The sequence below is a fragment of the Dasypus novemcinctus genome, chromosome 1, assembly GCF_030445035.2.
Source record: "Dasypus novemcinctus isolate mDasNov1 chromosome 1, mDasNov1.1.hap2, whole genome shotgun sequence".
NCBI lineage: Eukaryota > Metazoa > Chordata > Mammalia > Cingulata > Dasypodidae > Dasypus > Dasypus novemcinctus.
This window is the reverse complement of record NC_080673.1, coordinates 39,706,825-39,995,182: the sequence shown is the minus strand read 5'-3', so window position 1 is coordinate 39,995,182 and position 288,358 is coordinate 39,706,825. Positions and strand designations below refer to the sequence as shown.

General features: G+C 40.8%; 2 protein-coding genes, 1 long non-coding RNA gene and 1 other non-coding gene across 13 annotated transcripts; 2 read left to right on the top strand and 2 right to left on the bottom strand.

The window, feature by feature from the left end:
- Positions 1-69,891: 69,891 nt before the first annotated feature.
- On the top strand, positions 69,892-152,762 carry TRIM2 (tripartite motif containing 2). Of its 8 annotated transcripts, XM_023592580.3 has the most exons (13): positions 70,079-70,396; positions 83,047-83,231; positions 86,603-86,840; positions 106,990-107,141; positions 108,965-109,145; positions 110,039-110,762; positions 123,308-123,411; positions 123,671-123,838; positions 133,735-133,903; positions 134,648-134,698; positions 135,019-135,089; positions 139,219-139,359; positions 148,315-152,762. In XM_023592580.3, exons 1-13 carry the CDS (start codon positions 70,394-70,396, stop codon positions 148,465-148,467), a joined length of 2,340 nt encoding a protein of 779 aa, XP_023448348.1. In that variant the 5' UTR covers positions 70,079-70,393; the 3' UTR covers positions 148,468-152,762. The 8 variants fall into 8 exon arrangements, with proteins under 8 accessions (XP_004471499.1, XP_023448348.1, XP_004471498.1 ...); XM_004471442.4 differs by lacking the exon at positions 134,648-134,698 and having other exon boundaries at positions 69,892-70,396; XM_004471441.4 differs by lacking the exon at positions 134,648-134,698 and having other exon boundaries at positions 133,735-133,915.
- Positions 70,094-88,332, bottom strand: LOC131274406 (uncharacterized). 3 transcript variants are annotated; one of them, XR_009181698.2, is made up of 3 exons: positions 88,131-88,332; positions 86,724-86,939; positions 70,094-70,173 (listed from the first exon to the last, which is right to left on the bottom strand). It is a non-coding gene; the product is annotated as an uncharacterized lncRNA (long non-coding RNA). The 3 variants fall into 3 exon arrangements; XR_009181686.1 differs by lacking the exon at positions 70,094-70,173 and adding an exon at positions 83,087-83,175; XR_011648533.1 differs by lacking the exon at positions 70,094-70,173 and having other exon boundaries at positions 86,408-86,939.
- A 2,153-nt stretch (positions 152,763-154,915) lies between the features above and the next one.
- Positions 154,916-155,078, bottom strand: LOC111767346 (U1 spliceosomal RNA). Its single transcript, XR_002799191.2, has one exon. It is a non-coding gene; the product is annotated as a U1 spliceosomal RNA (small nuclear RNA).
- A 23,093-nt stretch (positions 155,079-178,171) lies between these two features.
- Positions 178,172-274,097, top strand: MND1 (meiotic nuclear divisions 1). Its single transcript, XM_004471447.5, has 8 exons — positions 178,172-178,270; positions 187,981-188,046; positions 189,694-189,751; positions 190,960-191,108; positions 243,670-243,744; positions 246,931-247,045; positions 269,334-269,378; positions 273,479-274,097. Exons 1-8 carry the CDS (start codon positions 178,268-178,270, stop codon positions 273,583-273,585), a joined length of 618 nt encoding a protein of 205 aa, XP_004471504.1. The 5' UTR covers positions 178,172-178,267; the 3' UTR covers positions 273,586-274,097.
- The last annotated feature ends 14,261 nt before the right edge of the window (positions 274,098-288,358 follow it).

Here is a 288,358-nt window from a genome sequence, read left to right as displayed (position 1 = left end):
GCCCCGAGAAGGAATGGAGGTCCACATTCTGGCCACGGGGAGACGGAGGAGGCCGCAGGTCCCAAGGTGGGGGGGGGGGTGGCGCCCCCTGCTGCGCCCCCTGCTGCCCCCCCTGCTGCCCCCCCCTGCTGCGCCCCCTGCTGCGCCCCCTGCTGCGCGCCCTGCCCCGCGCTCCTGGCCCCGGAGGCTCCGCGGGGAATCTCCTCCCGTGAGCTCCTCGGCCCTCAGCACCTGCAGCGGCCAGCAAGGGGAGCCCCCCAGCAGCAGGAGCACGACATCCCCGAGCCGTTTTGACCTCTGCTTCCTTCTCAGTGGGAGCTCTTGCCCAAACTATGATCTTATGTATCTTTTCCCTCACTTGATTCGAAATGAGTGGGATGGTAACTGGAAGACGTGCCACCAATTACCCAAAGACGGTCACCTTCCCTGATAGGGCACGAATGCATTTCATTGGACAGAAAGCTTTACCTTCCCTCCCTCTCCCTTCCCAACCGGCAGTGAGAGCTGGAACCCGGTCCTGAGATCCAAGCTGAGCAGAGAGAGAAGGGATAGGAGCCTTAGCGAGCACCTCCGGGGACGGGTGGATCACCTCAGTGCGGGGCCTCACCTGGCTGGACGTGAGTTTCTTCAAGGTGTCTGGAGGAGAGGGCCCTCGTTAGCCCTACAATCAGGACAGCTTCCAGCCTGCCAGCACCAGGCTCCTGGCACCTTTTCCCTGGGAGCACCATGGCTATTTTAGTACTCACTACTGTTCCTTAGTTTAAAAAGTATCTCATTACAAAAAACAAGTAATTGATGAGTGCCTAAAGAATAGGCTCAGTGAAAATGTAGAGAGCTCTGCAGTTGTCAATAAATAGAATATTAGCAAGCTTGGTTCTTGCCATCAAGACAAATAAGATGAAAATAAACCCTCAGGGAAAAGATGCGGCTCAAGCAGTTAAGCACCCCCTTCCCACGTGGGAGGTCCGGGGTTTGGTTCTTGGTGCCTCCTGAAAAAACAAAAACAAAGACCAACTTGGAGAAGCTGATGTGGCTCAGTGGTTGAGTGCCACTTTCCCACATATGAGGTCCTGGGTTCACTCCCTGGTGAAAAAACAAAACAAAACAAAACAAAAAACCACAAATGAAGGGCCTAAATAGCATTTTGTAGGAGCAGAAAAAATTAAAATAAAAAAATTGACCTTCAAGACTATAATACTCAGCAGGTGATTTGGAGGAGAGGGGAAACCTAGGGTATGGTGGAAGCGGTCCTGACACGGGAGGAAAAAAACAACAAAACTCTCCAGAACCAATAAATCATATCTCTTAAGTCACCTTTATCAAACACATGGCAAGATATTGATTGCTACTGTATTTGAACAAAACTCAAGCAACTGCTTAATAGCTGGTTACACTTAGGCTTAAACAGATCCAAGTTTCCACCTCTATTTCAAGTGCCCAGGGAGTTTGTTTCTCATGTATTGATTCCATCCAGCACTTATTGGAAACAGTACACAAGTGGATCGTTGCCACTCTTGACTGTTGCGTAGGTGACAATTTCTAAGCACTGCAATATGAGTGGCTGTACTGTGACTGGAAAAGGCAGAACTCCTGGACACAGGACTGGGGAGTAACCAGAGAAGGGGGTTGCCTGGTAGACAGGGAAGTATGCCCGGGTAGCTGCTGCATCCAGAGCCTACTACTGCTGAGCTTGCCAGCATGAAAAAGGCAGATTTGTGAATTTTGAAGAGTAGGGAGATAGAAGTGTCCTTAGGCTAGATATGCAAACAATGTAATTTTTCTTTCATTTAGATTTTTCTTTCTCTCATTTTTAAGAAACACTTTGTTAAAAAGTGATATCTGAGACTTGGCAAAATAAATGTGTAGTCCTGAATGGATCCTGGACTAGAAAATACATTATTAGGACAGTTGGTGAAACTGGAATATGAACTTTAGATTAGGTGTTTATCAATGTTAAAATTACTGAATTTGGTAACTGTGGCTATATAGGAACTTTTTGTCTTTGTTTTGGGAAAAACACATTGAAGTATTCGAGAGTAAAGGGGCATTTTGTATTCAGCTCCCTCTAAAATTGTTTTAAAAAGTATACGTGTGTGTGTGTATGTGTGATGGGAAAGAGACACAGGGAGAGAGATTGAAAGTGATAAAGCAAATGTGGGAAAATGTTGGTAAATTTGGATAAAGGATATACTATGGTTCTTTGCACTATTCCTGAAATTTTTCTGTAAGTTTAAAATTATTTCCCAATTTTAAAAAAGGCTTTTAAAAAGTGTTATTAGATAAGAAAATTCAGGTATGATATCAAACCCATGACAACGATACCTTAATTGAGTGAAATTTATTTCTCTCATGTAAAAGGAATGCCAAGGTGAGAAGTTCAGTTCATAAAGTTGGCAGGGTCTAGGGCTTTATCTCTTTTGTTGCTTGGGTATCTTAAGTAAATGGCTTCCACCTCATGGGCTAAGATGGCTGCTCAGGTTCCAGCCATTTTTCCGTGTTCTAGCCAACAAGAGGGGGAATTCTTAAGGAAAAGGTAGGAGGGAGAAATGGCCTATGTCAGCCCTAAGACAAAGTTTTCTGGAAGTTGTCACTCAGTATTTCCATGTACAGTTCATTGGCCAAAATATAGTCTGACGGCCACAGCTAGCTGCAAGGGAAACTAGGAAATAAAGTCTTTATTCTAGGAATTAATGAGTCCACTTAAAAAAGGGGTTTTTTAAGCCATTGATTGTGGATAAACAATTAGCAATTGCTACCAAATCCAGTCACCGTAAGGGAGACACTGTACCCAGGCAGCTGTGCCCTGACAGCCTCTACAAAGTTTGTGACCCCAAGAGCCCAATTGGGACATCAGGCTGGCCCTACCTTATTAATGCAATTAAATTAATGCAGTAGGTGATCTTTGCAGGCTATCAGCTCTCTGATCTTCTACCATTTCAAACAGGCACCACTAACCCAATTCAGCTGCCAAACTCTATGGACTTGTACAAGATCCACTTGCCATGTCCAGTTACTCTACTTGAAGATTAATCTCTCATGTGGTGCTAATCTCAAAGGACAAACTGGAAAGAAAAAAAACACAGAAAAACTTGAGTCAGAATGAAGACTCTAGTTCCTGTTAGCTGTTGCCTGTCCTACAGGGAAACAAACGCAATATTTATTTTGTAGTTAAAAGAGATTAAAGAGGTCTATTTTGTGGAAAAGTTTGCTATGCTAATAAGTGGTATTTCTAGGCCCTTGAGATTTTGGCTTTGAGGCAAGGGGTAATCTAAAAAATGTTCCTGACCAAATAAATGTGAGAATCATGCATATTATAAACTTCTCCTGATGTTTCACAATACATATTTGTACATCAAAGGCTCTGGGCAGTCCCACAGTAAGGCAGCCTGTCTAACTCAGTCTCCCAGACTTCTTTCACCAGTTTTTTTTTTGTTTGCTTGCTTTTAATCTTGCATCATTCCACCCATGAAACCCACCTGTTCCAAGATGTACCTTTGGGTCACAAGCCCACACTGAACCGCCTCTAGCTTCATTCTAAAACAGTGATTCTGGACTCGGCCCACTTGTATCTAAGAGAAGATGTTTAAGCAAAATGACAAGATTTTTTTCATATGGCTGAATTTGGAAGCTGTCGTGCTTTGGGGGAAGGTGTGTTGACACCTGAGACTTTTTAAAGCGGCCTTTAGCAAATCAGCACCTCGTTGGGGCAGGCTGGACTGCAGTCACTGGGTGTAAGGCTCACCGCCACCGCCAGCCTCCTGCAGCACTCCCAGCAGGCTTCAATGCAGACGTCCAGCCGCTGCTGTGTTTAGGATGAGGGCAGTCTTTAACGGGAAGATTTTTATTGCTGAATCTCTATGATTAACGCCGCAAGCATCGTTGCAGCCCTGGGGTTCTCTTCTAAACATGTCAAATTACAGAATACTAAATACAGTTGTATTTAACCTGGTGAAGAGATGAGGGCAGCTATTTTCACTTGCCTTTTGAAACCTTTAGTGGATAATAAAAAATTTGCTTTCCCATCAGAGGGCTAAATTATCGCACTGTAACTTTGCCTCTGTGGAGCTAACAAAGGAATTGCCTTCATCAAATTAACAGCATTAATTGGTGCATTTTCATACATTTTAAATAATGGTGCTTTGTAGTAATATAAGGCTTTCTTTCGTGAAGCTCATGGTACATTTCAGAGGCCATCTCATTAACTTATACCATACGCCTAGGAAGCTGGTATTTTATTATTCTTATCAGAATTGCTGAGGCCCTAGCCAGGCTCGGGTCATGCAGCTAATTAGGAACGTGGCCAGAAGCAGAGGCTAGGGCTCCCAAGAGCTGGGGCTCCTCTCAGCTGTCAGAGCCCACGGCCTCTGACAGCAGAGTCTTCAGTGTTGCAGTCTTCCCAGAAATACACTTTTAAAAAAATAGTCCTTTCAGAAAAATACTAACCACTCCCCTGCCAGCTCGTTTGGGCATCCCACAGAGCAATTCACTTGTTCATTCATTCATTCCAAAAATATATATCACATGTCTATACATTGCCCTGCATGCTGGGAATGTGTTTGTCCTTTTTTTTTAAAAAAAAAAAGCCTGTTTTAAAGCTAAGAGAAATATTTAATGGTGGAAGAGAGCAAGAGAATCCATCAGGCCCCAGGAAGAACTAGGCATTTTTTTTAAAGGGTGTGAAATGTACATCCCTATTACAAGGTGTTAATTATAGGGTGGGATATGGGTAAAATATACCTAATGCAAACTGTGGACTATAGTTAAAGTTAATATCATAATATTCTTTCATCAGTTGTAACGAAGGTACCACTCCAATGCTGTGTCAGTAATAGGGGTATAATGGGTATAGGGTTTATCTTTTTAGAGTAATAATATGCTCTAAAATTGATTGTGGGGAAGAATGCACCACTCTGTGATTATACTGAAAGCTATTGACTGTACAATTTGGATGGATTGTACGGTGTGTGAATATATCTCAATAAAATGGCTTTTAAAAAAAGTGTGTCTCTACATTTGTCGTAGGCATCACAAGGAATCACCCACCCCTCAACGTGCCGCAGGTGCAGAAAAATGAGAGGGGCTGAGGAAGAGGAGCTCGGGGGCAGCAAGTACTTAGAGTCAAAATAATCATCATCATAACTCGAGCTAACTCTAGTCCTGCTCTGAGTCCTACCTCATGTATCGTAACAACTCTTCGAGGTGGAAACCATCATTAAATCCTTTTCCAGACGGGGACGTTGAAGCCCACCGCCGTGCAGTGACCGGCTCAGGTCTCACCCGATGGGTACGATTCAGCCCCGCGGCTTTAGTGTTAGCCATGAGCCTATATGGCTCTCTGGAAAGCCTTTAAAAGGCAGGCAAGGACAAGGAGACAATTCTGCCAGCCCTCCAGGCTCTCGTCACAAGAATTGGGATAGAGGAACAGTTCCAGGGAATCAGGCGGGACCACTGATGGTCAGGCTTCCCGTCATTTGAGCAGAATGAGGGCTTGCTTGCCCCTTCTTGCCCCAGGGAGCACACCAGGTAGACTGACTGGGAGCAAAGACCTTTGAGATGCCACACAGCTCTGGCTTTCAGTTCAGCCTTGCGTCATGCCCCAGGGGTAAGATGTGAGCATGACAGGGTCAGACGCCCTCAGGACATAGAAGGTGGGATTTGGCAGTGAGGAGACCCTGGCTCCCTCATCCTCCTAGTTTGGACTCGATCCCAGCCCCCATCCACCAGAGCTGGGGGTGGGCAAGTGCAGAGCGTCCTGTTGACTCGGCTCACTGTTCACAACCTGCCCCTTTCCTACCCATGCTCATTCCTCCCATGTCTCCCCAGGGGGCTCTGGAAGGGGCTCCATCCTGGAGAAGTGCTCCACGGGAGTCACAATCAGGGGTTTGGACTCCCCAGACAGTTGCCTGGCTCTTTGTCCCTTCCCTGAGGACCTGGCAATGGCTTTGCTTTTAGAAATGGGCATGTTCTAGAAAATGGCATGTGAGCTCTCATTTATCACACTGAGTCCTAATTAACAGCTCTGCCTCATCCTCTCCTCCCACCCTTTCTGCCGTCTTTGAAGGGGAAGCCGAAAGGGTGAGCGGGAAGGTCCTCGCAGCACCTGTTTTACAGGTGAGGGAACCGAGACCCTCTGCGAGGTCCTGAGTGGTGGAAGCTGAAGAAGCAGGCCTGTGGTTCAGAATCAGACGTGAAGCAGGCTTGGGCGTCAAGGTCAGACAAGGCTGGATCCGTAGAAGCGAGGTTTTTTTAAATGTATCTCCTGTAGGAGTTGGAGATGGCCGTGCAGACACTGGCGTCCAGGACAGACTTCTTGACGTAACCACCACAGACGGGGCCTTAGAGAGAAGGAGACATGAGGCAATGGGACGTGGCAGCTGAGCGTGGCCCTGGGCCCCGGAGCCTACAACCAAGTCTCCTGAGCCACTCCTCAGCTGTGGGACCTTGGGTGGCGTGCCTTGTGTGACTCGGTTTCCTGGTCTATAAATAGTACATAACCTGTGGAGGAATCCATGAGTTAATACAGGTGAAAAAAGGCCCTGAGCACAAGGCCTGCCGTGCAATAGGCACTCGTTCTGTGTTAGCATTATAGGACAAAAGTTCATTTTCAATATTTATGGTACATCCAAATGCCAAATGATGTCTTCGATGATTTTGTGTATAAATCCCAAAATCCAACAGCTGTTTCAGAATAATTTAATTCTTGAACTTATAAGCAAATGTTACTTTCTTCCAGCCCTACTGGCCTCTTTTCTGTCCCTCATTTCAAAAATTGTTTCCCTACCTCAGGGCCATTGCGCTTGCCTGTCCCTCTGCCTAAGACGCTCTCCCTGCGGCAGTTGATGTGGCCAGCTCCTTTCCTTCCTTCAGATGTCACTTCCTCAGGATGCCTCTCCAGACCACGTAAAATGGGCCTCGATCCTACCACACTGCTTATTCCTTGAAAGCAGTTGTCCCAGGCAGCGATCATTGTGCTTATTTGGTTACTGTCTGATTTCCCCTACCTCAGGGAGCTTGTTCACTCCTCTAGTTCCAGCAAAGCACCATCATTAGTTCTTACTAAAGATTTGATGGATGAATGAATGAACGAATGAATGGATGGGTGGGTGGGAGAATAACAAGGGATGGCCCATGTATCGGCCCCAAATCCTGTGCCCTCTGTACAATACTGCCATGGATTGCCCTTCCTCCAGCAGGCTTCCTGCCCATGCCAGCAGCACACACAGGCTACCATCACCAGGTCTGCTACCATCACCAGGCAGGGATGCAGACTTGCCTTTATGACGTCACAGTTGCAGTGCTTTCCCATGACAAGACCCTGTTTCCCACTGCATTATAAATGCTCTGGGGGCCCGTGTGAAGTGGACAGGAAAGTCAGGGTGGAGGAGGGGAGGCCTGCTTTATGAGAGTGGCCAGGGTCAGAAGAGGGCTGTGGACCATGCCTGCAGCCCCAGCCCTGAGCACAGGTTCTGGGAACCTGAGCCAGACCAAGAGGGTGGGGCATGATTGTTAAGGGGCTAGAAGGAAGGAAAAAGGAGGATGTGGAACCAGATCCTATGGCAAAGAGGAACCTAGGGATCAAGCGGGTAATATCTCAAAACAGCATTTTGCAGAGGTGGGCAGAGGGAGACACTCATATGTGAGTGTGGGCTGTCACCAAGAAGCCAGCTCAGTGCCCCTAAGTTTGCCCGTGCGTAGGACGCCCAGCCAGGACAGAGGACCTGGAGCACCTGCTCTGTGTCTGAGGCTGAGAAAGGCCAAGGGCACTGGGGAATAGAAGGTCAGAGATTAGAGACAAGCAAATACACGACTGGGCAGCCAGTAGGACCCCTTGCAGGGACCCATCAGATGATTACTGGAAACTTTGAGATCTGTGCTCTTTGTTCCAACACCACAATTTAGGCTGGTCTTACCTTGGGCAAGTTTCTTAAGTTTTCTGAACTTTGGCTCCCTTAGCTATAAAATGAGGATAACAGTATTGCCTTGTCTGTGGGATTCAATGGGAGACTCGGGGTAAAGCACATAGTAGATAGATAGATGACAGATTAGAGAGACAGAGAGACAGAAAGAATGATGGACAAAGGTAGGAAATGTTAAAATGGTCAATCTGGGTATCTGGGGGAGGGGGGGTGTAGGGGTATGTTGGATTTCTTGGTGTGGGGTTTCAATGGATAGGTTGACAGTCCTTTCTCCTGTTATCTCCAGTCTCTAATAACTTCTGCTCCCGTGAAATCCTCAGTCTCTTAATGTCCTGGACTGCCCTGTTTCATGGTCAGCTGGTAAAGGAATCCTTTCTGATAATCCTGTGGCCCTCCGCAGCACCACCAAATCTGTCGAAGAGGGCCCTGAACACATTAATTATGATGACTTAGACCATAGTTTACATACATTCTCTGCCATCCCCATGACCTTATTCATTTTTTAAAATATATTTTTATTTATTTTAAAAAGATACTCATATAAAATGTTACATAAAAAATATAAGGGATTCTCATATGTCCCACTACCCATACCTCCCACTTTCCCCCACATTAACTACTTCTTTTATTAGTGTGGTACATTCATTGCAATTGGTGAACACATTTTGGAGCATTGCCACTAAGCATGGATTATAGTTTATATTGTAGTTTACACTCTCTCCCACTCAATTCTGCTGGGTATGGCGGGATATACAATGGGCGTATCTGTCATTACAATGTCATTCAGGGCAAGTAAATGTCCCCATATTATGCCTCTTTTTCCCTCTCCCTGCCTTCGGCACCACCAGTGGCCACTATCTTCTTCATTATTCACCTTCACATAATGCTGCATCTTAAAATCCAATGTCCTTGTTCTTCCAGGGAACACAGATCTAAATGATCTCCATTAATGGGGTAGCCCTTTCATCTTCCTGCTCTCTTCCTGCAGACCTTCATGGTGACACATGAAAGGGCTGTGATGAAAGCATAACATCAACAGATTTCAAACCTCCGGATGAAAGTCATCTATAGTAATGTAGCCTTTCCAAGAAACTTCAAATAGAATAAAACTCTTCACAAATTGAAGACATTGTACTTCTCCACATCTCCTTGCTTCATAAACACTCTCATCACATGTGTCTTAAATGATTTTGACTTTAATTACTGTATAGAATTGAGCATCTGAGGAATACAGTCTTAGTTCTTTCTAGCAGGAATTTCCTGATGGACAGCCCATCGTGAGAACTGGTTATGCGATTTACCACACTAACCACATCTCTAAGCTTTTTCTGACTGAATCCTGAAGTCAGACCATCATCTAAGGGCCTTGCCAAATTCAGTACAATATATCATGAATCTCATGACCCCAAAGGTGTGAACGTTTGATAAAAGTTTTATAAGCACACATTACAGTAGTGTGGCTTCTCTCAAGGATGTATATTCTGATGTTTCCTGAGGCTTGAGCACTGCTTAAAGGCTTTGCCACATTGGTTTCATTTGTAAGGTTTCTTCACAGTGTGAGTTTTCTGATGTTCCCCAAGGCTTGATGTTCGGGAAAAAAAGCCTTACCACATTCATTACATTCGTAAGGTTTTTCTCCAGTATGACTTCTCTTGTGATGCAAAGATATGGATGTCTGGCAAAAGCCTTCCCATATTCATTACATTTGTGTGGTTTTCCTGCAGTGTGAATTCTCTGATCAGGATGTGTATTGTGATGTTTAGAGAGAGGTGGGCCCTTCGTTGCCATATATATTACCTTTGTAAGGTTTCTCTCCAGTATGGATTCTTTGGTGTTTCTGGAGGCCACACCAACACATTTATATGGTTTCTCTCCAGTATGAATCATCCAGTGTTTTGAAAGGAGTAGACGTTGGGTAAAATCTTTATCACATCCATTACGTTTGTAAGGTTTCTCTCCAGTATGAGTTCTCCAATGACCTGCAAGGTCTGATTTTTTACTGTAGGCCTTGCCACATACACTGTATTTATATGGTTTCTCTCTGGTATGGATTTTTTTTTTTTTTTTTAGCAAATTTTTTGTCTTTTTTTTTTCTGGTATGGATTTTTTCATGTCTTATGAGGTTTGAGAAATGGCAAAAGGTTTTGCCACACTCATTACATTTGTAAGGTCATTGCTCAGAATGAATTCTCTGATGTGAACTTTTTCTAACAAAAACACTGCTTTAGAGGGAAATTATTACAGGATTTGATAAGCGGTTGATCTTTTCTACAAGTGAGACTCTCTTGTTTTGTGTCCTAAGCACTCCTTTGCAATTTCTTTTGCCATATCTCCACTAACTCTCAAATTGATGCATATCTTTCCTGACTTCCTTGGAGTCAAAATCCTCAATGCCATGGCTTTCACGGCTATCCTGTATCACTGGGTGGCATAATTCCCACTTATTAATGTCCTCTTTTGGTAATAAGTTCTTGATGGTGCATGTAGGAGAGAGACCCAGGGAGGCAAGGTTCCTGTAGTTCTCCAGCATCACATCCTGGTACAAAGCCCTCTTCTCCAGGTTCCAGCATTTCCATTCCTCCTGAGAGAATTGTATGGCCACATCCTGGACTGTCAACAGTCCCTGAAATGAGAAACACATTTCACCAAGCGGCCAAGGGGAAAGTTCTTAACTCTCCCACAAAAGGAGAGGAGAGGTGTTAAGGATCAGCTCAATTGATGTGTGGTGTTTTGCAGATCCACGTAAGTTAATATTGAGCAAGCCATATATCCCTTATTTTGTTTCATCATACTTTCCCATCAAGGATATGAAATACACACTAACTTACTATGGATTTCAAATTTATGTGGATGATAAGAGAAACATACAAGTGAAAAATACTCAACACAGGGTCATCTATATGGAAGTGTACATAATTTTTATAATTTTGTAAGCACCAAGTGACAGTCAATTTTAGGTGAGCTAGAGCAGGAGTGGTGTCTTCAGGGATGACAAAGTCCACAGTGGTTTAGAAAGGTCAGAATCTAAAAATTGTTGAGATAGCAAAAGCGATGACTAACAGCTTTCCAACGCTTATGTGCTAAACATTGATCTAAATTCTTTTTTTTTAAGATTTATTTTTATTTTATTTATTCCCCGTACCACCACCACCCCTTGCCACCTGCACTCACTGCCTGCTCTTTGTGTCCATTCTTCTGTATCTGCTGGTCTTCTCTTCTTGTCTTCTCTTTAGGAGGCACCAGGACCCAATCCTGAGACCTCCAGTGTGGCAGAGAGGCACTCAATAGCTTAAGCCACTTCAGCTCCCTGGTCTGCTGAGTCTCTCACTGTTTCTCCCCTGCGACTCTCTTCGTTGTGTCATCTTGCGGTGCCAGCTCTCCATGGTGTGGGCCATCAGCTCTCCATGGAGCAGGCCAGCTTGCCTTCACCAGGAGGCCCCGGGAATCAAACCCTGGGCCTCCCATATAGTAGACAGAAGACCAATTGCATGAGCCACATCCACTTCCCTAAATTCTTTTTTTTTTTAAAGATTTATTTTTATTTATTTAATTCCCCTCCCCTCCCCTGGTTGTCTGTTTCCTGTGTCTTTTTGCTGCGTCTTGTTTCTTTGTCCGCTTCTGTTGTCATCGGCGGCAAGGGAAGTGTGGGCGGCGCCATTCCTGGGCAGGCTGCACTTTCTTTCGCACTGGGCGGCTCTCCTTACGGGTGCACTCCTTGTGTGTGGGGCTCCCCTACGCGGGGGACACCCCTGTGTGGCACGGCACTCCTTGTGCGCATCAGCACTGCGCATGGGCCAGCTCCACACGGGTCAAGGAGGCCCGGGGCCTGAACCGCGGACCTCCCATGTGGTAGACGGACGCCCTAACCACTGGGCCAAAGTCCGTTTCCCCTAAATTCTTTACTTTAGTAAACTCCTACAATAACAATAAAAGTTACTAAAGAAAGATCAAATTCTACATTAGAGAGGAGACAGCTGTGTCACAAACCATGTAAGGAATTTGCCTTATATTAAATAACTGTTAAATGGCAGAGCCAGCATCTGACCCCAGGAAGTTGGGCTTTAGGACTGAATCTAAAAGATCCATTAAGTAACACATATATCATTAAAAGTACGTTGGTGTAGGGTTTCCTAACTGACATTACTAGACACTCGTTCAGAGTTAACCACATGGAACTGGATAAAAGGCCATTATATATGTGCACACACACATGCAAACACATTATGAGTTACTATTCTTACTAGTATTAACTTACATGATAATGTGGAAAACCTTTAAGTCCATGGAGAACATTTAAGATAATATTAAGCTTATATAAGAAATGACAATATTTGTTATGTACACACCACAGGCTCCTGGGCATGCACATACACACACATATGCACAACTAATTGCAATAAAAGTAGTAGTACCTGAATGACAGATTTTCTTGGATGGAATTTTATGATCTATCCTTCTATATGCATACCTGTTTTAGTATTTTTGGTACAATGAACATGCATAAATTATTCTGAACTGAAATAAGGTTGTCAATATTACTGTAGATAACCTAGTGAAAAAGAAACGATGGTGGAATCAGAATTTAACTACACCCTCTCCAATGGCATAGATAAAATTCTCTGCTCCAATGTCTTGGCAGAATTATAGCCATTTTTACCTAAAGCACCTGCTGCAGGTGAGTCCCTATGTGAACACCATGGTCTCCATGGGATGATGTGCTGGGAATGATTTAAAGAACTATTAGATTCCATATTTTAAAACCAATTATGGGGAAGTGGATGTGGCTCAGGTGATAGAGCCTCCGCCTATCATATGGGAGGACTTGGGTTCAATCCCTGGGGCCTCCTGGTGAAATAGAAGAGAAAAGCATGCCCACGTGGCGAGCCAGTGCCTGCGCAAGTGCCTGCGCGGCGAGCCAGTGCCCACTCAAGTGCCTGCGTGGTGAGCCAGTGCCCGCACAAATGAGTCACGCAGCAAGATGATGATGCATCAGAAGAGACAAGGGGAGAGTCAAGGTGAAGGGCAGCAGAAACCAGGGACTGAGGTGGTGCAATTGACAGGGAACCTCTCTCCCCATCACAGGTCTCCAAGATCGAATCCCGGTGAATCCTAAAGGAGAGAAAATGATAAGACAACACAGACAGCAAGAACAGCAGGGCAGGAGGAGGGGAAGGGGGGAAAACAAATAAATCTTTTGACAAAACAAAACCAATTATGGAATAAAACATCTCTCATTGCTTTCTGTTCCTGAAGTTTCCACTCTATCCCAAACCATTATTATTTTGGAGTCACAAACAATGATTCACTGGTTTAACTTCAAATACATTATAAAATAAGTCAGAGTGGGTATCTGTCTTATCACTCTTACGGAATTTTCCAGTGTCCTGCACATTAATTCAGCACATTAACCAATTGCAGTTTCATGAATACTGGTCTACAGAGAGCTGACAGTGCAACCACATGTGCAATCCTAAAAAATCCCTGCAACCCACCTCTGGGACCCACTTCCATCTCCAAGCCATCACCGGAAAGCCTTCTCATGATGAGCCCCTGAGTAGGTACGAAAAAACGGTTAGGCAGATACTTGAGAGTCAGAGGAGATTAGCAAGTTCGAAAAACGGCTTTTCAGGAAGGAAAGACCAAATAACCAACTAAGAATGTAACTTTTACCTAGGAAAGAGACATTCCTCCCACTTTTTTCCTCCGGTAAACTCTCCAGGCTTCTTTTTCAGACAAGATCTGTCTTGAGGAGTCATCACCGCACATCCTTGCTGCAGAGATCCGCCTCGGGGCACAGGGAGGCGTTGCCTTCGCCCCGGCCATTGGGCCTCGGCCCCGGGTCCGACAGCGCCCTCCAGCGGCGGGGCCCGGGAGAGGTGGAGGCCATCTGCTGGCCTTTTCAGCTCGGCGATTACTCAGTTCCACCTTATTTAAAAAGGGGAAAAAAACATCAGTGTTAAAGGCTTTACCTCTCAGCCTGATTGTACTAGCACAGCCCACTGCACTCCTCAGTATAAGTAGGTGGCTCTCGAGACATAGAGGGGAAATGCCAGGCAGTCATTTTCGGGGGCATGTTCCTTTCAGGTTTGCCCTGATGTTTACAAGTGTAGTCTGAGCAGCTGAACCTCCCTGGTGTTTGATAAGCGCTGGGCCTCTGGGAAGAGTTGTTTGGCCAATAGCATTTATTGAATTTCTGTCTTGTCCCTAGCAACACATGCCATGAGGCGGTCCCTGGGCTACACCTCCACTCCGGGGAGCCCGGAAAGGCGTCGGGGAGACGGGACATGCACACGGGAAATGATGTGAGGAGAACTGCAGAACAAGAGGATGAGTTCATGACTGAGGGTCCGTTAACCATGCCCAGGGCTTATCTTTGAGGAGGAGTTTGATAAGAAAGATCGGGTTCAATTATTAGGATGAGTGGGAGAAGTGAACTAATATTCACCTGTACAGCCAGCTATCACTACTAAAACTGATCATTTCTTAGCCCACGTGGGCAGGGGACTGAGGAAATTGCTGGGCTAGTAGTTCTCAAACGGAGGTGGATTTTGCCACCTAAGGGACATTTGGCAACGCCTTCTTGTCCAAACTGGCATCTGGTGAGCAGCAGCCCAGGAGCCTGCTAAATATTCTACAATGCACAGGACACTCACCTGCAATAAAGATTTATCCTACTCAAAATATGAAGATAGAGGTTGGGAAACTCCATGCTAGCCTGAGGGAAGTGTCTGGGGTTTGGTCTGTGCTGTGGGAACTGAGTCACTTCACCGCCCCTTGCGTCTTGTTTTACTTATCTGTGACGTAATGATCTCTTAGGTTACATCTGGCTCTAAAAGTCTGTGATTCAGTGATGCTAACTTGCACTGGAGATTAAAAGCAGAATGTAAAGTCCTCTAGAATTTCCTACTTTAAAAATAAGCAAAAAGAATACCGAGGGTTTTTAAGAAACTTTCTAGGACATATTGCTTGAATCACTTCATTTCCAGAGAGCTTCAGTCTCCTGCTGCTTTGCTGAGGAAGGAATTCTTGTGGGGCTCGAGGGACAGCCCCGTGCAGAATCTTCTCCTAGAGTTACAGAATGTAGGCTGCCAACCAGCTGCACCTGAAGAGCGCTTTTCAAGGATTGTCCCAGGCTTGCCAAGTCCATGAAAGGGGAAGCACAGCTTTTCCAAGCCCGGGGACCATTATTCCATATCCTTGACTGAATTAGAACTGCTCCCTGTTTGCCACGTGTCTTTCTTCATAGCAAAAGGAGCCTGCTCTTCTAAACCTCAAAATGACCAACAGGAATAAATGAGAATTTAAAAAAACAAGCTTTGCATCCAATTACTTGGGGAACCTGGCTTTCCAAGAGGGCACAAATATATCAGAGTTGCTGAGATGGAATGATGATATTATATTCATTAGCACTTTCCAGAAAAAGCAATAAGTTCTAATATAATCCCCCTGTCACGAAACAGAGTAAAGTAAATGCTTTCATGCTGGAAGAAAATCCAGTGTTAAAAATTCAAGTCATGCTTGTAAGAAATGCTGTTTATGAAGAGAAAATTCTATATGAAGATAACTGTAATTAAAGATCTGTCACCATATCATAATTATTATAATTTTAAATTTCATGCTGTTTGAGCAATATTTTCACAAAATTTGTTTACAGGTATTTACAGTTACAAATCATATGTATAGTTCCAGTATATATGCAATTGGAATGATAGAACACTTTCTGCATCAATAGCAACTGAGGCCCCTAAGGTCAAGAAAAAATTACTAGATGCCATGTACCCTCATATTCAAAACAAGATGTTAGAGTATTTGTGAAGGACTTTCTTAGAGGATGGCTGGTAACTTGAGAGTTTCTTTGGAAACGTCAGCATATAAGCTTCTCCTTCCCACCTGGTCCACGGCAGAGGGAGGGGGTGACACAGGGGGATTCAAGAGGATCATTCAGGGAGCTTGACGCTCATCCCTCAGGTTTGGAGAGCAGAAGAACTGGTATGAGAGCAGAGAGGGCAAGAAGAGCCCTTGCTTTTCCCCAGCAGTGGGGGGCAAGAATTCAGGGTTTTCCAGTGGGCCAAGTGACTTTGGGAGAGAGCCAGCCTGGAGCCATTTCAAGAGACCCTTGCCCTGGAAGGCTGCATTGAGAAGTGCTCAGTCTGTGTGGGGTGACCCCTGAACGACCGGGCACTGAGGGCTCATGTCAGTCAGGGCAACGGCAGCCCACTGCATGGGAATTTCAGTTGGCGGTTCACAGCAGAACACACTGCAAGGCTTCCACAAAAGCTTCCCATGAGTCCAAGTGTCAGCTTCAAACATCCACCAAGTCCAGAGCATACCAACATCCTGTCATGTCTGTACCCTCCTTGTAACACCATGAGCACTCTGCCCTAATTCCCCCTCCATGGGCCAACTCTGGAAAGTCAGAAACCTCACCATCTATAGGAGGAGGAAGTGAAATCTAAAAGAGAAAGAAAAGACTGATTTTTCCCCATACCCCCACTTCAGGCTTCCAAGGTGATAACATGAAAAAGCTGGAGGAAGAAGAAGCTCTAAATACCATGAGGATGGAGCTGTTATTACACTGGAAGGGGCATTTAAAAAATCACCTTCATTAAGGTATAACTTACAGGGAAGTGGATTTGGCTCAAGAGATAGAGCGTCCGCCTAGCGCATGGGAGCTCCAGGGTTCAAACCCAGGACCTGCTGACCCATGTGGAGCTGGCCCACATGCAGTGCTGATGCGCGCAAGGAGTGCTGTGCCATGCAGGGGTGTCCCCCACATAGGGAAGCCCCACATGCAAGGAGTGTGCCCTATAAGGAGAGCTGCCCAGCACAAAAAAAGTGCAGCCTGCCCAACAGTGGCACCGCACACACGGAGAGCTGATGCAGCAAGATGATGCGACAAAAAGAGACACAGATTTCCGGTGCTGCTGACAAGAATATAAGCGGACACAGAGGAACACACAGAAAATGCACACAGAGAGCAGACAACTGGGCGGGGGCAGGGGAAGGTAGGGAAGGGGGAGAGAAATAATTAAAAAATAAATCTTAAAAAATAAAAAGGTATATAATAAACTGCACTCATTTTAATTACACAATTCAATGTGTTTTGACAAATATATACCATACACAACCAAGACACACAATATTTTCATCACTTCCAAAAGCTTCCTTGCACTCTTCACAGCCATTCCCACTCTACCCCCAGCCCTAGACAACCACTGTTGTATCTAATGCCACTGCAGATGAGTTTACATTTTCTAGAATTTCATATAAATGGAATCATAGAGGATGTACTCTTTGGTGTCTGGCTTCTTTCAATATAACGTTTTTGAAATTTATCCGTGTTGTGTCTATCAGTACTCTGTTCCTTTTGATTCCTGAGTAGTGCTTTACTGAATGGATATACTGTAGACTTTCCATTCACCTGCTTGTGGATATTTGAGTTGTTTCAAGATTTTGGCTGTTATCAGTAACACTTTGAACATTCTTGTACAAATCTTCCTATTTTCATTTATCCTTGCTTATTTACTTAGAAGTGGAATTACTGGGTTGTAGGATAGATGCATGTTTACCTCTAAAATAAATTGCCAGACTTTTTCCTAATTGGGTGTACCATTTTACATTCCCACCAAATACGAATGACAACACCAGTTGCTCCACATTCTTGACAGCTTTGGTAATTTCAGACTTTTAAAATTTTGGCCATTTTAGTGGGAATATGGTAGTATCTCATTGTCATTTTAATTTGCATTTTTCTGATGACTAATGAGGTTGATATTTTATCATATGCTTATTGGCTATTTATATATTTACTTTCATGAAGTGCCTGTTCAAATATTTTCCCCAATTTTCTTGAGTCACTTGTTTTCTTATAATTGAGTTGTATGAGTTCTTTATATGGTCTGAATATAAGTTCGTTGTCAAATATATGTTGCTGGGGGAATAGATGTAGCTCAAGTGGTTGAGTGCCTGCTCCCCATATACGAGTTCCTGGGTCAGATCCCCGGTACGTCCTAAAAACAAACATATGAAAAACCAACTCTCGTTGGGGAGTGGATGTAGCTCAGTGGTTTTGTACCTTCTTCCCATATACTAGGTCCTGGGTTCAATCCCTGGTACCTCCTAAAAATATCTAGACAGATAGATATATAAATAGATAATGTTGTTAATATTTTCTTCCAGTCCCTAACTTGCCTTTGTATTTTCTTATTAGTATCATTTGATATGGCAATATGGGTATCCTGGGGGAGGGAGGGAATCAACTTATCCTGATAGTAAATTGAATAAATATTTATATAGATTTTATTTAAATCAGAACCACCTTAAATAAGAAAGTATAGAACAGAGAGGCATATATATAAAACTATAATAAATAAAGTCCAAGGCTTTGGGGCAAGTTGCTGTATGGTGTGTTATGGGAACACAAGCTCAGGCACAACAAATTCTCAGCAAATGACTGCTTTATTACTTACACAGCACAAAGGGTCCAAAAGAGTAGGGGAAGGGGTCCCATCCAAATTGCTCCGGTCAGGATTGGTGGGTAGCGGCTCTGTGTGCCCCACTTCGTGGTCAGAGGGGGGAGACCCTGTACTGTCTGAGTGTGATATATTTATTCACTCCAGGGCGAGGGGCCACTGCCACTGAGAATTCCTGCCCTGAAAAGCAGCTGGGGCTGCTTGTTCCTTGTTTCTGTGTTTAAGGTCTGGTTCAGCCTTTTCATTGACCTAACATCTCCCCCAGGTTGTGAAAAGGAAACAGAGAGAAACATCGTCACAGTAGAAAAGGAGGCAGGGGGTGGGCAAGGGCCAGGAGATGGCCACTGAGCACGCGTCTGGTACTTCCAACAAAGGCTCACAGCAAATTCCTTTCTAGACACTGGTGGGGTTCAAGAAAACAGTTGTCATTGGTGAGTTATTGTTAGTTTCTCCAGGAGAGATTTTTAGTCAGTGATTTAAAGAAGGAAGGGTGCGTTTCTTTTGCTGAAAAGGAAGTGAACTGTCGGGATGGTGGATGCTGAACAGAGACATGGGAAAGAAGGTGTGGGGATGAGAGCAGGACAGATAAAAGACTGCCTTGGACAGTAGCCTGAAGGAAACAAATGGGACCTCAGAGAGTGGCGGATATGACATGATATTTACTTCTATACATTATAACAACAGTTTGTATTTATTGAGCACCTACATTGTGCCTAGAACTATGTTAATTGGCCTATATGATGATCTCCATATTCTTCACAAGAAGCTTATGAGAAAAAACTAATATGATCACCAATTTACATATGAAGAAATTGAGGCTTAAAGAATTTTTAAAAGTGGCTGGCTCGAAGCCATACTGCTTTTAAGTTATGGGGTCTGACTCCAGAATCTCTGATATTAACCCCTCTTTTGATTACAAAAGGCAGAAACAAACCCCTAACTTGGAGAAAAATAGGCATGCTACTGGAGGGAATAGTAGGGCAGCTTACAAACCTCAGACATGCAGCTGGAAATTAGGGATGTCTGGAACCAGGGCTTGAAATGCTGCCAGTGTTCTCTCTCTCTGTTTTTCATTTCTGCTTCTCCCTGAATATTAGCTCTATTCTTTCCTCCTGAAGATTAGCTTCCTTCACTCGACAGGAACAAGGATGTCTTATACTGGGGAGCCTCATATCCTCTGCAGTCAAGCATCAGAGAGGGATTGCTTCTTTCCCCTTATTTTAGTTGAAAAAAATCCAGGAAAGAATTCTGATTGGCTTAGTTTGAGTTGGGGCATCCCCTTGCCCCCCCTCCCCAGACCAACCATCTCTAGCTAACAGGGCAGGGGAACTGAGTGGCTTGGCTTGGAGTAGCCATGAGCAGGGTCCCACAGGGCCCTTGGGGCCGTAGCCATGCTCCAGGCCATCCCAGAGGGGAAGAAACACTGTAAACGTGGGCAGCCGCCTCCCAAAAGCGCAATAATCATGAACATAGATAATCAGAAGCTTACACATTGTCCATGAGAAATGCATAGTTGTACAACTGAGATGTATGGGGATTCAGTGGAAATAAAATAAAAGCTATGCTTTGAGAAAATGTACTCAGAATTTCTGCTCTTAGGGGGAATTCTGGAGAAGCATTAATTAAGCAATTTATTTGCTTTATCATGGCATAGATCAAGAAGCAAGTAAACCTGATAACAAGGTTATCATATTCCTCTTCATTTTAGTAATTTCAGAGGTTAGGATTCAAACAATCGCAGTGTTTAACAAGCCTTCTTATGGGGAAGCGCGTTCTTTTTTTTTTTTTAACACCGTGTTACAAGTTAAGTCTGTTTTCTCTCTCTCCCTTTTTTTAAAGTCACCATGTTACAAGTTAAGTCTGTTTTCTCTCTCTCTCTTTTTTTAAAGTTACCATGTTACAAGTTAAGCCTGTTTTCCTTCAGCTTTTACTCAGAGGAAATGGATAAGAACACATACTTAAACATCTCTTCTTCAAACTAAATGATTGCATGCTCAGTTTCTAAAATGTCCTCTCTGGATTTATTTTCCAGTGTTTTTATTATCATGATTACTCTCTGCGAAGCCCCTCAGCCATTTCCACATCCACATTCCCTTTTATTTGTCAAGCACAGATCTAATTGGTCATTCTTGTAGTAAAGCCCTGTGAGCAACAAAGGGAATTCCTAATGCCACACTCCTCCCTGAGCATCATAACATCATGATTATTCTTCAAACACGGTGCCATGTGACAGACTCCTCTTCATTTGGATTCCACTATAACCAACATTGTATCTGAGTTCTAAAGAAATGGAGCTCCGAATTCACAAGCAAAGTACAATCGCTAAACATTTTGGGGGGAAGCTGTACATCAAGGTCAAGGCATTCTAATCGCAAGAAGAACAAAAGGCATTAAGGAAAGAGCAGCAGATTGTGCCCATGCGCAGTCAGCCAAGCTGCAATAGTCTCTGGGCACTAGGTGCTGGCAGCCACTGGGCCTTTGCACTTGCTGTCCCTGCTGCCAATGATGTTCTTTCCCCAGACAGCCCCATGGAAAACTCTCTGACCTCATTCAGGTATTCTCTCAGGTGACACCCTTTCGTGAGACATTTCCTGACCATCCTATTTAAAACGACAGCACTCCGGTTCAGCCCAGCCCACTCAAGCTTACCCTTGGCCATTTCCAATCTTCCTTTTAGGCTATTTTATTTTTCCCCATGGTACTTATCATTACCAGACCTGGTATATAATTGTAGTTTTTTGTTCATGATTTGTCTGTCTCCCTAGTGGAATACAAGTAGCATAGACTGTGACATGTGTACATTATATTCACTGTTTTATTCCCCAGTTCTTAGAAAAGTGCCTGACACAGAAAAACTCTCAATAAATATTCTTTGAATGACTAGACTGATCAATGCAAGTCACCTTCTTTGTGGTGAGGAAGAGCACTTGAACATGTTCAGTTTTCAACAAAATATTACAAAATGCACATACACATACGCAAACAGGCAAAGGAGAAAATTAAAGCATTACAAGCCATCAATAAGGAGGGGACATCTGGGACATAACATACAAAGACTTTTTAAAAATGGACCTAAATATGCTCATCAAGCAGGTGCTCAAACCACCAAGCTACACCTGCTCCCCTATTTTTTTTTTTTAAGATTTATTTATTTAATTCCCCTCCCCTCCCCCGGTTGTCTGTTTTCTGTGTCTTTTTTTTGCTGCGTCTTGTTTCTTTGTCCGCTTCTGTTGTCGTCAGCGCACGGGAAGTGTGGGCGGCGCCATTCCTGGGCAGGCTGCTCCCTCCTCCGCGCTGGGCGGCTCTCCTTATGGGTGCACTCCTTGTGTGTGGGGCTCCCCTACGCGGGGGACACCCCTGCGTGGCAGGGCACTCCTTGCGCGCATCAGCACTGCGCATGGGCCAGCTCCACACGGGTCAAGGAGGCCCGGGGCTTGAACCGCGGACCTCCCATGTGGTAGACGGACGCCCTAACCACTGGGCCAAAGTCCGTTTCCCTCCCCTATTTTTATTAATTAAAGTTAGAAGGTCTTGATACAGAGTTTGTGGGAAATGAGTATTTTTCAACATTTTGTTTCTCTGCTAGTTGATTTTGATAACCACTGTGCTTCTCTTTATAGTGTAAATAATACTATTCTAAATTGTAATGATTACTTTTCTTAAAATTGTCATGCCTGTAATTTATGCAATGCCACACAATCAACCGAATAGTTCATAACTTTTTTTTTTAACCTCAGTATGTTATTTAGAAATCACATAAAGAAAGAAAAAAGGCCAGAGTTTGTGTTTTGGTTCTTTGTTACAACAGCATGATATTGAAAGTTTAAGTTGACATAGTAGCTTTAAAAACAGAATATAGTTATGTTCCTGTGGCTGTCCAGCCTTCTTCTAAGTATTAAAGTAACTTCTGCTTTGTTTGTCTATGTGTGATCAAGTTAAATGAGCATTTAAAAAGTGGAGTTGGACACATCAGATTTGAGCCATTTGTAAACCTAGGGAATAAAATAAGCCCATTTCCCTGGGTTCTGAAGCCATACCAATCAAATCAAGCATTTTCTCAATGTGATAAGCTCTTCTCATCAGCTTTTCAACAGGTGTGTCATAAAAGCATCTTCCTTGGACTTTGCTTTTGACTGAAAAACTCCTATCTGCCTTGTGAACATTTATTAACCTGGAAGACAAAAGATGGCTAATGCAGCCCAGATGTCTGTGGCTTTTACAATATCTATCATTACATGAGGCATGCAACCCTTCCCTGAGATTGGCCTTCTCCGGGCAGTGATTAAAATTTTCAACTTGGAATTCTTTCACGCCGCTGCGCTGTATAACTGAGCACCCTGGCCCTTCTTATTCAGTGTTCCTCACTCCCCATCTCCCCGACTTCACAATGAAACACAATATCTTAAGCAAGCAGAGCCAAAGAGGCTGATCATTGGCTCCCATTGTCCCCTGATACTGCAGCTCCGCCCATTTGGCTAGTGCTGACAAGCTGTTTATATTTTTGTAAGGGCCACCCTTTAACTCAGCAGCCTGTTGACTATAATGAGCCCAATTGTCGACCGGCTGCCGGGAACCCAGTCCCCAGATCCGAGGAGGCTGGGGCCCATCTCTGATACAGGAGCGGCCGTTATGGAACACGGGTAAGGAGGCTTCTAAAAGTGTGATGATTCTTTTACTGGGCTAGCAGGGACCGTTTGGGGGGAATGAGCATTTTCCTCGTTTTAATTTTTTACCTGCTAAAGACAGAAAGAAAAGTCCAGTTTGCTGAGATCTGCTAACAAAGTTCATGGGGATCTCTTTCAAGCCAGACCAGAAAAGAGCAGGAAAGCAAAAAATTGGTGGAGAGATGCAAGCCAGATTTGACACAAAAGCAACACGGATGTGGCAAAGCCTAAGTCTATTTCCAGAGATGTATGAGACTCAAATGCTGTTTTATTTTCTAATTTAGCTCTTTAGTAGTAAAGGACTGTAGTTCTGTAGTTCGGCCACTGTGGAGTTCCCATAAGCCAGCTGTTGGCGGATGTACCTGAGTCACTGGTTTGAAAGGGTCGAATATCTGTTGGTATTTTCAAAGGGCAAACCATAGCAGTTTTGTACGTCGTAAATTGGTGTATTCAGCAACGTGGGAACAGTTTAGAGCAGGCAAGCCATAAAGTTTTACTGCTCTGTAAAATTGCTCAAAGGGTACTAAGTCCGTCTGTAACGGGGCTTTGGAATGAAGGAAGGCGCTCCAGGCAATTAGAGCATTTGTCCTTGACTACTGGAGTGAGAAGTCAGTGGCGCCAAGAGGACACTGCGTGAGAGGGGGCAAACCTTGAAATGGGCTTTGCCAGCCACACTTTGGGTTCTTTCTGGTTTCTGCCTTATGAACAAGTGAGGGTGGAAAAAACTTTGGAAGCACTAGTCCCTGTTGCCTGATTTTTGTCATCTCGGATGTCCAGTTTAGCACCAAACAAATCAGCTATCCTAGCACAGGCGCAAGCACGGCGGCTGAGGAGGTTTGCTGTCATCCAGATCCAGTGGGGGGATGGAGCCCTGGGAATTGCTTTGGAAATTCCTGCCTCCTGCTGAATAGGAAAATCACCTATGGCAGCTTTGATGAGGGAATGCAGTCCTTTCCTTTCTGATGATGAGCCTGGTGGTGAAGTCAACGAGCTCAGAGTCTGGGTTTAATACGGACAAGAGGCTGAAACACTGAAAATATGCAGTTTAATTTTTGGACAAAGCTTGAGGCCAATCATGGGTATTTGGTACATCCAGTGTTTTATAAATTCCTCTGCCTCCCCAAATGCCCAGAACTTATACCTACAAAGCCACAAAGTGTTTGTGGCTCCTGGAGAAATGAAGTCAACACGAAAGTTATTTTAAAAGTGCGTTTGACGAGGCACCACGAATGTTTCAGCCCCGCATTTGGAAGTGCTAGGTGATTTCCAAATGAGGCCAAGGTTTCCCTGAATGAATTGGGGGGTGGGGGGGGAGGGTGGTCTTCTTAAGAAAAGAGTCCCGACTCTGCCAGTGCTGCCCCACGTGGGAAGGGGGCACATCATCCTGCCGTCTGGGGACCCATCGCAGACCCCACTCATCCCTCCTTCCGGCCAGTGCGCGCTCATGGGCCCACCGGAGAAGTCACTGTAGCTGATGGCAGAAGAGCAGTGCACAGAGGGGAGGGCGAGTGAGAGAGAGGATGGGGGTGAGTTCCGTGACAGCTCTTGCCTGGTTTCATTTTCTCACAAGAATAGTGGGCCTGCCAGGCTCCTGGCATTTCAGATGCTTACAGCCTAATTTTCAGATACAGAATTTACACAAACTAGTGCTACAATGGGAAACTCATGCTAAAAAGTAATATTCCTCTAGCGTTTTCAAATACAGAGGGCTGTTCCCATGGGCTTATGAAACCAAAGCAACAAGCACGGATAGGTGAAGCACTATGGCGATGATAACTATCAATTATAATAATCACTGTTATTTGTTGTGCGCTTGCTCCATGCCAAACGCTGTCCAAACACCTTGGCCTCTGTTAGCTCACTCAGTCTTCACTGACCCCTTTGAAGCAGGTACAGTTATCATCCTCACTTGACAGGCAAGGGAGCTGGGGCACAGAGAAGGTAGATAACTCGCACAAAGCCACACAGTTGGTAAGTGAACTGAAAATGTGACTCATGAGGAAGGTTACCTTATGTTATGAAAAGGGAATTTTCCATGGAGTAAGTTGGCAATCAGATTTGTAGCTTTTTCAGGATTCATTTAGCCACTGTCACCAAAAGGTGGGTCCCTGCCGGGGGCTCACTGGAAGCTGGGAAGGAAAGCCAAGAAACAACTTCTTTTTACGAAGTGTTTAAGTGGGTGAGAGGGCCAGCATATGACAGCCTCGCTTGTGGCTATTTGCCAGCCCCGTCCCCCTGAGCAGAAGCCGGCCAAGGGGAGGCATTTACAGCCTGGGCCCTGCCACACCGGTGGGCCTTTGCTATCTGGTGTGGTGGCCCGTGAGGGACACACACTCAGAGGCAGAAGCTGGAGAACACGGAAATGAAGAGCAAGAGCTTTTGATTTAGACAAGCCTGAATTCAAGACACGCTCCTGCCATCTTGGACAAGTTATTTAATCTCACTAAGCCTCAATTTTCCCAGCTAAATAATGGCAATAACAATATCTATTTCACTAGACCATTGTGAGGATTAAATGTGGTAATGAGTAAAAGTTCTCTGCACAGTGCCCAACACACAGCAAATACTTGGTGAATATTAATTTGTTCATTATGGCTCATATGCAGTCCTTGATACCGACCAAGTTTGCTGCACGTCTCTTTGGTTTATTTGTGGCATTGGGTTAAAGGGGATGGTAAGAGAATGCAGTGAAGCCACAAGAACAGTAGCTGGACATCAGCAAGTTGTGTTCTAGTCTCCACTACACCACTGGCTGGCGTGGGGCTATGGATAAGTCCTGCCCCTCTGGGCCATGGTTTTCTGATCTGTCCTTAATGGGCGGTATCTTCAAAGTTTGTTCCAGCTCCTATACTATGGCTCTAAATCTAACCAATATCTCCCTCACAGGGACTTGGTGAGCATAAAGTAAACCTGGTTTGAGATTGCCCTGGGGCTCATTGTTGACTGTGCTTATCCAAGTCTAAGAATAACAGAGGACCTGAAATGCCCTTTTGGAACCTCCCAGTTTGCGTGTGTGGTTTGAAGTATATGCTTCTTATTTTCTTTGGAGGTAACACAGTCAAGTCTGTTACTTGATAAGCTAGGAAGGTATCCATTTCTTAGATGCTTCTTTGGATCTTTGAAAGATAATTGGAAAATGAAATAAGCAGACATTGTTTCCTGGAGGCACAATTCCAAAAGGGACTTGTGGGGGGTGGGGAGCTAAGCTACTGCTCCCTTTGGAGGGCAGCTCTCAGTAACATGGTTATTTTCTTTACCTACCTTCTAGTTATTTTAAGAACCACACTGTGCCCACGCAATGGTGGCAGTTATTATGGCAAACAGAGAAAAGGTGCTGAGGGGTTCCTCACACCCAGAAACCTGCAGAGTTAGTGTAATTCAGATGGCTGTTCCTTTCTCTCCTGCTTTTCCTCCATTCCTTTCTCAACACTTTCTGAACACCTATTCTGGAAGGCTGGATGTGTAAAGATCAGAACCATGGCTTCAGCCCTAAAGGAAGTTAGAGTCTGTTGGAGAATTCCAGCAGGGCTGTGTTATGATAGATGTATGTACAAGGTGTTATGGAAGCATGGGAATTGTCAAGGCCCTTGTCAGACCTGGGACCTTCGCAAAGGCATGTCACTAGAAGGGAGTCTTGAAGATTGAGGAGGAGTGGGTCAAATGGAGAAGGAGGGAAACTTGATTAGTGCTAGCAGTGTCTGATTCAGTAGGTCAGGTTGGGTCTTGGCCATTGGTGCACCAGAGATGGAAACCACCAGGCCAAAGGAATCAGCATGTGTAAAGGCTCAGAGGTGGGAAACGATATTCAGGAACAACTAGTAGTTCAGTATGGTTGAATCCTAGCGTGTGAGTGAATTCGTGATCTAGATGAGATGAAACTGGCAGAAAATGAACCCAGAGAAAATTGTCCCATAAAGATGAAGCAAATGTGGCAAAATCTTCATAATTGTTTAATGTGGGCGATGAATATTTGGGGATACATTGTATTTTTTGTACTTTTGTGTTTAAAATTTTCATTATAAATGTTATGCAAAGTAGGAAATCCCATAGACTGTGCCAAGATGAGAACAGAGCTGAATTTGCATCCAGAGTCCACTAGTTTTAGCTAAGTGATCTTGACAAGTAACTTGACCTCTCCAGTCCTCATTTTCTTCACCTGAAAGTGGGATTAATAGTATCTCCCTTATTGGGTTGTTATGAGGAATGGAAAAGACAGACATGTAGATGGTCTTCCATGGTGCTTGACATGGAGCCCTTCCTCAACCAAATCCCACCCAGAGGGACCATCCGATCCATTTTTTTAAGGTAGTTCCAGTGATTGAGCCCAGGATCTTGTGTGTGGGAAGCAGGTTCTCAAGCACTTGCACTATATCTGCTTTCCTTATGCATTCTTTTTTTAAAAAAAGATTTATTTTTTATTTATTTCTCTTCCCCCTCTCCCCCATTGTCTGCTCTCTGTGTCCATTTGCTGTGTGTTTTTCTGTGACCACTTCTAACCTTATCAGTGTCATGGGGAATCTGTGTCTCTTTCTGCTGCATCATCTTGCTGCGTCAGCTCTCCGTGTGTACAGCGCATTCCTGGGCAGGCTGCACTTTCTTTTGCGCTGGGCGGCTCTCCTTACAGGGCGCATTCCTTGAGCGTGGGGCTCCCCTATGCGGGGGACGCCCCTGCGTGGCAGGGCACTCCTTGCGCGCATCAGCACTGCGCATGGCCAGCTCCACACGGGTCAAGGAGGCCCGGGGTTTGAACCGCGGACCTCCCATGTGGTAGCGGACGCCCTAACCACTGGGCCAAGTCTGCTTCCCCCCTTATCCATTCTTATTGAAGTTTCTAGATGATGCTCTAGAGTGGTTCAAGCAGAAAACATGTAAATGTTCTCTAAGTCAAAGAAATATGGACCTGGGAGACAAGGGCTTTAACTGGGAACAAACCGGGTACAGTAGGTGGGAAATGAAGAACATATCCACATCAAAGACTGAAATGTCTGAGTTTAGAAGGCCCAGCATCAATACCTTCTTTTTGTTTGCTTGCTTGCTTTGAGGAGGTACTGGAGAGCAAATCCGGGACCTTGTACATGCGAAGCAGGAGCTCAGTCACTTGAGCTACATCTGCTCCCCAGTATGTTTTTGCTGCAATTTTGCCAAGAGCACAGTCATTTTTTCACGAGGTCCGTTTTGTGGAAAACCCTAGGAAAACTGAGGTCCTGCAGGCAAGGATGTAAAACAATGAGTTCATGGGATGGGGATGATGCTTGTAATCTATCACTTTGTGATATTTTTCCTGCATGTGATCTACAAGGAAAATAGTAAAAAGCCTCTGTGGTTGCTGAAGGAGTGAACAGAGAGTCTGGTGACCTTGCCCCTCCTGGGACCTCTCTAAGTGAAACAGTAGAAGTCCAGTTTGGTTTTTGTTAATAATTTCTTGTATTTCAAGTATTTTCTATTTAAATTTTCAAAAGATGCATACTCATATCATCACCCCACTTAATAAACATGCTACACATTGAGCTAGGGATGTTAAAGGGACCTACTAAAAAAAGATAGAAGGTGAATCAGACACCTAGAATGGGACTGCATTTCCCAGGAACCCCTGGGAGCCATTTAGATATGCATCTTCTGACCTCCAGCCTCCCCTGCTGGGAACAACATCTCCTTATCACCCCCCCACCCCCCCCCACCCCCGCTTTTCAAGGAGGGCATTTCCTGCTATGTAGGTCTTTAACTACCAGGTGTATTTGCTCCACTCTAGACCTGCACTTTCTAGTGCCATACCTAACACGCTGAAGCTGAGGCAACAGGACTCCGCATATTTTGTGGCTGTTATGCAAATAGAACTTCACAGAAATTCCCCAAACTGTTGACTCTGGAAACCACAAGGAACCAAAGGGCCAATCTTTCACTTCACAAACATCAGCTCTGCTGCTTGAAGCAACAGCCTCTGGAACCAACTTGGAAAATGTTATCTCTTACAAGGTGTGGGGGAGGAAGAAATTTGAATATGTAGCACCCTCAAAACCTCGGTATAAACCTGGTCAGACAAGGCAGTTTCCAATGCGTGCCCCTGACTGAGATCCCACCCAGAGACCCTCCAAGGATGGAGCTGGCACGTGGGCGCATTTCCTCCCTCCCACTTCTCCTGCTTTTCCCAGAAAGTGAAAATGTGGATTTTAACCTGGACATTGAAGCCGTAACTGGACCTAAGAGCCACATGCCATAAAGAGCTGAGCTTCCAAGATGGTTTCAATTCCATGTCATTTTCTAAGATAGTCTCTGTTGTCACATTGGATGATTTAATTTTAAAGTCAGGGGCTTCAAGCAAATTTTTGCTGAGGTGCCCCTGACTACTGCAAAAGTCCTGTGAAATCTGCAAGATCATCTCCTTCTGTGGGACCCCAGTTGCTTCAACAGTGGGCAGTAATTGCACTTACAGGAATGTCTAGTGGAGCCCAATCCCTTTTATATATCACTGACAGGCATGTTCCTCCCCTAGGGACCAAGGGACGAGAACTGGAGCTTTCAGGGTGTATGATCTTTGACCTGTGCTCCTCCCTGGGTGATTCTACTTTCTTCAGAGCATTTTTTTTTTAAGATTTATTTATTTTTAATTTGTTTCTCTCTGCTCCCCCCCCCCCCCCCCCGCCCTGCCCCAGTTGTCTGCTCTCTGTGTCCATTCACTGCGTGTTCTTCTGTGACCGCTTCTATCCTTATCAGCGGCACCGGAATCTGTATTTCTTTTTGTTGCGTCATCTTGCTGTGTCAGCTCTCCGTGTATGCGGCGCCATTCCTGGGCAGGCTGCACTTTCTTTCATGCTGGGCAGCTCTCCTTATGGGGCGCACTCCTTGCGCGTGGGGCTCCCCTACGTGGGGGACACCCCTGCATGGCAGGGCACTTCTTGCGCGCATCAGCACTGCGCATGGGCCAGGTCCACAAGGGTCAAGGAGGCCCGGGGTTTGAACCGCGGACCTCCCATTTGGTAGACGGACGCCCTAACCACTGGACCAAGTCCACTTCCCTCTTAAGAGCATTTTAAGTAAACAACAGCAATCAGTGATTTTTAAAAAAGTGACCCCTTTAAATACATCCTCTATGATAAGGATAACTATTGTGTCATCTCAATACCTTCTGTGTTCTGGGCACTCTGGGACATGGCATAAATATTAATAATGCTCCATTAAGAGAAAAAAATGGAAAGATCCCTATAAGGGGTAGCAGTCACCTACAAGCCCCAGAAGCCTTGCTGGGACTGTGACAAGGAAAGACAGTGACAAGGCCTGAAACAGGCAGCTCCCTTCCCACACTCAGGACAGGCGCTAAACCAAGGGGCACCATTGTCTGAGCTGTCGTGGGAGAGCTGGGACAGGTCTGGGGTCCGGGGGCAGTGGCAGGCCACCCAGCTTCTCCATCTCTGTCCAGGGCTGTTCAAGGAACAGGGGCCCCAAAGGGAGGCTTCTTTTTCCCTCCAGGCCACGCCGACCAGGGGTGCACGGCTCCCATCTGCGCACAAACCTAGCAGTGTCCCAAGCTTCTGGTGGTGGCTTGTGAGAGGCAAGATCACTGGTGGAGGGGGAGTTGATAGTGAAGGGACCTGAGTTTGGGGGGGATAGGGCTGGCTGGAAGAAGGGCGTGGTGACCTCCTTATCCTTTCCAGGAATAGGGGTTGCTGGGTCAAAGAAATGTCTCCATTTCCTCCAGGTTTTCAAGGCCGTGTGTTCCCTTGTCCCATCAGGACGCAACCACGGCCAGCACCAGCACGTGCCTGCACCCCACCTGCAGGCACTAAGAGCGGGGTGGGGGTACCGGAGCAGCTCCAGCTTTCTCAGAAGCTGGCCTTGGGTGGCTCCTCCCCAATGGATGGAAATCTCTTTTCCCATTCCCTCTCCCTTAGTCCTAGAAAAGCCCAGAGTGAATGGAGGGACAAGAGCAGGGAGAAGAAAAGAAGTGGGGGGTGGCAGGGGGGACTGGAAAGGAGGAAACCATCCACGCGCCTTTCTCTAGCCAAGACCTGTCCATTGCCGTGGTGGGGACTTTTTTGGGAAGGGGCCTTTCTATTCTTGTCCCTTTTCTTTTAATCAAAGCCGTTCATTCTGGTGCTACTAGCGGAACAACCCTTTGCAGTTCCTTTGAATGGTAGTTGTGCACACGGCTCCTTGGCCCAGGCTTGCACCCATAGTTTCTTCTATTAGATTAAAAGGGGGGATCTCGTTTTTGTTTCCATTTACCTTCTGCTACCAGGGCACATAGTTTCTCAGTCATTGACTTTTCAATTTCCCAAAGCTTTGTGTGCAGGCAGTCAGTATCCCAAACTTAAACTTAAAATGGAGAGGCTAACACTGATTAAGCACCAACTGCATGCCAGGCACTGTTCTAAATGCTTTACACATGTGAGCCAGTTAACTTTCCCAGGTAACTATAGTTATTCTCCATTTTTACTTGAGGAAACTGGAGCTCAGAGAGTTAAGAAAATTGTCCAAGGTCATAGAGCTTGTTAGGGTGATGTTTTTAACCACTGTGCTGGCCCCCAGGGCTGCAGTATAATCTTTTGTGTGGACACACAAGAGTTTAGGCATTCATTTCTCTTTTCCTGGCCATTTAAGTTGTTTCAATATTTTTCCTATTATAAATAATCCAGTGATGAATGTGTTTGTAATAAGAGTTAATAATAGTTAACATTTGTTGAATTGCTAACTATGTGACAGGCAGTTTCTAGCCCTTTTTGCATCTTCATGACTTTAATCTTTGTAACAACCCTACTATCATGAAAATTTCACAGATGAGGAAACTGAGGCACACAGCAGTTAGTTAAATTAGACCTGGAGTCACAAGAATTCTGTAGTAGAATACCAGTAAGTATAAACTACAACATAAACTATAAACCATGCTATGTAGCAGTGCTCCAAAATGTACTCATCAAATGCAATGAATGTAACACACTAATGAAAGAAGTTGTCGATGTGGGAGAAATAGTGGGTGTGGGGAGTGGGATATATGGGAACCTCTTATATATATATATATGAATATATATATATATTTAAAAGATTTATTTATTTACTTATTCCCTGCCCCCCCCACCTTGCAGCTTGTTTTGCTGTCTGCTCTCTGTGTCCAAATGCTGCACATTTTTCTATGTCTGCTTGTCTCCCTTTATTGTGTCATCTTGCTGCGCCAGCTCTCCACAGCTTGCAGGCTGTCAGCCTGCCTTCACAAGGAGGCCCCAGGACGCAAACCCAGGGCCTCCCATATGGTAGAAGGGAGCCCAATTGATTGAGCCACAGTCGCTTCCCTTATATTTTTTAATGTAACATTTTGTGTGATCTATGTATCTTTAAAAAAAGAGAGAGAATAAAGAAACGAAAAAAATGAAAAAGCAAATTTAAAAAAAAAATTAGACCTGGAGCTATTACTCTTATGATGCTGCTGGATATTTGTCCTTGACCACACCTTCAATATTGCCACTGGAAAGACTTGTTTTTTTTAGGAGGTACCAGGACCTGGTACATGGGAAGCAGGCACTCAACCACTTGAGCTACATCTGCTCCCCTGGAAAGATTTTTTTTTTTTTTTTTTAAAGATTTATTTATTTATTTAATTTCCCCCCCTCCCCTGGTTGTCTGTTCTTGGTGTCTATTTGCTGCGTCTTGTTTCTTTGTCCGCTTCTGTTGTCGTCAGCGGCACGGGAAGTGTGGGCGGCGCCATTCCTGGGCAGGCTGCTCTTTCTTTTCACGCTGGGCGGCTTTCCTCACGGGCGCACTCCTTGCGCGTGGGGCTCCCCCACGCGGGGGACACCCTTGCGTGGCACGGCACTCCTTGCGCGCATCAGCACTGCGCATGGCCAGATCCACACGGGTCAAGGAGGCTGGGGTTTGAACCGCGGACCTCCCATATGGTAGACGGACGCCCTAACCACTGGGCCAAAGTCCGTTTCCCTGGAAAGATTTTTGAAGTGGTCTTTTTTTTTTTTAAGATTTATTTCTTTCCCTTTCCCCCCCACCCACCCTGATTGTCTGTTCTCTGTGTCTATTTGCTGCATCGTCTTTGTCCGCTTCGTTGTTGTCAGCAGCATGGGAACCTGTGTTTTGTTTTGTTGTGTCATCTTGCTGTGTCAGCTCTCTGTGTGTGTAGCACCATTCCTGGGCAGGCTGCACCTTCTTTCCCGCTGGACGGCTCTCCTTACAGGGTGCACTCCTTGCCCGTGGGGCTCCCCTACGCGGGGGACACCCCTGCGTGGCAGGGCACTCCTTGCGTGTATCAGCACTGCGCATGGGCCAGCTCCACACGGGTCAAGGAGGCCCGGGGCTTGAACCGCGGACCTCCCATGTGGTAGACGGATGCCCTAACCACTGGGCCAAGTCCGCCGCCTAAAGTGGTCTTGATACATGTCACCTAATTGCTTTCCAGTAACACTAGCTATTTTTGCTAATTTGCATTCCCATGAGCATAGTGCAATTGATTAAGGAATCTAAGTTAGACAAGCCCATGGCAAATATAGGTGTCCCTCCGACCCCTGGGCAATGTGTCCATAAAACCTGGCCAGCTAGCCTAAGAGAACCTGCATCCTGGTGAGAGGATTTGGAGTTAAGAGATTAAGATGGTCAAACTTTGTTCTGCCCATTTAAAAAAAGTTTCACTCAAGAGGACGGTCTAGTCTAGGGTGCTCAAGATAGTTTCGGGTATCTGTAAAATTGCTGACTATTTATAATTCCTGATCTTGGAAAATTCAAGAAATAATAAAGATAACTGTGGAACCAGAACTGTTCACCTTAAAGAAACTTTTGTCCAAAGTAGCCTCTCAATGCTCCACAGCATTTTTCTTTTCATTAATAGCATCAACAACAATTGAGTCTTCCATAGAACTTTTAACTGAAAACATTGTTCTTCCATCTTCCTTAGACCAAGTCATTGTTACCCATACTTTCCTGGAGATAGGAAACATATGCGGTGTTTTTATATATATATATGTAAAAGACATTTTAAGAAAATATTAGCAATCGATGATTTCCTAGAAAAGTGGCCTCTTTATATATATATTATACCTAGGGAAATTCTGGTTCAGTAGGTCTGGGTTGGAGTCCTTCAATCTGTGTTTTAACAAGCATCCCAGGTGATTTTTATTTTCTGGGAATTCGGTACACACTAGAAAACACCACTGAATGTTTATAAATGTTCTTTTCCATATATAGTTATTAAAATGAGAATGTGTGCCTTTAATTGGACTCAGATGCTGAAGAGAAACTTACACAAAGATCATTAAAGCAACAAAAGTAAAAATTGAATACTAGCCTTAGCATTCTTCACCCGCACTAGATATTAAATGTGCATCTCTTGAGTTCTCTTGAACTTTTATTATGCAGGTACCTGCAACTTGCAAACCACCCTAACACAAACTTGGACCTCCTCTCTGCCCAGCACCTTTTTCCTAAATCAGAACACTTGGTGTGTGTTTGGCTAAAGCATCATGTTCCGTTGCTCAGATCCTAATGCACTGGAGACTGGGAACTGATTACTGGGGCCCTGGCATGGCTCCTCCTCCCCGTAAGGCCAACCCCACTCACCCACAGTCCGTAGAGTCACAGGAGCCCAAGAAGTTTAGGGATGACATGTCTGGGGACCACCCCCTGCATCGCTATTTGGAACCGAATATTTTCCCCATAGAAAAACTGAAGTTGATATAGTGTCATTTTGCCAGAGTCCAAGTACATTTTTGGTGTTGTGATATGATCTGGGTACTTACTACGCTTAATAACATTTCCACGAAAATATACATCTTGCTCAAAGCTGCATTTGGGAGGGGGTGCCCGAGTAGTGGAAGTGTTCTATTTCTTGGTCTAGATGGTAGGCACCCTGTTGTGGATCCTTTGTGAGAATTATTTGGATTTGTGCACTTTTCTGTTTGTAAGCGATACATATTAAAACTTTATTATTTTTTAATGACATTTTGAATATAGTCTTTTGGAAGTTAGGGACAGGCCACATTGAAATCTAGCATAAAGAAGAAGAACATGACTCAATTGCATCATATTTTCTCCACATGTTGGATAAAAGGGTATTTCAAAAGAAACAGTTCCATAGTTTTCTTTTTCATCTTTAATGATAGAATTGAACAGACAATAATTGTCCTAAGAAACATAGTTCTAAAAAAGTCCTCTGTTTTTATTGGTTTTATTGTTTAGGTCTGAGTAAGGTTTTGATTTGAAACTTCAAAAGCATGATGAATTAAAAATAAACAGATTTATAATGAGTGAGATTCTTGGCAAGGACTTGAGAGGAATGCTCAAGACCCCAGAGAGAGCTGTTCTCCTTTTGTCTTGGCTTTCTGACATGTTCTTCCTTCATATTTGGTTCTGAATGAGTGTATGGTTCTGTGACATGACCTGATGCCTCTACTGAGTGTCTTTTGAGACTCAGGGACATCTTTTCATGGCTAATGGATCAGCCTGAAAAGATCAATATAGCGTCATTTCAAGAAAACATAAGAAAGTATGCTGACCCCACACCCCATTAGTCATTCAACATCTTATGGTAGGAAATGAATCTGTTCCTCTTTGTTCCCAAGGTGGGGACTTGCAGAAGGTGTGTGCTCAGTAAACACTGGTTGAATTTATGACTGTGTGAACACAGGTTCTTTTCAGCTATTTCTAACAAGTGCCTGACAGCCCCTAATCTGAAGAATTACCAATAGATGCACGAGTATAGGAGCAAACAGGTGGGATAAGAAGCAGCCTATGGAGAATATGCGGACCCAAAATCATTGGGCAGTGGCAGGCAGGAAGCCTAATCCATCAGAAAAATCAACCAGAAAATCATTCACTTTAGACTCAGAATGCCCCAATAATACTCTTTAACTTCCCTCTGGGTGCTGAAAACTTTATCTCTGAAGCCTTACCTTCTTTTACCATTTCACAAACAACTAAAAATTAATTCCCAAAAGAATCCCACTCTTCCAGTCATAAATTGAACACCATAGATTTGCCCTCCCATTCCACTGCCACCTTTCCTCTATTATATGGCCTTAACTGTGTGGGACGTAGGTCAGTGTCTTGTTGAATCTTTGGATCCTCCTCAGAGCCTAGGACAAGTGTTTGCAAAAACTTGGAGCGATGAATGCACATTAATTTAAAGTGACTCTCCTGCTCCATTTCCTTAATTTTATTTTTCACTCTAAAACTATATTTATGCAGTCCTTGATTTTCTAAACTTTTCTCTCATTGGTCACATTTGGAGGATTAGGGCCTGCGGTTGGATTCAGGGCAAATCTAGAAAGAAGATACACAAATGACCCAGAAGCACATACAAAGATGCTCTACATCATTATTCATTAGAGAAATGCAAATCAAAACCACAAAACACCACTTCATATCCACTAGAATGGCTAAAATTAAATAAAGAGACAATAAAAAATGTTAAGAATGAAGAAAAACTGGAACTCTCATGCATTGTTGGGTGGAAATGTAAAATGGTACAGGCACTATAGAAAACAGTTTGGCAGCTCCTCAAAATGCTGAACATAGAGCTACCGTATGACCTAGCAATTCCACTTCCAGGTATATATCCAATAAAAGTAAAAATATATGACTTCCAGGTATATATCCAATAAAAGTAAAAATATATGAAAATTGTTATATTCAAAACAGTATAAAATAGTCAAAAAGTGGAAATACCTAAATGTCCATCAAATGATGGATGGATAAACAAAATGTGGTATATCCACATAATGGAATATTATTCAGCCACAAAAAGAATGAGGTACCGATACAGGATACCACACGAATGAACCTAGAAACCATTATGATAAGTAAATGAAAATAGTCACCCTGTGACTCTACTTTAAACCATTGAATCGTACACTTTAAAATGGGTGAGTTTTATGGTATGTGAATTATATATCAAAATAGTTCTCACTTAAAAAGAAAAAAAATATTAGGTAACTCCAAGAGGATCTCCAAGAGCCTACACTGGCTTGGAGGCTACACAACTGAGAACAATGCCTAAATTATACCACTGGATGGTTCTAGAAGGAGCCCTAGTACTGCTCCTCCAGGTACAGGCACCACAGACATAGGCGTAAGGGTATCGGTTGAACATCTACTACTATCTTTGCCCCTGCCAGTCCTAAAGCTCTATCTCTCCACCAGGCTCTATCATCTCACAGAAAATGGCTTCCCTGCAGTCTCACATTGCCTACACACAAACTGAGTCTATCCATCCAATTGCCAGAGCCCAAGTCACTTTTTCGAACACTAACTGCTAAGGGAGATGAGAAAGCAGGTTCTGGCGTGGGAAGCAGTACTCAAATATAGCAAATGTCCACTCAGTCCCATTTTCCTCAATGAGTTTACTAGGTAGATGGTTTTAAAGTCATATACTATTGGAACTAAAGGGTCTTTGAACTTTATCTAGTCTGACCATTTGGTCCTATGACTGTCATTGCAAAAGGTAATGGGCTATTTCTACTTAACCTTGCTTGACTTTCTTAAGCATTTGACAATGCTGACCCCTCTTCTACCTTCCTAATAGTTTGCCCCTCAACTTTCATCCCGAGCTGCTCTCTTTGCCCATATAAGTTTGGGTTTCTTTGCATCTCCATCCTCAGTTCTCCTCTCATAATTCAGTTCACACTGTGAATCGTCCTACACCCCTGGATGTACCTTGTACTTATAAGTGGACAACGTCTAATCTGTATTGCTACCCCATAAATCTGTGCCGAGTTATAGCTGCATGTGGCTGTTTTGCCTGTAGGCACATCTGCATTTGGATAACTCAGATACCACATATTTAAGTTGTTTAAAACTCAGCGCATCACTTCTCTGGCTCATACTTGCCCTTTCTCCTTTATTTTTCTCTCTTGGTGAGGGGCACCCTCCATCCACCCTGTTGTCCATGTCAGAAACCTGGGTGATAACCTACAACCTCCCTCCCTTCTCTGTTTCCAGGGATCAAGTCCTAAGGGTTCTACCTGTCTCCTATCTTTGAAGTCTTCTTTTGTCTCAGCCCACCCCATTCCTTTCCTAGGTTGACTTCCTTTCACTCGGCTTTCACTGTAATCTTTCTTAAATGCATATCTAATCAGGTCACTTCACAGCTTCAAATCTCTCACCTTTGCTATCTCACTCTGCTTTCTGCAGCTATACAGTTCACTTCTTCCCCCTGCCTCTCTCTCTATTCTACCTGAGGTCTGCTCAGTCTTCCAAACTCAAAGTCAGCCTTCTCTGGAGAACCTTTGATTCCCTGTCAGATCTAAAGCCTGCTATATTCCTATCATCCTCTGGGCATAAACTTCTATCACAGCAGTTTCACAATGTCCTCAAGTTGTTGGTTTCCTTGTTTGATCCCCTCACTAGAGTGTAAGGTACTTGGGTGGATAGGGGTGTTCATGCTTTTTCCAAATTTATAATCTCAGCCTAGTGCCTGGCACCAGTAAATGTTTATGCAAGGGAGGGAGGGAAGCTTCCTACCCCATCCTTTTTTACAGTGAAAAATAAGAGCCGGAGAGGGTAATTTCTCATCTTTTTAAGTGCTGATTGTGTCATACTTGACTCATATGTCAGCATACACTTTAAGGAAACCAGAGATTGTTTTCCCCTCTCACATTCGGGGGTAGTGCTTCTTACTTGAACTGTCCCATAATGGAGGCTGACTTCCCCTGGAGGGACAATGTGCATTTGTGTTTACAGGACTGGGGAGGGGATGTGTTTGCAGGAGTAAACTTGAAAATCGAGCCAACCCTCTTTTTCTGACCCGGAGGCTGCGATTGGCCCATTCCGGGAGCCTGGCCAGGAGAACCTTTAGTCATCGCACTGGGGAAATGTTTCTGGAATTGGACACAAACTCGCCTGTTTGTTTTCTTGCTCTCTGTGCGGGGATTAGCTGGCGTGCGGGTTAGGGAAGGCTGCGAGCTGGGCAATACATAATCCATGATTTGCCTCCGCCTCGAGGCTTATGGAAAACAGATGTCTCGCAGTTCTGGGGCTGAGCGCAGAATGGAAATGACCAACCGGAGAGCCATTGGGAACAGAAGTCTCCCTGATAAGGTCCTTCAGAATCCAGCCAGTAGGCGGATTTTCCTCCCGTCTAGTTTTACTACTTAAAGGTAACTGCTGCCCCAGGATTATCCGCCTATCTCTCAGAAAACGTTTGGCGGTAAAGCAGTTCCACCTTCAGATAACATCCGCCTGCACCGGATCGCTGCGGGGAAGGAGAAAAGGAAGCGGAGAGGAGAGGTGCCAAAGCCTGGGTCGGCTGCCCTCCGCCTGAGGTGGTGAGAAAGCAAAACCCGGCCGGGGTGGCTGCCGCGGCGCGGCGAAGCCGGAGGCGGAGTCGGCCGAGGCGCCCCCTCGGATGCGCGTGGCTTCCCCCGTTTCGCAGTAAGTGGCGGCTCGGGCTGCGGCGCCCGGCTCTGCGGGCCGGGCTGCGGACTGTGGGCTCGGCTCTGTGCACCTGGGCCTTTCTCGTTTTGTCCGGGTCCGGGCCGACCTAGTCGTGTAGGAAGCCTGCAAAAAAAAAATCCATTTCCGGATCGTCGCTGCGGGGGTTAGAAGCCAGCCCCGAGCCTAGGCGCACGGGAGCCTGAGGCTGCGGCGCGCGGCCGGCAGGGGCTGCGGGGAGTGCTGATCCTTGGCGCGGTTTTGCTGGGGCCAGGCCCACGGAGGTCTCCCAGGGGACCACCGACCCTCTGCCATATGGCTTTGAAAGTCATTTTTCACTGAGAAAAACGAAGATACTCTACAGGTCTTAAAGCTCTAGCTTTACTACTTTTGAAGAGATGGTTCCCCCCTCCTTTTTTTTTTGATAATTTTCTGAAACTACTCCGTTAGATTTCCTTCCTATTAGCCTCCATTCTTTTCCTTTGCCCAAGCTCATACTACTGCCCTGGCTCATAAGAGGAGGAAGAGGTTGGTTTTTTTAGGGGCTATGGAGCTCTTTTTAATGGATTTATTACTAAAATAATGTGACCCTGTTGGAAAATGCATGCTGCTTATAAACTAGTTAAAAGCTGGGAATGGGGAGGGAAGTTTGTCAAATTAATTACCTGTCAGATCCAAAGCACTCTGAACCCCAAAGTCCAACCCCATAGAACTGGTTCCTTCTGCTTTGCCCCACCCCCACCCTGTAAATCACCAGCTTTAATTTACAGAACAGAAGGCAGCTTTGGATTCCAGTCCTTTTTAAATCGTTAATTTTAAAGCACTTGGAGTCCCAGACATTCAGAGTGGGTTAGGCCCCAGGATAGGAGGGGTGGTAGTTCTTGTGACAGTATCCCTATCTATTCATTTTTTCACCAAGCAATTTTTAGCCTATTTTCTTTTTTTAAAAAGGAGATCAAATTTTACATCAATATTTTTAGAATACAGTTTAGGGTTTGTTACCTGACAGCTTGTCCTTCTGGGTTCCTTTAAGGCAGGAGGCATTGTGCTGGGTTCATTTACCTTGGGGCTCTGTTTGCCCTCCAGTCTGATTTGCACTTGATTTCCTTCTTGGCTGCACTTACCTGCCCTTCAGCTTAGAGAAACAAAAGAAACTGAAGAACCAGAATGATTCAGAACTCTTTGGCTACCAAGGGTCTTAATTGTAGACCTAAGGGATTTGATTAAATTCCTTATGACATTTCCTTCTTCCCCTTCAAACTTGGATACATATAACAAATAAGGATCAATTTTTAAAAAGCCCCACCTCCTTCCTCCCTTAGGGCACCTGTGAATTTGCTAGCATTAGATGGGGCCCGCTCCCGCTCATGAAATGTCTTCGGGGTGAGGTAATTCCATTGCCTCTGAACTGGATAGAGGAGTGTTACCTGATCTCCCCACTCACCCTCCTATTTGCACACTCTTACCCCGGTAGTTTCTCTTTTTTTCTGCCCTTTTCTATACTTTCCTACTAAGGAATATATCGTGACTCTATTTTGGATCATGGAATTTAGGATATCATTATCTTTAATTGTCAAGACTCATTTAGGAGTATTCAAAAGTATTAAAGCTAGAGCTTTAAGTGTCCCTTATCTGTATTCTCTGATATTTTCCCAACTCCTACCTGTATTTTACTGGAAAATTCTACTTCTATTAAGTCCCCCACTGGAAATTCCATTGTATTTGTCAAAAGTAAATGTGTACGTACATCTTGTGTTTTTCTTTCTTCATTATAGTTTTAATGCTGACTTGCATGGCTTCCTGAACGTCTGGTCAGCTCATTTCTACTTCATATTGTAGTGCAAGTGGAGGAACTTCATAAGACACTAAATATAAATGGGTTAAGGAGTCTCTTCGAGAAATAACCTCTTCCACTCTGACCTTTCCTTTGGTCTGCCCTTGTGTTGAATTCTGCCCTTTGAATTTCTGCCCATTGACTACTCTAGAAAGAGATTTAGAGGGACTTCTCTACTTGACCCTTTTCCGAGAAGCAGTAACTCACCACCTCTCCAAGCACTGCTGGTTAGAATTTAGTGAAGACAGCCCAATATAGCAATATAGCTATACCTAAGGAACCTCTGAAGATGCCATCTGAAATCCTGGGGAGATAACATTATCAGAACTTCCTTCTTACCCCACTGCCTCACTAAAAATAACAGCTGTTTGGTTTATGTCAAATCTATCTTGGATTATAAATTCCCAGAAGACGAGAATTTTTTCTGAATTTATATAGGCACTGAAAGTTTATGCTGGTAGGTCCTGGCGATATTGCTGCTAATGATGAAGGTAATTATGTGCTTTTCCTTTCAGGCTTCGTGAACATTGATGGTTTTCCTTTAGGGTTTCCTGAGAAAATATGTTCCAGGATGGAAGTTGGAGAGGCCTCTCTCAGAATGTTATCTTAAAAGCTTTGAGGCCAAAGACCAGTACTCTCATACTCTGCCACCAACAGTGTTTAATTATACTCTCATGTATTAGGCCTTAAGACTGATAGAGCTGCTAATTGGCATCTCTGAAAAAGTCCCTGCAAGTCATCTGTGAGTTTAATATATTATTTTCTTTGTAAGTGAATGGTAGGTCTTTTTTTAAGGGTAGTGTTTAGTTTTAGAGTTAAAGGAGCTGGCAAGTGCAATATTTGAGATAAGCAGGTAAAGGGGAAATTTAGGGTAGTAAATATTGTCATTGTAAGATGGCTGATTACTAGCCATTCAGCTTTTATAAATTTTTTGAGAGCTTAGTGGAAATTCAACTGCAAAAACTGAGATTTGTTGACAAATATTTCAGTTTCTGTCAACTGTCACTGTTCCCTTCCTATGTAAAATCGTTAATTTTTTCACATCTTGCCTTTGAATGTCATCTTAATCCTTGAACAGAAACATGGTTTCCCTAGAATTTTCAGTTCTCCTTTTTCATAGCGTACTACAGGCCTGTATGAAACTTATTTATGCAAAAGGACTGGCAGGGAAGATTAGGATATATCCTTGAGTCGAACAAAAACACTCTCACTCTCAGCTTCTTCATTTGCTTATGACAGTTTAGAAATGCTCAAGTAGAAGCTGTGGGTACAGGTTTTGCTTCTGCCTAGACTGCATAAAAATGAATCAGCCTATAAATCATGCTGGCTTCTGAAACCAGAGCAGTTTATAAAAATATGCTAGAGGCAATCGGAGCTCTAGAAGGCGATTATCCTTTTAAATTACCATGTCCTCATTGTAAATGTTTTCCAGGCTTCAGAACTGAGCACAGCCCTTTGTGGGATGTCTTTATGAATACAAACACCATCATTGATTTAAACCAAAATTTGAGAGAGACATATCATGCTGACCCTGCTGTCTCCCATTAAGATCAGGTCTAGCATTTGAGCACTCTCATTGCTGTCCTTTGGGGATGATGACGCTGATGACTTTGAGGACCAGAAATAAAAATAATTTTAAAAAAGGAAAGACTTGCAGAATTAGAATGTCTGAAAGGAGATATCTGATAAAAGACTGATAATGTGAAAAATTAAACCCAGTTTTGATTTAGAGTCTTCTATCCAATCAGGTAGAAGGAAGGAAAGATACTTTCCAAGCCCATGCCCCAGTCAACAGATACTAAGCAAGCAACATCTGCTTTTTTAAAAAAAAGATTTATTTTATTTATTTCTCTCTGCTTCCCCCTCCCCGTTGTCTACTCTCAGTCCATTCACTCAGTGTTCTTCTGTGTCCATTTGCATTCTTGTCAGGGGCACTGGGAATCTGTCTCTTTTTTGTTGTGTCATCTTGCTACATCAGCTCTCCATGTGTGCAGCACTACTCCTGGGCAGGCTGCACTTTTTTTGCACAGGGTGGCTCTCATCATGGGGCGTACTCCTTGTGTGTGGGGCTCCTCTACGCGGGGGACACCCCTGCATGGCATGACACTCCTTGTGCATGGCTGCACTGTGTGTGGGCCAGCTCACCACATGGGCCAAGAGGCCCTGGGTATTGAACCCTAGACCTCCTATATGGTAGGCGGACACTCTATCAGTTGAGCCACATTCGCCTCCCGACTTCTGCTTTATGATCTAGAAATCACAATAGTGTAAAGGCAGAGCATAAACCATGAGGAATTTTTCAGTCTTGGCAGTGGCTTTAGCCATTAGGGAGCATCCTTTGCTCACCACTTGCCTCAAAAGTTTTCCTCAACTGGGTGGGGCAACTGCACACACCTTTGGAGGGAATCAAGATGACCCCTTGACTTGAGATTTGCCTCCTTGGCAGTGAAAGGTGTGCTCTTGGCTCTTTCAGTGTCACCTGGGCAAAGGGACATTGGCTACTTACCAGCAAGACTCCACCGATTTCGGTGGATGTTTTCTACTCCTGTAATGATCCGTCTCCTGCTACCAGGCAGTTCTACAGTCTGTGAGTAGCACCACAGTGATGCATAATGGGAACTTTGCTGGGGAGTAAATGACAGATATACATGAGTTTTGCAGTTAGAGGATGAGATCAGGTTGTCTTTAGTCATGGAAATAGCCTCTCAGACTAAACAAAGATGGAACTGTCTTTTTTGCTGACCACATGCAGTTTATTTAAATTAGTATTGCAGGTTCAACAACAATGTCGAAGCTATATTATAAAACTGCCCAATAGTGTGAGGTTTCCGGGTCTTTGCTTAGGAATAAATAGGACAGTAGCTACTTGGAACAGGATTTGCATCTTGTTAATTTGCCTGTATGTCCTCGACTATTGGACCAACAGGAGGGTGCACATCTGTGTATTTAGCTGGGGTGGTCTGCCTCAATTATAATTCTGTTGGGAGTTAAAATAGTGAACTAGAAGCATAGAATGGGAAAGGAAAGGGCAGGAACTATAGCAAGTTACTCAAAGAAAGGAATCTTGGGGTCAAGTATGACCCTACCCCTTCCCCCCCTTTTTTTTGGTAACTGATGATTGACAGTACAGTTTGCCTTAGCAACACCAAGAGCTATTTCAGGGTATAGTAATCTTGTCAGTATCGGTGTGAATTATCTCCTTTCAGATTTTGGTCAGTTGGCTTTCCTTATTGTTTAGCCTGTGTCCAGGGCTTTCTCCACTTACCAAATGCCCTGGATTCTGCTTATGGAAGGCAAAATAATTACATACTATTAAAAAATGAACCCCCTCTGAAATGCTAACAGATATTTTCAATACTCCTTTATTTACCATGACCAATCAGAAGTCACCCAGAGTACTCAAATGGGCAGTGGCCACAGAATCAGCTACTTTCTATCTATAAACTTCAAGTCCTCTTCAACACTGGCACTCCATCTGACACCCACCTCCTTCTTCTTCCAGATTTGAATCTTCCTCATCACCCCCTTTTCTTCACCTCTCAAGTCTTAAACTTAGCACTTCCTTAGATCTCTAGAACAGAAATCAAACACAAGTCTTAGCCATTTTACATCACAAGTAGACGTAAAGGCTCTGATGAGCAGTCCTGAGTAGTTTTCTGGTGTGACTTTGAGTTTTAGGACAAAATGAACCCCAGGGAGAAGAATCAAATGTGGGTGGGTAACTTTCATATAGGGTATTCTGAATGTTAGTGTCCAGATTGCTGCAGAAAACAAATGGCAAACACTGGGTATCTTTCTCTTCTAAATCTTAGCCAATAATGAAGGTACTTATCAAATCAATACAGAATGTGGTCTTCAGATTCCTGCTACTATTACAAACAGTCGTGGTTTCAAAGCTCTTTCCATTTTAGAAAAACAATGCCATGTCGATCTGTTATACTGCGTTCTCTGTACAATAAATAAACCTTAAATGATAAATGCTTTCTTTTACGCCAGCTCATGTGGCAGTCACACAGGCACGCTGTACAATGAAATGATGAGACTAGCTGCCATTTGCTTAGAGGAAGGATGAGTAGAGGCCAACCAGAATCTTTTCGTTACCCCACCCCTCCCATAATCTGCCATCAAATAATAATTATCCTTCTAGTGTCCTTCATCCCTTTCCCCCATAAACATCTCAATCTCAGAACAAATTCATGCCTGAAGGCTAAAAGCCACTCAAGCTGCCAAACCAGCCACCAAAACAACATGAAAAGTTCTAGGAGCCTGGGAAGTGGAGGAGGTGGGAGTGAAGAGTGTGTGGGTCCCTGTTCAAAGTGCTGCCTTCTCTTGGGGCATTTACCTAAACATCCCTGCTTTAGTTGTAGGTCCCACAGAAGAAGGTATGTTTTATTCATTTGTAACATAAATTCGTTTAAAGAAAAAAAAAGTTTGGATTTCTCAGGGATTTCCTCTGTAAGGATTTTATAAACTTTTTTTTGCTTAAACAAATTTTCTGAATTTTAAAGAGCATCTATGAAAGATCAAGTTCATACTACTTTTTAAAAAAGCCTTTAAATATCAAGAATAGGCAATAATTATTAAGAATTCTCTTTGAGTAGTTAAAGCAGTTTCTATAATAGAAGGAAGACAGATTTGTTAGATTATGAAATTCTGGATTCCATCTGCAGGAGAGCTGGTTTACATTTGTAATGCGGTACAAAATATTCTTGGCATGTTTAGGGCTTATTCCACACAGGATGCTCCATGTCAAAGCTAAATTTAGATAGAACTAGATAGAGTTATTTTCCTAGATACTTTTTCCTAAACCATTTCCTGTCATCCAGCCTCTTAGATAAGTGCATTCACGACATTACTGCCCTGTATTATCTCTATGGATAGTTTTGTCTTCAGTCTTCAGTATCCAGCTCTCCATTTAGTATCTGTCTGGGTTAAAGGACAGGAGCTCATAGGCAAAGCAGGAAGCAAAGGAGTCATTCCATGTGGAGAAGACACTTGTCTTTCCAGATCTATTTTCCTGTCCATCAAGATCCAGGGCCCAGCTTTCCAAATTTTACCCACAATGACTGCCAGCACACTTGCCATCTTATTACACTTGCCGTGTTTGGCTTCTACAACTTAATTTACTCAAAATCATTGGTTATAAAGTTTGTGGACAAATGCCAAAGGTAAAGTCAAAGGAAAAAAATAAATTTAACTCCCTAAAAATAGAAACATTTAACTTCCAAAAAAATCAAGTTAAAAACAAAACAAAACCATATGGCTGGTTTTGTTGGTAAAGTTCATTGGTTTCAGCATGTGACTACTTACCTCATATATCAACTCTGTTCCCTGCTGAAACTCATCTTTATCTCACATTAGCAGTGAGGCTTTAGCTCATCCTTGATTCAATCTGTTCATGGGATGAACAATATCAAGATGCTATATTGCCAGATGTGGACTTGCTTTTTGGGTAACAGGCATATTTAGCAATTTATGGTTAGCTTTCCAGCTTAAAACCAGTAAAAAGCATTTACCAAAATAACAAAAATTAGACTCTTGACCTAGCTGGCACAATGGGCAGGTATGGTGAGCTGATGCAACAAAATGGTGCACTGAGGAGACACAAAGAGGAAACACAATGAGAGACACAAAAAAGCAGGGAGCAGAGGTGACTTCAGTGACTGAGCGCCTCTCCCACATGGGAGGTCCCAGGTTTGGTTCCCAGCCTCCTAAAGAGAAGACAAGCGGACACAAGAGCACACAGTGAATGGACACAGAGAGCAGACAGCGAGCACAAACAACTGGGGGGTGGGGGAAATGTGGAATAAATTAAAAAAATAAAAATAAAAGAATAAGTCAAAACATTTAATGAGGGAGAGGAGAAATAGTGTCCAAAGCTGAAGAAAAAGAGTTTCAAATAGAAGTTTCAGCAGGAGCCATGGGAAGGTGGTTGGAGAAAAGGAAAAGAATTGACCTAGGACCAACCGGAGGAAGACGTTGGTTTTAGCAAAAATGAGGACACTGGGGAGGGAAAGTACAAGGGAGTGGAAGGAAGGAAGTTGGGTGTTCATCACAGGGAGGCAGGACTAAGAAATGGGTCAGGGGGGCCTTTTATTTTAAAGCCAGGCTTATTGAGATACAGTTTATAGACAGTAAAATCCATCCTGTTCAGCATACAGTTCTATGAATTTTGTCAAGCGCGTAGCGTCCTGTAACCAGCACCACCAAGATGTAGAACAGTTACATCCCCCCCTCCGCCCCCATCCCCACTTTAGTGGGGGAAATAACCCACTAAAGCAGAAAACGATGGCATTAAAAAAGGGGAGGGTTGATTGTGGGGGAGAGGACCAGGTGGGCTACAGCTCTGCAAGGGTTGACTTTGGTGGGAAGGAGCAGTTTTCCCCTTCCTATTAATTGGAAAGGAAGGATGGCTGTATACAGTCAGGGGCTCTGTATCTCTCGGGGGTGAACTCCTCAAGTCCTGCCAGGAAAGCCATTTCCTGCGGAGCAAGATGTTAAATGTCGTATTCCATAACTTCCACCTCAGAGGTACTATTTCCTGTTGCAATTACTGTCTGCAGGAATTACATCAAAGTCGAGTGCCAGCACAGGCCTGCATTTCTTTGGGCTACGTGCCCAACTCCTGCAGCCATGTACTATTGTAGCAATTTCAGAACTAACAACGTTAAATTATTCAGAAGTTAAGTGCGTCTCTATCTTTTCCTGTACCACACTGTGGGAAAACTTGGCAGCGAAAATGGCTTCAATCCCCATAAATACATATGACAGCCATAAGTGACTCACTGCAAAAGAGACAACTTCCACGACATGTCCTCAGGGCGTGATTGGGCGGAAGAGATTTGATTCTCAGCGGATAATCGTGACTTGAAGGGCAGATTTTCTCCTCAGCTTGGTCGCATACTTCTCACCTCATCTTTGCCGTCCCACCCTCTCCTACCTCCCCTTGGTCACCCAGATTCAGGCGTGGGAAGCAGGAGGATGTTGCAGCAGTTCTCAGGCGGTGGGTTTCATGAGTGGGTGGTGACATCAAGTTAGTGGCTTGCAGTCGGCCCGTTTAAAAATTAAATAGAAGAGAAATAGAAGAGAAAATATCATAAGGGTAAGTGTGCTCTTGTGCATGATCTGTGGCAGCATTTCAATGGGATATATGTCTGTAATGGACTGCAGAGTGAAATAGGTTTCTTTGGTAGATCACAGTCAAAAAGTTTGGGGAACTCTTGTGTAGATGTGTATGGATTTTTTTTTTTTAAGATTTATTTGTATTTATTTATTCCCCCCACCCCATTCCCTGCTGCTTGCGCTCACTGTCTGCTCTCTGTGTCCATTCTTCTGTCTGCTTGTCTTCTCTTCCCGTCCTCTCTTTAGGAGGCACTGGGAACCAATCCTGGGACCTTCTGACATGGGAGAGAGACACTCAGTTACTTGAGCCATCTCAGTTTCCTGGCTTGTTGTGTCTCGTTGTCTTTCCTGTGTCTTGTTTTTTATTACATCATCTTGTTGCATCAGCTTGCCCCACTGGCCAGCTCACCTTCACCAGGGGCCTCTCATGGTAGATGGGAGCCCAATCGCTTGAGCCATATCCGCTTCCCTGGATCTTTATTAGTGGTGTGACCCTAGGAAGGTTACTGATTGTCTTGTGTCTTAGATCCATTTTCTGTACAGCGCTGGTAATAATAGTATCTACTTCATATGGCTGTTGAAAGAATTAAAGGGAAAATGCATGAAAAAGCACTATGTGTGTTTTTTAAGCTCACAACTTTTACTAAACACTGTTTAGTGCATGTATGAATGATAAACGTAAATAAAATTTTATTTTACAAAACATTATTTACAGTGCCCGGTAAATAGTGCTTATTCTTATGATTTCTTTCCCTGCTTAGGTCTATACGTCCAATCTTTGTTTCCTGCCTAGAACTTTCTTCTGAGCGCCACATCAGTCTTCCCGAAAGCCTGACTTCTTGACTTCTCCATATGGTAGTTCCACAGACATCTTCAGCTTGACAGGTCCAAAATTCAGCCCAACTCTCATCACTTCTCTCTGTATTCTGCACCCTTCCCACTGCCCTGTTCCATCCCTGATCAACAGACCCGTCTGCTGCTCCTCCAGATTTCACTTTTCAATGAGTGTGCCACCGTTCGCCCCTCACCTAATCACCTGAGCACTTCTGATCCTCATCTTACTAATCTCCCAGTGACAGAATTCTAAGTACCTCTGACTTTATTTACTCTTGATCCCCATTGCTGCTACCTTGGTTCACCATCATCATTTACTGGAGTCTTACCCATTCACCACACCTCAGGTGGAGTGTGTCCATCCCTTCCAGTCTTCCATGTTTTTAAGTCTTCAGTGGCTCTTATAACTTCCAGGTTAAAGTTCACACCCTTCAGCCCACCGAACAAGGTTCGAGCTTACCCGGCCCCTCTCTGCCTCTCTGTCCTCATCTCTCCTTGCCCCCAGCCTTGTACTTTATACTCTGGTCATTCCAAACTGCTTGTAGTTAGTTTCCCTCACTTCACTCCTCCTCCTGCCACCCCACACTGACCTTCAGGTTTCCTCTGCCAGAGTGCTTGCTCCACCTTCTGTTGTATGGCTTACCCTTATCTGTTCTTCAAGGCTCAATACAGATTGGCTTTCAGGTAAGCCAATCTTACCTGAATGCTTTTGTCTATACTTAAGAGCTGTGTGACTCTAAGAAGCCATTTGTTAAGCCTTTGAAGTCAGTTTGTGCATCTGTAAAACGGGAGTAGCAAAGCCTGCCTCATTGGGATGTGAGAATTAAATGAATTATCATGTGTAAAGGACAGTGCCTGGAACATAAAGTGCTTAATTTAAAAATGACTGTGATTTGTCATTTTGGTTATAGAAACGATTATTTTTAATTTTAAAAAGGCTTAGTGCAGAGATCATCCCCTTCAGTACTGGAGCTTCTTGCAGACCTGAGCACCTCAGGTTGTTAAAGGGTGTCTTTGCACCTGCTGTTCTATCTGACCCACTTGCCCTTCCCACTCTTCTTCCCTTTAGTTTCAGCCCAAATGTCACCTCTTCTGGGCCCCTCCCCACCCCCCTAGGGCTGAGGTTGTTGTTCCTCACCTGGCCTCCCAACGTGCCCTGTGCCCACCTCCAGCAGCACCCTCAGCCACCCGGATGGTGATGCCTTCTTTGGCCCTGGGTCCTGAGGACTCCGTGCCTTCTTCATCATCATATCAAGCTCCCTTGATGCATGGTGACTGACATAGGACCTGATGGAGGAATGGAGGAATGAGCAAACTGTTGTATAACTTCCTTATTGGTACCCCTGCTTTCTCTCTTTCTGGAAATTCATTCTATTAATTGCAACCTGATTAGTCTTTCTAAAGCAGAGTTCTGTCACTTTAGTCAGTGTACTCTGCTAACACCAGCATTGAGGGCCACCCAGAGTGTGGTTTCTAACTTAGGGTTCCAGCCTTTTCTTCTACGTCCCCACCTTGTAGCTGGTATCACAGAAAGCAAGGCTATTCATTCCCTGGTGGCCTCTTGTGTGCCTGTCTGTAGGAGCACTTTCTACTTGGAAAACCCTCCTGCCTATTTTCCACCCACTCGTCTTCACTTGCTACAGTCCCACAAACCCTTTGAAGCATGTCTGAAATGGTACCACATGACAATTCCAGAATCCTTTTCTGGTCCATTTTATAACAAACAAAAGTACTTGTCCTCTGTCCTCTGCATCCTATAGCAACTTGCTATGGACTTCTCTCCTGGAAAAGATCAACCTTGACCAATGTATTTATTTATTTTAAGATTTATTTTTATTTGTTCCCCCCCCCCCATTGTCTGCTCTCTGTGTCCATTCACTGTGTGTTCTTTGTCTGCTTGCATTCTTGTCTGCAGCACTGGGAATCTGTGTCTCTCTCTTTTTTTTTAAGATTTATTTATTTATTTATTTATTTATTTATTTATTTATTTATTTATTTATCCCCCCCCACCCCGACCCTGGTTGTCTGTTCTCTGTGTCTATTTGCTGCATCTTCTTTGTTGTCAGCGGCACAGGAATCTGTGTTTCTTTTTGTTGCGTCATCTTACTGTGTCAGCTCTCCGTGTGTGCGGCGCCACTCCTGAGCAGGCTTGCGCTTTTTTTCACACAGGGCGGCTCTCCTTGAGGGGTGCGCTCCTTGCAGATGGGGTACCCCTACTGGGGGGCGCCCCTGCATGGCACGGCACTCCTTGCGCATGGCAGCACTGTTCAAGCGAAAGGAAGAGTCTCGTGTCTCCCACTTTAAATCAAAAGCTGGAAATTATTAAGCTTAGTGAGGAAGGTACTAAAAGCCAAGATAAGCCAAAAGCTTGGCCTCCTGTGCTAGTTACCCAATTGTAAATGCAAAGGAAAAGTTCTTGAAGGAAACTAAAAGTGCTGCTGAGTGAATACACAAATGATAAGAAAGAAAAACAGCCTCCTTGCTAATATGAAGAATGTTAATGGTCTGGATAGAAGATCAAACCAGCCACAACATTCCCTTAAGACAAAGCTTAATCCACAGTAAGTTCCTAAATCTTTAATTCTCTGAAGACAGATAAAGGTGATTAAACTGAAGAAGAAAACTTTGAAGCTCGCAAAGGTTGGCTCATGAGGTTTAAGAAAAGAAGCTGACTCCATAATATAAAAATGCAAGGTGAAACAGCAGGTGTTGATGTAGAAGCTGCAGGAAGTTACCCAGAAGATCTAGCTAAGAAAATTGATGAAGGTGGTATTAGACAGCAGATTTTCAGTGTAGACAAAAAAGCCTTCTATTGGAAGAAGATGCCATATAGGACTTCCATGGAAAGAGGAGAAGTCAATGCCTGGCTTCAAACCGTCAAAGGACAGGCTGACTCTTTGTTAGGGATTAAGGCAGCTAGTGACTTGAAGTTGAAGACAATGCTCATTGGCCATTCTGAAAATCCTAGGACCCTTAAAAATTAAGTTGAATTTACTCTGCCTGTGCGCTCTAAATGGAACAACAAAACCTGACTGATAGCACACCTGTTTACAACATGGTTTATTGAATATTTAAGTCCACTGGTGAGACCTACTGCCGAAAAAAAAGACTCCTTTCAAAATATTACTGTTCATTGACAATGCATTTGCTCATGCAAGAGCTCTGATGGGGACATACAACAAGAGAAATGATGGTTTCATGCCTGCTCACACAACATCCATTCTGCAACGTGTGGATCAAGGACTCATTTCAACTTTCAAATTGTATTATTTAAAAGAGATACATTTACTAACGCTGTGGCTGCCATAGATAGTGATTCTTCTGATGGTTCTGATCAAAGTAAATGGAAAACCTTCCAGAAAGAATTCACCTTTCTAGATACCATTAGGAACATTCGTGACCATGGGAGGAGGTCAAAATATCAACATTAACAGAAGTTTGGAAGAAGTAGATTCCAACCCTCATGGGTAACTTTGAGGGGTTCAAAACTTCAGTAGAGGAAATAGCCACAGATGTGGAAATAGCAAGAGAACTGGAATTAGAAGTGGAGCCTGAAATTGTGCCTGAATTGCTGCAACCTCATGATAAAACTTGAATGGATGAGGAGTTGCTTCTTATGGATGAGCAAAGAAAGTGGTTTATTGAGATGGAATCTACTCCCAGTAGAATGTGCCTCAAACAGTTGAGCACCTTCTGACACATGAGAGGTGGGGCTTCAGTTCCCCATGCCTCCTAAAGAAAAAACAAACAAACAACAAGCAGCCAATGAGCAAAACAACAGCAACAAACAGACAATGAGCAAAAATAATGAGCAGACAATGAGCCCAAACGAGGAACAAACAGAAGAGGAAGCCATCTCAGGGGCAGGGGAAAAAGGTGCTGTGAACCCTGTTGAGATGACAACAAAGGATTTAGAACATTAGATAAACTTAGTTGATATAGGAGTGGCAGGGTTTGAGAGGATTAAATGAAATTCTACTGTGGGTGAAATGCTATCAAACAGCATCAGATGCTACAGAGAAATCTTTCATGAAAGGAAGAGCCAGTCAATGTGGCAAACTTCACTGTGGTCTTATTTTAAGAAATTACCACAGCCACCCCAACTTCAGCAACCAGCACTCTGACCAGTCAGCAGCCATCAAAATCAAGGCAAGACCTTCTAGCAGCAAAAAGATTATGACTCAGTAAAGGCTCAGATGATGGTTAACATTTTTTAGCAATAAAATATTTTTAAATTAAGGTCTGCTCATTGATTTTTAGACATAATGCTACTATATAGTGAGTGTAAACATAACTTATATATAGGCACTGGAAAACCAAAAAAATTTTTGTGACTCACTTTATTGTGTAATTGCTTTATTGTGGTGGTCTGGAACTGAACCCACAAAATCTCCAGAGTATGCCTGTACCTGCTAAAGCACCATTTTCAATCACTGCTCTTTTGGAGGTAAGATAATTAAGCTCCAGAAATACTACTAATCCAAAGTTGATTAGGTAGGTGTGAGGCATTTTGGATTAAGCAGTTCTCCTCTTATTTCTAATAAGATGTTTCTTCAATATGTTTTATTATTCATATCTTGCAAAGTTGTCTAGAGACTAAAACAAGGTAATAGTTTTAAGACATTTAGCACAGAACCTTGTGCTTAGTAGGTGTTCAATAAATATGAGTTTCCTTACTCTCCATATGCCATGAACCAAAATATATTTAGGGGAAAAAGAATATTCATAGAATAAATGGCCGATATTTGCTGAGCACTTACTTATTATCTAGATCCTACCATACTCCAGGGATAAAAAGATGGCTAAGGCACGGACCGGGAGCTCACTCTCTCATTGGAGAGGTAGGCATGTAAGCAAACAATTACTGCAGAATATGTTAAATACAAAAGCATGTACCAGAATCAATGGTAGTTCAAAGGAGGTATAAGCACATTTTCTGGGTGGAAAGAATATATATCAGCAGTTTTCAGAATGGATGTAATACACCAATTGAATCCCTGGCAAGGGGGAAAGAAGGATTGGATTCCAGGTAGTAGGTAAGCAAGCATGGAAAGAGATGTCGTGGAATAACTTAGGATTCTTTGGAGGCTGAGAATAAATCCATTTTAAAGGCCTGTTGGAAGGCAAGTCTGGAGCCAGCAAGTGCAGTAATTTCAGCCCCAATAGCATGTATTGGATCTACTGTGCTGTGTGACTGTGGCCGGGGTGGGTCTTGGGATCTTGGTGTAGACAGTGATTTGAAGTGCTTCAAGTATCCTCGTCATGACAGGGAGGCCAAGGAGATGGGGCCACATGGGGAATATCCTTCCCTGAGTATCCCCTTGATTGTCTCTACCCTACCTTCATTCTCAGTTGCATTATGTAATCCACAGGGAGCAATTTTATGCCTATTGGCCTCTTCCCAGTTCAGTCCTCAGTCTTCCTAGTTAGAAAATAACCCTGGCTTTGGTAGGTTTGGGGGATTTTATCATAAAGATAGCTTTGTCTTTTGTTTTTCTGTTTTCTTATTTTTTTTTTTCTTTCCTGCTGATCTAGAGAAGAAGTTGTCTGCTTATTTGTAAACGTCCCGGCATGCATTATAATACTGTTTTGAATCCCCTTCAGTGCAAAGTACCTTGCATCTAGTAAGCATTAACATCATTGGTGCCTGAAAGTGGGATGAATTAATGAGTGTCATAAAAAATGACCTGCACCCACTTCTTCCCTCTTCTCTTTACCTTCCTTTTCTCTCTTCAACAAATAACACGTCAATTTTATTAAGAAATATCTCCTTTGTTCATATTTGCCTTAATTAGAAGCAAAATTTCAAAGCAGCATAAAATATCCATACCTGACAGCACCCTAACTTTCTGCCATGGCTAATAGCGTCCCTGTTTTAGTTTCCCTGTTAAGACAAATGCCATATGATAGGTTGGCTTAACAATTGGAATTTATTGACTTATAGTTTTGAGGCTAGAAGAAATTGAAAATCAAGGTGTCAGCAAGGTGATGCCTTCTCCCCTAAGTCGATGGCGTTGTGGGGCAGGCTGCTGGAGATCCTTGGTCCTTGGCTTTTCTGTCCCATGCCACTGCACACAGTGGCGTCTTCTTTCTCTTCCATGTTCTGTTGACTTCCAGCTTCTGGCTGCCCCCTCTGCTGATTTCTGTCACGAACTTTCACTCTGCTTATAAAGGACTCCAGTAATTTGGGTGAAAGCCTAACCTGATTCAGTGGGGCCACACCTTAACTGAAGTAACATCTTGAAGAGACCATATTTACAATGGGTCCACACCCATCAGAATGCAGACCAAGAACAAGCACATGTCCAAACTGGGATACGCAATTCAGTCTACAGCAGTCCCTTCATAAAATCTGAACATCTTGCCCATAATTCTCTATTTGGCTTAAATACAAAAAATTATTTCTGACAATATGGTGCATAAGGATTGTTAGGTTATTTTTTTTTTAAAGTTTTCCTTTAATAATATTGCAAATACTCTAGGCCAAGAAGTAAAAATAATGAGACACCACATCTTACTTGGTAGTGTTTGTTTTCTTTCCAATATACATTTTTAGACTCCTGACTTGAAGAAAGAGGATGTAAATCAAAGTTTGAATGACTTTTTAAAACTAGATATTTGCACAAGCAGTATTTTTCTCTTACTTAACAAAAGAACATCAAATAACGTTTAATGATGAAATCTCCTTCCCCCACTGTGAAAGGACTTCCTCTAGGAGTAAAATAGTGTTCTCACCTAGGTTGCTTCTATCATTAGTAGGTTTCTGTTATGCTTCTAAGACTGTACAATTTAAGAACCTGCAAAGTCGGAATACATGGAAAAACAAGAGCGAATTACCTACTATCCGCAAAGATGTACAGTTTTCTTATTCTCGGTGTGTTTATGCTTATCCGAAAACCTCATAGGTATATTACTAGGAATACCTTAAGGGCTGGAGGAGAGCATTTTAATTTAGTAGAAAACCTCTTTCTAGAGAGTAAAGGTTTTAGGCTACACCGTACCAAATATCTCGTTCACCCCATTTCCCTGTGAGATCCCTTCTACAAATACGGCTCAAAGGCTCTCCTTAGCTGAGGCCCATCAGGACACATCTTCCTGAAGGTGTTTGGCCTGGGGGGCGAGCCCTTCCTTCGGCGGAGCTTGGGCCAGCCAGGCCTGAGTGGTATCGGGCAGGCTCTGGCGCTGTCAGTCCTCCTCGCACACCACTCAAGGCCATGGGCCAAGTCCTCACGTGAGCTGGGCAATCACACCACCCTGCAGGCCCTCCTGCCCCCGCGGCGCTGGCCATTCCTAACTGTGACAGTTGTCCTGTAGGATGTCAGCAGGCGGGAGCGCTGAAGGACTAAGAGGGAAGGCCGCTTAAGGAAGGGGGTCAGGTGAGGCCTCAGTGAGGAGGCTTCTCAGAGCGGAGAAAGGAACAGCAGGAGTCGGGCTGCAGCCAGAAGGCTGGGAGGAACGGGAGAGGGGCCCACGGACAGGTGGTGTCCCTAAAGGCGCCCACCCCTCCCTCGTGAAGACCCTCGAACAGTGCCATTAACCAAGGAAAGGCAGCCTCCCTTTCTGGATTTCAGATCTTGGGATTTGCACTGGAGATAATGGGTTGCCTGGCGCTGGAAATGCCAGGCAGGGAGGGCTGGAGAGAGTGGAGAGCAAATGTCTTTGTACCCTGCTCACAAATTTGACTAGATTAAAAGGCTTCCTAAGAGTCCTCAGGATTGGGAAACAAGCTATGAACTAAAATAAACTTTCTAGTATTCTAAAAAAAAAAAAAAATTCTTCACATGCAGTCACTGCAATTGTCACGATTTACCCTCCACTCATCTGTGTTTGTTTTAGTGTCAGATTTTTATTGCCAAGTCCACTCCAAGGACATGCAGCTTCTTAACTATGTAAAGTGGGTATATTCGTTCTCTATTTTGTCTTGTATCTTTTCCCCCCTGTTCCCAAGAGTCAGCCTTCCCTGTGACTCCCCCTCTAACAGGATGCTGCGGTTTATTTTTACCCTGCCCTTTGCCGTGTGGATGGCCAGATTTTTAACCTTTTAAAACTATAATTCTATGTGGTTGGTTCCTGTTTTTCTGTTATCTTGGAAAACTCCTGCTGTTTGACTGTGGTATTTGCATATTCATAGACTCTAAACCCTGCCTTTTCTAGCAGACCAGCTGGACTATGAGAGCTGTTTGTTATTCCGCAGCATATCTTTCTATGTTCATTTCGCAGGTTGTTTTATTTCCAGTCTGTGGTGTGTGTGTGTGTGTGTGTGTGTGTGTGTGTGTGTGTGTGGTGGAACAGCTTCCACAGGACGTAATCTTAACAAACCCAGGCCCGTCTGCCAAGATCTCCAACCCTTGTCTGTAAAGAGAGGGCCTTGGGACGGTGTGGAGAAGGCACACTCTGAGTCAGTCCCGACTGGTTGGATGGTGGGGGTGGGGTGGGTGGTGAGGGAGGGAGAAGAGGGCAAAGTTACGGCACGTCCCCAGACTTCTGCGTCTTGGTCTACACAACGGTGATCAGACCAGATATGTCCAGAGCTCCCTGTGTTCTGAATTGCTGCATGAGGGGCCCAGCAGGAGTGAGTGGTGAGCAAGCTGGCAGGGCCCCAGGACCGGGACGAGTTCTTTTGAGCAAGCATTTCCTGGCTTTAAACCCACGGCACTGTATCATACATCTCCAAGGGCCATTCCAACTTTAACTACCTCTGACTATATGAAAGGGTGAAAGTCTTGGAGGTATTGTTTATTACTTATCTTGTGCACAAGTAAATAGTAGTCATTGTTTTCCTTTGACTAGGTTTTCTGTCCTTGGGTAACTGTGCTTTTGCTTCTTGTCACTGATGGAGCGACTTTGTCAGGACAAGGAGAGAAGTGGATTAGGAGCCAGGCCTGGGGCTGGGAGAAAGCCCCTGAGCTTCCTATCCGCATCACCGCAGTGAGCAGAAGCCCGCTGTGGGGTTGGAAAGTGACGGGTTTTCTAATAGATGTCCTTGATCCAGGTCATTTGGTCTGAGGTTGAAGAGCCGTGACAGAGGGGTGGCTCTTATCCCTTTGGAGAGAGCCAATGGCTGCGCCCTGTAGTAGGGTAGAGGCAAAAGAAAGCGCCAGGCTCTTTGACCTAAGGCTTGTGCTTCTTGATGAGGGAGGGCTTTGCTCTGGGTAGTTATGTACATCCTGGCCTGGTTTCCTTGCCAGATGCCATGCTCCTCACTTTGTCCTTTCTAGGGGAGCTTGAGGTGGTGCCTTTCTTGCTTCATCAGATAGCATTAAAACAAGAAGGCAATCCTAGAGGGAGCCAGTGGGTTATCAATGACTCAGACTATTCACATGGAGATGTCGGTGCCTGCATCAGTCTTCCCCGGAGGAGAGTCCCTCCTTAGAGGGATTTATTATGACATCTGCTCAGAGATGTAGTCACCAAATGCAGTGAATGTCTCAGGATGATTGAGGAGGTTGTTGTTATGGGAGGAGGAGTGGGGTGAGGGGCGTGGGGGGTATATGGTCCTCATATTTTTTGAATGTAACATCAAAAAAATAAATAAAGACAAAAAAAATATTATGACATCTGACCTTGAGGACTGCTCAACACTTCCATCTGGCAGGAAGAGCAGATTCTGCATTTAGTAATAGCAGCTGAGCATGGACAACACGTTGGTTTCTAAAGATGGACAAGATCATATTTGATTCTTGGAATAGTTTTATAAAAAGCCTTTGCATTTCCTCTGGGTCGAAGGCAACATGATTAATTATGAATTGCAGTGTGTCTGGAATATGTAGGTATCTTTATTTCGTTAGAGAAAGAATTTCGGGTCTGCAAGGAATTTGATACAAACTAGAGTGTAAAAGCCTAGATTGTGGTGCCAAGTAAAGCACAATGTCCTATTTCCATCCATAGACACTTAGGAGGGGAAGGGAGAAGGAAAGGAAAGACGGGAATTATGAATCCGGTGGCAGTCTTTGAGGTATCTATTTTACGACTAAATCTTTCGCGGTCTGATTTCCATGTCGCTGAGACGGCCTGTGTTCTGGCAGGTTCCTCCTGCCCTCCCTCAGCCTTCTTCACTAATTACACATTTTCTTTCCCCCCATCCTTTGGGTGTAAACTCTAGGGGGCTTGTGAACCTCTGTAGTGTTTCCAACTGTTGGATTTACAGGTGAGGAACGGGAGGGTCAGTGGAGTTGTACAATTTGCCTAAATCACACAGCTGGTAAGTGTCTGCGCTGGGGCGGGCTGGGGTTGTTAGTCTGGTGGCAGAGCCTGGGCCCTTCCCCCGAGGAACACCTCAGCTGAAGCAGGGCCCTCGTGAATGCTTGACAGGCTGAGGGAGCAGCCGCGCAGGTCAAAAGTTTTCCTTAAATTGAGACTTTATGTTTGTCTCCCTCCTAGGGTACACATGTTTCTTAACCATGGGTGGCCCCCAGCTCAGAGCCTAGCACATAGCAGAAGTTAAAGGAAAGCTTGTTAATGAGGGAAGCAAGCGTGGGGGGGGAGGGAAGAGGGCGGGAACAGGTAGGAGCAAAGGGGAAGAAAAGAGTGGAGGAGGAAGGATGTCGAAGGAGAGTAATTTGGTGGGGGGAGAGCAGTGCAGCGGGATGGCCTGGCATCGGCCCCCAGGGCCACAGGCCGTGCAGGTCTCCGCTGGACGCTGAGGCTCCCAGTCGCGTGCCGGAGACCCCACCCACCCCGTCCAAACCCTTGAGGGGCAGAGCCCAGGTGAGTCAGTGTTTGCTTTAGAGTGTGCCCACTTGGAAGAGGACAGGAAAGCAACTCCCATCCTCGTGGCCAGGCATGCTTGTCAAAGGAGAAAAGTGAAAAGGGGCCAAAGGGAATCCATTCCCTTCTTATCTTTCCAAGAAGGCCACATGCGGCTCCCAGGGGGCGATGCTAGCTGCTGAGGAGTCATCTGCACGGGCTGCTGACCAGCACAGAGCACCAGGCCTTCTCGAGAATGAGATGAGCCAGGCAGTGGAGCCTGGTGAGCAGGGCTCCCTGGCGTTAGAGGCCTCCGGTAGGTTCTCATTAATGCTCCTGAGCTTTGGAACTTTAGAAAAAGAGAATGAGTGAGTGAGCTTCCCCTTGAGCAAAAGTGATTCACGTTGGACATCAGAAAGCCTCCCAACCCCCGTATGACCCACTAAAAACTAGCATGCAGCTGGATGGAAGCGTCCCAGGGCCAGGAGTCACCGCGGCGTTCTCTGCGCCGTCTTGCCGCGCCTCCGGCGAGGTGTCGGCCAGCCGCACTCTCGCCTGGACGCTCCATCAGGAAGAAGCTGCTTCCAGGCTCAGCCAGGAGCCTCTGCCACCACGAAGCCAGGTCTGGAGCCAGGGCCTTCACGGTCTCCCCCCACCCCGCACTCCCTCATCCTGTTTCTTTCAGGCAAAAAGTCCAGCCTGTTTAGTTTACAAAGCCCTGGAGTCAGGTTCTGGGGTGAGCCTAGCACCTGCCGCGCGGGGCCTTTGACCTTAAACCTGCGAAAGACTCTTATCAAGCAGCTCAGCCGGGCGCCCAGAGAGACTCAGAACTGAGGCCCCGTGGCTGGATTTTACTATTTGTTCGAATGTCTAAAGTTACAGCTATTTCCCAAAAGAGATGATTTGTTCAAATACATCGTTGTAGCTTTTTCAATAAGATAAATATATTACTATGTATTAAAAAAAAGGGGGTTGGCGAGGAGCAGAGGTCCTCTTCCAAGTCCAGGGCTGGGATTAGGAATTAGTGTGAAGACTGAACAAGGGCAACAAAGTAATGCTCCAGTCTCTCAAGGGAGTCAAAGCCAGCTGGGAGAGACCAGGCTGAGTGGCTGTGGAGGCCAAGGGGAGGCTGTGTCCCACCTGGTGTGATCAAGTGTATCCATTTCTCTCCTGATGTTGCCTGATTCTGCAACTGACATTTATTTATTTTATTGGGTAGAACAAAAGACTTCATGGGGAGTAGTGCATATTAGTTTATTCATCCATCTAAAATAACAAATGTTTATTGAGTCCCTAAGGGAACCAGGCCCTCGGAATACAAGAGTGAAACGTTAATTTTTCCTGAAGGAACTCATAAATCTTATGGCAATAACAACAACAACAAAAACACATGTCCTGACTGCTTGCATGCATCAGGCACTGTGCTAGGTTCTCCACATAGACTAAACCATTTGATTGTCCAACAACCCTAGTAAGTAGGTAACTTGCTCACCCCCATTGTATGATAGGGGCACAGAGAGCTTGAGTTACTTGCCTAACATCATACAACTGGTAAGTGGCAGGGCTGGAATTCAAACCCTAGGGCACAAACTCTCAGCCCAGCATCACACTGCTTCTGAGCCTGGCTGTGTGTCAGGCACATACTCGGGCTCTTACACACCACTGAGTCATCACAACAGCCTTAGGAGGTTAAGTACTTTCCAAATGCCCTAACAGAGGCCATGAGCAGTCTGAAGTTTGATCACATCCAGATCTGTCTCCAGAGCCTGTGCCTTAATTACAACTTGGTGCTGCATTCATCGCATGATTCTAGTATTAGGAAGAAAGTGATCAGCGTGGCACGGTGAGGAAAACACTCTTGTGTCTGCCTGTATCGAGGAGGCAGGCACTTCTGGATGACGTGAAGTTCTTCTGTCCTTGGATTATCCCCTCTGCCAAGATGCCCCCGACTCCTACTTGAGCATCCGCTCCAGGTTAAAGTGCTGAGCTCCATGAAGCTCAGGCATGTTAACGGGGTAAAATGAAGAGGCAACACCTTAGTCCACACACCCGCGGGCGCGTCAGCTCAGATGCTGAACCCTGTAAGGCTTGAAAACAGGAGAGCTGTGGTCCCAAGAGACGGGAAAGAGCCCCGGCTGGGGGCACCCCCATTTCTGGAGGGGCCAGCCCAGGGTGATCCCCATAGCTCCCGGCTTTTTTTGTTGTCCCCAGAGGCTTGGCTCGCCGTTCTCCACCCTGTCCCCATCACCACGACTTGAATGGGTTATTTTACAGCATGGCCCTGTTTCTTGGTGAGAAATAAGATTAGAAAAGGAAACCTACAGAGAGGAGAAAAAGAGATTCATAATATAAGCCGAGCAATCGATGTCACTTTGGAGGATGCCGCGCTTGCTTTTCTTTAGCAGGAGAAAGAGCGCAATTCACTTCGGGGGAGGTGCCTGTTGCCAAAGAAACGGCTGGCTGAGTGGGGAAGGGTGAGGGCACTGGGGCTTGGCCTGGCCTGGGAAACCAGGTCTGTTTGTGATTCACCTAATTTGTACAATTGGCACTTTATAATAGAATCCTAGCAGTGGGATTGTTTGGTCAACAGACATGGACATTTGGAAGGTTCCCTCTGAACTAGTGGTTTAAAAATCATCCACTTTTGGGAAGCGGACTTGGCCCAGTGTTTAGGGCGTCCGTCTACCACATGGGAGGTCCACGGTTCAAACCCCGGGCCTCCTTGACCCGTGTGCAGCTGGCCCATGCGCAGTGCTGATGCGCGCAAGGAGTGCCCTGCCATGCAGGGGTGTCCCAGCATAGGGGAGCCCCATGTGCAAGGAGTGCGCCCCGTAAGGAGAGCCGCCCAGCATGAAAGGAAGTGCAGCCTGCCCAGGAACGGCACTGCCCACACGGAGAGCTGACACAACAAGATGACGCAACAAAAAGAAACACAGATTCCCGTGCCGCTGACAACAACAGAAGAGGACAAGTAAGAACATGCAGCTAATGGACACAGAGAACAGACAACTGGGGCAGGGGTGGGAAGGGGAGAAAAATAAATAAAATAAATCTAAAAAAATAAAAAATAAAAAAAAGCTTTAAAAAAAATCATCTACTTTATTATGAGACAGAGGGGAAAGCATGTGTGGAACAAGGAGGTAGAGTCTACTAAAGCATTAGCTGTACACCCCACATCAGGCCCTTTCCTTGCTCCCGGCACTGGGCAGGCAGGGTTCTGGTCTGCCCAGCCAAGCTCCACGGTGTGCCTTAGCCAGGTCAGTCACCAAGGAAAACCCCGATTTGTATATAGACTTCTTGACGCTAAAGCCCAACCTTGCAGCCAAAGTCACTGCATTCATTTAACTAAAGGCAAATTGCTGAGGCAAGCAGGTATTTGGCTCTGTCTTGAATTAGCAGTCAAAATGAAAATGTGTGGTCATGAAGCTCTGCATAAAAGAAAATACCAGGAATGTGCACATCAGTACGTCATTAGGAATCCAGCATCAGGACGGGGAGGTTGTCCTCCGGTTATCCTCAGGACAGACAGTCGATTTTGAATTATCCAGACCAGATGATGGCAAAACAAAAGGGCATTCGGTTTGCTAGCTTTTTTTGGCGTTCTTTTTGTTATAGTCAGCACAAGGGAAAGCATCAGGAAGGATTAGGCATGCTTTTGAGCATTTGATGTAACATCAGCAGATGGCAGAGCTATGTGAGTCCCTCAGTTTTCCCTGTAAAAACCATCTTCAGGCCGAGAAGGGGCTTCTGAAGGTTAACGAGGAGCACTGGAGGCCAGGTAGGTGCAGCGGCACAGCTCTGGCCGTGGGCTGGCGCTGACTATCGGGCTCCTGAAACCAGATAGGTGCTGACCTAATACAGTATGCTTGCTAAGCACCAGAGAAGGCTACAGGGCAGGGCGGCGGCGTCTCCATCTCCTGGGAGGCCCAGCCGCTTCCTTTGCCCCTTCACCCTCTCTGAGGAGTGTACTAGGGATGAGAGCCGAGGTGCATGGGGGTGGCCTTCACCCACTGAAGCCACAGCCCCTTCTCCCCACCAGTTTTTTATGCCATCCTACTTATGTAGCCAACTCACAGCACCGCCGATCCACACGACAGACGAGGCAGGCACAACAGCCCCATTTATCTTAATGCCAGTGTTTCCAGGGAGCAGCGCTGTGCGAAGTTCTCAGGCAGCCCTGCAGCATCCCAGGCTCCTGTGAACCTGTTACCCACAAGAGGTGAAAAAGAAAATGAGAGAATCCAGTTGCTCTAAATATATTTAAGTCTCCTCGCTCCAACAAACTTCGTTCCAGGTTGCTGAGAGAACACGTAGCTAAGATTGCCAAATCACGGGCTCTGATTTTTGTGGGATCTTAAGAAAAGGAGTCGTTTCCTAAAGATGGGAGACAGGAACTATACTTTTCATTTGCAAAAATGTAAACATGAACCCCAGGAAGTATAGACGGAGGAATTCATTATCATTCCCAAGCATATTTCCATAGTGGATTATCAAGGGGGGTGGCCGGTAAGCATCTAGAAAGGAAAGCATCCTGTTTTCCATAAGAATAAATCATACCGGGGACAACTGAAATTCCTTTTTTGATAAGGTTACTGCACTTGAATTTTAGTTGCCTGTTCAATAAGAGTCAACATGACAAAGCCGCCAAGAAAAGTCAAATGAGTTCAGAGGTCGTTAATAAAAGGATAGGTCCTGGAGCAAGGAAAGTGCAGCTATGCTGGGCAACCCCACCTGGGGTATGTCTTCTGTTCTGGGCAGCTCCTTTGGAAAACACACAGGCAGTCTGGAGGAACAGCTGAGACACTGGGCAGGGACTCAGGGGTGCTTGGATCTGGGTCCTGCAGACACTGCCTGGCTGGAAAAAGCTGTCCTTCTGATGCCTAAGTCCCAGTCAGACACGGCCGTGACTTGGGGACAGGAAACTCGGGCACCAGGAGCGATTTTGAGAGGTTCTATTCATGTCTTATTTTTGTATCACCAGTGCCTAGGACACTACCTGCCATGTATTTATGACATTTAGAATATTAAGTGTAATCCCAAGGCCAGGCCAGCTCTGGTATGAATTCTTGGGTTGGAACTAGGTCAGTGGGTTTCCTGGCTGATCCACTTCTACCCACATAACCCCAATAGGTTAAGGCTGCCTGGGGCCTTCCTTCTTCTTGAGGACGCTCAAGGGAGGATGCTTTCTGCTTCCTCCACTATTATTTTCCAGCCAGTCCTGTTAGGTCTAGGACACCCCCCCCCCCCCCCCCCCGCCACACACACACATACACACACACAGACATTCAAGAATGAGTCCAAAGGGCCAGGGGATCCCCAGGGCCACTGCCCATAGGCAGGAGCTCCTGGGGCCCCGAGCCTAACCCCTGACCAAATGGGCTGCAGAGATTCGGAACTGAACTGGCTGGGAGGAGCCTGGTTTTGAGCGGCCACACCCGCAGCACTGGATGTGAAATCCAAGAGAACAATGTCTTTTCTCTACTTGCTCCTGTCTGAACTGAAAGCTGGAAACAATCGCTCCTTATTATTCTGGCTCACAAGAGCTTTGGACAATAGTTTTCATGAAGCTTTTTGAAAGCAGAGATAAGAAAAATGAAATAATGATTGCATTAGGCAGGGTTTTAGGCTCCTGGCTTCAAGTTGCCTCCCTCTGGCTGATTATATTTATCTCTCCCAGAAACCTGTCACCTCTGTAATCAGCTGGCTTTGTTCCACTCTGGGATTGCCTGATTAAGGCTCCTGCCCTTGCCTGTCCTTGTGGGGTAGTGGGGCCCACCGAAGAGGACCTGTGCTTGTCGCCAGACCTGAACTCCTCCTCTACCACAAAATGGCTGTTCTGCCTTGGGCTGGTCCCTTCCCCTTCCACTAAAGTAACATGTGCTCCACCTGCTATGGCTTTGCTGTGAGGATCAAAGAGAAAATGCACATGAACACCTTGTAAATCTTTTTTTTTTTTTTAAGATTTTTTTTCTCTCCCCCCCCCACCCCCGTTATCTGCTCTCTTTGTCCATTTGCTGTGTGTTCTTCTGTGACTGCTTCTATCCTTATCAGCGGCATAGGAATCTGTATTTCTTTTTGTTGTGTTAGCTCTCTGTGTGGGTGGCACCATTCTTAGGCAGGCTGCACTTTCTTTCGCGCTGGGCGGCTCTCCTTATGGGGCGCACTCCCTGCGTGTGGGGCTCCCCTACGCGGGGACACCCCTGCGTGGCAGGGCACTCCTTGCGCACATCAGCACTGCATGTGGGCCAGCCCCACACGGGTCAAGGAGGCCCGGGGTTTGAACCGCGGACCTCCCATGTGGTAGGCGGATGCCCTAACCACTGGGCCAAGTCTGCTTCCCCTTGTAAATCTTAAACCACCAATCAGATGCAAAGAATTGCTTCTCTCTAATGGTTTCTGATCCAAGTGTTCTCTAAATTCTGAAATGAACACTTACATGTATGTCATGGTATGACACTTATTCATTTGTAGAAGGACTTTTGTCATTCTGCACCTATTCATGGAGCACATCCTATGTGACAGGCACTGCACTAAGGGTTGGGGACTCAAAGGTAAAAAGGGCCTGGTCAATGATTTCACCAAAGAGCACCCAGTAAGTGGGACCCAGGTGGGAGAGTCTGGGGATGGGAGGAGTTGCTGTGCCTTAACTGAGTTCTGAAGGGTTCATCGGAGTTAACCAGGGCATCTTAGTTTACTGGCTGCTAAAACAAATACCATCCAGTGGATTGGCTTACACGACTGGAATTTTGGGGCTAACAGTTTTGAGGCTAGGAAAAGTCTCAAATCAAGCACCAGCAAGGTGATGCTTTCTCCCTGAAGATGGTTGTTCCGGGACTGGCTGCCAGCGATCCTTGCTCCTTGGCTTCTCTGTCGCATGACAATGCACATGGCGGCATCTTTTCCTTTCTCTTCCAGGTTCCGTTGACTTTCAGTTTCTACTCCTCCCTGGTAGCTTTTTCCCTGTGGGTTGAGTAATAGAACTAAAACCTATCCTGGTTCAGCTGGCCACACCTTAATTAAAAGTAATTAAATTCAGAGGGCCCAAGCTCAGTGGGTTCACACCCACAGGAATGACTGAGCTTAAGAACATGCCCCACCCTCGCGGGTACATAATTCAACCTACCAGGAAGGGGAAGGAAGTAGAGAGGCCGAGCGTTCCTGGCGTGTCAGCCCAGCGGCACCTGGGCCTAGAGATCAGTGTTTCCTGGAGAGGGTGCTGTTGGCCTTTTGAGGGGATAAATGTACTTTTGTGGGACTCTCCTTCTCATTGGAGGATGTTCAGCATTCCTGCCCTGGGGAATAAACACCAGGAGTAACCACACCCCCAAGTCAATATGATGGACCAAAATGCCCCTTCACACCCCCAAACGCACCGTCCCCTCACCTCAGGAAGGGTGGGGACCTGGTGGAGAACCACTGCTAAATATATGGTGGTTTGACTTAGGAACTGTAGTGTGGCTGGGAAGGACTGAAGGTGGAGAAAAATGAGGAAGGCAGAGGCCAGATCCCAAATGGCCTCTGTAGGCCACCCTACGGAGTTTACTTTCTAGTAGAAATTTCCCTCATCAGGGTAGGTAGAGTGTATATAAAGGGCTTTGTTGAGAGCCCAGCACACAATCAAGTTGGATCACTGTCTCCCAGGATCCTGAGGGACCCGGTTTAGTTAGCTTATGTCCCTGTTCTTAAGCATGTGTTGTCTGTACACTTCCTGAGTGTACATTGTAGTCAGAGCTGCTGGATGAACACTTACGCCCTGATGTCTGTTCAACTGGAGGAAAACATTGGGAGAGGCAAGACAGGTCCAAGAAGTCAGTAAGGTGTGCAGCGGCCTTAATCTTAAGGACCTTTTGCTCTTCTCTGATTCTATGGCCCCAGAGTCTGGCTGAGCCCATACACACCAGCCACTCCCATCACCACCTACCTGTTGCCCAGGAGCACGGAGGGGAAGATGCTGCAGCCTGCTAATGCAGGCTTTGGTAACCCAAGCCCCAACTTAAACGCCTATGTTCCTTTGCTAATACGTAGACTCAAATGAGGCTGTGTTTTCCCACAGTAAACAGCGCTATGTGTGTATTACGTTCCTGGCTGAGCCCTCCAAATCTATTTAAACTGTTGGAATAAGGGTATTTGGAACCCAACCGTTCCTGTTTAATACCATTTCCATGGGGAAGAGGTTTTCCTAGTTCCAGATAAGCAATTAGAAACACAGGTGAGCCCTTCTTGTTGCACCTTCAGCCCAGCCCCAGCCACACGGAATTACGACTCTCAATTCCTGTAAGCCGCCTCTTGCCTCCACGCCTTTGCCTGTGCTCTGTTCCATGCCTGAAACGTTCCCACTCCTTCTGCTGCGTCATATGCCCCCTGTGCCGCCCAGAACATCACTTCCTCTTGCTCTCTAAGCACTTACCACTCCACGGTGCAATGGCCAGTTTACCAATCCATCTCCTGCATGAGATTTTGACCTTCTTGAGGCCTGAGAAACTGTTACATTCTTTTCTATGTCCTCAGTGACTGCTCGTGCCTGGTACACATTATATATTTCTTAGAATGCACGAATGAATTAGTGAATCTTCTCTGACTACTAGCCCAGCAACAAGACCAAGGATCTCCATTACTTCCCTGCCATCTCCTGAGACCAGAGAGCAGCTCCGGTTGTAAGCCAAGGCTTTGGGTTGAGTGGGGGAAGAGAGGGAGAGCAGGCAGGAGAAAGGATGTGGTGGCGCAGTGAGCATTTATTGAAATTGACTGCAGGATGGGTTCATTAGCCTGAAAAGAGAAGAGGGGACGTTTAAAAAACAATGGGGTAATGCTGGGCCTGCCCCTTGTTTCTTTTTCTTTTTTCCTTTTTTTTAATGGTACTGGGCGGGAGAATGAGCCTGGGACCTTGTATGCGGACCTCGGTTTTGTGGAAGCCAGCGCTCAACCACTGAGCCACATTGGCTCCCCTGATGTAGTTTTTTCGTGTTTGCTTGTTGTTTGTTTTGTTTTTAGGAGGCACCCGGGACAGAACCCAGGATCTCCCATGTGGGAAGCAGGCGCTCAACAGCTTGAGCCATACCTGCTCCCCCTAGTTTCTGGGGTTGGTCCTAATTAAATTGTAAACCTCTAAAGTAGAGTTGTTAACCTGGGCTTGCAAGACCATGGACCACCTGAAATAACATTCCAAAATTGGCATGTCAGTGCATGTTTCCAGGGTCTACCAATTTCAGCGGATTCTCTGTGAACTGCCTCCAACGTGATACTCACTGCTCTGTAGAGGTGAATGCCCCTTGACAGGGCCCAGTGCAGTGCCTGACTGCATGGGAAGACTGTGATAAATATTAATGTAATCAAATATGTAGATGCTCGGTCTCATTATTTAAATAAAAATTACAAGTGTACACTTTTAAACTAGTGCAGGCATAGGGTGCAATATCCTTCCCTGCCTCCACTGCTGTTTCTAAATGAATGATTGTGAGTTCCATTCTGATAAGGAAGGGTTTTTTAAAATTCTAAACTATTATTTGTAATGTGAAAATATAATCATTTTTATATGGCTACTTGCTGGTCATTTTCACGTTATCAATACCATTTTCAATAAGTTTAACAGTTTGACAGGAAATCAGGGTTGGTACGTATGTAAAGTTTGCCAAGTTTCTCGACTTTTAACTGAAAAAAGGAATTATAAAAAAAGGAATAGGGTCTGGTCATCCTCTGAGTCTAATAAATGTGACGTTGATTTTTTCTCTGGTTCGAACATGGAAAGCAGAGAAATGCCAATTGCATTATTTGACTTTGTAAGTTTTTTCCTGTGTAAGTTTAAGAGTGGGAAAGGTAGTAGAGGCTTGTGGAACGGGGCTGTTTTTATATTTTAAAAATTTTACGTTTGTGTTCCAAGCGGCTTGAAACCGCTAAAGAAAAAGATCACCTTCTTTTCCGAACTAAAAGAAGTATGTGTATGCTGTTACATTCGCACGAAACGTGTGAACTTTTCATAAAGAGAGACCCGGTGCAGAGCTTTCTTTCTAGAATCTTGTGGTTCCTGTTTTCCTATCTGCACTCCCTGTTTCGGATTTGTAATACTCACGGTACCTGCGCGGACTGCGTGGTGATGAGAGACTCATGCCCATGCCTCTCCCTGGGTCAGTCCTGCAGCCACATTCTGACGATCGCCCTCAGCAGCCTGGAAACAGCTGACTGCTGACTCAGAGGGGAAAGCAAGCCACCCACGAATCTCCTCGCAGCTCTCTGCTGCATCCCGATCCCATAATCCCTTGCTTGGTTTGCTGCAGTCTTTTCAGCAGACGCTGAGTGAGAAAAAAGATGTCCTGTGAGATAAAGATTGATTGGTTTGAATACTGAAGGGGGTCTCCCACTTGTAAATGACCCAGAAACATTCCTGCCGACTTTGCTGAGCCTTCTCTCCTTTCCTCCATTTTTTCTCTTCCTCTCTTCTGTTCATGAACTGACACATCATCACTACATAGAGCAGAAGATATGCTGGGCTTCTGATGATGGCTGCACTGCATGGTAGGGAATTTTAACCAGTATCTTTGCATGGTGCTTCCAAACTTGGGGTAGTTAGCCGAATGTGCATTGTTCTCTTGGATTCCCGCGGAGCTGCAGCGACAGGGCTTAGGAGGATTTAATTCTTTGCTTCAGTTGATTCTTCTGTTTGTCTGCAGAGATGGGTCGGTCCTAAATGTTCAGACTGCTTAGCATTATGCCAGGTGAATAACCGATTTTTCCTGCTCTCTGTTCTGTTCTGGTTTCCCCCACCCCCACCCCTATCTTCTCTCTGCTGGCGATGCTGCATGCTCTGAAACTATGGGATAGAGGGAGACCCACTCTTTGCTTAAACAAAGGCACCAGACTAATATGGGGAGAAAGTCATGCAAGATATTCTTAAGCTTCTCATGTGATCGGACTAGATTTTTATTTTTACTAGAGTTTATTGTAATGAGTGTCTTTGCTTGTTTTAAATAGAAGAATTTTCTTCCTTTCCATGTTTTTTCCCCCTCCTTTCTTCCTATAGCTCTCCTTTGGACATGAAGATAGGGGTGATATATTTAATTTGCTCCCTCCTAGGGTGGCGGAGTGCCTAGGCAAGCATGTCATATGACCCTTCCCCCACCCTGTCTTCTATTAAAGAACCTGGGGTTGAGTTCTCAGCTCCAGTTACCATTGGAAACCCATTCATTCAAAATGCCTGACCCGACCCTCTGAATTCTGAATGCCACGGATGACTGGCAAACAAGTATGCAGCAGATGACTTGTTTTTGTTGTGGTATTTTTTCCTGACATTTTTTACTGCCTTGAAGTAGAAACAGATCTGGGTGGAGCCCAGTGGTAGCATTACACGGAAAGGGGAAAAAAAATCGTTGGGTTGGACCTTAGGCTTGCTTCCTGAAGCAGTGGGTATATTTTTGTATCCCAGAGCTTTTGAGTTTTTTCCACAAGTATGCCCCACCCTGTCATTCATTATCCCTTGTGTTTGGAGGGCTAGGATGGGGTGTGATGGGGAGGTTGGAGAACAAGGAGAAAGGCTAAACTAAGTATTAAATGTAGATAAATGGGTTTCTGAAACAAAAGAGAAAATGAGATTTCTACCATAAGAAAAGATGGTTTCAGTGTCATAGCTTTAAAGAATAGCTCTAGATTCAGAATGAGGCATTTAAAAATGATCAATTTGTTTCTTTGGCTTAGATGATATTAACAGTTCTATTCTTCATGAATAAATTGCTGCAAATTTAAAAAAATATCTATGCAAGGAAAAAAAAAATATCTATGTAAGGAGAGTCATATGTCCTCCCAGATTCTCGAAATGATTTATTAAGTATTAGGATCCAGTTTTTGCCTCCTGTGCACTTATTTTCTTGTGCCCTTCATTATTCTGGAGCAGACAGATGCTTTGGAGCACTGTTCGTAACCCACTATAATGTTAAATAATGCACGCCCCTCCCGAGCACACAATGAGAAGTTTCATGTATGCTGTGGTATGAGAAAGCAGCTTTCTGTTGCAGAGATGTGAATAGTGGCTTTTCCTCAGCCTCAAAGTATTCCTTTCATTTTCTCCTAGAAAGACACAAGCGATTTGCATGGAAAAGGCTAAAACACCGCTGAACTCTAAAAATATTCTCTGATAGAATGTGCTGTATGCAGAAATATGAATGCAGCATACATAAGCTATACATTTTAAAAATGGAAATGAAATCTATACCCATTTCTCACCACCATTAATGTTAGAATCCTGAGATGACTTGAGTTTTTAGAAATTATCTGATAACAAAGGCTTAGTGGATTTTGTTTATGAGAAAGAGTGAAAATTCCTTTCTTTGTCTTATTAGGAAATGAAAGTGTCCTTTATTTGGAAGCCTTTAAGCATTGATTTCCTCAAACTTATGACTTTCCTTTTTCTTCCTGTGTTAAGTAGAAAAAAATCCTAAATATGTAGCAATTTTTAAAAATTTAAACTTAATTAAGACTCTCTTGTAATTCATTTCATTATATCTGTGATAATACTAAGACTTTAACCAGATATTTATTTGCATTATTGAAATGTATAGAAGAGAAATGCTTTCAAATTTTAAAAAATTTTTTCTCTCATAGTTTTTTCTTTAAAATGTGACTGAATCACTTCTCATTTTGACAAACTGATCATTTACACATAAGTGTAATTGCTTTTTCTCTTTTTTCTTTTTAATCTCTGATGCCAGCTGTTCCATTACTAATATAAGGGTTTTAGTATCACAGTAGAATTCGCTCTATAATGGGGTTCCTGTTCGGGTTCTCTGAACATTATTAGTGTGCAGTTGCCTGAATTCTCCTAGAATTTGGAGGGTTTAGATTAGACCAGAAACTGGGGAAGAGATAAGCCCAGGGTAATTATTCAGATACCATCATGGATGGAATCATGGTTTATTGCTTTCTGTATGCTCATCTTCCTAGGCCCTTCTACTTTACCCTCTTCCACCTTCATATCCTCAGCAGCCTCCATTCCTCCATTAAGTGCTTTTTTTGGTCATTATTTTTCTTGAAAACTTATTAAAATAAGTACTTATTCTAATCAACAACAGATTTAAATAATGTGCTTCCTATATACCAAGGGCTAAAAGGGGTTTGCTGTTACCAAAAGGCCTGTGTCTTGTGAAGTTCTCTTCTAGTCTAAATTTCTCTTCCTCCTCCTTGCCAGCATCTGCAGAGTTGGTACCTAACACTTAGGGCCCTGACTGCCCTCTGCCTTTTTTATGTTTTCAGAATATTCATCCTCTTAGTATAGTCCCTAAGGAGAGCAGGCAGGGACTTGGGAGTTGATGGATGTGGGGAGAGCAACACTGACTCATTTTGACTGCTCCAGGGTGCTGTAAGATGAGTGTTGATTAGCTTGACCACTTAACACTGTCCAGCACACAGACCCAGCCCTCTGGAGCTTAGAAACCCAGAAAAAAACTTTAGAACTGACTGTGAAAGGTGAGGTCTTTTTATAAAGATCTGTATACTGAGGAAGAGGTAGAGGAAATAGATTTGTACATATCATAAACGCAAGTTGGGGGCTTGGTCTAAAAATCAACTTCCATATGATAAACATCAAAACAAAACAAAACAAAAACCCACCATATCTAGGGAGGTTGTCATATATCTGGCCGTGGAAATAAGATAGGGAAACTTGGAGTTACTTGGGCACATCCTTGTCTGCAGGTAGAACGCAAACTGAATTTCCTCCTAAGGGCTCCCCTCCCCCCCAACACTGTCGGGGAAAGAGATGTCACCTGACCTTTTAATTTACAAAATGGCCCATTTGGGATAGAGGCTTGATTTAACTGAAAATAGGTCACCCTGATTTAATTTCACTGAAGATTGTCCTCTTTTCTTCTAATTTAGTCCTCAGGAACAATGCAAATTCAGTTGCTGGTGAATGATAATATGCTCATAGTTTTATAAAACTAAAATACCTTGTTACAATAAGCTATGTTTAACTTGTGCCTTGAGTTCTTGATACCACCTGTCCTGGCAGGTAAAAGATAGCATATTATAAGTTATAGATGATCCTAATGGTTCAAGATTTCCTCTCTAAAAATTTTGATAATAGATCGTGGTGATGGTAGTGCAACATTATGAATGTAATTAATACCACCAATTGTATACTTGAAAGTGGTTGAAATGGGAAATTTTACCACAATAAAAATTTTTTTAAAAAGAGAGAGATTTCCTTTCTATAAATGTACCAGTAGATTTTTAACTTCTTGGGAAGCTGATTTTAGCCTGTCTATAATCATTGTCCTTGACCCAAGAACAATAAAAAATGTAACCATAGTAATAAATAAATTCAACGAAGGTGACAGCAAGAGAAGCAATAACCCAGGAATACTGTAAGACTAGAACTTTAGAATGATGTATAATCAAATATGCTGCCTCTTACCCACAAATCTTATGTGGTTTTATTTTCCAGAGGAATCTAAACCTCTGCGTCTCAATTACTGTTCCCTAGATCAACTGGACAAGCTTTTGCCAATCCCCATCCCTCGTAGGAATAGTGGTTTCAGTTTGACTTTTTCTCTTCTATCTGTCTTCCTGCTCTTCCTCACACTGGTGTCAGGAGTAAAGAGTTTGGATGGTTTTCTGGTCCAAACGGTATCATTTGGGGTGGGAAATACAGCCTAAACCTTAGAATTGTGGACTCAGGCATTTTTCTCTCATCTCTTCCTCTCAAATTTTCCTTTTACACTTGGTGGTAATTGCCACTAAGTTGTAGGAGGTTTGAGAAGTAGACCAGGAAAAATACCAGAGATGATGTGAGGAAAGAAATGCTGGGGCAGTATATTTGCTATGCCCAGGATTTTACTGTGATTGTTGCACAGTTTTCCCCACAAGGAGCTGTGTTTAGTTGACAAGCTCCCATTAACAAGGAATTTATGTGTCAACCTTCTTGGTCTTCTTTTTTTTTTTTCAAAGGGATTTTTAAATTATTTTTTTAAAAATATTTATATTACATAAAAAATGTAGGGGATTCCCATATGCCCCGCTCCCTACCCCTCCCACCCTTTCCCACATTAACAACATCATTCATTAGTGTGGTACATTTGTTACAATGATGAACACATTGGAGCTTTGCCGCTAAGTGTGGATTATAGTTTAAACTTTCTCCCACACATTTTTGTAAGTTATGACAAGATATAAAATGGCTTGTTTCTGTCATTGCAGTGACATTCAGGACAATTCCAATGTCTCAGAAATGCCCCCATATTACATCTTTTTTTCCCCTCTCCATCCCCTGAGATCCTCCAGTGGCCCCTGCCTCCATATCAATGATAAAAGTTCTTCCATTGCTAGAATCCAGTAAATCTATAGTAGAATAACAGTAAGTCTACTCTAGTCCATTGTTCATTCCCCAATCCTGAGGATTCTGGGATAGTGATGCCCACTCCACCTCTGGTTGAGAGGGGGCTTAGATCCACGGGGCAGATGGATGAGACTATCTTGCTTGCAGTTGTAGATTCTCTCTTGTTCCTTGGGATGGTCATTGTCCAAAATCATTTCCTTGTTTGTTGTCCTGGGTGAGTCCAGTTAACTGGAGAGTAGGTGTTGTAACTCTGTTAAGATTCAGGGCCCAGCTGGCACATGGACAGTCCAAAGATTTAATTCGCTTGGACATAAACCTATCAACTCTAGAACTAACTCTGGGTTCAAATAGAAGGGGTAGAAGAACCATGTGTATGGCAATCACAACTGAGTCCAACTCTGTCACACTGGGGAGGATAAATTCCAAAGTAGGGCCCTCTGGCAGCGTGCCAAACTCCTGAGCTGTCAGCACTGCCTATAGTGTCTGGATGTCTCCAGAGCCCTCAGGAGCCCTGCTATTTGAGGTGATATTTACTGTGTCAGTCAATGAGATCCCGCTGAGATGTGCATAAACATAACCTCTGGAATGACCTACCAACTCTCTGAGGTCTCTTAGCCATATAAACTCATTTGTCTTTACCTTTCCCCCTTTTGGTCATGGTCTTTTTCCTGTTGCTTTGCTAGTTGGTGCTTGGTAGAAATCCCTTAGTGCCAGGGAAGGTCATCCCCAGGAGTCATATCCCATGCTGGTGGTGGGGGCGGCGGGGGGGGGGGGGCGGGTAGTGTATTTACATGCTGAATTTGGCTTAGAGAGAGGTCACATTTGAGCAAAAAGGAGGCTCTCAGGAGGTAACTCTTACAACCTATAGTATCAGGGTAAGTTTCAATTTCAAAAGAAAAGGTTCATAAGTACAGTCATCAATATCAAGGGCCTGTCAATTGGTCCATCCTCCTTCATTAGTCACTGCCCCTGTACTTGGAGGATTCTTGCTGTCCCATCAGAGAATTTGGCAGAGCTCCCCAGGATGGGAATTGGATATTCTTTTGGTTATTGTGTGGGTCTTCACCCACTGTGACAACGCTCCATGAACACTTGAACTTTTTCGTATGCCTTACAGGTACGCCCCAGGTGAACCACCGCCCATGCATCCCCCATCACTGACACCCTGCACCAATGATCCTCCTCTGCTACAGTTGTAACACTTCTGTGATCCAAAACTTCTTCAAAAATGAAGCCAACAAAATAACCAAATAAAATAATACTAGTTTTTAAAATGGCAAATAAATACAAAAAATTAAAAAGAATTTGAAATAATAAAAAATATAAAATAAAATAATTTTGGCATTATGTCTTTCATCACCGTAAGATCTTTTGTCTTCTATGTACAGTACATTTTCTTCCATTTTTTAGTTCTCCAGTGTCTTTTTTTTTTTTTTTTTTCCTTTTATGTTCAAAGAAGATTTAGGTTACAGAAAAGTCACATACAGAATATAGGAGACTCCCATGTACCCAACATCCTCCCCCTTTTCCCCTTTCCCCTATTAATAACATTTCACATATGGGTGATATGATTCATTTGTTATAACAATGTACAAATATTGAAGCATTGCTACTAACCACTGTAAATGATTTACATTATGGTTTACATTTTGGACTATACACTTTTATAAATTTTGATGAAATTTAACATGGCCTGTATCCATCATTGCAAGATATGTAGAACAATTCCAATGCCCCCAAATGCTCCATGTTCCATCTAGTCTCTTCCTCCCTCCTCCTCCCCTCAGGACCCATGGCAACCACCAAGCTTCACTCCTTGAAGAACAAGATTCATAGTTACTTGCAATAACGTTGAGGGCTTGACATACTGGCCCTTCTTGGACTTCTTATTTTGATGAACTTCAGTCATCAGTAGTTCTCAATTTCTTTTCCTGGATTTGTGAACATATTAAAATATGTCACGAATACTCAGCCTCTCAATGATGGCTTATATCAGTAAGCATTAGAATATCACAGGGGATAGGAAATACCTTTTTTTTTAGGGGGTACCAGGGATTGAACCTGAGACCTTGTACATGAGAAGCAGGAGCTCAACCTCTGAGCTACATCCGCTTCCCACGAAATGTCTTGATGCCAAGTGCTAATAACATCCATGCTCTTTACCATGTAATTCAGCAAATTGCCCTCTTTTCTGCTACTGTGATTGAGCCCTTTCCCATGTAATACTTCATTTCTTCCATTCATTCAAAAAGTTATGAGTGTTGGGATGCGGACTTGGCCCAATGGATAGGGCATCTGCCTACCACATGGGAGGTCCGCGGTTCAAACCCCAGGCCTCCTTGACCTGTGTGGAGCTGGCCCATGCGCAGTGCTGATGTGCACAAGGAGTGCCCTGCCACACAGGGTTGTCCCCCACATAGGGGAGCCACACGCGCAGGGAGTGCGCCCTATAAGGAGAGCCGCCCACTGCGAAAGAAAGTGCAGCCTGCCCAGGAATGGTGCCACACACATGGAGAGCTGACACAAGATGACACAACAAAAAGAAACACAGATTCCCGTGCTGCTGACAACAGAAGCGGACAAAGAAGAACACGCAGCAAATAGACACAGAGAACAGACAACTGGGGCCAGGGGACCGGGGAGGGGAGAGAAATAAATAAATAAATCTTTTTAAAAAAAAACCCGGGCCTCCTTGACCTGTGTGGAGCTGGCCCACGCGCAGTGCTGATGCGCGCAGGGAGTGCCCTGCCACGCAGGGGTTACCCCTGTGTCGGGGAGCCACATGTGCAGGGAGTGCTCCCCCTAAGGAGAGCCGCCCAGCACGAAAGAAAGTGCAGCCTGTCCAGGAATGGTGCTGCACACACAGAGAGCTGACACAAAAACAACAAGATGACGCAAGAAAAAGAAGCACAGATTCCCGGTGCCACTGAAAAGGATAGAAGCAGTCACAGAAGAACACACAGCGAATGGACACAGAAAGCAGACAACATGGGGGGAGAGGGAAGGGAGAGAAATAAAATTTTTTAAAAAGTAAATAAATCTTTAAAAAAATAATAATAATAATGAGCGTCTACTATTTCCAGGCCCTGTTGGTTCTAGGTGCTTGGACATCTACAGTAAACAATCAGGCAAAAATCCCGCCCTCATGAGCCTTACATTCTAGTTGTGGGAGACAGAGAGAAAAAAGGCAAAATAAACGAATGATTTACTACATAAGGAGGTGACCAGTCCTATGGAGAAAAATAGAGCCAGGACAGGAGATATAGGAAGTGCGAGGCAGTTGGAAGCAAGTTGCAGTTTTAAACAGAATGGTCAGAGGAAGGCTTGATGGAGAAGGTGACATTGAGCAACAGTGGGAGGGGAGTCAGCTCCTTTGGAAACAGAATTGCTGTTTGTTTTCCTCTGACTAGAGTCCTCCACCAGTCTCCACACATAAAAGCTCTTACCACTGGTTAATGTCAGTATCAAACTAATGTTGACTATGTACGTCATTTTTATTTTTTTATAACTTTAAAAAATATATACAACTCTTTTATTGGGTTGACCTGAGATTCATATGGTTTGGAGTCCCATCTGATTTTTTTTTATTCCCCGCTCCTTGTGGCTTGCTTGCTGTTTGCTCTCTGTGTACATTTGCTGTGCGCTGTTCTGTATTTTTACTTGTCTTTTTTTTCTGTTGCGTCACCTTGCTGAGTTGACTCTCTGCGGCGCTTGTGGGCCGGAGGCACTCCTCAGCGTGCGGGCGAGCTTGCCTTCACAAGGAGGTCCTGGGACACAAACCCGGGGCCTCCCACATGGTAGATGGGAGCCCAACTGATTGAGCCACAGCTGCTTCCCTGTACGTCATTTTTAAATGACCTTTCCTGCCTTCCCTTCTCTAGCATTTCTTTTCTGTTGACCTTTTGTCAATGTTTCTGGAATTATCAGAACAAAGTGTGCCCCAGGCATGTTTCTACATGCATCTCTTAAGAAATTAGTTTTGCTGTGTCTCCATCTCCAGCAGAAGAGTAGCAGTTCTGTATTCTGATCTTTTTATTAGTACACACTTATTTCTGCCACTTATATGAATAAGAAGAGTCTCTGACACATCTTAACCAAGATGGGGAAAGAAGGCCAGTCCAGAGCTTAGATAAGCGTTTATTGCTTCTCTAGTCAAAGAGGCCAAAAACTGTGATGGAGTTTTGATTAAAGGCTGTTATATTATGTATATTCCTCATGGCATATTCAGATTGATGAGAGGCTTCCCGTTGTGTCCATTAGAACATTCTGTACCTCAGTTGTTTCCTTTTTTTTTAAGATTTATTTATTTTATTCGCCCCCTCCCCCCATGCCGTTGTCTGCTCTCTGTGTCCACTGGCTGGGTGTTCTTCTGTGTCTGCTTGTATTCTCATTAGGCAGCTCCTGGAACAGATCGTGGGACCTTCCAGAGTGGGAGAGAGGCAATTATTCTCTTGCGCCACCTCAGCTCCCTGACCTGCCATGTCTCTTATTGTCTCTCCTCTGTGTCTCTTTTTGTTGCATCGTCTTGCTGTGCCAGCTCTCCACATGGGCCAGCACTCCTGTGTGGCGCAGTACTCTGCACAGGCCAGCACTCTTTGTGGGCCAGCTCCTCACAAAGGCCAGTTTGCCTTCACCAGGAGGCCCTGGGCATCAAGCCCTGGATCTCCTATATGGTAGACGGGAGCCCAATTGCTTGAGCCATGTCTGCTTCCCAACCCCAGTTCTTTCTAAGCACGTTATTCCTTTAGGGATTGTCCCCTTGTCTTCTTATCATGGGTATGTATGTAGGTATATTTAGGGGATGATCATTATCCTGGCAAAGTCTTGCTTTGGAGACTTTGGAGATTTTGGCGACTTTGGAGGTTGGAAGTCTTTTGTGTTGATTATGGGAGTCCTAAAAATCCAGATGTCTTCAAGAGGCCACTTGTGACAGATGTGTGGTACTGTCATGTTTTAAAATTAACATTAATGAACAAAATTAACCATGTAGTAGAATATTAACAAACACTTGCTCAGTATGATAATTATCATAAAATTAAAGTGAAATGTCTAGTTTGAACTTTGGAGCATAAAAATGTCAGCTCAGGAAATTTTCATTTGGTCTGATTAAAACAAATGTCTTTTCCTCATTTTAAATCCAAAGATCTCAGGTTACGAGAATAAAACATTCAATATGATGTTTTATCTCTGCTTTTCTCCATTCCCAACTTGATTCTGATGATTTCAAAGGGTAGTATAAAATTTTTTTAAAGCTGTTCAAAACAACATTATTTTTAACTGATTTTAATTGAAAAGTTGAGTATCATTTTTGCAAGTCACACACATACACTCAGTGGACTGTTTAACCTGCTTAAGACTACCTAGCATTGATTTATGAGATAGGGCAGAAAACCTGCAATCTGAGCTTTTTTGATTCACTGATTTTACTGGATGACCTTAGGCTTTGGTTTCTTTATCTTCAAGACAGTCAAAATCCAATCCTCCCCTACCATGAGGCCTTGGGGAGCGGCTGCAGAAAAGCAGTGGATGTGTCGACATTTTGAGCCTCCTGAGAACTGAGCTGCATTTAATCCATCGATGCATATCATTCTCTACTCTAGTTCTTGGACACACTATGAAAAGACAGGCACATCCTGCTTGCTAGTTAGTTATGTCACACAGAAACTGTTTTGCTCATGCAATGAGAACCAAGGGAACATCATGCTCTGAATAGCAGACACTTTCACAAGTTCTGCTTTTTTTTTTTTTTAAGATTTATTTCTCTCCTCTCCCCCCCCCCACCCCCACTTGTCTGTTCTCTGTGTCGCTGTGTGTTTTCCTGTGACCGCTTCTATCCTTATCAGCGGCACCAGGAATCTGCGTTTCTTTTTGTTGCATCATCTTGTTGTGTCAGCTCTCCGTGTGTGCAGCACCATTCCTGGGCAGGCTGCACTTTCTTTCACGCAGGGCGGCTCTCCTTACGGGGCGCACTCCTTGCACGTGGGGCTCCCCTACATGGGGGACACCCCTGTGTGGCACGGCACTCCTTGCGCGCATCAGCACTGCGCATGGGCCAGCTCCGTACGGGTCACGGAGGCCCGGGGTTTGAACCACAGACCTCCCACGTGGTCTTTGTTCGCCATGATAGGGCGAACGCCCTATCCATTGGGCCAAGTCCGCCCCCAAGTTCTGCTTATTAATCACACTCTTTAATTAATCTAGTTGGAAATTTATCTAGTTAGAAAATGGGGGTATAGCGTATGTAACTGTACTCAAATATGAGTAAATAGCAGAATTTCCTTAATAAAAATTGATATAATTTTCAGAAATTTCATGATTTGGTGGGGAGTAAGAAGGATATGAATTTATACTTGGAAAAGAGCGTTTCCTTTAAAAACTGAGGAACTTTTGGTTCTAAAAATGCAGAGTATTTACCAGCTTCAAACAAGGTCTAGGACCAATTTAAGGTATCATGTAAACCCAAGTCTTCCATGGTGCAGCCTTCTTAAAAGACAAGGTCTGCTGGGAACTATTGGGACTAGTAATGGAAGAAATTGTAGTATTGATGTGGAGAAAGTGGCCACGGTAGCTGCTGAGGGTAGGGAGAGGGAAGAAGAGATATGATGTGGGGGCATTTACAGGATTTGGAGTTGTCCTGGGTGGTGCTACAGGGACAGATGCTGGACATTATGTGTCCTGCCATGGCCCACTGGGTGGACTGGGGGAGAATGTAGACTACAATGTAGACCACTGTCCAGTGGTGCAGCAGTGCTCCAAAATGTATTCACCAGGTACAGTAAATGTGCCACGATGATGGAAGAGGTTGTTGATGTGGGAGGAGTGGGGTATGGGGGTGGGGGATATATGGGGACCTCATATTTTTTGAATAACATTTAAAAGAAAATAAAGAAGGAAAAAAAAAAAGACAAGGTCAAGGGCAGTGTGACAGTTTAGGGAATGAAAAGACCATGGATTTTAAGAACATACACAGCTGAGTTTGCATTCTGACAAATTTCTTAACTGAGCCTCAGTTTATCTATAGAATGAGAATAATTTTACCTCCTGCCTAGGATTATATTGAAGATGAGCTTTTTTTTTAAAGTAGAGTATATTTCCATTGGCAGTTGGGTCTCTGTTAGTGAATGAATTTTATCTCAGAATTGTCATCCCTTTGTCATAGAAGCTAGAAATTCTTTTAAGGTGGTCCATGGAGCTATGATCTATATTGTGATTTCTCTCTCATGTTTTGAAACCATCCTTGAATTAACTCACTTCATCAAGTCCCTCAAATCCCCATACATGCTTACCAACTGACATTTCTTTTACAATTGTAGGAACTATCTTTATCCTTGCCTCATGGCAAATCCATTTCAGTATCAAATCTACAAACTTACATTCTAAAGAAAACAGTCTGGACCACATAAAATGTTTTGCATTAAAGATTCTAATTATCGCCACCCTGCACACTGACAGTACGATATTTGGGCAAATGTATTTGAGTTAATAAGAATATAAAAGGTAAATATGTATTCCAATCAGCCATGACTAAAGGCGTGAGCAGACATAGCTATTTAAGTATTTATCTCCCTCAGCTGCCACAGCTTTGAAACCCAGCAAACCTACCACACCCTCTTCTAATTTGTTATTGTTTGAATAGTGAACAAGTGATTGATTTTATTGATTAACAAAATCAGGCAATAGGCCTCTCTCTGCAGTCTACGGTTTGGCTGTGATCATTTAGATATCACTAATGTGGGTTTTACCTGTATTCACAACACAATGAATGAGTGAATGAGCCAGTGCCAGATTTGCACGTACAGATTATTATATATTTTTCCGTTTGGGTTTTTCTGTCTGACAGCAGCAGCGTGCAGGGTCGAAGGCAACCAGTCCTCCATGTCAGTGGTCTAGGATGGCCAGTGAAGGCACCAACATCCCAAGTCCTGTGGTACGCCAGATTGACAAGCAGTTTCTGATTTGCAGTATATGCCTGGAACGGTACAAGAATCCCAAGGTTCTCCCCTGTCTGCACACTTTCTGCGAGAGGTAAGCCTCCATTGTGCTTGGAGAAAGGAGTTTCACAGATCTACCTCCCTACAGCGACCACAGGGTTCTTTCCCAGAATTCTACAGTTACCTCTGAGGGACAATGAATCGTTTGTGCTTTTGATAGACGTCTAGAATCATCATCAGCAGTTGCCAATTATTTACTTTATTTCAAACAATTTCAAGTGGGAGAAAGCAATTTTAACTACTGATTCATTTCCACAGGGAATGGGGCGTGAAATACGTATTTTAAGATTTAAAAAAAATAAATTTTCCCTTTCTTCTTTGTGAAACTATTTTTGCTAACTGCATTTCCCTCACAGAGGGTCTTTGGTGAGATCCAATTAAAAATCTATTATTTCCTCCCATATAACAAGTCAGATAAATAACATCTGCATGTGTATGGTATTAGTTAAAAGGACCAAACTTCCATCCAATTTCAGAGGACAGGCTTTGATTCATCATCCACCTATACCTGGCACATTTGAACATGATATTTTAGATAAAGAATTATAAATGAATGGACTGTAATTTGCTATATATGAAAATGCACGTCCTCATTTATCCTTTTTGAATTGTTTGTTACAATTGGTTAATCAGTTAACAAAATATACCTTTACGTCATTGTTTAATTACCATATAAGTAATTAAGCACAAAAATTTGTTAGAAATATTAATTGATCTGTGACCTAATTTAGGTAATTCCCTAGTAAGGGTATATATTTTTCTTAAAAACAAATATGGTAATTATGACTTACAGCATTTTGCTAAATCCATTTTCTATGGTTATTTAATATGCATAATTGAAATGCTTTACTTCCTATTATAGAACAGGAGATTGGTATTTCCAGTGGCTTCAAATCAATGCTAATTGCATTTACCTACACTTATCTGATTGAACATTCTTTGAGTTGATTTACTTTGGAAGATCGCAATTGTAAAATAACCACATCCTCGGTGATGGTGATGGAGATTTAATACCGGTAGTTGTGGATTTTTGTTGGTTCATTTGTAATTCATATTCCAATGGAGGGTGGTTTTGCTCCTCTCTCCCTCAATGGGTATAGCTAAAACATGGTACCAGCTAATTATCCATGTGTCCCAGGGCACAAGTGGAAAGAACAGTAGTTGGTTTGCAGCCGTTGGCCTAGCCTTTCATTCTTTATATACAACAATGAGATGCACTCAGTCTGAGCTCAGCAGAGCTACCCTATTTCCAGTTCTCAGTGCTCGGTCAGTTTTTGGCCCCCCTTTCTCTGACAGATGGGAAGCAATGCTTCTGGGCTGCCCTGGGTCAGCCCCCTGCCCACTCTGTTAGATCTAAACCACCCACCTCTGCTCCCTATCTAATATTTGGAGAGATTTGCAAGATCCTGCCACAGCAAGTCTCTAAAGACTGCTATGTGTTAAACATTGTTTTAGCAGCATGTGCATGGAAGTTATTTCCTTTCGAAGGTACCGACAACTTTCCTTAAAATGGCAGAAGGACATTTTCTTTATGTAGGGAAAACGTCACATTTTGCTTCACTGTTAGGAGAGTGAACCCTACGATCCCTTGCCTCCAACTCCTGCTGGATACACATACCAGCTGCTGGGTGAGCCTCTTCTCACAGTTACTCTCTTACCCCAAAATGTTCCAAAACACTGTCAATGGGGGCCTGGAAGGAGAGCAAAACTAGACAGACACCCTGGCCTCATGTTGCTTACAGCATCATGGACAAGCCAGTTAGCAGCCACATGATTGCTCAGATCGATGTGAACTTTAACAGTGACAAGTACTGCACACCAGAAGTCCACAGGAAACGATATCATCAGGGAATGTGCTCTAACGGGGAACACCACCTGTAGAAGGGACGAGTAGGCAGAAACCCCAAGGATGAGGAAAAATTAACCAAGCAAAGGGGAGTTGGGCAGGAAGAACAAATTTCAGGTATGTGCAAAGAGACTGTGGTGAGAGGGACCATGGCATACTGAAAGAATTCAAATAAACCCAGTTTGGCTGGCATGTAGTGAATGAAGGAAAGACAGAAAACATGCAGATGCCAGACTGTGGAGGTGCATAATCCATGCTACCATACATGGATTCTTGTCTAATAAGAGCACTGGAAGCCATGCAAGGGTTTTCTTCTTAGATGGGAGGGGAAGGAGGTTTAAAAGGTTAATTTTGAGATTTGAGAAGGTCGCTCTGGTTGCAATATGCATCAAGAGGTGCAACGGAGAGAAGAGGGCCTAAGATGGAGCCTTGACTGTAGAAAATATAGAACAGATAGAAGGAGAATCAGGCAAGTGTGGTGTCATGGCACCAAGGGAAGATAAAAGTTTCCAAAGGAAAAAATACGATTGAAAAATGTCTATTGGATTTAGACATCATCAGTGAAGTTAGCAAAAGCTATTTCATTTCTGATATTGATTCAGCACCAGCTATCTTTGCGACATAGGAGAATCAATGAACCTCCTTGAGGTCAGTTTCCCTCATCTGCAGAATAAAGAGAATGAGCTAAATAACTGGTTTTCAAATTCTGTTTGGCAGGGAGATTGGGAAACATTGCATAGTGAAGTTCCCTAGAGCTTGCATTCTGATGCCGTACTGCCTGCCTTTGAATTCCTGCTCTGCCCCTGACCAGCAGAGTTATTACTTTGGATAAGAAATCCGAAGAAATTTCCTCAATTATATCTAAAGGGGATAATAATAATGCCTACTTCATAGGGTTATTGGAAGTAGTTTGAATTTAGAGAGCATTATATATGTTAGTCATTACTAGTGAAACATTTCTCTAATTAAATGAATTATTAATGAATTGATGCCTATTGACGAGTGGCAAGGAGCAGAGATCATGTCGGTGTGATGCTGGGTATCCTATCCCCGTTTCTACCTGAACAGCTCCACTTTGATGTGTTTTTAATAGCTAATATCTGCTTATGATTTTGTACATAAAAGAATTTCATTGCTACCAAAAATGTGTTGCCTATTTCTTCCAGTTGTAAAGGTCTGCAAATGTGCGAGCCCAATGCTAGGAAATTGAGACTAATAGATCTCAAACTTGAACGTGCCTGTGAATCTTCTGGGCATGTGATTCTGCAGATTCTGTACATTCTGCATTTCCCACGGGCCAGGCAGCAGCTGCTGGTCCATGGACCATGCTTTGTGTGGCAAGGCTGCCGAGGACACTACAGAAGTCAGTGCATTATTCTTTATCTTGAGCATAATCATTTGCCTGATCAGATTACAGGGCCAAGGTGAGCCCAGGTTGTCTCTTGACCCTTGAAAGGGAGTTCCTGCAAAGGGGTCCAGACAGTGCCTGCGAGAAGCGCCGTTCCTTCCGGGAGCCCCGCCGTGCTGACTGTCCTCCCGCCCCCTCCGCTGTGCCGCAGGTGCCTGCAGAACTACATTCCCGCCCACAGTTTAACCCTCTCCTGCCCCGTGTGCCGCCAGACCTCCATCCTGCCCGAGAAAGGGGTGGCCGCGCTCCAGAACAACTTCTTCATCACGAACCTCATGGACGTGCTGCAGCGAACTCCAGGCAGCAACGTCGAGGAGTCTTCCATCCTGGAGACGGTCACCGCCGTGGCTGCGGGAAAGCCCCTCTCTTGCCCGAACCACGATGGGAATGTGAGTGGAGCGCGTGCGGGGACGGCCCGGGGGCGTGCTTGTTTTGCTTTGGGTAGGCTGTGGGCACATCGGAGATTATACAGTAAAGCAGAACTCCACCTGAAAAACGAGTAATTAGAAAAAATTTCTTTACCAGCGTTCAGACTATTTTGCCTGCTTACTTTCATTACCCGATGTTTCATTTAAATAATCAAATCAGTCTTCATTGTGTTTACTTAGCACATATCCTTGGTATCCCCCGGAGAGCAAATCAGTCACCATTTGCAAGCGGTACACTCTCTGACCCACATAAACATCTGTGCAATGAATTATGGATACAGATTTAATAATGGATAAGTCCTGCAAATTGAGAATGATTATTAAAATGTTCTTTATCTTTCCTGTGAGGGAATTTTTTCTTGTGCTACTTTTAGGCCCTATTCCTTAATAATACATAGAACTTGAAAATATGTGACACCCTGATAATAAAGATTATGAATTCCAAACCTATTTTCTGCTACTTGCAAGCACAGTAACTGTTAGAACTAGGGAGGATCTATGTGTACCATCAAAGAACTCATTCAGTAATAACTATGCAACCTGAAGGGGCAGCATTGTGGAGAGAGTAAGAGTGCTCTGGAAACAGAATGCCTGATTCAGATTTCTGCTCTTAGACTTACTGTGTTAGCTTTGGCAAGTTTATTAAATTCTCTGTGTCTCATTTCCTCATGTGTAAAAAGAAGGTAATCATAGTACTTACCATATAAGATTACTGGGAAGATTAAATATTTAAGCCAGATAAAGCATACAATAAGTTCTCAGTAAGTGTTTGCTATTAATATGATTTCTAATTAATGACTTTATTCACATTTTTCTTTATATACTGACCACTCCAAATGTATTTGAAACTGCTTATAATAAAAGTATAACAAAACCACTGGGCCAGCAAGAGGTGGTTAGAGGTGAAGTACTTATCAGTCGGACCACATAGTGTTCATTTCCCTCATCTCATACCATTCTCTCTGCCCACTACGTGGCAGTACCACTGGCCTCCTAGAATCTGCCGAGTTGTTTCCCGCCTCAGGACCTGTCTCTTCTTTGTTTTTCTGCCCGGGATGCTGTTTGTTCCCTCTTTTTTTGGCCAGCTCAACATCATCCTTCATGTCTCAGCTCAGATTTCTCCTCTATAGAGAAAGTTTATAAATTTGTCTGCAAATTTGTGAGCCCGATACTTCTCTAGCTGTACTCCCTCAAGAAGCCACCTCTTATACCCAATTTACCTTCTTCACATTACCTCCTTTATTTCCTCACCTGGGCCTGCCTGCCATCATCTGTGCATTTGTTCATTTGTTGATTTTCTGACTTTGTCTCTAGAATACGAGGCATTCTGTCCAGGAGGACAGAGACCTTTGTTGACTATTATATCCCTAGCACCAAGCAGGGTATCATATATATGGAAGTCAGTTGATACATTTTTGTTGAACAAATATGCCAGACCCTAGGCTTGGCTCTTTAAACACTGCTCTGCAAAGTAGGGTTAGTTACCTTCATTTACAGATGAAGAAACTGTTCTAAGTCACAAAGCTAGTTAATACATCATAAAAGCTAGACCAGGAAGAGAGAGCATCCTGAGCTTCCTGGTAGCCAAATCAAGAGAGAGACACCATGGATTACATGTCTTTAATTATTTCATTGAAAACAAACCAGACTATCAGTAAGAATAAGGTTTTCCACGCACTGTACTCCAAGGGAGTTACCATGTAAGTTTTGTGAAAAGAACTTTAAAGGCACCTTTGAAAGCAGTCTGAGCATTCTTTTGATAGCCATTTCTCACACTGGCTCTTAATGAATGCAGACTGTAATAGTAAATGCTGGTAAATGCTGGGAAGGCAGTTCTAGGAGTTACAAGAGGCCCCTTAAAAATGTACCTCTGGAAATCTCACTTGATGATGGGAGTAAAATTTTGAAAGTATTAGATCTACTCTAGACACTCGTCTAAATTTGGTATGTGAGGACGGGCTCATATAGAATGAGAAATAATGATAATTGGAAAGATGACACCAGTAAGTAAATGTAGGAGAGTCATGGAATTCAGAAAATAGCTTGTAGCTCACTGTGGCTAGTGCATGGAAACAGGAGGTGAGTGTTAAGAGTACGGGTGGGCTGGAGAATACAGGAGCTGAGCCTGCAGAGCCAGATAGAGAGGGCTTGAGGCAAGCGATAGGTATCATAACAAAATGCTTGGCTTTAATTCCATGAAGAATGGGAAACCTTAAAACCTTTTAAACAGGCGATGAGTATTTTAGTGGCATTAGGTAGGAGTGGAATAGTAGAGACTGGACATCAGGACACCAGTTCTGAGGTTTTTCTGAGTTGTTCAAATGAGAGGTAATAGGAATGGAGCTAAAATAGCATCAATGGGCCTGGAGACTAGGTGATGAATTTCAGTGAGAAGAATACTCTTTTACTTGAGAGCTGCCTCCCACAAATAAAAATATTGGTGCTAAAACCTCTTAAGCTAAGCTACCAAGGCTGTGAGAATTGAGCAATTAAAACTAATAATATACTAGGTCACAAAGGAAACCTGACTATATTTTCCCATTGTGTAGGCCAAGTTCTCACACCACTGTGCAATAAAATTACATTAATAATACAAATTTACATAAGAAACACAAAACGTTTTTTAAAGACTTAAGTATTTAGTCAAAGAAGAAAAAAAAAAGACCACATACAAAATATTGAGAGTGGAAACCTTGTCTGTCAAATGTACAGGGTAAAATCAAATCTGTACTCCAAGGAAAATGTGAGCATTTGCATTTACTTTTTAAAAATTCCACTCATGAAGTTAGGAAAACAGCAATGAAATAACATATGGAATACAATAGAAAGAAAATAAAGATAAACTCAGAATTTGAAAATAATAAAACAATTGAACTGATGCATAAATCCAAGAGCTGAATTTAAAAAAAAAAATTTGACATCTGACAAAGCAAAACAGGAAAAAATGTAAATGAACCAAATTAGAATTGATAAAGAGATATCGGTACAGATATAATGGAGACTTAAAAATGAGTAAATCAATTCTATGGGCCATTATAGTAATATATTTATCAATATATGTGGACTATATATAAAGTCTGAATGAAATGGATGATCTAGGAAACTATAAATGATCAAGAAAACCAAATAAACTTGAATAGACCAATAATCTTGAAAGAAAGTGCTAAAAGTTAATTTAAACCCATATAAAACAGATATGATTCCTAGTATGCATACTTCTGGATCACAGGAAAAGATAGAAAGCTTCCCAATTCATTTATTATATACCCATAACCTTGATACCAAAACCTAATGGATAGCACAAAAGGAAAACTAGTAGTCATTCAATTGATGAAGTAGCTATAAAATTCTTAATTAAAATACTCTAGCAGATTATTAATATGTAAGAGCACTTGAGAATTAAGAAAAATGTGAATATAACAAAAACTGGCTAATAAGCTTGAGAAAAAAAATTAAACCTCACAAATAGTGAGATATCAAATTAGGTTTTTTAAAAAAGGTAATAATAATCAGTGCTGCTGAGACTATCGTGATATGTTTTCATATGTTGTTGGTGGGAATGTAAATTGTCAACCAGCAAAATGCAATGAGAGTTGTACACAAATTCTTATCCTTTAATCCAGTAATCCCACTAATAGGAATATATCTGAGGAAATAGCTGGAGACAAGTACAAAGATTTGGTACAAAAATGTTAATTGTACTTTTTATTATAATAAAATGTCAGAAAAAATCTAAATGTGCAATATTAGGGAAATGGTTAAATTAAGATAAACCCATATAACTGATTGTTGGGTGGCCATAAAAAGTCATGCTTTTAAAAATAAATGACATTTATGTGACTAGCTGTGAATGTGTTTTTATATTTATATAGGGTTCTGTTTGTTTTTAAATAGTGGGATGACAGTATGCGTGTATAGTATAGAAAGGAGAAAGGTATTCTGTGCACAAGGGACAACGTGAACAAAGGCAGAGAGAGTAGAAAACGTGAAGTTCCTGTCTTTCCCTACGTCAGTCCAGAGTGCCAGGAGCCAGGAAGTGGTGAGTGACGGGGCTAGAGAGGTAAAAGCCTCAGGTCACCGAGGGGACTGGATGCCATTTTAAGGAACTTGAGTCTGTTGTAAGTCTCGGGGAGCTTTTAAAGGATTTTAAGCTTTGGAAGTGCCCAGGTAAGAATTGCATTTAAATCATTTAAAAATAGCTAGAGCTCTTGGGGGGAGGGGGTACAGGGTAGAGGAGTTTCAAAGGCGGGCTGAATCTGGGGCAGGGAAGCCAGTTGGGAGTCTGCTGGAATAATCCACAGAGGGGCCCTGGTCCAGAACGGCAGGAGTGTGACTGGGCACTGGGAGGGATTTAAGCATCCTTTTCCTTTTATTTATTTATTTTTGTCTTCTAAGCATCCTTTTAAGCAGTGGTTGGCGAGATGGATTAGTGGGGAGAGGCGTGTGGGATGATCGCCAGGTGACTAACTCGGTTGCTTGAGGAGGCAGGGGAGCTACGAACTGAGTTAAAGGCTGACTCTTTAAAGTTACAATGAATTTTTAAAATACCACTATTGGTCTTAGAGAGACTTTAGAAAGATAAACCTGTTGCTAACTCGTAAGGGACAATTAAAAAGAATTCCTGAAGGTGTATTTTACCTCAGCAATACAGACTTTCGGACGCCACAGGCTGCTAAACAGAAACATTGTTAAAGTTGCTTATTCCAACAAAATCAAAGAATCCTTTAGGTTAAAACTCTCCCAGGGTGTGGAGGTAGCTCAGAGGTTGAGCATTGCTTCCTGTGTTAGAGGTCCCAGGCTCAATCCCTGGTACCTCCTAAAACAAATGAGCAAACAAAAACACGACAGCAAAGCTCTTCCCATCTTCCTACCAAACGCATCTCATCAAATCACACTCAATTTTAAATCTAGTTAGAGTTTGAAACTTTGAGGTAAATGGAATATTATTCAAACTATGTTTTGAACCCTTTCTCTATGCTGAGTCATCTTGATTCTTTGTAATCCTAAAATTTATAAATCAGCAAAAGGCCTTAGAAAATTTGCAGCATGTATCTTGAATCACTGTTGTTTCATCATAGGTTGTCGTTCACTGCTGCTGCTTTGAGATTGGGATCCTCATTGCATATTCAAGCCAAATGCATGCAATATCATAGATAAATTGCTGCAGTTAATTGCCATGGGTAACTCTTTTAAAACAATTTAAGCATCTGAAGGTTAATAAAATCGGGTAATTAACAATAAAGCAGGATGTTACGGTCATTACTGCCTGGTGCTGATTAGCATGTGTGGATGAAAGCCTGTCATCTACTTTAAGTGCTATGACACTCTCTGTCTTCTAATTAAACTGCCATCGCTGCATTGTCCAAATAGAAAAATGGGAATAATGTTCAGTGATCTAAGAAGTTCTTTGCCCCTAAAGCAGACATTTGAACTTATGGCTCGTGGTTCTAGGAACACAAATGTTGCTTTAAACCGTTATTTCTTGTGTGGACACCCGACTAAGGGATGTTAAGTGGCGCAAAGGAGAGGTCCTCATTAAGAATGCCTTGCCGTAACAACTCCTCCCCCTCACCCCCAGGATCAACTGTCCTTGCCTTTGCAGAAACCTCAGGGTGGGCTGCAAGTCTCTGGCCGTCCTTTTCAGCACCTTAGTAATGCACCTGTGCCTGCCCCCTACCTCTTCTGATGAACAGAAATGGTGACTGCCCATCGAAAACAATAAGCTCCTCTTGGCCTCTGGCCCATCCACCCCTGGGAGCACCAGCATCAGCATCTGGATGAGCTCAGCTGAGCCCAAACCTCACGTAATTAGCTCTCAGCTTGAGCCAGGGCTGTCAGCAATCAAATATAAGCACTTGAGAATGACTAGTTTTTGACACGTCCGAATGATTTCAGGGCCTTTGCTTCCCTAGACACGTTTAGTACATTGACTCAGGCATAATCACCTAGGTCTGCTGCTGTCTCTTCAAAGCTACAACTGATTTTTTTCAATTGTAAAATTCACGTAACTTAAAAATTCACCATTTAAGTGTATAATTCAGTGGCTTTTTGTACATTCATAATGTTGTGCAACCACCATCACTATCTAATTCCAGTACATTTTCATCACCCTCAAAAGAAACACCATACCCATTAAGCAGTCACACATATTCTCTTTCTCCTCACAGCCCCTGCCAACAATTAATCTGCTTTCTGACTCTATGGATTTGCTTTTCTGGATATTTCACATAATATGTGACCCTTTTGTGTCTGGCTTCTTTCACTTAGCATAATGTTTTTGAAGTCCATCCATGTTGTTATATCTATTAATGTCATTTCTTTTCGTGTCCAAATAATATTCCCTTGTTTGTATATACCACAATTTGTTTACCCATTCATCTTTGATGGCCATTTGGGTTGTTTCCATCTTTGGGCTATTGTGAATAGTGCATGTGAGTAGTGAGCGTGTGTATACATGTATTTGTTTGAGTACCTGTTTTGAGCTCTTTTTGGTGTATACCTAAGAGTTGAAGAATGGGTCATTGGCAATCCTATATTTAACTTTTTGAGGAGCTACCAAATTTTCCACAGTGGTTGTACCATTTTGCTTTCCTACCAGCAAAGTACAAGGGTTTAAATTTCTCCCCATCTGTATTAATCTGCCACAGGGGAGCTGATGCAAAGTACCAGAAATCTGTTGGCTTTTATAAAGGGTAGTTATTTGGGGTAAAAGCTCCCAGTTAAGACCATAAAGAGTCTAACTCAAGGTTGCTTTCTCACCAAAGTCAGTCGCCGTATGGTGAAGCAAGATGGTCGCTGATGTCTGCCTGGTCTCTCCTTTTCTTTCAGGCTTCCAGTCCTCTCTCTCTTCTGGTTAAGGTTCGGCATCAGGGCTTCCTTTATCAGTCTCAGCTGTTTTTGCCAAGGTCAGCTGTAAGCTATCAGGCAAATGGTTCATCTCTCCCCAGGGCTGCTAGAATAAAAAATGGCAGAGCTCTCTCTCTCTTCCCATGTGTCTTCTTGAGTGAGTGTCCATTTTTATCTGCCCACCAAGGGGTGAGAACTCAACCTGAGCCATGCCCTACTGATGTGGTTGAATCAAAAGCCCTAAATTGATTTTATCAAGTAAACTTAAATCCTTTGAATTTAATACAATCAGAGAGTATCACACCCAGAGGAATAGATTAGTTTACAGACATAATCTTTTTTGGGGGGAGATTCATAAAATAATCTCAAAGTGTCGCACCATCCATGCCAGCACTTGTATTTTTTCTCTGTATGTATAGTGTAATTATAGACGTCATAGCTGTTATGTGAAGTGGTACAGCATCATTTTCCTAGACTAAAGATATTGGGCATCTTTTGATGTGCTTGTCAGCCATTTGTATATCTTCTTTGGAGAAATGTCAGCTCAAGTCCTTTGCTCATTTTTTAATTGGATTTGTCTTTTTGTTGTTGATTTTTTTAGAGTTCTTTTTTTTTTTTTTTAAAGATTTATTTATTTATTTAATTTCCCCCCCTCCCCTGGTTGTCTGTTCTTGGTGTCTATTTGTTGCGTCTTGTTTCTTTGTCTGCTTTTGTTTCTTTGTCCGCTTCTGTTGTCATCAGCGGCACAGGAAGTGTGGGCGGCGCCATTCCTGGGCAGGCTGCTCTTTCTTTTCACGCTGGGCGGCTTTCCTCACGGGTGCACTCCTTGCGCGTGGGGCTCCCCCACGCGGGGGACACCCTTGCGTGGCACGGCACTCCTTGCGCGCATCAGCACTGCGCATGGCCAGCTCCACACGGGTCAAGGAGGCCCGGGGTTTGAACCGCGGACCTCCCATATGGTAGACGGACGCCCTAACCACTGGGCCAAAGTCCGTTTCCCTTTAGAGTTCTTTATATATTCTCCATACTAGCTCCTTATTAAGTATGTAATTTGGAAATATTTTCTCCCATTATGCAGGTTGCCTTTTCACTGCTTTGATAATATCCTTTGATGCACAAAAGTTTTTTCTTTTGATGAAGTCCAGCTTATATGTTTTTGCTTTTGTTGCCCATGCTTTTGGTATATCTAAGACTCCACTACCAAATCTGAGGTCATGAAGATTTACACTTGTATTTTCTTCTAAGAGTTTTAATTGGTTTTGCTCTTACATTTAGGTCACCGATCCATTTTGTGTTAATTTTTGCATTTGGTGGGAGGTAGGGGTCCAACTTAATTCTTTCACATGTGGATATCCAATTGTCTCAGCACTAATTGTTGAAAAGACTTTAATATCCCCCCATTGAATGGTGTTGGCATCCTTACTGAATATCAATTAAGCATAGATTGTGTGGATTTATTTCTGTACTCTCAATTCTATTCCACTAATCTATATGCCTATCTTTATATCAGTACCATCCTATTTTGATTACTGTAGCTTTGTAGTAAGTTTTGGAATTGGAAATTGTGAGTGCTCTGACTTTGTTCTTCTTTTTCAAGATTGTTTTGGTTACTTAGGGTCCTATGCAACTCTCTGTGAATTTTAGGATCAGCTTGTCCATTTCTGTGAGAAAAGGTAGTTGGACTTTTGATATGTATTGCACTGAATCTATAGATCAATTTGGAAAGTATACCATCTTTCAATATTGTCTTACAGCAATTGAGATGTAGTTTTTTTTTCCTTCTTTCTATAAAGAAATAAAGAAAAATTTATTGATTTTCATATGTTGAAAATCATATGAATAAATCCCACATTTCATAGTGCATGTTCCTCTTAATATGCTGCGGGATCCTGTTTGCTAGTATTTTGTTAAAGATTTTTCATCTATATTCATAAAGGATATTAGTCTTCAGTTTTCTTTTCTTGTGATGTTCTTTGTCTTGCTTTGGCATCAGGGTAATACTGATATGTTGATCTTGTATCCTGCCACTTTGCTGATTTATTAGCTCAATTATCTTTGTCATAGACATTTCAGAATTTTCTAAATGTAGGGTCCTGTCATCCATAAATAGTGAGAGTTTTACCTCCTCTTTTCCTATTTGGATGCCTTTAATTTTTTTTTTCTCGACTAATTGCTCTAGGTAGAATTTCTAGTACAATGTTGAATAACTTGTTCCTGATCTTAGAAGGAAAGCTTTCAACCTTTCCCCATTGAGTATGATGTTGGCTGTGGGTTTTTCATATATGCCTTTTAAACCATATTGAGGGATTTTCCTTCTATTCCTATCTTTTGAGTGTTTTTATCAAGAAAGAATGCTGGATTTTGTCAAATGCCTTTTCCACATCAATTGAGATAATCATTTGTTTTTTTTCCTTCTATTTGTTAATGTGGTGTATTACGTTGATTGATTTTCTTACATTCACCCAGACTTGCATACCGGGAATAACTCCCACTTGGTCATGATATGAAAGTTTTTTGACAGGTTGTTGGATTTGATTTGCAAGTACTTTGTTGAGAATTTTTGCATCTATGTTCATTAGAGAGACTGGTCTGTAATTTCTTTTTTTGTGATGTCTTTATCTGACTTTTTTGTTAGGGTGATATTGGTTTCATAATATGTGCTTGGTAATTTTCCTTCCTCTTCAATTTTTTTGGAAGCCTGTCAGCAGGATTGGTGCTAATTCTTTTCAAAATGCTTGGGAGAATTCACCTATGAAGTCATCTGGTCCTGGACTTTTCTTTGCTGGGAGATTTTTGATAACAGATTCAACAGCTTTAAATATGATTGGTTTGTTAAGTTCTAGTATTTCTTGTAGCATCCATGCAGGTAGTGCATTTCTAGAAATTGGTCCATTTCATCTAGGTTGTCCAGTTTGTTGGCATGTAGTTTCTCCTAATATCCTCTTTTTTTTTTTTTTTAAGATTGATTGATTGTCTGTTCTCTGTGTCTATTTGCTGCGTGTTCTTTGTCCGCTTCTGTTGTTGTCAGCAGCACAGGAATCTGTGTCTCTTTTTGTTGCGTCATCTTGTGTCAGCTCTCTGTATGTGCGGTGCCATTCCTGGGCAGGCTGCACTTTTCTTTCACGCTGGGCGGCTCTCCTTACAGGGCGCACTCCTTGCATGTGGGGCTCCCCTGCGCAGGGACACCCCTGTGTGGCAGGGCACTCCTTGTGCGTATCAGTGCTGTGCGTGGGCCACCTCCACACGGGTCAAGGAGGCCCCGGGTTTGAACCGCTGACCTCCCATGCGGTAGACAGATGCCCTAACCGCTGGGCCAAGTCCGCTTCCCCTCCAAATATCCTCTTACGATCCTTTTTATTTCTGTGGGGTCAGTCGTAACCTCCCCGTTTCATTTCTGATTGTATTTATTTGTATCTTCTCTCTTTTTTTCTTTGCTAGTCTAGCTAGGGGATTGTCAATTTTATTGATCTTCTTAAAGAACCAGCTTTTGGTTTTGTTGATTTTCTCTATTTTCTTTGTTGTTGTTGTTCTCAATTTCATTCATTTCTGCTCTCTTCTTTATTATGTCCTTCTTTTCTACTTGCTTGGGATTGATTGCAATTCTTTTTCTAGTTTCTCTAGTTCATTTCAATCTTTGAGTTTAGCTCTTCTTTTTTTAATATAGGCATTTAGGGTTACAAATTTTCCTCCCAAGAATGCCTTCACTGTATCCTCTAAGTTTTGATAAGTTGTGTTCTCATTTTCATTTGTCTCAATATATTTACTAATTTCACTTCCAATTTCTTCTTTGACCCACTGATTATTTAGAAGCATGTTGTTTAGCATCTACATGTTAGTGAATTTACCTTTTTCCTGTCTATTATTGATTTCCAGTTTCATGCCATTATGATCTGAGAAGGTGCTTTGTATAATTTCAATCTTTTTGTATTTATTGAGAGCTGCATTATGCCCTAACATAGGGACTATCCTGGAGAAGATCCATGGGCACTTGAGAAGAATGTATAGCCCACTGAGTTTGGATGCAGCATTTTGTGTATGTTTGTTAGGTCTAACTCATTTATCATATTGTTCAAGTTCTCTGTTTCCTTGTTGATCTTCTGCCTAGTTGTTCTACCTAATGATGTGAGTGGTGTGTTGAAGTCTCCAGTGATTAGTGTAGAGATGTCTGTTTCTCCCTTCAGTTTTGCCACTGTTTGCCTCATGTATTTTGGGGCACCCTGGTTAGGTGCATAGATATTTATGACTGTTATATCTCCCTAGTGGATTTTATTAATACATAATTGTCTTCTGTATCTCTTATAACATTTTTGCATTTAAAGTCTGTTTTGTCTAATATTAGTATAGCTACCCTCCTCTTTTCTGGTTACTATTGCATGGAGTATCTTTTTCCAACCTTTCACTTTCTGCCAATTTGTATCCCTGGGTCTAAGGTGAGTCTTTTGTGGGCAGCATATGGATGGCTAATGTTTTTTTATTCATTCTGTCAACCTATACCTTTTGATTGGGGAGTATATTAGTCAGCTAAAGGGGTGCTGATGCAAAATACCAGAAATTGGTTGGTTTTCATAAAGGGTATTTATTTGGAATAGGAGCTTACAGATACCAGGCCATAAGCATAAGTTACTTCCCTCACCAAAGTCTATTTTCACGTGTTGGAGCAAGATGGCTGCCAACATCTACGAGGGTTCAGGCTTCCTGGGTTCCTCTGGGTCAGCCCCTCTGTTTTCTCCACAAGGTCAACTGTAGACTATGAGGCTCTCTAGACTTTGCCTCTCTCCACAAGGTCAGCTGTAGATTATCAGATGAATGGCTCTGTCTCTTTCCCTGGGGTTTCTGCCATGTCTAAGGAGCTGTCTCTATTCCTCTGTGTTCTTCTCCTGCTCAGGTCCTCTCTTCCTAGGGCTTGCTTCTGTTTTCCTCTATATGCTGACTTCCTGGGGCTCCAGCTTAAGACTTCAGCATCAAACTCCAACCTCAGAAACCCTTGCATCAAAAGCTCCAACTCTGTCCCTTACCATGCCTTTTATCTGTGAGTCCCCACCCACCGAGGGATGGGGACTTGATGCCCTAATGACGTGGCCCAATCAAAGCCCTAGTCATAACTCAATCATGCCCAGTAACAGACCAGATTACAAACATAATCCAATACCTATTTTTTTTTTTAAGATTTATTTTTTTATTCATTTAATTCCCCTCCCCTCCCCCGGTTGTCTGTTTTCTGTGTCTTTTTGCTGCGTCTTGTTTCTTTGTCCGCTTCTGTTGTTGTCAGCGGCACAGGAAGTGTGGGCGGCGCCATTCCTCAGCAGGCTGCTCCCTCCTTTGCGCTGGGCGGCTCTCCTTATGGGTGCACTCCTTGCGTGTGGGGCTCCCCTACGCGGGGGACACCCCTGCGGGGCGCGGCACTCCTTGCGCACATCAGCACTGCGCATGGGCCAGCTCCACACGGGTCAAGGAGGCCCGGGGCTTGAACCGCGGACCTCCCATGTGGTAGACGGACGCCCTAACCACTGGGCCAAAGTCCGTTTCCCTCCAATACCTATTTTTGGAATTCATAACCATATCAAACAACTACAGGGATTTTAATTCATTCACACTCAATGATATTACTGTAAATGCGTTATTTACTTCTATCTTTTTTTTGTTGTTATTTTCATATGTCATATCGTATTTTTGTCTGTCCTTTTACTCTTTTGGTTATCCTTTCTGCTATTCTTTCTTCTATACTCTCCTCCAAGCCTCTCTCTCCTGTCTTATTCTTTCAGGCTCTAAGACTTCTTTAATATTTCCTGCTAAGGTGGATTCTTTTTTACGAACTCTCTTAGTTTCTGTTTGTTTGTGAATATTTTATACTCACCTTCATATCTGAAGGAAAATTTTGCTGGTTAAAGAATTCTTGGCTGGTAGTTTTTCTCTTTCAGTCTCCTAATTATGTCATACCACTGTCTTCTTGACTCCATGGTTTCTGATGAGAAATTCACAGTAAATTTTACTAGGCATCCCTTATATTTGATGGTTTACTTCTCTCTTGCTGCTCCCAGAATTTTCTCTTTATCTTTGACATTTGACATTCTGAGTAGTATGTGTCTTGGAGTAGGTGTATTCAGATTTATTCTAATTGGAGTGTGGTGTGCTTCGTGGACATGTATGTTCATTTCTTCCATGAGAGTTGGAAAATTTCCAGCTATTATTTCCTTAATACTCTTTCTGCCTCTTTTCCCTTCTCTTCACCTTCTGGGATTCCCATGACATGTATGTTGTTGCATTCGTGTTGTCATTCAACTCCCTGTGCCAGTTTTTCCCATTCTTTTCTTTCCCTCTTCTTTTTCCTCTTCAATTTCAGCTGTTTTGTCTTTGGTATCACTTATTCTTACTTCTGTCATTTTGAGTCTGCTCTTATATGTCTCTAATGTGTGTTTTATCTCATCTACTGTAGTCTTTCATTCCCATGAGATTTGTTACTTTTCTATTCAGGATTTCAAATTCTTCTTTGTGCTTACTCAACGCCTTTTTTTTTTTCAAAGATTTATTTATTTATTTTTATTTCTCTCCCCTCCCCCCCCCAGTGGTCTGTTCTCTGTGTCTATCGTCTGCGTGTTCTTCTTTGTCCGCTTCTGTTGTCAGCGGCACAGGAATCTGTATTTCTTTTTGTTGCATCATCTTGCTGTGTCAGCTCTCCGTGTGGGCAGTGCCATTTCTGGGCAGGCTGCACTTTCTTTCGTGCTGGGCACCTGCGCACTCCTTGTGCATAGGGCTCCCCTACACAGGGGACACCCCCATGTGGCAGGGCACTCCTTGCACGCATCAGCACTGCGCATGGGCCAGCTCCACACGGGTCAAGGAGGCCCAGGGTTTGAACTGTGGACCTCCCATGTGGTAGACAGACGCCCAAACCACTGGGCCAAGTCCGCTTCCCCTCAATATCTACTTGATGTCGTTTTTTCTCTTTAGCCATATTGTCTTTCAACTTATTAATTTGATTTTGGAAATTTGTGTGCATCTTATTAATTAGTTGTCTCAAATACTGTGTCTCTTCTGGGGCTTTGATATATTCCTTTTCTTGGGCCATGTCATCTGTTTTCTTAGTATGGCTAGTACTTTTTGCTGCTGTCTAGGCTTCTGATTAGGATGAAAGTTTAGTCAGATGCTCAATTTGTGTTTTTTTTAGGGATTTAGTGGTGGGAGACCATGTGGTACTCCTGTTCTTTTGATTCTTGGTTCAGCCTATGCTGGGTCTTCAGGATTGTACCTATTCCTGGGCTCTGGGCCCAGTAATGAGTTGCAGACCCACTTTCTAGGGCCTTGGGGAGGGAAGATATAAAGGCTGGAAAAAGCCTCTCTAACTTACTTATTTTTAATTTTCTCACATGCACTTCCTTTGTCTGCCAGCACATGGTGCTCTCTGGCAGCCCTTTCAGTTCAGTGCCTGTTGGGAGTGTGTTTGCTGCAACACAGGCTGGATCAGTGTGATAAAGGTTTCTGCCTGGAGGCTAAGAGCCTTGTAATTCAAACTTTCTCAGAGACAGTTGTCCAGCTTTTCCTAGTAGCCCTCTCCTTTTTCCCAGGTAGGAAATAATTCCACTCCCCTCTGCATCCTGAAGAATCAGTCCTGGTTAGTAGAGAGAGAGATTCGAAGAGTCAAATCTCTTTAGTTCCAGATCTCTTTAGTGCCTTGCTGGCTCCCAAGACACACAATGGCATTGCCCTACCTGTCCTGGAAGGGCTGGTGGAACAAAAGAGACCAAATTTGTGGGTCAAAAACTGAGTCAGCCTTAGGCTGTGTCTCTCTCCCTCTCCTGTCCTGGGGCGGTGGTTCTCTGCAGCCCCCTTGTCTGTAGCCAGCTCAGAAGCCTGAGAATTCTGAAGTGTCTTTAGTGTGGGGGATGGTGCGGGCAGTATCAGCCACTGGTTTCAACTCAGTCTTGCCAGTTGCATTTCCCCTCCTTTGTCCCTCTCTCTTCGGGGTGGTGTTCAGCTGTCTTCTGGTATCCTAAAACCTAGAAGATCTTTTACCCAACCATTTCAGCCTGTCCTCTAGCTATTTTTCTGGAAGAGAAGAGAGTCCCATTTCTTTCTAGTCTGCCATTTTCCTGGAAGTCCTGTGGGAAGTTTTTAGATTACTGATTCAGTGTCTTTATTTATTATAGGTCTATTCAGTTTTTCTTTCTTCTTTGAGTCAGTTTTCATAGTTTATTTGCTTCTAGGAATTTGTACAGTACATCTATGTTATCTAATTTATTGTAAGTTTTCATAGTATTTTGTTATAATTCTTTTTGTTTATGGGAGATTGTTAGTAATGACTCTGCACTCATCCTGATTTTATCTTCTTTCTTCTTCTCTTGGTCAGTCCAGCTAAAGGTTTGTCAATTTTAATGATCTTTACAAAGAACCAACTTTTTGTCTGGTTGATTCTATTGTTTTTCTATTATTTATTTCATTCATCACTGCTGTAATAGTTATTATGGCCTTCCTCCTGCTTGCTTTGGGTTTAGTTTGTTCTTCATTTTCTAGTCCTTAAGGGTAGGGTATTGATTAGATTATTGATTTGATATATTGCCTGTTTTTAATGTAGGCATTTCTAGCTATAAATTTCCCTTTGAGCATTGCTTTCACTGCATCTTACATGTTTTGGTAAATGTGTTTTCATTTTTTTTCACTTCAAATTATTTTCTAATTTCATTTGTAATTTCTTCTTTGATCATTGGTTGTTTAAGAGTATGTTGTGTAATTTACATGTATTTGTTGAATTTTCCCAATTTCTTCTGCTACTTATTTTTAATTTCATTCCATTGTGGTCATACAAGATAACTTGAATGATTTCAGTATTTTAAAATGTTCTGAGACTTGCTTTGTGGCTTAAAGTCTATCCTGGACAATGTTCCATATGCACTTGAGAAGAATGTGTGTTCTGCTGTTGTTGGGTGAAGTTTCTATATGTATTCTTTATGTCTAGGTGATTTATAGTTTTGTTCAAGTCCTTTATTTTCTTGTCAATCTTTTTTCTAGTTCTATACAATATTGAAAATGGGGTATTGAAGTCTCCAACTATTATGGTGGAATTGTCTATTTTGCCCTTCAATTCTGTCAGGTTTTGTTTCATTAGGCCTCTGTTGTTGGGTACGAATTTGTTTATAATTGTTAGATTGTCTTAATGGATTGACCCATATATCATTATCCAATATGCGTCTTTGTGTCTTGTAACAACTTGTGTCTTAAATCACATTTTGTCTGATGTTAGTACAGCCAATCCAAGGTTGCTGTTTGCATGGAATATCTTTTACCATCCTCTTACTTTCAACCTATTTGTGTCTTTGGCTCTAAAGTGAGTCTCTTATAAACAGCATATATTTGGGTCATGTATTTTTTTTAATGCTTTCTGCCAATCTTGGCATTGTGTTGGAGAGTTTAATACTTTTACATTAATGTAATTATTAATAAGGAAGGACTTCCTTCTGTCATTTTGCTATGCATTTTCTATGTTTATGTATTTTTTTGTTCCTAATTCCTCCGTTTCTGCCTTTTTGTACTTAAAAGATATTTTGTAGAATACCATTTTGATTCCCTTCTCATTTCTTTATATATAAAGATATAAAAAGTTATTTTCTTAGTGGTTTCCCTGTGAATTACCACTAACATCCTCATTTGTTGTAATTTAGTTCAAAATTAACACTAATTTATTTTGAATAGTATATAAAGTCTTTGTTCCTATATAGCGCTATCCCCCATTATGCTATTATTTTCACAAATGATGTCAATATAAATTACATGCCTGTCAACACAAATTTACAAGTATTATTTTATACAGTTTAATTTTAAATCATGTAAGAAAAAAAAGTTGCAAACCATAATTACATTAATACTGACTATATATTTACCATATATTACCTTTACTGGTATTCTTTATTTTTTTTTGTGGATTTGAGTTATTGTCTAATGTCCTTTCCTTTCAGCTGAAGGGCTCCCTTTAGAATTTCTTATAGGGCAGGTCTGCTAACAATGCATTCTTTCCTTTTTTGTTTACCTGGGAATATCTTGATTTCTCCTTCAGTTTTAAAGGACATTTTTGCTGGATATAGAATTCTTGGTTGACAGTTTTTTTTTTTCCTTTGAGCACTTTGAATATGTCATCTAATTGTACTACCTACTGATTTTTCTTATGAAAAATCAGCTACTAATCTTATTTAGTATCCCTTTTATGTGATGATTGGCTTCTCTTTGATGCTTTAAAGATTCTTTCTTCGTCTTTGACTTCTATTAGCTTTTTTATGTGTCTTGATATGGATCACATTGAGTTTATCCTACTTGGTGTTCATTGAGCTTCTTGGATATGTAGAGTCATGTATTTAATCAAATTTGGGAAATTTCCAGCCATTTTTCCTTCAGCTTATCTCTGCCCCTTCTCTGTTTCTTCTCCTTCTTTGACTCTCATTATGCATGTCAGTATGCTTGATGGTTTCCCACAAGTATCTGAGGTTGTTAATATTTCTTTATTCTTTTTTCATTATGCTGCTCAGACTGGATAATTTCAATTGAGCTATCTTCAGGTTTACTACTTCTTTCTTCTGCCAGCTCAAATCTGCTATGGCCCCCTGCTAGTGATATTTTAATTTCATTTATTGTACTTTTCTACTCCAGAATTTCTATTTGGTTCTTTTTCTTTTTCTATCTCTTATTAATATTTTCTATTATATGAGATGTCATGCTCATGGATTCCTCTAGCTTTGTAAGCATATAGAAAAGAGTTGCTTTAAAGTATTTGTCTAGTAAGTCCAATGTCTGGGCTTCCTTAGGAACAGTTTCTTCTAGTTTTTTTCCTGCATTTAGAACATAATTTCTTGGTTCATTTGAATGCCTCACAAGTTTTTGTTGAAAACTGGGCATTTTGAATATTACGGTGTGGCAACTCTTGAAGTCAGATTCTGTCCCTTCCCTAGTATTTGTCATTGCTGCTTATTGTAGTAGTTCTTTGTTTAGTGACTTCTGGAACAATTTTGTAAAGTCTGTATTCATTGCTGCCTAAAGCCACTTGGTTCTCTTTTCTGTTAGCTTGCTGTTCAACCAGTGATTTAACAGATTTCTTTAAACACTTGGAAATAAACATACAAACAAAATTTCCTGGTCTTTGCAGATAGGTTCTTTGTGGGGTTTTTTTTTTTGGGTGTGCCTTCAACACTCAGCCAAGCAGTTTACAACTCTTCATTAGCTTTTACTTCCTGCATATGTAGAGCATAAAAATCAGCCAGAAATGAGAACTTTGGCCTTCTCAGGCTTTTTCTGAGCATGTGCTCAGCCTGGGGCATGTGCCTGGCCTTCTAGCCTGCCAGAAATATGTAGGAGCTTTTAAAAGCCCTTATTCCTCAAAGCATCTTATCCCCTAGCCTTTTCTTCCAAGCATTTTGGTTTGTCTATTGTTTGCCTCAACAGTTATCCCTTGACACAGATGGCAGTGGCTAATTCAACTGCCTTAAAGGTTCTTGACATATTACATCCATTCCCCCTCCTAGTAGCCACCCCAGTCCTGGGAGAATTCCAAGTTAGACCAAATAAAGACAAGCCCTTTGAGCCAGGTTTTTTAGAGAAATGCCAGTCAGGCCAAACCAAACAACCACAATTCTTTGAGAATAAGCTTCATATTGCACCCCTTGGTACTAAGAACCTATACTAGGAATGCAGTTTGTCGTCCTCATGGCCACTGCCAAGCTAGAGAATTGGGGGTGGTCCAGGGTAAGTTAAATGCCACAAACTCTCTTATAAAGACTCAGCTGTTTTTTCTTAATTAAGCATTCCTCCTTCTGTTGTAAGCTTTTAATTAGATTCCAGATTTCTGAAGAAGCTGATTCTGATCGTTTTTTCAGCTTATTCATTGCTTATGTGCAGGGACGGATTGTGGAGTTCTCTATTCCACCATTTTCATTGGTGTCACCCCCTGTACTCAATTGTTTTAAAAGATAAACTAATAAAGAGAGGGTTAGTATTAGTTATAAATGCTGAATCCCTGTTTTAGATGATAGGCTCTGATCTTGAGGACTTTTTACATTTTAAAGTGACTCCATATTGTTTTGCATCCTTTCCTCTCTTCCCATGATTAGCCTTCTTTTTCATCGCACTCCTCAGACTGCTGGGAAATTTCAACTCATACAAGATCCACCTCTATGTGAGACCCATCACAGAAAAATTGTGCACTCTTCACAATTTATCTTTCATTTGTTCCTGTGAAACTGGACATAATAATGGTGACATCCTGGGGTGCCCTTGAGAATTAAATGGGATAATGCAAATAAACATCTAGTGCATAGTAAGCACTCAATCAGTGGCACCAAACCTGGATTTTTTCCTTCCTGAAGACCAGCTGTTGGTGATACTACACTCCTCTCTCACATGGCAAGGCACATGGGGGCATCTGCTGGGGCTCTCCCATCACCCACAGTTTCCTACTCCCTGGCTTTCTTTTTGCTTCTATGTTCTGTTGATTTAAGCTTTTGGATTCCAGGACTCTTTCTCTCTGCTTCTGGGGCTTCCTCTCTGTCCGCAGCACCCTCTTTTTGTATTCATCCATTTATGAAGGACTCCAGTAAAAGATTTAAGACCCATCCTGGGTCACGCCTTTACTTGTGTAATCTAATCAGACAGTTCCACCTACGACAGGTTCATACCACAGGACTGGGCCAGTTTCAAGAACATGATTTCCTGGGGTACATACAGACTCAGACTACCACACCATGGCTTTCGCTTTATCTGTCTGAATTTCATTCTGCTTATAAAGGACTCCAGGAATAGGATTAAGACCCATCCTGATTGCGTTGGGCCAAACCTTCACTGAAGTATCCTCATTAAAAGACCCTACTCACAATGGGTTCACACCTACAAGGATGGGTTAAGAACATGTTTTTCTGGGGTATATAGCTCCACACCACTATAGCTATATTCCCTATGGCTAAACTTCCTAAGGAACCGCCAAACTGTCTTCCACAGAGGCTGCACAATTTTACAGTCCCACCAACAATGAACGACTGTTCCTATTTCCTCACATCCCTCCAACACATTTTATTTTCTACTTTTTAAAACAGTCGCCATTCTAGTGGGTGTGAAATGGTATCTCATGAGTTTGATTTGCTTTTCCCTACAGACTAACATTGTTAAACACCTTTTCATTTGCTTATTGGCCAATTGGATATTTTCTTTGGAGAAATGTCTACGGAAGCCCTGTGTCCATTTTTTAATTGTGTTGCTTGTCTTTTTGGATTTTTTGTGTGTGTATTTCTTTCAGGTGATGGAATTTTACTGCCAGTCTTGTGAGACCGCCATGTGTCGGGAGTGCACCGAGGGGGAGCACGCCGAACACCCCACAGTCCCGCTCAAGGATGTGGTGGAGCAGCACAAGGCCTCGCTCCAGGTCCAGCTGGATGCCGTCAACAAAAGGTGCAGCACGCCTTCCCTGGCTTCTGATTGGCTGCCTGTGTGCGAGCCTCACCTAAGGGTCTCCTGACCCAGGGAGTTGCCCATGAAGAACTCAGTCTCCATGTCCTAAACAGGTTCTGCTTTGATCTTGGGTCTGTAGTCATGAACGAGTGAGTGATGAAGGACATCGCCTAACCCTTGTTAAAATTCTAACCTCCCTATGTTTTAGGTAATGGCTGTTTGATAGTACTTAGGATGATTAAAGGAAGAAAGTACACTCGAGGAATATGCTCTCGAGATCTCTGAAATTCATGCCTGAAACCAGGCCCTCTGAGGAGCCTTCCTTAGCTGCTGTTCTCACACGCTGACAAGCCCGTTGCATCAGCTGTGACTGGCTCCCTTCTTTGCCTGAGCCCAGCAAAATGGCCTGAGCAGTGATCACTCAATGTTCCTCGTGTTCTCCTACTTCCAGGCTTGTCTTTAGGCATGAAAATGAAGGAACATATTGATGTGGAAGGAGTGGGGTGAGGGGGGTTGGGGAGTATATGGGAACCTCTTCAAAATAAATAAAAAGATTGTAGCACCAAAAAAAAAAAGAAAGAAAGAAAGAAAATGAAGGAACAGAGTAGCTGTGTGATGTATGAGAAAGGCCAAGGAAAGGGAATAAATAGCCGGTGGAGAAGCAGAAAAAATAAATCTCTTCGCTGATTGTTTTAGTGAGAAAACTGTGGTTATTGTATTCAAAATAAAAGAACTTGAAACTTGGGAGAGATTCCCACCAGATTCTCAGTACGGATAAGTTTTTCACATGGATGGGGAAAAACACACAGCTATATAGTTAGAACCTCTTTTCTCAGCTGTGGGTTTTTTCGCCTCCCAGAGCACTTTCGGCAATGTCTGTGGACATTTTTCGTTGTCTCGATTGTGGCAGGGCATGTAACTGGCATCTGGTAGGGGCCGGGATGCTGGTAAATATCCTCCAATGCACAGAAACTCCCTCCTCAACAAATAATTATCCTGCCCAAAATGTCACTAGTGCCAAGATTGAGAAACCAAGTATATTAGTCAGCCAAAGGGGTGGTGATGCAAAATACCAGAAATCAGTTGGTTTTTATAAAGAGTGTTTATTTGGGGTAGGAGCTTACAGATACCAGGCCATAAAGCATAAGTTACTTCCCTCACCAAAGTCTATTTGGAATTAGATGGCTGCTGATGTCTGTGAGCGTTCAGGCTTCCTGGGTTCCTACGTTCTTGGGGCTGGCTTTTCTCTGGGTTCAAGGTTCCTTCCTTCCTGGTGCTGGCTTCTCTTTCCTCTACATGCTGACTTCCCCAGGCTCCAGCTTAAGTCTTCAGCGTCAAACTCCAACATCAAACTCTAACATCAGAAACCCCCAACTCTGTCCTTTGCCATGCCTTTTACCTGTGAGTCCCCACCCACAAGGGGTGGAGACTCGGCGCCCTGATCATAACTCAGTCATGCCCAGGTACAGATCAGATTACAGGCATGCTCCAATATCTATTTTTGGAATTCATAACCATATCAAACTGCCACACTGAATCAGAATGTAATGAACAGCCATGGCTTTGCAGAGAGGGTGAAAGCTCTGTACCATCAATTACTAAAGACAGACTGAAGGCTGATTGAAATAGATGTGGCCCCTGAAAACCTTTCCTCTCAAAGGCGGTGATTGTGGTGTATCTTATTCATTCTGTTCTTCAGTTGTTAATTTTTAATGATGATGAAGGGCATCGAAAATGTTTTTTGACAAAGCACAGTGTTTAAACAGATCTTTGAATATTTCAGGGTTGATATTAAATAATGATCTTTAACAACTGTCCCCCAGGCTCCCAGAAATAGATTCTGCTCTTCAGTTCATCTCGGAAATCATCCATCAGTTAACCAACCAAAAGGCCAGCATCGTGGATGACATTCATTCCACATTTGATGAGCTCCAGAAGACTTTAAACGTGCGCAAGAGCGTGCTGCTTATGGAACTGGAAGTCAATTATGGCCTCAAACACAAAGTAAGGCTCCAGCTCTTCTGATAAGTGTCTTCTAAGAGATGAGTTACGTTGGCAGACTCCACAGCCCTAGCTCCTGGGTTCTAGTAGCAGCAAAGGGGACTCCAGTAGGTCCTTTAAATGGCACAAGTGTACAGGAAGTGGTAATTGAGTGAGGTATCTAGCTATTTTTTCCTCCCCGTCCTCAGCAAGGCCCTATGGTTCTGTGACCTTAGAACCAAATTTCTAATGAGCGATTATCTAATTTGATGAAAGATGAGGTTGATGGTAGAGTAATGCTCTCAGGATTTAGGGTTAAACTGGATTGTTTTCCTTCCTTAATTATAATGTCTAGTAGTTTCTTAATTGCTCTCTCAGCCACACCAACCTGTTAGTCAACTTCAGAGTGAACCCTGACTGAAGGCTTTCTTGAAGTATGCATGTCTGATCATAAAACCAGGGATAGAAGATTCTGAAATTGAGGTGTGGAGAGTTTTTACTCGCTGGTTTGCGTTCCTTTAGGGGATGAGGGAGGAGATTTGGACATAAGGGAAAGATACTGAATGGTGACTATTTCAGATGCCAGGCTTCTCAATTTGTTTAGCATATCGGCAGTGAACTTTCTGCCAGCCCCATCAAAACCACCTGACTCAAGAAATAAGTGTGTGGGAGAGACAGAAGGGAAAGAGAAGACGCTGTGAAGGCAATTTAGTATTTTGCATCAGAACTGAGTTCACTGGGTTACAGTAAACACCGCTTGCTTAGAGCACCCCAGACGGGAGGTCCAGAACCCCCTTCTTGCCCCCAGAAGGCCCTGCCCAGCACCTGGGCCACCCAAGTGCCTAATAGGTTGGTCTGGTGCCAGACAGAGCTTGGCCAGCCTGCCTCACTCACCAGGCATCCGGTTTTTCCGGCAGGTCCTCCAGTCGCAGCTGGATACTCTGCTCCAAGGGCAGGAGAGTATTAAGAGCTGCAGCAACTTCACGGCGCAGGCCCTCAACCACGGCACCGAAACCGAGGTGCTGCTCGTGAAGAAGCAGATGAGCGAGAAGCTGAACGAGCTTGCCGACCAAGATTTCCCACTGCACCCCCGGGAAAATGACCAGCTGGATTTCATAGTGGAAACCGAGGGGCTGAAGAAGTCCATCCACAACCTCGGGACCATCCTAACCACCAACGCCGTTGCCTCTGAGACGGTGGCCACGGGCGAGGGGCTGAGGCAGACCATCATCGGGCAGCCCATGTCCGTTACCATAACCACCAAGGACAAAGACGGCGAGCTGTGCAAGACGGGCAACGCCTACATCACCGCCGAACTGAGCACCCCCGACGGCAGCGTGGCCGACGGCGAGATCCTGGACAACAAAAACGGCACGTATGAGTTTCTGTACACTGTCCAGAAGGAAGGGGACTTTACCCTCTCTCTGAGGCTCTACGACCAGCACATCCGAGGCAGCCCGTTCAAACTCAAGGTGATCCGGTCCGCTGACGTGTCGCCCACCACGGAGGGAGTCAAGAGGCGCGTCAAGTCCCCAGGGAGCGGCCACGTAAAGCAAAAGGCTGTGAAAAGGCCGGCGAGCATGTACAGCACCGGGAAACGAAAAGAGAACCCCATTGAAGACGATCTGATCTTCCGAGTGGGTAAGGAGCATCCCTGGGCCCGATGACTGAGCATGGCTTTGGCTCAGGGGTAACTGGGAGAGGGGGTTTGCAACGACGGGGGTCAGAATGTCCACCTGAGGGTGGTGGGAGACACTGACAGGTTTTATCAGGGGAGCTTGTGCATCTCCTTCTCCGGAGATTGTCTTTTGCTTCTTTTCTGCTTTTTATTTTTATTTTTTTAACTTTCAAGTGCTTGCATATTCATTGCAGAAAATTCAAAACAGAAAACAGGCAAAAAGAGAAACGGAAAAATCACAGCACCTATAACTTGGAGATTTTAAAGGAAACGCTGGCAATCTAGTTTTCTCCCATGGGAGTGTTTTCAGGGTACTCCAGCCTAAATGAAAGGCAGAGAGATCAGGGATCGGATAACGTCTTGTGTTCCTCTGAAGTCTGCCAGCCCGGGCAGTGCTATGGGCAGAGCACCCGCTCACTTACTGCCTCTGCCTTGTGGTACAGTGGGCGGACTTCTTCAGCCATTCCCATGTCTTATTCCTTGCCTATGCCTCTTTAAACTCTTTCTTTTCTCAAAATAAAGGGCCCTGAATGTTAGCAACAAAAGACTTGGTAATTCTTAAGAAAAGTAAAGGCTGCATTTTTGGTTATTATTGCTTCCCAAAGGAGCTCTAGCCTGTTCTCCCTTAGTAGGTGTGCGCTGATTGCAGTACCTCCAAAAGGGTGCTGCGCCGTGTATTAACTGGCTTGTAGAAAACTGGTTCTGCAGTTCAAATAGATTGGGGGAACCTAAGGTTAAGTGAAGGAAATAGATTTCTGTGCTGCAGAACTCCTCAGGCCCTCTAGAAACTGCTGAGATGTGCTGTGAGTCTCCAAGGCAGAGGGAGATAACAGGCAGCTCTTTCAAACTCTCCTGACCATACCACTCTTTTTCCGTGGAACATCTTGTGAAAGTCAGGCTCCTTGGAACATTCGTAGGCAAAGCTGCTCTGCTCTGTGCTACTCCTTTAGGCTGAATCTTGGTAAAGACCATGATATGATAAGTAAGTTGTGCACTCCGGGCTGTCGTGACTGTGTGGGTGCAGAGGTTGTGGATACACCCCCCAAAGCCGAGCGGAGGAGCTGGGGCTGGCACAGGATGGGAGCCTCTCAGGTCAGCTTCTCTGTTTCCACCACTTGCTTGAGCCTTGGGGAGGTCTCGTAGCCTCCCTGGCCTTGAGTTTCCATGCCTGTATAGTGAAAATAGAAAAGTGTCTGCTTCTGAGAACTGTTCTGAGTATCAAACTTACCGCCTGTCAGGTAGCAGGAGTTAAACAATGAGACCTACTGGTTTTGGTTTTGCATGTATTATTAAGATTGTTTCACTTCTCTCCGTTACCTTTTCTTCTCAAAAAATTTAACTTGCTGCTTTCCAGTAGTCTTCTGCTCTAAGAACACACCCAGTCTTGCATTCAAAGCCCCAGCCAAGTGACCCCAACCTCTGTCCCCAGGCAGTGTACAGAGCGGAGCAAAGCTCAGATCTGCAAGCAGGTCGATCTGGGTCTGAATCCTAATTCTCCTGTGCAACTGGCTTCCCCTTCCTGAACCTGTAATTTCCTCCTCTGTAAAATAAAAGGAATGAAACATTAACAAACTCGTAAGGTTGCTGCGGAGGTGAAAGGAGGGGTAATGCCTGTATGTGCACTGGGAGAAAGTTGTTCAAGTGTTTAAGTATTAGTAAAGACTTTAGAACAGTGCCTGATAGATAGCGTTTATTAATGAAATAAAGTATGTTTATTAATGACATAAAGAGGTTGTACACCTCAAGTGTGCAGGTGCAGAAAGAAAGACACATGTCCCTGCCCGTTCTTTTGTTCTAATCTACAGTCTAGCCAGAAGACATTATATAGGGCACCTAGCCCCCAGGCACCATGCTAAGCAGTGGGAATATAGAGATGAAAGAAATGAGACCTCTTCCCTCACAGAATTTACGTAGTTGGGGTGACTCCCTTGTCTGCCTTGAACTCCCCTAAACCTCCCCCTGTACCATGTGACTGTCCTTTCTTTTAATTGCCCTTGTCAATACCTCCCTTCCCCCAAAAAATCTCAGTGTGTGTCCTCCAAAACAGACAGTCAGAGAACTACAGAAATGATGAGGAACTTAAACCAGGATGTGAACGATGAGGAGGACTTACCCAACTTGACGGATGCAGATGGCATCCCAGGCAGAGGGACTGGTGTGAGGAAAGGTGAAGAGGCGTGAACGTGATTGACATTGGCGGGCACATCCCAAGAGAAGATGCAGGATGAGCAGTGATGAGGGCCCTGGCTGGAGAGGAGTGGGGCAAATCAGTGTTGGAGCACCCTGGGCCCCTTTGTTCCTAAATTCTTCCCCCCAGTTTTTTCCTTCCCTCAAGTACCACTTTCTCTTTTAAGCATTTCTTGATTTGCTTCTCCCAAAGGATGTGAATGATTTCTTTTTCCTTTTAGTTTCCAAAGAACTCACTCTGGTTGTTGTTGTTATTGTTGTTATTATTATTATTATTATTATGGCCTTCTAAGAATTCATTCTTAACGTCTGTAAAATTGGCTACAAACAGGTAGAGTTGATATTAGTAATTAGAAGAGCTCAACTTGCTTTTAGAGTTATGCCTTTGTCTTAAAGCTTTAAGCCTCTTTGTGTAGTCAGGCTATTAGGTGCATGCCAATAGAACATTCATGATTGGAACAATGCCTTTGTGCACATGTTGAAGCCTGCCACATGTAATCTAGAACTGATTCAAGTTCAACTATACACATAGGGTGGCAGCCATGATTCTGCTGTCCCTCAGCTGGCCTCTACTCCTGCAGCTCTCACACAGTCAGCTTCTTGCTGCACTGAGTTTTATGCTTAAATATACGTCGTTTTCTTACAACATATAGTGGGACTCATAGAACAACCCTAAATGTGTGTGTTAATTTTGCATAGTCATGGAAATGTACATGCTATGCTTTCTGGGTGACATAGAAATTTCAAGGGTACTTTTGACTTAGCTTTTCACCTTCCTCACCAATTATACAGCCCCTTAGTTAGATGAGACTCTGATGTTTGAGTACCTACTAAGTGCCAGGACTTTGCTAGGCCTAGTGTGAAGAAAGGAATGAGATTCTGTCTCTTCCCTAGAGGAGACTGTGGTGTAGAAGAGGGCAGACATGGAAACAAATGTGCCTTCAGTGTGACTCAAGGCACAGATATCTGTGTGGGGGTGGGGGAAGAGAGGGAAGATGGAGGAGGTAGAAGTTGCAAGCCAGTCCAGGAAGTTTCCTAGAGTAGATGATAGCAAAGCCTAAGCTGTCCTTCGCAGGACAAAGAGTTGGTTAGGGTCTTTCAGGTGAAGGGAGAGCAGGTGCAAAGCCAGAAGGTGAGAAACTGGGTTGCTCAGGAAACTGCAAATGATTCCATTATCCTAGAGCATGAAATAAAGTGAGAAATAAGCAGAAACGAGGTTATGTGTACTTGGCAGGGAGCTGGGACTTTGTTCTGTAAGCCTATGTTTATCAAAGTGTGATCCATACCCCACTTGTATCAGAATTCCTTGGGGTGCCCGGTAAAAATAAAAATTCCTGGATTCCAAACTACATTTACAGAATCAGGATGTCTGGGGAGGGGCCAGGAATTTGCATTCTGGAAGATCCTGGTGAGACTTGTGCACATTGAGATTTGAGAATCCCAGCAGTGGTGATGGGCAGGCACTGATGTGGTGTAGTGACTTATAATTCACTTTCCAGGGAGCTTGGGGGCATTATGGGGAAGTCTATCGGAAACCTCTCCCAGGGTGTAGGGAGGCTCTTAAAAAGCTACTGCAATAATCCACAAGAGCTATTGTTGTAGAATTCGAGAGAGGTTCAATTATTTGCGTATAGAAAGGCCAGGATTCAGGAATGATTTTGAGAAGGAAAAATGGTTTATTTTCGGCCGGCCGGACTCGGGAGCTTTCTCTTTCAATCCCAAACCCAGAACAAGACTTTCGAGTTTCTTTTATACAGAGAGGAAAGGTTAAATGGTCCCTTTGTTTCAGTTCTCAATAGGCTTGAATTAGCATATATATCTTATACATCTTAGGTAAGCTTTTATCATGGACTTCATACATGCTAGATAAGCTTTTAGCATATTTGGTTTGCATTTCCCCTGAATACTTAAAGTTTATAGACCTTGCATTGTTAAACTGTTTTGTGGGACTGGAGTCATTGCCATGGTTACCAAGGGCAGGACTGCAGCCTCTCACCATCCCACACCCATAAGTCAGACAGCTTAGGTTTTCTCTGAAGAGACAAGAGCCTCCCACCCATAGCCCACATCACTATGACGAGTGCCAAAATTAAGAATGATGTGATGGAGTAGAGAGGAAAGTGGAGAGCAGATTTATGAGATGCTTTGGGGTAGAGGGCAGTTGGAACTCCCATTTCTTTGACTTAGTATGCTGGAGGCATGTGAGGCAATACAGTGTATGGTGAAGGCCGTGGACTCTCAAGCTAGACTGCCCTGGCTTCTAGCCCCAACACTACCATTTACTACCTGTATCATCTAGTTGGGCAAGTTATTTAACCCCTCAGTGCCTCAGTTTCTTTATCTATAAAATGGAAATAAAAGAACCTAGTTTATAGGGCTGCTGTATGGACTTAGGGAATTAATACATGAAATGGCTTAGAATAGTGCCTGACACTGAATAGTGTTCATTAAATTTTAGAGCGGCAAAATAGGTAATACTAGTTAACATATTTGTATTTGGAGAGTAGAAGTACTAGTTAATAGAAATAGTTAAGAACAAAGTAGATAAAGAGCTCAAAAACCTTAATTTGAATCCCCGCCTGCTACTCATTAGCTGTGTGACTTTGGGAAAGTTGTTTAACATCTCTATGCCTCAGTTTTTATCTGTAAAATGAGGATAATATTAATACATATTCATATATTTGTAGTGAGGATTAAATAAATTAATACTTGTAAAGGCTTAGGTCAGTGCAGGCACACAGTGAGCACTCAATAAATATTGACTATTGCCGTTATCATCATCTTTTCATTATCAACCAAGATAAGGAAAGTAAGAGGAAGAGCAGGCATGTGTCAGTTTTGATCATCCGGCTGGAAGTGCACAGTAGGCAGTTTGGAGCATGGACGTGGCTAAGCAAAGAAGGCAGAGCACCAATTTGCAAGTGAAAAGCATAGAGAAGTTACTTTGAATAATGGGCTTGAATGAAGTGTCCAAGGTTATGGTTCAAAGAGGAATTAGTGGGGAATGGAAGAGGGAAGCTGGAGGAAGTAACAGGCATTTCTGAGCCAGGTATTGTGCACTGTTTCCACATGTCGCAGTACTTAAAATCCTGAGGAGGTATAATGTTCCTTCAGTTCCCAATAGCCCTACAGTGTAACATGCCTCTCCAGTATAATAAGTGGGTCATTTGGGCTCACAAGAGCTGACTGAGCACATCTCTTCCCAACTTTATGTTCAGCGTCTTCAAGTTGGCCCAGATAGGAGCGTTTACGCAATGGAAATTGGCAACTGCCACAAATCAGGGATCCTCTCTCTCCCTCTCAAGCCGACGTTCTAGCACAACACAGAACTGTTACTGCAGGTGAAGAAATGGGCACTAAGAGAAGCAAGAGCTGGGGTAGGAACCTAAGCTCCTGTGCCTCTGAGGCCCGTGCTTTATCCATTGCTCAGGATTCCTCTTCATCTCTAAGTGTCTTTTGACTACTGTGGTTTTCCAAGTAGAGATATTTGCTACCTCCCACGCCTGAAAACTTAATTATATGCCCACAGCGAATGAGTTACTGTGCTACTCTAATATCATATTGGAAAATAGCCCTGAATGAGTTTAGCAGAGTAGCTTAGAGCATCTGTTAACAATTCCTTGAAACACTGGGATTTTCCCTGCACTGATTTGCTGACTAGAAGCCGTGAGCTGGTTTTGTTAGATACTAAAGAAAGCCACTCAACAAAGGGGAGACCAGAAAACGTGGGAGGGAGAGAAAGAATTAGAGCTGAATTGTTTCAAATTATGTAATTCCTACACCGTACTTTAATGAGTCTGTGAGAAGTGCTGAATGATACTTTCAGTTGTATTCTAGAACAACGCGCTTGCTTGTGATGTAAACGCACTGTAAAATCACCTGGCCTGAGTGCGGAGATCTCACAGGAAGAAACATTGTTTTATGCCCCTCAACCCTGCCCCACATAGGAGACCACCACCTTCCCTCCCTAAAATATCTGAGGAAGGAGATCATGCTAATCTGACATCTGAGGTCGTTATGGGAAACCTGCCACCACCCCTCAAGACTCCCATCCTTGGAACGCTTCTTGCATTTCAAGTGGAAGATGCAACTGATATTTACTGAACGCCAGGTTCTTGCTGTGTTATGGGCTGTGATAGTGAACAGGGCAGATGCTGTCCCTGCCCTCAGGGAATTTACAGCCTGGTGAGGGATACAGGCAGGTAAGTAGTTAACATGCCATGTGGTAAAGGATGGAGTTTTCTAAAGGGCTTTAAGGAGAAAATATATACATGTAAACCCAAAGGGTACCCTCACTTCAGAAACCTGGTATGTCAAAAGTCCCAGTTAGAATGAAGCACTGTGTGTATTAGAAAAAACATGTATACTGTCAGGAGAACCAGGTTTCATTCTTCACTATTGTCTCTTAATACCTTTGATCTATCTAGCTTCAGTTTTCTCATCTATAAAATGGAAATGATATTTGCTCTGCTAATGGGGGGGGCGGTTATGGGGAGTACATGAGAGATTGTATATGAAAGGCTATAAATGATAAGCATGCCCTTTTCCCATGCTGTAATGTGGGTTGTAACTAGTCATTAATAACTCACTCATGTGCTCATTCAGTCAGTGAACATTTATGAAGCACCCACTTGATTGAAGATCATGTGTTAGACCTTTCATTAGGCCGAGTTTCAGCTTATTGCATTATCCAATTCAAAGTATCTAGGTTTATTTAGCATTAATTTTCATATTAAGTCAGGGTGGGGTGGTAGGAGATCTGTATTTATTGATTCCTTGTATCCTGCTAGGGGCTTACCTTCTATAATCTTCCTGGAGGCATGGATGGAAGTGATTAGTGGGAACATGGATTGAGAAGCTACTGGCTTAAAACTTCATTTTGTGCTTCCAAAGCTAGTTTAACATCTGGGAAAAACAAGTTTAATGATCTTAGAGAAATGTTGCCAAATTGTATATAATTATATGATTGCTTTTAAAACCTGTGTTACTCATTCTGCTAGCCAAAATTCAACCCTCACATGAAACCTTTTAAATAAAAATAAACAGGAAAATATTTTATAAGTACTATATATGTTTCATATTACATTTCTATTCATCATGAAAGAACAAGTTTTCATTATACATTTAGACTTCTTGAGAGAGAGAAAGTGCCCTTCTACAGACCAAGTCGAATTTACTAAAAATCTTGAAGGGCAAAGCAGGAACCCCAATTTTTGCTACCCTTTGATGTTTTAATTTATATTATTTTGGTCCCAGGCCGCTTTATAAACACGTGAACTAAAGGCATTTTAACATAATGACAATATACTGTTATTCTGGGTCATTTTTTACCACCAAGAATTTTCTACTTCAATCACTAGTAAAAATAGTCAGCATCAGATTATTTGTCCCTCAAGAATATGCTGGTGGTGTCCCTTCGTCTTCAGGAGTAACACTGTGATCCTGCTCTGCATTAAAATGTAGTTTTAAAAAGTAAAAATATGATCAGTAATCACCGACCAGCCAAATAATGCCCATGAGAATCAGGGGATTGTACCAGTAATGGCAGCCCCAGAAACTGAACCAAATGGCTTAAAAGAAAAAGACTTCTCTAAATAAATATGAAATTAAAATGGCAACGCCTATCCATCTAGCTCTTTTACAGACCTATAAACAGCCTTAGACTGACGGATGTTCCTCCCTCCCTGTGGTTTCATTTCTACGTGGGGCTAGAGAAGCAGGCTGTCGTTAACTTGAGACCCAGGCTAAGAGCTGAGCCAGCACAGTACTCTCAAATTCAACAGAGGCTGCAGAACCTCTTTCCAGCAATACTTAATTGCACATTGGTCTCATGACCAAATATTGGCAGGTACAGAGCATCTCACATTTAGTTCAGGGTAGTATAGGCGTCTTCCTTCTACTTTTTCTGAATGGTATTGATATAGAATCTGACTAAATATCTTCTCAAGTTTTAAAATTTATACCCATTTCTACTGACACTCAAAAATGTGTCTTACTTTTGCAAAGAAAGGACCTCGAGGGAAGCAGACTTGGCCCAATGGATAGGGTATCCGCCTACCACACAGGAGGTCCGCGGTTCAAACCCCGGGCCTCCTTGACCCGTGTGGAGCTGGCCCATGCGCAGTGCTGATGCGCACAAGGAGTGCCCTGCCACGCAAGGGTGTCCCCCGTGTAGGGGAGCCCCACGCTCAAGGAGTGCCCCCCGTAAGGAGAGCCGCCCAGTGGGAAAGAAAGTTCAGCCTGCCCAGGAATGGCACCGCCCACACAGAGAGCTGGCACTGACACAACAATATGACACAATGAAAAGAAACACAGATTCCTGGTGCCACTGATAAGGATAGAAGCGGTCACAGAAGAACACACAGCAAATGGACACAGAGAGCAGACAACTGGGGTAGTGGGGGAAAGGGGAGAGAAATAAATAAAAAATAAATCTTTTAAAAAAAAAAAGGACCTTGAGGTCATCAAAATATTAATATTTGCAGTATTAAAGGTTTTTGTTTCCATATTTCTATCCTCTAGTTATCACCTCTGTATTTTCAGAAAAAAGAGAAATCTTTTGGACCAAAGCACCCATTTAACTTCTACTAAAACACTTTTCCCCATTTTCCCCCTTTGAAACATCCACTGTTACTACCAGCAGAGCCTTCTCTGAGTAGAGTTAGTTTTGTCTTTAACTTAATATATAAATGATGTAAAAAATAATAATAATAGGGTGAGTTAGGGGGAAGATACACCAAATGTAAGGTACTTGGGTTGGTAGTAATATTTTGAGGATGCTCTTTAATCATTAGTTAAAATAGTTTCACAGCAGTGCAAGGTATTGATGGTAAGGTGAGGTATGAGAGTCCTGTATGATGTTAGGTATGTTTTGTAAGTTCACAACTATTATATACACTTCTTGTTTATGTATGTTTATGTAGGAGTGATATATTTCAATAAAATTTTTTTTTTTAAAAAGAGAAAGGTCAGCATAGAAGGGCAGCAGAGAGTTTTTGTCCCCACCTGGGCCAGAAGGACGGCATGCCAATGCTCCTCTCCTGTGTTCAGGTGCTTCTCTCTCCCCTCGCTCCTTGTTTTCAGTATTTCTTTCCCAACCTGTGTGCCTTCTGGTGCACTTTCAGTTTTCCATAAGCAAGGATCTGGAGCAGCCTGTTTTTTCTCAGTGAGTGGCTCTGGCTTTCTTAGTATGTTTTTTACTCTGTTCTCCCTTCCTCACCTTGCGAACTTCCATGGCTTTTACCAGAACTTGTTTTTCTTTTAAACTTTCTTTTAAACGAAGTTTTAGATTACAGAAAAGTTACATCGAAAATATAGGATATTACCATATAATCCACCCCCACCCCCTCTCACATCTTCCCCTATTGATAGCATCTTACATTAGTTGATCAACAAATGTTGAAGCATTGCTACTAACCAAGGTCTATAGTTTACACTGCACCATAAGGTATTTTTGTTACAAAAGTTTTATTCTTAGGAGACCCTGGACCTGCTCCTGCAACCTTTTAAAAAGACTGAGCATTTTAGAAGAATCTTTTTTTTTTCCTGGTCCTTCAGTTTCACTCCACCTGTTATTCATCTCTTATGCAGACATCAGGGGGAATAACCTAAAATGTGATACCGGAAAGCGGACTTGGCCCAGTGGATAGGGCGTCCGTCTACCACATGGAAGATCCATGGTTCAAACCCCGGGCCTCCTTGACCCATGTGGAGTTGGCCCATGCGCAGTGCTGGTGCGCGCAAGGAGTGCCCTGCCACGCAGGGGTGTCCCCCGCGTAGGGGAGCCCCACGCGCAAGGAGTGCGCCCCGTAAAGAGAGCTGCCCAGCGCGAAAGAAAGTGCAGCCTGCCCAGGAATGGCGCTGCACACACGGAGAGCTGACACAACAAGATGATGCAACAAAAAGAAACACAGATTCCCATGCCGCTGACAACAACAGAAGCGGACAAAGAGAAGAACACACAGCAAATGGACACAGAGAACAGACAACGGCGGGGGAGGAGGGGGGGATGGGGAGAGAAATAAATAAAAATAAATCTAAAAAAAAAAAGTGATACCATATTGGCAGCCTTCACACAGGCCTCCTTCAAGTGCTAAGTGCTATGTACCCCACCCCTGCCCCTACCAGCAATATTAGCACACCGTTTTTAAAAAGTGTCCACTGATATTATATGCATTTGTATACTAAGGACTTGATGTGAATCAAGCAAAAAAGGCCCTCTTTCATGTATTTGACCTAATAGAATAGTTCTTTCCACAATGAGGATCTGGTCCTCAAATTTTCCTTCCCGTTCAAGTAGATGAGTTAGAGATGGAGTGTATTAGTTTCCTAAGGCTGCCATTTTTAAAAATCCACAAATGTCGTGGCCTAAAACAAAAAGAATTTCTTCTCTCACAGTTCTGGAGTACAGAAGTCCAAAGTCATCTTCAGAGGGCCGTGCTCCCTCTGAAGGTGCTCGGGGAGTTTCCTTCCTTGCCTCTTCCAGCTCCGGGTGGCTTCAGGTGTCCCTTGGCCTGTGGCTGTGGCAGCATCACTCTGATGTCGGCCTCTGTCTTGACGTGGCCTTCTTTGTGTCTATCATGGATCTCCCGCTGCCTTTCTCTAGTGAGCTCACCTGTCACTGGATTTAAGGCCCAGCAGGATCCCATCTCAAGATCCTTAATTATATCTGCAGAGACCCGTTTTCCAAATAAGGTTACATTCACAGGTTCTGAGTGGACCTAGCTTTTGGGGCACTACCGTCCAGGTAGTGAGTCGAGTTGATAGGGTCCAGGATGTCAGTTAGACAGCCACCATGTGGGGCTGGTGAGAACCAGGTGAGAGAAAAGGGTTCTGCTCGGCAGTTCTGTTGATGATTTTAATTCCATCATCTATTTTACTACCTAAACTCAAAAATCTGTTTCCAAAGAGTTGAACTGCTGCCAAGTGGTGTTTAAGTATGTGTTTGAGATTTATCGCCATCAGTGTGTTCTTGTCTGCTGTTTCCTAAGGTACCACATTCATGTCTAAAAGTGAACTATCCAAGTGTTATTTTGAATATCAATGAAACTGTAAAACCGAGCATGGTTTTCTCTAACTGTGAAAACGTAAACTTCCTTCAGGATCATTTCATTCTATTTCCATCCATCAGTATTTACATAGTCCTATTGTAGTAAGTCGTAAACACTTCTTTGGAAACCAAAACAGGTGCCTGTTAACCTGCAGATGGCCTTTTTCCCCAGCCTCATCTCTCCCTGTAAAAAATTCTAGTAAGAGTGAGACTACTTCCTTGGATTAATTTATTTCCTTTAGCCTTTCTTACTTACTTAATCTAGAGAGCCCCCATCAGGGTAACTTTTATATTTTCAGGAAGAAAATTCAAAACTATGAGATACTAAGTCTGGAAATAATACATAAAGAAGTCCAGTGTATGAAAATCAGCCTGCTCTTTTTACCTGCTCTTTTTATAGCATGTGCAGCCTTATGGTTTGTTAAATGCACTCAAAGTCAAGCTTCCAGTTTTCTTCCAAGAACTGCTCAGTGGCGGCGGACTTGGCCCAGTGGTTAGGGCGTCCGTCTATCACATGAGAGGTCCGCGGTTCAAACCCCGGCCTCCCTGACCCATGTGCAGCTGGCCCATGCGCAGTGCTGATGCGCGCAAGGAGTGCCCTGCCATGCAGGGGTGTCCCCCGCGTAGGGGAGCCCCAACGCACAAGGAGTGCACCCCGTAAGGAGAGCCACCCAGCGCGAAAGAAAGTGCAGCCTGCTCAAGAATGGTGCCACACACACGGAGAGCTGACACAAGAGGATGACACAACAAAAATAAACATATTCCTGTGCCGCTTACAACAACAGAAGCGGACAAAGAAGACGCAGCAAAATAGACACAGAAAACAGACAACTGGGGTGGGGGCAGGGAGAGGAGAGAAATAAATAAATAAATCTTTAAAAAAAAAAGAACTGCTGAGTGCAAGGGTGGGATTTTGCCAAAACTCCAAAATAAGGTTCCTCTCACATTACAGATCTTGAACTGGAATATTAGTTTTTATCATATGTCTTTGTGGATTCTAAATATATTTCAATTTTGTTCATATGTAGCTATAAAATAATGAGTAAAAATTGGCATTTGCCTATAAAAGTAATATTTCAAAGACTTGCTTGATCTGGGAAAGAAGTTTAGTTTCATACAGTTTGGGTCGCATGGCTCCCTTTTATTTTTTAAGTATGCTTTAAAATCATATTGCTCTCAGGGAACCTATGGAAGCCTGAATAATCCACTTGCTGAGACTGAGAAATCAAATTCTCTAGTGCTTAAATTTGTGTTCTTATCATTTATTTCTAGGTACCAAAGGAAGAAATAAAGGAGAGTTTACAAATCTTCAGGGGGTAGCCGCATCTACAAGTGGAAAGATATTAATTGCAGACAGTAACAACCAATGTGTGCAGGTATGGCCCCTAAGTGTATGCTGTACACTTGAACCACTTTTATTGATAAAATCGATGTGCTCGTATACTTTCTTTCTTAAGACCTAAGGCACATGGCACAAGAAAAGAAAGAGAAGCTTGGATGTGTAGCCAGGATTTTTTTTTTTTCAAGTAGAGTGCATGTTCTGACCTGTAGTACACAGGACAAATGTTCTTGCCTGTTTCTTTCTCAGCAGTTTCTGTGCTCGTTCACGTATAATGAATGGAATTTGCTTCACAGATATTTTCCAACGACGGCCAGTTCAAAAGTCGCTTTGGCATCCGAGGCCGTTCTCCCGGGCAGCTGCAGCGGCCCACAGGAGTAGCTGTGCATCCCAGTGGGGACATAATCATTGCAGATTACGATAATAAATGGGTTAGCATTTTCTCTTCAGATGGGAAGTTTAAGGTAAGATGAACTACCAGTTTGCCACTAAGCAGTAGATAGAAGGAATTGGGAACGCAAGAGGAATTTGCCTTTTTCATTTTTGAGAGCCAATAAAATATTCAACAATTCTTCATCACAAAGGCATCTTGACTTTGTTATATTTGTTTTATGAAGTGATATTGTCATAAATATACTCATGTATATTCCAAATTTGGCTTCATTTTATAGAGTAATTGGGTTGTTCAATTGCTTTTTTTTTTTAAGCCATGAGATTTAGAGAGAAATTGTTCCTGTTACAATTCAGTGAAACACAATGACTTTTAGAAAAGGCTTATGAAAAAGGCAGTTTATATATCTCAAATTAATCTATAGGTTGTCATTTATGAAGTGCCTTCTACTTCCTCAGGCCTGTGATAGATGATGTGGGGGAAAAAAGCATTGTTCAATATGGTCTCAACCTTTTAAAAATTTATGAGCCAATTTAGGAGAAATGACTAATGAACGAGAAATGACAGAAAATAATTCATATCTCCTATAATCAGTCGTAAATTGACACAATCTAAAAATGTAGTGTTAAAGTATGTAATGTAAGAGTTGAAGGGAAAAGAAAGCAGGCAGGCTTTGTGGAGAAAATGCTGGTTGAGCTACACTTGGAAAGATTCCATCATTTGACATGTTTGACACGATCACTCCTGGTGGCATCATTGTGCAAATGTAAAAGTGGCTTCTATTTCTCCAGCAAATCACTGAAGAGTATAGAGCCCTCTGGTGATTATAACCATCTCTCTTCTAAGGTAGCATCAAAGGATATCATCCAGCCCATTTTCTACATTTGTTCACAGGAAGATATGAGATCCCTTCTCAAAGGTCTTTTTGAAGGCCACCTACTCTTTGCCATCTCATGCCTGCTATGCAGCCTGATAGAGGCCTCTGCTTCAGCTGGCAATGTGAACTCAGACTGATCAAGGCTGGAATCCCAGCTCTGCAGCTTATTAATCGACATGTTATGTAACTTCCTTGAGCCACATATTTATAATTTGGGTTAAAAACAATCTGTCTTATAGGATTTGGATAAGGATCAAATAAGGTTTTATTTCTGGATTTTATATGCACTTCGTATGAAATAGGCATCCAAAAAAATGCTCTTTTCCATGCCTCCAGTAACCATGTCAAAAAAATACTTGTCTGGTTGGCTGTGATTTGCACTTCCTGACTCATGCAAGCCCCTGGTGATCATCACTTCTTTGTCTGAATGTTCACAGATGATGCTTTTCATCGTCCATTCTGTAATCTCCAGGTCACAAAATTCACTCAGTAGTTTCATGTTAGAAAGCTTATATTTTCCTTTTTATTTTATTTTTTTTTTTTTTTAAGATTTATTTATTTATTTAATTCCCCCCCCCCCTCCTTTGGTTGTCTGTTCTTGGTGTCTATTTGCTGCGTCTTGTTTCTTTGTCCGCTTCTGTTGTCCTCAGCGGCACGGGAAGTGTGGGCGGCGCCATTCCTGGGCAGGCTGCACTTTCTTTTCACGCTGGGCGGCTTTCCTCACGGGGGCACTCCTTGCGCGTGGGGCTCCCCCACGCGGGGGACACCCTTGCGTGGCGCAGCACTCCTTGCGCGCATCAGTACTGCGCATGGCCAGCTCCACACGGGTCAAGGAGGCCCAGGGTTTGAACCGCGGACCTCCCATATGGTAGACGGACGCCCTAACCACTGGGCCAAAGTCCGTTTCCCTATATTTTCCTTTTTAAAGCCACTGGATTACTATAGTCACCACATCATTTTTTTGAAAAATCAGTTACTTACATAATTGTTAATAACCTTTAGATTGGAGCTTCTTTTTATTTTGTACGGGGCAACATCTTTTTAATGTCGGGGAATCAAAACTGTTATTTTAAATTCTATAATATATGCAATTTATCAGTTGCCTTTGAATTTTCTGTTCCACTAGAAATTTGATGGCCGCGTGTGATGGCCATGTATGTAGGGGCTCTCGCCTTTCTGTATTTTTTACTTCCTTCTCTTCTTTTGTGTTTTCTTAATTGTGTTTGTGGTAAGACATGCCCAAATATGATAACTTTAACATGAATAGAATGAAAACTATTCAGTGACATCCTGAAAAGATTCATTTAGTTTGGAGACAACCCATTTGTTTTTTCACACTTTAGCAAAACCATGGCCTATAGTTGTTGTTTTTTTTTAAATTCAGGCACTCATATTAAAATAGGTGTCATGTGTTGGGACAAGTGTTTTATATCTGAAAGAGGGGTTTCAGATATAAAATGTTTTTGAATTAAACACTTTTCATCCAGTGGTTCAATATTCCACATCTGATAGATTCTCTTCTGGGAAGAACTATATTCTCAGAGTTGGAATACTATTCCAACTCTGGAATACAATTATTAAGTAATAATTGAAATAAGCACTAAAGAACAAGCAAGTCCCCTAGAGGCTAGGGGGAATGGATAGAAGATAATGTCAACAATACCCTGTTTTTTTACAGTAGATATTGAACAAACCCAAAGGTTAAAAGATAACAGTGGAAGCACTTTGGTGCTGTAAGGGGGTTTCCTCCAAGTGTGATGCCTACAACTGTGCCAAAGGGACACTTGTCCTCTACTGCATTGGAAATGAACAGGTGTTCAGGAAGCCATACCTTTAACACAAATGTGAATTCTTTGTATTAATAGGTTATCCAAGCTAGACCTGTTTTTTCATTGGAATATCCAAATAGGAAGTAATCTATGAAACTGTGTGGCAGAAAAAAGTGGTGGCTGGAAACTGCCTCATACTTCAGATAACCGAGTCAGCACATACAAGCTTTAGGTAGTCAATCGATTCACATTCTTCTATAAAAACCTCCAGAAAAGTTTTTGAAGTAGAGGCCTTTAATTCCATTTCTCTCTTTCAGAATTCCCATTTCCTTCCTAATAGCTTTATTTTTCTTCATGAGAATCAATAGTTGGAATATTCCAGAAGAATGGTGGGGTCAGGGGGAGCTGCTAACTATGTTTCCAAAACAGCCCCAGGCACTCAGCCCAGACTTGGACTGAGATTTCCACATAGCTTTATTTTGTCTTTCTTTCTACCTTGATTTTTAAAATCAGAGGAATATTTTATATGCAAATATAAAATTTATGCTTTTAAAAACAATTTAAAGAAGACATCCCAGCCCTATGAGGAAACCTTTATTTTTTTAAAAGAGTTTCTAGAGGGGCTGCGACAAGGAGCTTTGATAGAGAACAGCGGAATGGAGGAGACTTCTTTAGAAGGGGTGGTTAACAGAGGCCTCTCTGAGGAGATGACATTAGAATCAAGACGCACAAAAGGAAAATATGGCCATTTGAGGAGACTGGTGGGGCTGGGGGAGGGACATATACCCAGGAACAGCAATGCAGAGGCTGGGAGGTAGGATGGAAGCCTGGGGAGTTTGGACTGGTGGGAGATTGGGCTGGAGAGGGAGGACAGTGGGACCGTGCAGGTCCCTACCCTGCCCACCAGTCCAAGCCTTGGCCAGGAGTTCAGCTGTAATTTATGGTAAAATGGAAAATCAAAGGGTTTTCAGCAGGAGGAGTGTGAAGATCAGAATTACATTTTTTTTAAGTTTTTTTTTTTTTTATTTATCCCCCCTCCCCCATATCTTGCTTGCTGTCTGCTCTCTTTGTCCATTCACTGTGCGTTCTTCTGTGTCTGCTTTCTCCCTTTGTTGCGTCATCTTGCTGCAACAGCTCTCCGTGGTCATGGCCATCAGCTCACGGGTGCAGGCCAGCCTGTCTTCACAAGAAGGCCCTGGGACGTGAACCCAGGGCCTCCCATATGGTAAAGGGAGCCCAGTCAATTGAGCCATAGCCACTTCCCCAGAATTAATATTTTTGAAATGACTGACTACTTTGTGGAGAACAAATGGGGGAGTTGTGGTCAACTCTTTTTTTAAAAAAAATATTTATTTAATTAATTAATTTGCTTATTTATTTCTCTCCCCTTCCCCCCCCCAACCCTCCAGTTGTCTGTTCTCTGTGTCCATTTTTGCTGCATGTTCGTCTTTTGTCGGCTTCTGTTGTCGTCAGCGGCATAGGAATGTGTGTCTCTTTTTGTTGTGTCATCTTGCTGTGTCAGCTCTCCGTGTGTGCCGTACCATTCCTGGGCAGGCTGCACTTTCTTTTGAGCTGGGCGGCTCTCCTTACGGGGCGCACTCCTTGCGCATGGGGCTCCCCTACGTGGGGACACCCCTGCGTGGCACGGAACTCCTTGCGCGCATCAGCACTGTGCATGGGCCAGCTCCATATGGGTCAAGGAGGCCCAGGGTTTGAACCACAGACCTCCCATGTGGTAGACGGATGCCCTAACCACTGGGCCAAGTCCGCTTCCCATGTGGTCAACTCTTAACTATGTTTAATTCTGAAGTCCAGTAGTGTGGCAAGTTGAATCTAGAGAACTATGTCTCCATATCCCTAGAACCTAGAATAGACATTTTTTTTTAAGATTTATTTTTTTTTCTCTCTTTCCACCTCCCCCAGTTGCCTGCTTTCTGTCCATTCACTGTGTGTTCTTCTGTGTCCGCTTGTATTCTTGTCAGCGGCACTGGGAATCTGTGTCTCTTTTTGTTGCATCATCTTGCTGTGTCAGCTCTCCGAGTGTGCAGTGCCACTCCTGAGCAGGCTGCACTTTTTTTTTGCATATGACGGCTCTCCTTACGAGGTGCACCTCTTGCGTGTGGGGCTCCCCTATGCAGGAGACACCCCTGCGGGGCACGGTACTCCTTGCACGCGGCAGCTCTGCATGTGGGCCAGCTCACCACACGGGTCAGGAGGCCCTGGGTTTGAACCCTGGACCTCCTATATGGTCGGCGGACGCTCTATCAGTTGAGCCACTTCCACTTCCCTAGAATAGACTCTTATCCATAACTGGTACTGAATTAACGTTTGTTGAATGAAGGAATGACCAAATGATGAATGAGCCACAAATAACAAAATATAAATCCTCTTCTTTACTGAACACTTGTTTTCCTCTGTGTTTCTTCTTTCTAAGTCACACTGGTACTCTGTAATAAGATTACAACTTTGGGCATTTTTTTGTCTTTCTCATCAAAATTCAGCTTAAACCCTTTTTGACTGTGATTATAAGTCTCCTGTCAAGAATATTTCCCCATCTTACTGAAATCAGCTTAACCTCTTTAAAAGAATCTAATGTTCTAGTTCCATAAGCCATGAACTCCTGAAATTCAAATTCTATTGTATTTTTACACATGTGTCCAGTGTTCACATCCTCTCTCCTCTCTCCTCCAAAGCTATGGGGTTGTCATTCTGATAAGGAAATGAGAACAATGAGAAGATGAGAATGTAATCTGAATCTTGCCCCCCACTTCAGTTTCCTCTCCGAGGTGCCCATCAGGAAAGGCACAGCATACATTTGTTTGTCTGTAATGTAGACCATGAGATCTCCTCCTTCTCCTCCGCCTTCTCTTTCCTTTTCTTCCTTCTCCCTATTCCTTCTCCTCCTTCTCTCCCTTCTCATCTGCCTCCTTGCTCCTCCTCTTCCTTATGGCAAAGTTCTAGGATATAAGGTGTTACCTCCTTTTTCTCACCAGCTTCTTAGTCCTAATTTAATTGCTCTTTGCCTCCCCTGATTCTTTCTTTCCATCTTGCCTTCTGATATTTATCCTCCAGCCCATCTGGGAACCAACTTTTTTGTGATAGAACCAAATACATAGGCCCAAAACCACTATATTCTAAAATATCTCATCTCTTCCCTCTCCAATTTAAGGACCTATTTATCGAGTTAAATACTTTCATTTGACCATTCCAAAACCAGGGTCTAAAATATTTTTGCTTACTATTCTCTTTAATGTGGAGCACACATTTGAGGCAGGATAGAATAGGGACCTAAGGAGGAGAGGCAGAAGACCTAATAAATTTCCACACAAACAACACCCAGTAGCAGCATCCTGCTGGACTCACATAAGCAAGGAGCTGGTGTCTGCTAACATGCACAAATAAGTTGTGGGAATGTAACTTATACCTTTCACCCATCAGCTGCAGAAGCAGTCCTAGCATCCTGTGCTCCCTGACTGCACAAACAAGTCATAGGAATGTAGCTTGCAGTATCCACCCAGCAGAAGAAAAGGATAAAAACAGGATATTCTCACACTACCCACCTATTTTCATAAGGCCATCATGGGAGCAATACCATGAGCCAGTCACCACCGGACAATAACTCCTAACCCATTAAGAGAATCGAATCACCCAATAGAGCTTCCCTACTTTGTACAATCAGCACAGACCCTGGAGTCCTGTACCCCCCATAAAACAGGGCAGTACTTCACATTTTCTCCCTTGAAACTGCCCGCCTTCACCCCTGAAGGTGTATTTCTGTTCTCTTGCTTTAGTCCCCAATAAATTCTCTGCTGGCCTAATTAACTTGTGACTCGTCCCTACATTCTTTCTCACCATGAAACCAAGAACCTAAACACCATCTCTGATAACACAGTCAAGCCAAATGCAGTAGTACTTGTTTAACTTGACAGAATCCAGTGCAACTAAACAGGGAAGTGGAAGAGAAAGAGGTTTTCATTCACATTTACATTTTTTCTTTTAGACCTGTACCGCTTCTCACTAAGTAATGAAATGTAAGAGGTTAATCCTTTATTTTCTGTTTTAATTCTAGATAATTATCTATTTGTTATTGTATGGCTGAGTCATTCTAAGTAATAAGTAGTGTTCATAATGTTCAGCAGTAATAATATTCTTACTTTCATAACCAGAGTGTCATTTTTCCCTTTTGATCTCGGTTGACACACCCTCCATTCCGACATGAATGAAAGTTGGCTATTTCTTTACAAGCCATTATGTTATTGTCACTTTGATCTTTGGGCTAGATTGCAGAATCAGAATCAAATTTACACAACAGATTTCCTTGCCAAGAATACCTTTGTTTCCTCCCTAAGTAATTGTGTCCCTTTGCTGTAAAGAGTCAAATCTAAATCTTGGTCATTCGTAAATTTACATGTAAGTATCATCTAAAGTCTGAACCTCCACTATAGATATGTTCCCCATCCCACTCTCCTTAAACTCTTTTCAGTGTATCTCCATGTCTCTGTTGGGAAAGAAAATAATCTTGTAGTTCAGATGTATCAGCTGGATGGGTGGGGGCGCGTTTTCCTTTCTTCTTTCAGGAAGTCTGAATAACCTGAGAAGTAAACACTCTAGCTGCCATTTTACAGATGAGAAACCTGAGGTCTAAACTGGTGAAGGAAAGGATGAATATTGTTCTGAAATTCTGATCCAGGGTGACTGGAAAGAACTGTGGTATCATATAAGAAATGAGGAAATCAGGAGGTGCTAGTTTGGGTTTTCTTTATTTTTTTTTTTTTCTTTTATCTTTATTTTTTAAATGATGGAAATGAAGAAATTGCATTTGTTTTGACATTGGTTGAGTCTAAGGTAACAATTTATAAAACAGGCCATGCCTAGAGATTTGGGGGTGGGAATCTTGCATGTAAGGGTGATATTTGATGCTGTAAGCACAGATGAGATCCCAGAAATAAACAGTTACACTGTCCAATACAGTAGCCACTGGCCACATGTGGGTATTGAGTGCTTGAAATGGGGCTGGTTTGAATCGAGATGTGTTATAAGTATAACATATACACTGGATTTCAAAGACTTGGTCCAAATAATAATTAATAATTTTATATTGATTACATGTTGAAATGATACCATTTTGCATCTATTAGGGTTAAATGAAATGTATAATTCATATAATTTCCCCTGTTTCTTTTTACTTTTTTTAATGTGGCTACTAGAAAACTAAAAATTACATATGTGGGTCTCCCATTATATTTCTATTAGGCAGCACTGGTATACAGGGAGAAAATAAGACTAACACAGAATTTATGACAGTGTACTTTTCTGGATTTTATTTTTTAATTTAAAAAGTAATACATGCAAATAGATTTTTAAAATGAAACTACTGAAGGGTAAAGCCCACCATTCCCACTTTCTAGGTGTAAACACAATTTGGTTTATTTTTCCTTCCAGATGTATGTATGCAATATAACCGAAATCTGTATGCATGTAGAGCACATTTAAGCAGGCTCAGACTGGGCCTTGCTTTCTGCAATAAAATATCTGAGAGCTCTTTCAAAAGAACACACGGTAGATCAACTTCCCTCTGAGTTTTCAGCCTGGGAGGAACCGCAGTCCTTCTGCTCCTCCTCACTTGGGCACGCTTACCGGCTGTTCCCTTGCCTGTGTGCTCCCTGGCTCAAGTCCTTGTTCACGTGCCTTCTGAGGTGGCCTGTCTGAATTCTCCCAAATCTACCAAATTGAAAACTCAATACCAGGCTTTTTTTTTTTTCCAATTTTATTGATAAATATTAAAAAAGCATAAATCCATCCAAAGAGTACAATCAGAAACACAAGGCATTTTTAAAAGTAGGCACGTTTGTCTCTGCAGTGAGACTGAAACATTTGTGAGTGCAGGAGCTGTAACTTATTTGTCTTTGATTACCAAGTATCTCGAACACAGTATCAGTCCATGTGGGCGCTCAGTCAAGGTCTGTAGTTGAGTACATGGGGGAAGGAGTGAACACTTGCTTGTAAGTACTCTGGAAAATAGAGCTAGAAGATTACAAGATAACGGTATAAGATGTGCATCTCATGCAAAATGCCTTTTGTGCACACACTATATAGGCTTCTTAGAAAAATGAATAAAATTTAAACAGCATCTGATTTATGGTTTATAGAAATCAAATGCTTTTCTTCCATTTAAAAATGCTGTGAAAACTGGGGCCACTTAATCATCATAATTACCCTTATTATAAATCTAATTTTTTTTTCATTAGTATATTCAACAAATAGTTGTTGAGTACCCACTGTGTACCAAGAAGTGCCCAAGGACATAGTGGCAGATAAAACATACAACCCCTGCCTGCATGGAGTTTAATTCTAGTCAAGTTGGGGGGCTGAAGACAATGATAGCTTCCCTTTAGTAACCTGCTTAATATTTGCCATACTCTTAACTAAATGCTTTACCTGCATTATTTTGCTTAGTACATGTTCCAAAAATACCACTAAAAAGTACTGAAACCACTTTTCAGCTTTTAAGAAGTATATGATCTATAATTCAAGGAAACCAAATCCGTTTATGCTGTACCAGGTGTGTCAAGACTCAATACTGAATTTTATCCAGTACCTTTTCAGCACTTATGGAGATAATCAAAGATTTCTAATTTGATCTATTAATATGTAAATTATAATGATAGCTTCCATTTCTAAAACAAGCTCTTGGACAAGGCATTCTTTCAATGCACTTGTAGACTATGTCTTAGTGTAAGAATTCCTATGTCAGTTATTCATGGATAAGCTTGGTCGTCAATTAAAAAAATAAAAAAAGCTTGTCCTCTGTTTCAGTGAAGTTGTGTTCTATATTCTTCCTTGCTATGGCAGCCCTTCAGTAAAGTCATCCTTGCCTGTTTAACATATTTATATATATATAGATATATAGAGATACATATATAATCTGAAGTTCAAGGAAACTAAATCCTTTTGTGTTATACCAGGTGTGTCCACAGCAAGCAACAGAAGCAGGACAGGTCTTCTGGCTCCTGTTCCAATGGTCTTTCATTTCACCCTACTGCTTCTTCAGAAGGAAACTATGACCCCGGTTAAGGGGATTTTAGAAGATTTTTGGTGGCAATCCCTAAAACACTTAAGAATCTTATTTCAATAGCAGTAGTAGATAATGGATGTGAGAAAGACAGTTTTCCAAAAGAGAAGTCGTTGAGATCTGTGCGTAGCTGGGCACTCCTGTTTGAACATTAACAAGTCAATGTTTATTAAAACAGATGTCTATCTTCATGTTCTGTAGTGTTTTAAACTTTGATGTCTGTGCTTGATTTCTATACTTGTTTCTAACAGACAAAAATTGGATCAGGAAAATTGATGGGGCCCAAAGGAGTTTCCGTGGACCGCAACGGGCACATTATTGTGGTGGACAACAAGGCGTGCTGTGTGTTTATTTTCCAGCCAAATGGGAAAATAGTCACCAGGTTTGGTAGCCGAGGAAATGGGGACAGGCAGTTTGCAGGTACACTCGATGGTAATATGTAATGCCCCTTTTTTATGCCTCTTCTGCTCACATTTGCATGATATTGGAGCATGTTGATGACACCACAACCCCGGTGTGTTTGCTGTCTTTGGCAAAGATGCTAGGGATAAAATTTAAGCACACGCATGGTTAGATGCTTCTCAATTCCTCCACTGGCAGTAAGTTGAACTGCAATTGAGGCGTGCTTTTTATTGGTGGCAGTTTACAATTCAGAAGTCTAATCCTAGAATATTAATTTAAATAAAAGATGGTTTTAAAAGTAAAATACTATTTTTTAAATAAAAATATTTGAGGATCAATGAAGTAACTCCTGTTTCCCATGTCTGTAGTTTTATCTGAAGAGCCTCTGCATGAGAATTTTTTTCATCTTTCCAAGAGATTATAAAAGAGCAAGAACTGAGAATACTGATGAGTACGGGGAGGGCAGTCTCTTTTGCCTCTCTTTCTTAAAGTACCACTTTGCAATCACAAGCTTTCTTAGGTTATCACTTCTGCAAGGAGAAGCTGAAAACAATTTATTAAGTTTTCCTTTTAAAAGGATGCTTTTTGCATTTAACATTATTTTGCATAATCTCCCTTTATGCTTTGTCTCCAGTCCTGCTAAGTTCTGAATGCCACCCAAAATTATAAGGCATGGGATTTTTGCTCTTTTTTTTTTTTTTTTAATATATGGGAGTCTTTTCCCCAATGCTCAGAGTTACCATCTTTACTGTCTTTCCTCAGTGGGAGCCGAGGACCCTGCAATGACTAAGACAGACTCGGGGAAGCCAGCAGGTGTGACTTTCAGATGGTGGTGGAGAATGAATTCTGATGCTTATCGCTTATCCCTCTCCCTTAGGGCTGCTAGAAATTCTGGAGGAAGTCAAAGTAGAGAGTCACAAGAGTAGAATAGCATAGGATCTGTGCTATCTGGAGCCAAAAATCAGTTGGATGATTTTTCAAGGACTGAGTCTATGATTCGTCAGCCTTCTTTCTTAAATAACTAAGTGGTGGTGTTGCTTTTTTCTTTTTCTTTTTTTTAAACAGTAACTGCTATATTGTTGTAATTATTTTTGTTGTTATGGTCCTCACGTTTTTTTCCATCTTTATTGCAGGTCCCCATTTTGCAGCTGTAAATAGCAATAATGAAATTATTGTTACAGATTTCCATAACCATTCTGTCAAGGTACTATAAAAACATCAGTTGTTAACTTTTAACTGCTTTTATTGAGAAATGGGGGGGGGGGGATTATAATGTACTATTCACACATACACAGAACCTAAGGGAGTCAACCTAAAAGCATAGGTTTTGCTTCTGCTTAAAGATGCATCTTTAATGTTTAGACCTACAGATTTTGGATGTTCAGATAATGGAACAAAATATAGTGGCAGTAAGTTTTTTAATTTGAAACTGTTGTAAATGGAATTGGCTTGAAAATTAATTTTAAAAGCAATTATGCTTTGGGAAACAATATTTCATGGCTTTTTAATAAGTTAAAATATATCATTTTGTGAGTTTTCTGCATTATAAGGTCTTTAAAACAAAATTATATATTGGAACTTTGTTATAAGTTTAGAGGGGGTATAGCCCTAATTTATATTCATGAATATTTCATACTCAGAATGCTTTCATATCCTTGGTGTTATTTAGAAAGATTACCACTACCCCAATAATATAGTTCCTCTTACTAGGTATAGGGAGAGAAAGATTTGACCCTTATTATGGGTGCTTCAGAACAAATTTCCCACTTACCATAATAAAAAAGTATTTAGGAATATTCTAGACCATGGTTTCTCAAAGTGTGAAGCATATTACATTGAAGGAAGGTATACCAGGTGTTCATGGGCAGTGCACTCATCAAGAAGTTATGTATTTATTTTCAGGATTACCTTCCGTTTACATCAAGTGATACTGGTTTCCACTTAGAGAAATGATGTAAAGTTCTCCTAGTGAATACGTTCATTTAAACATTTTTAAGTGAGTCAATTTACAAGAAAAATAGTAAGGAAATAGCATAGGTGGTATGCCACTGACCAAAGTTGGGGAAGCACTTAGAGACAATTTTTGAGCAACTAAAGATAAGACAAATTTGTCAGTGTTGACAATTGGAATAGCCAGATAAGGGGTATGATTTTCAGCACTCAAAGGTGTTAAAAGTCTTTTTGCGGCTTCATTTCCCCTACTTGTCCTGGAGGATATCTTTAACTTCGTAAATGGAAAGGCTGTTTCCTTTTTTACAGGTACCAAATCCCTGGGGCAAGAGTAGTGCACAGTGGGCTATGGTGATGGGGGCAGGATGAGGGAAAAGTGTGTCCACCATGGCTCACTTCTGAAGCCACTTCCTGCCACGGCTTCTCTCCCATAGTGGTAGAGGGCCAACCCCGCCTCTTGCCCATATGGATAAGCAGCATTCTCTACCACCACAACTCTCTAAGGAGGTACCTTGGTGAAAAATTGAAAATATTGGGAAAAGCCAATCCAGATGGGCAGTAGCAGAGGGAAATAGAGAGCAAAGAGGCAGTGGGGATTGGGGGTTGTGACCATTCTTCCCAGGTTGCTGTACCAGTGCTGTATGATGAGTATAGCTGTAGAAGGAGAACGAAGGCCCTTCTCATACCTCCTGCACCACCGTCACTCACTTTATAGAGGCATCATTCACTTAACTACAGGGCTTTCAACAACAAGAAAACCCAGATAGACCCTGACAGTGCAAAGACCAGCAAAGGCCCAACTCGCCTATAGGAAGACAGTAATAAACAGATGTGCTCCTGGGAAGTGGACTTGGCCCAGTGGTTAGGGCGTCCGCCTACCACATGGGAGGTCCCCGGTTCAAACCCCGGGCCTCTTCGACCCATGTGGAGCTGGCCCATGCGCAGTGCTGATGCGCGCAAGGAGTGCCCTGCCACACAGGGGTGTCCCCCGTGTAGGGGAGCCCCACACGCAGGGAGTGTGCCCCCTAAGGAGAGCCGCCCAGCGTGAAAGAAAGTGCAGCCTGTTCAGGATGTCTCCACACACACGGAGAGTTGACACAACAAGGTGATGCAACAAAAAAAGAAACACAAATTCCCGTGCCTCTGACAACAACAGAAGCAGACAAAAGAACATGCAGCAAATAGACACAGAGAACAGAAAACTAGGGCGGGGTGGGGCGAAGAGGAAGGGGAGAGAAATAAATAGAATAAATAAATCTTAAAAAAAAAAATAGACGTGCTCTTTCCTACTAAGCACAACTGTGATCTCAGAGCCATTCCCACCCCAGTGTCTCAAACAGCCTCTATGACTCAGCTGACCTTGGTATGTGGGGTGGTGCCTCTACTCCAGCCCCAGCTGACACTGTAGAAAGGAAATAAAACATATGTAAATAACGAAAATGCAAGGCAGATAGCAATAAATGATTTTTTAAAAATAGGTACATATAAGGTTCTGTAAGTGACCAGAAGAAAAAATATTTCCATAACTAAGACTATGAGGGAAGACTTCCAGGTGGAGGCAGTATTTGAGAAAGACAGAATTTTGAAGTCAGAAAAAGATTATCAAGTTTATGAAAAATTTGTTAAACTTGTTATAAAACACAAAGCTACAAAACTTTTAAAGCTCATACTTCTGCCTCTTAATATGTTTTCATCTGAATAAAATCTATGAGCAATTAAATGACATTTTAGATGGAGAATTAGAAAATATGAGAAATTTATAATTCTTACGATTCTGAAAACTTCAGCTAGAGTAGAGGTAGGTTCTTTTAGTTACCTATTTCAGCTAAATTTTCCTCATTTTTCTCTTATTTCAGAAAACTGCAGTCTCTTGTTTTTTCTCTTCCCTTCGACAGCTGTTAAAATAGATTTATGAAATCCTTGGGCTTTTGTTTCCCAGGCGACACAGTGCAGTTAGCAGTAGTTCTGGGTTCAAGCCACTTCTCTGTTGGTGAATGTGCAATCTATACCCATAAACTAGGGCTAACATGTAATCTAGTTAGTTCTTTAGCTACCTTCAGTATATATTTTCTTTTCATCACAAAACAAGTAAAACTAGATTTTGGCCTTCTCCATTTTCCAAAATGAAGCAGAAGCACATGAGCCATTTGAATATGCCAAGGAAAGCGTACTAACTTAGAGAGATAAGCACAAAAAGCAAATAAAAGAGGATTATTTGTAGGACTTAATAAGGGAAAGAACGGAGAATAGTCAACAAACACATTCCCATTGGTCTTTAAAACTAGAACGTTTTATGAAAAAGTGGATAAAAAAAGAGTCGGAAGATTTTAAAAACATAAGTAAAAGCTAGTTGTTCCTATCTTTTTCCTTCTTAAAGAACCAAAGAGGCTGCCTGCTCACTTGGCAATTATGGAATTAATTCAGGAAGTAGTCATGACTCCTTTGCTTCTTTTTCTTAAAGTAATTTTAGGCTTTAGAGAAAGGGATGTCCCACTTTCCCCAGTGTCTCATTGGAATCATCAAAATATTAATAAAATTATGCTCACGACTTTGTTACCGTTAAACACATGGCATTAAAATTTCAATTCTCTCCAAATCAATAAGATGTATATGGTATACATACAATAGCAGACTGTCAGTAAGAAGTTTAATTAACCATGGCAGCCAATTTCTCGACCTTATCACTTGTATGGAGTTTGCTTAGGGGTTCTGTTTAGCCCACCACATCTAAGCCTCCCTTCTCTCAGGTTCTACTCAAGCCTTAAGATCATGTAAACCTTTTATTTCAACTTCCTAGGGTAAATTTTTAAAGCCCTTTTCTTATTCCTTTTCCCCCGCTCACACACACACACTGAATGAATTGTCCCTGTTATAAATGTGAAGTCCAGCCTACTCGTTTTTTATACTGATTTAGAAAAATGCTAATAAATTCTAAGCATCTGGCCTAACAAAAATCTACGCTTTAATCCCACTTAGGATTAACTTCTACCCTGTTAGAACATTCTCAATATCTAGCTGTTATTTTTAAAGCAGAAATAATAATATTGTCGGAAATTATAGGTTTAATTACTCATACCGCTTTATATGTGCATAGTATTTTATAGTCTATAAAGGAAATATTTCTCACACAAGTTATTTATTAACCAGGTATAAGTCAGGAAAAAAAAGAAATGGTGATTTAACAAATGATAAATCAGACTTATGCAATAAAGTGCATGGCCACAGATGATAGGGGTGTCCAGATTGTAGATTTTTGGATTGTTTGTTTTATACTTCTTTAGGATGTCTTAAAGCATAGGTCTTGTTATGAATATACTGCTCAGGTAGAAGATTTTTAAATATCCATGATGGTTCATAAAATAATTTTAAAACATTTCATACAGGTATTTAATCAAGAAGGGGAGTTCATGTTGAAATTTGGCTCAAATGGAGAAGGAAATGGGCAGTTTAATGCTCCAACAGGTGTAGCAGTGGACTCAAATGGAAACATCATCGTAGCCGACTGGGGAAACAGCAGGATCCAGGTAGATGAAATTGTGAATTTATTTGTTTAGAGTGATTGGCATTTGTTAAAGGTGAAGGATTGACTGTCCCCTAAATTGAAATGCTCTCCATTCTTCATTGGTCAGGTCATAAGGTCCTGATAATCTCACCAAAAGAATCAAACTAAGGAAAGCAGAGAAGTAGTAAAAGGGTAACATTATCAGAGTGAAACCCTCTAAATTATTTCTTAACCTGGATCCCACAGATCTCCAAGGGGTTTGTGGCTAGAATTCAAAAGGCCCAGGAACAAAAACATTATATAATTATTTTCACTAGGCTTTAGCAGAAAATGATCATTTCCTATAATTATGAATATAGGTAATAATCAGAGTAGTTTTAGTGATACCTATGGCTTGTCACCAAAAGAAATCACAGATATTTTCATGTGATATTGCAGTTGTTACAGACATCTGGAACTATCATTTATATTGATCACTATTTCAAAAGTAAGTAATATACTCATCACTGTTTCTTGTTTGATATGTTAATAAAAAAGCACACATCACTATAGCATTATTCATAATAATTTGATAACTATATTTCAATATAATTGTTTGCCTTTATAATCCATGTATTTTGTTTTATGCATTTTAAAGCATTATTCTGCTAAATAATCCATGGGTCAAAGAGGAAGTATCAAGAAAAATTTAAAAATGCAACGGACTGGGAAGCGGACTTGGCCCAGTGGTTAGGGCATCTGCCTACCACATGGGAGGTCTGTGGTTCAAACTCCAGGCCTCCTTGACCCGCGTGGAGCTGGCCCATGCGCAGTGCTGATGCGCTCAAGGAGTGCCCTGCCACGCAGGGGTGTCCCCACATAGGGGAGCCCCACACATGAGGAGTGTGCCCCGTAAGAACTGCCCAGCGCGAAAGAAAGTTCAGCCTGCCCAAGAATGGCACCGCACACACGGAGAACTGACACAACAAGATGACGCAACAAAAAGAAACACAGATTCCCATGCCGCTGACAACAACAGAAGTGGACAAAGAAGAACACGCCACAAATAGACACAGAGAACAGACAACTGGGGCATGGGGGGGTGGGGAGGGAAGGGGAGAGAAATAAATAAATAAATCTTTTTTTTTTTTTTTTTTAAATGCTGGGAAGCAGACTTGGCCCAGTGGTTAGGGCATCCGTCTACCACATGGGAGGCCCGCGGTTCAAACCCGGGGCCTCCTTGACCCATGTGGAGCTGGACCACACTCAGTGCTGACACGCGCAAGGAGTGCCCTGCCATGCATGGGTGTCCCCCACGAGGGGAGCCCCACGCACAAGGAGTGCCCCATAAGGAGAGCCACCCAGCGCGAAACAAAGTTCAGCCTGCCCAAGAATGGTGCCGCACACATGGAGAGCTGACGCAGCAAGATGACGCGACAAAAAAAAGGAAACACAGATTCCCATGCTCCTGACAACAACAGAGGCAGACAAAAAGAACACACAGCAAATGGACACAGAGAACAGACAACTGGTGAAGGGGTGGGGGGTGGGGGAAAGGGGAGAGAAATAAATAAATAAAAATAAAATCTTTTTAAAAAATGCAATGGACTAATGGAAATTAAATATAGCATATCAAAATTTGTGGGAAGCAGTTAAAGCAGTACTGAAAGGGAAATTAGAAATAAGACACCCAAAGCAGATGGGAATAATAAAAATTGGATCAGAAATCAATGAAATTCAAAACAGAAAAGCAAGAAAAAATAAATGAGCCAAAAAGGTGGACCTTCAAAAATTAATAAATCCCTAGCAAAACTGACAAAGAAAAAAAGAGAAGACACAAATTGCCAATATCAGGTACAAAACAGCAAATATCACTGTAAATACTGAAGACATCAAGATAATAATAAGGAAATTCCATGAACAACTCTATACACATAATCTGACAATTTAGATGAAACAGATGAATTCCTCAAAAAATACAAACTCCACAACTCACCCGGTATGAGGTAGATCATTTGAAGAGCTCTATCGCTATTAAGGAAATTTAATTCATAATATTAAAGCTCTTCAAAAAAAAAATCTCCAGACCCAGATAGTTTCACTAAAGAATCCTACCAAATATTTAAAGAAGAATTTATATCAGTTTTACACAGTCTCTTCCAAAAAATAGAAGATGAGCGCAAACATTTTCCAACTTAGCTTATGAAGCCAGTATTACTCTAATACCCAAATCAGACAGACAGTGCAAAAAGAAAACTACAAAAAATCTTAACAAAACATTAGCAGATTCTGCAATATATAAAATGTATATTAAAATATGTAAAATATAATTTAAAATACACCATGACCAAGCTGGGTTATATTCCAGGGATACAAGCCTGGTTCAGTATTTAAAAATCTGTCAGGGGAAGTGGCTGTGGCTCAATCAGTTGGGCTCCCGTCTACCATATGGGAGGTCCTGGGTTTGCATGCTGGGGCCTCCTTGTGAAGGCAGGCTCACCTGCAAGCGCTGCAGAGACGCCACAGAGAGCCGACTCAGCAAGGTGACGCAACAACAACAGAAAAAGGGAGACAAGCAAAAAAACACAGAAGAGCGCACAGCAAATGGACACAGAGAGCAGACAACAAGCAAGCTGCAAGGGGGGAGGGAAAATTAAATAAATACAAACACAGAAGAACATACAGCGAATGGACACAGAGAGTAGACAGCATGCAAAAAACCACAAGTGGCAGGGAAGGGGGATTAAAAAAAAATCAGGGAAGCGGCTGTGGCTCAATGAGTTGGGCTCCCGTCTACCATACGGGAGGCCCTGGGTTTGCGTCCTGGGGCCTCCTTGTGAAGGCAGGCTTGCCCGCATGCCACGGAGAGCCACCGGCCCACAAGCCCCATGGAGAGCCGTCTCAGCAAGGTGATGCAACCAAAAGGGAGACAAGCAAAAAAAAAAACAAACAGAAGAGCAAAAGAGCAAGCAGCCAATTGACAGAGCAAAAAACAACAAGCAAGCTGCAAGGGAGGGGGATAAATAAATAAATAAATACACACAGAAGAAAGCATAGTGAATGGACAGAGAGAGCAGACAGCAAGCAAGCCACAAGGGGGAGTGTAATAAAAAATGAAATCCATCAGGGAAGTAGATGTGGCTCGAGCAATTGAGGTCCTGCCTACCACACAGGAGGTCCCTGGTTCAGTTCCTGGTGCCTTCTAAAGAAGATGAGCAAGACAGTGAGCTGATGCTAGGTGCAGGCACAGCTAGCTGACGCAACAAGATGACGCAACAGGAGACATGAGGAAAACATAATGAAAGACACGACAAAACAGGGATCAGGGGTGACTCAAGCAATTAGGCCCCTCCCTCCCACGTCAGAGGTCCCGGGTTTAGTTCCCTGTGCCTCATAAAAAGCAGACCAGCATACAACAAACAGACACAGCAAATGCAAACAACAAGGGGGTGGGGAGAAATAAATCTTAAAAAAAAAAAATCAGTGTCATCCATCATATTAAAAAGGTAAAAAAAAAATCATAAGACCATATTTGTTGAAGTGCCAAGTGTCAGGGTGATCTAATTAGGACAACAAGTCAAACTGAAAATGATAAGCAAACTATATTCACTTCCTGTGATAGTGTAAGCAAGAGGGGAAAATGGGTGCCTGCTGCCTAAGGTTCCATTCTTTCCCAGGAAACTGCATTAGAAAAGGATCAGACAAATCAGCACGGACAGAATTGGGTGGCAGGGTAGTGGCTGGTTTCACTGCCAGGAACCGTGAACAAAAGACTGCTGCCTTTTTTTTTTTTCCAGGAGGTTCCAGGGATTGAACCCAGGATCTCATACATAGGAAGCGGGGGCTCAACCACTGAGCTTTACCTGCTCCCCAGTGAGAGTTGTTTTTTCTGTTTGTTTTGTTTTGAGGAGGTACCAGAGATCGAACTCAGGACCTCATAAATGGGAAGCAGGTGCTTAACCACCTTGAGCTATACCTGCTCCCTGGACTGCTGCCATTTTATGACCCAGGTGAGGGAGAGGGAGAAGGGCTGAGAATGGAACAGACTAAGTCCGTGTGGTGAAAAGTGCCCTAGTCACGCCCCCACACACACCTGAATGGAGCCACCTGGGCTAGGAATGCAAATATACATATGGGCAGGCAGGCCCCAAGGGCAGGGGTCAGGTTGACTGCCTCTCCCACTGGAGACTGGGCGCACTGTTGCACCAGGTCTGGTGAGGGGAGGGCATCTTGCCCCCGAGGCCAGCCAGGCAAAGCCTTTGTAATTGTCTGTGGTAGGCTTGCACTATCACATTGCATTTTGGCCTGGAGGTGGGCTCCTCAATATCAACTGATGCAGAAAAAGCATTTGACAGATTAAATAGTCATGATAAAAACTCAGAAAACTGGGAATAGAGAGGAACTTCACAACTTGGTAAAGAACATCAAAAACCTACAGCTAACACTATTCGAAATGATAAAAGACTGAACGCTTTCTTCCTAAGATTAGGAACAAAGCAAGGATGTCTGTCCTCACCATTCTTATTCAACAAAACGCTGGAAGTTCTAGCCAATACAACAGAATAGAAAAGGAAATATGCTTACAAATTGGAAAGGAAGAATTAAATCTTTCCCTATTTGTAGCTGACATGATCATTTACATAGAAAATCCCAAGGAATCTACCTAAAACATTACTAGACCTAGTAAGGGAATTCAGGAAGGTCACAGGATACAAGTTCAACATACGAAAACCAGTTATATTTCTACATATTAGCAATGAACACAAGGAAAACAAAATTGAATCTACAATGCCTTTTATAATTGCTCAAAAAATGAAATACTTAGGTTAAAAATCTAACAAAACGTATAGGGTTTATATGCTGAAAACTATAAGAAGCTGATTAAAGAAATCAAAGATCTAAATATATGAAGAGACATAAATTTGGGTCTTCTTTAGCTTGGAAGACTCAACATAGTAAAAATGTTAATTCTCCAAATTGATATACAGGTTTAACATAAACCCCCAGCAGGATTTTTTTGTTGATATAGACAAGATTATTCTAAAATCTATACGGTAAGGCAAAGGAAATAGAAGAGTTAAAACAATTTTGAAAAAGAAGAATAAAGTGGAAGGAATTGCTCTTCCTGATACCATGATTTATTATCTAGCTATTGTATGCTACAGTGAGCAAGACTGTGGGATGCTGGTTTAGGGATAAACACTTAGATCGTTGGAACAGAATAGACTCTAGAAATAGCGCCCACATGAGTACAGCCATCTGATTTTTTGTCAAAGGTACAAAAGCAGTTCAATCAGGAAGGATAGTCTTTCCAAAAACAAATGGTGCTGGAGTGGTTATATATCCATAGGTTAAAAAAAAAATGGGGAAACGGACTTTGGCCCAGTGGTTAGGGTGTCCGTCTACCATATGGGAGGTCCGCGGTTCAAACCCCGGGCCTCCTTGACCCGTGTGGAGCTGGCCATGCGCAGTGCTGATGCGCGCAAGGAGTGCCCTGCCACGCAAGGGTGTGCCCCGCGTGAGAGCCCCACGCGCAAGGAGTGCGCCCGTGAGGAAAGCCGCCCAGCGTGAAAAGAAAGAGCAGCCTGCCCAGGAATGGCGCCGCCCACACTTCCCGTGCCGCTGACGACAACAGAAGCGGACAAAGAAACAAGACGCAGCAAATAGACACCAAGAACAGACAACCAGGGGAGGGAGGGGGAAATTAAATAAAATAATAAATCTTAAAAAAAAAAAAAAAAAAAAAAATGAACCTCACTTTGTGAAAAAAATTAACTCAAAGGAATCAAATTTAAATGAAAAAATGTAAAACTATAAAACTTTTAGAAGATAAACTTTTAGAAGATTTAAAGAGAAACACTTTAGGACCTAAGACTTGGTGAGATGACATGACACCAAAACATGATCCATAAAAGAAAAATGAATAAATTTAAAACTTTTGCTCTGTGAAGGACTCTGTTAAGAGGATGAAAAGACAAGCTACAGACTAGGAGAAAATATTTTCAAACCACATATCTGACAAAAGACTCAAATCTATAATATATGTAGATAGATCTCTCAAAACCCAACCGAAAAGAAAAACAATCCAATTAGGAAATGGCAAAAAGCATGAAGAGAAATTTCAATGAAGGGGGCAGATATGAGCAGCAAATAAGCATATGAAATGATATTTAACATCGTCAGCCATTAGGGAAATGCAAATTAAGACCACAATGAGATATTACTATATACTTATTAGAATAGCTAACATAAAAAAAGACTGATGATACTATTCTTATGACACAGATATAGAGAAACTACATCTCACATACAATACTGGTTAGAATGTCAAATGGTATTGCTAGACTAGAAAATAGTGTGACAGTTTCATAAATTACTTATATATGCCTACCATACAACTCAGCAGTTCTACTCCTGCACATTTATCACAGAGAGATGAAAACTTTTGTCCACACAAAAGCCTGTACATTATTGTTAATCGCAACTCTATTCATAATCTCCCCAAACTGGAAAGAACCCAAATGTCTTCCATAGGAAAATGGCTGAACAAACTGTGTACATTCGTACCGTGGAAGGCTGACTACTCAGCAGGAAAAAGGCACAGACTGTTGATACACTCAGCAACTTGGATGGATATCGAGGGCATTATGCTGAGCGAAAAAAAAGCCAATTTGAAAAGGTCACATACCGTAAATGTATGTGTATATAGCATTTCTGAAATGGCAAAATTATAGAGACGGAAAACAGATTTGTGGTTTGGCAAGGGTTAAAGGTGAGGGTGGGGGGTGTTACCATCAGGGAGGTCTTTGCTGTGATGGAATAGCTCTGTGTGGTGATTTCTGTGGTGGTGCCATGCACACACACGTGCTAAAATGACACAGGACCACGGACCCATTTCAGTGTGACGATTTTAATACTGTGTTCTAATTATGTAAGATGTAACCACTGGGGGAAGTGGGTGAGAGGTACAAGGGACCTCTCTGTACTCTCTTTGCAACTTTCTATGAATCTATAGTTATTTACAAAGAAAAAGTTAACAAAAACAAATAAACTAAAAAAAGAGTAATAATAAGGAATTTGAGTGTTTTCATGGTTCAGAAATAATGGTATCACGAATAGCATTTGCCAATTTAACTGAGTCTTTAAAAATAATAAAACATTAGAACATTATTCTGAGAAGGGGTCTATAGTCTTTACCAGACTGCCACAGAGGTACATGGCACAAAGAAAGTTTGACTTTTACACTAAATTAAGGGAATTGTCACAGTCAGAAATAACCTTGGAAAGTTCCCTAGTGATTCCTTCTAGCAGAAAAAGTCTAGTCATAATCTGGTTCCATTCAAGAAATCCATTCCAGTTCAAATCTTCAGAGTGAAGGAGGACTGTTCTCTCCTCCAGTTTCCCTATGTACCTACCTGCATAGATCTAAATAAGCATTTACAGACGTGGTTTTGCATCCTGCCGATGTCGCCCTATGCAGTGCCCCTGAGAATCCAAAGTGCTCTGGTTACGTCTAGTAGCATTCAGGTGTCTCTTTTTTTTTTTTTAACTTAATTTTATTTGTTCCCCCCCCCCGCCCGCTCCTGTTGTCTGCTCTCTTGTGTCCATTTGCTGTGTGTTCTTCTGTGTCCGCTTGCATTCTTTTTTTTTTTTTTTTTAAAGATTTATTTATTTAATTTCCCCCCCTCCCCTGGTTGTCTGTTCTTGGTGTCTGTTTGCTGCGTCTTGTTTCTTTGTCCGCTTCTGTTGTCGTCAGCGGCACGGGAAGTGTGGGCGGCGCCATTCCTGGGCAGGCTGCACTTTTTCACGCTGGGCGGCTCTCCTCACGGGCACACTCCTTGCGCGTGGGGCTCCCCCACGCGGGGGACACCCTTGCGTGGCACGGCACTCCTTGCGCGCATCAGCACCGCGCATGGCCAGCTCCACACGGGTCAAGGAGGCCCGGGGTTTGAACCGCGGACCTCCCATGTGGTAGACGGACGCCCTAACCACCGGGCCAAAGTCCGTTTCCCCCGCTTGCATTCTTGACGGCACCAGGAATCTGTGTCTCTTTTGTTGCGTCATCTTGCTGCATCAGCTCTCCATGTGAGCGGTGCCACTCCTGAGCGGGCTGCGCTTTTTTTGCGCAGGGCGGCTCTCCTTGCGGGGCGCACTCCTTGTGCGTGGGGTTCCCTTATGCTGGGGATACCCCTACATGACACGGCACTCCTTGTGTGCATCAGCGCTGCACGTGGACCAGCTCACCACATGGGTGAGGAGGCCCTGGGTTTGAACCCTGCACCTCTCGTGTGGTAGGCGGACACTCTATCTGTTGAGCCAAATCTGCTTCCCTACACTGCCTTTTAAAACACTGTGCAGGCCAAATAAAATGGTCTAAAGAAACCAACCTGGGCCTTGTGAAGGAGAAGTATAAGGGCTAAGGGCCTGGATTTGTTCCTTTCATTTCCTCAGAGCAGAAAGAAGCTTACAGCCCTAAGGACCCCTTCATATCCACATTTACATGTAAACCATTGACTTGTTACAACTGACTCTCTTCTGAAAAGGAAAAGAAAATCTGTACTGTTTCATTGTATAGTAGGATTCAGGATCACTCTACTGTGGTCTAATGGCTGATTTTTCTCCCTTACGATTGCTGGTGGAAAGGAATGAAAGGGGGTCGTGAGGATGGGAGGGGCAGAAGTGAAAGCTCAGAGGGGGAAATAAGGGTCACTCATCTACAAGCAACACCAAGGGCCATTCCCACCAAATCCTTATTGTGACCACTGTGGGAATATAAGGAATGGAAGCCAATGGCGTGTTCTATATCCAGGGTGTAGAAAGGGAGAAGAGAAAAAGAAAGCCAAGTGGAGGGAGAGACTGTCTGTGTGCTGGAGATGTAAAGAAACCTAGGGATTGCACGTGTGCTTTCTGTTTCAACATTAGCATCGTGATTTTCCACTCAGACCTCAGCATTTGCCGTAACTTTTCCTCTAACGCTCTGGCTTTATATGTTCTGCAGGTTTTTGATGGAAGCGGATCGTTTTTATCCTACATTAACACATCTGCTGACCCGCTCTACGGCCCCCAAGGCCTGGCCCTGACTTCAGATGGCCATGTCGTGGTTGCAGACTCTGGAAATCACTGCTTCAAGGTCTATCGATACTTACAGTAACGTGGGCAGCTGGACACCCCCTCACAAAGGTCTTGCACTATAAACTGAAATGGATTTTTCTACGCGGGACCAGATTATGACTAGACTTTTCTTGCTAGAAGGAATCGCTGGTGAACTTTCCAAGGTTATTTCTGAATGTAAGAATTTCCTTAAGACTACGTATCCGATTTCCACGATTCACCTTGAGGGTTACAAAATATCTCTTCTACGGAATGATAAAAATTGCAAAGTTTTACACCTGTGAACTATGGCTTATAGGACAGGGATTTATGTAGTTAAACTAATTTTGCAGATCAGACAAACATTTTTAAAAAACTAGACTATTTAAAGATGTTTGTTAATCCTGTGAATGGTAGCTTTGGCCCAGAGCTTCCCAAAACAAAACAAAAACAAAATCTGTTGTAGTTATTTCCTTTATGTAACCTCAGTCACGAGACCTGGAGAATCTTCTAACCTCACTTTGACAATAGGTATTACTCTTGTGACGTTTTTGGGGGACATTTATATATAGATATAACTTACTTTAGAATAAATAAGGCCGTCTTGCAAAATCTTCCCAACTCTGATTGGCAGGCTTTGAGTTTAGCTCTTAAGAATCAATCCCAATTTCCCAACCTTCCTGGGTTAGATCAAAGATCTTTTTGGTATACCCTTTTCACCTTCTCTTTCCTCCTCACCTTGTATCAGAAAACAAAGTACATTTTTCAGGAAGTCCTGAAATTCCAAACATGTTGAAAAGCATATTGCGATAGTAATGCTACCTTTTGGTAAAAACAGCCCTGTAATGCCAGATTAATGCACTGGACTGTAATTAAGAAAATGTTCGTCACGTTGTATGTGCCATGTTCTCACGTGTCTCTCTTCTTCCACCTCATGAAAGCAAAAGCTTTACCTCCTCAAATTGTCAGCACATGTAGTAGGACACTAGGGTCCTGGGACAGCACCATAAGTGGCCCTTGGGAGGACTGATGGTGTCAGCCAAAGGCATGTGATGATTAATGGCTTCCTCTTAGAAAGCAAGTGTTACCAAAGTTGTGTTATCTTGAGAGCATTACAGGTAAGGGCATGTTATGGTTATTTATCATTGTCTAACGAATAGTAGAGGCATTAAGAGACTATGTATACATGCTTAGGGTAAGGTAGACTGTATGATATAAATATATATATATATATATATATAGCTGAATCTTTGGTGTATTGAAATAGGCAGCACTCTGAAAAACAGACAAGCATCGTCCAGCCATTCTTCAGCACATTCCTTTCCTGTGCAGTTTAAAGATGTACGGATGGAGCAAGCCCTAAAGCAGATTCGTTCTTGGCATTTCCCGGGAATGTTGGTGATGGCTGACTTTCAGTCAGAAAAATGGCTTTCTGTGCTTTTCAAAACACAGATGGGTCAAAAGAAAAGTTTAACTTGAGTTACATCTAATTTAAACCAAGAATAAATGTAACTTGAGAAATATTAAGAATAATTTAGTCAACTGTTAATCTGTCATTGATACTTTAAATTAAGATGTGGTCTGTTTCCACTATTTAATTTTCTACTCAGTTCTACCAAATAGGATGTCATGTTTGACATTTTCGATAATGGCTCGGGGTCTTTTTTCACTGAAAGCACCTTAGAACTGTACTATAAAAAAACATTTCCCATATGTATAATTATATGAATGTGATGTTTATTGCTTATTAATATATAATTCAGTCATTCTCTTATGGGATTTTTTTCAAACTTTAGAAGGGAAATCTAGCTACTTCCAATTATCTCTTACATTTGTTATGCCTGAATCAACCTCTGAAAAAAGTTTTTTTCAGGAAGATTTACTTTTATGTTTAGTATTTTCTTAGGTAGAGTTTTAGAAATATTTAAGCCTGTCTTTCAATAACATTTTTAGAATGTTAAACTAAGACACTGTTTCCTAATGTGAAATAAGTCTATAAATTGAAACATTCATATTTACTGAGTGCCTATTGGGTGCCAGGCACTGTTCTAGCCACTGGGGATGTAGCAATGGATAAAACAGACAAAAATCCCCATCCTCTTGGAAATTACATTCTGGGGAAGAAGTTTCATTTTGCCCTTTACTAACATTTTGCATAGAGGTTGGGCTAGATTCTTTATAGTTCTGAGACTGTTTTAAAAGAAAACTTTAAAATTGGTTAAATTAATTTTAGTTTATTTTCACAAATAAAAATGGCTCCCTATTTAGATTCTATCACAGGTTATTGATCTTAAGACCAGTTTAAAGAGTTTTTTTGCACAACATTTAAATTATATTTGTGAACTTAGAAATCAACTTATAGACTAACCAGCCATCATACCATATCAGGCTAAATATCTCAATAGTAGATTGAATGCAAATCTGAATTCTTTACATGTTAATGTTGGCACAGACTGGAATGAAAGAATATATATTTGGATTCAGACCTGTTCCACCATCTGTTTCTAAGACACATGAAATGGGCACTCCAGGAAACACTGTTTTTTCCCCAAAATTATTTAATCATATATGTTAAAGGTACAAATAACTTTTCACACTCGGATACATATGTGCATTCACTGTACTTCTTGATAAGCATATGTTTGGGGAAAATGTGCTGCTGCTGCTAAGACACAAATAGACAAGACTTAAATTTTGTCACATCCTATTCAAAATGGTTTCTGGTAAACTGAGAAGGACATTAAAAGAAGTGGCTTTTTTTCTGGGCTACCATTCTTGTTTGATTTCTCTTTGTCGAATGTACAGAACCTGTCATACATTCATGGTAAGTAGCACTGAAAACTTACTCATTCAAATCCCCACCTCCCCCGGGCACTTACGGCAGAATATTGCCACTTAGAATTTAAAAGTCACAGACAATACATTCCCTCCCAATACAGACTTCCCCTGCTGGACATGGGGAGACAGGGAGTCACTTGGCCATCTAGAAACACATAAATAAAAAGCCTTTAATGTACTGTCTGCTTTTTTTTTTTTAATGGTACTTTGACCAAACTTTATAGTCTCCAGTAACTAAACTAGTCCCCATGTTTCCTTATTTTAATTCATTCTTTTCTTAACCACTAGATTTGAGGCAAATAAATACCCCAGATCCATGTAACTAGAACACACTTGCTTCTACTACTAAATATACAGGGTATGTCCTAACACAGAGTTAACTGGAATAGCAGTGCGTTAGCAAGTATTCATGGATTCTGAACATTGAAGGGTTAACATAAATGTTTTTGGTAATACCAATGAGTCAACTGGAAGAAATAGCAAATATCCATTAGGTAATCCACAGATTACTCCAAATGGGAAAAAATCCTTTTGTATGTTTGGACTCCGTAGCATTCTCTCTATTCACCAGTTTCTTAAAAAGGAGGAATTTTTTAGTTTAGTAATTTAAAAACAAGACATTGCCAGGTAGGATAAAGTTGCAGCTATTTGATGCAAGCATTACCTAATTTTGCTTAAATCCAAAAGTCGTAATACTGTTGCATTCTGTAAATGTTGCAGGGTTTTAAACTTTACAATTATTTTAATATTTTTGATAACTAAGAATCTAGTATTGCCATAAAAGAAACTAAGTGCCCATTAAAGATTGGTTTGTTAAGAATAAGTAATTTTTTTGTTTTGTTTTAAATGACAGTAAGCTACAAATCATGATGTTAATCTTAAAAACTTTCTGAAGATGAATTGTGTGGCAGTGATTGTGTGGTCTGTTTGTGAAGAATGTATGAAAGTTATTAATTACTATTCTAGAATAGATTAATTAATTGGATGTTGTTCCAATGAATGTACAGCATTTCCATTCACTTTTGAAAGCAACACAGCCTTAATTGCAATGCTTTTGCTTTATGACATGGGAATGTTCTGTCATCAACAGAGTGTATTCATTAAATAGAATTCTTTATATCATCTCAATTCTATAGGCTTTCAATCCTATGTATGAGTATGAAGGTTTTTGCTTCCTGTTTTTCTTTTTAAATTTTATACATTCCATCTTTCTAGATCAATTTCATATACCTTGTGCATAGAACATTAATTCTTGCGCTCTCTGACATTGATACTGATATATTCTCTTCATTTGTTCCAAGAATCAAAATACTGACTATTTAACAAAAAGAATGAACACTGTGCATCAAAGTGTTAGTACATTCGTAGCTACATATGTATCACAGTATTTTGGATGCTTTAGTCAATAATAAAACTTTAAATTAATTCTGTCTTGAAACACAGGAGAAGCAAGATTCATGTGTATATCTTCATCATGCACAAAATCTCAAATCGTTATAATAAAGCTTGTTTTCTCCATGTTCAGGATACACGTGTATTTATTTATTTTAACATATATATTGTTCTTTTTTAGTGAAGGGAAATGGAAGGATGTTTCAAAATATGTGGGAAAGAGCAATACCAATGGAACCTGTAATACCAGTAGGAAAAGCTTAATAAAATATCCATTGGTTATCTGTTAGCATTTAGGATGTATTTTTAACAGGGATTCAGAAAATCAGGACCCATGTATAGCATGTACATTTAGAAGGTTATAAGCATAGATCAAAATCTCTGTCCTTACAGCTCTTAAAGAATCACAAGAAGAGGAGCCCATCCAGGATCAAGGCAGGCATAGACTAGAGAAGGACCTCTCTTAAAACATTGTCTTCAGGGCCCAGTGAAATTCAGTGAAACAAAAATTTCTATTATTCTGTCAATAATAGATGAAATGGCCACTCATTTCAAGCAGTACTCAAATCGTCATCCGAAGAACAATTGTGGACAGTTCCCTGGAAGTTCAGTTGTAATAGAGCCTGATGACTGTCCTGGTTTGAATCTTTTGTGGACCCCACAAAATCCTGTTCTTAAAGCGAATCCATTCCTGTCCTTGTAAACCTACTGCAGATGGGACCTTTTGATTAGATTCTAAGGAACCTTTTGATTAGGTCACTTTTGATTAGATCACTTTGGTTAAGGGCTTTTGATTAGATTGCAGGACAAGGGAGGGTCTTAATCATCTTACTGGAGTCTTTTATAAATAGGACTAAAAAGCCACCACAGACACAGAAAAAAGCCGCAGTGACAAAGAGAAGCCTTCAGATGTTGATGAACCCAGGAAAGAGAGAAAAGCCCCAGCCAGAACAGCCCAAAGCTGAAACGGTGAGCCCTGTAGGAGAGGGGAGAGATGAGCAGGCCCTGTCATGTGATCCCCATAGCTGAGCTCAGGGAGAAAGTGAGTCTGGAGGAGAAGGCAGAGACCAGCAGAGCTGGTATTGTGTCTTGTCACATGGCAGGAGTCCAGGATTACCAGCAACTGACCTTTGGGGAGACAGCATCTCTGATCATGCCTTGATTTGGACATTTTCTCAGCCTTAGAACTGTAAGCTTTTAACCTAATACATTTCCACTGTAAAAACCAACCCCTTTCTGGCATTTGCTCCCAGCAGCTTTTAGTAAACTAAAACAATGACCATGCAAATAATAGGGTATTACTATGTCTTCTTTTGTCAAAGAAGTTTCCATACTCTTTCTTAAACTGAATAAAACATTTCTTAAACATTGCTCTCTATTCATAATATGTACCTTGTGTTTGTTTGTTTGTTTTTAATTTTTTAATCATTTATTTATTTTTTTAAAGTTACATTCAAAAAATATGAGGTCCCATTCAACCCCCCCGCCCCCACCCCCCACTCCCCCCACAGCAACACTCTCTCCCATCATTGTGACACATCCATTGCACCTGGTAAGTACATCTCTGAGCATCACTGCACCCCTAGTCAATGGTCCACATCATAGCCCACACTCTCCCATGTTCCATCCAGTGTTTTAATGGCCCTTACCTGTAGGCCAGTAACTTCCCCACGAGGTTGGAAGGTGAGGTTCACAATCACAAGTGGTGTATGGACTTGGTGCTTGTTCTTTCATTCTCCTGGAAAGGAATTTTGTCTCTGTTGGTCATAAATGTCATTGGCTTACATACTTGCATACAATCTTTGTTTCCTGATATAGTTAGGGCTTTTCAATTATTCATTAAGTCTCTGATTTGTATTTTGCTGTGATGGGATGAGCACTAAAATTTATCTTAATTAAATATGGGGATTTAAGTATCTTTTGTGAACAATGGAAGGAAACAATAAAAATTCATTTGTTTTGGGTTATCTGCAGATTTTTAAAAGTCCAGAATAGATTAAATCTCTGGAAGAGGTCACTTAAGTTAGGCGGAGAAGAAGAGATGAAACTGGAATTGGAAAAAGGCCAAACAGGACACTACTGGCTAGCAGTTGAGAATGGAAGTATAGCTACTTCCATTCTCTGCTTATTTTTTCTTTTAACCAAGCAAGCATCATTGTCATTGCAGATTACTTAAGAGGTTTTTAGAATCAACAAGAGAGGGGGGCATTCCTGATAGAAGCCACTTCCCCTGTGTCCTTTTTCTTTTTCCTTCTTGTTTTATTTATGTATTTATTTTTAAATAAAGAGCGCAAACGCAGTCCCGCGCTACCACAAATTATGCAGTCGAGTTTCCCCCATTTGGGGAAATCGCAGGGGTCAGCACATCCGGAGTGCAATGGCTAAGCCTCCCCCTGGGAAACCACCTTCGTGATCATGAGATCTCCCCTGCCAGGTAAGTATCCCCTGTGTTCTTATTTGGCATAGCTCTGATTTTCCTTTGGGAATTTGTTTCGCATAAAGCCAGGTGTACCTTTTTCCAGAGCAGACAAGGAATTCAATTAAAGCAGCAGCTTATTATTACTTAGATTAGGAGAACCTACTGTCTCTTTTTCTTTATAATCATTTAACAAATGTCCAAGCATCTGCGGTACATTTCAGCCAGGCATAGGGGATATATGGATGAATAATGAAGTATCCTCAGAGAGCTTACAGTCTGGTGGAGAAACCGACCAAGTAATTAAAACACAATGAACTGGTTTTTTTCATTGGCAAATATTTATTGAGTCTAATATATTCAGGTCCTGTTCTAGGCAGTAGAGAATAATAGTGAACAAAAAGCCCCCGCACTCATGGAGCTTTATTCTACTGAGAGGAGATAAATAAATGAATACGCACAGGGCTGACCACATAATTTGTGAGGCCTGGTGCAAAATGAAAATGTAGTTGCCCCATTCAAAGAGGAGGGGGAAGCCTCTTCCTCTCATGGTGTTTTTAATTTGCTCATTGAACTCATACTCCATTGGGCATGGGGATACTTGCTGGGTGAATGAAGATGGGTGTAGATGCCCGGGGCCCCCATGTTGTGCCCAGGGCCCCACCAGGGGATACTGGGTGAGGGCACAGGCAGCTGAGACCTCACCCTGGGGATGTGGGGGGGGGGGGGGCAAGTGGGACCACCTGTGAGCTGAGGTTCCAAGCCCGCCAGCATATTCTCCTTTGTCTCATCAGACTTCACTTACAAAACACAAAGATGAAATTATTTCTCAGGTAGATCTCACTTACTGCCACAATAGACGAAGCCTCAAACAGGGATGCCCCTCAGGACTCTGGAGACATCAGGATACTATAGGCAAGGCACACACCCCATGATATCAGCACCGGTATCTTGGAATATATGATCATCTATTTCCCCAATATAAGAGTATAAATTCATTTATAATTTCCCTTCTCCTGATTCTTCTACCCTTTTTTTTTTTTAAGATTTATTTATTTATTTAATTCCCCCCCTCCCCTGGTTGTCTGTTTTCTGTGTCTATTTGCTGCGTCTTGTTTCTTTGTCCGCTTCTGTTGTCGTCAGCGGCACGGGAAGTGTGGGCGGCGCCATTCCTGGGCAGGCTGCACTTTCTTTCGCGCTGGGCGACTCTCCTTACGGGGCGCACTCCTTGCGTGTGGGGCTCCCCTACGCGGGGGACACCCCTGCGTGGCAGGGCACTCCCTGTGCGCATCAGCACTGCGCATGGGCCAGCTCCACACAGGTCAAGGGGGCCCGGGGTCTGAACCACAGGCCTCCCATGTGGTAGACAGATGCTGTAACCACTGGGCCAAGTCCGTTTCCCTACCCTATTTTTATTTGAACCTATAATTAGCACTATACCTGTTACACAGATGTCCCAGGCACTTATATCTTTGATCTGTTCATATGCCGGTTGAGCCCTGAATCGCAGCAGAGTTGCAGCCAACACCTACTCTCCAGTTCTTCAGACTTGCCCAGGACAACTAACAAAAGATGATGCTGAAGAAGTCCCATCCCAAAAAACAAAGAGTATCTACAACTGCAAGCAGAACAGTTCCTTCCATCTGCCCCATAAGATCTAACCCCCTCTCAGTCTGAAGCAGAGCAGACATTCTCATCCCCAATTCTTCAAGATTGAGGAACGAACAAACATAAGGGGGGAATGCAACCACGGACCAAAATAGATTGATTATTATTGTGGTAGCTAAGAACTTGTAACATTGCTATAAAGATAGTGGTACCAGAGGTCCTGAGGGGAGAGGAAGGGAAGAACAGGCAGAACACGGGGCATTTTTAGAGGACTGGAATTGTTCCGGTGATGGATGCCTGTATCCACACTGCAATGATGAAAATAGGCCATTGTACATTTTGTCAAAACCTATAAAACTGTACAATGCAAAGCGTAAACCATAATGTAAACTATTGACCTTGGTTAGAAGCAATGCTTCAATATGGGTTCATCAGTAGTAACGAATGTACCACACTAATGTAATATGTTATTAATAGGGGGAAATGGGGGTGGGGGTTATATGGGAATTCCCTATACTTTTGATGTAACTTTTCTGTAATGTAAAACTTGTTGAAAAATAAATTTTATTATTTAAAAAAGATAAAATTAAGAATGTCAAGGTGACAACCACAAAGCATCAAACTTCAAGCACAGGGTCCTTTCTCAGCACTGGGCCCTGTGAGCTAGCCCTGGTCATATGCCCATGAAGCCAGCTCTGAATATATAATACCAGGTGGTGGCATAAGTGGAACTGGACATCGGCAGGGTAAAAGACAGACCTGGGTGGGAAGTGCTCTGCAGTTAGGGACAAGTAAAGGAAGCCTGCGTAATAAACTCTCAGGAAAAAGTTACCTGTCATGAGAGATCAAATCATCCTGTTATCTGGGAAAGGACGTTCCAGACCATGGGAATGCAAGGCAACAGAATGAGCTAGGGGCGCATGGTGGATGGCATCAAAGAGGAAATGGGACTAGGTTACTTAGAACCTGTTGATCATGATCAGGATATTACTCTTAGTGGGAAAGGAAACTCCTAAAGTACCTTGAGCTGTTTTTTTGCTTTTTGTTTTTTTTTTTTTCATAGTTTGCTTTGGTTGTATCTTTGCCCGATATAACCTCTTGTAACATTAACATACATTTGCTCAATTCCAAAGAAAAACAATCTTATATGTACAATATAACCCATAACCATATTTCACATGAGGTGTCACTATGCTCTACAGTCCCATTACATTTTTTCAGCTTTCCTTCTAGTCCTAAAATGTTTGAAGAAGAGTGAAATGATCTGACTTAGGTTTTGGAAGGATCATTCTGTCCACTATGAAGGGAAAAGACTCCGTGGGGGAAGGGCTGACATAGGGATTCCAGCTGGGAGGCTGCTGCAGTAATATGGGGGTGGGGGGTGGGGAGGGAGATGGAGGCTTGAATGTAGACTTGCCGTGTGACCTGGCAATATCACTACTAGGCATATGCCCAGAAGAACTGAGAGCAGTGATGGGAACAGACATCTGCACATCCGGGTTCATAGTGGCATTATTCAGCATCCTTAGGAACTGCTAAACGGTCCTCCACAGTGGCTGTACCATTCTACATTCCCACCAATAGTGAATAAGGGTTCCTAACTCTCTACATCCTCTCCAACACTTGTAGGTTTCTTACTTTTTAATGGTGGCCATTCTAATAGGTAAGAAGTAAGATCGCATTGTAGTTTTGATTTGCATTTCCGTAATGGCTAGTGATGTTGAACTTTTTTTTTTTTTTTTTTTTTCCATTTGTATTTCTTCTTCGGACAAATGTCTGTTCAAGTCTTTTGCCCTTTTAAAATTGGGTTGTTGTCTTTTTATTGTTGAGTTGTAGCATCTCTTTATATATCATTGATAGTAAACCCTTATCAGATATGTGATATCCAAACATTTTCTACCATTGAGTTGACTGCCTTTTCACCCTTTTGACAAAGTCCTTTGAGGTGAGAAGTGTTTAATTTTGAGGATGTCTGTCTCATTTGTCTCCTTTTTCTCCTGTTGCTCGTGCCTTGGATGTAAGATCCAAGAAATTATCACATACCACAAGATCTTGAAGATGGTCTCCTACATTTTCTTCTAGTAGTTTTATGGTCCTGGCTTTTACATTTAGGTTCTTTTGATCCATTTTGAGTTGGTTCTTGTATAGGGAGTGAGATAGGGGTCCTTTTTCATTTTTTTTGGTTATGGATATTCCGTTCTCACACCTTTTGTTGAAGAAACCATTTTGTCTCAATAACATGGATGTGGTAGGCTTGTCAAAAACCAGTTGGTCATAGAGGTGAGAATTTATTTCTGGACTCTTCATTTCTATTCTACTGATCAGTGTGTCTTATCTTTATGCCAATAGCACCCCACTCCTCCCCCCATAGCAACAGTCTCCTCCATCATCATGAGACATTCATTGCATTTGGTGAATACATCTCTGAGCACTGCTGCACCTCATGGTCAATGGTCCACATCATAGCCCACACTCTCCCACATTCCATCCAGTGGGCCATGGGAGGACATACAATGTCCGGTAACTGTCGCTGCAGCATCACCCAGGACAACTCCAAGCCCCAAAAACACCTCCACATCTCATCTCTTCCTCCCATTCCCCACACCCACCAGCCACCATGGCCACATTGTCCACATCAATGCTACATTTTCTTCGATTACTAATCACAATAGTTCATGAATAGATTATCAGTAAGTCCACTCTAATCCATGTTCTATTCCTCCATCCTGTAGACCTTGGAGTGATTGTGTCCACTCCACATCTATATCAAGAGGGGCATTAGATTCCACATGGATGCTGGATACAATCCTCCTGCTTTCAGTTGTAGGCACTCTTGGCTCCCTGGTGTGGTGGTTGACCTTCAACTCCATGTTAGCTGAGTGGGGTAAGTCCAACAAACCAGAATGTAGGAGCTGAAGTCTGTTGAGGCTCAGGACCTGGCTATCATATGGTCAGTCCAGAGATTCAGATCCCCTGGGTATATATTAAACCCCAGCACCAACTACAGTTCTGGTAAAAGTAACAGAAGAGACTTGTGAAAAAAGATCACATCTGAGTCCAGCTCCATCACACAGAAACACAAACTCAAAGAAGGGCCAACTGACATGGCACTGAACTCCATTTGCCATGACCATAGAACCTGTGGGTCTCTGTAGCCCTCAGAAGAACCAATACCCAGGGTTGTATCTACTTTATCTGTCTCTGGGACTCTGCTGAGGTGTGCATAAGGGCAACCCCTCTGATAACCTCCCGGCTCTTTTTGTAGACTCATAGCCATATAAACTCATTTGTCCTTTCCATTTCCCCCTTTTATTCAGGTCAAAAAGCATTTTTAACTCCTGGTATTATATGTAGACTGAGATATTCTGCTGGTCCGAGTTGACCCTTTTATTCAAGGTCATTTTCTAGTTACATCATCAGCTGGTACTTGGTAGTAATTCCTCGGCACCAGGAAGCTCATCCCCGGGAGTCATGTCCCACGCTGGGGGGGAGGCAACACATTTACATGCTGAGTTTGGCTTTGAGACTGGCCATATTTGAGCAACACCGAGGCTCTCAGGACATAACTCTTAGGCACCCTACAACTTTAGGCCTTGTTCTTATTTCAGGTGTACAGACTCACAAGCATAGTCATTAGTGTCAAGGGCTCATTGTTGGACCTTCATTCTTTTTCGTCATTGCCGTCGCACTTGGGGGATTGTTGATGTTCCTTTAGGGACTGTGATAGAGCTCCCCTGGCTAGGAACTCAGCACTCCCTCAGTTGTTGTTTTTAATTTTATCTACTATGAAAATATCCAAACATTTTTATGTACCCTGGATATATGCCCTGTAGAACTCCCTGCCAACCATGTGTCCCCTGTCAATAACATCCCACACCAGTATTCCTTTGCTGCCATTGTTGAACCTCTCTGTAATCCAAAACTTCCTGAAAAGTGAAGCCCAATATATTGCCAGGTTCCCTTAATAGTAAAATGGAATATAGCAATGAGTTTAAAGGTTAGATATAGAATACATATTAATTTGGAAAAACTGTGGTAAAAATACATTGGGGTATCAAAAAATTTAAAAATGCAAAAGCTTTGTTTTTGATGTTTTGCCTTCCATCACTGCAATAAGTGTTGCCCTGTATGCAAATTGGCAAGGCAACTACTTCCGCCTTTTCCTCAGTGTCTACGTCCTATCTTTTTCTTTTCTTTTTTTCTAATTATTAAGCTTATCTTCACAAGAGTTTTGGATCACAGTAATTCATATATACAATATACAGTACTCCCACATATTCAACATAAAACCTTTTCCCTTCCACAGCAATAATCTTTTTACATATTCATACTATATTTACTGGCACTGATGTACAGATATTGAGACAATAGCTTTCAACAAGGTAACATTTGTGTTTACATTGTGGTTTGTATTTTAGACTACACAATTTTCTAAATTTTTAGTTGTCTTATGTTTTACATTATGATTTACATTTTAGCCTATCAGCCCCTATATATTTTTGGTGTAATTTTACATGTCTTATATCCATCCTTGCGTATTCTTGTGAAACACTTCTATTGCCCACACAGTTACATTGGTTCCATCTATTCAATACCTCTTTCCCCCTCCCCTTAGGGCCCACAGTGACAGTCAATCTTCATTGCTTGAAGGACCATGTTCAGAGATACTTGCAACAGTGTTGAGGGCTTGACATGCTCAACTGCCCTAATGCACTGGGAGCCACCATTTCTCTTGAGAGATAAAGTTCCCTCTACTTGATGGCATCAGTCCTCCTCAGGATGTGGGTATACCTTCACTCTCATTATATGGGTCTCTATCCAATGGTGTAATCCACTATGGCAAAACGAGCATTCACATATTCCCTAGAAGCCTGTCCTTCGTCAGATTATCCCCTTTAAGCATCTTAAACAGGTAACCTTCCTTATTATATTTTTAAAAAGTTTTGCTCAACATTATACTCTCAACCAAATACCTGACAATCTCCTATGTTCGTATGTTGCCCCACCCTCCCCCCAATTTCTTGGGCAATATTACCCGTCCTCCCATCCCTAGCTCCCCTCAAGCCTGCAAAGCCCCACCCAAAGGTAACTCTATGCCCCCATTTTATCCCTTCCTTATACAAATACTTACCTTCAGCTTATCATAGATTTCACCCATGTTGGTGTCAGCTTACATCCTTCCTCTACCCCCCAATTTCCCATAAGCCTATCATCCAGTCTCTAGATCTCTGAAGCAGCTTGGTTTACTTATTTCATATCATTGAGGTCATGTAGTATTTGTCCTTCAATGCCTGGGTTGCTTCACTCAACATAAGGTTCTCAAGATTCATCCATGTTATCATGTGTGTTTGTAGTGTATTTGCTCTTAACACCGAGTAGTATTCCATTGTATGTATATACCACATTTTATTTATCCATTCATCTGTTGATGAGCATTTGGGTTGATTCCAACTTTTGGCAATAGTGAACAACGCTGCTATGAACATTGGTGTACATATATCGGTTTATGTCCTTGTTTTCAGTTCTTTTGGGTATATACCCAGCAGTGGAATTGCTGGGTCATATGGCAAATCTATGGCTAGTTTTTTGAGAAACTGCCAAACTGTCCTCCAGAATGTTTGGATCCTTCTGCATTCCCACCAGCAGTGGATGAGGGTTCCCATTCTTCTACATCCTCTCCAGCATTTGTAGCCTTCTGTTTTTTTCATAGCTGCCAATCTTATGGGAGTAAGATGGTATCTCATTGTAGTTTTGATTTGCATTTCCCTGATAGCTAGAGATTTGGAGCATTTTTTCATGTGCTTTTTAGCCATTTGTGTTGCTTCTTTGGAGAAGTGTCTGTTTAAATCTTTTTCCAATTTTTTAAATGGGTTGTTTATCACTTTATTTTCAAGATATAGGCGTTATTTATATATGCAGGTTATAAGTCTCCTATCCTATGTATGGTTACTAAATATTTTCTCCCATTGTGTAGGCTCTTTTCACTTTCTTGACAATCTCCTTTGAGATGCAGAAGGCTTTAATTTTGAGGAAGTCCCATTTATCTATTTGTTCTTTTGCTGCTCATGCTTTTGGTGTGAAGTTCATGAAGCCATTTCCTATTACAAGGTTTTGTATATGCTTCCCTACACTGCTTTCCAAAGTCTTTATGGTCTTGGCTCATATATATAGGTCTTTGATCCATCTTGAGTTAATTTTTATATAAGGTGTGAGATGGTAATCCTCTTTCATTCTTTTACATACGATATCCAGTTCTCCAGGCACCATTTGTTGAATAGGCCATTCTCTCCCAATTGAGAGGGTTTGGTGGCTTTATCAAATACTATATGACTATATATATGAGGATCTATATCAGAACTCTCAATTCAGTTCCATTGGCCTGTGTGTCTCTCCTTGTGCCAATACCATGCTGTTTTCACCACGGTAGCTTTGTAGTATGTTTTGAAGTCAGGTAGTGTGATTCCTCCAATTTTGTTTTTCTTTTTCAATATGTCTTTGGCTATTCAGGGCCTCTTTCCCTTCCAAATAAATTTCATAGCTAGTTTTTCTAGTTCCTTAAAGAATGCTGTGTTGATTTTTATTGGGATTGCATTGAATGTGTAGATCAGTTTTGGTAGGATAGACATCTTAATAATATTTAGTCTTCCTATCCATGGACAGGGAATATTCTTCCATTTATTTAGGTCTTCTTTGATTTCCTTCAACAGTCTTGTGTAGTTCTCTGTATATAAGTTTTTTACATCTTTAGTTAAATTTATTCCTAGGTATTTGATTTTTTTATTTACTATTGTAAATGGTATTTGCTTCTTCATTTCCTCCTGAGCTTGCTCATTATTGGTGTACAGAAATGGTACTGATTTTTGCACATTGATCTTATAACCTGCGACTTTACTAAACTCATTTATGAGTTCTAGAAGCTTTGCTGTAGACCTCTCAGGGTTTTCTATGTATAAGATCATGTCATCTGCAAATAATGAAATTTTGACTTCTTCTTTTCCAATCTGAATGCCTTTTATATCTGGTTCTTGCCTCAGGGCTCAAGCAAGTACTTCTAAGACCATGTTAAATAGAAGAGGTGAGAGTGGGCATCCTTGTCTTGTTCCTGATCTTAGAGGGAAGGATTTTAGGATTTCACCATTGTAAACGATGTTGGCTGTGGGTTCTTCATATATACTCTTTATCATGTTCAAAAAATTTCCTTGTATTCCAATCTTTTGCAGTGTTTTTATCAAGAAAGGGTGCTGTATTTGTCAAATGCTTTTTCTGCATCTATACATATAATCATGTGATTTTTTTCCTTCAATCTGTTTATATGGTGTATTACATTGATTGATTTTCTTATGTTGAACCATCCTTGCATACCCAGAATGAATCCCACTTGGTCATGGTGTATAATTCATTTAATGTGTTGTTGAATACGGTTAGCAAGTATTTTGTTGAGGATTTTTGCATCTAGGTTCATTAGAGAAATTGGTCTGTAATTTTTCTTTCTTGTGGTGTTTTTGTTTGGCTTTGGTACTAGGGTAATGTTGGCATCATAGAATGAGTTAGGTAATGTTCCTTCTGTTTTGATTTTTTGGAATAGTTTCAGCAGGATTGGTGTTAGTTCTTTCCGGAATGTTTTGTAGAATTCACCTGTGAAGCCATCTGGCTCTGGGCTCTTCTTATTTGAGAGGTGTTTAATGACTGATTCTATCTCTTTACTTGTGATTGGTTTGTTGAGATCATCAATTTCTTATTTCCTTAATATAGGCTGCTTATGTGTTTCTAGGAATTTGTCCATTTCCTCTGAATTGTCATTGTTGTTGGAATATAGTTTTTCAAAGTATCCTCTTATGATAGTCTTTACTTCTGTGGGGTCAGTGGTGATATCTCCTTTCTCATTTCTTATTTTGTGTATTTGCATCTTCTCTCTTTTTTTCTTTGTTAGTCTAGCTAAGGGTTTGTCAATTTTATTGATCTTCTCAAAGAACCAGCTCTTGGTCTTGTTTATCTTTTCAAGTGCTTTCTTATTTTCTATTTCATTTAGTTCTGCTCTTATCTTTGTTATTTCTTTCTTTCTTCTTCCTGTGGGGTTACTTTGTTGTTTTTTTTACTAATTCCTCCAAATGTGCAGCTAGTTCTTCAATTTTTCTATCTTTTTATCAATCATTTCTACTATCTGTTTGATTTCAGATGTACTGTCTTCCACATCACTAATTCTCTCCTCTGCCTCTTCTAATCTGCTGCTATTTGCTGAGAGTGTATTTTTGATTTCTTGAACTGTGGAGTTCATCCCCATCATATCTGTTATCTTTTTGCGTATGTCTGCAATTTTCTCTCCAAGTGTTTTCTTCATATTGTTAATCTCTTCCTTTACTTCATTAAGTTGGTCTCTAATATATGTTTTGAGATCTTTAATTACTTGTCCAATGTTCTGCTCCCCTTCCTGGTTTTTAGTTTGTTCATTGGATTCAGTCATGTTTTCCTGATTATTGGTTTGGTTTGTAGTTTTTTGTTGCTCTCTGGTCATCATTTTATCTTGACGGGTTTAATCAGTTCCTTAGCTTCTTTGTCTAATCTTGGGGATTAATTAGTTGTTGTTCTTGCATAAGTGTTATGTCTTCTCTTTGCCACTTTGTTCTTCTTACTCTTTTTTCTTGTTGCTGGCTAAGTTCACTTTGATGGAAAATATTAGGGCCAGGGAAAGCAAAATGAGTAAGAAAAGAAAATGTGTAAAGTAGTATTGGTAATAAATGTTAACAGAGCCACAATGTGAGATCTGGGAGAATGGATATTAGACTCATGTAAGTTGTGTAGAGTTATAGCAGTAAGTAGAGTACCTATAATGATACAGTCAACTGAATATGGGGAGGAATATAGTATGAATTAAAAAGCCAGTCTTTTCATGAGAGAGGGAAAGAGAAAAGAAAGACAATAATATCAAGAGTGGATAAAAAACAGAAAACAGAACAAAGGTATTAGAAATTAAAAGTCAGACAATTTGGGGGCCAAAGAAAGAGAGGTGGAATGTAAGAGAGACAGTGGATGATGGAGAATAGTAAGATGTGGGGGAAAGGGGATAGTGTAGGTAGCCAAAATCAATTCACACAGAAAAGAGGAAATGGAGGATGAAGAAACACAGCAAATGTGAAGCGCTCCCTGCAGCACCTATTATATAAATAAAATAAAATAAAATAAGAAGAAAAAGAGAGAAAAGAAAAAAAAGAAGAAAAAAAGGGGGTGGGCAAAGAAAAGGGAGGGAAACAAGCAAGAGAAAGAAAAGGAGAAAAAACCTAAATAAATGAAAAAGGACCTTGGGGGATAAAATAGGAGAAAAGACCAGGAGATAATGCAATATTAGCAACCAAGACAAAAGAAAAAGTAAAAGGGGGAAAAAAACCCACAAAAGCCAAGGGCTAGGATAATCAAGGACCTCAGATGGACCTCAGGACGTGGTGGATTCAGGGATGGGAAGCCTGTGATATTGCAGACTCAAGGTGTGTGAGTCTCTGGAGCGTGGGCCACCAGGGTTTAGGGGACACAGACCTGGGAACCACTCATCTGGTTAACAGGGGCCTGGGAGCACCGTAATGCAACACAGCCTTCAGGGATCCCTGCAGCTGGGCGCCAGCCCTATGGGGTGGGTCCCACCTGCAGACTCTGACTTCCATGTCAGTAACCCAAAATTCCACCTCTCACAAGAATCTCTTCTGTCACTGTCTCACCAACTCGACATCCAGACACCTCCTGCCCTGTAAGCCCCTGAAACAGTCTGTTGGGGCCCCGCTGCACTACAAATAGTTCAGGGACCACCGCGGACAGGGTGCCAGCCCTAGGTGGAAGGGTTCCTCCTAGGACTTCTGATCTCCATGTCAGAAACCGAAAGTTCCACCTCTTGCAAGAATCTCTTCTGTCACTGTCTCACCAAATCAACATCCAGACTCCTCCTGCCCTGCAAGCCCCCAAAACAACCCGCTCAGGGTTTGGGGACCCCCCACAGGACAAAGATCCCAGGGAATGCCGCGGCCTGGCAGTCATCCCTAGGGGGAGGGGCTCCAGCCAGAACCTCTGACCTCGGAGTCAGAAACCCAAAATTCCACCTCTCGCAAGATTCTCCTCCGTCACTGTCTCACCATATCGACTTCCAGACACCTCCCACCCTGCAGGACCCTGAAACAGCCCGCTCAGAGCTTGGGAACACTCCAGCACAGCAGAGCCTCCAGGAATCGCCACCGCCGGGCAGCCAGCCCCAGGGGGAAGGGTTCCGCGCATGACCCCGACCTCCGTGAAAGAGACCCAAAATTCTACCTCTTATAAGAATCTCCTCTGTCACTGTCCCACCAAATTGACGTACAGACACCTCCTGCCCTCAAAAACCCAAAATAGCCCAGTCCAGCAGGACTCCAACCCTACTCAGCTGCTTCTTTGCAGGAGAGATTATAAGGTGCACTCACTCAGTCGCCATCTTGCCCAGCCTCCCCCCCGTAATGAATTTCAGTCTCACTTCTAAGGGCCTTTGGGAGACAGAGGATAAAGGCCAAAAAAAGCCTCTCTTACTTTTAATTTCCACACATGCACTTCCTTGATCCAGCAGCAGATGGTGCTCTTTGGCAGCCCTCTCTGTTCAAAGCCTGGTTGGAGTGTATTCACTGCAACACCAATTGTAACAATGTGATAGAGAATCCTGTCTCAAGGCCATCTCTGAGGCTATTTTGCAATCTTTACTGGAAGCCCCCTCCCTTTTCCTGGGTAGGCAATAATTCCACTCCCCTCTGTGTCCTCAACAACCAGTCCTTGTCAGAAGGGAGAGTGTTTGTAAGAGTTGGATCACTTTAGTCTCATGCTAGCTACCAGGGCAAAAAATGGCTTGGCCCTACCCAGCCTCCAAGGGTTCAAGGGGTCCTGGGACACAGCAGACTAAATTTGTTGACTAAGAGCTCAATCAGCCTTAGACTGCATACCTCTCTCTCCCCTTTCCTGGGGAGGTGGAAACCTGCAGCTTCCTCTCCAAAGCCACCAGCCAGAGTCAGAGAAATCAAAGCTATCCACTCTGTGAATAGGGATGGGTGCCAGCAGCTGCAGGTGCAGCTGCATCTTTTAAACTCACAGTTTTGCCATCGAGCTTCTTTTCCTTCCACCCTCTCTCTTCTGGGTGGTGTCCAGCCTTCCCCTGGTGTCTTGAACTCTAGAACATTCCTCCCCCCCCCCCCCCATTTCTGCCTGTCCTTTAGCTATTTTTCTGGGAAAGAAGTGAATCCTATGACTCTGTAATCAGCCACCTTCTACTTAATTTAACAATTTCTAGTAGCTTCATTAAAAAAGTAAAAAGACACAGGTGATAGTAATTTAACAATGTATTTGATGTAATCTAATAGAGCCAAAATATTGTCTTATCAACATGTAATGAGCATTAAAATGTATTAATGAGGTATTTTACATTCTATTTTTCATACTAAGTCTCTGAAATCCAGTGGTTATCTTACAGTGACAGCACATCTCAATTTGGACTAGTCACATTTCAATCGGACAGTGCAGCTCTACAGCATGCACAGGGATGTACCCCAGCCTTGAGGGTCAGAGAGGGCTTCACAGGGCAGGTGATGCTGGAACCAAGCCCCAAAGGACAAGTAAGAACAGCCAGAGCAAAGGTACAATGGGGCCCAAAAGATGGTTGCGGGAAGGTAGCCTGTGTTAAAGCTTAAAGGCAAGAGAGCATGAGTTGTCCAGGAAAGGAGAAGCAGTTCAATATAGTGAGACCATAGCATGCTTAAGAAGATATATTGAGGGAAACGGACTTTGGCCCAGTGGTTAGGGCGTCCGTCTACCACATGGGAGGTCCGCGGTTCAAACCCCGGGCCTCCTTGACCCGTGTGGAGCTGGCCATGCGCAGTGCTGATGCGCGCAAGGAGTGCCGTGCCACGCAAGGGTGTCCCCCGCGTGGGGGAGCCCCACGCGCAAGGAGTGCGCCCGTGAGGAAAGCCGCCCAGCGTGAAAAGAAAGAGCAGCCTGCCCAGGAATGGCGCCGCCCACACTTCCCGTGCCGCTGACGACAACAGAAGTGGACAAAGAAACAAGACGCAGCAAATAGACACCAAGAACAGACAACCAGGGGAGGGGGGGAATTAAATAAATAAATAAATCTTAAAAAAAAAAAAATAGTTACAAGTGATGAAAGAATATTATAATTATAAAAAAAAAAAAAAAAAAAAAAAAGAAGATATATTGAGCTATGAGGCAGGGTAATGAAGAAGAGTAAGTTATTGTGTCTGCTCCCAATGGGTTTATATTCCAGATGGAAAAGTTACAAAAGCACCAGTAACAATAACTTAAAGTACCTTATGGTAAGAGCCAAAAGAGAAATTCCAAGTTAACATAATTGAGAGCAGAAGTAGCTCAAGTGGTTGAGAGCTTGCTTCCTATGTATGAGGTTCCAGGTTTGATCCCAGAACCTCCTGAAAAAAAACCACACATAACTGATGGAGATATTTCTGTTTTATACCTGTTGTCTCAGCATATTTTAAACAGTTGCTGCCTTCAGTCTCAGAATGGTCCCTGCATGGGTGATAAATTACATAGTCACTCAACACCAATGTTTCTCAACTTTTTTTTTCTTTTTCCCATTTTCATCCTCTTAATGAGTCATTTTAGACTTTCCCCACCAATTGTCCTCCCTTCCTATGAATTTTTTAAATTTATTGAAGTATATCACTCCTACATAAACACAACTAAACAATAAGTGTATAGTAATAGTTGTGAACTTACAAAACAGACATACATAACATCATACAGGGCTCTCATACCTCACCCTATCACCAATACCTTGCATTGTTGTGAAATATTTTAAATTAATGATTAAAAAGCATTCTCAAAATATTACTACTAACCAAAGTATCTTACATTTATGTATTTTCCCCCAACCCACCCTATTATTTTTTTAATATCATTTATACCTGAACATACATAATAAGTGTATAGTAAAAGTTGTGAACATACAAAGCAAATATGCATAACATCACACAGGGGTCCCACACATCAACCCACCACCAACACCTTGCATTGTTATGAGACATTTGTTATAAATTAGGAAAGAATATCATCAAAATCTTAATACTAACTATAGTCCATATTTTACATTTGTTGTATTTTTCCTCCAACCTATCATATTATTTTTTAAATATATTTTTATGACACAAGTTGTATACTTACAAAACAAGTATGCATTTGTCCAGAATTCCCATATAACACCCATCTATCAACACACCACACCATGGTGGCACGTTTGTTACAGATTATGAGATAATATCATCAAATTATTACCAGGTCCATAGTGTACATTTCACATACTTTTTCCATACTCCCCCATTATTGACACAGTACACCTTCGGCATAGATGCCTCAATGTTACATTATTACAGTCCATAGGTCACTCCAGTTGTACTTTTCTCATGCTTCTCCACATTCCCACGACCCTGCAATAGTGGTGTATATCTGCTCTAGCTCACAAAGGACACTCTTGCATCTCTACCATCAACCACAATTCTCATCCACCTTTGGTTTTACTGTGGCATTCGATCCCTAGATTATTCTCTAGAATTCTGTCAATTGGAATTTACATCCCTAGGCTACCCTTTTCAGTCACATTCCCATTTATAAATCAGCTGCTGCTCACTGTAATGTATTACCATCAACTCTATACATTTCCACACTTTTTACAATAAAGTTAATTAAACTTCTACATACATTAAACATCAGTAGTCCCATCTCAGTCCCCCTCTTATTTCTTTTAAGAATCCACCACCTACCACCAAGTCTTGAAGATATTTTCCTACATTTTTTTCTAGAGGCTTTATGGGTCTTGCTTTTATATTTAGGTTTTTGTTCCATTTCAAGTTAATTTTTGTATAAATGTGTAATAGGGTTCCTCTTTCCTTCTTTTGGTTATGGCTATTCAGTTTTCCCAGCACCACTTGTTGAATGGACCATTCTGTCTAAGCTAGGTGGGTTTGACAGGCTTGTCAAAAATCTCCTGACCTGGGAAGTGGATTTGGCCCAACAGATAGAGTGTCCACCTACCACATGGGAGGTCCAAGTTTCAAACCCAGGGCCTCCTGACCCATGTTATGTGCTGGCCCACATGCAGTGCTGATGCACGCAAGGAGTGCTGTGCCACACAGGGGTGTCCCCTTCATAGGGGAGCCCAAGTGCAAGGAGTATGACCCGTAAGGAGAGCTGCCCAGTGTGAAAAAAGTGCAGCCTGCCCAGGAATGGCACCACACTCATGGAGAACTGACACAGTAAGATGATGCAACAAAATGAGACACAGATTCTGGGTGCTGCTGACGAGAATACAAGCAGTCACAGAAGAACACACAGTGAATGGACACAGAGAGCTGAAAACTGGGGGAGGGGGAAACGGAAAAGAAAAAAAAAATCTCTTGACCCTAGATGTGAGGGTCTGTTTCTGAACCACCAGTTTGGTTCCATTGGTCTATGTGTCTGTCTTTATGCCATTACCATGCTGTTTTTACCACTATAGCTAGGTAACATGATTTGAAGTCTGGAAGTGAGAGTCCTCCAACAATGCTTTTCCTTTTTAAGATGTTTCTGGCTATTCAGGACCACTTACCTTTTAAAATTAATTTTATAATCATGATTTCCATTTATTTAAAAAATACTAGTGGAATTTTACCAGGATTGACTTGAATCTGTACACCAATTTTAGTAGAATTGACATCTTAATGATATTTTGTCTTCCAATTCATGACATTGAATGTTCTTCCAATTCTTTAGGTCTTTTAAAATTTGTTTTAACAATGAATTGTAGTTTTCTGAATACAAGAGCTTTATATCATTGGTTAAGTTTATTCCTAAATATTTGGGTTTTATTTTTCATATTTTATTTTCCCCACTCTTTTGACTCAGTTACTTCTACTGATTCAATCTTCATTTGTAGATTCTCCTCCAAAGCCTCTCTGTCCTGTTTTTTTTCTTTCCAGGCTATAGTACACCCTTTAGTATTTCCTGTAAAGCTAGTGTCTTGCTTATAAACTCTCTCCATTTCTGTTTATCTGTGAATCTTCTAAATTCACCCTCATTTTTGAAAGACAATCATACTTGATATAAGATTCTTGGCTGGAGGTTTTTCTGTTAAAGCCCCGGCCAGCGGGGCAGGGAATGGGGGCTCGTGGTCGCGCGGAGGAGAATGGTGAGACAGGAGACGCGAGGAATGACAGCGAGACAGGGTGAGGATCAAGCTGCAAAGTTTTATTGCGAGAACAAAGCATTTATACTCTTGGGAAGGGGCGGGGTAGTGGGAGGGATGGTGGTTAGGGATTGGCTATTGCTGTTGCTGGGGGAAGTGGCAGGGTTTAGGGATTGGCTATTGCTGTTGCTGGGGTGGAGTGGCAGGGTTTAGGGATTGGTGACTGCTGTTGCTGGGGTGGAGTGGCAGGGTTTAGAGAACAAAGGAGCAGGGAGGGAGAAGAACCAGGAAATGGGCTCCGCTCTGGCGGCCATGCCATTGGCATCGCTGATCTCAGCGTATGCCCACACCAATTGTCCCCAACATTTTTCTCTTGCAGTATCTTAAATATATCATACCACTGTCTTCTTGCCTCCATGGTTTCTGATGAGAAATCAGCACTTAATCTTATTGGGTATCCCTTATACATTACATTTTGCTTTTCTCTTGCTGCTCTCAGAATTCTTTGTCTTTGGCATCTGACATTCTGATTAGTATGTATCTTAGAATTTTCCTATTTGGATTTATTTGGATAGGAGTATATTGTGCTTCTTGGACATGGATATCCATGTATTTCAATAGTGTTGGGAATTTTTCTGCCATTATTTCTTCAAATATTCCTTCTACTTTTCCCTTCTCTTCTCCTTCTGGGATACCCATGACATGTATGTTTGCACATCTCTTGCCGTTGTTTAGTTTCTTGAGACCTTGTTCAATTTTTTTTCCATTCTTTTTTCCATCTGTTGTTTTGTATGTTTGCTTTCAGAGGCCATTTCTTCAAGCTCACACTTCTTTCTTCTGCCTCCTCAAATCTGCTATTATATGAATCCAGTGTTATTTTAAATTTCATTTATTGCACCTTTCATTCCCCTAAGATCTGTTATTTTTCTATGTATGCTTTCAAATTCTTCTTGTGCTCATCCAATGTCTTCTTAATATCTTTAATCTCTTTAGCCATCACATTGAATTTATTAAGGAGATTTGTTTGAACATCTATGATCAGGTGTCTCAACTAATGTCATCTGGAGGTTTATCTTGTTCCTTTACCTGGGCCATAGCATCCTGTTCTTTGGTGTGGATTGTAATTTTTTTTTGATGTCTTGGCATCTGGCTTACTAGATGTATTTTTATCTGGGTGCAGTCTCTCTCTTTAGTTCATGGCTTCCTTGCCTTTTCTCCCTTCCTGGTTGTGTAGTAGGAGCTGAGGATGTAGTTGGTGCTATAAGCTGTGGAGGCTCAAGCTGTCCTCATTTCCCCAGGGACTGATGAAGCTTCTCCCAATGTTCTCTTTTGCCAGGGGTAGACACAGTCACATCTGTATGTAATAATCCAAGTTGTGCAGGTCTACACTGTAATTGCTCAGAGATACTGATGAAGTTTCAAGCCCCTTTCTCCCCTGCCTAAGGTGGGGATGGAGCTGAAGATGTGGGCAGACATCTATGCCATGGGGGTCCCAAAGGACTGCAGTTGCCCACATAGACTTCAGATTATTCAGTCTATGCCTGCCAAATGTACCTGCAGTTACCCAGAGAGGCTGGTGCAGGGCCTGCCAGCTTCCTCCCTGCTAGTGGTGGGGATGAAGCCTAGGCTAGGGCTGCAGGCCAATCTAGGTGAAAGAAGCAAGTCCCACTAGCACTATGATTTTCAGTCAGCCCAGGTTCCCTTCATGCTGGGGGCGAAGTCAAATATGGCAGCTACTGGCCTCTTTCTGATTTGGACAGGTTCAAACTTCAGCTGTTCTTTAGCAGTCAAATTTACTAATCAGTAGCTGAAATTGGTGGCTAACTGTCTCTTCCTCCCATTTTTGGAAAATGGAGCTTCCAGTTCCAGCCACGGAATAGCTCCTGAGATGGCTTGCATCTTCAGAGTGGGATGATCACCAGCTTCTGCGGCATGACCTGTATTTTCCCGGAGATGCTGGCACAGTTGCCCCCAGCTTCCTCCCTGCTGAAGATGGGACTGGGGCTTAAGCTAGAGCTGCAACCTGATCTGGATGAGAAAAAGCTGGTCCCTACCAGCACTGTGATTTTCAGTCCATCTGCTTTCCCTCGTGCCAGCAGTAGAGTTAAAATGGCAGCTACCAGCCTCTTTCTGACTTGGACAGGTTCAAACTTTAGCTGTTCTTAGGATTATCCTTTAGCCTTCCAAATTTAATAATCAGGAGCTGAAGATGGTGCCAAATCATCTCTTCCTCCCCCATTTTTGGGAAGTGGAGCTTCCAATTCCAGCTGCAGAACAGCTCCCGAGGTGGCTTGTGCCTCCAGTGGAGGATGGGCACCAGGCTCCACAGCATGGAGAGCTCTACTTATGAATCTTCTCTTCAGATGGGCAGTCTCCTCCTTCCATTCCTTCAAGGATGTTGCAGGATGTTCTTCTGGTGTCCTGGAGTCCCCAGGCAGCTGATTTAGATAGCTCTGGGTGTTTATGAACTGCCCTATAGCAAGACCTGACTCTAGGAGCTCCTTACTCTACTGCCGTCTTGCTGGTTCTCCATATGAAATTTTAATACCAGACACACTTTACATCTGTTTATATACTATAGCCCTTTGGAAGACCACAAAGCATTGTACCACAAACCACTGTAATATTTAAGATTTTTTCACTTCCTTTCCCAACAAGAGCCAGTTTTTTTTTACACCTCCCCTCCCCCCCACTGTTCAGTGCTCCCTGTTCTCTGTGTCCATTCACTGTGTATTCTTCCATGTCTGCTTGTCTTTTTCACTTCTTGTCTTTCTCTTTAGGGGCACTGGGAACCAATCCTGGAACCTCTGGTGTGGGAGAGAGGCACTCAATTGCTTGAGCCACCTCATCTCCCCAATCTATGTCTCTGTCTTTCCTCTGCATCTCCCTTTTTTGCATTATCTTGCTGCACCAGCTTTCCACGGCATGGGCCACCAGCTCACTGCAGTGCGGGCCAGCTTGCCTTCACTGGGAGGCCCCAGGAATTGAACCTAGAGCCTCCCAAATGATAGACAGGAGCCCAATTGCTTGAGCCACATCCATTTCCCAAGAGCCAGTTTTGATGTTGCCCATATTGAGAATGAGTGTTCTATACACACATGACATAATAGCATCATCATTTCTATCTCAGGAGCTACGCTCTGGCTGGTACTAAGCGTTGATTATTTCTTCCCTGAAATTTTCTCCTCACTTGATTTTGTATTCGCCTACTTTTTTTCTACCTTCCCTCTGTCTCTCAAATGGCTTTATTTTCTTTTTCTACTTCTTTAGAAAAGATCTTTTCTAAGCTACTTATAGGAGTTAGTAGTCCCAAAATTTCACAGGGCTACAAGAAGGTTACCTTCTGTTTAGGGAGTTTATCCCAAAGATGCAAAAAAAACCCAAACCAGAGGCAGTATAATGTGCCTTCTTCTCCCAGGTGGTGGTCATTCTGAGAAACCCCAGTTGCCCAGACTAAAGGCAGCACTGATGAGAATGTAAGTTCCTTAAAAGTGTGGTCTCTGACTGGTTCTATTAGTCAGCCAAAAGGGGTACTGATGCAAAGTATCAGAAATCTGTTGGCTTTTATAATGGGTATTTATTTGGGGTAAAAGCTTACAGTCATGAGGTCCTAAAGAGTCCAACTCAAGGTACCATAAGAGTCATTTGCCACATGTTGAAGCAAGATGGCCGGTGAAGTCTGCGAGGGTTCAGCCTTCCTCTTCCTTTTAAGGCTCCATTGGCCCAGCTTCTTCTAATCTCAGCTATAGGCTGGAGGTCTCGTTTCTTTCTAGGCTCAGCTGCTCTGTTCTCTTCACAAGGTCATCCGTAGACTATCAGATGAAAGGCTCCTCTCCCAGGAGCCACAGGATCAAAGTTCATTCCTCTTCCCTGTATGTAGACCTCTCTCTATTCTTCTGTATATTTCTTCTTCTGTGTATCTACTGTGTTTTTGACTGAGCATCCATTTATACAGCCCACCAAGGGGGTGGGGACTCAACCCTGCATGCCCTAATGACATGGTCAAATCAAAGCCCTAAGCCCTAATCCTGAATTAATCAAGTAAACATACATCCTTCGAATTTTTTTTTAAGGATTTATTTATTCCCCCCCCCCATTTGCTGCTTGTTCTTCTTTGTCTGCTTCTGTTGTTGTTTCTGTTGTTGTCAGCGGCACAGGAATCTGTGTCTCTTTTTTGTTAGCTCATCTTGCTGCGTCAGCTCTCCGTGCGTGCATGCTGCGCCATTCCTGGGCAGGCTGCACTTTCTTTCGTGCTGGGCAGTTCTCCTTACAGGGCGCATTCCTTGCTCGTGGGGCTCCCCTATGCGGGGGACACCCCTGTGTGGCAGGGCACTCCTTGCATGCATCAGCGCTGCATGTGGGCCAGTTCCACACTGGTCAAGGAGGCCCGGGATTTGAACCGCGGACCTCCCATGTGGTAGACGGATGCCCTATCCACTGGGCCAAGTCTGCTTCCCCCCCTTTTGGATTTAAATCAAAGGGTATCATGCCTAGAGGAACAGGCTAGTTTACAGGCATAATCTATACCTCTTTTTGGAATTCATAAATAATATTAAACTGCCACATTGGTTCACCTTCACACTCAAAGTTAAAAGAAGGCAATAATGCATGTTAAAGGATTTTGTAAAAACGCACATTTGCTTAACAACAAATGCTATTTAGGGATCATAACAAATGCTAGATGATGGTTACATAATCCAAATTCATCAGTACTTCTCAGATGAGGCAAATATTTATTTTCTTTCATATTAATTACTTATTCACTACATCTGCCTGCTATTACAAAGTTGCCGAACTTGAAGCATTTTGATACGTTTTAAAGATATATAAGACATAATTTAAGAGTTCCATTGGTGAGAAAAGTAAATGGGAAAGTACTACTCAATGAAAATAATTATGATTTTCATAAAGTAAAATGTCTGTCAGTTTTCCAACTGTCTGCCCGTAAATTATTCCTAGGCTGATGACCAGATGGTGTTCTTGAATACCTGCTTCATTCACTTAATACACATTTATTTAGTGCCAGGCACTGTGATACCAGAATGGTTGGCTTAGTCCCTGCCAAAGAAAGGGGTTTAATATTGCAGGGAAGCCATCCAAATAAACAAGCACAAAAAGAATGAGAGGTGCTACGATAAAACGTACAGAAGAGGCCGTAGTATCACAGAAGGGACCTAATCCGCTTGTGTGGTTGGAGTGGGGAGGCAGAGAGGAAAAGATTCTTAGAGGCAATGCCTCAGCTGTCTAAACGATGGGTAAGAGTCAAGCAGGTGAAGAAGGCTTTCTCTGATGGAGCCAAATAGCTATGGCAGTTTAGGAGCAGGTTAAGGTGGCGTTTCCCACAAGGGTTACCTTCACAATTTTTTGTCAAATCTATATATTACCAATATAATTATTTTTTTCTTAAGTCTTACTTCTTTTTACTATGTACCTGTTTTACCCAGATCTTGAACAATCCATGAGAAATATAAGGTATTACATGCTAATTGTATCTAAGGTATTTTTAAATCATTTACTATTTTAAAATCATCTCATGTGCCATCTATTGCATTGTGTAACAATGCAATATTACTTTAAGAAATATTACTCTGGGAAATACAGAATTCATGTAACTCTAAGCAATTCAAAGTGCCCCATTCCCCTTCCATAAGAAGCAACAAGGCTACAAAATTCCTAGTTTAGATGTCTCTTATGTTCTCAGTATGATTTTTATACATTTAAAATGATTTCTAAATAATTGAAAAGTCTGAGTGAATTTTTAAGTACCTTCAGACGAAGGGACCCAAAAGCTTGGGTATTCCTATCGTCAACTCAAGAGCTGCTTTATTTTCGACAGTTTTAATCTGAAATGCATTGGTGTTAAAAAAATTTTTTTTTAATCTAAGGGAAAAAACAAGCATACAAAGAAACAGATTTTTAAAAGTTGAATATGCAGTGGATAATGGTTGAGAAAGGGGGAAAATTAGAAAAGAGAAGAGAAGGGAACGAAGGAGTCCGCCCCAGACGTGACAAACCCGAACGGACGGAGGCAGTCTATCCTCCTTCCGCAACCAAACTGCCTTTATTTTTCAAGATAAACTAAGGCCAGGTTTCCATTGCACCAGAAAACGGATGCGGAGACAGCTAGGCTCCCGGGCGCGCAGACTCGCGATGAAGCTGCCCCGCCCCATCGGTCCAGGCCCCGCCCCGCATGCGCGGGTCCCTCCCACAAGGCCCCTCCCGGCCGGGGGCACTCCGGAGCCGCTAGGAGCCGCTAGGAGCCGCTAGGGGCCGCTGCGCGCCGTGCTGGCGAAGGTCGACCTCCTCTTGCTTCGCCGCTCCGCCCCCGGGGCTGAGTCCGCGCCAAAATCAAACCAGCCCTAGCCCGCCCCTCCCTTCGCTTCGCGCGCGGGTCCCGCCACCGGAAGCCGTGCTGCGCGCGCCATGGTAAGCACTGAGGCCAGGTTCCTCGGTCCCCTTTTTGCGTCGTGTCTGGGCTTCAGAGCCCCTGGGCGGCAAGTGCTCGTCTTGGCGTTTGGCTGCCCAGTCCGCCTGCGGGAACGGGCGTCCGGGCCCTCCGAGCCCTGCGGCGCGGGGCGGGGGCAGCGCGGCGGGCGGTCCCGGGAGTGCGCCCGCCAGGACCCGTCTCCGCCGCGGGCCCGGATGCTCTCGACCCCGGGGCCTGGAGGAAGCGGCGCAGGAGACCCGAGCCCTGCTCCTCTAGGCCCCCGCTCCCCTTGGCCCAGGGCGGGAACCACGGGCCGTCAACGGCCCTTCCTGCCCTTTGCATCCTGCGCCTGTCCCCAAAGCCCACAGCGGCGGGATAGGTTAAAACACGCGAAGTGACTCAGGTATCTCAGGCCATTAAACTCAAAACGTTTGTTTAAAAAAAAGGAACATAAAACAACAAAACAAAAACTTTGGTGATTCTGTCACCAAAGGTGCAGCCCCTTCTAAAGAGCAGGGATTGATCATGCAAACCCTGGCAGGCCCCAGTTCCCAAAAAGCGGGCTCTTGGTTTTGACAATTGAGTGGTTTTATATATTGCAATGTTGAGAGCAGCTTTTCCGAATTGCTGTTTCAGAAGTAGCCGAACGGATCTTCACATTATGCTGGTTAGATGGTTTTAGTGAAAATCCGTTGAGTGTACTAAAGGGCAGGAATCGCTGCTCCTTTGTGCTTGAAACAGCTTGCTGGTTGTATAGGGAGTTTGCCTCTTTATTAGGAAAACTGCATCGAGTTAGTCTTTCTTGCATGCCGTGATGGGTTAAATTTGGTAAGATTCCAAATGGTTTTTCTCTTTGTGAGTTTAATGTCTTTCTATTCATAAAATCATTTCCATAAACCTCCAGAGTTCCATACTGTTCTTTTCTGCTTCTATTGGCAGAGACTCAATACCTAATTAAATTAATCTATGATTTTAAGATTTTAATTTAGTTAAGTGGCTGTTATTTTGCTGAACTGTTGGTGGGCAGAGATTTAGATTGTATGATATTTGTTTGAAAATACTTGTCCAGATGTGTTTATAACTGATAACGGCTTCTTTGTGGTTAAACCAACAACCCAACCACCTGGGCATAAAATGATCTAAGAGACAAACAAGACCACACTTAAAACAAATCTGTTATTCTTTGGTATATCATATTTCTCTATTGAGTTACTGGCCTAATTTAGCCTAAGATAGCTAACTACTGAGAACTGTGTTACACAAAGGCAGTAACTTTGTCCTTTTACCTATTCCACTCTTTTTTTTCTTTTCCTTCCTGCATTTCATTTCTCTAATGGTCTTTGCAATAACGTTTTGCATTATTTTTTTAAAATAAATTTTTATTGCAGAAGTTGGGATCCTACAAAACAGTCATGCACATGTTTACAATTCCCATGCAACTCCCCTTCACCAATATACCACACCATGGTGGAGCATTTGTTACAGATTAAGAGATAGTATCATCAAAGTGTTATCACTGTCTTCCAAAGGTACCCTAGTCCACTCTTAACACATGATTTGTCCTCTAATACTAAATGTTTTAATCTGCTATTTCTGTCTTTACCTCTGATAATGGAGGAACATAAATTAGAAGCAATTTTTATAGGAGAAATACTTTTTGTGTACAACCTAGAAATAGGTTTAGTGTTGTGTTGATAAAACATTATTTCTCTTGCTCTTTTTCCTGATTATGTATTAATAGCTGTTTTAATTTGGTTGGGCTTGCTGGGTAAATAATTATATGTCCAGGCATATTTTTGGAATTGGAGAAGTGCAATGTAGTCTGTCAACTTTAAAGGCCGCAGATGACATCTATTTTTTAATTTTTCAAAAATTTACCATAATTGATGAACAGGGTTGATTTTAGTAATTCTGTAGCTTCTGATTGTTAGATACCTGATTGTTTAAAGGGCCTTAAAATGTATTGATCATCTTAGAAGCTTATTTTCTGAAGGTCCAGGTTTTACATTTTTAAAAATTCCTCCTCCCTTCCTGCGACGGTTTGCTCGGTCGGTAGAGGTGGGGTCTGGCTGCGGACGAGGGGTCGGTCCGGCAGCAGACGAGGGATCGGTCTCACAAGGGGTTGCGCGGTTTGGCTGACGGGGTCGCCCGGCGAAGCCGGCGACGAGGGGGTCGCCCAGAGAAGCAGACGACGAACTGGGGACAAGGGAGGCCAGGCCCTTGTCGGGGGCTTTCAGGACTGGAGGGCGCACGGCAGAAGAACTACCGCGGAGACAAGGTAAACAGGCAAGTCCACTTTACTGAGGGAGAGGCAACAGTTTTATAGGGTCTGGGGAAGGCTGATTGGTCGAAGCCACGCCCTGTTCTGATTGGTTGCCGGCGAAAGGTCAGTGGGCGGTACTGGAAGGGGGAGGGGTGGTGGTTAGGGATTGGCTGTCGCTGTTGCTGGGGGAAGGGGCAGGGTTTAGGGATTGGTGGCTGCTGTTGCTGGGGTGGAGGGCAGACTTGAGTTTCCCGCCCACGCCTGGCTGTTGCTGCTGTCGGGGGAGGGGAAAAGGGCAGACTGGAATTTTCCGCCTGCGCCTGCGCAGGGAGAAAGAAGAAGAAGGGTGCCGCCCTACAGGCATCGTGTGGCGCCATCCGGGAGGAGGGGCGGCCGCGGAAGCATGGCTGCCGAGAAGGGGAGACCCGAGGGCACTCTGCGCCCATGCCGAGCTCCCTTCAGGGGTGGCGGTGAGTCCGACCAGCCACCCTATTATGGGGGCAGCGGCCTGGCCTGCCGCGGCTGCTCCTCCGCCAGGCCAGCAAACCACACTTCAGCGCGAGGGGTGACCGCACCTTCCCCCTACCCCCCCCCCAATCTGTCTGCTTGTCTTCTATAGGAGGGACTAGGAACTAAACCCAGGATCTCCCATTTGGGAGGTGAGTGCCCAACCACTTGAGTCACTTCTGCTCCCTGCTGGTTGCTGCTCATTGGGGCAGCTGCATCTGCTTGTTGCAGCTCCTGCACTTTGCAGCATCTGCTTGGTTGCGGTGGTTGTGGCAGTTGTGGCATCTGCTCGTTGCAGGGTCTCCTGGTTGCGGAGTCTGCAGTATCTGCTCATTGCAGCATCTGCTTGTCTTCTTTAGGAGGCACTGAGAACCGAACATGGAACCTCCTGTGTGGGAGGTGGGTGCCCAGTTGCTTGAGCCACATCTGCTCCCTGCATTTTAAAAAAAAATTTATTTCTCCCCCCTTCCCCCACCCCCCCCCACCCCATTGTCTGCTCTCTGTGTCCATTCACTGTGTGTTCCTCTCTGTCTGCCTGTGTTCTTGTCAGCTGCATCAGGAATCTGTGGCTCTTTGTTGCGTAATCTTGCTGCATCAACTTTCCGTGCGTGCAGTGCCACTCCTGGGCAGGCTGCACTTTTTTTGTGCAGGGTGGCTATCCTTGTGGGACGCATTCCTTGCACGTGGATCTCCCCTATGCAGGGGACACCCCTGCATGGTGCAGCACTCCTTGTGTACATTAGCAGTGTGCATGGGCTAGCTCACCACATGGGTCAGGAGGCCCTGGGTTTGAATCCTGGACCTCCCATGTAGGCGGACGCTCTATCGGTTGAGCCAAATCTGCTTCCCTGCATTTCTAACTTATACTATTAAGGATTTTTCTTAGTCTCGAGTACTAAATGAACCCTTTTTCATTGTTTTGGGGAAATTTTAAAATAAAGATATTAATATGGCATTCTTTTACATTAGTTCTTTTATTTCTGGCCATGGTACTCTCCTGTTGTGGTTAAGAATAAAAAAAATATCTCTAGTCATAAAAAAGATTGATGAATGAGTTAGCCATTTCTTAGCTATTACTCAGAGCTACTGCCCTGAATAATAAGAACTTTCCTAAAAGTATGTGCCCCAGGACACTAGATTTTCATTGCCTGCTTCTGGTTGGCAGATTCTCGTGGAGTCTACAGGATTCTCCAGGGAGCTGATTTTAATACCAAGATGTTAGAAGCATTTCCTAAAGCTTCAGGATCTGTGCCGAAGCAGACACAGACTAAGTATTCCCTCTGCCTAATGGCACTCCTGCCATGACCTCCACATTCTAGGCTGAGAAAAGCAGTGTTCTCAAATCTGGGACACAATTGAAGCACCTGCTACATGCCCAGGCCTCATTCTGGAGAGTCTGTTTCAGTGGTTTGGTTATGGGATATGCCTGAGCATTCATATTTTTTAAAGTTCCCCTGATGATTCTCTTGTATAGCTGGGTGTGACAATCACTAAACTAGAGAAATGAGATGAAGCAGCCTTTTAAATGGTTGTGAATTTCTTGCTTGGTTTAGTCAGATATGCAGAGATGTGAATGGAGGCTAATAAAGCATTGTTGGACTCTAGCTCTCCACCTAGATTTACTTAACAGGTCAGAATGGTGTCATGAGATTCGCCTACCAGAAGGTTCCCTGATTGATCTCTCCAGGCAGGGCAATACATGGCTATCACAGAATTCTTACTATTAATTCATTCTGTATTGTATTTTTGGGAGTGTGGTGGGTGTTTGAGGGCCAGCTGGGCTTTGGAGTCTGAGCACCCTCAGATTTTAGGGTTAGGGATTTTAGATATAGATTTACCTTGTAGATGTTGCGGGCTTTCTTCCAGACCATAACAATAAAGTGAGTCATGAATTTTTTGGTTCCCCAATGCATATAAAAGTTATGTTTACACTCACTGTATAGTAATCTTTTAAGTGTGCAATAGCATTATGTCTAAAAAACAATGAACAACCTTAATTTAAAATTATTTTACTGCTTTAAAAAAATGCTAACCATCATCTAATCCCTCAGTGAATCATAATCTTTTTGCTGGTGGAGGGTCTTACTTTGATGTCGATGGCTGCTGACTCATTAGACTGGTGGTGGCTGAAGTTGGGGTGGTGGTGACAATTTCTTAAAATAAGAAAACAATGAAGTTTGCCACATTACTTGACTCTTCCTTTCATGAAAGATTTCTCTGTAACGTGATACTGTTTGATAGTATTTACTCACAGTAAAATAGGATTTACTCCTCTCAAACCCTGCTGCTGCTTTAGCGACTAAGTTTATATAATATTCCAGATCTTCTGTTGTCATTTCAACAGCGTTCACAGCGTCTTTACCAGGAGTAGGTTCCATCTCAGGAAACCACTTTCTTTCTTTACTCGTCCATAAGAAGTAACTCCTTACCTGTTCAGGTTTTATCATGAGATTGCAGCAATCTAGTCACACCTTTAGGCTCTACTTCTAATTGTAGTTCTTTTGCTATTTCCACCATATCTGCAGTTACTTCCTCCACTGAAGTCTTGAGCCCCTCAAAGTCATCCACGGTTAGAATCAACTTTTTTCCAAAACCTGTTAATGTTGATATTTTGACCTCCTCCCATGGATCACAAATGTTCTTAATGCACCTAGAATGGTGAATCCTTTCTGGAAGGTTTTCATTTTATGTTGCCCAGCTCCATCCGGGGAGGCACTATCTATGGCAGGTATAGCCTTATAAAATGTATCTCTTAAATAATAAGACTTGAAAGTGGAAATGATTCCTTGATCATTGGGCTACAGAATGGACATTTTGTTAGCCGGCATCAAACAACATTACTCTTGTTGTACATCTCCATCAGAGCTCCTGGGTGACCAGGTGCATTGTCAATGAGAAATAATATTTTGAAAGGAATCCTTTTTTCTCAAGAGTGGACTTAAATTAATCAGTAAACCATTCAGTAAACCATGTTATAAACAGATGTGCTGTCATCCAGTCTTTGCTCTTCCATTTATAGAGCACAGGCAGATTTCACATAATTCTTAAGGATCCTAGGATTTTCAGAATGGTCAAAGAGCACTGGCTTTGACTTCAAGTCACCAGCTGCGTTAGCCCCTAACAAGAGGGCCCCTAACATGAGGCCTTGAAACCAGGCATTGACTTCTCTCTAGCTATGAAAGTCCTAGAAGTCATCTTCTTTCAATAGAAGGTGTTTAGTCTACATTGAAAAAATGTTGCATAGTGTATCTACCTTCATCAATTATCTGAGCTAGATCTTCTGGATAACTTGGCTGCAGCTTCTACAGCAGCACTTGCTGCTTCATCTTGCACTTTGATGTTATGGAGATGGCTTCTTTCTGTAAACCTCACGAAACAACCTTCGCTAGCTTCAGACTTTTCTTTTGCAGCTTCTTCACCTTTCTCAGCCTTCGGAGAGAACTGAAGAGAGTTAGGGCCTCACTTTGGATTAGGTTTAAGGGAATCTTGTGCTGGTTTGCTCTTCTATCCAGCCAACTAAAACTTCCTCCATATCGGCAAAAATTCAAGAACTTTTCCTTTGCATTTACACCTTGGCTAACTGTTTGCTGTAAGAAACCTAGTTATCAGACTGTTTTGACTTTTAACGTGCCTTCCTTACTAAACTTAATCATTTCTAGTTTTTGATTTAAAGTGAGACCTACGACTCTTCCTTTCACTTGAACACTTAAAGGCCATCGTAGGGTTCTTAACTCACCTAATTTCAATATTGTTGTATCTCAGTTAATACGGAGGCCCGAAAAGAAGGAGGGGGACAAGGGAACTGCTGATCAGTGGAGCAGTCAGAACACACACATTTATCTTTGAAGTTCACCACCTTATATGGGTGCAGTGTGCGACATCCCAAAACAATTACAGTAGTAACATCAAAGATCACAGATCACCATAGCAGATGTAATAAGAATGAAAAAGTTTGAAATATTGTGAGAATTACCAAAACATGACAGACACGAAGTGAGCACGTGCTGTTGGAAAATGGCAACAATAGACTTGCTTGACTCAGGGTTGCCACAAACCTTCATTTTGTAAAAAAAAAAAAACAAACAAACAAAAAACACCCAGTATCTGCAAAGCACAGTAAAGCAAAGTGCAATTATGAACCTGACATTGAGGGGGTCTTTCTGTCTGTTCTGTCCAGCCCAGCACTAAGGCCTGGGAAGGCAAAGGCAGTTCTGCTTCTGAAGCAGTTTTTTAGTCTGCTGAGACACAAGTAAACACATCTTTTCATTCATAGGAAGGGATTTAATGATGAAGGTGTGTCCTGGGAACTTAGGGAATGACAGCCTAAGAGGATTCCTCCTGTAGAGAGAATGGCTAGACTCAGTCTTGGGACATGTTTTGTAGTTTTGTGTAGGCAAGAGGAATAAGGTGTTTTAGGTATTGGGAGAACAGCATTTTTTAAAAAAGGTACAGAAACAGGAAAGAGCCTGCTGTGAATGGAGCATTAACAAGCAGTTTTTGTATCACAGTTTAGGTTGCTTAGTTCTTGATATTGCTTTGGTAAAATCTGTAGTGTGGAGTGGTAGAAGAGGCTGAGAAACGTAGGTTGGAGTCAGGTGAAGAGGGCTTTATATACCCTTCTGGGATACTTGGATACTTTTGGAAGTTTGGGAGCTACTGAAAGGTTTTAAGCAAGGTAGAGACATAGTCAGATTTGCCCGTTGGCAGTATGGAATGTGGATTTAAGAGGGTCCAACAGAAAGTGGGACTAGAGGACTGGAGGTATGTTAGAGGAGAGAGATCATGAAGATCTAAAGTGAGGTGGTGGAGAGGATAGATTCGAGAAGTGGTTAAGTGCTAAAATTGGCAAGACTTGGTGATAGTGTGGAAATGGGGTAACAGCTGAAGGAGTTTAGGATGACTGCCAGGGCCCCTGGCTTGAGTAACCAGGTGTATCTAAGTGAGACTCACAATCCTGAACAACAGCTTTGGAGTGGAGGTGTGGGAGAGGGAAAGTTCAGTTTTGAAGCTACTGTTTGAAGTCTGTCCAGCAGGCAGGTAGATACATGAATTTGAAATTCAGAAGCACACTTGGAGGGATGTTAAGATTCAAGGTATCAGCATTAGTTAAAACCACGAAAACAGATATAGAGCAAAGGAAAGGTGTGAGGAAATAAGGAGATCAAGCCTGGTGAACAGCAGTGTTTCAGAGTAGGTAGAGGAAGAAGAGAAAAATATAAACCTTGAGGCTGTTTATTTACCCATATAACTCACTTAAAGTGCCTGGTAATTCTTATTGCTGTGGAAAAAGAGTGGTTTTTTGGATTCTGTAAGGAGAAAGAAGACTCAGATACTCTGGGACAATTCCAAATCCTTTCCCCCATTTTTTGTAGGCTCATGCTTTCCAATTGCATAGGACTAGTCTTTAATTGTTTTATTTGTCTGTTTTTTTTTGAGGTACCAGGGCCAGAGATTGAACTCAGGACCTCATGTGGGAGGCCAGCGCTCAACCACTGAGCCACATCGGCTCCCCTGAGTTGGTTCTTTCATTTGTTTGCTTGTTGTTTGTTTTCTTGTTTTTAGGAGGCACTGGGGACCCAACCAGAGTGGGAAGCAGGTGCTCAACTGCTTGAGCCATACCCGTTCCCTTCTCGGCTTTTTAAGTGGTATAATGTGTTTTTGAAGTTCTTTCTAAACAATTTATGTTCCCCTATATTCTATGCAATTTTTGAGAAAGATACAGATCATGTAGAATCTAATTACTAGAGTACTGGAGATGATAGTTCTTGCTATCTTTTTTTTTCCTGCTTATCTTTGCATTGAGATTTGGCCCCCTTTTTTAATTTAAACCTAAAATTTAAATATATATTTATCCTTGATCTTCAATATATAGTCAAATTTATTAACTTACACATTTCAGTTACATATTAATTTCAAATTGGTTAAAGGGTAGTTACAGCATAGTAAGAGTCTGAAGTAGACTTCCGTTTCCACTTGGATAAATTCTTCCTTCCTTCAGCTTGCCCTCCACATTGCTATTGTAATGATCTTACTAAAACGTAACTCAATCTTGATACTCTCCTGCATTTGAAGTTTAGCTGCCCATGGTTAAAATAAAGTCCACTCTCCTTGACTGGACAGTCAACCTCCTATGATCTGGCCCTAGACAACCTTTCTCATCTCATCTGCCATTCCCCCTTTATATCCTGTATAGCAGGGGTTCTTAACCTTTTTTGTTCCACGGACCCTTTTGCCAGTCAGGTAAAAACCACAGACCCCTTGCCAATTCTACACTATACTGTGTATTAGTTAATAGATATATCACACCCATACCACCACATCCCTACAAGAATAATGTTTTTTTTGAATTTCAGTTCAAGCTCATGGATCCCTTGTTAAGAACCCCTGCTGTATAGTAACCATCCTAGAATGCTTGTCTTTCTGGGGTATACCATATTCTTCAGTGTGGCTTTGTGTGATCTGCCTAGGACAACTTTCTCCTGATCTCTTAATTTGCCCAAATCCTCTTCATCTCAAGCCCTCCTAGGTGATTCTCCTCCCTCCCCAGAATAGAATTAGTTCATGCTGTCCCTAACATTTGTATAGCAAATTGTGCGTGTAGCTGTTCATCAGTTACAAGTAGTTACACTTATGTATTTTCTTTGAAAGGCTGTAACCCTTTTGAAGGTAAGTGAATTGGCTTATCATTGGTTCATTTGATAAATATTGAATTTCTACAAAATGCCAGGCTTATCAGCAATCAAAATTCTTACTCTACTGGCAATACCTACCACAAAAGTTCGCATTTGGCAGTATAGTTTCAAAATGGGTCTTCAGTCCTGGCTCTGAGAGTATCAAACTTCTGCTGGGATCTTACATAACCATGCATAAAATTTTATTAATTTTTCAGACCATGTTGTGTTAAAATTCTGTGCCTACTTTTTTCCTTTTGTGGTTTAGTCAAAGAAAAAAGGACTGAGTGCAGAGGAAAAAAGAGCACGCATGATGGAAATATTTTTTGAGACGGTAAGTCATTTTCCCTAAGATTTTTAGTATTTTGCATAATATTCATGTTTAGTATGTCATCTAGTGTTAACTGCACCTTCTTCATTAGAGATTAATACTGGCCAGTTTCCTTAAGAATAGACAAAATTCTACCGATATTTGTGGTTCCTGTCAGCTACTGTGTAGAGAATCACATCTCACTGCAGGCAGATATAAATCTCTTCTGTCTAGGCTATCCTACACTGGCATCAGAATTATCATTCTGCAGTATAGATTTGATTGTGTCTCTTTTCTATATGAAAATAATAAAAACAAGTCACATAACTCACATTTACTGAGTGCTTACTAGATGCCAAACCCTATTCCAAGAACTTTGCTTAGATTATCTCATTTAATTACATCAATCCTATAAAGTAGGGTTTTCTCAATGATGACATGTAGACAGGTATCTTAATGATTTATGTTTCTTTTCTGTGGAATATAAAGCATCTACAAATATGTCTGATTAATTGATTTTTCTAATGCGTTAGAGGCTTAAATCCAGTAATTTCTCTGAGACCTAACATATTGTTTAGTTTATTCCCAGGTGTTCAAAACTTTATGTCACACTTTCCCGAAGTCCAAAGACTTAGTGTTTTTCTTAATTTACTAAGTTTTAGGTGTTGTGAGATGAAGTTACTTTTTCCCCAACATTTTGTTTAAGGAAATTTTCAAATATACACAAAGATGAAAGAATTTTACAGTGGTTATCCATTTACCCACTCCTAGATTATGCTATTAGCATTTTACTCTACTTGCTTTGTCACATATATATTCATCTATCTGCTCTTTGGGTGAGCAGATGTTTTTATTTTTTGTAATGTCTAATTTTCATCTTATTGAAGCATTTTCAAGTTTCATTTGGGAGAAATGGATCCAAGATTTCAATAATAACAATTCTATTCTAATTACTGAATACTACTTGTGTTTTCAAATACTTCATTTTTGTTATCAAATTCTTTTCACCTCTTCAGGCAAGGTTTACTAGAAGAAGAAAGGACTATTCTATGTAGATTTTTTTTTCTGACTATAGGCTTAAATATGTATCTTTTCTTGTAATGTTTTGTCTTGCATGTGATGGATGTAGAACTTGTATAGGTGAATGACTGATAGAATTTTCCATGAAACCTTAAATGTAACAAATCTTGACAATTATCTATTTTGCTTTTGGTTAGAAATAATAAATTTGTTAAGTATGATATAGGATAACCAAAGTATTGTATATGTCTTCTTAGAATAAAAGTGTCAGGAAGGCTAATTACCTCATGTTAAATGATATACCATAACTAGTTTTATACTTCAATGGGAAGATATTCTGATCTTCAAGTACTTTAAAGAATTATAAGTTCATGCAAAAGTCTTTCCATTTCAAATTCTGTTGAAGATAATGTATTAGACAATTGCAAAGTTTCTTCTAGCTCTAAAATTCTTAGATCCTATCACATTGTTCATTTCCAGGCCATGTTTTTAAAATATGATGTTTTATATTATGTGTTACATTTAACATAATGTTTTAATATAATGTGCATAATATTTTTAATACAATGTTTTATGAGCAGGATGCATATAAATATATAGTAGAGAATAAATACATCTTTTTAATCTTTTTTTTTTAACCCATTTAAACAGAAAGATGTATTTCAATTAAAAGACATGGAGAAGATTGCTCCCAAAGAGAAAGGCATTAGTAAGTATGGACAGTGTTCTGAAATATTTGGTGAAATATCAATCATCATTTCTGCAACAGTCTTTTACTTTATGGGAAACAAATTTCTAGAGGTGAAAAATGCTCAGTTAAAGTCCCCACATGATGTCCATGGGCCACGGCCAAGGTTCTCGTGTTTGGAGTATCTGCTCTAGGAACATGAAAAGGGACTGTACATATATACATATATATATACTTATATAGTAAATGCACATTATTTGTTTATATAGTTTACTTCAAAAGAAGTAAAAACTATTCATGAGTGTTCTAGGGTTCGTTAAATATGAATTTGTGTCTTTACTTGGTGTATTAGTTTTCTAGGATTGCAGTAACAAATTACCACAAGTGTGGTGGCTGAAAACAACACAAATTTATCCTCTCACTTCTAGAAGCCAGAAGTCTGAAATCAAGGAATCTGGAGGCTCTTAGAATCTGTTTCATGCCTCTCTTGCAGCTTCCAGTGGCTGTGAGCAATACCTGAGTTCCTTGGCTTGTAGCTGCATCATTACATCTCTGCCTCCTGTACACATGACCTTCCCCTCTGTGTCTATGTGCTTCTCCCCTTCTGTCTCTGACAAGGAAAGGACATGTGTCTTAGTTTCTTGGCTGCTATGATAAATGCCACACAGTGGGACGGCTTGACAACAGGAGTTTATTGGTTCATGGTTTCAGAGCCTAGAAGGCTTGCTTCCTCCTGTGGTCGGTAGTATTCTGACTGGCCACCCCTCCTTGGGTTCCTTGGCCTTCCTGTCATGTGGCCATGTCCTCTCCTTCCTCTTCTGGGTTCTGTTGACTTCCAGCTTCTCATTCTTCCTCATGCTTTCCCTGACTCTTCCCAGTGCCTTTCTCTTCCTAAAGTCTCCAGAAATAGGATTAAGTCCCAACCTTATTAATTCAGGCCACATCTAAACTAAAAATAACTTATTTTCGGTGTTCTTCAAATTTGTAGTCAAGAAACCACATCTCATTGCTTTATTTTATATTTCTTTGATTATTAGTGGAGTTGAACATTTTTCTTGTTATTGGCCATACAAATGTATTTGTTTTTTTGTTTTTCATTTTTAAGGGGTTCTTACTTTTTAACTTAACTCTTCTGTAGTGTTTGTTGTAAGAGTTTCATCAATTATTTTCCTTTTAATTCTATTTATGATGTTTCTTAACGTAGAGTCTTTAAAAATTATCTCTCTCAGCTGCTATGTCAGTAAAAGAAGTTCTTCAAAGCTTGGTTGATGACGGTATGGTTGACTGTGAGAGGATTGGAACGTCTAATTATTATTGGGCTTTTCCAAGTAAAGCTCTTCATGCAAGGAAACGTAAGTTGGAGGTTCTGGAATCTCAGGTAAGCCACCAGAGTTAAAAATAATTGATTTGCTTTGTGACAGAGATTTGTTTTACTTAACCCTCTTCTCGTTTTAGTAGTTTCCTTTAAATTATCAACGTGCATTATTTGACTCAAAATTCTAAAGATACTCATATCTCTATCCTTTTAAACAATAAAGGACCTGAGAATATTTTAACTTTCTTTCTTTTTTTTTTTTAAGATTTATTTATTTATTTAATTTCCCCCCCTCCCCCGGTTGTCTGCTCTCTGTGTCTATTTGCTGTGTCTTGTTTCTTTGTCCGCTTCTGTTGTCGTCAGCAGCACAGGAAGTGTGGGCGGCGCCATTCCTGGGCAGGCTGCACTTTCTCTCGCGCTGGGCGGCTCTCCTTACGGGCGCACTCGTTGCGCTTGGGGCTCCCCTACACGGGGGACACCCCTGCATGGCAGGGCACTCCTTGCGCGCATCAGTGCTGCGCAAGGGCCAGCTCCACACGGGTCAAGGAGGCCCGGGGTTTGAACTGCAGACCTCCCATGTGGTAGACGGACGCCCTAACCGCTGGCCCAAGTCTGCTTCCCTATTTTAACTTTCATGTTCCCACCTGCTATGATATTGTTTTCTTGTATTACAGTTCTATCTTGTTTTTAATACCCCTCATGTTTATAATTGTTATTATTTTTAAAAATGCATGTTTAGATTTACTGGCATTTTAATTTATTTATTTTTTAGCTTATATTACTTCTGGGTTCAATTATCCTCTAACTTATAGGTTCTTAATTGGGGTTGGTGGACACCCAAGTTATTCATGGCTGGAATGCAGAGTCTGGGGTAGGGGGATGGATTACATCTTTATTTGACTTAATTCTGACTAAAAATTTCCTTCAATTTTGAATGTAGGCAAAAGAAATATAGCTATATGAGTAGAACCAGTGACTTTGTCCTCAATAGAAATAAGCTGTTTTCCTGCCATATCAATTGTTGCACAAGTCTGGAATTATTTATACTCATCACCACTTTAGAATTATGTGTTTCTAGCAGCTACATTTTGTTATTTTTGCATGAATAAAGAACTACCTATATTACTAAGTCACAAATTTGCTTTTTAAATAACTGTATTTCAGTAGAATTTATTTCCTTTGTAATCCTATGTATTTTATTGTATAGATTTAAAAATCTAATTTCACACTGGCATCCTAAAGGACATCGTTTAGTAGATAGTTCAGGCAGGGTTTAAGTGTAATAAATCTTTCAGTCTTTCTTTGAAAATATTTAACTTACCATTGCTTCTTGAATATAGAATTCTATGTCGGTAGTTACTTTTCCTTAGCACTTTGAAAATAGTACTTTATTGTCTTGTAATATCTATTGTTGTCAGTATAATGTCTTTTTTTTTTCTAATAATCCCTTTTCTGTTTGCTTTTAAGATTTCCTTAGTCTTTGATGTTATATTTTAATGATGTGTTACGATGGGTCTGAGTTTACATTTGTTTTTATTTCTTCTGATTAAGGTACTTCTTAAGGCTGCTTCTTCAATCTGATGATTGAACTTTAGTTATTGGATTGATCATTTCTAATTTTTTGTTATTGAAAACAGTGCTTTGACAAGCACCCTTGAGCATATTATTTTTTGCTGTTGAAAACTGTCTTCTATTCTAGGAAATTCTAAATGTGGAATCACAAACTATTTCCTCTTCCTTATTATCTCTGTTCTTTCCTTCTGGAACTCCTATTTAACATAAATTAGACATTCTCTCATTCATATTGTCTAATCACTCTTATTATGGCTTTTCTTTTATCTCTTTTATAGTTTTAAATGTATTTATTTTATATTATCTCAAATTCAGTAAGCCTGTTAATTCGGTGTGTGTATCTGCTGGCTACCTCTTGGGGTGTTTTGTTTCCCTGTGTGTGTGTATATATCTATATACATACATACACATACATATATATATATGTTTTTTAGTTTTTCCTTTATGAGCTTATTTTCAGTTGCTGGTGTTTATTCTGTAGGAGCCATAGATATTCTGGTTTGTGAAAACAGTGGTTTCAGACTTGCTTCTTTTAGAGACTCCAGGTCCTTTAGTGGTTCTGGAGCAATTTATTTATGTTAATTTCTTGACTTTCAGTTCCAATACTTCATGGGTAGTATAGAATTCAGGATGCACATCTGGACATGACATGGGTCTAGAGATTTGTTTTCTGTTCCCACCCCAACCCCAGCCTGTCCTAAGACAGAGGTAATCTTCCTTCCTTTCTTTTTTTTTTTTTTAATTTATTTTTATTTATTTCTCCCCACCCCCCTTTGTTTGCACTAACTGTCTGCTCTCTTTATCTGTTCGTTGTGTGCTCTCTGTGTCTGCTCGTCTCCTTTTTAGGAGGCACTGGGAACTGAATCCTGGACTTCCTGTGTGGGAGTAAGGCACCCAATTTCTTGAGCCACATCTGCTCCCTGCTTGTTGTATCTTTCATTGTGTCTCCTTCATTGTGTCATCTTGTGGGTGTCGTCTTGTTGCATCAGCTTGCCACACTGCCCTGTCGCATCAGCTCACTGTCTTGCTCGTTTTCTTTAGGAGGCATCTGAAACCGAACCCAGCAGCTCCTTTGTGGTAGGCAGGAGCCCAACTGCTTGAGCCACATCTGCTTCTCCCTACTATTTTCATGGAGTTTTCCTAACACTAATACTTTGAGCTATATATAGGAGCTCAGTCCAGCTTCCCCATGTTACACTGATTGCTCTTCTGTTCTTCCTTCATGTGCTTATGAGAATCCTAGCCCATAGCCACAATGCCTATATCAGGTTTAAGCTCACTGGGCAGTAGAACATCATCTTCCTCTTTCTGATCTGACTTTGCTTTCTGTCATTTTTGTCACCTTCTTTTGAGCTTGGCTATATATCTTCACAGTTTATTATTGTTTTTATAGTTAGCCCAACATTTGTATGTGTTAGTTGTGATTGGGAAAGGTTTCCCTGACAGCTTAGTCCACTATTCTCATGCATGTTTTAACAGTACATTGTATAACTGTAAATTATGTCCATTTCTATTGAAACCAGTTTTATTTCTGCTGATGTATAAGGACTTGAATAAATACTGAACCATTGTTTTTAAACATTCCTTATTTCTTTAATGAAACTATCATGGATTAAACCTTTTTTTAAAAAAATCATATATTCATAAGTTTTCTAATGCGAAACAGTTAAACTAGAATTTTGTTATGCTGCTGGTGTTAGTGTGATGGTAGATGCTGTTGTAACAATCTAAAGTTTCTTATTTCTCAAGACAGAAACTGGAAGCTATGATATTTTGACATGGTCTTCATCTTTTATCACCTCCATTTCTACTCTTGTGTGTTCCAGTTACTTCAAAATCCTTTCTTTCCCTCTCACACTGCCAACCTTATGTACATACAAGAGATAAATAGCTGACCATACCAGATAACATAGGTAAGTTTTGTTTAGATTCTGAAATTATTGAAGTAATCACATCTTGTGGTACCACTTTTCTTCTACTTTTCTTGTTCTTTTGTTCCTTTATTATGTGCTACTACTTAATGATTTTACTTTTTTAAAGTTATAGTGCCTTAACCTGGCAGCTAAGATTTAGAATTTTTGACAAATACTTTTCTAGATTTTATCTAACTTGTGTATTCACTTTCACTCATTCAACAGACTTCCTTTTTTTGGGTGTTTTTTAAGGAGGTATAGCAGTTTGATATTATTTATGAATTCCAAAAAGATATTGATTATATTTGTAAACTGGCAGTTCCCCTGAGCATGATACCCTTTGATTGTATTCGATTCCACTGAGATGCATTTGATGAAATTATGTTAAGATTAGGGCTTTGATTCAACCACGTCATGAGGGTAACTCAGTTTGTGGGCTATATACATGGGCACTCAATCATAGAGACACACAGAAGAAGATGCACATGAACAGAGAGAGCTCCATAGACATGACAGAAAAGAGAACTTGATCGTGGGGGCCCAGAGAGAGACGAGCCATTCACTTGATAGTTTGCAGCTGAAAAGACCAGAAGCCTGAAAGAAAGGAGCCCTCCAGCATCAGCTGGGATCAGAAGAAGCTGGACTCATGGAGCCTTGAGAGAGGAAGGCTGAACCCTTGCAAATATCACCTGCCATCTTGCTTCAACACGTGGCAATAGACTTTGATGAGAAAAGTAACCTGAGTTGGACTCTTTAAGGCCTTGTAACGCTAAGCTTTTACCCCAGATAAATACCCTTTATAAAAATCAAAAGATTTCTGGTGCTTTGCAACAGCACCCTTGCATTTCTTTTCATATGCTATTTGATTTTTAAATTTATAAGAATTACTACCACCATTTAAAAATATTAACATTAGGTACTTATTGTGTGCTGAGTACTCTACAAACATTATCTTACATTATGCTCTCAAAAATATTTTGCTGATGAGGGAAATAAAGCTTAGAGAACTTAAATGACTTGATAATGGTCACATGGCCTAATAAGTGATTCAAATCCAGCACTACCATACTGCCACACAAAATCTCAATGAATAAATATTGGATTTCAGAAAATAAGGGAACATGAATGTTAGGCCACATTCTTTGACAGGTAATTGTTGAATTACTGGAACTTTTTTGCCCAGCAACATTTTAAAAATTAATTAATTCCATGCTTAATTTTGTTCTTGTGGTTTCATATTCTTTATAATTGAGCCAGTCTGAGCTTAAGTAGCAAGTAATCAGCATAATTATATATAATGAAAGTTTCTAGAAATTAACTAAAGAAAACATTTTATTAAAATTAAATGAGCTGGAGAGAAATATTTACAAACCACACATATCAACAAAGGACTTATATCCAGAATATATATCCAGAATATATAAAGAACTCTCTAAACAGTGTGAAATTAACAATCCAGTTAGAAAATGGACAACAGACTTGAATAGACATTTTACCATATAGGGTTGGCAATAAGCACATGAAAAGATATTTAACCTTATTAGCCATTAGGAAAATGCAACTTAAGCTAATATGAGATATCACTATATACCTATTAGAATGGCTAAAATAAAATACTGCTACTAACAAGTGCTGGTAAAGATGTGGAGCATCTGGATCCTTCATACATTGTTGGCAGGAATGTATAATGGTACAGTCACTCTGGAAAACAGATTGGCAGTTGTGTATAAAGTTAAACATACACTTGTTTTATGACCCAGCAGTTGCACACCCAAGTTTTTATTCTAGAGAAATGAAAACTTATGTTCATAAAAGCCCCTCTATATATAAATTTTCTTTTTTTAAAGATTTATTTTTTATTTATTGCTCCGCTCCCCCCCCCAAGTTGTCTGCTCTTTGTTCATTCGCTGTGTGTTGTTCTGTGACTGCTTCTATCCTCATCAGCGGTATCAGGAATCTGTTTTTGTTGTGTCATGTTGCTGTGTCAGGTCTGCATGTGTGTGGTGCTGTTTTTGGGCAGGCTGCACCTTCTTTCGCAGTGGGCGGCTCTCCTTACGGGGCACACTCCTTGTGCATGGGACTCCCCTACGCGGGGGACACCCCTGCGTGGCAGGGCACTCCTTGCGCGCATCAGCAGTGCGCATGGGCCAGCTCCACACGGATCAAGGAGGCCTGGGGTTTGAACCATGAATCTCCCATGTGATAGGAGGACACCCTATCCATTGGGCCAACTCAGCTACCCAGATGTTTTTTTGTTTTTTTGTTTTTTTGTTTTTTTGTTTTTAAGATTTTTATTTATTTATTTCTCTTCCCTGGCCCCCGCCCCCGCCCCAGTTGTCTGTTCTCTGTGTCTTTTTGCTGCGTCGTCTTTGTCCGCTTCTCTTGTCAGCGGCACGGGAATCTTGTGTTTCTTTTTGTTGCATCATCTTGCTGTGTCAGCTCTCCGTGTGGGTGGCACCATTCTTGGGCAGGCTGCACTTTCTTTTGCACTGGGCAGCTCTCCTTACGGGGCGCACTCCTTGCACGTGGGGCTCCCCTATGTGGGGGACACCCCTGCGTGGCAGGGCACTCCTTGCGCGCATCAGCACTGCACATGGGCCAGCTCCACACGGGTCAAGGAGGCCCGGGGTTTGAACCGTGGACCTCCCATGTGGTAGATGGACGCCCTAACCACTGGGCCAAGTACGTTTCCCCCAGATGTTTTTAATTACTGTTAATAATAACCTAAAACAGGGAAACGGATCTGGCTCAACTGATAGAGCATCCATCTACCACTTGGGAGGTCTAAGGTTCAAACCCAGGGCCTCCTGACCCATGTGGTAAGTTGGCCCACTCTCCGTGCTGATATATGCAAGGAGTGCCATGCCACACAGGGGTGTCCCCTGCGTAGTGGAGCCCCATGTGCAAAGAGTGTGCCCCATTAGGAGAGCTGCCCCACCCAAAAAATGCACAGCCTGCCCAGAATGGCACCACACATGGAGAGCTGATGCAGCAAGATGACACCACAAAAAGAGACACAGATTCCTGGTGCCACTGACAAGAATACAAGTGGACACAGAAGAACACACAGCGAGTAGACACAGACAGCAGAGAACTGGGCGGAGGTTGGGGGGAAGAAGGGAAGAGAAATAAATAAAAAATAAAACCTTTATTAAAAAAAAACCCCAAAACAGGGAACAATCCATCACATTTTAATGAAGTATTTTTTTTTTATCCTTTTACATGACTGATAGAGGGAATTGTCATGTTGAATCTAGTATAGTCAAGAAACAACTTCAGGGGCAGGACTCTGGACTTTTTTTGGGTTAGGGGGATGAAGTATCCTGAGTTTGTAGAAGATAACAGGAAAAATTAATGCAGAATAGTAAAGTAATTTAATTTCCTTCTGTTTGGGAAATATCTGGGATTGCATTTTATCACAGGAAAATTCTGAAATGCCACTCTTTAATATGTTACTCCTCAATTAAAGAAGTTTCAAGGGGGTAGGGAGCCTTCTATCAGTCAGTTCTTAATGACAGGTAACACAAATTTACTCTTGCTGACATTAGCAGAAAAGGAACTTATTGAAAGATATAGGATGGGCTCACAGAATCACTAGGAAGGCTGCAAACCCAGTTCTAACCGTAGACAGGAACTAAGGGGAGGTATACAGCCAGAATCACACCGTGAAGCCTGTCTGGTGAGGACACTGCTGCCCTAGAATCCTGAAGACTGCACTTAGCAGTGCCTACAGCTGCAAGTAGGAGAATTGCATCCATCATCCATGGGGAATCCAAGCCCCCTCTTGATGTAGAGGGGGACTGGACATAACCATCCCAGGGTCCACAGGATGGAGGAATAGAGTATGGATTAGAGTGGACTTACTGGAGTTCTGATGGGGAACTATTGTGATTACTAAGGGAAGAAATTGTAATAGTGATGTGGAGAGGGTGGCCACGGTGGCTGCTGATGGGAGGGAGACAGAAGAAGAGATACGGTGTGGGGGCATTTTCAGGATTGGGTGGTGCTGCAGGGACGGATGCTGGATGTTGTGTGTCCTGCCGTGGCTCACTGGGTGGACTGGGAGAGAGAGTGGACTACAACGTGGACCACTGTCCATGTGGTGCAGCAGTTCTTCAGAATGTATTTGCCAGGTGCAGTGGATGTGCTGTGATGATGGAAGAGGTTGTTAATGTGGGAGGGGTGGGGTGGGGGGTATGTTGGGACCTCATATTTTTTTAATGTAACATTTAAAAGAAAATAAAGAAAAAGGAATAAACAAATATTTCACAATTCAAAACAAAACAGAAAAGACTTCACTTAGCACTACTGGCATTGCTGGCATTGGATATTTCCACTGGCACTGGCTGAAAAACAAATGTTACTGTCACCCAAAAAACAAAAGCAAAATCAAGAAACCCATCCCAGCACGATTCTGGGAGGTGCATGTGATTGGTCAAGCCTTGCTCACATGCCCATATTCTAGTTGCCAAGGGAGCTGGGAAAGTGAATATTTAGGGCTTCCGGTTCTTATGGTGGAAAGTAGCTGCCTCTTGGCACTAGAAATTCCCCCAAAATAGGAAGGGAGTTCAGATGCTGAGCAACATTCCCCTCTCCCCCCACGCTACTGCCAAATAGTTAAATGTCCACAAAATAAATCAGGAGAAAAACCTCAGGAAAGGAGCATGGGAGTTGGAGGCAGAATAAGAACAACACTTCATTAAATACCTTCTATCAGGTATTGTTGTAGGCATGTAAGACTGATTTTTGAACAAAAGGTGGAAGCAGGGAGACCAGGTAGGTTAAGTTACTGGAAAATCCACTTAAGGTAATGGTGGTTTGAACCAAGACGGTAGCAGTGGGTTGGTGAGAAGTTGTTAGATTCTAGATATAGTTTGAAGGTAGGACCAATGGGGTTTCCTTATGAAGAGGAGGTAGAGTGTGAGGGAAAGAAAGGAGTTGTGTTAGTGTTCTGTGGCTGCTGTAACAAATTACCACATATTAGGTGGCTTAAAACAACCTATTGTTTTATGAAAATCTATTCTCTCACAGTCCTGGAAGTCTGAAATCAATATCACTGGTCTGAAATTAAGGTATCAGCAGGCCATACTTTCCAGAGATTCTAGGGGAGAATCTGTTCCTTGCCTCTTTCTACTTCTGATGGCTCCCAGCATTCCTTACTTTTTGGACACATCATTCCAGTCTCTGCCTACGGGGTTACTGTGCCTTCTCTTCTGTGTTTTTTCTCTGCCTGTTTTAAGGACATACATGATTGTATTTAGGGTTACCCTAAAAATTCAAAATAGTCTCATCATCTCAAGAGTCTTGACTTAATCAGAAATTCATATTTGGCCATGTTGAGTTTGAGTGATTATTAGACAATGAAGTGGAAATATCAAGTAAACAGTTGAATATATGAATCTGCAGTTCAGAGAGAAATCTTAATAATTTAACCAATTGTTTCATTAATCTCACTGCAGATGGGAGATCCCTTACTGTATTCCCATTCTCAACTTGTTCCACATTTTTTCTGAAGGTCTGTCTTTAGACTGTTATTGGCTGCAAGGACAAAAATATTACCAGTGAATGTGTTTTAAGAGCCTAGAAACAGGAATGAAAAAACATTTAAGTGTAATAATAAGAATAGCTAATATTTATTGAGGACTTGTACCTGGCAGTGAACCATGTTCTTTATGTTGTTCCATTTAATCCTGGGTAGCTTAGAGTTATGTACTCCAAAAAAACATGCTCTTGATCTTAATCTATACCTAGACGTGTGAACCTTTCGTAAATAGGGCCTTTTGATAAGATTGCTCCAGTTAAGGTGTGGCTGTACTGAATCCAGGTGGATCTTAATCCTATTACTGGAGGCCTTATAGGGAAGCCCACAGAGAGAAAGCCACATGGAGGAGAAGCCAGAAGACAGTGAGAGTCAACAGAACCCAGAGGAGAAAGCTGAAGACATCACCCCTTCTCCTGCTATTGACCAAAAAGCCAAGGACAAAGGATTGCCTGCAGCCAACCCCAGAACACCTTCAGGGAGAAAGCATAGACTTGATTTTGGACTTTTCCCAGCTTCAAAACTGAGCCAATAAATTCCATTTATGCTAACCCATTGTTTGTTATTTGTTTTAGCAGCCAGGAAACTAACAGAAATCCCTGCAATAATATCATGAGGTTAGCATTATTATTAGGCTTATTGGCAAACAAACTGAGAGACAGATTAAATAACTTGTCCAAGGTCACATAATAAGAGTGGAATTGGGATTTGATACCAGGTGTTCTGACTAGCATGCTCATTTTTAATCACTGCTTTGAGTGAAAAAGGCAGTGTTCTTTTCTTTTCTTTTTTTCTATGATGTTGACATGAGGAAACCCTGAGGAAATGCATGAGGAAGAAGACCTGTTACTTAAGGATGGCAGAGTCTGGATAAAAAGAGCTTGAGTCCCTGATAGCATTTTGAAGAACTTCATTAGCCTTGGATTTACTTAATTGTGGGCTTCATATTATATTGAGAAAATTAAACCCCTCTTTTTTTTTTTTTGTAGCTGAATGCATTCTATATGGATACAATTGTTTTACAGATTTATTTTTACTTATTTTTCCATTTAAAAATTTTGTTAAAGTATATCATTCATAGATGAGCATATATAAGCAATAAGTGTATAGTAAAAGTTGTGAACTTACAAAACAAGCATGCAAATCATCATACAGGGCTCTCATTCATCACCCCACCACCAACTCCTTGCATTGTTGTGAAACATTTGTTACAAACTATGAAAGAGCATCATCAAAATATTACTACCAACTATAGCCAATATCTTACATTTGGTATATTTTTCCCCAACCCACCTGGTTAATAGAAACCCTGTATTAGTATATATTATAGTTCATGAGAGAACATTCTCATTAGTTCTCTTAACCATGGTCCATCTTCTACTACAGGATACACTGTGTTATGCAGTCCCATGCTTTGTCTCATTTTCATCAGAGTTGTGCTGTCATCACTTAAGTCAATTTTAGAACATTTTCATTAACTCAATAGGAAAAATCCCATACCCTTTTATACCCCCCTATTATTGTCCCTTAGAATTGATATAATATCTTCTCTGCCATTGCTGCAAAATATTACAATATACTGTTAACTATCATCCATAAATTATATTTGTTCTAATTTTCCTGTATATCACCATATTCTTAACACTCTTTACAGATTTCTTTTATATAAATAAAAGGTCTTGTTTTATATAAATAAATAGGTCTTGTTATCTATTGCTTTATAACAGAACTGCATACCCCAAAAATTAGTGTCTTAAGAATAATCAAACTTTAATACCCGACGGTTTCTGTAGCTCAAGAATGTAGGTTTGACTTACCTTGATACATCTGGTTCAGGTTCCCACAGGAGGTTGCAGTCAAACTGTTGGCCAAGGCTTCATTCATCATTCGAAGGCTCAACTGGGAGAGAATCTGTACTGTTTACATTACCACCAGCAGTATATGAGAGTTCTAGTTTCTCCATGTCCTCACTAACATAGTTTTTAAATTTTAGCCATTCTGATAGGTATATAGTGGTATCTCATTGTAGCTTTAACTTCCGTTTTTTCAATGACTAATAATGTTGAGCATTTTTGCATGTGTTTGCCCTTTATGTATCTTCATTGATGAAGTATCTGTTCAAGTCTTTTACCTATTATTTTATTGGGTTGTTTGGTTTTTATTGTTGAGTTTAGACATTTCTTTATATATTGCGGATACACCTCCTTTACCAGATATGTGCTTTGCAAATGTTTTCTCCCAGTCTGTGGTTTGTCTTTTCTTTTTTTTTTTTAAATTTATTTCTCTCCCCTCTCCCCCTCCCCCCCCCAGTTGTCTGTTCTCTGTGTCCATGTGCTGTGTGTTCTTCTGTGCCTGCTTCTATTCTTGTCAGCAGCACTGGGAATCTGTATCTCTTTTTGTTGCATCATCTTGCTACGTCAGCTCTCCATGTGTACAGTGCCACTCCTGGGCAGGCTGAACTTTCTTTTGCCCTGGGTGGCTCTCCTTATGGGACACATTCCTTGCGTGTGGGGCTCCTCTACGTGGGGGCACCCCTTCATGGAAGGGCACTCCTTGTGCACATCAGCACTGAGTGTGGGCCAGCTCCACACAGGTCAGGGAGGCCCTGAGTTTGAACCGTGGACCTCCCATGTGGTAGGCGGATGCTATAACTGTTGAGCCAAGTCTGCTTCCCTGGTTTGTCCTTTCATTCTCTTAATAGTGTCTTTTGTAGAACATAAGTTTTCGATTTTGATGAATTCCAAATTATCAATTTGTTTCTTTATGGGTCATTTTTTGGTGTTAAAGCTAAGAAATCTTTGCCTAACCCAAGGTTACAATCGCTTTCTTCTGTGTTGGTTTTTTTCCTAGAAGTTTTATATTTTATGTTTTACATTTAGGTCTATGATCCCTTTTGTGTTAATTTTTTATATGTCCTGAGATATTGATTGAATTTCTGTTTTTTTTGTATGTGGATATCCAGTTGTTCCCAGCACCATTATTGAAAAGACTATCTTTCTCTACTGAATTGCTCTTGTACATATGTTGATATTCAGTTATCTATATATGTGTGACTCTATTTCTGGACTCCCTATTCTCTTCCATTCATCTAATTGTCAGTCTTTGTGCTAATACCACACTGTCTTGATTACTGTAGCTCTAAGAGTCTTGGAATCAGGTAGTGGTAGAGCAACTTTCTTTTCTGAGATTGTTTGGGCTATTCTATGTCCTTTGCATTTCCGAACTAATTTTAGAATCAGTTTGTCCATTTCTGTAAATAAAAAACCTGATGGGATTTTGATTGGGATTACATTTTATCTGTAAATCAATTTAGGAAGAATTGACCTTGCAACAATATTGATTCTTCTGGTCCCTGAACATGGTATGCTTCATTAAGTCTTCTTGAATTTCTCCCAGCAATGTTTTGAGGTAGTCATATTTCAGATTTTTCATATCCTTTGTCAGATTAAACTCTAAATATTCCATATTTTTTGATGCAGGTATAAATTTTGTTTTTAAATTACAATTTCCAATATTCCTGTTAGCAATTGAAATATAATTGATTTTTATATATTGATCGTGTATCCTGCAACCATGCTAAACTCACTGGTTCAAGTAGCTTTTTAGGAGATTCCAACAGATTTTCTACATTAGACAAACATGTTATCTGTAAATAAAGACAATTTTCTTCTTCCTTTCAAATTTGGATGCTATAATAGTTGATTATGTTTTTGAATTCCAAAAATAGATAATGGATTATGTTTGTGAACTGTTCTGTTCCTATGGGCATATTAGATTGGATTGGATTCAGAGGTTTCACTTTTACTTGATTAAATAATAATTAAAGCTTTGATTAGGCTATGTCAGTAGGACATTGGTAGGTGGAGACTCCAGAAAAAATGACATGGCAGAGGAGAAAGTTAGAGTTTTGATCCTGGAGCCCGGAAAGTAAACACACAGAGAAGCAGATACACGAGACAGCTCCATTAGACATGGCAAAGGCTCTGGGAAGAGCCATTAGCCTGACAGTTTACAGCTGGCCCTTTGGAGAGAGTAGAGCAGCTGAGCCTGGAAAGAAATGCGCCCTGGGAGAGAGACAAGACTTATCCCAGCCTACAGCAGATATTGGAAGAAACTGGGACCATGGAGCCTTAAGAGGGAGATGAAGCCTGAACCCTTGCAGACATTGGCAGCCATCTTGCTCCAGCACGTTGCAGCAGTCTCTGGTGAAGGAAGTAACTTACACTTTATGGCCTGGTAACTTTACGCTTCTACCCCTAATAAATACCCTTTAAAAAGCCAACAGATTTCTGGTATTTTGTATCAGCATCCCTTTGGCTAATATAGATAGCTTTTACTTTTCTTTCTTTTGCACTAACTAAAACCTCCAATACAATGTTCAACAGAAGTAGTGAGAGTAGACGTGCTTGTCTTGTTCCTGATATTAGTGGGAAATTATTGTCTTTCTCCATTAAGTATAATATTAGCTGTAGGTTTTTCATAGATGTTCTTGAGCAGATAAAGGAAGTTCCCTTTTATTCCTAGTCTGCTCTGAGTTTTTATCAAGAAGGAATGTTGGATTTTGTCAAATATTTTTTATCCAACTATTCAGATAATCATGTTTTGGGTTTTTTTTTTTAATATACTGAAACTGTGTTGCATTGATTTCCAAATATTAAAGCAACCCTGCCTTCCTGGGATAAACCTTATGTGGTTATTGTTCATTATCCATTTCATATTGTTGGATTCAATTTGCTAGAATTTTATGTTCATGAGAAGTACTGGTCTGTAGTTTTATTTTCTTGTAATTTCATTGTCTTTGTGGTAACAGGTTAATGCTAGCCTCATAAAAGTAATTGGAAGGTATTCCTAATTCTTCACTTTTCTAGAAGACTTTATGTACTGTCGTTATTTCTTTTTTTATATAAATCTTTTTTATTTTTATTTTTTAATTAAAGTTAATAGATCACAAAGAACATTACATTAAAAAACATAAGAGGTTCCCATAGGGAAATGGACTTGGCCCAGTGGTTAGGGCGTCTGTCTACCACATGGGAGGTCCACGGTTCAAACCCCGGGCCTCCTTGACCCCTGTGGAGCTGGCCCATGCGCAGTGCTGATGCGCACAAGGAGTGCCGCGCCACGCAGGGGTGTCCCCCGCGTAGGGGAGCCCCACGCGCAAGGAGTGCACCCCGTAAGGAGAGCCGCCCAGCGCGAAAGAAAGTGCAGCCTGCCCAGGGATGGTGCTGCCCACACTTTCCATGCCGCTGACGACAACAGAAGTGGACAAAGAAACAAGACGCAGCAAATAGACACAGAGAACAGCCAACCGGGGGAGGGGGGGTATTAAATAAATAAAATAAATCTTTAAAAAAATTAAAAAAATAAAAATAAAAAAAAAAGAGGTTCCCATATAACCCACTCCCCAGCACCCCACCACCATCATTTTTGTAAATTGTATTTTTTTTTGAAGATATATACATCTCAAAAAATGTTACATTGAAAAACACAAGAGGTTCCTGTATACCCCCCACCTCCCACACCAACACCTTCCACCATCATTGTGGCATACTCATTGCACTCGGTGAACATGGTTTGGAGCACTGCTGCACCACATGGATAATAGTATACCCTGTAGTTCCCACTCTCCCCCAGGGCATTCAGTGGGTTATGGTAGGATATATAAAGCCCAGCATCTGACCCTGAAGTATCATTTAGGACAACTCAAATGCCCCCACGTCACATCTCTTCTTTACTCTCCCTGCCCTCAGTAACTACTGTGGCCACTTTTCCCTCCTCAATGCTACAATTTCTTCTATTACTAGTCACAATAGTTTTATAGTAGAATATCAGTAAGTCCACTCTAGTCCATATTTTATTCCTCCATTCTGTGGACCCTGGGATGGTGATGTGCACTCCACTTCTAGATCAAGAGGGGGCTTAGATTCCACATGGATGATTGATGTAATTCTTCTGCTTGCAGTTGTAGGCACTCTTGATTCCCTGGTGTGGTGGTTGACTATCTTTACCTCCATGTTAGCTGACCTGGGTAAGTCCAACAAATCAGAGAGTAGGAGTTGCAATTCTTCTGAGACTCAAGGCCCAACTGGCACATGGGCAGTCCAGAGATTCAAGTCCCCTGAGTATGGACCATCCCTAGTGCCAACCACAGGTTCCGTAAAAGTGACAGAAGAGGCATGTGTAGGAAGGTCATATCTGAGTCCAACTCCATCATACTCAGGAACACAAATTCCAAAGTAGGGCCCTCTGGCTTGGCATTGAATTCCAAATCCATCTGCCATGACCGTATACTCTGTGGGTCTCCGTAGCCTTCAGGAGAACCAGTACCTAAGGTTGTATCTATTTTGGCTTTTTCTGGGGTCCTGCTGAAGCTTGCGTAAGCGTGACCCCTCTGATGACCTTCCGACTCTTTTGAAGACTCTTTAGCCATAAAAACTCATTTGTTTTTGCCATTTTCCCCTTTGATTCAAGGTCAAAAAGCAATTTTTTAACACATGATCCTACATGTAGGCTGAGATACTCTGCTGGTCTGAGTTGACCCTTTTATTCAAGGTCTCTTTCTAGTTGCATCATCAGCTAGTGATTGGTAGCCAGGGAGACTTATCCCCAGAAGTCATGTCCCACTCTGGGGGGAAGGTACATGTTGAATTTGGCTTAGAAAGTGGCCACATTTGACCAACGTGGAGGTTCTCAGGAGGTAACTCTTAGGCACCCTGCAGCTGTAGGCCTAGTTCATATTTCAGGCACACAGGCTCATAAGCATAGTCATCAGTATCAAGGGCTCATTACTGGACCGTCCTTCCTTGTTGGTCTTTGCCGTTGCACTTGGGGGATTATTGTTGTTCCATTGGGGAATGTGATAGAGCTCTCCTGAGAAGGAACTCAGCACTCCCTCAACTGACGTTTGTAACTGTAACTACTATGAAAATACCCAACATGTATCAAAACATTTTTATGTCCCCTATATATAAGCCCTGAAGAACTCCCACCCATGTGCCCCCCTTCAATACCATCCCACACCAGTGTTCCTCCCCTGCCATAGTTGAACCTATCTGTGGCCCAAAGCTTCAACAATGAAGCCTAATATATTGCCAAATTCAATTAATAGGAAATTGAAATACAGTGATAGGTTTTAAGTTTAGAAATAGAATACATACTAATTTAGAAATACTAAAATAAAGTAAAAATAAATTGGTGTATTAAAAAAAATGAAAACTATTATAAAGCTTTATGTTTTTAACGATTTGCCTTTCATTCCTGTAATAGGTGTTGCCCTGTATGTGCAGTGGCAAGGCACTTTCTTTCATTTCTTCCTCAGTGTCTACATCCTTTCTTCTTCGTTTTTTTTTCTTCTTCTAATTTTTAGTTTTGTCTTTAAAAAAGTTTTAGATCACAGTAATTCACATATGCAATATAGGGGACTCCCATATATCCAACATCAAACCCTTTTCCCATTTCCCCAGCATTAATCTTTTTACATGTTCATGTTATATTTGCTGCAGCTGATGTACAGATTTTGAAACATAGCTATCAAACATGGTTCCATTTGGGTTTACATTATGATTTATATTTTAGACTGTACACATTTAAAAATTTTTAGTTTCCTTATGTTTTATATTATAGTTTACATTTTAGCTTATAGACTTTTATACACTTCTGGTGTAAATTAACATGTCTTATATCCATCATTACATGATCTTGTGGAGCACTTCCATTGCCTCCCAGTTGCCCTGCTTCCATCTATTCTATACCTCTCTCCCCCTCCCCTCAGGGTCCACAGTGACAATCTTCACTACCTGAGGGACCAGATTTACAGATACTTGCAACAATGCTGAGGGTTTGACATACTAGACTGCCCTAACCAATTGGGAGCCCCCGATTCTCTCAAGAGACCCAGTTCCCTCTGAGACCATCAGGTCTCCCCAGGATGTGGGTACACCTTCACACTCATTGTGTGGGTCTCTACCCAATGATATAACAAACTATGAGAAAATGAGTACTCACAGACTCCCTAGAAGCCTGCCCCCGTACCACATGCTCCCCACTTAAGCACCTTAAACACATACTCCTTCCTTATTATATTTTCTAAAGAGTTTTCCCAACATTATAGTTTCAACCATATACCTGACATTCTCCCATATTCATCTGTTCCCCTCATCCCTCCCCCCAATTCCTTGGGCCGTCTGACCCATCCTCCCAACTATAGCGCACCTCAAGCCCGCAAAGCCTCACCCAAAGTATCCCTATGCCCCCTTCTTATCCCTTCCGTGTACAAATACTTAACGTCCAGCTTACCGTAGACTTTACCCATGTAGGTGTCAGCTCACAACCTTCCTCTCCCCCCCAGATTCCTTTAAGCCTATCTTCTAGTCTCTAGCTCTCTGAGACAGCTTGGTTTGCTTGTTTCGTATCAGAGAGGTCATGTAGTATTTATCCTTCAATGCCTGGCTTGCTTCACTCAACATAAGGTCTGCAAGATTCATCCATGTTATCACATGTGTTTGTACTATATTCCTTTTTATAGCTGAGTAGTATTCCATTGCATGTATATATACCACATTTTATTTATCCGTTCATCTGTTGATGGGCATTTGGGTTGATTCCAACTTTTGGCAGTAGTAAATAATGCTGCTTTGAACATTGGTGTGCATATATCAGTTTGTGTCCTTATTTTCAGTTCTTTTGGGTATATGCCTAGTAGTGGAATTGCTGGGTCATATGGAAACTCTATAGCTAACTTTTTGAGGAACCACCGAACTGTCCTCCAGAATGGCTGAATCCTTCTGCATTCCCACCAGCAGTGGATGAGTGTTCCCATTCCTCCACATCCTCTCCAACACTTGTAGTCTTCTGTTTTTTTCTTCTTCGATAGCTGCCAGTCTTACGGGAGTAAGATGGTATCTCATTGCAGTTTTGATTTACGTTTCCCTAACTGCTAGTGATTTTGAGCATTTTTTCCTGTGCTTTTTAGCCATTTGTATTTCTTCTTTGGAGAAGTGTCTGTTCAATCTTTTTCCCATTTTTTAAATGGGTTGTCTTTCTATTCTCGTGATATAGGAGTTTTTTTATATATGCAGGATATAAGTCTCCTATCAGATATATGGTTACCAAATATTTTCTACCATTGGGTAGGCTCTCTTTTCACTGTCTTGACAAACTCCTTTGAAGTGCAAACGTCTTTAATTTTGAGGAAGTCCCATTTATCTATTTGTTCTTTGCTGCTCATGCTTTGGGTCTGAAGTTCATGAAGCCATTTCCTATTAAAAGTTCCTGTAGATGCTTCCCTACATTGTTTTCCAAGGTCTTTATGGTCTTGGCTCTTACATTTAGGTCTTTGATCCATCTTGAGTTGATTTTTGTATAAGGTGTGAGGTGGTTATCCTCTTTCCTTCTTTTGCAGGTGGATATCCAATTCTCTAGGCAGCATTTTTTGAAGAGGCCATTCTCTTCAGTTGAGTGGACTTGGTGGCCTTATCGAATATCAGATGAGTGTATATATGAGGATCTATATCAGAACTCTCAATTCAGTTCCATTGGTCATTGTGTCTATCCTTGTGCCAATACCATGCCATTTTCACTACTGTAGCTTTGTAGTATGTTTTGAAGTCAGGTATTGTAATTCCTCCAGTTTTGTTTTTCTTTTTCATTAGGTCTTTGGCTATTTGAGGCCTCTTTCCTTTCCAAATAAATTTCATAGTTAGTTTTTCTAGTTCATTGAAAATTCTGTGTTGATTTTTATTGGGGTTTCATTGAATCTGTAGATCAGTTTTGGTAGGATAGACATCTTAATAATATTTAGTCTTCCTATCCATGAACAGGAAATATTCTTCTATTTATTTTGGTCTTCTTTAATCCTTGAACAGTGTTGTGTAGTTTTCTGTGTATAAGTCTATTACATCTTCAGTTAAATTTATTCCTAGGTATTTGATTTTCAAATTTACTATTGTAAATGGTATTTCTTTCTTGATTTCCTCCTCAGATTGCTCATCATCGGTGATTGTTTTTTTCTTAGTGTTTGATAGAATTCACTAGTGGAGCAATCTCAGCTTGGAGTTTACTTTGTGGGAAAGTTTTTCAACTATAAATTCATTTTATTCAGATTTATAAGATTATGTAGATTATCTTTTTCTGAGTGAGCTTTGGTACTTTGGTAATCTTTTCATCATCTGTTGACATTGTCAAATTTATAGGATTGAAGTTTTTCATATTTCCTTATCCTCTCAGTGTCTGTAGAATCTGTAACAAGGTCTCTTCCCTCATACCTGACACTGGTAATTTGTGTCTTCTGTCTTCTTATCCCAGTCTGGCTAAAGGTTTATCAATTTTATTATTTCCTCAAAGAACTAGCTTTTGATTTCATTGATTTTTCTCTATTGTTTTTTTTTCTTTCTGTTTTGTTTATTCTCAAATGAAAGCCCTTAATTAATTAATTTTTGTCTTTGTTATTTTCTGCTTATTTTGGATTTAGATTTTTCTTTTCTAGTTTTCTTAGGTAAAAGCTGACATAATTGATTTGATACCTTCTTGACTCATATAGGACTTTAATGCTATAAGTTTCCTCTTTGGTACTTTTTTAGTGGCACCCCATAGATCCTGATATGTTTTTTTTTTTTTTTTTTTTAAAGATTTATTTATTTATTTAATTCCCCCCCCCCCCCCCCCGGGTTGTCTGTTCTTGGTGTCTGTTTGCTGCGTCTTGTTTCTTTGTCCGCTTCTGTTGTCGTCAGCGGCACGGGAAGTGTGGGCGGCGCCATTCCTGGGCAGGCTGCTCTTTCTTTTCACGCTGGGCGGCTTTCCTCACGGGCGCACTCCTTGCGCGTGGGGCTCCCCCACGCGGGGGACACCCTTGCGTGGCACGGCACTCCTTGCGCGCATCAGCGCTGCGCATGGCCAGCTCCACACGGGTCAAGGAGGCCCGGGGTTTGAACCGCGGACCTCCCATATGGTAGACGGACGCCCTAACCACTGGGCCAAAGTCCGTTTCCCAGATCCTGATATGTTTTGTTTTCATTTTTACTCAGCTTGAAATACTTTCAGGTTTCCCTTTTGATTTGTTTTTCGACCCATTTGTTAGATATAATTTATTTAATTTCCAAATATTGGGGCATTTTCCAGATATTTTTCTATTATTGATTTCTAATTTAATTCCATTGTAGTCAGACCATACTTTGTATGACTTAAATCCTTTTAAATTTATTCAGTTTTTTGCTTTATATGTATTGAAACTTGTTATTAGGTGCATAAATTTTTGGGTTATGTCCTTTGGTAAGTCCATCCTGTATTAGTCAGCCAAGGGGGTGCTGATGCAAAGTAGCAGAAATCTGTTGGTTTTTTTTTTTTTTTAAGATTTATTTTATATATTTCTCCCCAACCCCTCATTGTTTTACACTTGCCGTCTACTTTCTGTGTCCATTTGCTGTGTGTTCTTCTATGCCTGCTTGTCCTCTCCTTAGGCAGCACTAGACCCATCCCGGGACCCTCCAGAGTGGGAGAGAGGCACTCAATCTCCTGTGCCACCTCAGCTCCCTGACCTGTTGTGTCTCCTATTGTCTTTCCTCTGTGTCTCTTTTCGATGTGTCATCGTGCTGTGCCAGCTCTCTACATGGGCCAGCACTCCTGCGCAGGCCAGCATGCCATGTGGGCCAGCGCTCTTCGAGGGCTAACACTCTCTGAGGGCCAGCTTGTCTTCACCAGGAGGCCCCAGAAATTGAACTCTGGACCTCCCATATGGTAGACGGAGTTCAATTACTCGAGCCACATGTTGTTTTTTTTTTTAATTTATTTTTTTATTTCTTCCTCCCCCCACGTCTGCTCTCTGTGTCCATTTGCTGTGTGTTCTTTTGTAACTGCTTCTATCCTTATCAGCGGCACTGGGAATCTGTGTTTCTTTTTTTGTTGCATCATCTTGTTGTGTCAGCTCTCTACATGTGCGGCGCCATTCCTGGGCATGCTGCACTTTTCTTTTGCACGGGGTAGCTCTCCTTACGGAGTGCACTCCTTGGCGTGGGGCTCCCCTACACAGGGAACACTCCTCCATGACATGGCACTCTTTGTGTGCATCAGCACTGTGCATGGGCCAGCTCCACACGGGTCAAGGAGGTCCAGGGTTTGAACCACAGACCTCCCATGAGGTAGGTGGACGCCCTATCCATTGGGCCAAGTTCACCTCCCCACATGTTGGTTTTTATAAAGGATATTTATTTGGGGTAGAGATGTACAGTCACAAGGTCCTAAAGAGTCCAACTCAAGGTACCATAAGAGGTATTTTCTCACCCAAAGTCTTTTGCCATGTGTTGATACAAGGTAGCTGGCGATGTCTGCGAGGGTTCAGCCTTCCTCTTCCCTCTTAAGGCTCTGTGGTTCCAGCTTCTTCCAATCTCAGTTGTAGGCTGGCATGAAGCTTATTTCTCTTCCCAGGGCTTGTTTCTTTCAAGGCTTAGCTCCTCTGTTCTTTTCACAAGGTCAACTGGAAACTATCAGGCAAATGGTTCAACTCTCCCCAGGGCTCCAGCTGTCAAAACCAAGTTCTCTGCTGTGTCTTTTTCTGTGTGAGTTTCTGCCCACCAAGGGAGTGGGGACTCAACGTCCTACTGACGTGGCCAAATCAAAACCCTAATCTTAATGTAATCAAGTAAAAGTGAAACCTCTGAATTTAACACAATCAAAGAATATCAATCCCAGGGGGACATACCAGTTTACAAATATAATATTTCTTTTTGGAATTCATCAATAATATCAAACTGCCACATATCCCTTTATCATTATTAAATGACTTTCTTTATCCCAGGTAATATTCTTTGTTCTAAAACCTAAGTCTGATGTTAATATAGGCACTTTAGCGTTCTTGTAACTAGTGTTAGCATGGTATATCTTTTTCTGTCCTTTTTCTTTTAACACTTCATGTTTCTGTATAAAGTATGTTTCCTGTAAGGAGCATATAGTTGGGTCTTGCTTTTTTTCTAATCTGACAATTTTTGCCTTTTAATTGGTATGTTCGGGCCATTTTCATTTAGTGTATTTATTAATAAAGTTATGTTGACTGTCATCTCAATTAGTTTTTTTTTTTAAGATTTACTTATTTATTATTATTTAACCCCCCCAGATGGTTCCCTTATCTGTTTGCTCATTGTTTGCTTGCCTTCTCTAGGAGGCACCAGGAACCAAACCCAGGTCCTCCCGCATGGGAGGCGAGTGCCCAGTGGCCTGGGCCACATTCACTCCCTGAGTGCTGCAGCATCTGCTGACTTGTGGCATCTGCTCATTTAGATGTCTGCTCTTTGCAGTGGGTGTGGCATCTAGCTCATCTTTTTCAGGAGGCACCGGGACCCAAACTCAGGATCTCCCATGTAGTAGGCAGGCACCCAACTGGTTGAGCCACATCTACCTCCCCCCATTAGTTTTTAAGTTATTTGAGGACAAGGACTATTTTGTTCATTAAAAAAAAAAATTATTATGGCTTTGAGAACTTACATTATTCTAGGCACTTATTTGTTATATCATCTTAGCATCTACAATTGGTCAAAACAGGTGCTGAGTGAACATTTCCTTGTTGACTTTGGCAAGCCAGAGAAGCTGTTTGCTTTTGAGAAAAATGACAAAATTTATCATTTTTATTTCTTATTTCTAGTTTTAGCATCTCTATTTGGCACGTAGGACATGTTAGTGAACCTTATTAGAAATGAGCAAGAGATTCTTATAGCTATAGTGAATCTGTTTAAAAATTCAACTTAATGTCGGTGTGTGTTTATTCTGAATGACTGATGAATAGAACATTCTGCTTTGTAGACCGCTCTGGATTTCTGGGAATGAGCTTGGTTAAGTAAGGAGCTGACAGCCTAGGTCAAACTTGCCGAAGACATCACATGAATTGGTTACTGTCAATACATTCCTTTCCCTACTGGTCTGAGAATTGGCATCTAATGTATTTTGTGACAGAGTCCTCACCCCACCTTCCCCCTATCCCTGTTTACAAGCTGGAGGTCAAAGTTTAACCTCACAGATCTGCTTATAAGACAGAGATCAAATCAGAGACTAATAGATAGGCAGCAGGACCTGTACTTCCTGTCCTAAGGACTCCAGAAGTAAATGAAGAGATGGACTTTGATATATCATTTGTAATAGGTTGATAACCCTTGCTGTTTGCTATAAGTAAATATTTTTTAAAAATCAAGTATTTAAAGAAGAGACAAAAACTTGCCATTTCACTTGCCTACCTTATTCTTTCATTAAAAATTGAGGCAAGTGAATGTGGCTTAAGCGATTGGGCTCCCATCTCCCATATGGGAGGTCTAGGGTTTGATTCTCAGGGCCTGTTGGTGAAGGCAAGCTGACCCAAGTGGAGTGCTGGCTCACGTGGAATGCTGGCCTGTGTGGCAAGCTGGCCCAAGCAGAGAGCTGGCATAGCAAGATGCACAACAAAAAGAGACAACAGAGGAAAGACAATAAGAGATGCAGCAGACCAGGGAGCTGAGGTGGCACAAGAGATTAAGCACCTCTCTCCCACTCCGGAAGGTCCCAGGATTGGTTCCCGGGGCTGCCTAAAGAGAAGACAAGCTGACACAGAAGAACACACAGTGAATGGACATGAGAGCAGACAACAGGGTCGGGGGTGGGGATAAATAAATAAGTCTTTTAAAAAAAATGGAGATGGTAGGTCGGTATTGCACTATGCCAGCCATGGTTCTGAAGATCATTTATCATTTTAGAGAAGCGATATGGCTTAATGAAAAAAAAAGTAGTTAGAAATCAGACATGGATTTAAATCACAGCTCCACTTCTTATTAGCTCTAGGGTTTTAGCACATTTTCTTAGTCTCCTTAAAGCCTCAAATTTCCCAGTTTGTAAAGACATGTTATACTTCTAAAGGTTATGTGGAGGATTAATTGATATGTGTAAAGTGCCTGGTGTACATAGGTATTCAATAAATGGTGGCCACAGACTCATTTAAATTAATACTTACTCAGGAGTACTTACTGTTCAGTCAAAACAGATATTTGACTATGTGCGAAATGTTTTAGAGATTCTGAAGAGAATTCCAAAAAGTAAAAATTCAGGTCCATGCTTTTTTAAAAAATTTATTGCCCCCCTGTGTCCATTTGCTGTGTGTTCCTCCGTGACTGCTTCTATCCTTATCAGCGGCACCAGGAATCTGTATCTCCTTTTGTTGTGTCAGCTCTCTGTGTGTGCGGCGCCTTCTTGGGCAGGCTGCACTTTTGCGCTGGGCGGCTCTCATTACAGGGCGCACTCCTTGTGCGTGGGGCTCCCCTATGCAGAGGGCACCCCTGCGTGGCACGGCACTCCTTGCGCGGATCAGCACTGCGCATGGGCCAGCTCCACATGGGTCAAGGAGGCCTGGGGTTTGAACCGCGGACCTCCCTTCTGGTAGGCAGACGCCCTATCCATTGGGCCAAGTCCGCTTCCCTAGGACCATGCTTAATAAGAACTTGTAAAGCTGTGCTGAAGGTAAGGTATATATAAAGGAAAGAGTGTGTGAACTAAAGAGTGAGAAGTGATGTATAGCCAACTGCTTAAATGAGTGATAGAGATAAAAATGCTCCAGGAGATAGTGGGATTTATATAAAGACAGAAGACTCTTAGGTAAAGTTGAACCAGATTTCAAATTCAAGATTGCAATGAAGAATCAGCTTATTCCATATGTTACCAAAATTAACTATTAAATTCCTTTGTGTTTCTTGTTAATTATTTCCAAATTTAGGAGGAGGGGAATTCTTTAATTTTCTTATTTTCTTCATCATTCTGTTCTGGTTTGGTTTTGCCAGTGATTCCAATTATGTGCAGGAATGTACTTGTCTCTTGAAAAAAAGATGTTCTTATAGTAGTTCTGAAAATTAAATCAGGAAACACATTTTTTTCCCTTTGCCTTTAAGTTGTATGTGTTAATCATTATTAAAGACAGTCTAAAGACTTATGATTATAGTTTATGTTTCTCTTTAACATTTTCTAAGATAATAAATAAGCCATCAACTGTGTATGGGTTGTAATAACTGCCTCTACAGATGTTTACTGTGTGCCTGCTTTGGATATGCATTATACTAAGTTCTTTAGGCAATATTGAAAAAAAGAATATGTGGTTCACATCCGGAGAATTAACACTTTACTTGGCAAGATGATAAATCCATAATAAGTTAGTAAACTGGTTAAGTCTTTTTTTTTTTTTAAAGATTTATTTTATTCATTTCTCTCACCTTTCCCCTCCGTTGTCTGCTCTCTGTGTCCATTCACTGTGTGTTCTTCTGTGTCTGCTTGCACCCTCGGTGGGACGGTGAATTGCGTCTCTTTTTTTGTTGCGTCATCTTGCTGCGTCAGCTCTCCATGTGTGCGGCACCACTCCTGGTTGGGCTGCGCTTTTTTCACACGGGGTGGCTCTCCTTGCAGTGCGCACTCCTTGCACGTGGGGCACCCCATGTGGGGACACCCCTACAGGGCAGGGCACTCCTTGCACGCATCAGCACTGCGCATGGGCCAGCTCCACATGGGTCAGGAGGCCCTGGGTTTGAACTGTGGACCTCCCATGTGGTAGGTGGACACTCTATCAGTTGAGCCATGTCCACTTCCTGGTCTTAATATATGATCAGTGCCAAATACTGTCGTTGCTATGGGCTCTAATCGTTATATAAGTTTAGAGGATGGCAGGGTTTTATAAATTTATACAATTAAGGGAAATTTCTTAGAAACTATTACTCTGAGCTGAAGGCTGAGTAGGCTTAGATAAATGGATGGGGGAGATTCCTGGCAAGGAGCAGAGGGAGCCTACTGATGATGATATCGTTAATGGAAGCTAATATTTTTTGAGTACTTAAGCGCAGTTTGAAGAGCTTTTACATATCATTTGAATCTTGTAACTGCGTAGGGTAGGTATTGTTATATCCATTTTATCTATGAGAAATCTATATCCATTTTACATATGAGAAAACTGAAGCACCAAGATGTTAAATGCACAAGGTGATAGTGTCAATAAATGGGGAAGCACAATTCAAACCCAGGCAGTCTGACTCCATTCTTGTAGCCATGGATGAACAAAAACTTTAGTACATTCCGTGAGTAAGTTGGTGACCAGCTTGGAAAGAATAAATAGTATTTTTTCTTATATAGAAGTGAGAAAATAATGTTGGAAAATTAGATTGAGGTGATATTATGTAGTATCTTAGTGGTTGAATTTTATTGTGTACACTTAGCAGAAAGAATTGAAAATTTACCTGTCGAAATATTTTTATATATTTTTTGCTGACCTAATTGCTTAAAAAATGAGGTTTTAGCTTAGAAAATAGCTTTGTAACATTCTATTATAAAATCAAACCAGTTTTTCTCAATGGAAGTTCTGTCTTTATTGTATAGGTATAATCTCTTTAATTTAAATTTTCAGTAAGAAATAAAAATCATGTGAATTTTTCATAACTGTGTTCCTGATTTGTAATTTTTAGAATCTCTTCCACACAAAATGAAGTTTTAATTTTTTGTGGAATTTGGTATCTTTAAGCTCTTGTCTATATCAAAAAGATAAATAGTAGCAACTTTTCATTTTTCCTCTTTAATAAACCAAATTATAAAGCTACTTGATATTTACAATTCTTTATTAAAATTTCCAGTTCTTCTTTTAGGAGTTTTGATACTGCATTCTACTTAATAGGAAAGATGAAGAGCATCAGATCTAAGCTTTTCCAACTCTTCCAAATCAAGATATCTATTTATTCTTCTACTCTCTGTCCTTTTTTTCATCACTTGTGTTTGAAAGTCCTCAGTCATCCCTATGGCAAGTCCTTATGCTTTGCACTGGCTTCTTCCTTATCTCTCTCTCCCTCTCTTAGGTTTTTTCTAATATTTGACTTAAATATTCTCAGATGCTCACAGTAATGAAAAAGCATCACCATTCCCTTCTGGGGGAATATTCCAATAAATATTTATTAAGCTTCTGCTCTAGGTCAGACGCTGTTCAAAGCACTTGGAATTTGCATCAGTGAACAAAACAGACATGGTCCCTGCCCTTGTGTTGCTTACATTCTAGTGGAGGAAGACAGACACTAAATAATAAACATAATCACTAAGCAAACTATATATGGTACAAGAAGATGTGTGGTGTAAAAAAAGGTAAAGTAATGCTGGAGTTGGGAGATAGGGTACAGATTGCAATTTTAAATAGGGGTTGTCAGGGTAGACCTTGCTCGGAAAGTGAGATTTGAGCAAGGACTTGAAGGAAAAGAGGAAATTAACTTTATGGTTATCCTGGGGACAGAAAAAGCAGCCATTGCAAAGGCCTTAAGACAGGAGCACACCTGGCCAGTAGAATGAGTGATAGGGAGTAGTAGGGGCTGAGATCAGAAAGACAAAGGGGGAAGATGGCCAGATAACATAGACTACATGTGCTTTTAACCCTAGGTGAAATAGGAAGACCCTCAATCCTTCAGTAAATACTTGCGCTTTTGCTGTGTACTGGGGAACCATGCTAGGTGCTGACAATAGAAAGATAAAGACATATCCGTGTTCTCAAAGAATTTATATTTTAGTTCTGGAGACTAGACCATGAACAAACCATACAACAAGTAAATAGCATATATACAGTAAAAGAGAAACAAGCACACACTATTATAGAATGGGGGAGGGAGACATTCTATAATAAATTTATTTTGTCAGTTACCTGCTCTGCATTTTTTTCCCCTTGATTCCACTTCTTTTAGTGCAATGCTTTCAGTGCCCTTCTGGCTTGCCCTCTCTTCCTCTTTTCCATCTACTAGTTTTAACACTGTTTACTGTCTCCTAGGGCACTTTATTCTTGACAGTCTTTCTCTGACCATTTGATTTTTATTTACTGCTGTATTCTTTCCATCCCCATGCCCTTTGAGATTCATTTTTAAGATTGTGTTCTTTATACTTATTCCCTTGGAGAGTAGTTCCAGTCTGTGTTACTAATATCTGAGTTAACTGTATAACTGTGTTACTACTATCTGTAGCTCTAGAGGAAACTTCTTATTCTTTCCAAACCTTCATCTTACTACTTAATATGTCTGAATACATTTTAAAAGTGGAGATCATCCAGAGGTTTGTCTCTTCCATAATTTTACCTTATTCATGCTGGGGATATTAACTTTAGTTGTTCTTCTTACCCTGTATGTAAGGTGAACAACCAAATCAGCAATTACCATTGGTTCTAATTCTTGTACTTGTCTCATTTTCCTTTTCCTTCCTGTAATAGCTCTAGTGTAGTGTTTTCCAAACTATTATCAAGGCCCTACTTTAAGATTCCTGACCACCTGGCTTCACTTCCATTATATTTTAAATGATTTTTCCCATTTTTTTAAAAAACCAGAGACATGTAAAACACTAATAAAAGCTTTTAAAAATTAATGTGAAATAACTGGCATTAACATACTGAATTGATAGAAACCTAGCCTTTAAAATAATACTCTGATCTCCTTAATTTTACAGAAGGGTTAGTTTATTCCTTTCATTGGAGTCTCATTTTCTTCTATCATTCATGACTTTTCTCAAGTAAATATATGTTTTTTGTTAAACTTTTTGAAATAAGAAAAAGCAACTCAGTTCCAAGCAGTCACCCTGTAGAGTGTCCTCAGGCTGGTCCCCAACATTCTGTCTTCAACCCTTTTCTCCTCTTGCTCTATGTGTTCTTACTGGACAGTTGCATCTACTCCTATGGCTCCCATTGCCATCTACATACATTCTTATGATTGCCCAGCTTTTATCTCCTGACTATGCCTGTGGACTAAGTTCCACACCCAAGTATTCAGCCATCTACCAGACATCCTCACCTGAATGGCTGACTCACACTCAGAGCATTCAAAACTCAGTTATTATCCAAACCCTCCCTTCTGTCTCTCCTGGATTATGAAACCACTATTTACTTAGTCACCCAAACCAGAAACCTGGAAGTTATCAGCCAAAGCGGTACTGATGCAAAATAACAGAAATTGGTTGGTTTTTGTAAAGGGTATTTGTTTGTGGTAGGAGCTTACAGATACCAGGCCATAAAGCATAGGTTACTTCCCTCGTTGGTGCAAGATGGCTGCTGATGTCTGCGAGGGCTCAGGCTTCCTGGGTTCTTCCCTTCCAGGGTCTTGCTTCTCTCTGGGTTCAGGGTTCCTTTCTTCCCAGGGCTTGCTTCTTCCTGGGCTCAGGATTCCCCTCTTCCTGGGGCTTGTTTCTCTTTCCTCTGTGAGCTTACTTCCTGGGGCTCCATCGTAAGGCTTCAGCATCAAACTCACAACATCAAAACTCCGACATCAAAACCCCCCAACTCTGTTCTTTGCCATGCCTTTTATCTGCGAGTCCCCACCCACCAAGGGGTGAGGACTCAACACCCTAATGACATGGCCCAGTCAAAGCCCTAATCATAACTTAATCATGCCCAGGTACAGACCAGATTACAAACATAATCCAATATCTATTTTTGGAATTCATAGTTCATATCAAACTGCTACATTATCTATAATTTTTTCTCTCCCTTTTCTGTACATCCAATCAGCATGAAATTTAGATGCTATTATTTCTTTTTTTCCTACCACTTTACCTGAACTGTATTTTGTTGCACCCTAGCTGAGTACTACCCAAAGTAATTCTGTGGAGTGGATACAGTAAGTGTTACTTAAAAGGAACATTGTGTAATCAAAAGAGTTTGGGGAATCTTGGATTAACAAAGATAAAGTAAATTATTTTTTTGAGTTCTCAGAGACTTTAATTTGCCAGTATGCATTGTTAATCTTATTTGATTCATTATCATAAGGGATTATTGTTCCATGGAACGCACTTTGGTGAATACTCTCCGAGTTTATGGATGCATTTCACAAATAAGACTATTTACTATCTTAGACTATATGCTTCTCCCAGAGCTGATATGTATTCTATGTTGATTCGTGAAATAATCTCCTCAGTTGGCAAACCACATCACAACATATTATTACTGCAATAAACTGTTCTTTGATTCCTTTCCAGATTAAATATCTGTGTGGAGTTTCTCAGAGTCCAGCCCATATTCCCTATTCTTAACAACTTCCTAATTACAGAGTACTTAAGTGTAGCAGTCAGCTTTTTGTTAGTGTATAAAAGTGCCTTTTTTATGGATTATAAATTGGTTCTCTCCACTCATTTAACATGCTTTAGATTTGTACCTCTAACATGACATTAACAAATGAAATACCTTTCAACCTGGTTGTGTCCTTATGTCTGAGGTGGGTCTCTTGTAAACAGCATATCATAGATGGCTCATATATTTTTATCCATTCTATCAAGCTATGTCTTTTGCTTGAGGAGTTCAATCCATTAACATTAAGTGTTATTGCTATAAAGGCAGTACTTATTTCATCCATTTTGTCCTTCCATTCTCTGTTGTCATGCTGTTCTCTTGTCTGTCTTCCTATCATTTAGTTTACCCTTCCTAATAATCTTCATTTCGAAACTCTTCTCTAAATCTCTCACCCTTGTTTTTTTTCTTTTCAGGCTGCAGCACCCCCTTTAGTATCTCTTGTGAATCTCTTGTAAATTTGGTAACATATACTTCAAATTTGTTTGTGAAGACTTTGAACTCATCCTCATTTTTTGAAGGACAGCTTTGCCGGGTACAGAATTCTTGGCTGGGAATTTTTCTCTTTTAGTACCTTAAATATATCATACCACTTTCTTCTCTCCTTCGTGGTTTCTGATGAGATGGCTGCACTTAATCTTATTGAGGTTCCCTTATATGTGATGCTTTGCTTTTCTCTTGCTACTTTCAGAATCCTCTCTTTATCTCTGATATTTGTCATTTAAATAGTAGGCTATGAGTCTCCAAAAAGAGCCGGGAGGTTATCGGAGGGATTGCCCTTATACATACCTGAGCAGAGTCCCAGAGACAGATAAAGTAGATCCAACCTCAGGTATTGGTTCTTCTGAGGGCCACAGAGACCCACAGGTTCTATGGTCATGGCAGGTGGAGTTCAGTGCCATGTCAGTTGGCCCTACTTTGGAGTTTGCATTTCTGTGTGATGGAGCTGGACTCAGATGTGATCTTTGTCCACAAGCCTCTCCTGTTACTTTTACCGGAACTGTAGTTGGTGCTGGGGTTTAATGTATACCCAGGGGACCTGAATCTCTAGACTGACCATGTGATAGCCAGGCCCCGAGCCTCAATAGACTTGCAACTCCTACACTCTGGTTTATGGGACTTACCCCACTCAGCTAACATGGAGGTGAAGAAGGTCAACCACCACACCAGGGAGCCATGCGTGCCTACAACTGAAAGCAGGAGAATTGCATCCAGCATCCATGTGGAATCTAAGCCCCCTCTTGATATAGATGTGAAGTGGACACAACCATTCCAAGGTCCACAGGATGGAGGAATAGAGTATGGATTAGAGTGGACTTACTGATATTCTGTTCATGAACTATTGTGATTAGTAATCGAAGAAAATGTGGCATTGGTGTGGAGAAAGTGGCCATGATGGCTGCTGGGGGTAGGGAGTGGGAGAAAGAGATGAGATGTGGGGGCGTTTTTGGGACTTGGAGTTGTCCTGGGTGGTGCTGCAGGAACAGTTACCGGACATCGTATGTCCTCCCATAGCCCACTGGGTGGACTGTGGGAGAGTGTGGGCTATGATGTAGACCATTGACCATGAGGTACAGTGGTATGGGAACCTCATATTTTTTTAATGTAGCATTAAAAAATCAAATAAAGACAAAAAAATTAATAAAAAATAAGTAAATAGTAGGTGTCTCAGGGTAGGTCTATTCAGATTTTTTCTGTTTGAAGTGTATTGTCCTTTTGGGATATTGATATTCATGTCCTTCATAAGGGTTGGGAAGTTTTCAGTCATTATTTCCTCTGATATTCCTTCTGCCCCTTTTCCATTCTCTTCTCCTTCTGGGATACCAATAATGCAAGTGTCTGTGCATTTCACATTGCCATTCAATTCCCTGAGACTCTGTTTCATTTTTCCCATTTTCTTCTCTTTCTGTTCTCCTATCTTTTCTAGTTTAGGTGTTCTGCCTTTGAAATCGCTAATTCTGTCTTCAAGCTATTCACACCTGCTCCCATGTACCTCTAATGTATTTTTTTTTAAACATTTATTTTCTTTATTTATTAACCCTGCCCCCCCCCCCGCCCTTACCACTTGCACTTGCTGTCTGCTCTCTGTACCCATTTACTGCGCATTCTTCTGTGTCTGCTTATCTTCTCATCTTCTCTTTAGGAGGCATTAGAATCCAGTAGGGATACAAACTCAAAGCATTAATCAGTAACATGCTTAATAATTACATAAGTAGAATATGATATGGAAAAAATTCTATTTATAATGGTAATAAAAATCATTAACTAATAAACCTAATAAGAAACATAAGGTCTACATAAAGACAATTTTAAAAAAACTAATTCTTTATAGATTCTATAGGTTACCTTTCTTTCTGTTAACAGTAATTTGAGAAACAAAGGTTGTGAATGATAGACTAAATTTTTGCAGATTCATCTCTGTATAGATATTTTGAGGGGAAATGATTTCATTTATAACACATTCGGCTCTACATACTGAATGTTATAGACTAGCACTTCCTTTTGAACCTTTATTTCATGCTCCATCTCCTTACCCTGCTTTTATTTCTTGACATCATCATGTTTGTGTCTCCCCAAGTAGAATATAAGCCCAAAGAAGGTTGGATAATTGTCTTTGTTCACTGTGCTTGGCACAAATTTGGTATTCAATAAATATTTATCAATGAATGAATTAAAGAATTGACAAATAACTTCAACCTTTGATTTTAGAATATTTTTAGAGTATTTGGGTACATGTGGGAGGTGGGTGCCCAGTTGCTTGAGCCACATCTTCTCCCTGCTCATTGTGTCTGCCTGTTGAATCAGCTTGTTGTGTATGCTCATTTTCTTTAGAAGGCACTGGGAACCAAACCTGGGACCTCCCATGTAGGAGGCATGTGCCCAAATATTTGAGCCTCATCTGCTCCTTACAGTTATATTATTAACCACAATCTCCATCACCACCAAAATCACTATGTTATATAGTCCCTTCATCATTCTCTAACTTCCTTTCAATTGACATTTATATCCACAGACTAGTCCTTTCAGCCACAATCACATTTATAAATCAGCAGTGTTACTTATAACTCACTATAATGTATATTACCATTATCTCCATTTATTTCCACATTTTTACAATAAACCTTACTAAAAATTCTTCGTACGTTAAGCATCAAATCCCATTCTCTACTCACATTCAATTACTTAGTAATTTATACCCTAGAGTTTACCTCCTTTAGTTTACTCATCGTTTTAGTTCATATTAGTGAGACCATACAATATTTGTCCTTTTGTTTCTGACTTACTTCATTCAACATACTGTCCTCAAGGGTCATCCTGAATAGTATTCCATTGTATGTATATACCACATTTTGTTTATCTACTCAATGGTTGATGGACCATTCGGGTTTGTTTCCATATTTTAACAATTGTGAATAATGCTGTTATGAATATTGGTGGGCAAATGTCAGTTCCTGTCCTTGTTTTCAGTTCTTCTGAATATATTCCTAGTTACAGGATTGCTGGATCATTTGGTGGTTCTGGATATAGTTTCTTAGGAACCACCAAGTTGTCTTTTCACAAAGGTTGTACCATTCCACATTCCACCAGCAGAGGAATGTTCCTATGTCTCCACATCCTCCTCAGCACTTGCAGTTTTCTGTGCATGTGTGTGGGTGTGTGTGTTTATCTTGGCCATTCTGTAAGGTGTGAAATGATATCTCAGTATAGTTTTGATCTGCATTTCCCCTAACAGTTAATGATGTTGAATATTTTTTCATGTGCTTTTTGACCATTTGTCTCTCCCCTTTGGAGAAATGTCTATTCAAGTCTTTGGCCCGTCTTTTTAATTGGGCTTCTTTTTTTTTTTTTTAACCCTTCCCTCCCCACCCCCCCACCCCATATGCCTTCCTCATCTATCTGCTTGTCTGCTCATCTTCCTCAGGAGGCACCAGGAACCGAACCTGGGACCTCCCATGTGGGAGGTGAGTTCCCAACCACTTGAGCCACTTCCTCTATCAGTGTGGCTTGTTGCTACTCATCTTCTTAGGAGGCACTGGGAGCTGAACCTGGAACCTTCCATGTGGGAGGCGGGTACCCAATTGCTTGAGCCACATCTGCTCCCGCTGAGTTGTATGATCTCTTTATATAACATGGATATCAAACCCTTATCAGATATGTGGTTTTCAGATATTTTCTCCCATTGAGTAGGCTGTCCTTCCACTTTTGTGACAAAGCTTGTAGCACAAAAGTGTTTAATTTTGAGGAGGTCCCATTTATCTATTTTTTTCTTTCTTTGCTTACGTTTTGGGTATAAGGTTTAAGAAACCACTGCCTACCACAAGATCTTGAAGATGTTTCGTACATTTTCTTCTAGGAGTTTTATGTTTGTAGCTTTTATATTTACTTTGGTCCATTTTGAGTTAATTTTTGTATAAAGTGTGAGATTAGAGGTTCTCTTTCTTTCTTTTGGACATCAATATCCAGTTCTCCCAGCACCATTTATTGAATAGACTGTTCTGGCCCAGCTGGGTGGCCTTGACAGTCTTATCAAAAATCACTTTGCCATAAATTTGAGGAGCTATTTCTGAATACTTAGTTATATTCCATTGGTCAACATATCTGTCTTTATGCCAGTACCATACTACTTTTACCACTGTAGCTAAGTAATATGCTTTTAAAATCAGGAAGTGGGAGTCTTCCAACGTTATTCTTCTTTTTGAAGATATTTTTGGCTATTCAGGACCTATTACCCTTCCAAATAAACTTATTTTATTTTATTTTTTACACTTTTTAAATTAAAGTTAATAGATCACAAAGAATGCTACATTAAAAAACATAAAGAACATAAGAGGTTCCCATATAACCCACTCTCTACCCCATCATTTTTGTCAATTGTATTTTTTGAAGATATATATATCACACAAAAAAATGTTACATTAAAAAACATAAGAGGTTCCTGTACACCCCCCCACCCCAAATAAATTTAATAATTGGCCTTTCCAATTTGGTAAAAAAAAAAAAAAAAAAGGCTTTTGGAAGTTTTATTGGGATTGCATTGAATCTGTAGATAAATTTGGGTAGGATTGATATCTTAACAATATTTAGTCTTCCAATCCATGAGCATAGAATGTCCTTCCATTTATTCAGGTCTTCTTTGGTTTCTTTTAGCAGTGTTTTGTAATTTTCCACATACATGTCCTTTATGTCCTTGACTGAGTTTGTTTTAGATATTTGACTCTTTTAGTTTCCATTGTAGAGGGGGATTTTTTTCCTGATTTCCTCCTCAGATTGCGCTTTAATAGTATATAGAAATGCTAACGATTTTTGCATATTAATCTTGTATCCTGCCCCTTTGCTGAGCTCATCTATTCTAGTAGCTTTGTTGTGAATTTTTCAGGATTTTCTAGGTGTAGGATCATAACATCAACAAATAGTGAAAGTTTTACTTCTTCCTTTCCTATTTGAATGTCTTTTATTTTTCTTTTATCTAATTGCTATAGCTAGAACTTGAAGCACAATATTGAAAACAGTGGTGATAGTGGACATTGTTGTCTTGTTCCTGATCTTAGTGGGAAAGTTTTAGTTCTCCTTTAAGTATAATGTTAGCTGTGGGTTTTTCCTACATGCAATTTATCATGTTGAGAAAGTTTCCTTCTATTTTCATCAAGAAAGGATGTTTGATTTTCTCAAATGCTTTTTCCACGTCAATAGCTCTGGTTTCCCAGTCAAAACAGGCTCAGGGAACCTATGAAGGGAGTGTAGATTGATTCCAAGCTCTGGAGAATAGACCCTCAAGGCCTCCAATCTTTTTGATGTCGCCTCCAATCTACACTTTCCTAAAGTACCCAGCATGTAGCACACTTTATCCAGTTGTTCCCTGCTGCCCTAAATCTGTGCCTTTGGTTCTCAGCCTTCTTAGTTCCTGGTGATGATGTGGTTGAGGCTGAGATTGTCAGCCTAAGAAGGATGAAACTTGTACAGCTTCCCCAGCCCCTGAAATCTGAATTCTCTGATCAATTACCATCCCCTGTGCTGGGCCTCCATCCGCCAGGTGAGCAGGGTGACTCTGCCTGCACTGTCTTGAGAGAGAGTGATCAAATGACTCTTGGTTCCTTTTCTTCCTGGGGCACCTTGGGGCTGAGAGAGCAGCAGGTCAAGGTGGACGGGGTGAATCTACCTGCACTGTCCAAGAGAGTGTGTACTTCCTCTCTATCCAGAGGTGCATCGGGGCCAAGTGTATAGCAGCCCTTTTAAGGTAGACTGGGTGAAACTGCCCTCCCTGCCTGCGAGACATTGCACCCTTCCTCTCCTTCCAGGGACTTGGGGTCCTAGTGTGAATCTACCTGCTCTGCCCCAAGAAAGTGTTCAAACTGTACCCAGTTTCTGCTTCTGCTGGGTGTGGGGGGCCTAAGCAGTGGCTTTCCAAACTGGGTGCACTGGATCTGATCCCTATCTCCCTGAGAGACCTGAGTGTTTTTCAGTCACCCCTGCATCTACTCTAGCCAGGGGTGGAGACAGCATAAATGCTGCTGGCTTCTTGGTGGCTTGGTCAGGTTTAAATCTCAGCTGTGCTCAAGATTAGAATTCAGGTAGCTGAATTTGCCAATCTACAGCTGTAGTTGGTGCCAGGCCACCTTCCCTCCCCTGCTTTTGGGAAAGAGAGCTTCTGCTTCCAGCTAGAGAGTGGGTCCAAAGGTGACCCACTTCACCAGAGGGGTTTGGGCAGCCACCTCTACAACATGGAGGAATCTACTCAAGAATCTTCTCCCCAGATAGTGTTCTTCCCTGGATGGTCACTGGTTCTTATGGTCTTCAGAGTCCCCCAAACAGTTGATCCAGACAGATTCTGGCTGATTAGTAGAGCCTCCTACTCTGTTGCATCTTGTGTCCTATCCTATATCTTTAACTTCCTGAAAGCTAGGGTATATGAGAGGTAAATTTTATGAGTCAAAATGCTGTAATTCTACCCTTGCACTTGAGTAACAGTTTAGCTAAAGAAGTTCCAGATTGAAAATACTTTTCCCTCAGAAATCTGGAGACATTGCTCTGTCTTTAAGCAACCAAAGTAGCCAATGAGAAATCTATGGCCAGTGTGATTCTTATTGTCTTGAATGTGCCACCCCTACCCCACCCCCACCATTACACTTTTAGGAAGTTCCCTATATTCAATGTATTGGAATTTCATATAAACATGAGTGTGTATCTTTTTGTTTACTCATCATGTTGGATACAAGAAGATACATAATCAATTTCGAAACTTATGTCTAGTTCTTGAAAATTTTCTTTTATTGTTTCTTTAAAATTTAATGTCTTAATGTTAACCTTTCCTTGGATAAACTCTTCTTGCTTGTCATGTGCTATAAAGATGTGTTAGCTCCAACTAGGACAGAGCAGTTCCTTAAAAAAAAATGGTTCTGGGTAAACTGGATATCCATATCCAAAAGAATCAAAGAGGACCCCTATTTCACACCTTATACAAAAATTGGATCAGAGACCTAAATGTAAGAGCCAAGACCATAAAACTCCTAGAAGAAAATGTAGGGAAGCATTTTCAAGATTTGTGGTAAGAGGTGGTTTCTTAGACCTTACTTCCAAAGCATGAACAATGAAAGAAAAAGTAGGTAAATGGGACCTCATCAAAACTGTATACTTCCGTGATCCGAAGAACTTTGTCAAGAAGGTAAAAAGGCAGCCTACTCAGTGGGAGAAACTATTTGGAAATCATTTTCTGATATGGGTTTAATATTCAGGATGTATGAAGAGATCCCACAACTCAATGATAAAAAGAAAATCCATTGTAAAAATGGGCAGAAGACTTGAAGAAACATTTTTCCAAAGAGGAAATACAAATGACTAAAAATTATATGAAAAGATGTTCAATATCACTATTAGGGAAATGCAAATGTATTATTCACACATACTAGAAGGCTATTATTTAAAAAAAAACAAAACAGAAAACTTGTGTAAGTATTGGAGAAGAGGCAGAGAAATATACTTATTCACTGTTAGTGGGAATGTAGAATGGTATAGCAACTGTGGAAGACAGTTTGGTGGTTCCTCAGGAAGCTTAATATAGAACTGCCATATGATCCAGCAATCCCACTACTATTTTACATACTCAGAAGAACTGAAAACAGAGATACAAACAGACATTTGCACACAGAAGTTCATGGTGGCATTACTCACAATTGCCAAAAGGTGGCAACAACCTAAGTGTCCATCAATCCATGAATGGATAAGCAAAATGTGGTATATACATATGATGGACTGTTATTCAGCTGTAAGAAATGAAGTCTTGATTGATGCAACAGCATGGATGAACCTTGAGGACATTATGTTGAGTGAAATAAGTTAGACACAAAAGGACAAATACTGTATGATCTCACGAATACAGACTAAGAAAAATGAGTACATGCATGGAGTTCATATCTATAATATAGGTCACCAGGAGATAGAATGAGGGTAGAGAATAGGCAGCTGATGGTTAATTTGTACAGAATTTGTAATATGGTTGATTGTAAATGTTTAGAAGTAGATAGAGGTAATAGCAGCACATTATAGTAAGTATAATTAATGGAGCTAAATATGGGTATGACTGTGGTTGAAAGGGGAAGTTTAGGGTTGTGTATGTCACTAGAAGGAAAGCTAGAGGATGAAATATGGGATTGTGTAACATAGTGAACCCTGTTGTGGATGAGTGTAGCCAGTAGTGTAAATATAAGCTATGAATTAGAACAAATGTATGTCAGTATTACAGGGTGTTAATAATAGGGTGGTATATGGACAAAAATACACCAGAGCTAACTGTGGACTATAGCTGGGGAAGAATAGAGAGAGTGAGAAGTGACTGCCAAGGAGTAAGGGCTTTTCTTTTTGGAGTAATGAAAATGTTCTAGAACCGGTTGTAGTGATGAGTGCACAACTCTGTGATTATTCTAAATGCCATTAATTGTACACTTTGGATGGATTGTATGGTATGTGAATATATCTCAGTAAAATATATATATTTTTTTAAGTGTGACTGATTTTGAAATATTTCTTTTGTTTTAAAATCCTATAGCAGTTTTTCTTTGCGTAAATGTTTTGTCTGTTAGATTTCTGCTGCCTTTAATTGTTAACAAGTGTAATAAGAAAATAAATTTCGCTACCTATGACTTAATTCTTTTATAGACGTAAAACACAATGGGACTATAGTTGTAATCTCTTGAAATCACATTGGGAAACAAAACACAAAATCTAAGATAATTGTTACTTTGGTGGGGATTGGTTGGGGCAGGTGGATGATATAGTCAAAGAACACAAAATTAATAGTAAATTATTAGAAAAGTTCATGTTTTTGTTTCATTTACTGGTGTTTTAAAAATAAAATGAGGGGAAATGGACTTGGCCCAGTGGCTAGGGCATCCGTCTACCACATGGGAGGTCTGCGGTTCAAACCCCGGGCCTCCTTGACCCGTGTGGATCTGGCCCATGCGCAGTGCTGATGTGCGCAAGGAGCGCCGTGCCACGCAGAGGTGTCCCCCGTGTAGGGGAGCCCCACGCGCAAGGAGTGCCCCTGTAAGAGCCGCCCAGGAATGGCGCCGCCCACACTTCCCTTGCGCTGATAACAAGAGAAGCGGACAAAGAAACAAGACGCAGCAAATAGACACAGAGAACAGATAACCGGGGGAGGGGGGGAATTAAATAAACAAATAAATCTTTAAAAAATAAATAAATAAATAAAATGAATTACAGGGGGCCATAAATTATATGTGACCAGTGATGATTGTTTTATGAACTAAGAATTATAATTCACCTAAATCTGAGCAACTATGGTCAGAGCCTCTATATACACAGTCCTAAGGAGAACAATTCACATTGACTACAGTGTGTAAATATCATGTTCCCTATGCTTGCCTATGAGATACCTCTGCCTGAAGCCTATCAAAAAGAAGAAATGATTAAAATGACTAAATTCTTCTAGAGCCCAACTTCTCATTTTTCTCAATGATGGAGAGAGTATGTAAACTAAGTATTTTTACTGTTAAGTAATTTAAAATAAAAATGAAAAATATAGTTAAAAGCTTGCATGAATTTTTACAATAAAACTTAAGACACCAGAGATTTATTTTTTTATCTTTGTCTATTTTGCTTATGGTAGTAACTTTGGGTTATGTTTCCAAACCTTCTCCTAGGAATTACTCTCTCTTGTTACTGGTGCTACTTGGACAAGTTTGAGAAACCTGACTCTAGAGCCGTAGATTTTCTTGTAGCACCCATAAACCCTCTTCTGTGCTTCATATGAGTTATCAGTTTATCATGAACCAATCCCACGTTTCATCTCTTCATAACTCTTTCCCTCCTCCAAAATCATCCCACCTGCAAAAGATTTATCCCACATATAACTGAACCTACAATTTTGATGCCATGCCACCAGGTGGTAGCAAAGTGTCAGAGTCATGTATACCTTTAGTTTTCTAGGATACAGTTTGAATTTGCTTGGCTTGTTTTCCCTCCAGAAGCATATCTTATGGATTTTAAGATTTCAGTATTCATGTTTTTGGCTGCTTTTTTATGTTTTAAAGTTTCACAAAAATATTCTGTTCGAGTGCTTTGTTATTATTATTATTAGGCATGGTTCAAACTTACATTTCATCAGAGTTAGCTATGAGACTTTATTCATGTTCCCCAGTATTTATAACAACAAATTTCCTACACTATAGTTTTTTTTATAAAGTAGCTTAGTTTTAGATTAGATGCTGAATTTTTAATATTGCTATTTACTTCTTTTTTTTTTTAAGGTATAAGGGACCAGGGATTGAACCCAGGACCTCATATGTGGGAAGCTGGCATTCAACCACTGAACCACATCAGCTTCCCCAAGTTGTTTTTCTCATTTGTGTGTTGTTTTTTTTTTTTTAAGATTTATTTTTATTTATTTAATTCCCCTCCCCTTCCCCGGTTGTCTGTTTTCTGTGTCTTTTTGCTGCGTCTTGTTTCTTTGTCCGCTTCTGTTGTCGTCAGCGGCACAGGAAGTGTGGGTGGCGCCATTCCTCAGCAGGCTGCTCCCTCCTTCGCACTGGGCGGCTCTCCTTACAGTTGCACTCCTTGCGCATGGGGCTCCCCTACGCTGGGGACACCCCGTGTGGCACGGCACTCCTTGCGCGCATCAGCACTGCGCATGGCCAGCTCCACACGGGAGGCCCGGGGCTTGAACCACGGACCTCCCATGTGGTAGATGGACGCCCTAACCAAACGGACGCCAAAGTCCGTTTCCCATCATTTGTTTTGTTTGTTGTTCATTTCTTTTTTTTTTTTTTAGGAGGCACCGGGAACCAAACCTGGGACCTCCCATGTAGAAGATGGGAGCTCAACCACTTGAGCAACATCTCCTCCTATTTACATGTTTTTAAAGCTATTTATGTATTCAATAATCTCTTACCACTTCAGCCTCCTTCAAATCTTAGTTTGGTTCTCAACTCTTCAGTCAATTCACATTGTAAGAATGTGTTAGGTTGCTCTCTTCACACTGCTTAAACTATTTAGGCTAGGGAAGGGAAGGCTTTAGTTTGCCTTTTAAATCCTTTGAAATCCAAGTCCTCTTGAATCTTTTCAATATAAGAGGCAGAAGTAAGAAGAAAAAAAAAAAGGAATAACATTTTCTTATTAAAGAAACAATTATGTCATTCCAAGTAACATTAGTGTTTCCCATCCAAGTGGATTTTAACTAGTCTTATCTTCAGTGATCCTGTTTACAAATAGGTTCACATCTACAGGACTGGGGGTTAGAACTTGAACATGGTTTGTGAGGAACATGATTCAGTCTATAAGAGTCCTCCTTTTGGACTTACAAAAGATATGTTCTTCCCACATACAAAATATATCCACCCCATCCCAACATAGTAAACGCCTTAAGTTTCATTAACAACTCTAAGTGTTATCCTCAGCGCCTGCTGGAGTGGCAGTCCCACACTTTCCAAGTACTAGGTAGTGACCCCACCTTTTCTAAATACTGGAGTGGCAGCCGTGCTCTCTCTGAACAGAGGGTGGAGGCCCTACCCTCTCCAAACACCAAGGTAGCAACCACAGTCTCCCTGAACACCAGCGCAGTGGCCCTCTCTCTTGGCTCAAGGAAGGCCCTTCAGCCCACCCAGACTTGTTTCCATGGTTCCACCCCAGGCATCATTCTTCCTTCATTTCATCTAATCTCTTTCCCTTCCAGTCGAGTGTTTCTGCTGATGCAAAATTTCCCAAAACCTTGTTGGTGTTCCATGCAGTTCATAGAAGTCCAAGCAGATAATAGAATCTTCCATAGATCTTTCCTAGATAATTGTATTTCCATTCCTGACTTACTCTAAGACGGTTGACTGGATCTAATCTTTTTAGTAAGCACTTGTTCAGCCACACCCTCATATGGAGCCCCATTCTCTGAGAAATCACTTCCCAGGAACTGAGAGAGGGCTTTGATGGGATGCTTCTGGCCCTAACCTTAAAGCATGTTTTCTGGATAGGGTGAGAATTTTCCAAATCATCAAGTTCTGATTCCTTTTTGGTTAACAGTTCAACCATCTATTTATTACTTTCCTCCACATTTTACTATAAGCAGCAAGGCGAAACCAGGCTGTACTTCCTACATATTACTTGGAAATCTCCTTAAATAAATATTCAGGTTCATCACTTACAAGTTCTGCCTTCCACCTGACATCAGAACACTACTTCACCCAAGTTCTCTGCCACTTTGTAAGAAGGATGGTCTCTTCTCCAGTTACCAATAACACATTTATCATTTCCTTCTAAGGCCTCACCAGAATTCCCTTTAATTTCCATATTTCTATCAATAGTTTCTTTAAGTCAATCTAGGCTGTTACTATGAAGTGCCTCAAAAATTTTCCAGCCTCTACTCTTTATGAAAGCCACATCCACATATTTAGATATTTGTTATAGGAGCACCCCATTTACTGGTACCAAAAACTTAGTTTGCTAGGGCTGTTATAACAAACACCATAAACTGGTTGGCTTAAACAACAGAAATTTATCATCTCAGCAGTCACTACCTCTAAGGTCATTCTCAAGATGCTCTTAGGCTTCTATTGCACCTTCTTTTTCTATCAATTACTTAAAAACTTTTAAAAAATCTCTTTCTAAAAGCTGAAAATAGTTCATTTTCAAATATGACTTTTTCCTTCTTGTACTTTATTTAGTTTTATAGTTTTATAATTCTTCCATTACTTTAATTACATTAAACATATTCCTAATATTATAAACTTCTCTGCCTCAGCTTCTCAATATTTCATTTTTTCATAATGTAATTTTTTATTGTAGGTTCACTTTCAGCAGTGTTTTATATGAGTGTCCATGAGTTCTTTGGGTTTTCAAGCACATAATTATTGAGTGCATTCACTTTCCCTTTATCTTGTTTTCTTTATAGGATTCCCACACTTTTCCTATGTCCATAATTTCAGATTCCTGGGGCCCTTTTCTTTCAGATTCTTAAATTGTTTCCTGCAGGGTTGGATTACTGGAAATTTGAACTGGTTAAGTAGATATTAGTCTCCTTTATTTTTTGGTGGGGTGCAAGAATTGCCATCATGACCAGGCCTCCCACAGCCTCCCCTTGGGTCTGGAGATTCCAATTCATTGGGCCCTGGACTCTGGTTTTCATTTTTTATTTTTTTTTTTACAAATACTATATCCACTAAAAATCCCTTTCCTTCATCCCCTGGTAAACTCTAATCTACTTTGTGTCTTTGTGAATTTGCTAATTCTAGATATTCATGTAAATGACAATATTTATATTTATCCCTATGTACCTTGCTTATTTCACTTAGCATAACATTTGCAAGGTTTATCCATGTTGCTGCATACCTCAGCATTTTTTTCCTTCTTATGGTCAAATAATATTCCATTGTATATATGTAGCATATTTTGTTTATCCTTTCATTTATTTATGGACACTTGGGCTGTTTCCACATTTTGCTATTGTGAATAATGCTGCTCTAAACATTGGTATACAGGTATCTGTTTACTTTCTTTGGGTATACACTTAGGAGTGAAATTGCTGGATCATACAATAATTCTATATTTAACTTTCATTCATTCATTCATTCATTCATTCATTCATTCATTCCTCCCCTTGCGGCTTGTTCCATTCTTTGCTGTCTCTTCTCTGTGTCCATTCGCTGCGTGTTTTTTCTGTATCTGCTTGTCTCCCTTTGTTGCGTCATCTTGCTGTGCCAGCTCTCTGCAGTGCATGGGCCATCAGCCCTTTTGGCGCACAGGCCAGCTTGCCTTCACAAGGAGGCCCTGGGACACGAACCCAGGGCCTCCCATATGGTAGACAGGAGCCCAACTGATTGAGCCACAGCCGCTTCCCTATATTTAACTTTTTGAACCACCTTATTGCTTGCTACAGTGGCTAAACCATTTTATGTTCCCACTAACAATGCACTACAGTTCCAATTCTTCCACATCCTCTCCAACACTTGTTATTTTCCTTTTTTAAATTTATAGCATCTGTGGAAGTTTGATGCTTTTGTGGACCTCAGAAAATCTTCTTCTTAAATCTCATCCATTCCTGTGCCTATAAACCTATTGTAGGTGGGACCTTTTGATTAAATTACTTCAGTTAAGGGCCTTTGATTAGATTGTGGGACCCAGGATGTGCCTAGTCATCTGCAGCTGCAGCTTGGGAAGAAAGCATCTCTGATGATGCTTTTAACCTAATAAATTCCCATTGTAAAAGCCAATCCATTTCTGTTATATTGCTTCTAGCAGCTTTTAGCAAACTAAAAAGCATCCCTGTGGGTGCAAAGTGGTAACTCAAAATCTACTGTATTTTTACTAACTTCACAGGGTCTCATCTTTTAATGAGCACTGTCTTAAGCAGAAGGAAACATAATTTAATTTAAAATATTCAAATATTTAATGCTCACTACATGTAAAGCATTACCTTGAGTTATTATTATTCAACTATGTGTTAATTTAGTTCAAAGATTTGAGCCAGTAATACTATAACTCTATATAGTGAACACTTCTTAAATGCTTGTTGAATAAAGAGCCTTCCCAACATGTATCACTTTATCCTACTCACTGCTATTCTTGAAGATGTAGTTCTATAGCCTAATATAGAGGAATAAGAATGTTTTAAATTTGATGTCTTCCAAAATTTTTCACAGCTCATCAATTGTAACAGTTAAGATATTTACTATGGTAATTGTAGAAAACCCATTTACTTGTCTTAAATGATAAAGTGAATTGATTTAATGGCTCATTTAAATTTAAATTTCTCAATGGTACTCAATGGTAGAGTTTACTTTAGACATCATTTAATCAAGATTCCAACTTCATTTCTCTGCATTTATTTATTTATTTATTTTTAAAAGATTTATTTTATTTCTCTCTCCTCCCCTCCCCCCAGTTGTCTGTTCTATGTGTCCATTTTGCTGCATGTTCTTTTTGTCTGCTTCTGTTGTCAGTGGCACAGGAATCTGTGTTTCTTTTTGTTGCATCATCTTGCTGTGTCACCTCTCTGTGTGTGTGGTGCCATTCCTGGGCAGGCTGCATTTTCTTTCATGCTGGGCGGCTCTCCTTATGGGGTGCACTGCTTTGCGCGTGGGGCTCCCCTACGCTGGGGACACCCCTGCGTGGCACAGCACTCCTTGCGCGCATCAGCCCTGCGCATGGGCCAGCTCCACACGGGTCAAGGAGGCCTGGGGTTTGAACCGCGGACCTCCCCTGTGGTAGGCGGATGCCCTAACCACTGGGCCAAGTCCGCTTCCCTCTGCGTTTATTTTTGTTTTGCATTTTTTATGATGACTGTGTCCTCAGTTTGACTTTCGTCATGGTTACAAGATGGCTGCCAGCAGTAATTTGAGCTATTTGCTATGTAGTTTAGAATACAGAGGGAGAAGGGAGGGTTGTTTCCCACAACCACTGAATAAAAGACTGACAGTATTCTGCTCAGTCACACTTGAAATCAATCCCTGTGAAATGAATATTTTATACAGTGATAGATTTGGCTCTCAAAAACACCAAAACAGAGTTAAATTCTAACATACGTGAAGAAAACTACAAGACTCTACTGAAGGACATGAAAGAATACCTAAATAAATGGAGCAATACATTTATGGACAGGAAAACTCAATTGTAAAATGTCAACTTATGTCTGTATAACTAATGGTAAGCAAATCCCACTAGATTTTTAAGGATGCTTCTCAGCTTCCTGTGGTAGAGAAGCTGTGGTGCAAGAATGGCCAAGAAGTTATCAAAAAGGAAGAAAGTGAGGTGGGATTGTTCTCTAAGGAATATCAAAACAAGTACAGCCCTATGGCAATTAAAACTTGCTATTGGTGCAGTAATACAGAAACAGATAAGTTGAACAGTATACAGAAGTCCTAAGCAGGCACATCTGCATTATTTTATGATAGAGATGCCATATCTTATCCTTATTGAATTGAGTGGAGAGTTGTTAGGTTAATTGCATATCCATTTGAAATAAATTTGAAGTTAGAGCCTTACTTCATACCATTTCCAAAATAAACTACAGGTCTTTAAAAGAGCAAAACATCAAAAGAATACTCTGCAAGTAATGGAAGGAAACTAATTTTACAATGTTAGGATAAGAGAGGCTTTTTTAAACAAGACACAAAACCTAGAAGTCATAAAAGATTGATGGATTTACATAGAAATAAAATCTCTTATTTTTGAAATATAACATTAAAAAGTTAACAGTTAGCATTTATAAGAAAGCATTACTTTGTTTTGTATCTACTACATGTAAACAGTTCTTTAAAAATTTAAATAACAGGATATTAATGAACAAGTCATTGAAGAAATGTACATGATTGATATATGAAAAGATGCTAAATATCAAAGACATTTAAATAATGGAGTGTCATTTTTTCATCCATCAGATTATAAGTCTTTAAATTATCTCTTGGGAAATCTGCAGGGAGTGATCCTATTATATACTATTGGTAAAATATAAAACGAAGTTATAAGTTAAATATTCAAATCCTTTGATCCAGCATTTCTACTTCTTTTTTTTTTTTTTTTAAGATTTATTTTATTTCTCTCTGCTTCCCCCCCCCCCATTGTCTGCTCTCTCTGTCCATTTGCTGTGTGTTCTTCTGTGCCTGCTTGCATTATCAGGTGGCACTGGGAATCTGCATCTCTTTTTTGTTGCGTCATCTTGCTGCATCAGCTCTCCGTGTGTGTGGCGCCACTCCTGGGTGGGCTGTGCTTTTTTCACGCGGGGTGGCTCTCCTTGCAGGCACACACCTTGCGTGTGGGGCACCCCTACGCGGAGGTGCCCCTGTGTGGCATGGCATTCCTTGTGTGCAGAGCACTGTGCATGGGCCAACTTACCACATGAGTCAGGAGGCCCTAGGGATTGAACCCTAGACCGTCCATTTGGTAGCCAGACACTATTATCAGTTGAACCACGTCCACTTCCCCAATTCTACTTCTAATCTATCTTACAGAAATATTTAGATGAGTGCACAGAGATATATGTCAAATGATGGGTGGTATTGGAACATTGTAATAATGAAAAACTGAAAACAAATAGCTATTAATTTTTAAAAAGGAGTGGAATAATAAGTAATAGTATGTAGAAATTTTAAAACCTGCAAGAGTGGGTGTAGTTCAGTGATTGAGCACCTGCTTTGCATGTACGAGGTCCTGGATTCGATCCCAGAGCCTCCTAAAATATGTATTTACATATAAGTATGTGTGTGTGTGTGTGTGTATATATATATATAAAAAACAGAGCAGGTACAGCTCTGTTTCGTGCCTGCTTTGCACATATGAGGTCCTGGATTCAATCCCCGGTACCTCCTAAAAGCAGGGAAGGGGAGCAGATGTAGTTCAGTGTTTGAGTGCCTGCTTTCCATGTACAAGGTCCCCAGTTCAGTCCCCAAAACAAAAAACAAATGAAGTAGACCTTTAAAGACAAAACAAAAACAAATGAAGTAGACCTACATACATATGCTAAGATGGAAATTTTTCCAAAAATGGTAATTTGCAGAATATTACATAAAGGATAATCCTATGTATGTTTTTAAATGTTACCTATATTAGTCCATAGCTGAATATAAAGCAAAGAAATAGAAGAAGAAGAAGATGTACACTAGACATCCCCTCTGGGGAAGGGATTAAAGGAATGGTGCAGAAGTGGAGAGGTGAAAGAGGATTTTCATGCTTAAATACATATACATTTTTTGAATCTTTGAAAACTAGAGGTGGTGGACTTGGCCCAGTGGTTAGGGCATCCGTCTACCACATGGGAGGTCCACGGTTCAAACCCCCGGCCTCCTTGACCCGTGTGGAGCTGGCCCATGCGCAGTGCTGATGCGCTCAAGGAGTGCCCTGCCATGCAGGGGTGTCCCTGTGTGGGGGAGCCCCACGGGCAAGGAGCGCGCCCTGTAAGGAGAGCCGCCCAGCGTGAAAGAAAGTGCAGCCTGCCCAGGAATGGCTCCACACACAGAGAGTTTACAAAACAAGATGACGCAACAAAAAGAAACACAGATTCCCGTGCCGCTGACAACAACAGAAGCGGACAAAGAAGATGCAGCAAACAGACACAGAGAACAGACAACCGGCGTGGGGGGTGGGGTGGGAGAGAAATAAATAAATCTTTTTAAAAAAAACAAAAAACTAGAATGTGCTTGTGTTTTAATCTTTTGTCAATACATTCATATATTACTTATAAAAGGAAAATACTTTTTAAAGTAATAGTTATGTTTGTTCATTAAATAGAGAATTTTAACGTATGTTCCACATCGCAGAGATTTCATTGTTTAAATTTTGTTCACTCTCTTGCTTTTTTTTTTTTTCCAGTGTATCCACATTTTTATTTCCCACTTTTAATTCGGGTTTATTCTTGAATATTTTCCAATGGCAATACATTTCCCTTGGCTGCATAATGGGGCACATCCATACCATGAAATATTGATTTATCATTTATATAGCTTCCATCTTTATTATTAAATGTCTTTATAGTCTTCAATGTTTCCTTATGTTAGATTCCTAATTGAAAATACTGGCTTAAAGGATACACACATTTTAAAGCTGTAGATAATCTAAAAAGACTTTTAATATATAAAATTTACATAATACTGGCTTTTTAAAATTTTAAGGATAAACAAAAGACATAAAGCCTATTTTTCCAGAACATATTAGCAGAGTCATCTTGTTTTCCTCTTGCTTATTATCTCTTCCTCATTTTCTGTTCCTTGACATTCTTTCCCACCTATGAAAACCTCTTTATTCTTCCGCGTAATACTTTAAAAATTTTTTTACTTCTAAAAAAGTATAAATCAGAATTCCTCTGCAGGGCAGCTTGAATCAATCTTTCTGTTCCTCTTATGAATAGGCAGTTCCTCCAGGCTCTGAATTAGCCCTCAAGAAAATGGTGGTATTATGTTTCTTAGCCCTGAGTATCTGTATAGGTGGCCAGGAATGCATTACAGAGAAGCATTGTGTGAGATCCTCAAATCTAAAGATGAGGTCCAGTTTTTACTCATTATCAGTAGTGAGAATTTTTTGTTCTGGGTTATTGGTTTTTTTAAATCATTGTTACTGCTTTAATGAAAGTTGTAAATGGACTCAGTATATCATTGGTTCTGATTTTACTTTATAGAAATGTATCAGATTTTGCTCTTTAAAGGAATTTTGTGGTGACAGCCTATTAAATAGAGGGCTTCACCCCTTTTCTGTTTTTGTAAATTTGGGTCTTAAAGACAGAAGTATCAAGATACTAGTTCAGACAAGAATGTTTAGTATTATTTTTGGTGATGAACCAGGTGATAGCCCTTCATATATTAATATGCTTTTTTTTTTTTTTGCCACTGCAAGAAAACAGGTTTTTGTTCAGATCATTTGTTCTCAAAAGTAAGACGCCCCCAACCAATAGCATCGGCGTCCCCTAAGAACATGTTAGAAATGTATATTCTTGGGTCTCAACCCCACACCTCCTATTTAACATCTCATGTGGGGCCCAGCAACCTGTGTTTTAACAAGCCCTCCAGGTGATTCTGGTACATGCAAAGTTTGAGAGCTATTGGGTAGGTAATATCTATAAGGTTGCTAAAAATCTCAGCTCTTATCACTTGAGGCCTGGATTTGGTTTAGTTCCAAGGTACATGTTAGGAACTATGACAGTATTGTTTCTTACGCAAGTGTAGATGAAAAACTGACAGGAAGGGCAGCTTCTTAAGAATTACATATCATTGTTTCTAGAAGTTGAGATTTTTGAAAACTGAAATTCTTCACTTTTGGCTGAACCAAATCGTTTCAGTACTTAGGGTAATCAGCAGAAGCTTTCCGTTTGATAAAATCATTTAGATTGTGTCTCCCTCCATTATCAAGACACTTGAATTGATAAATCATAAGTTGAGTGTCCTATATTTAGTATACATAAGATTACATTCAGAGTTAAGAAATTCCTGAATGAGCTCACTTTCAAGTGCTTTTCAGTTGTAAATAATTATAGAAAGACATATTACAGTACCTGAAAATATACTTCATGATTTAATTGATATGTATCCCTAAATTATTGACTTGTTTTATGCAGTTATTAGCTTTTTATTTAAAATATTTTTAAATGGAAAAATGGTATATTGATAAAAGTGTATATGTGTGTGTTTGTTTAATAGGGAAAAAAATCCTCTACCCCTTAATTTAAATATTGCATATTGTTACTAATTATTTCAGGTGGATCATTCAGGACAGAATATTAACTTCTTAAACATGACTTTATTTTATAAATGGCAACCTTTGCTATAAAATACAATCCCCTTGCTAAATTTAGAAACTTAAAGTTTATTTTGGCTTTTAAGTCTACAGCAGAACTTTCTTTCTAACTTATGAAGATAATTGCTCTCAAGAAGAGGTATAACTGGTTTGGTGGTGGCGTCTTCTTGGCATCACCAAAGATCCTGTTCGTGCTATGGATTAGAAACAGTGACTAGAGAACTATTAAAGGAAAGCTTACAGTGCTTTCTTTATACATTGGAAAGTGGAATATTTCTTAAAGCCAGAGTAAAGCTACCAACTTTTTAAAGATAATATTTCTGTTGTGTGTATTTTTTTTTTTTAAGGAAAAAAGGGTATCTGTGTGTTATTCGTCTATGATGTATAACTAGATCATATTGTGAAACCTCAGTTTCTTGTAGTCAAGCAAAATAGATTAAATTTATCCAGTTGTCAATTATTTTCTAAATGTTTATAAATCAGGAATGTGGGAGGAATTTCAGACTCATATGAAGGCCCTTATCCAATCAAATGAGTCGGAAAATTCTAGCTAGTTTATAGAAAAAGATGTGGGGGAGAATTTAGTATTGGGAATTTCTTGTAATTATTTAGTCATAAAGCCAGGGGAGAGTAATAATATGAAAAATGGAAAGCAGTTTTCTGAATTTAACAAGTCCTCTTAGGTATGGGCCTAGCCACATGCTAATGCATATTTCCTGCCTAAGGTGCCTTTATGCTGGTATTATCTAATCCATAGTCACATATAATTTATGTATTTCATAAACCGAATTAAATGCTTAGATTGGTCACTTTTAAGATTCATAACACTCATGGCAACAGGCTAACAGATTTTTTCCTTCCATGAGAACTTAATATGTGAAGTGTGTAATTCTTCATAAAGAAACTTATTTAAGAATAAGTATGTATTTTTTATTTACTCTGTGTTAATGAACAGGTCACAATACTATAAGTCTACAAGAAAACATCAGTTTAGGGTATTTTAAAAAGACTTTAGTTAGAAGTAAATTGTAATTTGAAGGGATAATTTGTAGAAAACAGATTTTTAAAAAATTTTTCAGATTTAATTTCTAACTAAATAGAATGCAGTTGGGTTTGGGGTGGGGATACCTCATAAATGATGACTGTAGGAAAGAATGAGAGCATATTTTTCATTTTTCTGCATGGAGTAAGAAGGTTTGGGGTTTTTTTTTCAAGTAGAGGGGGCTGTGGATTGAACCTGGGATCTTGTAGGTGGGAAGTCAGCACTCAATCACAGAGTCACATCGGCTCCCCTGAGATGTTTTTGTTTGTTTGTTTTGCTTGTTGTTTGTTTCTTAGGAGGCATTGGGAACCAAACCCCAGACCTCCCATATGGGAAGTAGGTGCTCAACTCTTCAACCATATCTGCTCCCCAAGAACAAATTTTTAAACCTTTTTTCAGTCTATCCTGATGATCATGGTCCCTTGAACTTTCGAATTATGCAAGTTTCCAATGTAGTCAAACTTTTTTGTTACCTTGACCTGGGCCAAAGAAGTAAGTTTATCTTAGAATACCATTAAAAAAAATGTATATATATATATAATTATTATTTTTTTTTAAAGATACATAAATCACACAAAATGTTACAATAAAAAATATAAGAGGTTCCCATATACACAGCATGGATTATAATTTAAGTTGTAGTTTACACTCTCTCCTAGTCTATTCAGTGGGTTATGGCAGGATATAGATTGTCGGGTATGTGGTTGAAACTATAATGTTGAGAAAACTCTTTAGAAAATATAATAAGGAAGGGTTATTGGTTTAAGGTGTTTGACATTTTGTTTTTTGTTGTCTAGTTGTCTGAGGGGAGCCAAAAGCAAGCAAACTTGCAGAAAAGTATTGAGAAAGCCAAAGTTGGCCGACATGAGACGGTAAGATGTGTCTTTATATTTGTTAGTGATAACAATTCTGATTAAGGACACAGAGCCTTCTGTGAGGAAGGTGCCATTTCTACTTCATGGGAAGTGGATCCCAGGAAAGGTCACGAACATTTAACCTGGTAGTATTACTAATTGTGAACCCACATTTATTGTTGTTTTATTTTAATATGGCAGCATAGTATAAACCCTGGAGGCAGATTGCCTTGATTCAAAAATCTGAACTCTTTGCTCCTCAATTTTCCCATTTGTAAAATGGGAAATAATAAAATCTACCTCATGATATTATGACCATTAAATTAGTTAATATTTGTTAGTCACTTTCAAGAGGACCTGGAACATGATAAGCACTATATGAAAATTTATGTATATTTTTGTCTTTTTTTAAATTTTGGCACAGTGCTGTCAACCTAGTAAACCTATGACCTCATAATATTTTTTAAATTATTTAAATGAATATCGGTGTATCATTTCATTTTTTAAAATGTAAAGTTTTCTGAAGTGTATTAAGGATTTTAAAAGATCACCTTGTTTTCTAGTTTCATCATTATCTCAGATTTGGATTTATGACTTTAAAAATATTGAAGATCAACATTAACTACTAACTATGTTCCATTTAGGCCTCTATTCTAGACATATTCAAGTGCTAACTTATTTGTATTACTTGATTGTGAAAGAAAGTGACTAAGACTTACCACATTGTAGAAAGGAATATTAATACATCACAGGTTTATGTGGCTTTATGCTTTGTAAAGTTATTTCACATACATTCTTTCACAGGAATAGTCAGCACAGTCACAGATAGCAATTGGAGAATGGTAATTTCTGAAGAATATTCAAGGGAAGCTAAGCTCTACACATAACCTAAAGCTGCTATGTTTCTTCTTCAGTTGATGGTAACAGTTACCACTTCCTGACTTGATTCTTGTTTTTCTTTGATATTGGCAAGAACTTGTAGAAGCACTTTCGACTATTAGGTGACATACCCATGCCCAGAAGTTGCCAGCCACCTGCTGATACTCGGACACCAGAACCAGTGCAACTAGGAAAAACCACCTCCGACAACCCTAGTTTGCTGCTGTCAGAAGAATGCAGCAGTTCAGAAAGGCTCCTGAGAACAATGACCTTTTGTGCTCTTCTGAGCTCACCTGCCAGGATTTTTCAGAAATACCTACCCCTATTCTAAATATTGTTTGTTGTGATGGTGATGATGATGAAATAGCTAACATTTATAATCTGCTTACTATAAGCAAGACAGTCTGGCACTGTTCTGTACATTTTATATATATAACATCTATGTATATTATTTGTATACATAGGTGTAATTTTTTTTCTCACCAAATCCTACCAACAATCCAAGGATGTAGCTACTACTGCTGTCTCCTTTTTACAGTTGAAGACCTGGAGGCACAAACAGCCTAAGTAGTTTGGCCATGGTTTCAGTGCTAGTAACTATCTGAGATGGCTTCCAAGTCAGGTTGTCTGGAAAGCTATTACTACATTCTCACATATGTTCTCTACTCTGCTTCTCCTTTCTTCATTAGCTCTTTCTCCTCTCATTTTTACTAGTGAAGCATGAATAATTTGGGTACAGATGGTAAATACAGGCCATCTTCTTGTATTTACTCTTAAATCTCTCCTGAGCTGTGCTGTCTAATATGGTTCACAGTAGCCATATGTGGCAATTTACACTTAAATTAAAATTAACATTAAAAATCCGGTTCCATCAAGTTCTGATGATCAACAACAGGGCTGAACCTTGAAAACATCATGTTGATTGAAATAAGGCAGACAGAAAAGGACAAATACTATATAATCTCACCAATATGAAATAATTAAAATAAGCAATTCATAGAGTCAGAAATTAGAATACAGTTTACCAGGGGCTGAGGTTGCTTAATTGGTTCAGAATTTCTGTTTGGAGTGATGGAAATATTTTGGTAATGGGTGGTAATAATGGTAGTACAACATTGTAAATATAATCCACAGCACTAAATAATATATTTGAGTATGGTTAGAAGGGGAAATGTTAGATTGTATGTATGTTACTAGAGTAAAAATGTTACAGAGTACAGCACAGTGAACCCTAGTATAAACTAGGGACTTTAGTTAATAGTAGAATTAGAAAATATTCTCCATTAGTTATAACAAAGGTACTGCACTAACACAAAGTGTAAATAATAAGAAAGTTTATGGAAACAGTTTTCTGCATGATTTTTTGTGTCAACCTACAACTTAAATCCAATTCCTCAATCATAACAGCCAGATTTGAAGTATTCGGTAGCCACATGTGGCTAGTGGCTCCTGGAAAAACATATTTTGAGAGCACAGACATGAACCATTGTAAAGGAGCTTTTATCACTTCAGGACCAAAGGGAAAAGCTAAAGGCAAAAGGAGAAAAATATAAGCTAGAAAGGATAAGTCCTTAGATAAGTCTCATTTCAGCTAGAATTTTAGTTGGTTTTGCCTTAGAATTTCCTATAATAGTGTAACAAAGCCTTTATCAGCATTTGAATTTTGTTAGGGCTTATTTTTCAGGTTTGACAAACATGAATTAAATACTTTTATTAATTGAATAGCACTATGACTTCTACCTGTTAGATATATGGCTAGAAATTTCAAATGGTATTTATTGGAACATATTTTTTAAAAGCTTTTGTTCTTGTTTACCTTTAAAGGAAAGTGGGGGAAACCCACAAGCTACAACCCTGCTCTATCTGCCATCCTTAAATATTTATAAAGGCTAATCATCCTTAAATGTTAGAAAATTGTCTAGAATATTTTTAAGGATAGTTGTTTAATGACTGATGTTGCCATAATATATTACATACATTATAGACACAATCTTGTGAAACTACTCAAGAAGCAGTGTAATTTTTTTTTTTAACATATGATAACATAGTCATCTTTGAGCTCATACAGGCATATTCAGTAACCTCTCATCTGTTATGAACATTCCATTCTACTTAGTTCTCATTCAGCTCTTCAGCATTATAAAATATGCTTGAGATTTCAGAGAAAAATGATAAATGAGTTTGTTCTTATACTATGATATATATATATGTATGTACATATTACATAATTTGAGAGAAAGAAGTGTTATGTTTATAAAATGTATTAACTTGGTAAAGTATGCATTTTATTTGTCTTAATTGTTCATAAAATTATTTTGAATGCAGGAAGAGCGAACCATGCTAGCAAAGGAGCTTTCTTCCCTTCGTGACCAGAGAGAACAACTAAAGGCAGAAGTAGAAAAATACAAAGAATGTGATCCACAAGTTGTGGAAGAAATACGTAAGTTTATACTAAACTTATGCAAAATGGAGGGTTTTAAACTTTGCAAATGAAAGAGACTGTATACTTCTTGTCTGATAATCATTCTCCATGTGTATGTGAAAATAAAACCAGTTAAAATAGTTTTCTGGTACTGTGCTTTAACTTTGTATTTGTAACATAATGGGAAAATATTACATTAATATTTCCATTGAGAAGTCTTTATGTTAAGGCATTGAACTGTGGCAACTTTGAAATTATAGGAAAAGTGGGTGGGATAGTAGGATAAAGATGTAAAATGTAAGCTTAGGAAAGTAAAGAGTCAGAGAAGGAGCTAAGTTGACACCAAATACCTTGACTGTAGGAATAAATCCATCGTCTTCTAGGAAAAATTATACCAAAATATAAGAGTCTGCCTGTTGGAGAAAATCATTCTGTGTGTTGACTTGCCTTTTGAATATACCAATGGTTTTTTACCCTACTTTTAAACCAGAGTAGCCAAAGCTTTATTTTAAATAATTTTTATTTTGGTATATTAATACAGAAATATGGGTATTTGAGGAAATGAAAAAGGTACATTTACTTACAACAATATGTATAACTTTCTTCATATTTTTCTGTCTTGGCATGTCTTTTATTTAGGGAACTTTACCAATTGAGGAGTAGGGGCTGAGAATCAGAGTGATCTATGTGGTTAGAGTTCACAGGGTACCAGAGAGGAGAGAGTTGCTCAGAAAGAGAATCCTGGGGATCTGCAGAGCGTTCCCCCAAAGTATTCAGTGTATGCATGTGAGGAAACTACCCAAGGCTGAAGAAAGAATCATCTGGAAGAATTAGAAGGAACAGTGCCAGGCCTTCACACAAAGACCAAGAATAGTTTGTGTTCTCTCACCAGCCAGGCTGAAAAAAAAACTCAATATTTATAGTGTAGTAGGTAGAGTACTCAAAAAGGTCTTTCTTCAATTGAGGGGAGTAAATCAGATGTATACTGACCTCTCCCCTGGTCCCAACATTTTAAAAACTGTAAGAAACAAGACTTTAAAGCATCAAACTATTTCCAAGTAATTTAAATGCATCCCAAAACAAAATTCAATATTTATAGGAATACAGAAACACACAGCACACAAGATAAAATTCATATTGTGTGCCATCCAATCAGAGATTACCAAACATGCAAGGAAGTAGGAAGACGAGCTATAATGAAGAGAATAATCAATCAAAACTAACCCAGAACTGACAATTTTTAGAATTAGCATATGAAAACATTATTATAGTTATTAAAACTGTATTCCAATTGTCAAAAAAATTAAATGTATACATGGAAGATATAAGAAAGGCCTAAATCAGACTTGTGGAGCTGAAGACTACAATGTCTGGGTGAAAAATTCACTAGATGGAATTAACAGCACATTAAACTTTTCAGAGGGAAGAATTAGTGAACTTGAAGACACAGCAAAGGAAATTTCCAAAATGAGATACAAGAGATAAAGAATTTTAAAATAGTGACAATAGCATCTGTGAGCTGTAGGAGGAATTCAAGTATATTTGGAGTCCCAAAAAGGATGGGGGTGGGGAAGAAGCAGAAAAATATTTGAAGAAATAAAATTTATAAATGTTTCAAATTGATAAAAACTATAAACTCACAGATCCAAGAAACTGAACAAACCACAAGCACAAAAACATGAAAAAACATAAAGAAAGCCATGCCAAGGCATATCAAAATCAAATTTCTCAAAACAGTTATAAATAGAAAATTATAAAAGCAACCAGAGCAAAAAAGATGTGCATATAGAGGAACAAAGATAAGAGCTACAGCAGTTCTCATCAGAAAGAATGCAAGCAAAATACAGTGGAGCAATGTGTTCACATTACTGATAGGACAAAAAAACTGTCAGCATAGACTTCTAAACCCAGGGAAAATATCTAAAACATAAAGGCAGAATGAAAACTTTTTAAGGCATGCAAAAGCTAACCTGCACAATAAACAGAAGTAAAATGATACCAGATGGAAATATGCATCTACACAAAGGAAGAAAGGCCCCAGAAATATTAACTACATGGATAAATATATAAGATTTTTTCTTATTATTTAAATCTATATAGAAGACAATTGACAGCTTAAACAATAAGAATAATGATGTAGTGCAGGGTTTATAACATGTCGAAGTGAAATATATGACACTAATAGAAAATGACAGGGACAAAAGAAATGGAGTAAACTGATAGAAGGTTCTTATACTATCCATGAAATGGTAAAATATCATGTGAAAGTAGATTGTGATAAATTAAAGATGTATACTATAAACCAGGGGTCAGCAAACCTTTTCTGTGAAAAGACAAGAGAATATATATTTTAGGCTTTGCAAGCCCTATATTCTTTGTTATAACTACTCAACTCTACAATTATAGCGCAAAAGCAGTTATAGACAATGTGTTAATGAATGTATTCCTATAAAATTTTATTTATTAAGCAGACAGTGGGCCACATTTTACCCACAGGCCATAGTTTGCCCACCAGTACTATACACTCTTTAGCAACCTCTAACCTAAAACAAAAAGGAGATAAGATGACATAATAAACAATATTCCAATCCAAAAGAAGGCAGAAAAAGAGGAAAAGGGAAACAGAGAACAGATGAACAAATAGAAAATAAGTAGCAAAATTGTAGGCTTAAACAGAGCCACCTCAATCACAATAAATATAAATCGCCTAAATATCCCAATTAAAGAAAGAAATTATCAGATTGGATAAAAAAGCAAGACCCAACTATATGCTCCAAACAAGTAACACAGTATCAATGTAAATGCACAAAAAATAAAAAGTAAATGGGAAATTACATATGCTAACATTAACAAATAGAAAGCTGAATGAGTATGCTAATATCAAAGAATATTACTAATGATTAAGTATGTCATTTCATGATAAAGGGGTTAAATTTTTAGTAAAGAGACGTAATTCTAAAAGTTTTACACCTAATAACAGAGCTTCAAAATACATGAAACAAAAAGTAATAAAACTGCAAGAATAAATAAATCAAGAATTATAATGAAATATTTTAATATCTTCTTTTTAAAAATTGAGTAAGTAGAGAGAAAATCAACAAGGATATAGTAGAAATGAACAACTATCTATCACCTTTACCTAAATGGCATTTATAGAACACTCTACCTAACAAAAGCCAAATATACATTCTGGTTCATAAATCCAAGTTCAATAGATTTTATAGGATTAAATCAAATTACAAAGCCTGTTATATGTCTACAATGAAATTAGAAACAAACAGATAACTGGAAAATCAATAAATATTTGGAAACTTAATAGCACACTTCTTCAAATAACCCATGGGTCAAACAAGAAATCAAATAGTAAATTAGAAAGTATTTTGAACAGAGTGAAAATAGAAACAACATATCAGAATATACGGGATGCCACTAAAGCCTTACCTCTGAAAAATTTTGTGTATTATTAAAGAAGAAGAGTCTCAACCATCACAACTTCAGCTTTTACTCAGAGAACCTGGAAGAGCATTGAGCAGGATCAAAGCATAAATCAATGAAATGGAAAACAGAAAAACAATAGAGAAATACAATAGAGAAGATCAGTGTCCTTTTCATCACTCCCTTTCTCATTCATTGAATTACAGATTCTTAGCACTTAGCTAAATGTGCTCTTAAAGGCTGTTTTACTTTGCCAAAGTGCTGCCAATGCAAAGTACCAGAAATCTGTTGACTTTTGTAAAGGGAATTTATTTAGGATAAAAGCTTACAGGTCCACGCCATGAAAAGTCCAAACTGAGGCACCATCAGAAGTGCTTTCTCACCAAAGTCAGCTATGTTGATTCTGGCGTGTTGCCATGTGGTGAAGCAAGATGGCCACCAATCTCTGCCCAGGTTTCAGGTTTCAGTCTTCACCTCTGGGCTAACCCTTTCCTCTTGAGCTGTTCTGTTGGTCCAGCCTATTGGGGCTTCATGCTTAAGCAGTGCTATACACCTCTCTCTTGGCATAGGGCTTGTTCATCCCAGGCTTCCTGTTAATACATTAGTCTCAGCTATTCCACTCTCTTCACAAATTCAGATGTAAGCTATCAGGCAAATAGCTCATCTCTCCACAGGGCTTCAGCTATTTGAGTCTGTCCTGTCACATGGCAGTATCAAAAATGCAGAGCTATCTTTTTCTGCATCTGAGTGAGTATTCTTTTATATCAGACCCAGCAAGGGGGCAGGGACTCAACCTGAGTCATGGTTCTCTGATGTAGTCCAATAAAAAGCCCTACAGGAACCTTATCAAATAATCTAATCAAAGACCCCACAACTGAATTTAATACAATCAAAGGGTATCACGCCCAGAGAAATAGATTAGTTTACAAACATAATCTTTCTCTTTTTGGTATCCATGAAATAATCTCAAACTGCCAAGAGGTTATCCAGTCCAGCCCTCCTCTTGATTCATAAACCTTCTCCTCTCTCTTTTTAATTATATATTGCAACTCCTTGATTTTTTGTTTGAATCCTCTTTAGCTTTCTATATTAACTCTAATGTAGGTTTCTTCTAAAGCTATCATGTCACCTGAAACTCTCTGAAGAAAACCAGTTCTGCGATTCCATAAAACTTGGTTAAACAAAGAGAGCCCTTCTTTCATTACTGCTTTCAAACGATGTTCTGCTCTGATCACTTTATTATCTGTTGTGTTCTAAAATATATGCCATCACCTCATATAACTCCATCTCTCCTCTCTTACAAGCCTTTCCTTAATATGGGTTCATGGTTGTTTAGCCTCTTTATTTGCAATGATTTTCATTTCAATCTCATCCTGGCCATGTCTTAGATTTTATTAGCAACCCCAAGATCTCAAGCTCTGTAACAAACCTGTCTGACCTCAGCCTCTTAATTTCCTGTTTCACTCCCATGCTTCTATTGAACTTCTTTGTCTTTATATATCCACTAATCCCTTAAAATTTCCTTTTCTGTGAGTTCATCACTTTACCTCCGTTCTGGTCTCTTTTGCCTCCCTACCCAACCAGTTACAACATGCCGACTATGTCTGAAATATTTTTATTCTACTTTTCCATGGTCATAAATGTTTAGTTGTATGTTTTATTTTTATTTCATTGTACACTCATATTGTAAGCTGTTTGAAAGTCTTTGGGAATCTAGGCAGGCTATATATAAATTAAAACAAACAAACATTTAAAATAATAGATTCCAGTGATTTCATTATTACCACATTTAGAAAGCTTTTTTAGGCTTTAACCACTTCAATTTCTGCAAGACTTAGTAACTATCTCCTTCTTGAAACTTTATCCTCTTTTGGTATATGTGCTACTGATCTAGTTTCCTTCTCCTTAGACCACTCAGTCAACTTAGCCTTTGTTTGCTGCCTGCCTTTTCTCCCCAATGCAGATATTCATCAAGGTTTTCCACCTTAAATTTCCCTTTCTCTTCAATGACAATGACAAGTGGCAAGTAATGCACAGATTATAGTAGTACTTAGGAAGTAGAATCAATAATATTAAATGACTATTTAAACAAAAACAGGAAGAAATGTCTAGGTTGACTCTCAGATTTCTTAACTGGGTATAGAGCATGTTTATGAAAGGAAAGATTAATTTTGAGATGCCCATGGGAAATAAAAGTAGGTATTTCTTGCAAAAATGTAGAAGCCTGATTTGGGTAAACTTGGAAATAAAGTGTGATAGGAATAATTATAACTCTGAGAGAAGAGTTTCCAAATATCTTTACAGAACGAATTTCAAGAGAAATAGAGTGGTCAGGGTTGTCCCATGCTGCAGAGAAGTTAAGTAAGTAAGGGCTATGAAGTGCTGCAGGATTTGACTGAATGTGAATAGTGAACTTAGTGTAGTTTCAGTGCGATGATCACTATTGAAGCCATGTTGATAATGGGAGGTGGAAAGGTTGAGTATAGCTTTTGTAGATTATTGTTTTTTAAAGTAGTGTAGCTGCTAAAGGTAGAGAAAGGTAGAGACTTGAACATATTTTTAGGCTAGCAAGGAGTCATTATTAAAGAAGAAGTTAAAGAAGTAGGAACAGGGTCCCAGGGGAGACTTTAAGGGAAGAGGATCAAAGTTATAAAAGATACTGGATTTGGGCAATAGATAGGGCGGGTAAGGGTGTTGCTATGGAGTTTTAAAAGCTGAAGAAATAATTATCTGGTAGCCTCTTTTTTGTTGAGTAAAATGATAGGAAAGCCTTCTTTTGAGGGCTGGGTAACAGAGATTATAAGGAACTTGGGTACTAATGAACTTAACATAATTTTCAATATACCTTGTATTCCTTCTGGTCATTAAGATTTGTTACTCTTATATTCTACCTCAAAGAAAGTTTTGCCACCTCCATGGAATGTTGAATATTTGAGAACTCTGAAAGAACTTTAAGGGTGGCAAAACACGATAATTCTTACTGTTTAGTTAGTAGCATGATTTTATTATAGATTTAATTAACTATAAAAATAATTGACTAATTGGGGAAAAGTATTTGCTTTATACATGGAGCACTATGGGTTATACTCTGATCATAATGGGAACTATGATTATGTGATTGGGGGAAAGCTATTGGATCTCACTGGATCACAAAGCTGCTTTATCTGAATTGAATGCCTGTATTCTCTTCACATCTACCTTCAGTAGACAAGTGAAAACAGATTATCTTGATGGTCTACATTGGACTGTCCAATACAGTAACTTCTAGCCACATATGGCAATTTAAGTTTATTAAAATTAAAAATTCAGTTCATCAGTCTCACTAGCCACATTCCAGGTCCTCAATTGCTGCATTGGTTTTGGTATCTTCTTACATGTAGTTAATGATTTGAGCAATGATGTTTAATTTTGTTTAAATTAATATGCTGAAGCAAATCATTATTTTAAATTGATCGTTAGAAAATATGCTTTTAATTGTAAAAGCATCTTTATAATGTATATTATAGAGGGGAAAAAATCACATTTGATTATTGCAAGACTGAAACTCTCCCAAGGGTTGCAAACTCAGATGCCTTCAGTGGTCAGGCAAATAATGTAAATAAGTAAAACTTCTGGATGTGGAGAAGTGGAACAATAGAGAGTGGGGAGAACCAAGAGCATTCAGAATTTTTAAGTTATACAAAACTGGCCTGTGAGTCACCATTTTGTACCTTCTACTCACACCAAGTCTCCTTTCCCCAATAAAAGTCATCTTTTTTTAAAAAAAAAAGATTTAATTATTTTCCCCCTTCCCCTCCTTCCACCCTGTTGTTTTTGCTGTCTGTGTTGTCTTCTTTTCTCATTTTCTCTCCTCTAGGATTCACCGGGATTTGATCCTGGAGACCTCTGATAGGGAGAGAGGCTCCCTGTCAATTGCACCACCTCAGTTCCTGGTTTCTGCTGTGTTTCACCTCAACTCTCCCCTTGTTTCTCTTTTGTTGTGTCATTATCTTGCTGCATGACTCATTTGCATGGGGCACTGGCTCACCATGCATGCACTCGCATGGGCATGCTTTCTCTTCTTTTTCACCAGGAAGCCCCAGGGATCGAACCCAGGTCCTCCCATATGGTATGCGGAAGCTCTATCACTTGAGCCACATTCTCTTCCCTAAAAGTCTTTTTGAAATGTGCATTTTAATGATGAGTTTCATAGACTTTCAGCTATCATGTTAGTCCAGATTATGCTAGATTAAATGATTATAAGTTTCACAAATTGATTTTAATAGGATTCGTTTATTTTTTTGTCTTTATTTTTTTAATGTTACATTAAAAAAAATATGAGGTCCCCATATACTCCCCACCCCCCTCAAACTACTCCTCCCCCATAACAAAAACCTCCTCCATCATCATAAGACATTCATTGCCCTTGGTGAATACATCTCTGAGCACTGTCCACACCATAGCCCACACTCTCCCACAGTCCACCCAGTGGGCCATGGGAGGACATACAATGTCAGGCAACTGTCCCTGCAGCACCACTCAGGACAACTCCAAGTCCCGAAAACACCCCCACATCATATCTCTTCTTAATAGCTTGATTTTAGCACCCATATTAAAGCAATCAGCCTAATCCCTAAATTTGCCATTGGTTTATTTTAGAATACAATTTATCTTCTGTTAAAAGCCATAATCCATATGTTCATGTAGATACAGCTATCAATTACCTTTTTGTCAATAATGCCTGTGGGAAATATTTGTTTCATTGTGCCAGTTGAATTATTAATATCATTAAGCAATTACTGACAAGATTAACTGCAAATATCCAAAAAGTGAGTAGTAAAAGCAAAAACTGATTTTTAAAAATTACAATTTGAGTTCAGCTACTCTGGCAGTTATTTGAGTGAGAACAGGAAGAACGAGTTGTAGAAGAAATTCCCACAAAAAAATACTTCATAGTCTTAGAAGAACTTAAGAAATTTTCTTACAGTAAATACCTGCTAAGATGTCAGTGAAAATGGCAGAGTAAATCCTCTGAAAATTCACCCCTTCATAAGAGCAAAAACAACAACAACAAAAACAGCAAAAATTGTCACAATCAACTTTTTTAGAACTCTGGAAATTAACCAAAGGTTAACAGCAGTTCACAGAACATTTATTCAAGAAAAACAGATGAATCTCGGTAAGAACAGTGAGGTTTATAATGTTTTAATTTGTCCTATTCCCATTCCTCTCCATCTCAGTGGTAATGTTGAAAAATAAAAGTCCACATTCCTGGTACCAGAGGAAGCAGAACAGGGCTGGAGTTCTATCAAAGCCTCATTCTCAAAAAATTGTCATTATTGATGTCCATGAAGGTCACCAGTAGAAAGACTTTTCTTTATTTGTCCTATGTTAAAGCCTTCCCTCAGGTACATTTGTCTAAAACAATTACAGGCAAGAGTTTTAACTTCACTGCTCCCTAAGGCAATGAATAACAGTTTGGACAAACAATAAACTAAAAAGCTTAAAAGGAGAAGCTGAAGAATGAGATGGCCAGGGGCCTTGAAAAACTCTAGCATATTCCTAGGAAGCTAGGAGACTGCACACCTAGGGAAGGAGAATCTGGTTTCCAGAGTTGCCACATTATACTATTTATAATGGCCAGTTTTCACTGTGGTTAAGATAATAAAGATGGGAACATTCTCTCATGAACTATAACACATATATAATACTAACAGAGCCTGTTAATAATTAGGTGCGTTGGGGGAAAATATTACAAATGTAAGATATGGGCTATAGTTAATTCATAGTTTGTAACAAATGTTTCATAGGAATGCACAGTATTGGTGGGGTGATGTATTGGAGCCCAGTTTGATGGTATGCATGCTGATTTGTAAGTTCACAACTGTTTTTTGTGTTTTTTTTAAGATTTATTTATTTTATTCCCCCCACCCCCTACTGTTTTTTGCTTTGTTGTCTTCTCATTTTCTCTCCTCTAGGATTCACTGGGATTCGATCCTGGAGACCTATGATGGGGAGAGAGATTCCCTGTCACTTGAGCCACCTCAGATCCTAGTTTCTATTGTGCTTCACCTTGACTCTCCCCTTGTCTCTCTTTTGTTGTGTCATCATCTTGCTCTGTGACTTACTTGCGTGGGGCACTGACTCACCACATAGGCACTCATACAGGCACTGGCTCACCACATGGGCATTCACGTGGGCACTGGCTAGCTGTGTGGGTTTGCTTTCTCTTCTTCTTTTTCACCAGGAGGCCCCAGGGATCGAACCCAGGTCCTCCATATGGTAGGTGGAAGCCCTATCACTTGAGCCACATCCCTGTAAATTCACACCTTTTTTTTTTAAAGATTTATTTTATTTATTCTTTATTTCTCCCCCCACCTTCATTGTTCGCCTCGCTGTCTGCTATCTGTGTCTGTTCGCTGTGTGCTTGTCTTCTTTTTAGGAGGTACCGGGAACCTAAACCAGGACTTCCCATGTGGGAGGGAAGTGCCCAATCTCTTGAGCCACCTCCACTCCCTGCTTGTTGTGTCTCTCATTGTGTTTCCTCATTGTGTCTTTTTGTTGCATCATCTTGTGGCATCAACTTGTTGGGTCAGCTTGCTGTGCCAGCCCATCGTGTCAACTCACTGTCTTGCTCATCTTATTTAGGAGACACCGGGATCCAAACCCGGGACCTCCCATATGGTAGGTGGGTGCCCAACTGCTTGAGCCACATCCACTTCCCACTACTTTTACGATACACTCACTGTTTATGTATGTGTGTGTATGTAAGATATACTTCAATGCAGTTTTATTTAAAAAGTATGGTTATCCACAGAAAATTAAAAGTCATGCACAGAAACAAGAAAGTATGGCTCATGCACAGGAAAAAAAGAAATTAATAGAAACTGTACTCAAGAAGTCCAGACATTGGAGTTACTTAGGCAAAACTTCATTTTATATACACTAACAGTGCTAAAGGAAACCATGTCTAAAGAAGTAAAGAAAATATTAAAATAATGTCTCACCAAATAGAGAATATCAATAAAGAATTATATACTGAAAACTATAAACATTGTTGAAAGAAATTAAGGAAGATATAAATAAATGGGAAGGCATCTCATGTTCATGAATTGGAATATTTGGTGTTATTAAGGTGGAAATACACCCCAAACTGGCCTACAGATTCAGTGTTATCCCTGTCAGAAATCCTGCTGTCCTTTTTGCTGAAGTTGACAAACTGATCTTAAAATTCATATGGAAATGCAAGCAACCAAGAATGGCTAAAACAATCCTGATAAAGAAGAGCAACATTGGAGAACTCACACTTCTTGATCTCAGAACATTATGCCAGTGCGATACTGGCATAATGATAGAATCCAGAAATAAGTCCAATTGAGGACATCATGAACATGGCAATGTAAAACATTCTCTGGAAAAGTCTCCCCTCAGAATCAACTAGTAAAAGGACAGAAATCCCACTTGCTGGGAACTGTGGAGGATAATAAAGATAGGAGAAAGGCTCCATAAATGCTGAAACAAAGAAAAAGAAAAATGGTCTCCGAGATCAGGTAGGAGATTTCCTTTCCAGACCCACCAGTCCAGACCCCTCCCCATTACTTGATCCTGTACACCTTGGGAGTTGCACAGCTCACTCCCTCCTGTTGTGCATACAGACTATAGAACTACTCACAGCAGCAAGTTATAACCCCACACATAACCAGGCACAGAGACCCAAGTCTGCAGAGACCCAGGGTGGAACACAAGCTACCAAGAAGTGCCACATACAAAAGGACACCTAGGGGGAAAGGGGAGAGAATGGCAGAGCTGTTGGCAAGAAGTGCACAAACTCAGTCCAGTCTCTATTTGCTAGACCACTTAATGCAAAATTATCCTTTCTGGATAGACTGACTTCATCTGGGTCTACAGGGCAGGATACTCTAACTGGGAAGAAATTGGAATCAGGAAAGACCCACAGGGGAAAAAAAAAAAAAAGGAGGGTGGGGACTAAGCTGCTGTAAGACAGAATGGATCTCAGAAGTGAAAAGGAAAAAAGGGCCTCAAGTAAGGGAGAGAAGTTAAACAAGTTCTAGGAACTGGGGAGAAAATTTTGCACAAAGCAAGCAAAACAGATCAAGATTCCTGGAGAAGGAACAGAAGAAGGGAAGCTTCATCCTGGAGATGAAACAACTGTACAAATAGTACAGTCTTAAAAAATTGTACTGCATATTCAGGGCAAGAATCAAATGAAGAAGCTGAGAAAATCTGAACAGTTAAACATGGGCTACCCAAAGGTTCAGAATAAATTGGAGCAAGCATCAAAGAAAAGCCTTAGCACAAAGCCAATCAACCATAAAACCCTAGATGAGAGAGAAACTGAACTTCAGAAATTACTCATCAAGATAATCACATACCCAGGCATTAGTAAAAACTTTACAAGTCATATTAAGAAACAGGAAGATATGGCTCAGACAAGGGAAAAAATGAAAGCTTTAGAGGAGAAACAGAATTTGGAATAACTAATCAGTCAAAGAAGTCCAGACAAATGGCCTAAATAAGTTTAAGTAGATGAAGGAAAATATGGATATAGAGCTAAAGGATATTAAGAAGATAATGTATGAGTATAAAGAAGAATTCGAAAGTATGAAAAGAAACAAAACAGAAATTAAGGGGCTAAAGGCACAATAATAGAGATTAAAAAATACACTAAAGGCATACAGTAGCTGATTTACACAAGCAGAAAAATCAGTGAACTAGAAGATAGAACAATTGAAATCATATGGTAAGAAGAACAGCGAAAAGAGAATAGGAAAAATTGACCAGGGCTCAGGGATTTGAGTGACAGTATGAAGCGCACAAGCACAAACATACATGTTATGGGTGTCCCAGAAGAAGAGATGAGAAAGGGGGTAGAAAGAATATTTGAGGAAATAATGACTGAATATTTCCCAACTCTTACGAAAGATGTAAATATGCATGTCCAACATGCTTTCTACTCAAAAACAATAAACCCATGTCAACCTACTCTGAGACACAAATTAATCAGAATGTTAAACACCAGACATAAAGAGAATTGTGAAAGCAGCAAGAGAAAAGTGATTTGTCACATACAAGTCATTACTAAGTGCTTATTTCTCATCAGAAACCTGAAGAGAAAAACTACCAACCCAGAATTCTTTATCTGGCAAACTGTCCTACAGAAATGAAGGAGAGTTTAAAATGCTCTATTTGCACATAAACAGAAACCGAGGGAGTTCATCAACAGAGACCTGCCATACAGGAATTACTAAAGGGAGTTCTGCAGGTTGAAAGGAAAAGACAGGAGAGAGTGGCTTGGAATTTTGTGAAGAAATGTAGATCTTTAGTAAAGTTAATTGTATTAGGGCTTTCTACAAAAATAGAAATGACAGGAGATATATGTAAATATTATGGGATTTTTATAAGAATTGTCTCACAAATCCAAATTTTGTAGGGCAGGTTGCAAGTTGGGAACTCTGATGAAGGTTTTTGATGAATTCTTCAGGAGAAGCTGGCTGGCTGAAATAGAGATAAAAAGTCTGTCTTCTAACTCCTGAAATCATTACTTCTCCTTTTAAAGGAATTTCCTTTTAGCTCTTTCTTCTTTTTTAATGTAAGCATTTAGGGCGATACATTTCCCTCTTAACAGTGCCTTTGTTGCGTCCCATACATTTTGATAAATGCTTACATTAAAAAAGAAGAAAGAGCTAAAAGGAAATTCCTAAACTGATTAGATGAGACTTCTCTCTTTTTTAATGCTTTTATTTAATTTTTTTAAAAAACTTTTCTATTTTTTAAAAATTTCTCTCCCCTTCCCCATCCCCTGCAGTTGTCTGCTCTCTGTGTCCATTTGCTGTGTGTTCTTCTGTGACCACTTCTATCCTTATCAGCTGCACCAGGAATCTGTGTCTCTTTTTGTTGTGTCATCTTGTTGTGTCAACTCTCCATATGTGGGGCGCCATTCTTGGGCAGGCTGCACTTTCTTTTGCACTGGGCGGCTCTCCTCACAGGGCACACTCCTTGCGCGTAGGGCTTCCCTACGCGGGGGACACCCTGCGTGGCACGGCACTCCTTGCATGCATCAGCATTGTGCATGGGCCAGCTCCACATGGGTCAAGGAGGCCTGGGGTTTGAAATGTGGACATCCCATGTGGTAGGCGGATACCCTGTCCATTGGGCCAAGTCCGCTTCCTGAGACTTCTCTTATTGTTGAAGGCAATCTCCTCAGTTGATTGTAGATGTAACCAGCCATAAATACAATCAATGTACTGATAACTTAAGTCCACAAAATATCCTCACACTAATACTCAAACCAGTGCTTGCTTGACTGAAAAACTGGACATCAAAACTTAGCCAAGTTGACACATGAACTTAATGACCATAGTAACTAAAAGGGTAAATGCAAACCTAATGGTACTATATCTTTAATATACATCTCTACTCCTTATTTCCTGTAAAAGTCAGGATACAATTGAACATAAAAAAAGTATATCTCCTGATAATGGACATGCAAAATATAATGAGGTAATGTGGGATAAAAACAACATAAGAGGTGAAACAGGAATATGGGAGGAGAGAACATGTATTCTATTGAAATCTTTTCAAATTAGTAGCTTCTGGTGTAGGTTGCATTATTTAAAAAACAGGGTAACCACAAAGAAAATATTTTTTTTAAAAATACACATAAAGAGAAATGAGAAAGGAATCAGTCAGATATATCACAAAAGATCAACCATGCCAAAAAGGAAGTTGCAATACAGGAAAAGAGAGTAAAGACAAAATTACTGTCTTTAAAGTAATAGCACTGAATGTTAATGGGACAAACTCTTCAAAAGACACAGGTGAACAGATTGGATAAAGCATGATCCAGCTACATGTTGTGTACAAGAGACTCACGTTAGACCCAAAGACACAAAAAAATTGAAAGTGAAGGATGGAAAAGTATATTCCATGCAAATGGAAACGAAAAATTTGTATGGATCATTCTCCAGAATGGACCACATATTGGGTCACAAAATATGTCTCAAAACTTAAAAAAATTCAAATCATACAAAGCATCTCCTCTGACATTAATGGAATGAAGGTGGAAATCAATAACAGGCCAAGAACTGGAAAAATCCACAGACATATTGAAGTTAAATAACACCTTCTTAAACAGTGGGTCAAATAAGTAATTTAATTACAAGGAAATCTTTAAATATCTTGAGATGAATGAAAATGAGAACATGACATAATCAAAATGTATGGAATGCAGCAAAGGCAGTGTTAGGAGGGAAATGTATAGCCCTAAATGCTTACATTAAAAAAGAAGAAAGAGCTAAAAGGAAATTCCAAAATGTATACCTGGAGAAACTAGAAAAAGAACAACAAAGTAAACCCAAAGCAAGGAGAAGGAGAAAAAATCAAAGATTAGAGCAGAAATAAATGAAATAGAGATTTTAAAAAAACAAACATAAAATGCATTAACAAAACTAAAAGCTGGTTCTTTGAAAAGATTAATAAGATTGACAAACCTTTAGCTAGACTGACAGAGTAAAAAAAGAAGATAAAAATAAATAACATAAAAAATGAGAGGGGGACATTACTACTGACTACATAGAAATAAAAAGGATTATAAGAGGATACAATGAACAAGTGTATCCCAAAAAATTAACAACCTAGATAAAATGGAGGATAAATTACTCAAAACACAAACAACCTACACTGACTAGAAGAAATAAAAGATCTCAACAGACCAATTACATATAAGGAGATTGAATGTATCATCAAAAACCTCCCAACAAAGGAAAACCCAGGACCAGATGGCTTCAGAAGTGAATTTTACCAAACATTCCAAGAAGTATTAATACCAATCCTGCCTAAACTGTTTTAAAAAATTGAACAGGTGCGAACTGACCTAACAATTCTATGAAGCCAACATCACCCTAATACCAAATACCTAATACCAAAGCCAGATAAAGATAAAGATACAAGAAAAGAAAATTGTGGGCCTATTTTTCTTACGAATATAGATGCAAAAACCCTTGCAAATTAAATTCAACAGCATGTTAAAACATTTATCCAGGTGTTCAAGGATGGTTGAATTTAAGAAAATCAGTTAATACAGCACATTAGCAAAAGGAACAAACAACACGATCATCTTAGTTGACATAAAAAATGCATTTGATAAAATCCAGCATCCTTTCTTGATTAAAAAAAATAAAAACTTAGAATAGAAATGGAAACTTCCTCAACATGATAAAGGGCATGCAAGAAAAACCCACAGTTAACATCATACTTAATGGTGACAGACTGAAAGCTTTCCCTCTGCAATCTAAAATAAGACATGGATACCCACTGTCACCACAGTTATTCAAGATTGTGCTGTAAGTTCTAGCCAGAGTAATTAGGCAAGAAAAGAACAGTAAAGAGCTTCCAAATTAGAAAGGAAAAAGTAAAATTTTCACCATTTACAGATGACATGATCTCATGTACAAAGTTTAGAGAAGTCTGTGACTAAGCCTCTAGCTCTGATAAATGAACTCAGCAAAGTGGTGGATTACAGGATTAAAATGCAAAAGCCTGTAGTATATCTGTACACTAATAATGAGCATTCTGAGGAAGAAATGAAAAAACTACATTTACAATAACAACTAAAAGGATCAAATACCTAAGAATAAAGTTAGCTAAGAACTTATACACAGACAACTACAAAACTCTGCTAAAAGAAATCAAAGAAGTTCTACATAAATGGAAGGACATTCCATGGTCATTCATTGGAAGACTGAATATTGTTAAGATGCCATTTCTACCCAAATTGAGCTACATATTCAGTGCAATCACAATCAAAATTCCGTCAGCCTACTTTGCAGAACTTGAAAAGCCAATTATCAAATTTATTTGGAAGGGTAAGGGGCCCTGAATGGCCAGAAACATCTTTAAAAAGAATGAGGTTGGAGGACTCACCCTTCTTGACTTTAAAGCTTATTACAAAGCTGCAGTGGTCAAAACAGCATGGTATTTGCATAAAAAATAGATATACTGACCAGTAGAATTGAATTGAGATTTCAGAAATAGGCCCTGACATTTATGGCCAGTTGATATTTGACAAGGCAGCCAAGTCCACTCAGTTGGGAAAAATACATTCTTTTCAAATGGTGTTGAGAGAAATTGATATTCATGTGCAAATTACAACTATGAAGGAGTACCCCTATTTTACAACTATCCAGAAATAACTCAAAATGGATCAAAGACCTAAATATAAGAACCAGGACTATAAAAAGGTAGGGAAGCTTCACCCATATCTTGTATTAAGCAGTGGTTTCTTAGACTCTATACCCAAATCACAGCAATAAAAGATTGGGTAATTGTGACCTCATCAAAATTTTAAAATTTTGTGCATCAAAGAACTTTATTATGTAATTGAAAAGACACCTACTTTTTGGGAAAAAATATTTGGAATTCACATATCCAATAAGGATAAGAAATCCTATAGCTCAACAATAAAAAGACAAACAGTCCAATTTAAAAATGGGCAAAAGACTTGAATAGACTTTTCTCCAAAGAGGATATACAAATGGCTAAAAAGCACATGAAAAGATGCTCAACATCATTAGCTATTAGGGAAATGCAAATCAGAACAGCAATGAGATGCAATTTTACACCCACTAGAGTGGATACTATTAAGGAAAAAAAAAATACAACTATTGGAGAGGATGTGGAACAATTGGAATACTCATTCATTGTTAGTGGCAACATAAAATGGTGTAGCTGCTGTGGAAGACAGTTTGGCTGTTCCTCAGAGTGCTAAATATAGAATTACCAAAGGACTTGACAATCCCTTTATCAGGCATATACCCAAAAAGAATTGAAAGCAGGAACTCAAACAGATATTTGCATATCAATGTACGTAGCTGCATTATTCACAATTGCCAACAATTGGAAACAACGCAAGTGTCCATCAGACAATGAATGAATAAACAGAATGTGGTATAGACATACAATGGAATATTATTCAGTCATGAAAAGGAATGAAGTTATGATACATGAAACAACAAGGATGAACCTCGAGAATTTAAATGCTAGTAAAATAAGCCAGACACAAAAGGACATATATAGTATGCTTTCATCGATATGAAATAGTATAAGCAAACTCATAGATTTAGAATCTAGAATATAGATTACCATGTGCTGAGTTGGAGGTAGGGAATTTGGAGTTAATGCTTAATTTGTACAAAGTTTCTCTTTGAGTTAAATGTAAAGTTTTGGAAATGGATGGTGGTGATGGTAGCACAACATTGTTAGTGTTATTAACAGCACTGGATTATATATGTGAAAGTGGTTAAAAGGTGAAATTTTAGGTCATATATATGTTAGAATAAAAATTAAAAGGTAAGGCATAGGACTATACAACACATAGAGCGCTATTGTAAAGATTAGTCTATAGTTAATAGTACAATTATAAAAATGTTCTTTCGGGGAAACGGACTTGGCCCAGTGGTTAGGGCGTCCGTCTACCACATGGGAGGTCCGCGGTTCAAACCCTGGGCCTCCTTGACCCGTGTGGAGCTGGCCCACGTGCAGTGCTGATGCGCGCAAGGAGTGCCCTGCCACACAGGGGTGTCCCCCGCGTAGGGGAGCCCCACGCGCAAGGAGTACGCCCGTAAGGAGAGCCGCCCAGCGCGAAAGAAAGTGCAGCCTGCCCAGGAATGGTGCCGCCCACACTTCCCGTGACGCTGACGACAACGGAAGCGGACAAAGAAACAAGACGCAGCAAATAGACACAAAGAACAGACAACCGGGGGAGGGGGGAAATTAAAAATAAATAAATAAATCTTTAAAAAATAAAAATAAAATAAAATAAAATAAAAATGTTCTTTCATGAATTATATCAAGTGTACCACACTAATACAAGGTATTAATAATAGGGTGGTATAGTTGAAAAAATATATACTGTAATCTAAACTTTGGACTATAGTTAATCATACAATTATACTATTCTTTCATCAGTTGTAATAAAGGTACCACACTAATGCAAAGTGTTGATAATGGGTAAAGGACATATGGAAACCCTGTATTTTTTATATGACTTTTCTATAAACCAAATTCTCTAATTAAAAAAATTAAAAATAAATTCAATATTTTGCAATGACAGTGCTAAAATCATTCAATCTGGAAAGAATATTCTATTCCGCTAATGGTACTGGGCACAATTGGCTATCCACATGCAAATGAATGATTCTGAATTCTTAACCTCATACCTATACAAAAATTAACTCAATATGGATCAGTGACTAAATATAAGAGCTAAAAGTATAAAAACTCTTAGGAGAAAATCTATGTGACCTTGGATAAGGCAACAGTTTCTTTGATATGCCAGCAATAGCACAAGCAACCAAAGAAAAAGTAGATAAATTGGACTACATCAAAATTAGAAACTTTTGTGCATCAGTGTATGTGATGATTTAAAACTGAATGGACCCCAGAAAACTATGTTCTTAAAGTTAATCCATTACTGTGTATGTAAACCTATTGTAAGTAGGACCTTTTGATTGGGTTCCTCCAATTGGGGGTAGTCTAGGGTGGGTCTTAATCATATTACTGGAGTCCTTGTATAAACAGGATAATTATGGAGAGAAAAAGAGAGAAAGTCACAGATAAAAAAGCTGAAGCGGTGATACCTGGAAAGAAAAGTGAGAGACCAGCAGAACTACCATTTGCCTTGCATGTGACAAAGTAGTCCAGGATCGCTGGCAGCCAGTCTTCAAGGAGAAAGCATCAGCTGATGATGCCTTGATTTGGACCTTTTTCTCAGCCTCAGAATTGTAAGCTTGTAGGCTAATAAATCCCTACTATAACAGCCTACCCATTTCTGGTGTGCTGCTTTTAGCAGCCCAGCAGACTAAGACAATGTACAATATCAAGAAAGTGTGGAGAAAGTCCACAGAATAAGTGAAAATCATGTATCTGATAAAGGTGTAGTATCCAAAATATATAAAGAACTCTTACAACTCACCAATAAGAAGACAAATAATCCAATTTTTAAATAAATGACAGATTTGAATAGTCATTTCTCCAAAGAAGATATACAAATAGCCTACAAGTACTAATAAGATTGCTCAATATCATGGGAAGCAGACTTGGCCCAATGGTTAGGGCGTCCGTCTACCACATGGGAGGTCCGCGGTTCAAACCCCGGGCCTCTTCGACCTGTGTGGAGCTGGCCCATGCGCAGTGCTGATGCGCGCAAGGAGTGCTGTGACACCCAGGGGTGTCCCCCGCGTAGGGGAGCCCCACGCGCAAGGAGTGCGCCCCATAAGGAGAGCTGCCCAGCATGAAAGAAAGTGCAGCCTGCCTAAGAATGGTGCTGCCCACACGGAGAGCTGACACAACAAGATGATGCAACAAAAAGATACACAGATTCCTGTGCTGTTGATGACAACAGAAGCGGACAAAGAAGAAGATGCAGCAAATAGACACACAGAACAGACAACCGGGGTAGGGGGGGAAGGGAGAGAAATAAATCTTTTTTTAAAAAAAAGATTTCTCAATATCATTAGACCTTAGGGAAATGCAAATCAAAACCACAGTGATAACATTCACTCCCACAAGCATGAGTAATTTTTTTTTTTTAATGGGAAATAAAAGTGTTGGGAGGATGTAGAGAAATTGGGATCCTCTTCCTTTGCTGGTGGGATTGTAAATTGGTGCAGTCACTTTGGAGAACCATTTGTCAGTTCCTCAAGATGTTAAATATAGAATTATATGAGCCACCAATTCTACTCCTAGGTATATACCCAAGGGAAGTGGCATATGTGATCACAAAACAACTTGTATGTTATATTCATAGCACCATTATTCATATTAGCCATGAAGTAGAAACAACCCAAATGTCCATCAACTAATGAATGGATAAGCAAATTGATATATCCATACAATGGAATATTATTCGACCTTAAAAAGAATGAAGTACTAATGAATGCTACAATATATATAAACCTTGAAAAACATAGGTGAATAAAGCCAGACAGAAAAGTCTACATATTTTATGTGTCTTAGTTTTCCAGAGCTCCTATCACAAATCCCACATGATAGGTTGATTTAAACAGTGAGAATTTATTGGCTCACGGTTTTGAGGCCAAAAGATATCTACAAAGCTTCCTTTCTCCACGGAGACTGTAGCATTCTGTGCTAGCTGCGGGCAATCCTTGGAGCTCCTTGCCTCTCCCATCATATGGCAGTGTCCTCCTCTTTCTCTTCCAGGTTCTGGCTTACTTCCAGCTTCTCTGATCTCAGCTTCCAGGTTCCTCTCTTTATTAGGTTTCCAGTAGTCTGGATTAAGGCCCACCCTGCTTCAGTTGGTCATACTTTAAAAATAACATCTGCAAAAGGTCCTGTGTTCAAAGGTTTCACACCAATTGGGATGGAGATTAAGAACATGTCTGTTGGGGTACATCAGTCTACCACAGTATGATTCCATTTATATGAGATATCCACAATAAGCATATCCATAGAGACAGAAAGTAAATTAGTGGTTGCCAGAAGCTGACAGGAGGAGGGAATGGGGAAGTGACTGCTAGTAAGTTTCTTTTTGGGGTGATGAAAATATTCTGATATTGGATAGTGGTGATGGGTTGTACAACCGGGCTAATATACTAAAAATCATCAAATTATTTTAGTATGGTGACTTTAATATGAATTATATTTTAATTAAAAACATCATTCACAGGTAATATTTATGCCCAGTTGTCTGTGGCTATGTTATTAACTTGAAATTATTTGCTGTGTAGATTAAGTTTAAGGACATGATATAGATACAGATACATTTAATAGCAAGATGTGTAATTAAATATAAAGTCAGTATTTTCTCCTACAGAGTTACTTTATTAACTTACCATTAATTTTTTCTTAAATATTCAGGTTTATTGAGTTCTAGTACATATATATACAATAAATTTCTTACTGTTAGATTTTTTAAATGTTAACCTTTTATATCAAAATAAATTTATGAGACAATTGCAAAAATAATACAAATCCCATACATAACCCCCATCCAGATGCTCAGATCCACCAACTTTTAACATCTTACCACATTTGCTATATCATTCTTTCTATTTTATAAGCATTTGAGAGAATATTGTGTACATCATGCTTCTTGAACACTTAATACTTACATGTACATTTTCTGAGAACAAGGATAATCATTTTTGTAACCACTTTAAGTACATTTATCAAGTTCAAGAAATTTAGTATTGATTTAAAGCTTATAGTTTATACTCCCGTTTTTTTTCCATGTCCCCAAAATGTCCTTTTTGGCATTTTCTCCTCTATTATTAAATCCAGTCCAAGATCATGTATTGCCTTTAGTTGATATTGTCTCTTCAATCTCTCACTCTCTCTTTTAAATTGTGGAAATATATATACAACATAAACTTTCCTGTCTCAGCCACTCCCAAGCATCCACTTCAGTGGGATGAATAACATTTGTAACAGAATTGTCCCATCACCCCACACAGAAACCCTGCACCTATTATGCATTAACTCTCTCTTCCATGCTCTGGTAACCTATATTCTACTTTATGTCAAATTTTAAATTATTTTGTTCTCTTTTGGTGTGGTGAGTTATACAAGAAACCATCTCATTTAAACTTATATGTTTCTTTAAGACAGTGAATACAATGATGGGCATTTAGGATAGAAAAAGTGTTCACACTGACTTAATATTCATGACTATATAACTACAACTTTCTAAAATTTTCCTTGGGAAGTTCAGCTGGCTTGTGAGACAGAATTTCATGGCAATATTTGAGCTTTTTTAATAGCCATTTTATTTATATAACTTTTTGTTCATATGAAAAGGTATGAATATAAGGATGAAATTTTTTTGTTTTGTTTTGTTTTGTTTTAAATATTTCAGGCCAAGCAAATAAAGTAGCCAAAGAAGCTGCTAACAGATGGACTGGTATGTATCAAAATGCCTCTTAACTGTATTTAAGTTAGGTATTTATAAATTAAATCATTTCAGTTATTTAATGTAAGGTTATTTTTTAAAATCTTTAGTTATTTTGTAAAGTATAAGACAATTTTATAAAATCAATTGCTTCCATTTTAACATTTGTGTAACTCTTTTCCAACTAAGTTACTTGGGCTAATCATTTGCTCTTCATATATTGTAAAGCATGATGCTCCTTTTTAAGAGTTTGTGGAATCCCAAAAAAGTTCTATTCTTGCTAATAATAATAATAGCTAATATTTATTGAGGGCTGACTATGAGCCAGATATTGTAACGAGTGTCTAATGGTGCATTCTCATTTTATCTTCACAACAATCTTGTGAGGTAGATGTGATTAGTATATCTCATTTTGAAGCGGGAACTGAGGTTCTGAAAGGTGGAGTAATTTGCCCAAGGTTACATAGCTGCTAATCAGTCATACAGGAATTAGAATCAGCTTTTCTGATTCCAGAAAACTGGCTTTTAACCACTTCATGGTGCTGTCTTCTCTATAAGCCTGTTTTCATATAAATGCCGTAGAAATGCATTTGCAAATGGATATACTCTCGTCTACACCAGAGATGTTCTAAGAAGTGGGAATTAATGAGGTACTATCTACTTAGTATCTTAAAGTTTAAGAGAAAATAAATAGTAATTTATAGTAAGTTTTGTATACACTTATGACTAGTATTGTTAAAACCTGTCAAAAATTACACTAATGTTTTTCTAGTATTATAAAATAACAATAATTGAACTTTTCCATCCTGGTGAGGGTTGATAATGCCTTCACATGTATTATTCCTCTTCATTCTGTTTCCTGGGAGCACATAGGTAATATTGCATTGACATAGAGATGCAAAGAGTTTAATGTGACTGCCTTAAGTCAAAGATGATTCGTCATGGAAAGGATTGAGCCAGGTCTCCCCTCTACTTCTCTATACTCATAAGAAGTTGAAGAATTATTTTCTCTGTTTATGTTAGAACTAAATATTCTGGTTAAATCAATATAATTAGCCTTTGGTTACAATCAAATTGCAGAATTATTTATTTCCACATTATTTCTTAAATAATATGATCCTTTAATGATAAGAACAGAAGGGGATAAAAATAGCAAACTTAATTAAAGAAAAGGGAATAATGAAATGTGTACCCAGTAAAGTACAATGACATTGTATGCGATTGAGAAATATAAATTTTTGAACAGGAAAAAAGTGGCAAGGAGATTTTTAGGTTAAAAATAAGATAAGAGTCATAAGGTGATTTCCCCCAATAGTTCTCAACAAAGCAGCTTAGCCAACAAGAGGAAGAGGCAGCAATGTGTATACTGGGAGGAACTTGGCTTGGAAAAGAACCCAGGTTGTGCTTCTTATTTGCTATCTGACCTATTGAACTTCTCTGAACCTGTTTCCTCATCTGTTCATGTGGATAATAATAGCTACCTCATAGCATTTGGGCAGGATTACATAAGACTGTTTGTAAGCCTGCTAGCATAATGTTAGACACAGATAAACAAATACTTTCCTTTTCCCTTTTTTTCTCCTAAAATATCCTTCTCTTTCCACTTGATCGTAAACTTCCAAAATTAGAAAAACAGATGACAGATTAAAAAAAAAATTTTATTAGCTTTTGAGAAAGAACCTGGAATTTTATAATCATGTATGAAGGAAGATATTTTTAGAAAAGCAGAAACAGCTGTTAAGAATCATGTTTCCATTGGAGGTTATAATTTACTCCTTCCAGCTTAAACATGTGTTATGAAAAGATCATGGAGATAAGAGATAAAGCAAAGTACACCTTCAGAACACCTCCCTGTCTTCAAAATAAACTGTGATAATACTTAGGGCTAAACGTTATCATGTAATTGTTAGTAAAGGTTTGGTTTCTTTTTATTTAAAAAGTCCCTAAAATATATCTAGAATTTAGAATATTTACTGCCTTCAATAATTCAGTATCTCTGTTTTATAAGGAGAGATTACCTACGGGTATAAATATAACTAGCAATATCATGTCTTAATTTGTGATATTAAGTACAGTTTAAATATAACAAGCTGTATCACATAATAAACTTGTGTAATAATTAAGATAGTGAAGTCTTTATAAATTTATATGAGAGCAATCTTTAATGAGTAAGGGGGAAATAGAATATTGATGTTGTGAGGTCCTAACATAGACTTGTTACAAATGAAAGTGCCATAAATATTTTGAGTATGCTGCCATATAAATTAACAGGAATTCTGCCTGTCTTAAGATATGTGTGTATGTTTGTTTGTTTTAAATGTTTTCCCATCTATAAAAATTTCTTCATAATAGGAAAATTATTTGACAGGGAATGAACTAACAAAGTTATGTGTAACATCTTCTTGAAGGCACTCATCAAGTGGCCAAAGGAAATGTTTAATAACAGTCTTCTTTGAATTGGTCCATTAGGCATTATTGTAGAAAGGCATTTTATTTGTTCTTCTATTTTTAATCTTTGAAGATTTATGACAGAATGCTTTCTTGCTGTCATGTGAACCAGGAAATCTTTCCCCCAGAGACCGTTCAGTAGATTTACTATGATACCTCATTTTTTTCTTCTCTCCTGATCCAATTTGAAGTCTGTTCTCTCCAAACCTTTTCCTAAGCAGTTTACTGCTTCTTACTTCTTTAGAAATTATTTCACTTGTTGGACATCTTGTATTCATGGACCCTATCTAGAAGCTGTTCACAAAATATTTCATCTTTTTTAACACCCATCACTTTGAAATGGTTTAGTAATAAAGTAATGAATTTTCTCTCTAGTGTCATCTTGAATGCTTAGGCTCATTACATTCTGCAATACCTGAAATACACCTAATACCTATCTTATGTACCATTGGGCCCTCCATAAATATTTGGCTGTGATTGACTATAGAATGTACTGGTTGTGCATATACTAGTAAAGCAAATAGGTCATTCTGGTGTACCTCATGGTGTTGGTTTAGTATTCCTAGATTGTGATGAAGAAGTAAAGATTCATTTTAATATCAGTTGACATTCTATAACTCTCTAATTGAAAGAAATGAGAATGTTTTGTTAACTCTATTGTTGCATCCGTGTTCTCCTTATAAATGAACTTTATTCCAGAAATTTATTTATGGTTATTTGATACTTGGAATTAAACTTCCATAGAAATAATATGGTAAAGAGTAATCAGTTGCTGTTTGGTGTGGGTACAGAGTATTTGGAATTTTGAAATAACTTTGTTTTTTAAAAAGGGTACTCAAACTCCAAAAGAACTTATTTTACCCCCTTACTTCATTATCACTGCTACAGTGCTTGACATTTTTATGGAATACTCTGACAAACTATAAAACACTACTGTTATTTTTCTATGTTTATTATGCATTTTCTTTATAAAACTGGTATATGTATATTAAAGAAAATGAAATGCATTTTCCCAATTATTAGACTTTAGATTGCTTTTATTTTTTCTATTATTACACTGGGATAAAAATCCTTGGTCATACATATTTGTATACAGTTTTTTTATTTCCTTGGGATAAATTCCATTAATTCCATTTTTTTACATTTTAAATTTCCCCTAGAATGCTGAGGACAATCTATTCTTGTCATAATCGTAAGAGCAGAGTACCCCTTTCTCCTCCTCATCCCTTCTCCCCAACTCTGACCTGATTGTCTGGAAGCCATTACTCTGCGTGGTGGGAGAGTAGAGTCTCTCTGACTGGAGGCCAGTCTTGGAGAGAATGTGTTCCCTTTGGGAGCAAGGGTGACTCTAATTCCTGATGTAACAGAATTCTGACCTCTCCTGTAGAAATTGGGAAAAAGTACCATTGGCCTTTTCCTGTGTTTGGGTTATTTTTAAGTCAAGTATTCTTCAGTGGTAATTAACATACCAAATTTTAAAATGAGATCTCTACTTGTTAGATGCTTTATTTTTTTTTAACTGCCATTAATCTCAATAGTACAGATAACTATTTAACTCTTCCAGAAGTAATAGAAGGAGGTAAAAGAACTATGATGACAATTTATTTGCTTATTTTATAATTATGTTTTCAAATCTCAAATGTATTTCTCAATTTTCTTTATAGATAACATATTTGCAATAAAATCTTGGGCCAAAAGAAAATTTGGGTTTGAAGAAAATAAAATTGATAAAAACTTTGGAATTCCAGAAGACTTTGACTACATAGACTAAAATGTTCAATGGTGATAAAGGATCTATATAATTATGAATATGTAAATTATTTTATATTATCCAACAAAATGTATTGAAATGTTATTTACCTGTAACTGTGCTTATCATTTTATTAATTTAAATAAAGCATAAAGTGCAGATGCTCTTCACCCATTTTAATAGATGGAAAACAGATTGATAGCCATGTTCTTTGTCAGCAAAGTAGGACAAGGCAAGTAAAGCCATCCACCTAAGTAAATTCAAGTTTACAAATGATTTTTCCGATAGCAAAGCCATGCAATGATAACATTTTTTAGTGTCATCCAAATATTAAATATTAAGAACAACTTAGTGTACATTTGAAGACTATCATGTACCTGTACATGCACATAAATGCTTGGAATAACCTTTAAAAACCTATTGGCTGCTTTACTATTTCTCAGTATTTGGTAGGAAATATGCATGATTGATACTCAGTGTACTGTATCATATTTGCAGGTTTCCTACTGAAAAAATAAAGTTGGTCTTTCTTATGTCTTTTGAGGTTCTCTTTTTTTTAGATTTATTATTTTTTATTTATTTCTCTTCCCTTTCATGGCTTCCTGTGTCCATTCGCTGTGTGTTCTTCTGTGTCCGCTTGTATTCTTGTCAGTGGCACCGGGAATCTGTGTCTCTTTTAGTTGGGTCATCTTGCTGTATCAGCTCTCCATGCGTGCGGTGCCACTCCTGGTCAGGCTGCACTTTTTTTGCACTGGGCAGCTTTCCTTACGAGGTGCACTCCTTGAGCGTGGGGCTTCCCTACTCAGGGGACACCCCTGTGTGGCACAGCACTCCTTGCGCTCATCAGCACTGCACTTAGGCCATCTCCACACTGGTCAGGAGGTCCTGGGTTTGAACCACGGACCTCCCATGGGGTAGGCGGACACTCTATCTGTTGAGCCAGATCCGCTTCCTGTGTCTTGAGTTTTGATGCCTTTCTACTGAAAAGAACAAGAACATGGCCTTTTACTCTGATTCAGCACTACTTGTAAAATGTTATGTTAGAGTGATGTTACGTTACACATCACAATTTTATAGTATTCAGAGGTTTTTTTTTGTAATTACCTAAAAAGAGTAAGTTAAAAATAACTTATATCCCATGTATATTTTTCCAGTTCAGCTTAGCTGTTCAAAGTATTTACAGTCACTCCAAAACAAATTCTTTTAAAAAATTAAACCTGTTATGGTAATTCCATTTACTGCCTTAAATTTTTTCATACTCTTCTAGTTAGATATTCTTTTAAGTAACTTTAATGAAATACTCCATATGTCCAAAATGACCCATGTGGTATCCAAATCATTTGTTACTGATTCTGGCCTTTGTATTGCATTGGAGTTGCCCTGGGGCTACTTAATCACTTCCTAGAGGTGGGTAGTAGATTGGTCCATCTTTGTTCTTGAGGCCACTTTATATTGCCTTTGGGCAGCATATTTTCTCTACAAGAAAGTATTTGATGAAAGAGACAAAGGCCAAAACAAAAAACAAACCAAAAAAACCCAATTATCTACTCCCTGAAACACTAGTTGTGGGAATTGCAAAGTTTCTTAGACCAGGTTGCTATTTATTAAGTGGCAATGTGCTTGTTAGAGTGAAGGTGTGTATGTTCAAAAAGGAAGTCATTTCTAATGATCCATAAAAGATGCTGTTTTATAAATATTTATTTAAAGATTTGGATCTCCATTTCATGAGACTTGCCCTAGAATGCGTGAGATAGGGTCTGTACATGACCTCATCAGAGTCCCATGGCACTTTCTGAAGCTGGTGGTGTGCTGGTAGGGTGGGGAATGATGAACACTGGGGCATCATTCAGATACTTCCACCAAAGCCAGTTTCAGGATACCAATGTGAAGACAATGCAGAGTTGAGAAAAGATGCTCAGTAAAGCAACGTTATATAGTATTTCTACCATACAGGTACAGTTACAATAGATAAAAATAACCTCAAGAACATAGATAATAGTAAAGTGTAGTAAAATAATTGGGAAGTAATGCGTTATAAGTATTTAGTACTTTTAAAAAAATATAGTTAACCCTAAATTTATATAATTATGGCTGTGTTTAACAGTTGGGACTTGCTGTTAAAATTAACAGCTTTCACAAAAAGTGCAATCTGGCAATAGCACACCACTATTTTTAAATTAATCTTTAAGAACTGCTTTTGGATTTGCTCTTGTCTGAAATTAGAGATATTAATTAGTAAGCTCAGGTACGTTGGTCCAGCAATACTCAAGGTAATCTTTAGTCTTAGGTTGGTTTTGCTACTAGTCTGAAATTTAGTTCACTTTGGATACATCTAAGAATCAGATTACAAATTAGATTCTACAAGACACTTTGGAGTTGGGCCAGGACCAAAGAACCCTGTAAGGATGGAATTGGATATAACTTTTCCTCTGTTTGCCACCTCACCTCAGTCTTGTGGGTTTATAAAGTTCTTGACTTGTCTGAGAAATGATGCTATAATCCTTCACTTTATCAAACATGATTCTCTTTGAAGGATTAAAAAGAAAATGAGTACAATTGCCAGCCAAGAAACAAGAATCACCTTTAAGCAGGAAACTCTTACGTTATAAATGTGTATTCTGGTTTTTTAAGAACATGATTGACATAAAATACCTAAAAAAAAACAAACATAAAACATTTTCAGCTAATATATTTGTAAGAGCACTTAAATGTGACTGGAATGTTGTCTCAAAGTTATACATTAACTCCCTCTCAGGATATTCTTTCTAGATAGTATGTATATGCCAGGAAAAAAATGTACTACATTATGAAATGACCCATTGTAGTGAATTTATACATACTATATTTCAATAAACAAGCTTAATTTAAAAAAAAAATGTTTGTGGGAAGTGGATGTGGCTCATGCAATTGGGCTTCTGTCTACCATATGAGAGGACCCAGGTTCAATCCCCAGTTCTTCCTGGTAAAGGCATGCCCAGGCCTGTGCAGAGATCAATGCAGCAAGATGATGATGCAACGAAAGAGAGATACAGGGGAAAGTCAAGGCAAGATGCAACAGAAACCAGGAACTGGGAAGCGGATATGGCTCAACTGATAGACCTTCCTCCTACCATATGGAGGGTCCAGGGTTCTATACCAAGGCTTCCTGGCCCATGTGGTGAACTGGCCCATGCACAGTGCTGACATGTGCAAGGAGTGCCATGCCACCCAGGGTGTCCCCTGCGTAGAGGAGTCCCATGCGCAAGGAGTACGCCCGGCAAGGAAAGCCGTCCTGTGTGAAAAAAGCGCAGCCTGCCTGGGAGTGGCGCCGCACATGGAGAGCTGACACAGCAAGAAGACACAACAAAAAACAGACAGTTTCCCAGTACCGCCTGGTAATACAAGCAGATGCAGAAGAACACACAGCGAATGGACACAGAGAGCAGACAACAGGGAGGGAAGGGGAGAGAAATAAATAAAATAAATCTTAAAAAAAAAAAAGAAAAGAAAAGAAACCAGGAACTGAGGTGGTGCAAGTGCCAGGGAGCCTCTCTCTCATATCAGAGGTCCCCAGGATTGAATCCTGGTGAAGCCTGGAGGAGAAAACAAGAAGAGAAGCCAAAAAAAAAAAAACAGACACAGAAAATCACACAGCAAATGGACACAAACAGGGGAAAAGAAAAAAAAAAGCAGCAAGGGAGTTAGGGAGGGGGGAGAAATAGAGAGATAGAGGTCATACAATGTGGCTGTCTTCCAAAGTACTTGTTGAATCTCAAGTCTAATTGATGGTTTCTATTAACAGAGACTGGCAAACTACACCCTACCCCATGGTCCAAATCCAAGGCCTGTTTTTTATAGCCCTTGAACTAAGAATGTTTTTACATTTTTTAATTGTGAAAAATAGAAATATGCAGCAGAAACCATATGTGACCCACAAATCCTAATTTTTTTTTTTTTTTTTTTTTTTTACCATTTAGCCCTTTATAGAAAAAGTTGCCAACCCTTAAATGGTCAAAAAGTGGCAGCCTGTGGGCTAGATATGACCTGCAAAGTATATGTTATTTTGCTTGAACTGTATTTTATTTTTTCTTTAAATTAGTTGCCAATATTCGTACTAAAATGTCACATGAAAATTGAGATTCTTACTTTGTACTGGAAATTGGATGATTTGGCTATCCCAGGTCCTCATTCCGTGTGGCAACAAATTAGCTAGAGATGAGTAGTACTGGTTAAATAGAATTTAAGTCACAGTTTTTTTCCAAGTTGACAAACTGACTCGAGTTCAATACCACTTGATAAAAAGCAACAAGTTGTTTACGTTTTAAGATGCTTTTCCAGTTCTTTGACGTTGGCTATTTATCAGTCCTCATCGTTTATGTACAACATATATCTACCAGAATTCTACCCTAAGAAATTTAGCAAAGAATAGTGTGTTTAATAATCAAATTTACTTCCAGCAATCCCAAATAAATATGTTAACCTGGTACAGAATTACTTGGCAGGGGTGGTTGGGATGAGGAAGGTGGAACAGAATTTACTGTGTTCACTGCCTTGATATTTATTTATTTAGGAGGAATCAGGAATTGAGCCTGGGACCCTGTACATAGGAAGCAGACACTCAACCACTGAGCTACATCTGCTCCCCAGACTTGACTTTTAAATACATTTAATTCCCAGTTGATTTTTGCCTTCTAACAAATTTTTAGGTTTTGAAAGAATGACTCTGACACTGCCCCCAAAAAAAGAAGCGTAACCCTTAAGTTAGTGTCAGCTCAGAGGAACATGAGCCCTGAGACCCCACCATTTTTGTCACTGCTGGTAAAGTATACATCTTAAAATCTTAGAAGTGGAAAAACTTTAGGTGATCATTGTAGTTTATTCCTCTTAGTTTACAACTAGAAGAGCCAAAGAGACTTGTCTTTGGTAATAGTACTAAGTGGCTTCACTGAGACTAGTAAATAAGTCAGTTGTCATTATCTATTATGCTTCTCTGTTTTAAGTACCATGAGGGGTACAAAGGCATGGTTACTGCCCAGGAGAGTGCCTGTTTAGAAGAGATACATGCAGGCAAAGAGGCAGTGAAAATATAATTTTGTGTGTGCATGTGTTGCTTATAAGCTCAGAAAAAGTGGCCAACTATATATGTATATATACACATTCTCTGTGTATATAGATAGATAATAGACTTTGCTGATCCCTATATTCTTTACAGAACTACTGATCTCTTTTTATCTTTCAGGCATTTTTCTAAGTGCCTAAACTGTATTTTCTCCTAATAACAATGCAATGAGGCAGGCATAACTATTATACTCCTTTCAGAGATGAGAACATTGAAACATAAGGAAGTTGAACAATTTGCCCATTATGAGGCAGTGGGTAAGTGCTGGAGCCAAGATTTTACTCCAAGTAGTCTAATTTCAGAGCCCGTATTTTTAACCAGTCCTTTATTTCACCCAATATAATGGAGAATAATTTTTTGTTTGGGGTAAGGAAAAGTAAAGGGAGTGATTTAACTTGGGTAACTGCCCTTGTTCTATATTTAATCTATAGATAAGGCCACATGGCCAAATGTTTGCATGATCTAGTCAGATTATCTGGGAAGATCTGTTGTTATTACTATATATAACATTAGTAAAATCTGTTTACAATCCATATATAAGAGCATCTTATCAAAGGTAGATTTTCTGTTATTGAGATTCTAATGATCTTCGTGTAAGATTTCACATGGCTTTGATGAACTCTTGCCACAAGTCTTTGCAAGTTACAGCCTTCTGAGCTCTTCCACATGGAAGTACTGCTCAAAAATGTCAAAGGTGACTTGATACATAGTACGCTTTGCAGTTTTGTCTCATTTGTTTTATACAAATAAGTTGGAGTCAGATTTAAGGCAGGAATAACACTTTGCAGTCTTCTTGTTTTTGACAGATTGACCACCAGATACACTGAAACAATGATGTTCAAAGTCCAGGGGCACCAGCATCGTTAGGAACTTGTTAGAAATGAAAGTCTCAATCCCCAGGCCAAGATGGTAGCAAAAGATGCTCCAGGGTTCTGTTCCCCCAACACAAAAACTGGCAGAGCCATCTTCCTCAAAACTCTGCAAAACAGTTAAAGGGTTTTTAGTAACTGGACAAATGCTGAAACCAGAAAACTCATCTTTTTAAAATGGTAGAAGGGGGAGCAGATGTGGCTCAAATAGTTGAGGTCCCGCCTCCTATATGGGAGATCCCAGGCTCGATTCCTGGTGCTACCTGAAAACAGAAACAAACAAGCAAACAAAAACCAACTCAGGGAAGCCAATGTAGCTCAGTGATTGGGTGCCAGCTTCCTATATATGAGGTCCCAGGTTCAATCCCTGGCCCCTGGTACCTAAAAAAAAAAAAAAAAAATGGTAGAAGGTCCTGGTGTCCTTGGTAGTACCTCTCCACCCCTCCCTTGATAGGGTGTGGAGCCATCCTTCACTCTCATTGTGGGTTCCTGGCCCTGATCTGGGGAGCAGAGTAAACTCTATACACATACTGGGGTACCTGTATGACTGCCAGTCTAGCAGGTGGCAGCCTGAAAGACTGAATCAGGAAGCTCATCTCTGGCTCACCGTCTGAATACTTACTCTGCAGGCAGGAAGAGCTTGCAGATAGCTAAAGCAGTGTTTTGACAATTAAGTCAAAGCAGCCTGAGGCAAAGGATTACCTGCTTTTAGGCATTTCTAATAAGGATTAGAGAGGGCATTCAAATTTCTATAAATGGCAGAATTCCTAAAGCCATGAGCAAGCACAAGCCCAGAAGACTGCAGGCTCAAAAAAAAAAAAAAAAAAAAAAAGGAGAGGACTCCACTTTAGTCTTGAGCTGATCTTGATAGGACACTAAACTTCATAGTAGAGTACCACAAATGCAGTCAATTTGCAAAGACTTAAGGGTTTTTTTGCCTTGGTTTTTTGTTTTTGTTAGCTCCTGGCACTCAAGGGAATCTATGTCCTATCACTAGCTGTATACAAAATTATGGGTCAGACAAATCAGGAACTAAATCCCAGGGGTAAAACTTTAAAATATTAAAATGGACAATGTGCAACAAAAGTTACCTGACAAACAGGAAATGTAGTAGCCAAAGAAACAAGATAAAAATTTAGAAACCATCAATGAAGAGGATCGGGTTTTGGACACACCAGACAAACACTTAAAAAAAAAAAAGATATTCATCCTGTGGGCCCTGGGATGGTGATGTCCAATCTATCTCTAAATCGAGAGGAGGCTTAGACCCCAAGATTGGACTTACTGGTATTCTGCTATAGAACTATTGTGACTCTAGCAGTGGAAGAAATTGTATCATTGATGTGAAGACAGTAGTTGCTGAGGACAGGGAAAGGGAAGAAGAGATATGATGTGGGGACATTTTTGGGACTTGGAATTGATATTGCAGGGACAGATGCTGGACATTATATATCCTGCCATAACCCACTGAATGGGCTGGGGGAGAATGTAAACTACAACGTAAACTGTAATCCATGTGGTGCAGCAGTGCTCCAAAATGTATTCACCAAATGCAATGAATGTGCCACAGTGATGAAAGAGGTTGTTGATTTGGGAGAAGTGGGGGTGGGGGTGAGGGGAGGTATATGGGAACATCTTATATTTTTTAACGTAACATTATTTATGTTCTATGTATCTTTAAAAAAATAGACAATTAAAAAAATTAGAAAGCAAACAAAAAAATGATATTCAGTGTGCTCAAGGAGAGAAAGGAAAGCATGGAGAAAGAACTATAGGATATGAGGAAAAACAATGAATAGTATGAGAATCTCAATAAAGAGATAGAAATTTTTTTTAAAAGAACCAAGCAGAAATACTGAAGTTGAAGTCCACAATAATTGAAATAAAAAATCCCCTGGAGAATTTCAACAGCAAATTGGAGCTGACAGAAGAAAGAATCAGTGAACTTAAAGACAAGACAAAAAAAAAAAAAAAAAGATTCAGGCTGAGGAGCAGAAGGAAAAAATTAAAGCAAACAGAGCCTAAGAGACCTGTGGGACACAATAAAGCATGTCAATATATGCATTATGGTAACCTCCAAAGGAGAAGAAAAAGTGAAAGGGGCAGAAGGAATATTCAAAGACATAGTTGCAAAAAACTTTACAAATGTATCAAAAGACACGATAAACCAATTCATAAAGGCCAACAAAACCCAAACAGAATAAACTCAAGAGAACTATGCCTAGACACATAGTAGTCAAACTGTCAAATGCCAGGATCAAGGAGAGAGTTCTGAAAACTGCAAGAGAAAAGCAACATGCCATGTACAAGGGAGTCCCAATAAGATTACATGCCAAATTCTCATCAGAAACCACGGAGGCAAGAAGGCAATGGGACAACATATTTAAAGTGCTAAAAGAAAATAAATGTCAACTGTGACATTTTGAAGCTTTTGGTGGATCCCAGGAAAGGTCATGTTCTTAAAGCTAATCTATTCCTGTAGGTGTGGGACTTACTGATTGGATTGGATTCGGTTGTGGGCCTTTTATTGGCTTACCTCAGTAAGGCATAACCCAAGGTGGGTCCTCTTGCAGGAGTCTTTTATAGATGGGAGAAACATGCAGACGTACAGAGAAAAAGCAACAGAGAAAAAGAAATCCAGGAGCCATAGAGGAACCCAGAAGAGGAAGCCACAGACAGAGCACCCAGAAGCTGAAACAAGACCCAGAAGAGAAGCACATACCTCCATGTGCCTTGCCATGTGGAAGGAGTCCAGGATCTCCAGTAACCAAACTCTGGAAAGATCGTATCTCTTAAGAATGCTTTGATGTGGACTTTTTCACAACCTCAGAACTATAAGCTTTTACTTATTCCCTATTATAAAAGCCAACTCAGGAGCAGATGTGGCTCAAGCGGTTGATCCCGCCTCCCACACGGAAGACCTAAAAGCAAGCAAATGAAAAAACTCATTGGGATGAAGATGTAGCTCAGAGGTTGAGCTCCTGCTTCCCATGTAAGGTCCTGGATTTTATCCCCAATACCTCCTAAAAACAAACCTAACAAGCAAATAGGGAAAAAAAATAATGGGGGAGCTAGTGTAGCTCAGTGGTTGAGAGCTGGATTCCCATTTACGAGGTCCCAGCTTCAATCCCCAGCCCCGGGACCTCAAAAAAAGAGGGAGAGATTAAAACATTCCCGATATCAGAAACTGAAGGAATTCATTATTGCTAAAACTGTCCTACAAGGAATGCTAAAGGGAATTCTTACTGAAAGGAAAGGACACTGGACAGTGGATCAAAGGTGACATAAAGAAGTAAAGACCTCTGTCAAAGATACCCATATCGGTAATTATAAATGCCAATACTAGTTTATTGTATTTTCTGGTATGTTACTCTACTTTTTTTTACTTCTTACAGGTTCTAAAATGCAAATGCATAAAAAGTAATGATAGGGAAGCAGATGTGGCTCAAGTGATAAGGCCTCCTCCTACCATATGGGAGGACTCGGTTTCGCTCCCTGGGCCTCCTGGTGAAAAAGAAAGAGAAAGTGTGCCTGCGCGGCAAGCCAGTGCCTGCATGGTGAACTGAGTGCCCACGCGAGTGAGTCACACAGCAAGATGATAATACAACAGAAGAAAGGAAGGGGAGAGTCAAGGTGAAGCGCAGCAGAGACCAGGAACTGAGATGTTGCCACTGACAGGGAACCTCTCTCCACATCAGAGGTCCCCAGGATTGAATCCCTCTGAATCCTAGAGGAGAAAGACAAGAAGAGAAGACAAAAAGAGAAATAGATACAAAAGATGACACAGCAAATGGATACAGAAAGCAAAAACAGCAGGGCAGTGGAGGCAGAGGGGAAGGGGAAAGTAAAAAAACAAGTATTATATCTATAGTTTTAGAACACAATGCATGAAGATATAATTTGTCAGAAGCACAACGAAAAGGTGGAGCTGGATGGATAGAAACTGTGTGTGTATGTATGTCTGTGTGTATGCTACTGAAGGCAAGTTGGTAGTGAATCAAACGTGATTGTTAGGATGTTTACGCTCCTAAGGGTAACCACAAAGAAAATATAGAAAAAATATATACAGAAAGAAATGAGAATGTAATGGTACACTACCAAAAAAAAAAAAAAAAAATCAAATACATTTAAAAGTAATGGAAGAATTGAGGGGCAAAAAAAGTGAAAGACTTACAAAGACCAAATAGCAAAATGGCAGAAGTAATAATGGCAGGGATGGTAGCTCACATTGTGGATGTAATTAATGCCACCAAATTGTATGCTTCAAGTTGGTTGAAATGGAAAATGTTATGTTGTATATAAGTTATCACAATTTTAAAATCTAATATATCTCTTGGGATTGTTCTTCCTCAATTCTGTGTCATGTAGTACTGAAATGGTATGTATAAAATGACTAGCCAGTATGCCTGAATATCAAGTACAGCAGGACCTTGTTTTCTGTGACCAGCACGTTCCAAGACCCTTCATGGAAGCTGAAACCTCTCCCCACACCCACTTTTTATATATATTTTTCTCCTTCCATAGTGAGAAGCCTGGCTCCTAACCACAGCAATATATTTACATTTTCTCAATCCTGCTAAACCTGTACCACTATGAAAAATACTAATAGTAATCAGTAGTAGTAATACTACTAAGGAGAGTTGAGGATCTGTTTGCAAGTCTTTTCTTTAGAGGAGAGTATATGGTTTGCAAATGTTACTTGGATTCGTTTCCCCCCCTTCACTCTTTCAGTTAAACTAAAATTGGGTTAATTTGGGTCTGTTTCTGCTCAATTTTATGTTTTCCCCCTCCCCTTCCCACAATCCGGTTGATTTAATTTTATTTTTGAATATGTACAACATTAGTGTTATTCCAAACGTCAAAAATATACAAAGTTATATATACTCTTGGTAATTGCACTATATAGTTAACAGCTCTTTCTCATTCATTTTTTAAAAATTAATTTTGAAATATATCACCCACACACAAACTTACATAAACAATAAGTGCATAGTAATAGTTGTGAACTTACAAAACAAACATATATAACATCATACAGGACTCTCATAACTCACCCTACCACCAACACCTTACATTGTTGTTAAACCTTTTTAACTAATGATTAAAGAGCATTGTCAAAATATTACTACTAACCAAAGTATTTCCCCCCAACCCTCCCTATTATTATCTTTGTCATTTGTATATGAACATACATAAACAATTAAGTGTATAGTAAAAGTAGTGAACTTACAAAGCAAACATGCATAACGTCATACAGGGGTCCCATACATCAACTTTCCACCAACACCTTGCATTGTCATGAGATGTTTGTTACAAATTACAAAAAAATATTGTCAAAATCTTACTGCTAATTATAGTCCTTATCTTACATTTGGTGTATTTTTCCCCTAACACACCTTATTATTATTTTTTAAATATCTTTTTTATGACAGAAGTTGTAAACTTATAAAACAATCATGCACATATGCAGAATTCCCAAGCAATACCCCTCTATCAACACACCACACTCTGGTGAAATATTTGTTACAGATAGATAACATCTGATTGTTACCATGTCCATGGTATACATTTGGCTCACGTTTTCCATTTTGCTTCATTATCAACACAGTACATCTTTGGCATAAATGCAAGAATATTATATTATTACTGCTAGCCACAGCCCATAGGTCATTCCAGTTGTATTTTTCCCATGCGTTCCCAACACCCTGCAGTAGTGATACACATTTGCTCTAGGTCACAAAGGACACTCTTGTGTCTGTAACAATTCTCATCCACCTCTTGATTTACTGTGCTATTCAGTTCCTAGATTATTCTCTAGCATTCTGTCAATTGGCATTTACATCCCTAGACTACCATTTTCAGCCATATCCCTATTTATAAACTAGCTTTTACTATTTTTACCATCCATTCTATACCTTTCCACACTTTTACAGAAAGCTAATTAAAACTTCTACATACATTAAACATCAGTAGTCCATCTCAGTCCTTCTCTTATCTCCGTTAGGAATCTACCACCCACCACTAGGTCTTGAAGATACTTTCCTACAATTTCTTCTGGAAGTTTCATGGTTCTTGCTTTTATTTTTAGGTTTTTGATCCATTTTGAGTTAATTTTTGGATAAGATGTGAGATAGGGGTCCTCTTTCCTTCTTTTGGCTATAGATAATCCAGTTTTTTCAGGACCATTTTGCTGAATGGACTGTTCTGCCTAAGCTGTGTGCGTTTGACAGGCTATTCAAAAATGACTTGACCACACATGTGAGGGTCTGTTTCTGAGCCATCAGTTTGGTTCCATTGGTCTATGTGTCTGTCTTTATGCCAGTACCATGGTGTTTTTACCACTATAGCTTGAATAAAGTCTGGAGATGAGGGTTCACTTTTCCTTTTATGATGCTTCTGGCTATTCAGGACCCCTTACCCTTCCAAATAAATTTACTAATTGTGTTTTCAATTTTTTTTTAATGCTGGTGGACTTTTTATCAGGGTTGCATTGAATCTGTATATCAATTGAAGTAGAATTGACATCTTAATGATATTTAGGCTTCCAATCCATGCGCATGGGTGTTCCTCCAATTATGTAGGACTTTTTAAATTTCTTTTAAGATTGGGTTGCAGGTTTCTGAATACAAGTGCTTTATATTGTTGCTTAAGTTTATTCCTGACTACCTGAATTTTATCGGTCATATTTTATTTTCACCACTCTTTTGATACTTTCAATTATGTTTATTGATATAATCTTCATTTCTAGACAGTCTTCCAGACCTCTCTCACCTGTCTTTTCTTTTCAGGATCTAGCGCGCCCTTTAGTATTTCCTGAAAATCTCGTCTCTGGCTTAGAAATTCTTTCAGTTTCTGTTTATCTATGAATATTCTAATCTTGCCCTCATTTTTGAAAGACAGTCTTGCTGGATATAAAATTCTTGGCTGTAACTTTTTCTCTCATACTATCTTAACTATGTCAGGGAAGCGGATTTGGCTCAATGGATAGGGTGTCCGCCTACCACACAGGAGGTCCAGGATTCAAACCCAGGACCTCCTGACCTGTGTGATGAGCTGGCCCATGCACAGCCCTGATATGCGCAAGGAGTGCCATGCCATGCAGGGGTGTCCCCTGTATAGGCGAGCCCCACACACAGGGAGTGTGCCCCACAAGGAGAGCTACCCAGTGTGAAAAAAGTGCAGTCTGCCCAGGAGTGGCACTGCATGCATGGAGAGCTGATGCAGCAAGATGACACAACAAAAAGAGACACAGATTCCCAGTTCCACTGACAAGAATACAAGTGGACACAGAAGAACACACAGCATATGGACACAGAGCAGACAACTGAGGGAAATGGGGGGCAGGGAAGGGGAGAAAAATTAAAAAAAAAAAAAAATGTAGATATATCAGACCACTGTCTTCTTGCCTCCATGGTTTCTGGTGAGAAATCGGCACTTAATCTTAGTGGGTATCCCTTATATGTTATGCATTGCTTTTCTCTTGCTGTTCTGAGAATTCTCTCTTTGTCTTTGGCATTTGACATTCTGATTAGTATGTGTTCTCGCAGTTGGTCTATTCGGATTTTTTCGGATGAGAGTACATTGTGCTTCTTGGGCATGGATATCTATGTCCTTCAATAGGGTTGGGAAATCTTCTAACATTTTAAAAAATATTCCTTCTGCCTCTTTTCCCTTCTCTTCTCCTTCTGGGACACCCATGATACATATGTTTGCACATCTCTGGCTGTCATTTAGTTCCCTGAGACCTTGTTGAATTTTTCCCATTCTTTGCTTCATCTGTTCTTTTGTATGTTCACTTTTTTTTTTTAAAGATTTATTTATTTCTCTTCCCTTACCCCCCATTCCCCCCCAGTTGTCTGCTCTCTGTCTCCATTTGCTGCATGTTCTTCTGTGACTGCTTCTATCCTTAGCAGCAGCACTGAGAATCTGTGTTTCTTTTATTTCATTGTCTTGTGTCAACTCTCTGTGTGTGCGGCACCATTCTTGGGCAGGCTGCACTTTCTTTCATGCTGGACGGCTCTCCTTACGGGACGCACTCCTTGCGTGTGGGGCTCCCCGAGGCGCCTCTGGGACACCTCTGAGTGGCATGGCACTCCTTGAGCGCATCAGCACTGCACATGGGCCAGCTGCACAGGGGTCATGGAGGCCTGGGGTTTGAACCGCGGACCTCCCATGTGGTAGGCAGAAGTCCTATCCATTGGGCCAAGTCTGCTTCCCTGTATGTTCACTTTCAGAGGCCATTTCTTCAAGCTCACCAATCCTTTCTTCTGCCTCCCCAAATCTGCTATTATATGATCCCAATGTCTTTTTAATTTCATTGATCGCGACTTTCATTCCCATAAGATCTGCTCTTTTTCTATGTATGCTTTTCAAATTCTTCTTTGTGCTCATCCAATGTCTTCTTAATATCCTTAATCTGTTTAGACTTCTCACTGAATTTATTAAGGAATTTTGTTTGAACATCTATAATTAGTTGTCTCAACTCCTTTAAGTCATCTGGAGGCTTATCTTTTTCCTTTAACTGGGCCATAGCTTCCTGTTTCTTGGTGTGGATTGTAATCTTTGATTGGTGTCTTGGCATCTGGATTACTAGAGTATTCTGGATGCAGGTTTTCTCTTGAGTTTAGGGCTTCCTGCCCTTTCTCCTTTGCTGGTTGTGCAGTAGGAGCCAAGGATGTAATTGGTGCTATAAACTGTGGAGGCTCAAGCTGCCCTCATTGCCCCAGGGATGGATGAAGCTTCTCCCAACTTTCTCCTTTCCCGGAGGTAGGGACAGAGTCACAGTTGTGTGGAATAATCCAAGTCGTGCAGGCCTAGACTGTAATTG

What these genes read in the sequence shown, in the direction of transcription:
- TRIM2 (XM_023592580.3), top strand. An exon ending in ATTATGGCCTCAAACACAAA is followed by an intron (nt 109,146 to 110,038) that starts GTAAGGCTCCAG and finishes TTTTTCCGGCAG; the next exon opens with GTCCTCCAGTCGCAGCTGGA. An exon ending in GGGGAAACAGCAGGATCCAG is followed by an intron (nt 139,360 to 148,314) that starts GTAGATGAAATT and finishes TATGTTCTGCAG; the next exon opens with GTTTTTGATGGAAGCGGATC.
- MND1 (XM_004471447.5), top strand. An exon ending in TGGAAATATTTTTTGAGACG is followed by an intron (nt 188,047 to 189,693) that starts GTAAGTCATTTT and finishes CCATTTAAACAG; the next exon opens with AAAGATGTATTTCAATTAAA. An exon ending in AGCTGCTAACAGATGGACTG is followed by an intron (nt 269,379 to 273,478) that starts GTATGTATCAAA and finishes TTTTCTTTATAG; the next exon opens with ATAACATATTTGCAATAAAA.